Source organism: Ruditapes philippinarum, unplaced genomic scaffold (genome assembly GCF_026571515.1).
Source record: "Ruditapes philippinarum isolate M1 unplaced genomic scaffold, ASM2657151v2 ctg645_1_1_1_1, whole genome shotgun sequence".
Taxonomy (NCBI): domain Eukaryota; kingdom Metazoa; phylum Mollusca; class Bivalvia; order Venerida; family Veneridae; genus Ruditapes; species Ruditapes philippinarum.
In genome coordinates this window covers 1-244,735 of record NW_026861731.1, presented here as the reverse complement: position 1 = coordinate 244,735, position 244,735 = coordinate 1, and the positions used below count along the sequence as shown (strand labels likewise).

The window sequence follows — 244,735 nt, the reverse complement described above, 5'->3', positions numbered from 1 at the left end:
AACCATTTTTGGTAAGGAAGCAATGTTTTTTTATGCCCTGATCAGAGTGGGAGCATATAGCGTTGCACTTGTCCGTCCGTCTGTCCGTCCGTACGTCTGTCCGTACGTCCCGAAATCTTGTGAACGCAACTCCTCTTAAACCGGATGGCAGATTTTGCTTAAACTTCCAGGGATGAACAACCCTAATGTGTAGATGGTAGTAAAGGAAGGAATTTTTGCTGCGACCAAATTTAACAGAATTATGGCCCTTTGTTGATTTTTTCACTATATACCATGTAGAAATTTTGTGAACGCAACTCCTCTTAAACCGGATGGCAGATTTTGCTTAAACTTCCAGGGATGAACAACCTTAATGTGTAGATGGTAGTAAAGGAAGGAATTTTTGCTGCGACCAAATTTAACAGAATTATGGCCCTTTGTTGATTTTTTCACTATATACCATATAGAAATTTTGTGAACGCAACTCCTCTTAAACCGGATGGCAGATTTTGCTTAAACTTCCAGGGATGAACAACCTTAATGTGTAGATGGTAGTAAAGGAAGGAATTTTTGCTGCGACCAAATTTAACAGAATTATGGCCCTTTGTTGATTTTTTCACTATATACCATATATATGTTGTCAGTGGGGGCATCCGTGTCCTTTGGACACAGTTCTAGTTTCTATCAGATTTGCAGACCTGTTTATTCAGAAATCATGGTAAAGAATAACATATTGTCCAGGAACAAATTCCAGTGTATTTCTGCCTCAAAACTCCTGAAATATACATCTCTATGTACACAGCATGGTCACATAAAACAATATCTAGTGTTCGTTATGTGACATGAGATTTCATAAAAAAAACTTACAGATTATCTCCACAAAAGATTCAGTTTGAAGTATTTTATCATTTCATAAAAATGAATTAGATTTCTTTGAAAGTAAATCTTACCCAAACTGATTGGTAATTAGGTATTAGTCTGCAGGAATTTTAGATCAGTTTATGAATGATGTGGCTGGAACCCATGGTCACTAGGTGGAGGGTCAGACCTAATGGTAAAGGTGACAACAGGCCACAACTTTTACATATATCTTTGTGGTCTGATGACCTAGATGACTGATGTTAGAGGTCAACTAATATTATATAAACTATTAAAGTTCCTTTGATACATTTTCACCTATGTTCAAGGTCAGCTTCTATTTTGTCAAACCATATTTCATTGATACTGACAGAGACTGTTATAAGGGAACATAATACAAAATATAGCTCCAAATATTGAGGATAAAATTTTTCTTCCTTAATTAGCATATTCGCTTTTTTTGACACCTTTGACCTTACAAAAGTAGAGAAATAAAACAATGGGACAGCTAGAGTTAGCAAACTTAGAAAATACCACAAATAACTGACTTAACCTACTGTTTTTGTTTGTTTTGGGTTTTACGTCACATCAACACAGTATAGGTCATATCGCGACGTTCCAGCTTAACTGGTTGAGGAAGACCTCAGGTGCCCTTCTGTGCATTATTTCAGGCACGAACGGGTACCTGAGTAGAACCACCGACGTTCCGTAAGCTAGCTCAATAGCTTCCTCACATGAAAGAATCCAAAGTCTGTCGGGATTCGAACCCACAGCGGTGAGGGGCAAGTGGTTTTAACCTACTGTAATCACAGGTGAGTAAACAAAGAATTGGCAATACAGTCAAACATTTCAATAAAGACCAATATAAGGAAACTTAAAATTTGGGCTTTGTAGAAGGGTGGCCTGTGGAAAAGGTATTCTTGTTTAATAATGCATAATAGGAGAAGTTGTTATTTATAGTATGAATTATAAGACATACAATTTCAAATTATTTAACTTTCCTTACATTAAAAAAACTATTAATTTTTCAAAAGTTTGAAAAATACTTTCATTCTGAAAAAAAAATGTTCATTTTGAAAGACTGAGTAGAAAAATATCAACAGGTCTGGCTTTAAATTATTCACCAACAACATTGTTTTTTCATCAATTTTATTTTTACTCATTTCACATGAAAGTATTCATTTGATATCATAAAATCATCACACGTTATAAGACATTCATAAACGACTGTGTCATAAAAAAAGCAACTTTAAATCAAGAAATAACTGAATACATAACAATTAATCTTTTCCCTGCTTACAAATTAATTAACCCTTGCCCTGCTAGGACCAATTCTGAACAGAGATCTGCCATTGTCACCAGTATAGAGCCAGGCCAGCATACACATCTCTGCAGTCCGACTAGACCCTATATTGTTGGTTGACAAATTTTCGCCTTGATATCCCAAAATTAAAGGAACTCCACTAAGGTCCAAAAGCCATAAATCATAAAATTTTAATGTCATACATTTATCGGGTGGGGCACTTAAAACAGAAAGATATATAAAAGATATTTAAGAAATATACTTAGAAATGAATTGAAAATCATATTTTTCTTGCATTCTTAGCGAGTGAAAAGCAATGCAATACTTTACAATTTTGGGTCATTTTTCTTACAATTACGGGGTAGAATAATAATAAATCTTGAAAAACAGAGTGAGCAAATGATCTGAAATTTTGCACATAAGTTTTTGGTCTAGACCTACAACAAATGGAACAATAATATTGAAAATATATTTCCAGTCCACTCATGTCAAAAGACCTCATTCAAGTCCCTTTAATACTGGACATTTCCAAAAAATAAAAACCTGTCAAGTCCATTTAAGAAATCCAACAGATTAAGGATTTAATACATGAAATAAATAGAGGGAAAAAAAACAAAAGAGAGAGAAAATAACCCAACAAAAAAACAACAACAACAAAGTATATTTCAGACCTTATAAAAATTACAGATTTCAAATTTATAGGCAGATTTATGTAGAACTTTAATTTATCAGTATGTGACAAAATATTTCATCAAATAGCAAGCTGGCAAGAGTTATAGCAAAAAAAGTTAAAAGTAAAATTTTAGAAAAATTAAAAAAAAACAAACAAAAAAACGAAAAATACTGTAGGTAAAAATGCCTGCTACTAATGACACTTCTTTTGATTAATTTTCCCTTAAAGATGCATGCCTCCAGATTAGCCAAATTATTTCAAGGAATCAAGCTAGAGAAAAATGAACTAAGATTTTAAGAAAATAAAAAGATTCAAGAAATAAGTTACAGGCTATGTGCCATTTAAATTTAATTAATGATTTTGCATTATTTAGCACCATATTTCTACTGTGTGACTAACATAGTAGGGGCTAATTAGTGAGTAAATTACTTTCTTTGTTCTTTTCATAATATTTTACTTTCTAAATGCATTTTTTTTTTGGTTAATTTTCATGAAAATTAGCAGGAATCTGGAGACATGCTGTTTTAAATTAATACATTATCATGGGTGCACGTGCAAAATGTCAGAAAACCTGGATCCAATAATATTTCAATTGGTTTTATATAAAAGAATTTTTATGTATGTATTCTAGGCTTAATGAGGGTGCGTCCACCCTTTCAGGCACTGAGAGTAGGAACCCTGGACATGTCATCAGTCATGCCCTTAAAATCGAAAGTGGTGACCTATTTGATTGGAATTTAGAATTTCACTGAATGAAACCAAAGAAAATGCAATTATTGTTATAATATGTCTGAAAACTTATGCCCATGCATTATACATCTATAAACCATCAATACATACATGTATAGTATTACAGATGTAGCAGATAAGAAATCTATTTATTTATCACAAAATCAGATCAGTCTTATCTTGTATACAGATCTAATTGATGAGAAAAATTATCTCAAAATCTGGGATGTTTTGTCATATATACATGTGTTACTAATCAACCTACCCTACATGTATAATTAATTGATGATGTAACATATGTGTTTCTATGGCATGAATTCTTTAGTATATACAACTAGTATCAAAGTATTAAATGGTGGTCAAAGATTTAAGATTTTGTGATAGATTAGCATCTGTTTAAATAAATAACAGACAGTATAATGGCATCTTGGATTTATTTTCTAAACTGATTAGCCGATTATATAACTGCTTTAGTTCCACTGAGATTTGTTTCAATCACACAGATTCAATAAAAATGCAAAGATTCAATACCTGGCCCTAAGAAATAATAGGAAACAATAAAAACCTTAAACAATGCCCAACACAACAAAATTAAAAACGTTGCAAGCTCGGTTTGACTGGGCCATGCCTCATTTTCGGCACCAAAAAAAGCAAATGACAAAAAGAACACCACTTTTTAATGTGGTCATTTCATACTTATTAGAATAAATTCATCTCTGTTGAGGGTTTGAGCTCATAAATAGAACGAAAGCTCATACATGTGAACTTTTTCCGATGATCAAGTGGGAGATTTTTCTTCAAAAAGAGGAAGATTTTAGAATTTGCATTAAACAAAGAAGGAAGTTCTGACACCAAAAAGAGAAAGATTTCTTTAATTTGTGAAAATACCCCTTATTTTAAGAAAAATCTTTGAAAATATGTCTGCAGAAAGTGGGAGTCTCCCGCTAAAATAGGGATAGTTCACATGTATGAAAGCTAGAGATCTTAACCAATCTGCCACGAAAAAAAAATTTTTTTAGACACAGTTTGAAAAAGCTTCAATATAACTAACATCATTGTAAGTTTTCACAGACATATTTTATTATTTGACAAAACAAGCATGTTATCTGACAATAGACAAAATAATTACATAAAATATTTATAACTTTTAAGCAGAATGAGAAATAAAACATACAAATAACAAAATAAATACTGATATAGGGTGTGTTAAAAAAAATGAAATGAAATGAAAAATTTCAAAATGGTAACCATGACACTATTTTTTTTAACAAAAAAAAATTTATATTTTCTATTTTCCATGTTATTACCCTTAGAAGTAAAATACATGTAGTTTAATATTAACAAAAGAAGCACTGGGAATTAAAAGATAGGATAAGGAATTCCAGTATTGTATTTAACATGAAGTCAAGTGTTGAATTTTGTATGAAACAAGTTTCTAAACAGTATGTAGAATTGATCAAAAATATAAAATCAAACTCATTATTTCAATGGGTTATTATGCTACATGTACATGTATATGAAATAAAATATATTTTATAAAATTTATAAACTTGTTGTTTCCTTAATGTTATGTTTGATTCTCAAAAGATAATACCTATTCATTCATGAAGAAATTGAATTTCATGAAGATTGTTTTGTTTGTTTGTATCATTTACACCTTTTCCCAACACAGTATTTCAAAGTCATATAGGCTGGTAGTTTCGCTAACCATCCGTTCCTGGAGAGTTACACACCAGTACTAGACTACCTTCCTCCGTTGCTAAACTACCAAAGCAATCTCCCGGGGATCAAATTCCAACAGCTCAGAGAGGTAACTGGATTAGAAGTCATCGACTCTACCCCCCCGGGAAAATTTAATTAAGATTTATACTCAATTAAATTAAAACCAAACCAAGAAACAAGTGATAGACTTATAAATCTTTATTTTTGGCATAACTGGCTAAGAAACCATCAAAGACCAAGATGAAATGATTATATGATTAAATCATACCACTCAACAACTGGAAATGTAAGACATAATACATGTTAAAACCATTAAGTCTGGTGTAGTCCGAGCCAGTATGCCTCCTCCTTTCTTGTTTTTAGCTTTCGAGCCTAATCCCCAAAAAGAACATGGATGATAGCAAAGTGTTTGCAACGATCCAGTGTTTATTATGCCCAAGAAAGAAGGGTACCTAGAAGAGCATTAACACAAATAAAACAATTACTACAGTAACTGTCAACTTTATGCAAGAGAATAAATTATTCACTATTCCTAGATTTTCTGTTTATAAGTAACTTACCTAACTAAAAGAGCATTTTCATCTATTATTTTCTCATGTTAGCTGTAATTTTGCACGTGTTAAACATTTCTTACTATCAAAATAGTAGTAATCATCAATTGCTTGACAATAACTGATGATAAAATGAAGTGTATAACGAATATTTTGTCAAGTGGGAAATAGTTGTTAGTGCATCACATCAAGATCAGGTTCTACTCTTATAAAATGTGTACGAGGCCTGCAGGTTTAATCCTTAAAACAAGAATGTATTTTTAACTTTGTTCAGGATCCTTAAATTCTTTTTTTCAAGGGCAGATAACTCAAAAACAAGATTGTTAACAGCTAATTTCTTTTGTTATAAATCTCTGTTATCACAATTCATAAAGTCCCTTGCATAGTTATATATAAACGCTTTATTTAATAAGGCGTACACATATCGGCTTCCGACTACTTTTAGTGCGGGCGCAAAGCTATAAGTAAATATAACATGTATATACAAGACAATTATCTGTCACATTAACAGACACAATTACCGTAGTTTTCACAGGTACGTCCTTTTTCTTTATAAGATGATGCATTATGGATAATTTCATTCAGTAATCCATAACTGAGCTTTAATCTCTTTATTTGTACGCTTGACAACATATCTACTAATTAGAACACTATTTTTTTTAATTTTCTTAAAAAATTTGCCTAATTCTGCAGGAGGGCTAACATAAAAACTGTAATGTCTGGGTTATGAGCTGGTGTATCTTCATTCAAAACTGGAATGGTTAAATGAAAAGGAATATAGGGTGGTCTTTTTCTCACAAAGGAAATCAATTAAGAGTGGAAAGGGAAGGTTTTAAAAAATAAAAAAGGGGATGAAGCAGCCTATTTTGAGGATATTGGCTTATCAAATCACTTTCATGTTGCAGTTAAAAAATTCTATGTAGGGAAATTACACTATATTTATTTGAATTGATTAGGGGACGAGGAGTTGAGTGTGTGGGGGGGGGTAGTCAGGGCTGTCATTGTTTACTATATTCTAACATGCCTAGTCTGCTCTTCCTTCCATTAAAAAAACACAAGTTTTAATTTCTTTTAAGGAAGACATAGTGGGAGCTTCATGGGATATGTGTATAACTTCCATAAAAGGAACATATCATATGCAGTCTATAAACCTAAAAATCAGTACAAGGCCAGATAGGTATGATTATTTAATAAGGTATATGCATGGAATAATTATCTTGAGTAATTAGATAATAGATTTTTACTCAATTTAAAGTTTTATATAATTACAAAGATGAAAATTCTTTCATTATCTTACTTAGGTCATCCTACATAGCCTTATAAGCCAAGCCAGATTCTCTACTGCTGGCTGCTTAATGTAGCACTTTGGTTCTGAAACCCCTGTAACTTTAAATGGACTGTTCCACATTCAAAGCAGGGACAAGTCCATTGTAAAATTTGAGCATGGAGAAAATTAATATTAACATGTTTTACAGTAGAAAATAGAAAAGACAGATTCATATAACCTGGCCAATCAAATTTTGTTTCTCTGATTACACGAGGCCACACAAACCACTGGTCACATGACTAAACAATCGGTCATGTGACTAGAATTACATAACAACCTAATAAATGCGGTTTCAAACCCTACAATACATGTAACCATAGCAAAAAATATATCATTCAGTTTAATCTTACTATCAAGATACAAGCTTCATATACAACAAATATTCCATAAACCTTGTTTTAAAAGTCTTTTGTGAAATTTCTAAGAAATTCGCATCAATTTTAATACAGTTTTCGTTTTCAGAAATTCAATAAATTGCCAATGACTCAATGTTAAATATACACTAACAGTACATGCGCTCGTCAGACTTTCACTAATCCATATCTTGAAAATTCACTCTATATATGCTATAACTAGTCAAATCAATTTTTTATTCCATTATTCCTTCAGCACTTATTTGTTTTTCTTATCCAGAAAATTTCAGATATCACATTTACTGCTTACAAAATATAACATTGAATTCAAGTAACTCAGCCTTCCTAAACTATGAGTATTCAATTCAAGCTGTGATGATCTTTTTTGCAGAATAATCAATCTGAAAAAATTCAGTAAAGTTCACAACAATTCACTACTATATGGCATTCATGGTCAATTCAAGAATTTTAGGAAAGATTCAAAGAAGCAAAATGATAGATGAATTCCACCAAACTTCATTGAAGTACAAATCTCTGAGCATGTAGTTATTTTGCTAAAAAAGATTCACTCAAGTTCTCTTTTGCAGTTTTTTCACTCAACTTCAGCAAACTGTTCATCTCAAATCAATGCAGATTTTTGCTAAAAAAGTCACTCAAGTTCTCTTTTTGCAGTTTTTCACTCAAGTTTGACAAATTATCACAGAATTCCTTGCCTCTGTTCACTCAAGTTCGGTTATGCAAGTTTTCTGCGTATTTCTGCCTCGCGAATCTGCCGAGTTTGTTCCTCCAATTCTACCTCTTTCTTCACTTTCTGCCATTTCTGTACCATCGATGATACATGTTTCTTTTTCAACGATATACTTCCTGACCCCATCTGTAAATAATTGATGTAACTGGTTAATAACAAGCTTTAACCATTAGCCTGCTGGCCGCAACAGAATTTACCCATGCAACCAATGCAGACCAAGACCAGGATGCATCATCTGTACTACTGATATTGATCATGTGTCTGCACTCGCTTGCTTATTCAATGGACTATGTTTTGAAAATTTCCTTCTAAAAAATGATGGTATGTTTAGATTTACTATATATAAGACAGGTTCCTTGTAAAACAATTTTGTGTGGTAGATGGAAAATATAAGATAGGCTGTATCTTTTCTCTCATCTATATTTTTCAGTATCACTAATATTACAATAAATTTTATTTCATCCAATTGGAGTTTATGTAGCTAACATAAAGGGTATAATAACAGTTAGTTACACATGATTAAATTCATTTAAAATGGTGAATAAAGACCTATGATGAAAGCTTATACATATTTTTTTTTTAGCCATAAGCAGACATCTGGGTAACAACCAAAAAGCAACATTCTTGACATTTGAAATATGTCATGAAGTCAGAAACAGTAGTACTGTATTTTTTTTTCTTTGGGACAAGCATACGGCGTAACAAATATTTAAGTCCACAACACCCTTTCAGCTTAATGACAGTAAAATATGGATTTGCTTTAAATACCTTCTCTCTCTTTTTCTTCTTTTTCTCCTCTGTGTTTGGGACTACACTAGTCGAAGACTCTGCATAAGCATCGCCCATTGTTACCTCACTGATTGGTTCAACCCCTGTGCTCGGATCTGGAAAGAAAATACAATATCTGTGATATATCATTTGTCTGGTTTTTGCACCAATTTCAATACATTTATGCCTTTTTTGTCCAATTAAGGCAGTCAGCCTTTCTGAACACCTTTCCTGGATAATTTACCAAAAATTACCATGGCTATAAATATGTACATGTACATTACCATCCATATGGCAAAAATAGGAGACATGGAGAGAAATCTAGTCCAAAAAAGTTATTATAATAATCTGTTAAATAACTGTCCCAAGAAATATTACTTTCTGGCTATTAACCAATATAAACTCAGTTTCTCTGCGAAGTTGACCACTAGTATTTTTACATATATTCTGAATCATGACTATGAAATACAAATACCAGTAGACTCAAATGTCATGATCAGATAATTGTCACGCGACGAGAGAAATTTTGTGTCTTTGCATGAGGATAAAACACAGCGACCTATTCTTGAATTACTAATCAATATTCTCATCTATTGAGCTTAGCCTGGTAGGGGAAGTAAGCGTGGTGAAAGGAAGTGGAGCGAGTGGCCTAGTGGTTAACTGTGTCCTGCTTCTGGAGAACCCATGAGATCATGGGTTCTGACATAACTCAGGTACACGCCATTTGTTTCTTCATATGATCACCAGTACTAATTGTTGATAGAGTCAGACTCGAATGATAAATTAAGTTCAAGACTTGTTTAGCAAATAACCCTTAAATAAAGTGTTTAAAAACAGAAACTTCAATTAATCAAGATGGCAGGTGAAAAAATTGTAAAAGATTGGAAGACAGAATATGAGTCTAATTAAGCAAGAGCGATTTCAGGTTTATTGACAACAATCAACAAGTAATATAACATAGCTGAAAAATAGTACTATGTAAGTTTGGTTGGATGAAGATACTGTATCAGCTTGTGGTCCATGTGAGATTACTGGCGTATCAACATTATTCCGTACGGGGGCGTCACGGTTGTTTACAAGCCCATCTTAAAGAGAGCTCCGGTATACTGGAATGTTCCAAGACTTCAAGAAGGGTGACGACTGTCAATTATATACTGGCCTGCCTGGCCTATCATCATGACGCGTACACAGATACTGTAAGTATATTACACTCTAGTATAATAATATTAGGTAATTCTATACATTTAAAGAAAAAATATTTTCATTGGTTTTCTTTGTTCTTTTTTTCATTATTGGGTTTTACGTCGCACCAACACAGTATAGGTCATAAGGCGACTTTCCAGCCTTCTGGTTGAGAAAGACCTCAGGTGCCCCTCTGTTTGTTATTCCTGTTGCCATTGAAATCTAGTTGGAATGTAAATGTTTCAGGCTGCACTGCAACACTGATAATTGCTCTGAGAGACAATTATTTCTATCTGTAATGACTGCCACCGTTTGATGCTTTTACTTGAAAATTACATATCAAGTATAGCTAACAAAGAAATTACTAAATTACAATTTTTTTCATAGCAGAGAATGAATTTACAACTTCATTCATAATGACAGACTTACATCATCCTGAACATGCAACTCTTTCTTAAAACAGTTCACTTTAAACCATGCAACATCTGAACTTATTATTAGAGAACAAATCTTGTTCAACCATGTGAATTTTGTTATGTGTGACCTGTTTTGAGAAACTACCAATCAACAAAGGTCACATATAGTATTTCTCAAGTCCATCAAAATTCAAGTCTTTATTGTCAATATCAAATCAAGTCTTCATAGTCTACAGAAAATCAATTCTTGACACTAGTCAAGTCTTCATACAGTTTATACTGTTTTGTAAACTTCACATCAAATTTCATAAGTCAAACAAAGTCAAGTTTTTTCAGTCATATGTGTACAGTCAAACCCAAGTCAAGTCTACAGAGTGTATCGCTGGTCAAGTTCATATTGACAATCTTTAATCAATCTAATGCTATCATGATAGTGTAATTATAACCCATATTCAATATCTCTCTTTTTGAGAGTAAGTTTGATCTACAAAAGCTATCATCAATAAACGATGTTCATTTTTTCTAAATTTACCTCTGTAGGTATTTGATGGGTAAGTCCACCTGAAGCCATATAAGCCTCGGCTGTAGTCGTGTTGTAGAGGTCAGAACTTACGTTATCTGTCGACTCTCCGGGTGGTGGTGGGGGAGGCTGAGCCGCCAGCTGAGGAAAGATGGAACTAGCAGGACCGGCAGATGGGCCTATCACCCCTGGAAACATAGAAATAAAAACTGATTATTCTAAACAATAATCTACAAAGTGGCATCAAAACCAAACGGTCATCATGTCTGACTAGTAATCTAAAGATTGCTGGCTTTGTGGGTTCAAACCCCATCAGGGGCACGCCATTTTTTTTCATCAGCACAGAAACTTTACACCTGTTGCTTACTACTTAGTACTGGTTGGTTTGTCAGACTAGTAAAGTGGCTAGCTGTGCTGGTTCAAACCCCACTTGGGGCAAGCCATTTTTTCCTTCAGCACAGGAACTTCACCCCTGCTGCTTAGTACTGGTTGGTTCTTAGAAATGGATTTGAGATTTTGTTCATATTATATAAGCTTATAGATTCCTACACAATTTAACTAGGATAAATTCTGTATAAACTAACAATCTACCACAATCTTACTTGTAAAACTGTTACAAAGAATTACAGGGTTACATTTTACAGTATTTACTTTTCAAACCAGAACGAAACTTGCAAATATTTTGTAATACCATATATTTTAACCTTTTGAGTCCTACTCTTTCTTAAGAATTCACAAATGCCCAAGGCATTCTAATTTTATGGTTTTGTGTAAATAAAAATACAAGGGCTTTTAAAGAAACCACAAACAATCCATATTAAAGATAAACAGCTTATTGTCTTGTTTCAAGATGAAAAAATTATTCAATTGAGCAGATAACAAATGTGCAGGTCGGACAGTGTACATACTGTTGGTATAGAGAAGTTATACGTGTCACTAGCGCTTGAAATGCGTGACCTTTACCCTTTTCCCTGCTTGAACCAAAAGTGATTAGCATTTGCTAGCACCTACAGACCAGGCAAACCTGCACATCCTTACAGTATGACCAGGCTCTTTTGTGTTGGCTGACTCACTATAAATTTTCATCTTGATATCCCCATAAACAAATAATGGACTGTTCCAAGAAGATTGTTTAAATAGAATAACGAGGGTTGGCTGGAAAACAGCAGTAACTTATATGAAACAAGTCTTGAGGCCAACCCTCAAAATACTGAGGCCAACCCTTTATATGTTGAGGTCAACCCTCAATATGTTGCCGTCAGCCCTCAAGATTGTTTAAATAGAATAACGAGGGTTGACTGGAAAACAGCAGTAACTTATATGAAACAAGTCTTGAGGCCAACCCTCAAAATACTGAGGCCAACCCTTTATATGTTGAGGTCAACCCTCAATATAGTGCCGTCAGCCCTCAATATGTTGAGGTTAACCCTCATATGTTGAGGTCAACCCACAATATGCTGAGGCAAACCCTTAATATGCTGTGGCCAACCCTCAATATTTTGAGTACAACCCTCAATATGTTGAGGTCAACCCTCAATATAAAGAGAGACAATTTAACTTCTTTGCCAGGCTACATATTTATTCACTATCTAACCTATATCTGTACCTGCATCAGATTTTTCCTTCTCTTTCTTTTTTGATTTCTCTTTTTTCTTCTTTTTCTTGTGATGTTTGTCCTTCTTCTCTTTGTCCTTCATGGGCTCGTCCGGTGGTAAAGGTACCGTGTTCAAATCTGACTTCTCTATTACCTCCTTCTTCAGCCTGATAATTAGATAGAGAGACTAGGTAAAGATGTGTAGTATGTTTCAGTTTATAGTGCAAAGCATATTGACGATACATCGATATTGGATGAGAAATATCGGCAATACACTGATATATTGATAATCGCTACTAATTTCTTGTATACAATTCATTTTCATACTTGCATCAATGACTTTAGTAAAATGTATGTTCTGTTCATACAAATATGTTGTGCCTACTTTATAAATGTCCTTTGCATGCTTTTGTCTCTGACCATCTTTTAATGAGTACATTATGTAACAATAGCTTAGTGTTAGACATTGACACCTGCTGTATTATGTTTTGGGTGAATTTTTATAATTTACAGACATGTAAATAATAAATCAACATTATAGATTTTTCAAATGTGTATAGATAATTGATCTACAGAAAAATATCAACGATACATTGATATTGTCTCTATCGATGACAGCTCTATATATACAATACCTTCTTTACATGAAAACACACAAAAATATTTCCTTCCAATAAATAAAAAATTAACTCAAAGTGCTGTAAATGAACTTTTTATTTACACTTAAAAATATGTATTACTGAATATTTATATAGGAAGTGACATTCACCCTCAAGTAAGCTTTTTAAGATGTTACTTTTGGTACAAATAATATACTGATTTACAGTCAAACTTGTATTTCAGATCCCTATTAAAACTATATATAGGAAAACCTAAATAAACTTTCCATTTACATATAAACTAAAGTAAATTTTGCTCTGCAAACACCATTTCTCAAATACGACCATATTTTTCGATTTTCCCACTAAAAGCCTCTGTAGACAGGTTTGACTGTACATGCAAGAGTTATCTTACTTTTTACTGGATGGTTCTTCTGTATCACTTTCACTAGAACTACCATACATCAGCTGTAAACTCTTCACGCTTGGATGTTCCTCTGCTGGGGGTGGCGGAGGTGGCGGCAGGGCCATACTTGCTAAAATATCCTTATCTAAACCTGGATATATAAATTTGTAATCACCTTAGCCAATGAAATTACACTATGTGATAAAATATAAAATGTTTATATCCATTCCTTTGCATTGTTCTCATTTGACAGCAGCAGACATGTCAGTCAGAATTAAAGCTTTTGTGCACAAGCATTGATGACATCATAGGCACTTCATGTGAATAATATACAGCTCATGAATAAAGGTTTGAGATAAGGTACTTATCTGGTAAAAGGTCTCCCAGAGTTATTAAGACTAAATTTGATGCCAATACATCCATTGGTTCAAGTAAAATTGTATTTTTTCTATTTCCAACTCTAGCTGCCTTTTTTTGCCAAATAATATTACTTAAGCAAATTAATAAAAGATGTCACAGACTCAATTTGAGGATGATCCATTGATTGGTTCACGAAAAAGTGTTTAGACTGGTTTCATTCTGTGTTGGTAAAACTGGCCAATTGATAACTTGGAAAGCAATTGCAGAGCTATAGAAACAAGAGCCTGCCAAACCTAATGATGCTACCAAAATAGGTTTTGGACACAGAGAAGTAGTTTCTTGTTGAGTAATGTCCCAGACAAAGTTCAAAGTGTAAAAATCAACTAGAACTCCGCGAGTCGGATGTGTCGCCTTGTGAACAATATAGTTTAGGAGAAATTGCCAGGACAAAAATGAAATATGAAAACTAACAAAGGGCAATAACTCAAAAAATAAGAAGTGCAGAGCAGCAGTTTTTATGCACTGCACTTCACTTCTTATCAATAAGATCTATCATTCTATGAAGTTTCAAGTCCATATCTTTTATAATTTATGAGAAATGGCCTGGACAAAAAAAAAGTATGAAAATTAATAAAGGGTAATAACTCAAAAATAAGAAATTCAGAGTACTGGTTTTGTACACTGCACTTTTTCTTAATGAGATCTATCATCCTATGAAGTTTCATGTCTATAGCTTTCATACTTGAGGAGAAATGAACCGGACAAAAATAAAGTATGAAAATTAACAAAGGGCAATAACTCAAAAAATAATAAATGCAGAGTACCTGTTCTTGTGAACTGCACTTCTTCTTAATGAGATCTATCATCCTATGAAGTTTCAAGTCCATAGCTTTTATACATTAGGAGAAATGGCCCGGACAAAAATAAAGTATGAAAATTAACAAAGGGAAATAACTCAAAAATAAGGAAATGCAGAGTACTGATTCTTGTTCACTGCACCTCTTCTTAATGAGATCTATCATCCTATAAAGTTTCAAGTCCATAGCTTTTATAGTTGAAGAAAAATGGCCCGGACAAAATTAAGTATGAAAATTTACAAAGGGCAATAACTCAAAAATTAAGAAGTGCAGAGTACCGGTCCTTGTGCACTGCACTTCGTGTTATTGAAAGAAACATGCATACCAAGTTTGAAGTCAATCAGTCTTATAGTGACTGAGTTATCTTCCAGACAAGCTTTAGGGGACGCCGACTCCACCGCCGCCAAAAGTAACCCCAATATGTCGCCTTTTCAAGGCGACACAAAAAAGGGCAATAACTAGAGCTGTCATTAATTCAGTGCAAAGCATATCAACAATATATCGATATCAAGTGACTAAAATCAATGATACACCGATATATCGATAATATCCTGTACTCACTTGTCTGTCATTCACTTTAATACCTGTTTCAATGATTTCAGTCAAAAACATGTTCTGTACAGTATCTTCTCCACTGCATGATTTTTTCAAGACAATATTTTTGTCACCATTGCTATGAAATAATTCCACTATATAACAAAAGCATAACAATAGATATAAATAACTGCTTCTGTATATATTTTGGGTGAATTTTATAATTTCTAGACATTTAATTTATAAGTCAAAAGTATCGATTTTTTAAAATGTGTATCGATTATTGATTGGCAAAAAAATATCAACGATACATCGATATTGTCGATATCAATGACAGCTCTAGCAATAACTCCAAAATAATGCAAGGCAGAGTTACGGTTCTTATGCACTGCACTTCTATTAAATGAGATCTATCTATGCGCTTAGTTTGATGTTGATACCTCTTGTGATTTCAAAGTTATCTACCAGACAAGAAGCTGATGGAGGGACAAATGGATAGACAGACAATGTCGCAACTATATGCTCTCCCTTTTGGAAAGCCTAAAAAACTATGATAATACTCACCACTACCTTTTCCTTTGTCACTTGTTGAGCTGATCTCCTCCTCAACTTCTTTCCCGCGCACAAACTTCTTCTTCGGATCTTGCGCTTTCTCATTCTCCACTCTGATGTCATCAGCATCGGGATAATCCCATTGGTTCTTGCCAGTCAACTTGTGCGTGTAGAAATACCTCCTGTAATCTCTGTATGGTAAAAACACCAACAGAGTAGAAAACACTCGGATAAAATTTATGGTTCCGAAATATGGGGTTTTTTGGTTCCATTCTGTGTACATGTCCAGATTTCCATTACATGTATATATTTTTTTCTTATTAATAACATATCCATTTTATGGCATTTCCTTTATTCATCTACAACATTCTAGAATTTTCTTATTTTGTGTATACTTAAAATTTATTTTTCCTTCGTCACTTTTTAACAAAGTTAACAGTCATAAAAATCCAGTCTATTTAATAACTTATTTAATAATTTACTAATATTTAATAAAACAATTTAAAATATTTAAAATGTCTCCAATTATCTTCGTTAGATTAAGCAATAAAAATTGTAAATTATCTGAACAATTAATATGTCAGATTGTAAAAATGTTATATTCTAACTTTCATATTTTACCAGAGTGCACAGTTAGTTCACATAACAAGAAATATTGCATATTTCATTGAAATGTTCCTTTTCTCACATAAAATAAACTTTGCAGTACAAGCTGTAGCTAGATAAATGTTATAAATTGGTGGAAATATATGTAGAGAACTCTTAAATTCAAAGCCAGTACTAAATTGTTTCTCCGTAATTAACAGCCAATTTCTCACTTTTAAATTTGGTGGTTGAAAATTGGGCAATAGACCTGTTGCTTTATATCATACTGCAATCAAATATCATGTAGCTTAGGAAGAAACCACTCTCAAGGCTGCTTTCTGAAACAAACCAGTACTGGTGTCATACATGTTCCAAGAAGGGCTTGAACCCATAGTTTCCTGGTTGAGAGGCAGATTTCAAAGGTTTGAACCCTCATTTCCTGGGTAGAGAGGCACGCTCTCAGGGCTCAAACCCACATTTCCTGGGTTTAAGGCAGACATCTTTACAAGGCACTTTATCCTCTTAAATATTTGTTACCAGTCATAAAGCTAGCTCAGACAAAGTTCATACAATCATGTATCTTATATAGGTTGAAATAAAATTAAATTTTTTTTTCAAATTGTTAAACGATTTCTTTTTCAGTATTGGTATATAAAATGAATGAAGTAAATCTTAGAATACCTTATAATGCATTAAAAAATCTTTTCATTAAGTGTAAAACATTATATAAAAATAGATTTTCTAAATTATTGCCACAAAAATTATTTACAATCCTGTATTAATCATTAAAGACAAAAAGAAAAACTAGCATTAAATGCATAAAAATATTGTCACGAAGAAATGAAAATTCATATTAATACATTTTGTTTTTTAAATAACGTCACAGAAATATTTAGAGCCCTGTAGTTAAGAAAGAATGCATTTATTATAACATATATAAAAACATTCATTTACACTTTTCAAAATTTCTGTATTTCATGTCAGAGTCAGAAAGATCTCCTTGTTTCCTTTAAAACGTCCACACTTTGTCTGCCACCTGTATAAACAATCAAGGTGAGTTATTGTTTTAAAATATGAGACACAAAGCAAAACACCACTGATGCGCTAGTGTGAACATGATGGGTAGATATAGCCGTGTGACAGTAGAGTCTGAAGTACCATCCTGTTTTGGAAGCTTGTCACAACTGTTTCTCTCTAAGAAAAAATAAATTGTACAATTTTGAAGGCAATTATAACACAGTCTTGAACTCCTCTAAATAGAAATAAACATTGATAAGTTATAACAAGAACAGTAAGGTAAAAACCTTATATCTTTTTTTAAAGTTAAATACAACTGATAATTAGAATAGAAAGTTAATCCACATTTTTTCATGCACTGACATCTAAAGAAGCACAAGGACATAGGTAAAGTTCTAGCCCACAGCGTGATGGATTTAATGAAGTTTCAGGTCTTCTGCGGATGTAAATGCACGCAAAAAGTGCATTAGCGCTATTTTTGCATAAATCCATCTGATTCAATGTTTCTTATAAGAAAAGAACAGTTTATCATGCTTTTCATGTTTCAAATGCGACATCCTTTGACAGTTGTTTTGATAATGAAATTCCCAAGGCCATCACTATGGCACCAACCCTGAGTCATGCATATCCAAAAAATTAAAAAAACATGCAACAAATGTATGTTTTCTTAATGTACACCTGCCTGTGCAGCTTTTATGCAAGAATATCCATTAAACAGAGCTAAGGCACAAAATCAGGAAATCATTGTTTCTACATCATACATGTATGTCAGATGTGTCATCATTTAACCAAATGTTGTCATAAAAATTACTTTTCTACTCAATGAAATTAAACATAATATTTCAAATCTCTGTTTATTAGCATGTTTGAATGGAAATAGTTCTCATTTTTTCTTGCATTGTAGTACAATCAAAGGCTAATCATTCAGATACTTTGTCAATATCAGGCCTACCAGCCTTCATAATTGCATGTATATAATGCACATCTAAATAGAAATAAACATTGATAATTAATAACTGCATGATTATACTGCACATCTGAATTCAAAACATGTATTATTCTATAACCACTCTCTCAAACTTAGTATCTATTTCCTACAAAACAGATAGGGGGAAGGCCAATAAAATAAAATTTTATCTGTGAAAAGACAATTTCAAAACATAATGTATACAAAAGACATAGACAAGTTTTCAAGAGATGTGAACCCAGCCTACCATTCTAAAAATAGAACACAATTGGTCAGTAGTGAAACAACTATTCATCTATTTGACATATAGGTCACATATAATGCAGGATCTCAATTTTACATAGGCTGAAAAAATAAAAAGTAATATTTCTTGTTGCAGTTTCAATCTGTAAGAAAAAAAGAGAGAAGATTTTTATGAATTTCAATAGCCCCAGCACTATCCCATCATCATGGTCACTGGAGAAAAGCTTTAAGAAATAAGTAAAAAACAAATATTCTGACTGACTGCATTTCCTTTGGTATATAAATTTATACTGCTAAATTACTCCCCATGGAAATAACACTGAAAGTGCACAATATGTGATTGGCTAAAATTATCACATGATGTACTAGAGCTGTTACTGCTTACTCCCTAGTTCTGTCTTCTGAATATCTTAAATTTAATTAAAAAATTAAATTAATATAACTTTATAGATTATTTTAATATGGACACTTTGTTTAAAATGGCACATCATATATTACTTGAATATTAAATGATAATTCAAACATGTTTTTTTTTTAAATACAAAATCATTGGGAGATTGTGGGAAATCTTTGCAATTTCACAAGTTTTATCTTGAATTTTCAACAGTTTTTTTTAAATATGAAAAAATACAGAAATATATTTGATAATATTTCTTAAATAATGAAGTTAATTTAGTAATTTATTATAAATCAGTCGAACAGATTAACTGATAGAGTTCAAGCAGCATTACTGTAATACTTTTTTTTTAAATCAGGATATCTTCAAAATCATTTATAAAATCATACATAAAACTTAAAATGCTTGATAAAAACGAAGAGAAACATGCATCACTCCATGTTTATGCTATTGTGAAGTAAGGAAAAAATCTGCATTCTCCCCTGTAATTCTATGAACTTGATGCAAAATTTAAGTAACCATCAATAATTAATAAAAAACTGTCTCATTTAGAGTTTATCCACCTCTCATTGAAAATCCAGTATATCTCATTGAACCAATATCTGAAATAAAAAACTAAAAACTAAAATATAACCCATGCAATTGTCTGTCAGGTAATTGGTAGTCAACTTGTCAAGTTAATTAAAATACAAATGTAGTTCTAAGATTAAAATATTCATTCTTGCATTTTTGGAAGAATTTGGATTTATAAATTCTGTACTAGTACAGGCTGAATCTCTGAAAATTAACTTCTTTAAAATTTACCTGAATCCAGATTTTGATCCTTAACTTCTTGGTCAAATTTAATGGTTGCATTAAAGATTTGACACAAATAAACAGTTTCCAAATCAGCAGACAACAGGCTATTCTTATCAGTTGTGTTTTCAAGGTAAAATTAGCAGCTGCAAATCACAGACTCTTTGTAGAATTGTTATTCAAAATGGGTGACAGTTATTTTCAAAACTAAAACTCAATGGTTCCATGACCAATATTAATGCTGAGAACATTTTAATTTTACAACCATAAAATCTGTTACAAATTTTCAGTGTTTCCACATTATATTTCAGGCAAATGAACCAAATAGACAGGCATAGACGTCTGTTTTATACATGTATAGTTGGTAAAATTCGAATCCCGGCCATCAATCGTAAAGCAAAATATATCATATTAAACTTCTTTTATTGTAATCTTGTCCATTCTGTGCAACGTATGTCGAAGATGAAGTCAATGTGAAATTTATTTTAAAATATAACACTTTTACTATCACTTCAATTTTTCAGATTTTAGTTCCGTTGACATTTAAAATAACCGTACGTCATCCACTCCATGTCGACTCACATGGACAATGCCACTATAATAGTCTCGCATGCCAATACTTTTATTATTTTCTTTGTTGTAACAGGAGCCTTGGTCTAACAGATTAAAGTCTATTGTTTTCTTTTTGTTCGATTTTCAGTTTGATAACACATGGCCAGAAATCATTAATGAGCCGTGTCACGACAAAACCAACATAATGCGTTTGCGACCAGCATGGATCCAGACCAGCCTGCGCATCCGCGCAGTCTGATCAGGATCCATGCTGTTCGCTTTCCAACTCTATAACAAGTAGATAAACTGATAGCGAACAGCATGGATCCTGATCAGACTGCGCGGATGCGCAGGCTGGTCTGGATCCATGCTGGTCGCAAACCCATTATGTTGGTTTTGTCATGACGTGGCTCATTTAATTACTTGTCTGATGTGTCTACCACCAGGCCTTGCTTCAATTTTGTTAAGTCATTCTGTATAATTTATTATTTTACTTTGCCTGCTGTTGCCAACAAGTTTTCCTGGGTTCTGTACCAGTACTTTCCTATATATACCCACAAGTAACTACCCGCTACTTCACATACAGTACTTGTATGTGCTGTGGAAGATAGAGGATATTAAATAAGTGTAGATTTAATACTAAATTTATTGAACTTGTTGAAAAATTCAATATTATACTCGCCACAGTGGTTCGCATAATATTGTTTTAATCAACTTATTCAATACATTTAGTATTGAATCTACTTGAATATAATATTCTATTTATAACATATCCGAAATAAGAATGGATTACAGTAAAAAAAAAGTCGCGCTTATAGTGTAACGCTATTAAACATTAGGGGCCTTTAACACTCTGTATATAACGCAAATGACATCACGTCAAAGTGTTATTACACTTGTGTAATATTGTTTTTCATTAAATGGCTTTATTACACTCCTGCGCCGCAGTTGATGTGATATGTGATAAAAATAATTCTGAAGAGGTACCGTTTTCAATTAAGTCATCGATGAAATATTATGTACTACACATATGACCTGAAGTCAAAGTTGGGAGACCTAATATTATCTATAATGAAGTGTTCAGGTTTTCTGTTTTCAGTGCCAGTACTTACCATCCACTTTAAAATCAACTTCTCTTCATGAAAATATTGAATCAGAATTGGAGGAAGATTTGTTTGTTTGTTTGTTTAGGTTTTATGTCACACGGACACAGTATAGTTCATTTGGCGACGTTCCAGCTTTACTGGTGGAGGAAGACCTCAGGAGCCCTTCCTTGCATTATCTCAGGCATGAACGGGCAGCTGAGTAGAACCACAGACATTCCATAAGCTAGCTGGATAGCTTCCTCACATGAAAAAATCCAAAATCCTTGTCACGATGCGAACCCACAGCGGTGAGGGGCAGGTGGTTTGAAGTCAACGCCCTTAACCACTCGGCCATGAAAGCCCCTTTGGAGGAAGAGTTGTTACAAACGATTCTGAAGTCACGATTTATAGAACAGGCGGTAAGGGATGGCAATCTTTTCTTCTGGGGTAACCAAATTTTCGTCAAACTATAGTATTTATATATAGCCATGAGTACTTTGTTGGTAATAAACAACAACAAAAATAAATGTTTTTTTTTGTTTTATTTTGTCAATTAAACAAAAAGAAAAAAATAAATCCCATATATTTCAATAGAATATTTAAAAGAAGTAACTTACAATTTGATTCTCTTCAAATCTTTGCCATTCATCAGTCTAGTATTTCTTTATCTTTCACTCAGTACACTGTTTAACACTTGCATATACCAGTATCCTGAAAGAATCAAACCCTTCCCCAAAAACCCCAACCCTTTCCCCTGTAGATCTCGGCACCCCTCCCTAACAACCCAACGCTTTACCCTGCAGATCCCGCCTTTTCCATCATTACTAAAAGCCACGACTTCACATTTTCTGCTCCAACCTCAAACCATACCTTTTGTTTTTGACAATAACTTCAGGTCTATCTCTTCAGGGTTTGTCTTCATACCTTTTATGTAGCTTTTTTTCTGTGCTTTCAGTTTTGAACAACAGACAATGGAACTCTTCTCCTTTTCCTGTAATGCACATTTCTCCTCCAGCTTTCTGTCGACAGCATGTCCTGCGTTTTCTGTCGACAGCAGACCTAATAAGTCTTTGACATGGATCAGACATGCCCAGTTTTGTAACCCATCTTAACCATAGAATTTCTTGAAATTTTGTTTTCTATTTAACAGCATTCTTTCTGATATTGAAATATAACACCAAATAACCTACAGCCAAAGTATAATATTTTGAGAATATGTTTTGGTTATAAAACTGGCATAACTTTCTGATCCATGTTTTGAGTTGATGATGAAACAGTAGGAGGAAAAATTGTTTGTACCTGTCCCAGGAACACGCCCATCCAGCAGGTGCAGCACTGGCCTCGTACTGCTCCAGTTGCCAGTTAGCTTCCTTTAATTTGCTGAGGAAATGATTTGTTGTCAGGCCTCCTGCTTGCCAGTCTTGGTGCCTTGTCTGAAATGGATTTGAAACAAAACATAACCATGATTTTGTCCTAGAGAAAAATGAAATTATATTCATGTTATTTCTTACCCTACTAAATTTGCCTTACTCAAGTTTCAATTTGGAACCAGTTCAATAGTTGTTTAAGGAACTTGAACCATTATCATTCTAGTAGCAACTAAATCTACCAATTTACAGACTAAGATCGGAGGATGTCAAGAATGAAAAACTGACAAGTCCATTTAAGACATTTTGTAACTAGAAATGTGTCCATAGGACACGGGTGCCCCCACCGCGCCACTGTTCTGTCAATCTTTTTACTAAGTCAAGGGAAATAACTCTACAAATACTGGATAAATCCACAAGCTAAACCCCAGGTGCAAATCTAAATATGCTGAGCAACCTGCCCATAAGGTTTAATGACTATGTCAAATCCTTTTTGAGTAACTTGCGACACAAGTTGAAAATTGCAAAAATTTTCTAAGTGAAGGGCAATAACTCTAAAAATACTAAATAAATCCACACGAAAATACCCAGGTGCACAACTGCACATGCTGATCAATATTCCTGTAAAGTTACATGACTCTAGGTCAAATACTTTTTGAGTTACGTGCGACACATGTTGAAAATTGCAAAATTTTACTAAGTCAAGGGCAATAACTCTAAAAATACTAAAAATATCCACACGAAAATACCCAGGTACACAACTACACATGCTGATCAACATTCCCGTAAAGTTTCATGACTCTAGGTCAAATACTTTTTGAGTTACATGCGACACAAGTTGAAAATTACAAAATTTTACTAAGTCAAGGGCAATAACTCTGAAAATACAAAAAATATCCAGACGAAAATACCCAGGTGCACAACAACACATGCTGATCAACATTCCTGTAAAGTTTCATGACTCTAGGTCAAATACTTTTTGAGTTACGTGCGACACAAGTTGAAAATCGCAAAATTTTACTAAGTCAAGGGCAATAACTCTGAAAATACTAAAAATATCCACACGAAAATACCCAGGTGCACAACTACACATGCTGATCAACATTCCTGTAAAGTTTCATGACTCTAGGTCAAATATTTTTTGAGTTACGTGCGACACAAAAGTGAACGGACGGACGGACGGACATCTGGCCGAAATGGAATAAGGTGCCATTTCTTTTGTTATTTTCTATTGTTTAATAGAGGGCCAATGGCCCCTTACTCTATTGTTACGGAATGAACTCGTTCTTCTTTGTTCTGTTTACAGTTAGATGGCCCCCTATCCCTATTCGGTAGTGCGGACGGACGGACGGACGGACAAGGGTAAAAAATGCCCGCCACTAAGTACAAAAAACACAACAAAGTAAAAAAAGAAGCCAATAAAAAAGTGTGACTGCATTGATGAGCCGACTAACCTGGCATCAGTCAGTTATTACTGCCAGTATCCATCGAGTAAATTACTGTTGATGCAAAGGAATTTGTTGATTAAATTACCAGAAATGAAACAGATTAAATCATACGCCTTCACGAGTATAACTTAGGCTGTTGCTACAGGACATAAAAGACGCTGCATTTTTTAAAATACCTCTCATGAACAGTCTCAATCAAAAAGATTCTGTAATTTTCTTTTCAATTCACTACTGTCATTCTTTTCCAGAAAAACAATATTGTTTTTAACAATAAGGTCCTGTAAACAATATAAGTTGTTTATATCTTACTAACCTCAAGTTCAACAAGAAGAATTTGTAGTTTTGAAAGTCCTTTCTTTGTTACTTCCAGGAACTCCAGTTTACTTAATGCTAACTCTGCCAGTTGTAGGGATTCCAGCTAAAAATAGAATTAACTCAAAAGTCAACATAAACCATATTCCTGAAACGTAACATGAATGAGCGATGTCATAGATCTATACAATTTTGGTTGCAACTGTTAACCTGTGACATGCTGGAACCGAAAATGATTAGTCTTTGCCACCAGTATAGAGCCACGTCAGCAAGACCGTGCAGTTTGACCAGGCTCTATACTGCTTTCTGACTTTACTTTAAATTGCCATCTTGATATCCCCATAATTTATTACGAACAGATCCATAAATGCTTGCTGGACAAGTTCATTTAAATAAATTGAGTAGGTTAGGTGTTAAATAATATCAGCAGTGGTAAGGCCACAAACACTAAAAGCAATGTTAGCCTATAACTTGCTGGGACCGTAAGAGTTCAGCATTTGCCACATCAGTATAGAGCCTACATATTGATGTAGTCTGACCAGGCTCTATACTGCTAGGCACTCATTTTCAATATCTAAATAAATCTCTTAAACTGTGAATGGACAGCTTCAAAGCTAGACAAATCCTTCACATAAATTCAGCATCTGTGTCTGCTTGTTACAAATTTTAAAGTTTTGTGATTACGTAAGGCGTTAATTTTTTATATTAAGCAAGTTAAACAAACCTTTTTGATTTCCATCTCTCTAGCATCGGCTGATCTCATCTCATCAGTATCAGAATCACCTGTTAGTGGAAAAGTTTAATTTATTTAACAGCTTAAAGATCCTGTAACACAATTTTTTCATGGTTTTATATCATAGATATGATACTCAAATTAAGATTTATCAATATTGAACGTTCCAAAAAGCATTATTTATAAAGATATTACCGAATTTAACATTTCATGTAAATAAAGGGAGGTTATTAGAAATTTATTTTCTATAAAGTCTTAGTCAAATATTTCAATAAGAAATGAATGCATATATTTTAATGATTACAAATAATGTGCATTAATATTTGCAGAGCATATTTTACATATTCGTCAATGTTTGAAAATTGGTTTAGAAGCATAAATATACACATATATAAACTTTCACTTAAGTGTGGTATACAACCTCAATTATAACATACAGGATCATTAATTGTTAGATTGTACTGAGAAAGCATTCCAATGAATGGGCATTAAAGCTGCTAGCCTCCAGATGAGCCAAAATATTTCAATAAAATCAAGCATGAGAAAAATGTACTAAGATTTTTGGAAAAGTAAAAGATTCAAGCTTCCAGTAATAATCGACATGTTATGTGCAATTAGTGGCCGATTTTTCAGGAATTATATCTATATTTCGACTGCGTTACTAACGTAGTAAGGGCTATTTATGCATAATTTGACCTCTTTTTGGTAATTAAACATGAAATATAAGTGCCATTGATAATGTGCAAATTGTTACCTTTTGGTTACTCCACAATTTTATACTTTATAATCAATTATGAAAATCAGCATGAATCTGGAGGTGTGCTGCTTTATAAGACTTGTACACAGTGGCAGTGTGGTTGTAAATTTTTGGATTCCAGATTTACAAACCATATATACAAATTCTTTTCAAATGTACATTATTCTTTCTAGACGAACACATGTAATACTTTTTACTACAGACAAAATGTTAAATATAATGTAAGTACATTAAAGTACTTGAATAAAATGTTAGAAATTATAGAACAAATCAATAAAAAGAAGTTATAGAACAAATCGATGACTTACCATTCATGTCATAGAGCCGACTCGATCTACCGTGACCGTAATCTACAACCCTTGACCTTCTCTCTTCCTCGTAGGCTATCATCTCATCTGTGGGAGGTGGTGCCTTCATGTGCGAGGGCGGAACAAACCTAGACAAATTACACGATCAAAGATTTCCTATATAAGTTATATAGAAAATATTACACAGAATTTTATTCTCAAGATGGCATTGGGTCTTAAGGTGTCAAGAGGATCTAAAAACTGATCTCAATTTAATTTAAATCTCTCTTTTTTATCAATTCACTGTCTATTTTGACATACTTACACTTACAAGTTGCTTTAAACAAAAGCTTTCATCAAAGATTAAATGTTCATGACCCCTCCCCACTCATCCACTCATACGCTAAAATTATACTTTTAAGTTTCAATCATTTTTTACTATCAATAAACATTACCTATCATCGTATGACGCAGCCTCCCGACCATCCCACGTGTTATAATCTCTACTATACTCTCCGTAATCATCACGTGATCGGTAATCACCACGATCATCGTCGTGACGGTAACGTTTGCTGGGTTTCTCGTCTCGTGGACGTTTCTGGGAGCCGCCATCCCGGCCAACTGTCTGTTCCAGCTCTCGCGCCATCAAATCTTCAATTGCACGTTTTTTTCTTCTCTCCTTTTCCATCTTAATCGATAATTTCATATGATTTGAAATGTTACTCAAGAAAAAGTAACTAAACTTAAGACAAATTTATTCTACGTTTTCATTCAAGGAATACCCAGTATATTCAATTTACTATTTGACTCCAGGTTCAAAGCAAATAAATGTTAACTTTTTACTAATCTGCCTTAGCAAACTATATCTCGACTCAAACTGACAATGTGTAAATAAATCAATACAACAACATACAAATTACATTAATATAAATTAATGCAACACATTCTAAATTAATTACATCAAAGCTTTTTAAATAACTGAACCCAAGTGACCAGATACAAAATAAAATTGTTCGTAAAAAGTAAAGTACCTTTAACTCCATTTCAATTCTTAACCTCTCTTTCAGAGTAAGCTTCGGTTTCTTTTCATCTCTATCATGGTAGTGTTTCCTGTCCCGGTCTCGGTCCCTGTCCCGGTCCGAGTCCCGATGTTTCCCATGCCGTCTGTGTCGATCTTCTCTCCGATCATCATCACGATGTCTACTCTCGTCCTTCTTTCTATCTTTAATTGAGGATCTGTCTTTGTCTGTTTTACTGTCACTCTTCTTGTCTTCTAATTTCATCAGTTCTTGCTGTTAAAATACAGTATATAATATCAAATCTGACACACAAGATGTAAGAGATTCCACTAAGGCTTTTTTATAAATAGGGACTAGACTGGAAGATTTTATATATGATGAAGGACTGGAGCACTCTCTCTGTTCTTCATGAGTTATAATTTCTATTGAGCAAATGACTTATGAAGAAAATTTAAATTTAAAATATTAAAATACTTTAAAAGGGACACTGCTGACATATAGGGGCTGGAAGATTTTATATTATCTGATGAAGGTCTTGACCAATAGCATGTGTGCAAAATCTTAGATCATTCACTCTCTCTATACTTCCAGTTATCATTTCTATTGAGTCAAATTACTAAATAAAGAAAAACCATTAAAATACCTTTAAAGGGACTCCACTTAGGTTTTTCGATATGATATGACTGGAAATAATTTTTTGAGACTAATGTTCCATTTGTTGAAGGTCTAGACCAACTTGTGTGCAAAATTTCAGTTCATTCCCTTACTCTGATTTTCCAGAATAACTTTTCTTATTGTGAATAACAACCAAAAACAAATCAGGGTAAGAACAGCACAAAATACAATTTTCAATTTATTTTTTTAGAGTATTTCTTAATTAAGTTTAGCACATATTTCTGTTTAAAGTGTCCTAGCTGGTCTACATAAGACATTCAAATTTAATGTTTTACGCCTTTGAACCTCAGTGGAGTTCCTTTAACACAAATCAGGTTAAGAATGGCTAAACAAATACATTTTCAGTTTAATTCAGACTATATTTCTTTATTTGTGTTAGCAATTTGTACCAATTTAAGAGCCCAGGTTGGTGTATAGGAATTCCAATGATTTGGGCTTTAGGTTCTTAGCAAAACTCCTTTAAAACAGGCCTAGATTCAGTGTCAAGTACAGAATCAGATAATTCCACAAAACATAACTTACCCTTTTCCTTTCTAGAGCCATCTCCAGTTCCTTGTCTATATCATCAATATCAAAGTCCATACTTTCATCATTGTTTTCTTGTTTACTGGAGGCATCAGGCTTCGTGCTATCTGGAAGTTCAGGGGTAGCTGATCTCTTTGCCTATAAAAATATTACAATAAACAAAAACTGTAAACAAATATACAAATAATACAAAATTATTTATACATAGAGGATTTTGAATCAGTGTTTGAATCAAGGTTTAAAGGGTATAAATCTATATCTCATGAAATATCTTAATATAATTTATCAACAGTAAAATTATATTGGTTCAATTATTATATTGTTGATTCCAAAAAAAATTGTAACATAGAATGTCTCTGTTATTTAATACATAGAGGATATTAATTTTGTTTGTTTGTGTGTAAGATGAAATTTTATTTCATCGAGTGAGCTTTAAAAACAGTATTCTCACGAGTGGCTATATTACACTCCTGCACAATGGTTTATGTGATAAGCACTGTTTAGAAAGCAGGTAAAAAAAACAAAATACTATGTATATTACAATGTAAGATGCTTCATAATATATATTACATACAGGAAGTATGCAGTGCTGGATTTGGAATAAATTGCCGTAATGGTAGCAAAACGTACACAAAGTGTATTTTAATGACTTCCATACATATTACAAAATGACTATAACCGTACAAATTGCCAAAAAAGCGAAAGATAGTTCAGCTTTATGGCAGATGATTACTTCTGTGGATGTTGTAACAGTAGACCGAAAAATAAAATAATTTTGAGAAATAAAAATAAAAACATCTTTGAGGCATAATGGGCAATTCAGTAATCTATTTCTTTAATAAGTTTATAAATTGTTTGATCTATTTTCAATCTTAAATCACTGTCACCTTATCATGACTAGCAGCGCGACTACTCTCTGCGGAGGATGACGAAACCTCCGGTGGATTGTCCGGATTGGTTTTACGAGTGTTACGATGTGAGACACGAGACTGACTCCCGTCACTGTCACTACTGTCACTACTACTGTCCTCGCTGTGGGATGCACGTCTACTATGTTTGCTCTGTGATCTTGACGGTCTTTCTGGTTCAGTTTTAACTTCAGACTTTTCCTCTACCTTTTCTTCAACTTTTTTCTCTTGTCTGTAAAAAAGTCAAAGTCACAAGGTAATATTTCCGATCACTTTTGTTCTCATTTAGGTCACATCAACAATGCAAAAGTCCTATGACAACTTCCTTACAAGCTTTACTGGTGGAGAAAGACTATGAATTACTCTCCATTTATTATTTCTGGCATCAGCAGGCACCTAAATAGAACAACCAACCTGACATTAATGAATCCATAAGTCCCTGGCAAGATTCAAACACATTGTTCAGTAGCAAGTGGTCTGGAGTAATAGACTTCAAAATCTTTTGTTTCCTACAAGGGTGTTGCTTTAAAAAAAGTACCAGAAGTACTGCAATTCAGTTAATTTCATAATTAAATTAAGTGTCCATTATGAAAAGGATGGACATTAATCATGACACGAGAATATCCTGACATTTTTCTGTAAATTTGTACTCACTGTTTAACGGGGGCCTCAGGTTTTTTTATTCTCTGTTCTGGATCCAGTGTTCCCTCTCTTAACCCTCGTTCAACCTTCTCTTCATATTCTTTCTGCCGTAACAAGTACTGCGAGAATTCTGCCGGCATGTCCCAGACAACGGCATTGGTAACCATGTTCCAGTAATACGGGTAGTTTGTCTTCTCATCTGTAAGCTGCTGCCAGTCTGTTTTAGGTTCTATGACAAAATTAAATGAATGTATTAACACTATGTTACGAAAAAAAGTTCTGTTTCTGGTCCGGTCTCCATAATAGACAGTAGTATATTTTTTTTTCACATGTATTTTTTATATAATTTTATATTTATGTTATATTACTTTCTTTTATCAAATATAATTTTTATATAAAATATAATTTTTATATAATTTTATATATATATATATTGTAAAGAAAAGTATAGAGGCTGCTCTTTGTCTAGTTTTTAATTTTGACTATACGAAGAATAGGGAGAGCTATTGTACTCAACCATGCAGGCATAACATGTTGGTTAAATTTTTGCGTCACAGTACGTCACTACAAAACTACTGAAAGGAATTATTTGAAACTTGACATACTTATTTGAGAGCATAATTTGTGGTCACTGTCTAAGGACTATAACTCTAACATGGATTTCGAAAGACAGTTTTTGAATTTAGAAAATTCTATATTATCCAGGCTCTTTATTTTCAAGCACTGACAATAGATGAGCATGCTGTCCTACTGACAGCTTGTTTATTATTGCTTAAGTCCTTTTAAAGTTAGTATCACACCTTCAGGCCACGGTTCTTGTTTCTTGACTCCCTTACTATCATGTGCATCATCTGGTTTCTTCACAAACTCTGGGGTTCCCTTTACAAACATATTGCTGTCAATGGAAATGAAATACATTTTAGCTATAACTAAGTCAAAATTGAGGGAAATTGTCTTTGATGACTTGTGGTCTATCAGAAGTACATGTAATTTTGCAAAATGAAAACTAAAGTGTTGGCCTTTGGTGGCATGTTTTTCAGTAAGTGTTCTATTCCTGTTCTGGAGATGGCCTCAGACAAAGGTATGACTCTATGTGCTGGCCTCTTCCCACATCATCTTAATATGCTACTTGTCATACAGCATTGATATACACAAAGATTATTTGTGCCAAGAAATAGAAAAAAAATTCTGCATTATTTCAAAAGCATTTTGACTAATAATAGTGTTTAAGCAAATTATAAGAAAGTCTATGAATGAACATAAATTATAAATAGTTTCATCACTTCAATCATACACATTACAGACTGAGATTCACTAGATATAAATGTGTCACTTTCATAAAAGTGAAAATTTCAATTAACATGCTTTAATGTAATTGTTTATTATCAACATTGTTATTTTAATGATAAAAAAATAAACAACAAAATATATATATATCAAACCTGTAAGCATTAGGTTTGGATCTAACAGGAGATTTCTCCCTGGGAGGTGTATATATTTGTTCCGGTACTGGTGACGGTGCCTGGTTCCTGGTTGACACTGGTGACCTTGATGCCTCGCCATCAATCCCAGGATCTAAAGCATCTATCTCCTATTACCGGTATATAAAATAAACATTATAAACATTACCCAAAAAGATAATAATTATATCATAACAAATTTACTAGACTCAACTGGCCGACACTGGATTTTCTGCCGGCACAAACTTGACTTATGATGTGAAGAGCTACTAGTAAGGGGATGATTTAAGGCCATAAAAAAAATTGTGAAAATAAAAAATTTGAAATAAACATCTGTGTATGGAAAATTTTTAAGGTAACATTTTATTGACAGATAAAATATGGAATTAAATATGCACTGTCAATTACATTGTGATATATAAGAACATTGGCAATTGGTATTTGATATTAACCCATAACATACTGATTATGTGTAATGGAGGGGTCCAGTTTTGAATTGGAGCAGTACATTTGCCTTTTTATAGGGATTTAAATATCACAATACAAATATTGAGCTGCCAACTGTATACTGTGCCCATCAGCAGGTTTGCCTGACTCTATACTGGTGGCAAAGGCTTAACACTTTCGGTTCCAGCAAGTTCAGATTGCTAAATGTATGAAATATCATAGTTCAGTATGTTTTCAGCCAACATCAAGTCATCTCAGATTCAGTGCATGTACATGTAAGCTTCCAAACCACTCCGAAATATAAAAGTTGAAGAAATCTTACAGCTAGGAAGTTAGCAACTTTATTGTCCATCTCAAATCTTCCTCCAGGACCTATCCTATGACCAGGTCTGTTTGGAAGCATATCCTCTGTTACTAGACGCTCTGGTGTAGGCATATCTCCTGCGCTGTCATCTAAACAAACATAAGATTATTTGAGCTGCGTCATGACAAAACCAACATAATGGGTTTGCGACCAGCATGGATCCAGACCAGCCTGCACAGTCTGATCAGGATCCATGCTGTTCGCTTACAAACTCTACTACAATTAGAGAAACTGATAGCGAACAGCATGGATCCTGATCAGACTGCGCGGATGCGCAGGCTTGACTGGATCCATGCTGGTCGCAAAGCCATTATGTTGATTTTGTCATGACGCGGCTCATTTTAATGTTGTATCAACTTGAACAAATGCGGCCGCATGGCCATCCGGACTAATAATCCAAGGAACGCTGGGTGGTTTCAAATCCCATCAGGGGCAAACCATTGTTTCTTTAAAGGGGCAACATTCGCTGCCGCGGCAGCGAGTATTTGTGGGTGTGACTAATCAGTGGTGTAAAACTGTCTGTTATAAACCATGAGCTAAAAATAGAATGCAGTGTTAACCTACAGAGAGAATATAAACAAAACAGCTGATTTTACACAGGAGAGGTTTAATGGATGTTTTATATAACTCACAGATTAGTCAGATTAATTAAAAGTCATTATCAAGCCATCTTGTCCAGATATTATTTTTGAAGTCAGTTTTTTTCATCAAGTCAGACAACTATATCCATAGCCTTACATGGGACATTTCTTTTAAGAAAAACTGCTAAAAATGATCTTGACAGGAATTTAAAATTTTATTAAACTATTAATATATAAAAATTTTATACAAATGATAAACATTTGTGAAATGTTATTTTGACTACAAGATACTTACAACAAAATATATTGTGTAAATGAACTATACCTGGAAGTTACTTTTACTGTTTTCATGAAGTTTAAACCATTTAAATACAAGTTTAATCAGTACTTTGAAATTAAAAAAAATCATAGATTAATGGATTATTGTAAATTTGTTGGATATAAATACTTTTTGATAAAGTAAGATCAGTAAAAGTTATTGTTTTTTCTTATCATGTATTCAGCATTCGAATGTGTCGTCTGCTGAAAATCTCTCTCCCTGAAATATATATCGTCTGCTACAAATCTCTCTCACTGAAATAAACACTGTCACGTGCATCTGTTTACTACTGAAGGTTCATGACCTGTAATGATCAGTTGGCTCCTCCCATGGAAATTCAAATTTCAAATTTGACAGCCAGTATTTTTTTCCAGAAACACACTTAACAAAGTTTTATTTTGAATAATTTTGGTCAATCTATATCAAGAATATCTATGCCTACATACATGCCAAGTGTTGTTTAAATGCATTTGGTAATTAATCTTAAATCTTTGAAAAAGGGTCCCTTAAGTGAAGCATGCATAAAATTAATAAGAAACCTGCCCTAGCGCCATCTGCTGGCTTTTATAGTCCAGTTGGGCCTTTAAGCAATAATCTTCACACTCATTGCTCACAACTGGTTGGTTCCAGAAATGGATTTAAATGTGTCTATAAACTTATAGCTTCTTACACAATCTAACTAAAATACATTCTGTATAATTTAGATAATTTAGAAATGTCCAGCTTTATATTAGGGTCCCCTCTATGCATTATTCCAGACTCAATATTCACATCAGCATCTATACACTACAAGCTTTTCAGATTAAATCATTACTGGTGGAGGAAGTGAAAAAAAGACACCATATATATTTTGTGCATTTCAGACTAGAGCTTGTACTTTAGCAGAAAAAAAATGCCGGAGTCAACATATAGTGTCTTCAAATGAAAGAAATGAACACCATGTTACTCAAACTCAAAGCAAAAGAATGGTAGAGATCATTCTACAGGTCTACATCCACTAAATTGTTTACTTTCAAATGAAGATATTTTTCCTCCTGTTTCTAATCTATGTTATTTGAGACGACATGTTGTTTCTGCTCAATGTTAATGACGAACAACAAATGTCAGACAGGCACAAGATGATCACAATTTTTACACTTCCCTCAAGCATTTCGTGCTTGGGGGGGGGGGGGGGGGGAAGGGGGAAGGCAGGCATATAGTTTTGTTTATTTACCATCATCATCTTCCATTTCATTGGTAGGCTCATTAGAATACAAAACTCTCGGTGTTGGCTCATTAAGTTGAAGAACTTGCCGTCTACCCCGACTCATCTTGATATTCTGCAAAATATTTTTAAAGAAAACATTACACATACTCAACCTAAATACACAAAAAGATTAGTTGTTTGGTTTTTTTTTACTTCAAATGGATCAGAAATTCAAGTACTGATTTAATTTACTTTTTATTGCTTTTTTGAAGATCATGCAGTCTTCAATAAATATATTACAATACTCATTTTACCGTATTGTAACAGTTAAATATTCATATTTCAGGATTTATAATTTCTTTGCGGGAAAAGGACATCCTGAAAGCCTTCAAGAAGTTCATATTGACTCGATGTTCATGTCTATTATTCCATATTTGAGCTGTGTCATGACAAAACCAACATAATGCGTTTGCGACCTGCATGGATCTAGACCAGCCTGTGCGTCCGCACAGTCTGATTAGGATCCATCCTGTTCGCTTACAACAGTCTGTGACATAAGACACATGCCCGATGCCCAAGGCTTGTAAAATCCAATTTGGGCCTGCAAAAATCCGGGCCTTTGAATTCAGAATGTATTTTCATATAGAATTAGTTTCAATATTTTTCCGAAATAATTGTGTAGTACGTCATCAGTATATGTACTTCCAGTAAGATTTGCATAATGCATGTATGTCAATCATTTATGCATAATCTATATCAATATCATCTACAGCTATTGATTAGTGTATATATACTGACAATGCTTGAATATAATCATAAATGTTCGCTGGTTAAGAACAAGTTATCGTAAATTTTAGTTGGAAGGATACGCAGGCTGGTCTGAATTCATGCTGGTCGCAAACGCACTGTGTTGGTTTTGTCATGGCAAGGCTCATTTCTTATTATGTTGTGTTAAAAAGGTAACTATTTTGCCTGTACTTTATCATAAAATGTTCCATTGACTTGAATCAGTCAAATTTTACGTATTTTACAATCATTTTTATAAAACAATCATGAATGCCCCAAGAGTTTCATTTCACGAAATGCAATACTAGACATTAGGATTGATGGTAATCAGCAAGGTTTTGCCGAATGTCAATTTGAGTGAGAACCATGAGGCAGGAAACCAGAAAAACTGTTTCCCAGCGTGCTACGGTAAATAATGGTGCAGGTACCCTGTTTGTTCTGATTCCTGGTGTGCTCCAAATATAATAATAATAGAACTGGGAACCAAAATAACCTCCAATGAAGTTGGCAATCTCATTACTTAATAAGTTATAGTTTTGCTATATTTCCGGCCAAGCAAAATTTTTAAACCATCACTTGAACATACTTCCTTTACCATAATTCTAGATGTATGAGCTTGCTTAAACTAAAACATACATCAAACACAACAGGCTTACACTTACAAAACATTCAGCTAGCTTACGGAACGTCAGTGGTTCTACTCGGGTGCCTGTTCGTGCCTGAAAAAAATGCACGGAGGGGCACCTGAGGTCTTCCTCCACCAGTAAAGTTGGAACATCGCCAAATGACCTATACTGTGTCGGTGTGACGTAAAACCCAAATCAAACAAACAAACAAAACATCCAATTTCAACAGGGAAATTCTAACAGCTTATCAGCTCATTTAATTACACATACATCTATCAACAAATATATGGCTCATAAATCATCTCAGATAACCAAATTTCAAAATGAAATAAAAGAATTCTCTGCATAAATAACCTTAAGTTGTAGTGGAAGCAAATAAATCATAGTCGCGAAAACTGATTACAAATACATACATCAGACTAATACGTTCAGACTTTCGTGTCATATCCTCATGGTCTGAAAAATTAAACAAATAGTTTATTTTACCTATGTATATATCTATTCTTTGTCTCTATCTAAATGAAAATTAGTGCATTTTTAATGATAAAAAGCAAGTCTAGGAATTATCACTATTTACTTCCATCAAACATGATTTTTGATTGGCTGAATTTACTGAACTCCTTCCAATGAAAAGTAAGTTTAGAAAAGCATTTAATGTATGATATTGTGCTTACTTTTAATGACTTTTTAGGTTGTATTTTATTTCAGCAATATATTCCATTTAAATTTGTCATAAAGTAATGTTTTGTCTTGCACAAAGTGTTTAACAATTATATAATATCAAGGATAAAACCGTCTTTTCCCTCCCGTATGGCAGTTATATATTTTAAAATAAAAATGTGTCATTCGTCTGAGCGACCTTATTTTCAACTATGTAAGGGTAAAGTAAACCCTAATTATAATTTTGCCGAGAACTGTCAAAATCGATGAAAGTGAAGTGAATTGCATATTATTTACCCTGTTTTAGATATGAGTTAAACAAGATACAGAACTTGTGTGTAAGAATGGATGCAACAACTGTTCAGAAGATTAGGAATGGAACTGAGGAAGAAATAATTCAGTTACTGGGTGACTGGACTCAGAAGGTAGGCTCACATAACACTGCAATGTGTCTGTTGGAAGGACTGAGAGAATTTATGTGATATTTGAGGATCTGTCAATATAGCTGATTTGGAAAAAGAGTTATATTTTTACTTCATTTGGCCAGTTGTCCATACTTTGACTATGCACTATATTTAAAATCTATGAAGTAGGATGCCTTGAATTTCATCTTTAAATTCTATAATATTGTCACCTGCAACATATGTGATGAGTTAGTCATAAATGCAAGTTGGTTTTAATGGCAATATTATGTAGAGTTTCATCTCAGATAAATTGACGTAGATTCAGTTTGAAACAATATATTATTTTATTTAAAATGCTTCATTTAAAAGGAATTTTGAATATCTATCAATACCTGTATGTATCCTAATGTATCTATTAGATACTCGAATATCACACACTTTTGAGTATTGTATGCAGGTGCAGGTCATTGCTGGCATTAAATAATTATGTAAATAGAACATTATTAATGAAAAAAAGCTTCAACTTAAGTTATGTATGTATAATTTGATTTCTTGTTTATTTCCCATCTTTACAGAATGCACAAATATTCACATTCAGCGATGTTACAGATGATGTCAAAGAGGTGAGTCATTTCTTTAACACATACATAGGAAAACTATATCTGTGACAGTCTGTGCCATTAAAAATGGAAATGAACTTTTGCCTGGTATGAATTAAGAAAACGACATTGAATGAAAAATAAAACTTTTTTGTAAACTAAAAAAAGTCACCCTCGAGATTTTTCAGGATTTTTGTCTAAAGTTTCTACTTTTCTTGTAAAAGCAAAATTTAATTACTCTATGACAAGTCTCTGTTGTTTATTTTCCGCAGCCATTGTCGAAGTACTCTTCATTTCAAGATGAACAGTATGTCATGTTTCTAAAATGTACATGATGGTCTCAGGGTCATTTCATGATTATTTTAAAAAACTGGGTGGCGCGATACCTCAGTTCAGTCAGTTGGTTAAACCACTGACTGTCACTCCCGAGGTTCCGGGTTCGATCCTGGGTAACACCCTTGGGATTTTTCAGAAACACTTGTAGTGTTTTCAACCTACCTAGAGGTACATGTATACTGGTACGAAACCCAAGTAATCCTTGCATGTATCAGTGCCTTACACTCACAGGGCAGGTAAAAGAACAAAGGGATCTATTCAATAAGAGCTATGGACTGGTTCCTGGATTCCCTTGTATCTCATAGCTGTCTCTAGTGTCTGCTGAGGTGAGGACCCTACTGGAAATAAGTGCTTGCACTTTCGTAGGCAATCCTTGACAGCCCAGTCTAAAAAAATCAAATCAAAATCTACAAGATGTAACAGTTTAGTTGCAATGCATGATGGAAAACTTTAAAAAACGAAGAATAAGCAACAAGAACATCGAGTCACATGGTGTAGTTTTTTTATACTTTCATAACTTAATATAAAAGAATTTTGTTTTTCCAAAATCAAAATGTCTTGTTACTATGCATTTTTGTCTAATCTTTTGGGGGCTTTTGTTGTCATGATATATTTCAAATTCCCGAGGATTATCTTAATATATGTAACAGGGGGTATATTCCTAGATAATATTAAAAAGTATAACATTCAGAAATAGTCTGATTTATATGTTCTTGCCTATGTTCAGCGCATATCCATTGATAATAATGGCCAAGAATCACCTTCCTATTCAAGTTAAATATTATTGAAATTGTTTCAAATACTTGAAGTATCAAGCAAGAATTTTGTTACAGTTAAATTTTAGTTGTTTAACTTATTATAATTTTATTAGTTACCCTATATCAAATAAAAGTGTTTTTCCTTTTAATTAAAACCACTTTGGTTTATCTTAATTCTTCTTCATGTTAAAATTATGAGATACCTTTATATACTTATTTCAGAAAGTTACAGAGAGTTTATTTGCTCGCCTGTCACAGAAAGCTTCGTCCAAATTTTACTGTTTATGTTTACAAACATTGAGATTGTTTAGCAGAGAGAAAAATAGACTGGGTTCTATGATCACTGATAATGGACTGGTCCATTTTATGAGGTTAGCTGGACTGGAACACTATGCTAAACAGGGGGAGGCAGAGAATGGAATCACAATACAACTTGGTGATGCAGACGGTATGTTACAAAATATTTAGACGCTTTTTGATGATGTTGTTTTTTGATGTTTTTTTTTTCTGAAAGTTTTGAATATTATAAAATTTATTTACAAATATTGTTGTTTGATGAAATATTAAAGGAACTCCACTGAGGTCCAAAAGCATAAACACTAAATTTTAATTTCTTACATAGATCAGCTTGGGCATTTTCAAAAGACAGATATGCAAAGGATAATTAAAAAATATGTTTAAAAATAAATTGAAGATCATATTTCTGTGTTATTCTTAGTCCTACTTGTGCGAAAAGCGTTGCAATGCTTTTCAATTTTTGATCTTTTTTTCTCAGTAAAAATAACTATTTTGGAAAAGCAGAGTGAGTGAATGATCAGAAATTTTGCACACAAGTCATTGATTTAGACCTACGTCAAAAAATTAATGAAACATTTAAATCTCGAAAAATTATTTTCAGTCCTGCCATGTCAAAAAACCACCTCTAGCTTCTTTTATGTGTTTTTTTTTACCTCTGACAATTATGGAAAGAGTTGACCTAGCTTCAGGTGATAAATATAATTAATGAAATAACTAAGCTAGAGCTGTCATTGAAACGGTATTGATGTATTGTAAGTATTTTTCTGCCGATCAATAACCAATACAGAGATTTGAAAAAAATCAATATTATTTTACTTATTAATGAAATGTCTAGAGATTATGTAAATTCACATAAAACATGTGGAAGCCTGAACTACATGTCTAAAACTATGATGTTGTTATGTAAATTAAATGGACATATTTCATGGCAGTGATGACAAAAGATTCAAGTGTAAAAAAAATCTATGCAATATGGAAACTTACCTTCATAATTATATGAACAAAACATGTATTTTACTGAAATCATTTAAACAGGTTTACTGTGAATTATAGGCAAGAAACTAATTATTGAAATATTGATGTATCATCAATATTTGTCATCTGATATCAATATGTTATAGATACACTTTCCATTGAATCAAAGACAGTTCTAAGTCTAAATTAAACTATTTGAAACTTTGAGAACAATACATGGGGATTTCTAATTATTTTTCATATAAAATATAGAATAGATTCTATATATACTCAACATCACTAATTCCGCGTCATCACTTATTTCACGGTAATGGCATATTTTCATGTGACCAGTGTTAAAATTGGTCAGAATTGACATATTTTATTCATACACCTATACAACAAAGTTTTTGTGCAAAATATTTTAAATCTCTAGATTTTTACGTAAAACAGAACAACATTTTACAAATTTCTGCAAAAAGCAATAATAGTCCATTAAATTTGTGCATATGTCTGAAACAATCATCATTTTCTAAATGTTATTGATTGTTGAAGAAATAAATTCTGAGTTACAATGTAAGGATGATTTTAATATTTAAAATCAAGCAAAATAACATGTAAAAATCTTAATAGAAACATGAAAAAACTGAAATGTAACACCATTACCGCGATTTAAATGATGACATACAGTTTTCAAAATGGTCGACATATGGTCTACATTCGGTCCATTAAAATTGACTTTGACTGAATATATTGTTGTTTTCTTGTGCCATACAGCAGAAAATACCTATATGTTATAGCTTATGACAATTTTTGTACCATAAGTTTCATTAGTTGTTTTCTTTCTGGTTTCAAAGCGTTAAGTACCATGAACTAAGAGGAGCACAGTATAATATGACATGTCATCTGAAATTGATGCTGATATTTTAGTGAAAAAGTATGCAAATTAGTTATAGTCAGAAGCACATATCGAGGGTTGACCACAAAACTGTTATATGTCCTTTTTTATTTCATATAAGTTCCTGCTGTTTTGTGGTCAACCCCCGATATGCAGTCCGGTATGTTTTACCTTAATCAACCTAGAATCTAAAAACTGATTGTATTGAATATCATTATAGTACCGGTACTGTAAATTCTATAACAACACCATATCAGTCTTGTTTCGTTGGTTATAATATTCCACCCAGTGTAGAATAAAGGATGTTAAAAGGTGATTTTTTGCTCAGATATAAAGTTGATTCTTTGGGGCCTCTTTGGCTGAATGGTTAGAGTAACAGACTAACAATCACCACTGTATATTTGATTCCTACAAGGGACTTTTGATACTTACATACAAGGAAGTTATCTAGCTAGTTGATGAAGCTAAGAACAGTACTTGAAGTAATGTTGCTGGTTCAGTAATTAATGTACCAGCACTGTTTACTGGCAGCCGCAACTGTTAAACTGAAGAATTTCCATATTACCATTACAATATCAGCGTGACATAAATCCTGTTTAATAAAAATTAAAAATGATAATAAAGTTGATTGTATTGTAACATGATAGTTTTTTTTTTAATTTCAGTTACAATAGAAGCTCAGAAATGTTTATGTAACCTCATATTCAACAGTGCACAGGCCCAGGCAGCATGCAGGTTTGATTTTATAAACATTCTATGCAGTTTAACAATCAGTTGTCTTATGTGTTAAAATATATTGTTTCTTAAGACAGAGAGAAAAAAAGAATTTCAAATAATGAAGAAAAAAAAAATTTTTTTTTTATTACATTTGAAATTTTTTTTGTTAAGAAAAAGATAATGATATCAAAAAAGTCAGTAAACTAGTAACTGTTGCATTTACATGTATTTTGATGCTTGTTTGAATGTACAATCAAGTGAAACATTCTTTTTATAAATCAAGCAATTATATTGAGGAAGTAACAGAAAAAATGGCTTTAATAACAATTATTAGGAGTATTGTCTAAAAATGAACAACATCAGTTAATGACAAGCTTTATATACCTCAGTTCACCAAAAGCACATACATGCAAATAAACCGCTCAAATTTGTACATATATTTTCAGTAAAAATGGGTGTGTTGAAGGTATTGTACAAAGATTGAAGACATACAAGGACCCCGATCTTAAATTTGATATCAAGGTATGTTATCTAGTAAGGGGCTTAACCTGCTGTTGCTTAATTTTAATGCACAAACAAGCACACATGGAATTAATCTATCAGTAAACCTAGAGGGTTGCTCAATGACATTCACAGTGTTTGTTTGTCAGATGTAAAACAGAAAGGGAATGAAAACAGTTTCATATATAATAAGACAATTTTCAATTTCTGAAATAAAAGTAGATATGACCATCACAAACATAATGTTTTTCAGGCCTACATCATATTGAATGCAAAATTTTGGCATCACTACTTTTTCAGGCTGTATCATGACAGGTTTCCAGAATGACTGGAGGTTACCTTTTTTGAATAGATACATTTTTGTAAGGAAAATTTAACTGCTTTTCACAAAAGTTGTCACAAAGTGTAGACTGTACTGTGATCAAGTAACTTAGCTTTAAAACTAAAGATGGTATTTTAGAAACTTGTTTTCTTTTATTTTAGTTCTATGACATGAGACTGTTGTTTCTTCTGACAGCACTTTGTGCAGATACCAGGTAAGTTTTTTTGTTATTGTGTGTTTAAAGATATACTATGCTCCTTGAGTAAAATATTATAATCACTGAAATTTATTGAAAGGTATGAAATTCATCGGTATTTTCTAATATCAGATTTGAGCATTTAATTTAATTTAGTGTTAATTTGAGTGAGTGAAAGTTGATGCTTTTTTTTGTTTTTTTAAAATGATATTTCATTATTTTCATTTGGGGCATCAAAACTTAAAAGTACAGTGGTTTCTAAACAGGAGCCTGGGTATATCTGACATTATACTATTGTGGCTAGGAGTCTCTTTCCACCTGCAATGTCAGAAAGAGGTCACATGACCTATGCATTGTATCTGTTATCATTATTTCAAAAGTTATGTTTTAAATATCTAAGCAAGTTTTTGATTAATATTGCAAATGATCTTTTTCAGGCCAAAGATACGTTTCGAATTGCACGGGTTCACTTACCTGATTGAGGTCATAGATCTAATACTGAGAGATGCTGAGGCACGTGACAACGGCCTCACTGACCAGGAAGTAGATTTGTGCTCGGAAATTCTCAAAATTCTATTTAATCTGACAGTGACTGTGGACAGAAATAACTTAGACGAGGTAAAATATGAGCCGCGTCATGACAAAACCAACATAATGGGTTTGTGACCAGCATGAATCCAGACCAGGCTGCGCATCCATGCAGTCTGATCAGGATCCATGCTGTTCACTTACAAACCCTATAACAAATAGAGAAACTGATAGCGAACAGCATGGATCCTGATCAGACTGGGCAGATGCGCAGGCTGGTCTGGATCCATGCTGGTCGCAAACCCAATTATATTTTATCAATTATGTGTCATTGGATAGTAAGTGATTTGAATTATAGGGTTGTTAGAACAAGTATCCTGATCTGGAACTTTTATTTGACTTGGGGGTTTCATTTTGCTCGGGCCAGGATTACATGCACAGTATTCAGTAGAGTCCTTGAAAAGTACGAGATCAAAATACTCTTTTAATGACCCTTTATTATTTTATACAATGTCACTCCTGGTATTTAAACCAACTATATTTAATATTCTTGTATTGTTATCATCAAACAAAATAAGATCTCTTTTAAGAATTGTTGCAGTTTTATAACAAAAATCAAAGATTTGGAACCAGTCATAAACCATAGCTTCTGATTGGCTGAATTTGACTTTGTGATATAATTTTGACCAATCATAGGGTTGTTTTCATTCAGGAGGAAGAAGCACATATGATGAGACTGGTTTGTGTACTCAGAGATCTTCTCATGTGTAAAACAGCATCTAAAGATAAAAGGGAAGAAATAATAAGGTACATTAGTTAACCTTGCTTAGTTTGTTTTCTTGCTTGTTTTGTAATTCAAGATTGTTAGGGATAATAATTGTTATAGATTATATTGAATTTGATATATTTTTTTTTTCAAATGAAACATGCGCGAACATGCTTCCAATGTTATGCAAAAACAGTGCTATTTCCATGAAAAACTTTTGGAATTTTTATTATACAAGCAGTAATTCCGAACTTGCAAGACACCCTTTGACATACTTGTAAAAACTTAATCATTCTTAGCCCTATTAGTGAATTTATTAATCTATATAAAAGCTTAAATAATATCCATAGTCAACCAGGGAGTTTATTAATCAATATTTAAATCTTGATAATTTGGGCTGTCACCAATATTAAAACTTTGTTGATTAATTCTTTCAGTCACACAGTGAATTTATTAATCAACATGCCGAGAGATTGTTATGAGGAACTTCTAGCTCCCATGGCAGAGGTTGATCTGACTGGTATTGAGAATAAAGAGGTGGAATATGACGGCAAGAATATGGAAGCTGTCGTGATACTCCTTAACTTCTTGTATGAGCGACTAGATAGGGTAAAAACTTTATACTTCAGTCTTTAAAATATTTATTATTATATTAATATATAAGCAGCTGTATAGTGTAAAATGTTAAACATTTTTCATACTGTATTGTTTAGAAACATTTTTCGTACTGTATTGTTTAGAATTCTGATGTCAAGTAAAATATTCTGGAAGTTGATAACTATGAGTGATAAAGAACTATTTCAAATGCTATATCAACTGATACTGTATTAGGAATTTAACTCTTTATTCTGACATGCCCATGAAACAAAAGTCCATAAAAATAGTTGAATTTTAATCAGAAGCAAAAATAATACATTATTAAGACAGAAACTAGAATGTCAAAACAGCAACAAGGCTGTAATGTTTCTAAATTTGTATATTTTCAGCCTCCAAAGTCATTAAAAGAGAGTCTTACACCGATCTTGCATTGTTTGTGTGAGACGTGTAGAGCTAACAGATCCATCAGAAAATTCTGTAGAATGAAGGTTTGTATTTATATGTTTTATAAATTGTGTTGTACATTGTTGAGGCTCATAGGAAGACTGGGCTTGTCCAACTGTGTTGCTTCATTAAATAAAGTCTTACTAACTTACCTTCCCTTACCTACTTACCTTACTTACTTAACTTACTTACTCACCATACTTATTTCACCTTACCTAACCTATGGTACCCTACCCTATTTGAAGCTATAGCTCGAATGGTGAATGAATTAGAAGACTGAATAAGTACAGAATGAGACTTTTTGATATATTGAATGCAATTTTATTTACAAGATCAATTTTATGCTGAAATAACACATATCTAACATTGCATTTATAACAATCATGTATGTGTGTTCATGAAAACTAAAAAAATTTTGTTTTTGTTAATTTTGATAGAAATACAATAAACTGTGAAGTGGCTCATTTGCATTTTATGTATATGTTATATGAACTCTCGAGCAAAGTAATCATATTGACTATTAAAATTAAAAAAAGTTATTACAATTTTGTATTAATTTTATATTGACAGGTGCTGCCTCCATTGAAAGATGAAGTGAAACATTTACCTGAGGAAGGTAGCACTCTCAGAAACAGGTATTGTTGTGAGAATATATTTCAACTCTCAAAATTTTATATTTCTTCTTCTTGAGACTAAATCTTAAACCTTGTTCAGCTTAAAATTAAAGAGTGAATATTGTAAGTATAAGGGATTTTAATGTATGCATAAAGATGAGCCAAAAAAAATTTAGTTAATCAAACTTGAGAAAAGTGTACTAAGATTTTATGAAAAGTAAAAAGATTCAGATTCAAGTTATAATTGACATATTATGTGCAATTAGTGATGGATTTTGCAGTATTTATCACAATACTTCTACTGCGTGACTAATACAATAAGGGCTATTTTTGCATATTTTGGCCTCTTTTTGATAATTTATGTGGATTTTTAATGCTGTTTGCAATGTGTTAATTACTTTCTTTGTTCATTGCAAAATATAACACTTTTAAATACATTTTCAAACTTTTCATAAAAAATTACTATGATTCTGGAGGCATGCTGCTTTAATAACAATTTTTGTTTCACTGCACAAAGAGAATGAATTCAGTAATTATTGATTGCAGATTGTGTAAGTTGTTGACGTCACCAATCTTAGAGGTGAAGGAACTTGCAGCAGATTTTCTTTTTGTTTTGTGCAAAGAAAGTGGTATGTGTGCTAATTTGTTAAAATGGCTCTAAATATTATTACTTTTTCAGGGGTCTAATATACAATACAAAAAAGAGATTAAAGAACAATTAATATCTAAATATTACCTTTATTAATTATTCACCAACATTTTGACTGAAATAATCTGTAAGATAAAATTTGACATTTTTCGATTGGATTCTCTTAGAAATCTCATTAAAATTGTGCATTTTGAAATGACATAAAAACAAGTACTAGTATTTAAAATCAATTTTTGGATGGGCTCAAGGGATTTTTCGAAACAATGAGGCCCATGATATCTGGGTTAAGAGGCAGACACTTGAACCACTATACCACCGCTCCTTTTAATTTAACTTTGATCTTCGACTTCTGACTCATGTGTAGAAGTTGTCATTTACTTGTAGTAAAGTAATAATTATAACAGTCAGTTACATAATTTGTAAGATATATTTCTATAAACACATTAAATGGTATATTAAGATATTTTAATTGTATAAATTTTAGTAAATAGAATGATCAAGTACACTGGTTACGGGAACTGTGCTGGTTTGTTGGCAAATAGAGGTCTCATGTGTGGCGGCCAGAGTCAAGGTCAGGGAGACTACTCCAGTGATTCTGAAGACTCCGAAACTGAAGAGTATTCTAATATGGCGGAATGGTAAAAATTGATTTTTGTAACAAACTAAAGTTACTTAGAAATTTGTTATATAACTAGCAGCCAGAGGTCAAAAAAATTTAGATGAATATAAGACAGATATATTCTACCTGACAAAGTTCAATTTAAAAAAAAAGCTTTAATTTTATGTAAAGCTTTATATAAAAAAAAAAGACTTAGAAAATTTCTGCTTTGATAAAATACATTCAGTTAACCCTCTTTATTTTTCCCTAACAGTGTAAATCCAGTAACTGGTAGATTTGAGGTGGAGAAGCCAAAACCTTGGGAAGGTATGACAGATGAACAAAAAGAATATGAAGCTATGAAACTTGTAGAAGCTATGGACAAACTGAACAGGTTTGTTTAAACATTGATTGAATTTAATATGAGCTGTGTCATGACAAAACCAACATAATGGGTTTGCGACCAGCATGGATCCAGACCAGCCTGGGCATCCGCGCAGTCTGATCAGGATCCATGCTGTTCTCTATCAGTTTCTCTACTTGTTATAGGGTTTGTAAGCGAACAGCATGGATCCTGATGCGCAGGCTGGTCTGTATCCATGCTGGTCGCAAACCCATTATGTTGGTTTTGTAGTGACGCGGCTCAATTATATTTTCACAAAAATTCAAAAAGGCTTTCACGAAAAAAGATGCATTAAAGCTATTCTTGCTTTCAGATATACGTCTCATTTTTTGAAATTCTACATTTTCATATTAAGAAATCGATTTTTGGCAGACTTTTCATAGGATAGTGCAATTTCATTTGACAATTATATTTTGATAGTGAAACTGTTACATTATGACCCAAGTCTCACATATTTAAAAACATGCTGGAATGTCATGCTTGCATGATTTAATCCATTTATGCATGTTTTCTTCTCTGTTAATGAATACCCCGTCATGTGAAGATTTATGCAAGAATTAGTTTTAATGCATGAAGTTGAAGAGGTTGAACCATGCCCTTGTTCTCCAAAGCATTTTCTTGTAAAAATGTCCATTACCATTTATGCTGACATTCTTAAATGATTTAGGGTAAGAAAACTTGGCAAGAAAACTTTTATTTAACAGATTTCTTGTGTGCCTTTACCTTTTTTACTAAAAAATTAATCTTGAAATTCATTAAATTGGGCCAAATTATTGATTGAGGCTTTTCCCGTAACAAGTAAGGCAATTTTTCTTGTATAAATAGTTTTGTAGTTATTTTTCTTTAAATCTTTCAGACAGGGAATAATACAGCCGAGTGTGTTAGGAGATGATGGTCGCCCACAGACTGTATCACATATTCTGGAGTTGTTGGAGAACCAGCCTAACCCCCCACCAGCAACAGGAAGTGATGATGAGTAGACTGGTTTACTGAAAGTGGATTTTATGTGTACAGACTGTGCTTAGTCTGGTTGCACGCCCACCAAAATTATTGCAAGTGATACCAGTTTTTATATCAGAAGTTCAATTATTAAAACATAAAACACAAATTTGTACAGATGAATGGAAACTGATTATAACATACTGGAAAATAATATAAAATTTGATTGGTTGAAGGTTCTGTCTGCAATATAATTGGTCGTTGAGATGGTTCTAAAAATAGTCTGATACATTATGTGAAAATTCTGGTTATAAGTAGACAGTGTAAGGCAGTGTATTTTTTTATAAGCAAAACCACCATTCTTAAGAAGTAAAATAGCCTTTAAAAAAAATGAATGTAGAATACACAATGATAATATACTTTAAATATGGAGTTTTCTATTATAAATTAATGTGGGGGATTTTAATAATAACTTATTATTATAATAATAAACATCAAGCTGCCAACAGTATAGTGAGAAAAGGTTGCAGGATTTGGAAGGCTAACCTTACTCTTATCTTAGTGACATAGGCAAGGATGGGTTGCCTTTTAGTTTAGCATTGAAATGGCTAAAACAACACACTATATATACATGTAGCAATTTATAAATGATGATGGAATAAAGAAATGACATCACATGGGGCAACAGATAGATATTTTTGATTAGGGAGGATTCAGAGGAAAGATTTATCAAAAGAACATTGTACAAATGCATTCTTACCCGTAACCTACTGAATTTCTTAAATGGACTTTTCCAATTTCGATTTTGGAACAGTCCTTAATCAATTTTAAGGGATATGAAGGTGAGAATTTCAAGTTGGCCAGCCAACAGTATAGAGCCTGGTCAGACTGCACGAATGTGCAAGCAGGCCTGGCTCTATACTGGTGGCAAAGACTAATCACTTTGGCCTTCAGCAGGGTAAAGGTTAACCTTAATCTTGGATACAGAATCTACCCATGCAACCAGTGCAGACCAAGATTAGCCGGCACATCCATGCTCTCTGATCATAGCACTGTTTACATTTCTATCAGTGCTTATTTTGACATTTTTCCTGAATATAGACAAATCTGTGTAAAATATTTATTGGGTTAATATGGATGAAATAGATGTTACTGACTTTGTTTGTATGGTACATGTAAATTATTGGTATGTTATTATTATATTAATAATAGTGAGAAAGATTTATTAAAATTTGTCATGCCAAAATTAAATTATCATAAGGTTTGAATAAATTGAATTTCTGTAAGGGTTGCTATTCAATGTATATACTATTCTTTTTATGATGTTTTCAAACAAAAAAAAATTGGCGCAAACATTCTGAGATTATGTTTTGTATCTAATTATTTAACCAAAAGATCTCAAATTTAAGGTTATACTTTTTAACCATTTGTCCTCAATATTTTACTGTATGCAAAAGATGATAATGTAAAATGGTGCGTTTTTGTTTTTTTTTAAGGAAAACTTTCTTGAATGGCGCTGCAATATGTCAAAAATTATGTACAGTAAATATTGGGCGGAAAATAATCCAGATGTAAAATTCTCAGAATCAGTTTTACACGAGACCCTCTCTGGTTTTTAGAATGACCACTCTAAAGCTTTTTATGTCTTTTAAGCATAGTGATCAAACCTTGCAATTTTATTATTTGTCGGTCATGCTATTCTGTGTAAACTTTACTAAAGTCTGATGTTGTTTATTTGGAAAGGTGTTCAATTTGTAAACATGTCTTATAGTTACCGTTTCTAATTACACTACTCACCTTTTAAAGTCAGGATAATAAAAGTTCAGTTGTCTTAAAATGTTTAACATTTTCTGAGAAGTGAAATTTTTCCATCTTCATCCCCACTCAAGGATATTAATTAGAAACAATATTTGCCCGTGTATGCACGTACATGGGAAACACATGGACACCACTTTTCACTGTAGATTGATATGCTTTTGAATAATGTAAATAAAAATTTCAGAACTTTGTCAGAGCTTTTTGCATAAATTTTGATTCTTTTCAAATTAAGGTACTTGTGTGTTCATCAGATTTTGCTTTAACAAACATTTGTAAATCAAGTGTACAAAATATTTCTTCTTGATGGTGCTTAACTTACACAATATAAATGTATAGTAGTACTGTGTAAGTTATCATAGGATGTTGTCAAAATGATGTAAACTAAACTACTTAATCATTAATTAGCAGCGTCATGACAAAACCAACATAATGAGTTTGCGACCAGCATGGATCCAGACCAGCCTGCGCATCCGCGCAGTCTGATCAGGATCCATGCTGGTTGCAAACCCATTATGTTGGTTTTGTCATGACGTGGCTCATTTGTTCTAGCAATTCACCCCAACTGTGCTGAATATGTATGATATACTTTGCCTAGTTTTAATTTGAGAATCATTTTAATATGTGTCTGAGTGATTTAAATTTCACTATTGAAATGGTAAGATTGAGCAGTTATCTAGGGTTGTGTCTAATCAGTCTGACGTAACAAAAATAGTAAAACCTGACTAACCATAAAGTCAGGCAGGCCTAACAAATAGGTCAAACTGGCCTAACAATAAGGTCAAACTGGCCTAACAATAAGGTCAAGCTGGGTTAAAAAAGGTTAGAACAGCCTAATAATAAGGTCAAACTAGACTAACAATAAGGTCAGACTGGCCTATCAATAAGGTCTAATTGACCTAACAATAAGGTCAGACTAGCCTTACAATAAGATCAAATTTTACTAACAATAAGATCACACTGGCTTAATAATAAGGTCAGACTAGCCTAACAATAAGGTCAGACTAGCCTTACAATAAGGTCAGACTAGCCTAACAATAAGATCAAATTTTACTAACAATAAGGTCAGACTGGCCTAACAATAAGGACAGACTAGCCTAACAATAAGATCAAATTTTACTAACAATAAGGTCAGACTGGCCTAACAATAAGGTTTGGCTGGACTAACAATAAGGTCAGACTAGCCTTACAATACTCGTATTATGGGCAAGTCATCTCTACAAGCACTGTATGAGTTGATATTTTCATACATATAATAATTTTTATCTCCAGTTGATTTTGTTTAGAGTATTGTGATAAGTGATAGGAAAAAAACAATGTCCATTTGGTTTCCATAATGCATATAATTATATAAAGAAAAAATTTCCTTTTTCATTTGTTTTTATCTAAGAAAAATAATTTAAATTAACAATTAAAGACTAAAATAGAGAAAAACAGAATCGCTTGAGACAGCCCAACACGGCAAAATTGTATAATGTTGCAGGCTCGGTTTGACTGAGCCTGTTCATGGACGGTACTGGAAAGTGCAAGTTACCGTCCACGCCTTTAACATTTAACACGAAAATGGTGAAATTTTGAATTTAGAAGTTAAATGTTAGCAGAAAGAAAGCAACAGACAGTTTTTACCATATTTGCACTAATTACGAGAGTTTTGTAAATTTCTTCATTGTTGCTATGTATAAATTTGGTATTATATTCAACTACTTAACATTGCTTAATTATATTTTTTTCAATTCATTTCTATAAAATCCATCAACTTTATCATCATAAATTTCTGCAGGTCAGATTATGTTTTTTGTTTTGTTTCAAAAATGCATTAAATAATGTGTATAAATTGATCATTTTTTGTGGGTATATTTCTTTGACTTGTATATAATGGACATGTCTTAATTTGAACTAGGAAATGTAACTTTATTTATTTTATAGAGTTTAGTATTTTGAGTCATTTTAACTGTTCTTTGATAGATAATGGTTGTAATTTGGATCTTTTTTTCACCCAATTATTGATAAATTTTAAACAAAACATGCAAGAATGATGTTTTAAAAGACATTTAAGTTCAAAAATGGATGTTTTGTCTTCACTTTAAGGGTTTTTTTATATACCTATTTCTAACGCTAAGAGAATGAAATAGATATCAAATTTTTTATGACCATAACAAAGTCTAGATTAAGGAAGATTTGTTCCTTTTTTTTATAAAAACAAGTTCACATTTAAACATATTGATATCATTTTATTTAACTCTAATTTTGCAATTCACCTGGTAATTTTTTTTTGTTAGAATTATGCAAAATTAGATATCTAAAAATACCCTCTTTTGTTTAACAATATCAAATAAATTCATACATCATGCCTTATATTTTAAACATCTGCAGATGTTGCTGTGTCTCTCATTCATTTTTTAACTTTTAAAAGTTGCAGATTTTATCATCTTGTCACCAATTGTTGTAAGTATATGTAGTTTTAGATTATCAAAAAAAGCATGTCTTTCAATAACTTAAAAGTAGAATTGTAAATAAATTTAGATGTTGACATTTTATGAAAGATTACACATACACAAAATTGTATATTTCATTATTTGATTGAAAATATTGCAATATATTAACACCTGAAATTGTTTTTTTTTAGTCCCCTACCGGTTTACCGGAGGGGACTTTAGGTTTACCCTCCGTCCGTCTGTCCGTCCGTCCGTCTGTCCGTCTGTCAGTCCGTCAGTCCGTCCGTCCGCAAAACTGGATCCCGCGATAACTTGAAAAGTAATGAAAATATTTTTATGAAACTTGGTATATGGATAGATGGCAGTATGGAGATTATGCACGTCTTTTTCTTTTCTTCCTATGTTGAAAATTCTGGTTGCTATGGCAACAAATAGGCTGAAAATATGGCAAATTTTACACATAAACTGGATCCAGTGATAACGCAAAAAGTACTGGAAATATTTTTATGAAACTTTACATATGGGTAGATGGCAGTCTTGAGATTATGCACGTCTTTTTCTTTTCTTCCTATGTTGAAAATTCTGGTTGCTATGGCAACAAATAGGCTGAAAATATGGCAAATTTTACACATAAACTGGATCCAGTGATAACGCAAAAAGTACTGGAAATATTTTTATGAAACTTGACATATGGGTAGATGGCAGTCTTGAAATTATGCACGTTTTTTTCTTTTCTTCCTATGTTGAAAATTCTGGTTGCTATGGCAACACATAGACTGAAAATATGGCAAATTTTACACATAAACGGAATCCAGTGATAACTCAAAAAGTACTGGAAATATTTTTATGAAACTTGTTTTATTATGTTTTGTGGTCGATATTTTCAAATACAGACTTCATCCTCAAATTCATTATAAATGGCAATACACAGGAGTGTATGACAATTAAAGAACTTTTTGAGGGACCGGTAGGGGACTACTGTATTGCCCGCAATACTATCAAATGCTTGTTATTTGCTGGTTTCTTTAATTAAGCAATTATGTTTCATATTAAAAAAAAATCCAGTAAAAAGGAACCTTTTTTCGTTTGGTTCTAGCACTAATTTAGAGGGGAAATCAAGCTTTGGTGCTTAAAGTCTGTAGATTACTTTATAATTGTATCATGGTAATAATAAAAAAGCAATATTTAAATGATCTTTGATGAAGTAAATGACCCAAAAATAAAACTTTTGTGACAGCAAGTCTTAAGGTGACAAAATATTGGTCCAGTCAGTGAAGAACATTCAATATATTCCTGATTCAGTCTCTGTGAAGAAATAGCATCCAACAGGAAGTGTATAATAATGTTTGGTTTAAGTGTTATCAGCAATTTAAAATGTAATACTGATAAAGAACAGAGTAGAAAATATAGTCCATAATTAGTAAACATAACCAATTAGTTATTGCCCTTAATAATTATTTTTGTTTTTTTCAGGCATTAATTAATGTAAACTTTATTACAACAGATAAATTTATTGTACAATTTTGTTTCAAGTTTTTAAGCAGAATAAATGTAACATGCGTAACAGATTTATTTTTCTTTAATAAATTACCTTATGGAACAAGTCAGAAATGCCAGAAGACACCAACTTTTTATTTATGAATCTTTTCGAGATTACAAACTTTCTTTTTGCTTATTCTAACTACATGATACGCTTTTACTTGCTGTTATGTCTTAACAGTTAGATTTTTTACACACATGTCTTGTTGTTTAGTGCTATAAATGTGCATCAATAAAATCAGGATAATCTATATGGATCTTGTGTTGTATATTAAACAATTTGAAGCAATTTGTGGCAGTTTAGGCAGATTTATTTGTAAAAAGATTTTACCTCAGATAAGTGAGTTTCAGCTCTAGATCTTTGGATGACAATTTGAATAACAATTGAACCAAATGAAGTTACTTTTACACCAATGCAACTTATATGCCACTTTTGATTCATGCTACAATGTAAGTTGACATTTTCTTACAATAAACAAGTTTGTTGTAATACTAGTGGTAAAGAATTCCAGAACTTGAAACTGACTTAAAAGTTTTCAAAGTGTTGCTAAAGTACAAACAAATTAATATTTGACATCTCATAGACAAGAGGTAACAACAAACAATTATAGATTTCAAAATTAAACATAAAACATACTTATAATTGTTTCTCTTAAAATATCAACAAGATATAAGGCTTAAAAGAAATCACTAAAACGTTTTGCATAATTTAAAGGTTTATTGCCTTAACAACAGATATTACAACAAAAACTTAACATTAATATATCACAGCTGGGATCATAATTAAAATTCAACAAATTTTGATATTTACAACACACACACAACAAGGTATAAAGTAAACTGCAAAAGCTAATGCACATATATCTTCATTTTAAAAAACAAAAATGCTTAACAAGTTACTTCATAACAAATACACATAGAAGCCTATTCAAATTATCCTTAAAATCTAATTTAATTAATGGTATAAAGAATAATTAACAATGACTATTTCTACTAAAAGATACAAGTACAATCAAAAGTATGTTATTGCAACATTAAGAAAACAAACAAAAAACAAATCTTAATCAATGATCAATATTACGAGATCTACTGTGTATGATTTAACATACAGGCATGTCTTTTTTACAGGTCAATTTCTACATTTCTTCAAAACTTTATGAAACATTAGAAACACTTGCTTTATATAATAAGGTGACTAAATCATTTTGTATATGGATGTCTCATGGCAACATTATTTTTGTCATCTAAGTCAATCAAATTACTGCAGTGTTGGGTCAAACTCCTTAAATTAAATTGAAACTACTCAAATGATCACAATGCATATGCCAAAATATATGAGTGATCTAAATTTAATCAAGACATGTAATAAAAGTATTAAAATGAGCATTTCACTTCCTCTTTCCTTCATTTTATATATGGTCATGATTAAACCATAATGTCTTTGCTAACAATGCTTGCCTTCTTCCTCTTCTTGGGATCATCAAAAACATCTTGTGTAGAAGATAGCTCAAACTCTTGGTCCTGTTTTAATATGCAAGCACTAAAATTATTGTATTATCATAACAATATATACAGGTTTGTTTTAGGACTTAATAGACCATTAATTTTTGGCAGTCTACCGAGAAGGGAATTTATTGATCAAGGTAACACAGAAACTTTGGTTTCTTAAAAGAGAAGGATTACTTTGATTTTTATGCCCCGCCATGTAATGGCCGGGGCATATAGTGTTACCCTGTTCCGTCATTCCGTCCTTCTGTCATTCCGTCATCATCAGTTTCCGTTCATTATCTTAAGAACGGTTGCACACATTCAACTCAAATTTGACATATGGATATGTCATGAGAAAATACAGGTCAAGTTCGAATTTTGTCATGGTTCGATGATTTTTGGCAGAGTTATACCCCTTTTACTTTGAAAATAATATGAAATTTCAGTTTCCATTCATTATCTGCCCAACAGTACAACAGATTCAGCTCAAACTTGACATATGGATATGTCATGAGAAAATACAGGTCAAGTTCGAATTTGGTTATGGTTCGATGATTTTTGGCAGAGTTATGCCCCTTTTACTTTGAAAATAATATGAATTTTTCAGTTTCCGTTCATTATCTCCCCAACGGTACAACACATTCAACTCAAACTTGACATATGGATATGTCATGAGAAGATACAGGTCAAGTTCGAATTTGGTCATGGTTCGATGATTTTTGGCAGAGTTATGCCCCTTTTACTTTGAAAATAATATGAAATTTTCAGTTTCCGTTCATTATCTCCCCAAAGGTACAACACATTCAACTCAAACTTGACATATGGATATGTCATGAAAAAAATACAGGTCAAGTTTGAATTTGGTCATGGTTCGATGATTTTTGGCAGAGTTATGCCCCTTTTACTTTGAAAACAATATGAAATTTTCAGTTTCCGTTCATTATCTCCTTAAAGGTACAACACATTCAACTCAAACTTGACATATGGATGCGTCAAAGGAACGCGCAGGTCAAGTTTAAATTTGGTCATGGTTCAATGATTTTTGGCAGAGTTATGCCCCTTTCACTTTGAAAGTAATATGAAATTTTCAGTTTCCATTTATCATCTCCCCAATGGTACAACACATTCAACTCAAATTTGACAGATGGATATGTTTTTGGAATGCCCAGGCCAAGTTAGAATTTGGTCATGGTTCAATGATCTTTGGCAGAGTTATGTCCCTTTTACTTTGAAAAAAATATAGATACACAGGGCTCTCGATTGACACGGGGATCCGGGTTTTGACTCGTGAAAATCGGGAAATGCACATATTTGACACGTGATAAAATCTGCTCAAGAGTCAATTTTCCACATGGGATTTTCAGCTATGCAATAATAATTACCTTAAATCCACCCCTAATTATCTATCAAATCCTACATGACTTGTGTTCAAATCACACTCATAAAAAATGTCAACAGGCAGTATAAGATGTGTATAAAATGCTTTACACACGGCAATTGTTTATACCCTGTGCACTGAAGCGCGACAATTCAGTGGCTGCAATTTGACAGCGCTAAAAATAGCTCTACACAACTGATAAGAATTACATACTTGAGGTGTCAATTATTGATTGCTTCTGAAGGTTTATAATACGTCTTTCATTTACTTGGAGTACCTGTGCATTTCTTATAAATATTCCTGGTACATTTTGGTATTTAAAATTAATATGATATAGCATACCAGTAAAGATATTTTTTTATATTTTATACATTTAATCAGAAAAGCTGCTGCTTATTTTATTCTTTCACAGCAATTCATGTTTTTGTTTTATTTGTTTTTTGTTTTGTTTTTTAGGTGGTGGGGGTATAGACATTTATAATTAGGCATTTTTTTCTGTCAATTTAGACTTTGGAATCTCCAAAAATGACCTCCAATACAGTTATTTTTGTAACATAAAAATGATACATGTAGTCAAATGACACTAGAAAAAAATTATTTGACTCATGAAAATTTTAGCCAAAGAGTCTTTGACTCGTGAAATTCTGACCCTACTGAGAGCCCTGGATACATCTTAGGAATAAGCAGTTTAAGTTTGAATTTGGTTGTGGTTCAATGATTTTAGACAAACTTATCTTTCCTGAATGTTGGGAAAATTTTGAACTTTCAGTTTCAGCACTCATACTTTTAGCCATTATTTTGGCTACAAATATGCAATATGCTATTTTTTAAAGGTTAAGACTGAATAATTTCAGTGCCTTGAACATTGTATGAAAATGGTTTGTGTTAACATTGAAAAGTTTTAAGGGCTTTGAACTTAAAATGAAAAAAAAAAATTAATGCACCATCTGAAATTTTGGCTGCATGCAGGGGCATCCGTGGCATGATGACACATTTCTAGTTTTTAAAGACTCAAAGGCTTAAAACAGTTTTGCCTTTCTCTTTCTTTCATTCAATTTTCAAGTATTTATTACTTGATTATAACCATATGATATTAACAGTGTTGTAGGACTTACTTTACCTGAACTCCTCGATGTTATCAAAAAAGAAAATTGATAAATATGAAACTGTTACCTCCTGAGATTTGGAAACAGCTCTTTTTCTGCCTTTTCTTTTCTTGTCATTTTCCTCTTGAATTTTATTTTCTTCATAAGTTATATTTTCTTTATTTACCTAATATATATAAACACATTCTAAAATATATTTGTCACTTCGTATATACTGAATTACTACAAAAGATTGTTACCATTTTACCTAAAAATGGAACTACATTTAAAAATACAAACAAGTTAACAAATTCTTTCTTTTCTTTGAATGACAAGGTTGATCGTGTTTGATATTTGTTGAGTTTTTCTTACCTCTTCAATTTTCCCATTTTGATTCTTTTTCTTTCTTGATAATTTTCCCTTTTTGTTAATTTTCAAACTTTCTGTTTTCTCTGTTAATTTATCAACCTAGAGATAAATATAAGATAAACACAGTCAATGAATTTAAGATTTCGAATTTACTAGCCCGAATTTCAGTTTTGAATTTATTCTACTATATATTTAACTACATTTTGTTAAAATTTTCACTGGCCCAAACTAATTTTCACTAGCCATGTGCCACTGGGCCAGTGCTAAATTAGATGACTGTAAACAAATATACACTGTACAATAAATAAAGGGATTTAAATGAGATCAAAAAACAACTTTAAATGATATAAAGAGCACTGATTTTACATTTTCTTAAGCAAAGGCTCACTAAAATAGAACAAATATTTAGACTTTTTCCATTCAATCATGGACAAATCACTTACCTCACTTTGGGTATCCATCATATTATTGTTTGTTTCTTTATCATTTTGTGTCTGAAAAAAATGTAATTCTCTACAGGTATTAAAATCAGAATAAAGCACAATTTTAAATGTACCTATACTATTTCAAACAGTTTCCAAAATCTGTAAATTTCACTTAAATTGTTTCTACATATATCAACTGATATCAACCAGTGCCCAGAGCTTTTGAGATGAGTACAAAACCTATAGAAATCCTATGAATATTTTATTTCATTATTAAATATTTTGAATACAATTGATGTAATGTCACAAGTCAGGGCTTTAAAATACATCCCATTTTTTTCTTACATAATTCTTAGTTACCGTTGCTTTAGATGACATATTTATAATTTTTTCTTCTTCATTATCTTAAGTAAATATTCAAAAACTAAAGACAGCATGTAATTAAATGTTCTTTAATCATTTAAATTTCACAAAAACATTACTAACTTTACTAACCATTTCTTTCTTATTATCATGATCAGCCTCTTTTTGTCTCTCGTGTTTTTTCATGTATTTTGGAATGCCAACATTTGTTATTTTCTCTTTGTCCACCAGTTTCCCCAGTCTGAAAATTGCTCAAATCTTTTAGCCAAAGTCAACATTTTGTTCACACCATTATAAACTATCAATATAAGTCCAAGTAAGAGAGTAATACGAGTCAACACTTTATTTTATTTACAACTACTAATTTCGGTCAATACTTGACCTTTATCAGGACGAATTAATTCTATAATTTTTGCTACTGAAATATATATAAAAAAACAGCTACAGATACAATCATAGTTTGGAAAGTTGCAAGGTTTCCTTTTCTTTAGGAAGGTTCATACTCAAGACAACAATTTTATTACAATCTTACTTTTTCCCTTTGCCAGCAGATTTGAGAAATCCCTCTTTATCTAGTCTGTTCATTAACCCTTGTGCAACTGTCATTTCTGTTCCTAGTCGCTTGGCTAGTACTGGAGCAAGTACCCTAGTTAATCCCAGACAAGCAATGAGTGCTCGCCTCCATAAACAAGTTGCCTGAAAACAAAAACAAAATCTCTGTATCAGAAAGTTAAATATGGCAGGAATATATTAGTTGGAATGCAAATTAATTTGTGGAAAAAATTATCTTTCAATTCATTAAAGTTTGCAAAAGTTATAGTATATTTTGTATACTTTGTATTTATATTCAATTCACATTAAACAATGTATAAGGAGAAAACTAAAAAAATCTTAAGGGTTTTGAATTGTTAAAGAAAAGACATGAAACATCTAACAGTTGTATAAGGCACAATATCTAATACTGAATATACCCATCAGTGTTTTGATTAAAAACAAATTGTGCAGTTGCTGTATTGTTTACACTAAGATTAAACAAAGAAATAAAGCATTCTTTAAAAATTGTTTAGTCTGATTTAATGACAAGAACACTATTTACCTGTATTTGGATGGATGACAGTTCACTAAGATAGAAATCTGTTGGTTCTCTGTCAGGATCACCAATCTGTAAAATATTCTTTTTATTAAAAAAAAACATACAAAAATTATATATACAATATTGAATAAGCTGGTTATTTCTGAGTTTGTCAGTATTTTTTTCTGATATACACTTTCCCATAGCTAATCCACCATAAATAACAATAGAGCAATTCATACTACATGTATTTTGTAAATATGCTTATAATAATCTTAAAATGGTCACAAAACATACAATAATAAAGAAGCACAAGGCAAATGATTTTATACACACCTTGGTAATCTGCAACCTATTATTAAGATTTGTTGTTTAGATGAAATTTTACAACAGCATAATTTGATGTGTTGTTTCTATCAACAGAAAAAAACTAACCATGGATTTTAAAATTGTTACATATCAAAGGTACAGTGATTACCTGAGCACAAACATCACAGACGTGATGGTCAGGGGCATCCTCTTCTTCTACTATGAGGAAACATACACCATGCTGCCAGAACTTACATATAGCACACATCACCATCAAACCATCATCCTAAATATTCAATGATAATCTCAGAGTATCAATTTTAAACTTTCACAACTTTGCAGAAAACCACATTATAAACTTGTGACCAAAGACTGTGAAAGTAAAGATGACAACGTATTTACATGTTATTGTTGTTCAAGTTATTGTTATTACCCCTTGATAATACCAAATGTTTGTAACATCACTTTTCAGCATATAATCTTGCAGTCGATTAATGAAGAAATTCAATTTGTTTTCTCTAATAAAGGAAGTTTGCAGTATTATAAATTCATTATAAAGATTCTTGACAGGTTATTTGGCCATATATATCAATGGTTATTTCCAATATAAATCAAGCTGTATATATAGGGCCATGTAACCTATCAAAACTCTTTATAACAATATACTTGAATGCAGCCCGTTTGATATCTCTTAATATTTGCTGACCTGGGAATAAAAATCTAAACCTATTATTACTGGTTGTTACAACATTTAACACCAAAACAATACCAGGTATTATTTTGAAGTATTCTAGTAAACTAGAGCCAATATACAGATACAGAAAAAAATAAAACCTCATTGCAGCCACAGGGGCATCTGACTTTATACTCCTCCCCGGGATCTGTAGCTTGACTTGTCTGTGAACCAACTACATCTACAGCTGGAGTAGCTAAAATATAGTGGTGTTCAACATCTTAGTAAATATATTTATACTTTTATAAACTAGAACAAACATATTTTCAAAACATAAGCAAATAGTTTAAAATTTACTATAGTACTGATAATAAACATTAGTGCATATCTTAATCTCATGTATAAGAAAATGCTTTATGCCAAAATCAGGTGCAGATATTGTGAACTGGAATTAATCAATGTAATCAACACACTATTATTATAATTTGTCTTAACTTGTTTTAAGAGATAAACCCTTTATTTAGAAAAATACCTTATAAGCAAAATTAGAAATTTTAAAAAACTACTTTGATTAAATTATTTTTTTAAAGTTATAGAGTAGATGTACTTGGTTTAGCTGGGGATTCTTCAGGAATATTTGCATTAGTCTGAGGCTCCTGTTGTATTCTAGATATATTTCCTGATGTAGGATGCTTTATCCCTTCTTTGTCTTTGGAAACCTGTAAAGATAATTATGGTTTTCCCCTAAAACAAAAACTTTCATCTGTTGCATTTTTCAAAAGCTTTTTACACTTGTTCTCAAAAAGTTTAAAGTGTTGATCACAAACAGGTGTCTACAAATAAGCATGCTGAGATCAGTTTTAATGCATGATGAAAATCTACTTCGGAAGAATGCCAGAAACACAATAGTGCATCTACATGAAAGTTAAATAACAAGAATACTAAAAAGATCGATAGATGCTTCTTGATGTTGTTTTTATAAAAATGAAGACAAGAGATAAAATCTTTGCCTCAGTGAACTTGAATTTGACATAATCTTCAAAAAAAATCAAGGGTATATGTCTATAGAACATCAAATATCTAAGATATCAATGAGAAAAAGAAAGTAGTGATAAAAGAAGGAAGGATGGATGGACCACAAGGGAACTATACTAAGACTTAATAAAAGAAATTCAGGAAGAATAAAATTCATACTGTTATAATTGATAATTCATGGTAAATCACCATTATAACAGTGAAATAGTTAAATACTGCCAATTTCTTATTTTTTAAGGTTTGGAGCACTCCTGTCTCTACATGCCAAAAGAGGATAGTATATATAAAAAACTTTAAACATACTTGAGCTCATTTTAATGGGTTTTTGTTTTAATCATTTACTTAGCTAATTATTGTCATGGATATTTAGATTATAATCTTCACATAAAGCACTACCATATAACTAACCTGCCTGTTATTTTCTTCCATACTAATATCAGTATCTAAACCACTATTTATTTCTGCATCAGTAATCTCATGTTCTTGACTGTTAGGATCTCTCATCGTGAACTGTTTCTTGTCCGTTTTCACTCGAACTTTCACACTGTGATAGTTCTTGAAAAAACAAAATTAAATTTTGTTCAAAATTCTGATTAACCCTCAACAGAACATGCACTGAGAAAAAAAGACTCTGATTTTTTTTGCAGCCACAACTCTTAACCTTATTGTCAAAATGACAAAAATATTTTGCGACCTTAAACAGAATTTTGTTATCTAGAGCCTTTTACAGCAATTTGCCGCTCGTTGGTTATGTATAAATAGCATGCTGTCACAATAGGGTTAAACTTTCAATAAAAGAAATAACTATTCAATGGAATGGAAGCCACTGAGTTAACTAAAATGGATTTTGAAAAAACGGGGAATTTCTAAGAAACTTTTCCAACAGATGATATAACAGCTTAAATTATAGCATTATAATAGAAGGCAAATTGTTACTTTTGAAATATAACATTTGACAGTAAAATAAATATCTTACTGTGTTAACATCTCCCACTTTTATTGTCATAGGTTCTTCATCAAATACAAAGTTATCACTGTCTGCAGCCTTGAAACCTGGTGGTTCGTAGTCTTCTGTGTCACTGTTGATTTAAATTTTTTATTATGTCATTGAATTTTTTTTAAAGTTAAGACCAGATTCCCACATACAAATTACTAAATAACGTAAAATAATAATATTTAGAACAATATAAAATTGTAAATAATGAACAATTTACAATAAAAACGGTATGTATATCAAAAATAAGACAAAAGATTGAATTTACAACTATAAAAATGAGGAACATCAATGAATATATAAAGTAATCATTACTTTCATTAAATGAATATTTTTCATGTGAAATCAATTCCAGGTATTCATCTGACAAAAACTTCTGTTTTCAAGTTCATCTATACATATAAATTATTACTTATTAAAGTAAAAAGAGCAAGTAAGACTTATTTTTCAAATAAAAAATCTAAATAAGAATGACTTTAAATGTATACAAATGTAATCCTTATATGCCAGCGCATGCTTCTTGATTCAATCAAAAGGAATTCAAACAAAATAAGCATGTAAAATTTGAGGCAAAAAATTTAATCATTACATTAAATTAAAATATACAAGCAATCAAACTGCACACATTAGCTTCATGCAAAGGCTACAAATGAAGAATTATACAGTACCATCATCATAGTAGAGAAGTTTCATGGTCATCATTACATCATCAGGAAGGAATCTAGTGTCTGTGTAAGCCAGTATAATGGTCCTCAACAATCTGATAGTGGCCTTTCTCGTCTCAGATTCAGTGTGGGTCCAGATATTTTCTCACTATTTCTGTTTGATTTGCAATGAAAAAAAAAATCTAAATTTTCAGGGACATCTATTTTTTCTAAAATAAACATATATATTTAGGTCAAGAGAGTTTTTTACAATCATTGATATGAAAGATGTAAACTAGACTTTGTTTAATCAGTATTGGTGGATAAAAGATACAGAATATATAGGTATAAAGCTGACATGTAAGAACCAATTACCTGTAAATATCAATACCACCATCATTGACATAGGAAAACTTGAAAGTGTATGATTCAATAACAGTCTGAAATAAATAACAACAAAATGAAAATGTAGCAAACAAATTAATAATTTATGATGTCAAATGCATTTTGGGCATGATAAACAGGACTTTGATCAAACAAACTAAATAAATGAAGATCAATAACAAAAGGAAATGAGCAATCAAGAAAAAAAGCTTCAACAGTGCTATTCTTGCATAAAAGTTTACTTTTATTTATTCTGCAATTAGTTATTTGTTTTTTCATATGAAAAAAATTGTCATGCTTTCCACATGCTAGTAATGAAACTGATTTGGCCGTCATTGCATTCAGCTATTGTTTACATATGGGGGCGCCTGATTCTGCATTTTAAAAAATGTGCAACAATGGCACATGCTCCATGTGATTTTATCCATTTAATGCACATTTTTGTGTTTTACTTTATAATGAATTTACCTGTGTGCCCAGTTTTTTATGCGAGGAATATTCCTTTTTAGCTTAATGACTGGTGTTAAATTTCCCTTTAAAAATAAAAATAATAAAACAAAATGTCTGGAAAATTTTTTTTTTCAAAAAGTAACAAAACCCAATAAAACCCATTTATATTCCAAAGTTACAAATTTTTACTGTAGAAAACCACGAAAAACTTTTTAGTTATAATTCCTCGGGTTTCTGGTTTCCACTTTACACCCTAAAAGGGAAAATATTTTCGATTTAAAAAATTCTTGTTTAAAAAAAAATTTTGGGGCATTAAAAAAAAGCCCAGAAGTTTGCAAAATGTACTCATTTTGTAAAAATTTTAAGCTTTTAACTTTTTCAATATGTTACTTGTTTAAAAAGATTGTGAAAAAAATTTAAAAAGCATGAAAAAAAATTTAAAAATTGCTTATTTTTAAAACCCCAAAACCCTTACTTTCTTGGTTTTATTCAAAAATTGAAAAAATATTTTTTTTCCTTTTAGCAGAAAAAACGTCAATTCAAATGTACACACAAAAAATTCATTGACTGTTCAAGAAATAAAAGGAAAATATAACTGACAGTGAAGGTATAATGAACTGATATCAATACTTTTGAAAGTTAAAGTTAGTCAATAGCAAAATCATATGAAATAAAATTTTTAGCTAGCATCACAAATAGTTAATATTAATTTATTTTGTACTTTACCCCTATCATAAGCATACGAAGCTGAAATGAATGTAAGGAATAATGACAAGTCGAATAAGTCAAATTACACTTAAAAAAGCTATCATGTATTCTATTAGCAGAAATTTAAAACCCAGTGTGTAAACTGAGTTTTTATTTAAGTGTCAATTCTGATTTCAAAGGCAAGTGAAAAAACCAGTCATATTTTTTTTTTTCAATCTACATGCTTGCAGAATGTAAAATTCTCCAAATTTTCATCACTGCATTAAAATCTAATTCTGTAAATATTAAACAATAAAAAAAACTTACATATTTCCTATCAAAATGCATCAAAGCATCCTTTCACCCACTTGATCACCTGACTTGCCCCAGGACAAGACACATCATCTTTTAATATCTTCAAACTTAGTCCTATTTAGAAAATAACTGATCAGCAATTTAATTTTTCAAAAGAGACTTTCTGAACAATTAAATAGAAAATTATGCAGACATTTATAATTATTGAATAATATGAAAAGATGGAGCCGAAGGATTTATCTCTATATTACTATTATATAATAATTGGTAAATAAGACATCAAAGCAATATTGTTTAATTATTTGTTTTAAAAGATATGGTTCACTAGAAAAATACCCTCTAAGCTACGATCTCCGAATGCATGTTCCGGGAAGATAGCTCTTAAATAAGCAATATTAGAAACTGCAACTGCAAGCAACTTTTTAACAAACAATGCTGACTGCACTTCTGATATCTGTTCATTAGGAAATATAGCTCCCCACTGGAATAGTAAAAAAAAAACACAATATGAATACAAATTTATAAATAAATTTGTAAATAATATATTATATCGAGGGTTCAAAGGTAAAAGGTTATAACTGCCACTTTTGCCGAAATTGACTTTTTATGTTTTTTATAATGTACTTATTGTCCTTTATGTCTGACGAAAATATTATATAAATATTCAATCCTTATAAGGGCAAAAAATTAAAAAGTATTTTGTAATAACTTCTTTTCTACAAATTATTTAGGGGTAAAAGGTTCTAAGTGTACTTAGTACCTGTTGTTTACTTGTTGTTCCACATGTTGTGAAGAATCTGTAGTGGAAAATCGTAATTTATATCGCATATAAATTCGTTTATGTTTTATTAGTAACCATCACCAATTTCTTTAAGATATGTATTTCAAGCCTATACTGTAACGTTAATTAATCTGTTCCATATGTCTGGAATTTACAACTGTATATTTCTTTGATCTTATGACTGCACAATAACAGCAGGAGGTGCGCAAATTGTACACTTTCACATGGGAAGGGAGGTTAAGTTGTAATGAATCACGCAAAACCCTTTCATTCTATGAAATGCGCGCTATTGACAACTTCTATACAGTACCATTTTCTTTGAAATGGAATCACATTTGTAGTTAAATACTGCAATACTTATATATATTATATTCTTTTTTCTTTACACTGAAAGTGCAAAAGTGGATATATATCGTTATATAAATTTTACTGACATTTTTTAGGAATTTTGATTATCGAAATATACAGCCATCACTGATCATTTATGAAATATCCAATTAACTTTTGAACTTTTAAATACTCATTTTACATTGTTCAACATTAACGTTTGGATTTACTCTGTAAAAAAAAAGAATAAATCTTTAAAACAAGATTAGAAGATAAATGGATTACTAGATGCTGAAAGATTATTCCTGGTTGGATTTATATATAGACATGATTGTATAATGTACACAGACAATCAAACATCGATGATAGCTGAAATGATGGCGAATTCTCCCAGACAACACGATTTGAACTTCTTAATTTCCAAATACTTGATCATCATTCACGATTAGAGTTATGTGAGTAAACTGTTTAGAATTATATGTTCTTATAACAATATATCTAACTTCATTGATTTTGCAAGTAAATTTTCGTTATGAAAACAGATAAATTACTATTGATTGAGTATACTTGTATATAATAAATTTAGAAAAATTGAACCAATTATACTCTGTGTCAAAACTTCTCAGAGGAAATTAATTTAAGCCTAAATTGCAACAGGACACGCATACTCCTACTCTATGTTTTACTATTTAACAATATAATTGGTCATTTTCTTCAATATTTTTTGAATCATCATCAAAAAAAAAAATATATATATATATATTGACTACGAATTAAAAGATCTTATTTTAGCATTGGTCATAATTACAAATTATATTTGCACATTTTGATAGAATACCTACTAATTCTCTTACTATTATGTTATCGCTCTTTATCATTAAAGAAAGTTTCAATTCAACATTATTAAAAGCATTTTATTGAATAAAAGCTGGCTTTGGTCATATTTTGCAAAGACTACTGTTTGCATATTCTTTAGGAAACAGATGTATGTTCTCCTATCATATTTTCATATTTGTCTAATTTTTATATAATTTAATGTAAGTCTACATAATTTTAGCAGAAGTTTTGATAAGCAACTATAAAACTTTCATTTAGAATTGACCATTAAGCAAGTAATTTTGCTTATATTCAGGAGATAATCACTCCTATTATAATGTTATACTGATGCAACATTACAACTTGTCATTTTCTCAATAATCCGGCATAATTAACTATCCGGCTATTGATTTTAAGCTAAATTAATTTTAGCATTGGTCATTATTGCAAATTGTATTTGCGTTTTTTGATAGAAGACATACTGATTCTCTTACTATAATGTTTTTGATATACGTTTTCGTATTATTAATATATATCATTATAGAAGGTAACCAATTCAACAAAATGCATTATTTAATAGCATTGTTTGAATAAGAGCTAAAGTCTTCCGGAATTAGCTCTGTTAACTTTTGCAAAGCATATACTTTAAGAGACAGATGTTTCTTCTATCATATTTTGATATATATTATATGAACACATTTATTATTTGTTTATCATTTATTATAAGTCTGCATTATATTAGCAGCATTTTTGATCTGAAAATGATCATTTTTAGCAAGTGATTTGCATATTCTTATAGGAGATAGAAGCTCCTACTATAATGTTATATTGATGTAACATTAGTAATGGTCATTGTTACTATATTCCAGCATTATTTATTTGCAGGATATTGTATTTCAGCTAAATTATTTTAGCTTCGGTTATTCATTGCAAATCATCTTGTGTCTTTTGTAGGATAGAAATCCTACTATAATGTTATATTGGTATAACATTATATAATATCATTTTAAAATATCCTTGCATTATTATTTAGCAGGATATTAAATTTAGCTAAATCATTTTAGCTCCGATTACATTTTGTAATCATATTGTGTTCTTGTAGGATAAATATCCTACCGTAATGTTGTATAAGTTAATCATTATTTATGGTCATCTTTACGATATTTCTGTATAATTAGTTAGCAATACATTAATATATTTAAACTAAACACATTTTTAGCTGTGATTTATTTTTAATCATCTTGTGTCGTTATATAGGACATAAATTCTACTATAATGCTATTTAAGTGTAACATTATATAATGTAATGTCCAGTGTTTCTACATAATTTATCAGCAGACTGTTGAGTTAAATCTAATTTAGCTCTGGTCATTTATGCAAATTATATTTACATTTTTGTTGTAAGAGACAGATGCTTCAGCTCTTTTGCTATATATATGCTTATATATGTATATATTTATATAAAAAAATAGAATAAATTAATAATAAAAAATGAATAAATAAAAAAAAATTAAAAAATAAAATAAAATAAAAAATAATGATAATAAATAAATACAGACGCGCGTGCGCTCAAATTAAGAAATCTATCAAGATAAATACCCTTTTACGTTTGATAATTAGCGCACATATGTTTCATGTAGCTGTAGCAAAATTTTGTTGTTAATTCATGTCCAAAATCTTTATGTTTGCGCGTCATGTCCTTATACATTATCCTAGCAGAATAGGGAACTAAATTTATTTTTATAGCAATGGTCTATTTTTACAAATCATTATATATTGTTTTAGGAGACAACTAGGTACTTCTATTATGGTTATATTCGTTTAACGCTGTTATTCGTGATTTTCTTTTGAACGTATTTGATTTTGTTATGAATAACAAATCCTTAAATTAATAAAATACGGCAGATGTATTACTATTTATATATATATTTTTTCCGTATTTTTTATTTCTGCATAAAATAGTGGTTAAACAAAATGTTAATAGTTATATAATATCGCTGTAAATAATGAATATTTTTCGATCCTTTACAAAAAGTTTACTGATTTAAAATGGAATCAGTTTTTGTATACAACAATTCTATTACTTCAGTCAGTTATTTCATGTCACCTTTTATTATTAGATATCTTTTTTAATACGACTGACCTTTATACTTCAATACAATTTACTACCGACATGCATATCCACTATGTAAAACAACAGTTAAAGGAATATACCTCTGAAAATAAATTTATGTTTTTGTAAGAAGAACAAGGTACTCGTTCTCTCTCATTTATTTTACAGGAGAGCCTTGAAGAAAATCTACAAACTTTGCTTACAACTACTTGTAAATACAAAATTACGGAAGTACGAGATTATACCACAAAAACATTAAAGAAGGACATCCACGTAAAGGGAATAATTAGTTGTAAAGGAAGGAAAACCTAAACGTTACCACAAACAATCTGAAGGATGGAAACACTTGGATGTTCTTCATTCCAGTATTGGATACACAAAGATAACCAAATAACGATCTCTACAACAATAAAACTGATATAAAAACAAATTGACTCCAGATATTTCAATTTTTTAACATTTCTTGAGTGTGAACCATTTCATACATCTTTCATATAAGTACATGATAAAATACATGAGGCACCTTAAGGAGCTTGACAATTTTACATATCATGTATACAATATCATTTGTGAGACTTTCTGGAGTTTAATAACCTGATCTGTGATATCTTGTGAACTGCCATATTGGGGTGTATGGTAATAAGTAGACAATTCATTTAGACATACGTTTAAAAGACGAAAGAATATTAATAACACACTTTTTATACTGACAAACACACTTTTTATAGTGACTGATTGTAATAATAACAATTTGGTAAAATATCAAAAATGAATTTTTTGTAATATTAATTATTTGTTGGAATTTCTAGTTGCGATATCGGCAACAAGTTCAATACAACAAATACGTGCAAGTCTGCTAATTAACCATGAATAATTTCATTTTACTTTCATGTAAAACACTGTCTTATATTTGTTTTACTAATTTAACTCTTTATTACAATAATAATAATTAGGACTAGTTTATGTGATTTTATCAATATTTGTGATTCTAATTCAGATTAGCATATACTTTTGATCTGCTATGCAGATATGATAATCATTACAATATTACATAACACTGTTGATAGTATCAACGAACCCATGCAATGTTAGTTGATAAGATAATCAGTATCACTGTAGTGCCGCGTAGTTTAAGTACCTGTGTTAATTAATACCACATGTAACAAATTGTATGGGTGATTTTATAGGCATTTAATAGGTCCATTAGTTAGACTTATCAATCTGTTACATACTTCTGAAGCTTTTAAAGAATTATATTCATTTAATTCAGTACAACTGAATTTATGAGATGGTAACTATTTATTAACAAGTTTACAATCCTATTGTGAATATTAATATCAAAAGTGTTATTTACATAATTATGTTATTTATTTAATCATGAGTTTCTTTGTAAAAATTTAAATGCTATACATTATTATTTTAACACATGTTTGTTGATAAATAAATGTGGTTGTTTTAGTTACGACAACATTTAAACATATTGTGATGTATTTTAAATATAAATTAACAATAATCTATATCACAATTTGAACATAATTACACTTTATTGACGTTGTAACATTCCCTAAATTGACTATGTATATAACACAGTGATATTATGTCTATAACACCTTTTTTAATTTACAGCATTATTGTGTATGTTAAATATGTGATGCTAGAATGAAAAATATAACGTTTTTGTTGAAATTGATATAATTTGACAACATTGTCAAGATATATGCATTAACAATTTACAATTTAATAGATTTTAATCTAATAGAGTGAATATTAAAGCATTAAGACAATCCCAGTTTACGACACTAGTTTAACATATTGGGGTGTATGTTAACTACATGTATGGGTTGTTTAAATATTAATTATAATGTATACATTAATTATAAAATTACCTTGTATTCTATTTTCAATCTATGCATCATGTACCTTATCAACATGTTTTTTTTATAAAACAATCCCTGTTTTAGATACTAGTTTAACATATTGGGGTGTATGTTAACTATGTAGTGCCTAAATGGTAATTTTAACTTATAAATTGAATTAAAAAATACTTAAAGTTTGTAATTTCTTTTCAAACTATGCATTCATTTAAGTAATAAAATGTCTTAATAAATTGAATCCCAGTTTGGACACTAGTTCAACATATTGAAGTATATGTTAACTATGTATCGCTTAAATGTTAATTATAGCTTATATATTGAATTTAATTTATCAATATAACAAATCAAAATGTTTTTGTAGTTTAACACACAAGAGTCATCATTAACTATGTATTACTAACACATTAATCATAACTTTATTTTGAACTTTATGTTTACTTATGAACAGTTTGTGATAAAATTTGAATACATTGATAAGATGAGATGAGATGAGATAAGATAAGATAAGATCTGTTTATAGTGATACTAATTTTAGCTTTATTGCTTTATCTATTTTTTATTTTATTTATTTCATTTTTTTTTTAATATAACTTTACATGTTAACATTAGATTATATCAAATTTTACTTAACGTGTACAAAGCTATAAATAGGCTGCATGTAATATAAAAAATTATAGAATGCATTTTGAAATAAAATATTACAAAATACCTGACAAAAAAAAAAAAGAAAAAAGGCAGACGAAAATGTTGTTTATTGGTCTATGAGCGAACTGCACATGCACGCGTTCAAAATTGTCGTATATTTTTGTTTGTAAATTGTAATTGTAATCTTTTTGTCACAATTTAAATTGTCGCTCTTTCGTTTTCGTTGCTTTTCACGGTCTGTCGTTCCTCCTTTGGTTGGACAGTTTGGTGGTTTTTGTTGTCCAACTTTGTGTCATCTATTATAACGTTTGCTACAATTGTTTTCTATATGAAAGCGTATTTGAAGTTTCTGGTTAATCTTTTGATTATATCATAATCTATTCTTAGACAATAAAGACGTCTGGCTCTGCCAGACATTATCAATCGAATTTCCGTGTTTGTATTAACTCTACTGATTATGACACAAATTAACAAGGAGGAACATGTACCGTGGTAATAGTAAAACATAAAATCGTAATTTATATCGCATATAAATTCGTTTATGTTTTATTAGTAACCATCACCAATTTCTTTAAGATATGTATTTCAAGCCTATACTGTAACGTTAATTAATCTGTTCCATATGTCTGGAATTTACAACTGTATATTTCTTTGATCTTATGACTGCACAATAACAGCAGGAGGTGCGCAAATTGTACACTTTCACATGGGAAGGGAGATTAAGTTGTAATGAATCACGCAAAACCCTTTCATTCTTTGAAATGCGCGCTATTGACAACTTCTATACAGTACCATTTTCTTTGAAATGGAATAACATTTGTAGTTAAATACTGCAATACTTATATATATTATATTCTTTTTTCTTCCCTTACCTCCCCTCCACCCACCGGAACTAGAAGTGAGATAAATAACTTCATTTAACTTGGATATTTTGTATTTTAATGTAATGGTTTTTGTAGTCTCTATGTATCACATTGGACTTTACCTGTATAAGTTTCCTTTTGTTTTTGTTTTACTTTATATTTTTGCATATTATTATCAGCCTACTAACTTCAAGTTAAAGGTTTGTAAAATATTTTTCAAGGATGTAGCCCTACATCAAGTGGTACTAGACACAAGATAAAAGGGCACAGGTTTCCAGACTATGGTTTTTCCTGGGCGAGTCGACCACGATTTGAGAAATATTTTATGAAGTACTTTATATTATATATACAATATATCTATATATATATATATGTTGGGCGTGTTTGTTGTCCAACGTTATGTCATCTATTATAACGTTTGTTAGGTGGTTTTTGTTGTCCAACTTTGTGTCATCTATTATAACGTTTGCTACAATTGTTTTCTATATGAAAGCGTATTTGAAGTTTCTGGTTAATCTTTTGATTATATCATAATCTATTCTTAGACAATAAAGACGTCTGGCTCTGCCAGACATTATCAATCGAATTTCCGTGTTTGTATTAACTCTACTGATTATGACACAAATTAACAAGGAGGAACATGTACCGTGGTAATAGTAAAACATAAAAAGGTTATAACTGATTTTATCACCTTTTTCCCCTGACAGAATGCTGCATTCATACAGTTCACAGGCACTATCTGTTATCTCTTTTCCCACGAAATTTATCTTTTAGAATTAAATGCAGCGAGAATATAACCGAATATGAAAGACAGAAAATATTCAGTACATACTGGTCAATGGGTGATTACATAAGTCAGAGGCAATTCATTTGGTTCCATGTTGCCAATAAAGAACCAGAGAATGTATCTAAACAGAGAACAAAACAAAGAACTATTTCGAATTCGTTTTTCACACAGGTAGAAAAGAGGGCGTGAGGGATGTTGCACTTATTCATTATCTCTCATGTACAGACTCAATCAAACCGACTCTGCAATTTTTATGTAATTTTGTTGTGATTAATGCTTTCGAGGGATCACTTTGTTTCCAGAATTCCAGATGTCGGTTCCAAAACAGTTGCAAACGCAGTTAAGCACAAAGTGGCAGGGTTATATGTTGGAAATGACAAGAGAGGGAAAGCTGTGCCTGGAAATAAAACCACGGAATATCACAGATCATTTGTAAAGAAACACAACAAAAGCTTTCCGACTGTTGAATCACACTAAACACACGAAGACCCCAACAGGAAGTATCTAACGCAAGATTTAAATATAAAACGAATATACTCACTGTATGTAGAAAAATGCAAAGGACAAAATAGAAAGTGTGTTTCAGAGGCTGTGTACAGAATCATTTTTAGTACAGAATATAACTTTTTTCTTCCGTCCTAAGAAAGATCAATGTCCACTCTGCAATCTGTATGACACTTTGAGAATAGAAGATAGACTAGATGAGGCAACAAAAGCAAAATATCAAGTACACCAAGTGACCAAAAAGAAAAAAAAACAGTGCTAGAATGGAAAAATCAGCCGATAAAAAACGCACAAAGAAAGATCCAAAGTTTTCTGTGTCGGCATTTGATATCCAGGCTATTTTGAAAACACCACTCAGTTTAATTGGTGATCTTCGTTACAAAAGAAAACTGTGTTGTTGCAATTTGTCATTCTATGAACTGGGAAATGGTAACGGGGACTTGTTATCTGTTGGATGAGACACATGGGGAAACCAGGCTCGTGCAAAGTAGGAACTTTTGTGTACTTGTATGTAACCTCTGTTGCAAGTAAGACATCTGGTATTGAAGAAGTGGCATTATATAGTAATGCATGTGGAGGACAGAATTGCAATCAGCTTGTTGCAAGTTGCTTAGTTCACTGTGTCCAAGATATTACCTCACATCAATGGTAAAACCACACATTTCTTGAAATTGGCCATTCATTAATGGAATGCAAATTCCATACATGCATCTATCAAGCATGCAAAACGCCTTACAATAGTTCATGTTCCATCGCAGTGGGAAACAGTTATATCATACCAACGCCGGAAGCAACCATATATTGTCGTTCTAATAAAATACACTGACATACTAGATTACAAGTTGTACAAAGAACAAAACTTTGGCTCAATGAAAATCGATGTTGATGGTGAACGTGTTAATTGGCTGAATATATATAAAATACATGGTTGATTTAGGGATGGATAAGGCTTATCCGGTGAGCTAGAAAGTGTATCTTGGTGAGCTTTAGCAAGCCAAGATTCACTTTCGCAGTGAACCGGATAAACCTTCTCCAGCCCGACATCAACCATGTATTTGTTTTATCCTGCTTTTAATAATGTTTTTAGAAAAATTAAATGGTTTCATTCTTCTTTTTCCCCGATAAAATAACATCTATATGTAGTTTTGTTTTGCTGCTAAACATGTGACGTTATCAAATGACGTAATGACTGGAGATAGATAAAGACAAAAATACAGTATTGTTGTGAGCTATGGTTTTGTGGTTAGTGAGTTCAAGGCAGTTAGGTTAATGCAGAAGAAGAACAGAAGCAAAGAAAAGTCTCTTAAGGCTCCACGAAAGGCTTATACAGAGAAGCTTCCAATATCTGCTGCAAAAGCTGATTTGATGTCACTTGTTGCCTCTGGAACAATTCTGAAGGAGTGCGAATCATACTATGAGTCATTGCCATGCAGCAAATCTATAAAAGACAAACTTTAAGTGCCTTCTGTTAGTGAGAGTGAAGAAGATGAGTGGAGGTCATAGAATAATTAATGATAAACATTCACATTTTGTGACATGAAACAGTAGTCTTTATTTACTTAACTATGATATGGGTCACTAATATCCTTAATTGCCGATGTCTGGGGTCTGTTTGACTTCAGTTCGATTATATACCAGAGAACATTCAAAATAAATGAAATTTGTAAACTTAGATTTTAGTGCGTATTTTCGTAAACTTTTTAGTTATTAATTTATTTCTGTAGAATCTAAATATTGAGCAGGTACATATTTCATATTTCTATGAATGAAAAGTGTTAATTTTGTGTACGAGTATTAATGTGCATTGTGTTAATTACATTACATAAGGTTCTTCAAAGTAAGGACATAATTGATAAATTTGCAACAGTAACAATTACTGCAACATCTAAATTTTTCAGAGGAACAAGGCTATAACTGCACTTATAACCTTTTACCACAGTTTATCTCTAACTTTTATTGCTAAACCTTCAGAAGTAAAAGGTCGTAAGTGCAGTTATTACCTTTTACCGCTCAAACTTGTAGTCTTGACAGGATCTAAGTACATTTATTACCTTTTACTTCTGTAAAATGATATTATTTTGATCTTAGAACTTTAAAACAAACTATAATTACAGTGTTTTATCAGCACCAAGCAATGTAAACTAAACAAAATATGATCTAATGTAGTCAACAAATATGGGAGAATCAAAAATTTAAATTGTTATAACAATATTACGGAAAATAAAGTTGTATTAAAAAAATATGTTTTTTGCGTTTTTCTCGAAATCTTGAAAATGGCAGTTATTACCTTTTACCTTTGAACCCTCGATATGGAACAAATTTGTGCTCTACTCATTTTTTGCCTTTTACAAATGAGCCAACACACAGGTTATTTGTCTGACCAATATCAACTGGAAAAATTATTTCCAGTCCTGTCACAGAACCTTTTCCACATAGTTTTGGAAAAGGCACCGGGAAAAATATTTGACACTTCGGGAAACTTGAGAATTTTTTAAAAGTTGAAAAACTTTACCCAATCATGAATGCAAGACTTGTCAGTTTTATAACTGGTGATAGCGTGACAATGCCTTGTGTCATGACAAAAACCCTCAGTGGAGTCCTTTTAATTTTTCATTCTGTATATCAATCTTGACAGCTATTGTTTGTATATATTAAAATTTGTATCTGTTACAAGCACTGTATTACGAAAATTAGACAGTTCATATTCACAATAACAGTTGTTAGAATCGTTTTTAATACATAATTATGTCTGAAACTATTAATTTTTTTGTCAATCAAGTACAGTATTAATCAGGGTTTTTTTTTGCTATATAACTGTAGCCGTTTAATGGCTACTTCCCCAGCTGAAAAAAATTCCCCTTGAACTAAAAAATTCCCCTTGGTCTGAATAAAATCCACTATTATGGCTTGCTTGATTTTTGATCAAATAGTTCTAATTTTTGTAGGCTATTACCGATTGTCCTGCAAGTAAAAAGTCCAATGCCGACGATGGGCAATCCTCACCATTACGCTGATCATATCTCTAAACATTCTGTCTTTGTGAAAATTCTCCTCAAAATATGCAGACATTTGTAAAAATATGTTATATTATTTATTCTTATAGATTTCAATCATAGTCTGGAGGAACATGGAGTTATATTAATACCAAAAATCGGCAAAATATTCTATTATCACATATTTTCGCGACCTACTTCCTGTTTGATTTTCGGCTTGAATTTGGAGAGGAATGTATTAGTTTAAGTAAATAAATAACAAAACATAAAACAGTCAATTGATTTTTGTGCATAAAGTGTCAAAATGTCCTTTGCAAATCATCATCTAATTAATTTAACACTTAATGCAGTTTTTACATAGAAAAATCAAAGCAACCATTCTGAAATAAATAGGGGAGGTGTGTGAGGTGGTTACAACAATGTTGAAGCTTGGCAACATCACAAATGATATTGACTAAAGTGATTCCAACTAAAAAAAAAGTGGTTTTGTATGTTTAAGGAATTCAAGGCCAAAGATCTGAACTGTTTTCATTGTTTATGACTCACCTGACTTTTAGGGCATGTGTTTATTGTTAATTTTAAAGTTATTAACTCATTTTTTAATGTAATAGATTTTCCCCAAAATGTCATTTTATCGCGCATTTTTTCCCCAACTGAAAGGCCAGGCCGTTTCCCCAAAATTGAAAAAAAAGCCCTGTTAATGAAACTTGGGACAATCATAGCTCTACTTACTGTTCCCGTTTTTTCTGCTGGTTTTTGTAAAACTGTGGTAGCCATCTAAAATAAAGAATATATATATAAAAGCTTACATTTTATTGTGTGTTTTTGTATGTTTTTGTAAGACAAAATGGCCGTCATTTTCTGCCATATTAGGTCATCACTCTTCGGGTTTTGGTGGCTTTTCTTATGAAAATCAATTGGAAATGTAAGAATGAAGTCAATTCAACAAAGTATTGTCCAAATTTGCCCTAATTTATCATTATTTCAATATTTTAAATAGTTTTTTCTGCTACATTTGTTGGCGACGCCGGTGAGCGGCGTCGTCTGTTATGGAATGCTTTTTATTTTGGCCTATGGAAGGAGCTGTTATTATTAGCAGTTAATGTCACGTTGTGTTAATTAGTTTTATTTGATTCGTAAAAATCAAGTAAACAAATATGTTGTTATATTTGATTTAATAACTTTATCTAAAAAGCATGTGCATTGCAGTGTTCAATCTAGAGCGCGCCATTGCGCCATTGGCCCCCTAAAATGACTGCCGGCGCAAAACAAATTTAACTGTGGGCCCGACGGGCGCATTCGCTTAGAAAATACCATTACGGTATTTAAGGTACTTTCTGTTTATTTTTACGCTTTGCGCTCATTATTCACGCACCTGTTGACTGTGCTAGTATTGATTTTTTCAAGAGTGGTAAATATATGCCCGCGCATCGTAAACCAGTCGGTTGCTATAGCGTTATATCAGCAGCTCAGTTCTAAATTTAGCGCACACGATGAAAAGAATTTCCGACTTCTTTTTACCGAATTCAAATGCAAAAAAATCGAAGTCGCCCGATAAAGAGCCGACGAAAGATGTTGATAGTGTTCCATGTACATCCCAGTCCGACCCCGGCCCTTCTGAATCGTCTAAAAGGCGTGAATTTCAAGCAAAATGGCTCAAAGATGACCGTTTTAAAAATTGGCTTATTTTTGATGACGATAAAAAATGTATGCAATGTTCGTTATGCATCAAAATGAGGAAAAAAAATCCGTTTGTTACAGGTTGTGTTAACTATAGAACTTCAACTCTTGAGCGACACATGTCTTCTTCTGACCATCAGAATGCCCTTATTGACCAACATGGTCAGTCAGTTTTTCAAGCATCTTTTAAGTCTGCATTTGACAAAAAGAAAAGCTCCATTATTAGTGCTTTGCGTACAGTTTACTGGATGTGTAAAGAAAAAATTGCAACATTGAAGTACAGTTCTCTTTTAAGCCTTCTTAAACTACAAGGTTGCCCAGATATTTTGACTTTGCATTCTGGAGATAATGCCACCTATGAGTCCGAGAGGGCTGCTGAAGAATTTCAAGATGCTTTAAATCATGTTATAGAAAATGATATGAAACAGAAACTAGCTTCAGCCCGCGCCATTTCTCTAATGTGTGATGAGAGTGATGATGTTTCAGTTCAAAAAAAGTTGGTCATATTTGCTAGGTTTATTCCTGAATGCACTGACTTTCAGCCTGAAACTCATTTTATTGAGAATGTTACTATTGATAAGGGTGATGCTGAAACTGTGTACCAATCATTGAAATCTGTGGTAAGTGAAAAGGGTGTGGATGTCAGTAATGTAATGTTTTTTGGCTCAGATGGAGCGGCAGTTATGACTGGTAAAATGTCTGGTGTTAGTGCTAGGCTTTCAAGTGATCAGCCACTTATTGTTAACATTCACTGTATGGCACACAAGCTAGCTTTATGCACAAGTCAAGCAGCAGAGAGTATTCCATATCTAAAAAAGTACAAGGAAATTTTGACAAATATTTTCTACCATTTTAAACATTCCTCACTGAGAACTGCAAATCTGTCTAAAATTGAAAGTGTTTTGAATGACAAACAATTAAAAATCAAGGAAATTCACAGTGTACGCTGGTTTGCATTTTATTCAGCCCTTGAGGCAATATTTCACACATGGGGTTCCTTAGTTACTTATTTTGAGCAAGAAAAGCAAGCTGAGAAAGGTGGAACTGCAAAAGGGATTCATTCTCAGCTAACCCAGTTTGAATTTGTGGGTGTAACTTACCTTTTAATGGACATAATGCCAATACTTACCAAACTGAGTCTCAGCTTTCAGAAACAAGACATTGATATTTCTTTAGTACAACCACTTATTCAGTCAACAATTTCACAGCTTGAACACTTAAAGCAGAATAATGGTCACTACATGCAACTGTTTAACACAGCATTGACTGAGAATGGACTTGACTTGAGAGATCACAGCATCTCAGCAAGTAAAAACAAGCAAACACATTTGAGTAACATAAGAAGTGACTTTATTCAAAAAATAGTTGCTCAACTGAATGTTAGATTTCCACAGGAAGATACATCAGTTATAAGTGCTCTGGCAGTCCTTGGTTTGAGAGGTATATCTTTTGTGCAGAATATTCCTGACCATGGAAAGGATGAAATTAATAAACTCTGTGATTTCTATGGTTCAAGTAATAATGACACAGACAGTGAATCTTACATTGATAGTAACCAATTAAGGATTGAGTGGGAAATTTTAAAACCTCTTGTAATTCAACAAAGGTATCCAACTGACAATATATATAATTTGTGGAAATTGATTTTTATGTATCACAAGGAGATGTTTCCAAATCTTTTAAAACTTGCTGAGCTTGCTCTTATTGCACCCTTACAAACTGCTGACTGTGAAAGGGGTTTTTCTACCCAGAATGATATTAAATCATCAGACAGAAATAGATTGTCATCTAACAGACTGAATAAATTAATGAGGATATCTTTGCACAAAGTTGACATAGCTGATTTTGATTTTGATAAAGCTGTAGATGCATGGCTATCAGTGAAAAATAGGAGAGCTTTCTTCAGTACAAGTACCTAACTGAAAAACTTTTTTCCAAAGAAAATGTCCTTGCTTGTTATGACATTCACTTATTCATAGTTTAGTTTACACAGTTTATTATTATGTAAAGTTTGAACTGTTAACATTTTATGCAGATTAGTTAGAGTGAAATTTGAAATTAATGAACTGACTGTTTAAAGAATACCTGATATTATACATGTACAGTATGTATGAGTAATTAAAAGAGTTGTCACTGTTATTTTATATTTTTACCTTATGTATATCTGCATAAACAATCCACCTAGAAAAGCAAAGGTAATACTTCTTTTGAATTTGATGGTCATTTTAAGTATGGGCCCCCAGTTTTCTCAAATGACCCCCTCTTGATAAGTTTATGGGCCCAAAGGGCCCCCTTGGAATTCATTCTAGATTGAACACTGCATTGTGATATTATTTTCACGAAATTGCAGGCTCAGTTTAACAGCTTGTTATAGAATTGTATTTTTGTAACGTTTGATATTGTCTGCAAAATGGCCAAATTTCTACCAAACCTGGAGTGCTTGTACATGGTGTAGAGGTTACAGATCAGTGTTGCATCTAGAATTTAAAAATTATGGGGATTGTCCCCCACTCAACTGAAAAATGGCAGCGATTTGAAAAAAATGTGGGGGACATTTACCTTACAATATGACTTATCGAAAAGAATTCATTTATTTAATGTTCAGACATTTTTGACAGCTATCATCCGCTCAAAAACGGAAGTAGAAAAAATAAAATATTGACAAATACTACAAAACACATGTGAGATGACCCAGTCGGCTGCTACAAGCGATTTAGTACGTATTTTAGTCATAACCACGAGTGAAAACAAACATGGCTGAAGCATTCAAGATACGATGACATATGTGTGAACTTTTTTCGATGATCAAGTGGAAGATTTTTCTTAAAAAAGAGGGAGATTTAAGAATTTGCAATAAACAAAGAAGGAAGTTCAGACATCATAAATAGGGAGATTTCTTTAATTTGTAAAAATACCCCTTATTTTAAGAAAAATCTTCGAAAATATGGCTGCAGAAAGAGGGAGTCTCCAGCTTAAAGTGGGAGAGTTCACATGTATGCGATGAAGATAAACTGAATTAAATTGAAAAGATCGTCAGATGCGCGACTTTGCGTGCATTTACTTCATTAAAATGCGCGATCTGCATAAAAAATGTGCAAATCGCGCGGCCTAGATGCAACACTGTCAGATGCAAATAGCACAATCTCTGAGGTTTCTTTACTTTAATACATAAATCTTACACAAAAAGAAGTATTGGTTGATCAGTGGCCTAGTCCAGCAGAGGTATATAGTGACTCTATTTAAATTAAATATCTGAAAATGATTTAGCGAAATAAAAGACAAATATGGAGATTTTATGGAATATTTTTCTTGCCACAAATTTATTCATTAGATCTTACAATAATTCTAATTTTATTGGAAGATGCTATGTGATTTAATATGAAATTTTAAAAAGTAGCAACATTTGTTGCTTTTACTAGTAGTCACAGAAAATGTAAATACCATGATATCATAAAACACATGCTATCATAGGAATTGAGTAAACATATTGTCTGGGAACCTAAATTCATCCCTGTCCTTTACAGGCTTTAGTTAACACAATTTCCGTTTATGTCACAAAAATAGAGAAAAACTGAATCCTTAAAGAAAACAAAAAATTGCAGAATTGAAAATCATTTTAAATGTTGCATGTTTCGTTTGATTGATCCTATTCACACACCAAGCACCGACTAGATGTTTGTTAAAGAAACAATTGAATATTTTTAAATAAACATCAAAGCATCTGTCAATTTCTCAATTCTTTATAATGTTACGCTTTGACTATTAATTACCAATTTATATCGATAGTGTTTTAATTTGGCAGTATGACTATGAAAATGACGAATAATGGCCTCCCTTTCTTGTGTTTTTAGGTTTTGTGTTGTTTTTTGTTTTGTTTTTTTAACAACTTCATCACACCTAAACATGATAAATGAGAATGATTTTCTTTCAAAATTACTTTAAAAAATACAAAACCAGGCATTTAAGACAATGAAAATGAACATGAACAATATAAGCACAAAAATATACCCTTCTCTTTTCTGTTCAGCTGTTCCACAGATGACAGATGCAGACGACACGGGCGCGTGCAAAACAAAGCCCATAATGCAACTCTGTATAAAGTTTGATGCTCGGCCTTTTTAAAGAAATATGCGTAGCCCTAATGTTGTGGAAATTTACTTTGGACCATCTTGACAATTAATAGGACGGCATTTTTATGGTCTCGATGTTTTCGTAAATACATTATTGAAAAAATCTTGATGTGTTTTAGAAAGGAGCTGGTATCAAGTAATACAGTGTACTAAAGCACTGTAGGTTCCAGCCTTGTGACTGAAAAAAAAAACGCATAAATTTGCTTTTTGAGGGTATTAATTATTAGATGTAATGAATATAATGAAAACTTTAAGACGTATATGTTTCCAACTTAGAATTTATTGATGATTTTATTTATGATTTTATTATAAGTTTAATACCTGTATATGTCAAAAAAACTTTAAAAAAATAAACGAATAAAGGGATGATTTCTCGTAAGCACAGATCTAACAGCAATATAGAGCTAGCTCTAATATGAAAATTGGATTTGATCGAGTCTATTCACGGGAGATAATGAAAAAATGCAACATCTTTAGTGTTGAACTGCAGTGCATGCATATACAAAACGCGGTCTGTCCATTTTGAAAAAAAAAACTCCAGTAACCCATTGTACATGCGTACACGTGTACATGATTTTAGCATGACAGCTTTTCTTCCAGAAAACTTCCAAGTTTCCTGTCACTTGTTTTGCAACAACAGATTTCTTGCACCAACTGCTTTCCTTGATGAAGTTTATTCCAATATGTATAGGACAATGGCTGTAGAAAATGAAATATTTTTTTCCGTAATACTTGCTAGGTATCAAAACATTTAAATATTAATAAAAATGTCAAAAAAACTTCTTTCATAAAATATAGATTGAGTAGTAAAACGCGTCATTAAAGTCACGGACATTCAGCATAACAAAGATATTTGTCAATTCAAATAAAAACGCATTTTTGCCAAATACATGCATACACAGTTACAAAAAAGTGTGCGCTTGGTTACTTGGAAATTCTATATACATGTACATACTCGTACATGAGCAATATAGTGGCAAATCTGGTAACAGAATTTGCAAAAATATATTGACTGTGAAACACTAGCTAAATTTGTAATGAAATTTGATAATTATCAGAATTTTAGTTTTGTCTGGCACAAATAATTTCGTGTAGATAGCGGAATAGTGAAAAGTAGAAGCAGGGACTTGAATATAAATATTAGCTGTGTGGTAGAAGTTGCAGCAATTTGGTTTTTAGTTAGTTTGCCATTAATTAGTATCTGTTGCGTTAATATGTCGTCTATGGACCAACGGAAGTGTTTGAGACTGCAAGGATGTGATGGAATATTATATTGAGTATAAGTATACAAACTTTCCCTTGTATTCAAATGCAGACTTTCTTTTGTAACTTCAAAGCATTAATTATTTGGTTATAAACAGTTGTCTTTGAAAAATACTGACAGACAATCGGATTTATGCCATGTGATCAAATGAAAGGCCATAGTTTAACCTTGGCTAGAATGTTTCCTTTCATAGAATATAAAATGTGGCCAGGTGCCTCCCAAAGATGTGCAAGATAAACAAGTAACTGAATAAAAACATAATAAGGCTTGATGGTTTTGTAAATTATTAAATTTCCGTTAATATTTTAACTCCAAGGTGACAATTATTTCGCAATAAACTATGTCCGTTGCACTAGTTGGTTTTGCCTTATGAAACTTTACTGTAAATATCTGGAAAAAGTGTGATCCTTCGGTAGCAATAATCACAACAAAATAACATGAAAATTGCAGACTCGGTTTGATTTAGTCTGTACATGAAGGATAATGAAAAGTGCAAAATCCCTCACGCCCACTAGTACCGGCTTGAGTGGTTCTTTTATTATAAAAAGGGCATAGATGAGTATGTGACAAAAAAGACAAATTAGTTGTTGACAAACATTATAAAGCCGTGTTAAAATAAGACGATATAAATGTCTTATGCTCCTCTAGTTCAAATATTGGTGATCTATGAAAACAACAAGTGCTGGGTTGACCCGATTGATGCTCCCCGCACCATAGGTTTTGGACACAGAAAAGTACACCTCTTGTAGTTTCAGAGTTATGTCCCGGAAAAAGTTCAAAGTGCAATAATTCCAAAATTATGCAGAGTTACTGTTCTTTGCACTGCACTTCTACTCAATGAGATCTATCTACCGACTTAGTTTGTTGTTGATACCTCTTGAAGTTTCACAGTTCAGTGTAAAATTGAAAAAGGGCAATAACTCCAAAAATAGGCAAGGCAGAGTTACGATTCTTTTGCACTGCACTTCTATTTAATGAGATTTATCTACCTACCAAGTTTTATGTTAATATCACTTATAGTTTAAGAGTTATGTCCCGGACAAAGTTCAATAATGAACAAAAGGCAATAACTCCAAAATTAGGCATGGCAGATTAAGATTCTCGTGCACTGCCATCAAATCATTGAGATCTATCTGCCTACAAAGTTTAATTTTGATATCTCTTAGTTTTAGAGTTTTGTCCCGGACAAGATTTTTCTAAAAGGGGAGATAAATCAAAAACGGGGCAGAATAGAGTTATGGTTCTGTGGCAATGCTGCATGCACTCTGCCTCAATGTCCTCTACCACTGTGTGCAGTTAAACAAATTATGTCCAAGGGTTTTCAAGTTATGCTCCAGACAAGCACAACGGACGGACAAGGTGGGGACTATATGCTCTCCCTTCGGGGAGCATAAAATCTAGATCAAATGTTAAATCAATTGTCTGTTCATTTTCGTTATTCATACCTAGGTTTTAGTGAAGGATTCTGTAAGGTACACAATCCAAATATGTCTATATGAAAATAGATCTACTTTCCTGTTAATAAAACTTTACAAATTTTTGCTGGTGTTTTCAAATAGTTTATCATTGTTATATTAAGTCACAGAGTCCCAAGTTGCTGAAAATTCCTTTTTTTCTAAAGTTAATTAGTGTCAAAGGTCACCAATCCCGAGGAGTAATTGAGAAAAACGATGATCTGATTTTAATGATTTCGGCTTTTTTTTGTTGTTGCTGTTGTCAATAAATGAAAAACATCAAAATGAAAGAATATATTTTATTTCATCGATGAAAAGATACATATAATGCTTACATTATCAGAGAGTAAAAGCTTGCACAAGAATTATCTATATTCTTACATATTTGATTCAAACTCCATAAAAATCACAATTATCATACATTTATCTCTGTAATTCCTTCAAGTCTTTCTGTAAATATTTTTTGCAAAACGTTTTGCTTGCAGATAAAAAACATAATCTTTTAAACAAATATTTTAAACTTTATTCGAAATTTTCTACCAACCAAATATCGTTAACCACATACAAGTAACAATAATTGGTCATTTCTAGTAGGTCTCAAATGTCTAAAGTTTTTTAGTGAATTGTTCAAATAATTTAAATCCATCAATCAATCAAACTGCCTATTAGATAACAGCATGTAACAAACATTCAACATTAGAAATCATTAATTAACATATGAAACATTTCAATGTCTATCACAAAATGCAGTAATTCATGACCCCATTTTAGGACACTCTGGGCTCAAAAAGTTTCTAGGCAACACATACTTGTCTTGTTTATCCCTGCAAAAATAAAAAAAATAAGTTTTAATATCAGGTTAATACACAATAATATGTATACAAATTGTTTACTATATATCCTACCAAAAGAAATCTAGCTATAAAATATGACAATGTCCAACATATTAAGCCAATGAAAATTTGATCGAACTTTTTTACCTCCCTTAACTGTACAAAAAAAAATTGTCATTTTTTAAGCCATATTATAAATCAAAAGTTATCATTTTGTTCACATCTTATTAGGATGAACCCAGATCATATCAGTGCATCATGCAGAGCTTTAAACACGGTTTTTATATCACTATCTTCATTTCTTAAAGAAAAAATGTCACATATTGAGTTAAGTACACTGTGGTCAATGAGTAATACTAGACTGTTCACAAATACAAGTTTTAACTTTATGTTCACCCACGGTAAAAGAAATCAACAATAATAAATATGAAGTTTTTAACAGTAAATAATGTGTACAAAAAGCAATTAAAATTTTAGATATGAAATTGGAGTTGAATACATGTACTGTACATGTATATAAAATGTACACTACCATCTCCCTGTATCATCTGTACTAACCAGAAATAGTAGAAGGCATTTTGATAGATATGTATAATAATTAGGTCTGGGAAATTTTCTTTTTAGATGATTTATGGCATATGAATACAACACTTATCCAAGAAAAGTTGTAATTTGCCTCTTAAAATTTTATCGAATAATAACAGAATAAACTTTAACCTTGTCAAGTAAAATCAAATTATCACTAAAAATGTTATCCTGAACACTCTTAAATTAAACAAGGTAATAAGACCAAATGCTTCCAGTATGTAGTTTAAGTTATTTGGGAAGAACTGCTGGGATAGCAAGAAGAATGTACAAATACATGTATACAAATTGACACAAGCTCTCAAACAGATGGACACAAGTTCCCAGACAGAAAGAGGCAAGTTAAAAAATAGATGGACATAAGTCGGTACACCAACATAAAAACTATAACATATACTCATAATGATACTTACACATCATATTGTAAATATGTAAAGACTTCATTAATCTGTGTTTGTGAGATTTCTCCATCTATCTGTGCAAGGTAAGTGTAAATATCTTTAAACAATTGGAAAGGTATTCTTGCTGCGCCACCCTCGGGATCTGCCGTTAAAATCTCGCATACTGTCTTCATAGCCGCTGTGATATTCTGTTAATAATAAAAAATTTACATATATTTGATTATCCTATAATAGCAGGCATTGAAAAATATTTTCAGAGCCTAAATCCAATGCGCAGGTAATATTTTTCTACTAGTCCTGCATCAAGTTCTCCTAAATTCTACTCTATTTACAAGCGACAAGTGGAATTTTGGAGCTCTGCTATATCAACAAAAGCTCTGACTTTCTTAGAAAAGAAATAGAAATAAGCATTAAGGCTATCATCCGTTTTGACCATAAGATAAGCTGGACATATGATGGGTTTCAGGTCAATTAGGGTCAAAACCATGCTTCCAATATGAGACAAGTACTAGATAGTTTCTGAGAGCAGATTCCAGAGTGGTAAATATAAGCCATATGTAGAATCAAACTTAAAATAAACAGGGATTTTTTCACAGGTTGAGGAAGAAACCCTCACCTTAATGGGGGGGGGGGATTATTTTTGCAAAAGAGGAAGAAAATTTTGATATAAATTCAACTTTTGGGGAAAATTGCATAATTTTAAAGAATTTTTCTTTTCGGAAGCTTCCCTTGAACTGCTATTGAAAGGAAAAAAAACCTGATAAATAATGTGAACAGTATTCTCACATGTATAGGATGCAACAGAAATTTAATTCACTGATAACATAAACACTTCAAAACTATACAAGTAATTTTATTAAATTAAACATTTGTTACTGATGTATGGAATACATGTTGAAGAAAATATAACCATTTGCATCAAATCTTTTTATAATAAAATCATTTTATCACACACCTGTGTCAATTTTGCGACTCTGTAAAAATGGTATGGCACACCTGTATTATATTTTGACATGACATCGTTTGTGTTATACAAACATAGCGTTAAGACACCTTAAATGGGAGCGTTATACTATTGGTGCTTCAATAACAAATGATAATTTTTTGCTATAAACAGTATTTATTTTGGGTATATGATAAATAGAATATTATATTTGTGTAGATTCATTACTGAATTTATTCAACTCATTGAATTAAATAATATTTAGCTTGCCAGAGGCTCGCATAATATACTTTGATTAATCATTTACATTGTAACTTGTTCAATAAATTCTGTATTTAACCTACACTCATTCAATATCCTATATTTATTACAATAATATACTATACATGTATTATTACCTCTGCTACAGCAGAACATGCCAGTGCAAAAAATTTGTTCCACTCAATTTCACCACCAAAACTTCCAATTCTAACCAAGTCATCAAACTGTTCTTTTGGTAAAGCCAGGTCCATCCATTTCTCCTCGATCAATCTGAGTTGAACAGTTTTCTTTGGTCCAAGCTGTTTCAACAATAAAATTTAAGTTTTAAACTATTTCTTTGGGTTATAATGTTAACAACAATTTTTTTATAGATTATATTCACAATTTCAAACAGTGTCTTAAGAACATCCAATTAAAGTTTCCATTCAGCTTAAGTAACAGTACCAATGTGAGGCTTGTGAAATTGTTTTCATACATATTTTTTAATCAATCTGATTTCTGATTCTATAAATTTAATTTCTTACTGTAAATGTTACTATCCATAACTTTGTTTGTCCTTTTTTGTAATAAAATAAATGAACTTAAATGAATATATAGTAAAACCTGTAGTAAACACACCTTTATCAAGACGACCATTTCATTTTCCTTCTTGAAGAAATATCAAAGTATTTCAAGTAAAAGTTAGGCTACACACTGGCATGAGGCAGTCTTCTTTTATATTTCCACTCACTTGTCCCTTACTAGAGGCATGTTTGACTATATATAAAATCTTTAATTAAAAAAAATGAATATTAAAGTCAAACCTGTTTGTTGAGCACCCTAAGAAGACCAGGAGTAAGACCTGTGTCGGTTTTCTGTGTGGCTACTGGCATCTCCAATCTCTCCTTCACCGGGGGAGTCTCTCCTTTACTCATTGCCTTGAAATATCTGAAATAGGAATAAAATGAAATTGTTAAACATGAAGCACATATAAAATTTAAAAAACATTGCAGATTTATTTGACATTCTTCATTTTTAAAAGTTAATGAGTATTTCACAAGTTTTAATGCATAAACCTTTTCAACGATCTAATATGGATGATCATACACATATTTCAAAGGAAAGATTTCACCAGAATATTTAAATTTTAAAACAGTGCTGACATATCTAGTTTAAACATAATATAACATAAGTTTATCAATGAATCGTATGCCAACAGTATATTGATTATACAGCCATTCTGAAAAAAGTTTTCAAGTTTTAACTAGTGTTTCTTACGCTGCTGACCATCCTAAGACATCTGTGGGCTGCGTTCTGATGGCAGCTTTAGTAAACTGTTTAAGGATGTCTGGTAAAGCTGGAGGAATGTTGATCTGCTGGGAGCAGTAGTAGGGCTCATCTGGATTCCCGGCCGGCATTCTGTAGCTTTCCTTGTTTAACTAACTTTAAACTGAAACAAATATCATTATACATTAATAATAAATCTCATATCATTTAATTGCGATTTAGTATGACAGTTTCAAAAAGATTAGCATAAACATGTGTTGCTTTGGTAGTCACAGAAAATGTAAATAATGTTATACATTTGTATCATAGAATCCGGGATAACATAGGAACTGAGTATATTTTTCATAAGCCTAATTAATTTAGCGTGAAAGGTTTCGACCCATTTTACAATTTTTTTTTCATATGTTACCTGTCCAAAATGATATCGATTTCTCTTTTCTTGTGACAAGTTTGATTAGATGGACTTATGTTTCATTATCTGACCATATATCTTTCCATTGACCATTTATGTATTTCTAGGCCTCAATAAATTTTTTTAGGGCCACTCGCCCAACCCAAACTTTTACTCGAAAATGCGAGCTGTCGAGTGGATTTGTCGAGGCCTTTTTTCTGCCCTGTATTCATGCAATTTGATAAATATATTTCTTTGGTTTATGCCAGAAATTGTTACCCTTTATTTAATTAAATTATCAAGGCATTTGTTTTGACTTTACAGGCATAAACAGCCATTCTTACATTGAAGAATGACCATACGATAGCAAGTACACGTAGTACCAATGATTTCAAGTGAATATTTGCTGTTCTGTTTCAAATGGAACTGAACCTATCAATTTAGCTGAAACTAAATTTTAAATTTTACATCACGAAATAACATGAAATGATGAATTGTCAATTGGTGCTATTATTGGATAACGACAGAAAAATCATAATTTTCTGCACAAGCACGCGTGCGATTTAAATTCGCACCATTTAAACTAGTTAAACAACAAATTAACTAATATAGTGAAAACATATTTACCTGTAGTGATAGATTTGTTTGAGAATTTTTGGTAAACCTCTATTCGTAAAAAAATTATTATTTTGTTGTTGTTGGCAACCACTCGCGCAACTCTCTGCGCATAGGTCCTTCTTTCCGGTGAACGTCTATTACTCGACGATTTAATTATTATATGTTCCTTTGAGACCATTGATAATAAAAACAATGTGTCAAATAAATAAGATTATCCTGCAATCTACTCCATTTGAATATAAGAGGCACCTATCCATTTACACAGAGATTATCTTCAAATTAGTTTTTGCTAATTTTAAAATATATACAGTATAATATGATGATTGAAAATTAGGAACATGTATTAGCGCAATCCCAGCATGTAACAAATTGAAAATCTTCATTTTTTCCTAAACATGCACGTGTATTTATACTAAGAGTTGTAATAAATAACGATCTATACTGAGCGTTTTAAGAATGAAACATACATTTACAATAATACAATATTAGAGCAGATAAAAAAGTATACATAAAAATAGAGGTCCAAAGAAAGAACAAAATTAAGGTATACTGTGCTCCTCTTAGTTCACGGTACTTAACACTTTAAAACAGTAAAGAACACAAACAATACAATTACACTACAAAAACTGTCATAAACTGTATCATTTAGTCATTTTCCTGCTATATGACACAAGGAAACAACAATATATTCAATCAAAATTAGTTTAAATTTGTCAGATGTAAACCGTGTGTCGGCCATTTTGAAAACAGTATGTCATCATTTACCTCGCGGTAATGGTGTTTTATATCAGTTTTTCATGTTTCAGTTAAAATTTCTTTAAGTTATTTTGCATAATTTTAAATATTAAAAGCATTTTTACATTGTAACTCAAAATTTATTTTTTTCAACAAACAAGAACATTTAGAAAATGATGATTGTTTCAGACGTGTGCACAAATTGGACTATTGTTGTTTTTTGCAGAAGTTTGTAAAATGTTGTTCAGTTTTACGTGAAAAATCTATAGATTTAAATTATTTTGCACAAAAACTTTGTTGTTGAGGTGTTTGAATAAAATACTTCAATTCTGACCAATTATAACAATGGTCACATGAAAATATGCCATTACCGTGAGATAAGTGATGACGCGGAATTAGTGATGTTGAGTATACTATTAATGAATCTAAATACTTGAACTCTAAGGAAACTAGATTCCAAATTTCACGATATGTCATACGTTAACTTACAGAGTAAGAAAAATGGACCGTCTATCAGGGACTCGAACCCGGGATCCTCGGAATACGCACGTTCTCCGACTCTACCATGCAATTTTAATATTATTTGTAATGGTCACACTATTGAATCTACTAAGACAGTCAAATATTTGAAAATCTTCTGTCTGGAGAAGAAATTGTTAATGCAGTCATATCTAAAGTAAACACTAAACTTAAATTTTTGTACAGAAACAGTAAATGTCTATCATTTAACTGTAGAAAATTGCTTTGTTCTGCTTTAATCCAATGTCATTTTGACTATTCTTGGTCGTCCTGGTACGAAAGTTTAAATAAAAGTCTGAAAAAGAAACTGCAAGTAGCTCAAAACAAAGTCATAAGGTTTATAAAAGATTACCATCCAAGAACTAGTTTAACTCCTTCTGATTTTAAAGATGTTATATATAACATGTTAAATATTGAAAAAAAGAGTTAAACAACTGAGACTTAATCATATGCATACGATTTTTTATAATACGTGTCCAACTTATATGAAAACAAATTTTGTTCGGATGTCTGATATACACAACTACAACACTAGATCAAATAAGTTTAATTTTTCAATTCCTCTTTGTAATAAGACATGTGATAGCACCTATTTCTCTGCAACTGAGTTTACAAACATTTTCTCCCCTTGTTAGTGCAAGATCAATATCTAAACATTGATATTCCAGGTGAGAGGCTTCGAAAATGGTATTTATTAATGATCGTGTATCTTCTCGTATAGATTTTACGTATAAATGAAGTAGGATTAAACCTATATAATGTATTAATTAAGTAAAAACAATTGGCTATTTTTCCCTGTAAAATACGTAACTGGGGATAAACTATATACATTGTATTTTAAGCGTCAATTTCTAAGGTAACTTAGTTTACTTTAAAGAATTGTTTTATTTGACTTTAAGCATAAATAAAAAAAAATCGGCCATGGTGACACTCTACCTCACACTCTAACTCTTCCCATCGCACCGGCTAAGCTGTTGGTTTGAACTGGGACCATGGAGCTTTATATTACAAATAAGTCTCTGCTGGGATATAAAATAACATATTTTGTCCCAGGCAAAAAATAGTGACAACTCAGGGATATCCATGAGTTGTCATTAATTTTTGCCTCTCAGTTTCAAATCTAGGACAAAATATCATATAGATTATGAAAGTGTGAATGGCAGTAACATACAAACTAAGATATGGTTGCGCGTCTCTCCTTACGTGGAAACAATTGACTTGATTTCTAGAATGAAAGATATAATATCCCGTTTCAATCTTTTTTTAACCGAAATACAGATTTTAGATAAAATATGTTGTCTGGATTACCCATGAATTGTATTTGTTACTGAGCTGAGCATATTATATTCAAAAGTGAAGATATAACAATTTTTTATTCAAAACTTGTATCCTGCGGACCAGCTGTTGATTTCCTGACTGAAGCCGAAGAAAGACGAGGAGCGAGAGGGCTGGAGTTCAAATCCCAGATAAGGCAATTTTTTAAATTGTTTAAGCCAGATAAACATCGAGTTGAATATCAGTGTTGCAATTAGCCTTATAGCCAATTTACTATAGTTATAACACTTGAAACAGCATTGGTGGCACTATACAAAAACAAATCGGTTTATAATCTCAAAACCTTCACCTTTCTGACATTCTGAGACCCAAACAAATTCAGCACCTTCTATGCTTTGATTTTATTAGGGTGTTAAATAAAGAAATAAAGACAAGAGATTTATTTAGATGATTTAATACACTGACACTAGAGATGCCAAATTGAACCTCTTTATAATATTAACCAATAACAATAAGCTGATATAAGACTATATATATATACATATATATATTCATTTATATATATGTATAAAAAACAACATAATAGCAAGCACATATGCTCCAGTTACAGTCCTCAGAAAAAAATGTATGTATACGGTGGTCCAGCCAAGGTGGGGGTCGGCTCAAAAAAACATTGAGTCCATCTACAGTGGGGGGTCTTCTCAAGAGTATCTGAATAAGTAGGTAATAGCCAAGAATATTTCTGTGCAGAGCAATATTAAATTGCAGTTTATCACAGTTAAAAGCAATTGAAAATCTTGGTAAAAAAATATGATGAAGTTTCAAACCATTTTTTTAAAGTGAAATAAAAAATCCTTTTTGAGAACTTTATATTGTTGAATCATCTGCTAAGAAAATGAGACAAATAATGTTTTAAAATATTAAATGTTGGCTTTTGACTGTATCCAGAACATATGTTTTTTTATATCCTCTTTACATGCAGCACTTGAGTAATACACTTGTTCTATTTTCTGGGATTCAGCATATAAAAGAAAGTCACACAGAAATAAATACCCTACTAGTTCAACATCCTATAAATACTTCATTAATACAATAAGGCAGAAAATATACTTAAAACATATCTAAGACATTTAGGGCTCTTGTAGAATTATATAAACAGAAATAGTTATCTGATGTCCTCATAAATGTCAATATAATTGTGAAAATTGTATAATAAAATATATCAAAATGTTTGATAGAAACTATGAATTCTCACAAGAAAGTATATTATTGATTTGAAGGAGAGAGAAATTTTGAATTATCATTTCAAATAAATTATCCTAATTCCATCATTTCAAATAAATTATCCTAATTCCATCATTTGAAATAAATTATCCTAATTCCATCATTTGAAATAAATTATCCAAATTCCATCATTTGAAATAAATTATCATAATTCCATCATTAAAAATATCATTCAATTTCCATAATTTCAAATAAATTATCCTAATTCCATCATTTTAAATAAATTATCCAAATTCCATCATTTCAAATAAATTATCCTAATTCCATAGTTAATGGAATGAAAAATTTAACAGTTAGTGATATGAGATGCCTTATATCTCATCAATGAAACCTTGTATTTCACCAGGTATACATGTATATATTAAAATACACATACAGGTACCTGATTTTACTGATTAGTATATTAGTATAAAATAGAAAATCAAGATTTTCTTCCTCACACTTGAAAAATATCTACACAAAAAAAATGGTCGCAAGAAACTCTTCTACAAAAAGAAAACGCAAAAAGCCTATTTTTTTTTTAACCCTTTGCCTCCAGACGGCAACTGAATCTACCCATGCAACCAGTGCAGACCAAGATCAGCCGGCATAACCATGCTTTCTAATAATGGTCCGCACTGCTGGCTATTCTGTCAATACCCATTTCCCTTAAAAATGATGAATGGTTTCGTCCAGATTGAATTATAGGACAAGTCCATTTAAGATATTTAGTGTATTAAGGGTTAACTGATTTCCTTTCGTTACAAACATTTATTTTGGCCCCTATTCTATATATCAGGTCACACTTATTGTTCATACTTATATTGGTATACATGTAGGGCTTATTAAAACACATCACTTTACCAATTTATAGGACACTTCATTACAAAAATCTCAACATGAATGTTTAAAATTCAAAATTAATGAAAAAAAGACAGAAAAAGAAAACAGCTGTGATGAAAATGAAATAAACGAGTAAGAAATATTTCACACCAACCCCAATGTAGAGACTGATCAATGACCTTTCCCGAATTTTCTGTTTGTACACACTCTGAATAATATTAAGTTTGTAATTCCTTAATCGAAGTCAACCCCCTAATGCCATCCAAGTTTTAAAATCACAACCCCAAAAACTATGGGTACTAGTTAGTTATAATTAAATCTGACGATTGATTCATGAAATACAAAGATTTATCATTTCTACTTCAAAAGATATTATGTAGGAATTCAGCTTCCATGAAAATAAAAGCATTAGTTCACTCAAGTGACAGAATTCAATATAGTTGTGAAATTCATTATTTATAAAGCCGCATAAAAAAATCAAATTGCACATCGTATATTCAGCCAAAATTGAGCAGTTATTCAACAATACGGCATGGGTTCTTATCTAATGGGTATGAAACTGTGAAACAAATGTTGTTGTTGTTGTTTTTTCTGGTTGATTTTTTTACTCTTTTCAAAGGATTACAGTTTGGATAAGTATGTATATATCGGTGAAGAAAGACTTGGAGTCCCCCATCCCAATCCATCTTTCATGTACTTTATTTCAGGATTAAGCAAACAACTCTAGGTAGACCTACAAAACTTGTATGCAAACTGAACAGTTTCAATATCATAAAGCATACATGCCATTAAGTCCCGGACTGTCCCGGAAATAAGGTGTCTGTCCCGGAAATGATTTATGTCCCGGTAAATATCAAAATCTAAAATAATCTAATAAAGAATTTAGGGCGAGATTTGAAGCCAGAGGTTATAATTAATCGCCCTGAACTTTTCAGTTCTGGTGATTCTAAAAATAGAAAACAAGGGGTCGTAACCTCGTACACAGCAAGTGAAGTACAATTATCATTATTTTTAAAACAAAGAGTTATAAAGGCAGATACTATGTCAGATAGGGACATTTTGTTTCACAGTTACATACCCTTTTTCCTCATAGAAAGCTGTCTGGTTTAACTATATAGCACACACTCAATAATTAAAAAGGGGAAACAACTGTTTTATATAATATGTATATATACGTAGATATACCGTCATTATGCATGCCTAGGTTAAAAATCTCTCAAATTATACAAAAAAAAGAAGATACAATTGTAATAGTAACCTAGAATAAATAACTAAGAAAAAAAAACATAGATAACAAAGTACATTCACTGTATAATCATAGTAATAAACTCTTTTATACATGTAAAATCTTACAAACGCATACAAGGATAAATTCCATTCAAAGACTCGTCGTGTAAACAACACGAGGGCTTCAAGCAAAACAAAAACAAAACATATTGTATCTTCTTGTATCTGACATACTACCACAACAGTCGTGCAACAAGCCCCCAAAAAACCATAATTGAGCCGTGTCATGACAAAACCAACATAGTGGGTTTGCGACCAGCATGGATCCAGACCAGCCTGCGCGTCCGTGCAGCCTGATCAGGATCCATGCTGTTCGCTTACCAACTCTATTACAAGTAGAGAAACTGATAGCGAACAGCATGGATCCTGATCAGACTGCGCGGTTGCGCAGGCTGGTCTGGATCCATGCTGGTCGCAAACGCACTATGTTGGTTTTGTTGCGACACGGCTCAATTATAATGTGAAGCACTTGATTGTGAAAATTTTTTAAAAACTGTAAATAAAACATTATTTGTGGTTATTTTTTATAAGATAGATTTTTAACTCTCCCTCATTATTTGTGTAGAATAAAGAAACATGTAAACTGAATAAAACTTAACAAGAATATCAGATCTCAAACGATTAAAAAGGAAACCTTCTTTTAACGTATTATTCTACTGATTCTGCATTAAAAAAATCAATACATTGTACCTTCCCCAACACCCCAAAAAAAATCATACATGCCACAACATAACCACCTAGAAATTGTGGCATATATGTCAAAATACATTTAGTTCAAGTGTATGTTCTTCCAATATTACAATTTGTGTACACCCTAACCCACACTAAATTTTGTGTGATAGATTTGAAAATATTCGATAGTATAATTTTATGAAAAATAATAAAACTGAAAATCCCAAAATCTAAATAGACTGCTAACAAATAGTAGGCAGGCGTTGGAACAATTCTAGGTGCCCTGGACCTACTATTAACAACATTATAAATAAGCTGGTTAAAATTCATTATATTCGTCACTTTTTTATCAAGTAACAAATAAAAGACAAAATTTTGTCCCCCACCTTCCCCCATCCTCCAATATTTCATCAATTCTTAGTATATTGCATTAAAAAATAATCATAGAAATATGTAATACATGTACATAACTAAATATATTGAATGAGTTGAATAAAGTCATGTTATGCGAGCCTCTGGCGAGCATAATATTGTTTTTATTCCAAAGTTGAAAAAATTTTAATATTGAATCTATCAATTTAATATTCTATTTATCACATATCCAAAACTAGAATGGTTTTCTGTTAAAAAGAGTTGTTTTTCATTGACACGCCTTTAGTGTAACCCTAACATTAGCACGATTTAACAATGTTTGAATATAACGCAAGTGACATAACGTCAAAATTGTTATTATACTTGTGTAATATTGTTTTTATCAAATGGCGTTATTACACTTCTGCACCAAAGTGAAGATGATAAATCTGTTGATCTCCCTATAATATTATGGGGACATATCAAATTATAGGATTTACAATTCAAAGTAACTTGTCACTATGTCATACTTCCGTCTACAGTTGATTGTTTTCTGATTATTATAATCACTTCATTTATATCAATTAAATTGAATTCCTGCATTTTTATGACACAATATTATCAAGAACAAAAATCAAAGAAACATATCGTAATTCTAAACCAGTCTTAAAGTTGCAAACCTTCTATTGGTCAATTTCAAACTCTGTACACAGAACCAACCAATCATATGCTCGAGTGAAAAAGACTGGACTGCAATTTTAAAACTTTTGTAAGCTTTTGCTCAATGAACTAGACTACAAACCTATTTTCAACACCAAAATACGAAACTATCTTTCTTTGTGGTGAAATTGCTTAGCTCAAAACTTACAGATTTCTCGTTAAAAATCTAAAAAAAGCATAACCTTTGCCAATAAGGTTTTATTTTCCAAGCCATCACTTTAAAAAGCCATCCAAAATATCATTCATTTATACGCATATACAAGTAACAATATACACTTAAAGTATGTTACAAATATCCAGTGATATAAAACATTATATATGTACACAATGATATATTTATCAACATTTAAAACAGCAATGAACACATGATCTCTGACTAAACAACACATATATTTTTTAAGGTCAAGGTCATTGTCAGGAAATGGAACAATTTCTGACAACTGACAATTTTCAAGGTCATTGTCGGGAAAAGAAACCATTTCTGACAACTGACAATTTTTCAAGGTCATTGTCGGGAAAAGAAACCATTTCTGACAACTGACAATTTTCAAGGTCATTGTCAGGAAATGAAACAATTTGTCATCAGGTCAAGGTCATTGCTGGGAAATGAAACAATTTCTGACAAATGACAATTTCTAAGGTAATTGTCAGGAAATGAAACAATTTCTGACAAGTGACATAGAGCTTGACAAGTATAATATGAGATTTAGTAATTCATTTTATTTCATACAAATCCATTAATGCAATGATAGAAGTTTTATAAAATGATAAGCAAGAAAATTCTTGAGGTGGACAGAAAATTCTTCACACTTTTTTATATGTATTTCTTTAAAAATAAAGATGCTCTCCTTGATACATAGATGAACTGCACTATCTTTTTTCTCTGAACAGAATAGGAATAAATTGCATGACAATAAAAAATATCTTTAAATCAAGTCAATGATTTTTGAGAACCAGTCTTCTTGTGACTCTGCAATTGGTTGAATTTAAATTTCAAATTTGAATTAGCCAATCAGATGACAAATTTTGTAGACTGGTTAAATTTTTGGAAACAAAAAAATAAATTCTTTAAAACATTTTCTTAGAAGTTTGCCTTGTAAAAATAAAACCCATTATAATGAGTATGGGACACTAAATAAAGTATCATAATGTATTGTGATAGTGAAATGTTTATCTTTATGTTTATACTTAACACCCTAAACAATCTGAATCATAATGAAGTATTTTATGATGGTTACAAAAATGATTTGTAGACTAAAGGCTAATGCAGTATGTTTGCCTCAAAGACACATTTTTGTAATTTTTAGTTTTCATTTTTGTAAAATTTGACACAAGCTTTTTTACGAATTAAAGCGAAAGTCAAACTAAAATAAAAGAAGAAAAGATTTTAAGGCCCGACTTTACTATATTATTTATTATGATTAAACAGAAATGGTTCCATGGATGATTTTAAAAAATTCAATGTAAGATATCTATGACCTTAGAAAATGAATATTCAAACAATGAATGACTTCTCAAAGTTTTAAACACCAACGGTTTAGAGTATGACCTTAAAAAAAAGAAAAGTAACAAACAAAAAAATTACAAACAAATCAATAACAAATATAGCACTTGATTAAACTGTTCTAATTAAATACCAAAAAAAATTCATTTTTCATCACCGTGTACTTGTTCTGTTCACTTTGCTGATTTAACACGATTTGTAATTATATTTTCCTGCCCCCTTACGTTCCAAACTTAAATCACTGGTATCGAATCTTGACAGCGAAAACTTCAGTCTTCATATATTGTCTTTAAGGTGACTATCCACCGCTCATTTTCATTCTACTTTTTTCTTTACGTAGGCATTGCACCTGTCCATCTATTTCAGCTTTTATAAGTAAGATTTTCTTTCTGGCCGTTTCCAAATACGAAGCTGTTCCTACCGTGTCAGCAAAATCATTTACAAAGATGGACGTATTTCTCTCTCCGTATTTTGTTTTCCTGGTTGACTAAGACATACTACTATTCAGTCACTCTCATATTTCATTCCCACTATGAAAGAAGAAACTACATTGTTCTATCAAGGTTTGTAGAATTTCTTCCGGTATTCGCGAGTATTTTGTCATTTTCTCAAACGAGTCAAATTCCATTCTAAATAAGGTGGGCCACCAGCATCTTGATAAGTTTTTCGAGTCCATGCTATTTTGATCATAATTTTTGCTAACTCTGAAACACAACAAATGAATGGAATTATTGCAAGTATATTGAAGTTAGTTAACCTTTACACTGTTTGATTTTTCTAAAGACCTTGTCCAGTCCATAATTATATTCAATGTAAGATTTCTAGGCCATTCCAAATGTAATATCAAAACACTAAAGTTGTGCACTAATAACAGGAAAAGATTCTTATCCTGACCTCACTAATGACCTTGAAATTATACTAACGGAAAACAGACGTCCCTTTGCACACTGTTTACAAATGGGTATAATTCAGTCAAAACCTACACAAGAGTTATGATTCTCAGACAGTGACCCAACATTGGTGATCCCTTAAACATTTATGCTATAACTGGTCTTACAATCAAATGTACATTTGTATTCTTTCCAAAGTTACTGGGCTGCCAAACATTTTATACTAAATGTCACCATGACCTTGACCTAATTAACCCGAAATCAATAAAGGTCAAACACTGGCCATGTGAAATGTCTCTTAAAAAATATCACAAACCTAGGCTTATTTCTTTTCAAAGCATTGATCAAACAAAGATTAACAAAAGTGCCACTATGACCTTGACCTTTGATTTAATGACCTCAAAATAAATACAGGTCATATACTGACCCTGACAAGTATGAAAACATAAGAAGTTATCAAGTTATTCAGCAGAAGTCAATGTGGCTAATGGATGGACAGACCACAATATGACCAGAGTTACATTTGGTTGTGAAAATCATCGCTGTAATCTGTAATTATCTTTATAATGAATATCTAAGCCTATAGGGAAGTAAATTTTGTACATGTATAAACCAGGATTATTATGGAAGTATGTTGACTCTATAAATACACAAATGTACATGTATAATGAATTTTTCTAGGATGGAATACGGAAGTGGTAAGTGCATATATGATCTAAATAAGCAAAATCTATATTAAGGACCTCTTTGATTTGACACCTGCTTATATTTCAATAAGTGTATGATCAAGTGTGATTATATCTAATTAATTCCTACAGCGTCGTACCAGATTACCTTATTAACACAGATTTCATTACAGTTAGGTTATATTTTTATTCCTGAAACCATGTAATAGTAGGCCTAAGTATAGCAGAATAGTAGATAAGTAATAATAGTAATAAGTGGCATTACATGTATATACTGGTACCTTGAAATATAATTAGAATAATTAATTAAACTGTCCCAATTTGGCACAAAATTTGCCAATTTTAACAGAAAAGCTGGCTTTTGACAAATATACCATATTTCAATTAGTCAACTTTTTGTCTGTATATTCATCTTTTACCTTTGTACCTATTTTTAGTAACATACTTGGTTTTAATGTTGCCTAGGTAACAAAAAAACATAGAATATTATCATATTCACATATTTTCATCTCTAATAATATAAGAAGTAAAACAAAGATGCTGCATTTACTTCCCCGTCACAAAAGGTTTACCTGCTGCTGCATTATAGTCTTAATAATTCAATTGTCAGTAAAAATGTGTCTAAAACCCAGTATTTCTACTCCTACCCAACATTATTTTCTAACTTCTAATTTAACCCCCAAAGTTCACCTCAAATTCAGTATTCCACAACCCAGAACAGACAAAATACTTACTTGTGTAAATGAGTTATAAGAAATTTAAGGACTTCAAAGTTAAGGGGATGCATCTTTAGGAAGACTCCCCGTAAAGCTATAATTCTGCTACTCTTGTCAACAACCCCTGAAATATACAACCACAATAATATACATTCTTCCTGCCACAAATAATAAACATAATTTGAGCCGTGGTCATGACAAAACATCAACATAGTTTGCAGTTGTGCTACCAGCATCATGGAACCTGATCAGACTGCGCAGGCTGGTCTGGATCCATGCTGGTCGCAAACGCATTATGTTGGTTTTGTCGTGACGCGGCTCAATTTTCGGTGTATGAGATGGAAATATAACATCTAAAATCATGTAAGGAAAATTTCCCTCTACTTTAACTTATAACCCTGGCAAAATCATTAAAATTACAGAGTACACACATGTAAGATAAATAAAAATTAAGTCAGTAACACAGACACATAAACATACAAAGTTTTACATTCATAAGAAATTTAATTTTAACTTAAGGCATTACAAATTAGCAAAAATAACCAGTCACCACATACAGCTCTGTGATTGGTCTATTTTAAATTCAAATATTACGTGATTGGTCTATTTCAAATTTAAATATTACAGAATTATCCAATCAAGTACTTGACTGGTATACAATAACAAAATACATATATTTTTTACATTTGCATAAAAATCAACCATACTGAACTTCAAATTAATATTTTAAAGTGTTCCTGGTAACCTAACCCTGTTATTTTTTTTGCTTATTTTTTTGCAAATGTATGCTCGTGTCCACAAGCCCCAGTGCATCATATACATGTATATTTTCTACTATTTTGATGACCACAAGCCCCAGTGTATTAGTATTTTACCTAATGTTGTGTTGCAATGCTGCTGTGCAAGCTTCTCTTAACATAATGTAAGCATCAAGCTTATTGCCAGGCAACAATGATATGAATATAATATTGTCACCTTAACTGAAGGACTTATTCCATTATTGCACTATCCATAGAAACAATGAATTGATAATAATATTGATAATTACATCCATGGTAACAGACTGAGATGATAACTGTATCCAAGACAAAAATGATAAAATTAAAGTCATGGCAACAATCATATGAATATTCTATTTGTGGCTTTAATGACATGATGAATATATCCATGGCAACAATTAAATATCCATGGCAACAATGGTTTAACAGTTAATACGCTTGAAACACTGATATGATTATATCTATGGTAACGATGATATGAGAATTTTATTACCATGACAACAGCGATAATGAAAAAGGTGATAACAACAATGACAATGAATGAGGGTGATAACAATGAAAACAAATAAAGGTGATAACAATAATGAATGAAGGTAATAACAATGACAACAATGATAATGAATGAGGGTGATAACAATGATAATGAATGAGGGTGATAACAATGATAATGAATAAGGGTGATAACTATGATAACGAATGAGGGTGATAACAACGACAACAATGATAATGAAAGATGGTAATAACAATGACAACAAAGCAAACAGATGGTGTTTTTACAATGACAATGATAAAATGATAAATCTAAAGAATTAAGCCCTTACTCTGCTGGAACCAAAAGTAGTAAGCCTTTGCTTCTAGTATTGAGCCAAGTCAGTCTGCATTTCCATGCATTCTGACCAGGCTCTAAATTATTAGTAGATCCTTTTTTAGTATTTTGATAATAAAATCCCTTAAAACTTTAAATGGATTGTTCCAAATTAAAAGATGAGCAAATCCATTACACAAATTCAGGAGGTGAAGGGTTAGAATAGCAATGATAATTAGAGAGTGATATGACAATGTTCCTTAAAAGTTTTTAACAACAATGATAATCCTGAGTTTATTAAAAGCAATGAAAAATGGTGATTAGAATAGCAATGATAATTATAGTTTTAATATGACATTAATGATAACAACAATATTTCAAATATATGGGTTTTTTTTTCAGATGTAAACTGCCAAGTAGAAGAGTAAATTCAACTCAACTGTCATCTTTTTGCCATGCATTCTCAACCAAACAAACTACATGTACAAGTTCTTTTCCAAAAAAGTTTCTTATACTTTGGACAGATTTATCTACTACATGTACATATTAAGTATATAAATTATTATGCGATTTGTCACTTTAAAAAAATTATGTAAGTTTTTTTTTTTGTCCAAATTTTCTTGTCAAATTTTTTTATGCAAACAAAATAAAATAGATATTGACATTTTATAGAGATAAAATTAATGGTCACACAAAATTTTTAAAAGAATTACACAAACGTGCTCAGTGAATTTGATATATGACACATGTTAAAAGATGAGCATGCAATAGACAATACATGTATATTAGTTTATTACTGATATTGTATTGATAACAGTGCAATATCAATGATATCCCTTATCATGATATATTAGATGATATATATGATTTAAATGTTTTATACATGATATAAAAGTTTATGATTTAAAATGTTTCATCATGACATAAAAGTTTATGATTTAACATGCTATACCATGGTTAAAATGTTATGATTTAAAATCTTGCATCATGGTAAAAATGTTATGATGTAAAATTTTTCATCATGACATAAAAGGTTATGATTTAAAATGTTGCATCATGACATAAATTGTTATGATTTAAAATGTTATATCATGGTAAAAATATTATGATTTAAAATGTTACATCATGACATAAAAAGTTATGATTTAAAATCTTATATCATGGTAAAAAGGTTATGATTTAAAATGTTGCATCATGACATAAAAGGTTATGATTTAAAATGTTATATCATGAAAAATGTTATGATTTAAAATGTTGCATCATGACATAAAAGGTTATGATTTAAAATGTTATATCATGAAAAATGTTATGATTTAAAATGTTGCATCATGACATAAAAGGTTATGATTTAAAATGTTGCATCATGACATAAAAGGTTATGATTTAAAATGTTATATCATGACATAAAAGGTTATGATTTAAAATGTTGCATCATGACATAAAAGGTTATGATTTAAAATGTTGCATCAAACATAAGTTGTTAATCACAATTTTAAATGTTGCATCAGATATTATAATTTAAATTGTTCCATTGTGACTTAAAATAGCTCAAAAACTGCAATGCTGGTTAGTGTGAAGATGAATGTCAAATGAATGTTAAATGAATACCAGAATGAATGTCGGAATGAATGTCAGAATGAATGTTACATGAATGTTAAATGAATGTTGGAATGAATCGTTATAAGTTTTAATTTATTACAGGAAGGATTTACTATCAGATTAGAATTTAGAGATATAGAAAAAGTTTAAATGACACACAAAGCAACTATGGGACATATTAAATGCTTAAAATTTTAGTGAAAAAAGCTATAATACAATTTTATTATATTATTTATTTAATTTTTTTTTTTGGGGGGGGGGGGGGGGGGGGGGGGGGGGGGGGGGGGGGGGGCAAGTCACACCAACATAGTATAGGTCATATGGTGACTTTCAAGTTTTTCTGTGCCCTTCTATGCATTATTTCATACACAAAGGAACCACCAACATTTCAAGCTAGCTGGATAGCCTCCTCACATAAAACTATTTTAAGTCCCTGTTGGAATTTAAACTCAGTGGTGAGGGGTGTTACAAAAGTTGATAATTTAACTGTAATAAAGAACAATAGATGGACAATTTTGACAGACATAGGTGAAATGTAAGCGAGCCTAACCTTAAAGGTAGTGCACTTACACAGGCGAGGATGAAAATGTTATTGCACCAAGCCCTCAGCTTTGTGCAACAATTTTATATTATTATTAAATTATTTCATATTATTATACACTGCCCAAAGTGGGATTGGTAAGTTTATTTATTACATACTTTTCGGTGGTTTATAGAAATATATCAGTGAAATATAAAACTGATATTCTCACTGTTTAAAACAGCGAAAAAATATCAATTTGATATTTTCCCTGTTTAGAATTTAAGCCTGTTACGTTGTTTAAGTGAAATACCAGCATGCACAGTACTGGAAACGGACTTAAGGATGTGACATTGTTATGTCGCGTCGTAAATGACATCATGTTGTATTATTATTTGGCGTGCTTTTCATTTAGTATTAGATTAAAATTTCTTTTTTAAACATTTCAAAAGAAAGTTTCTAAAGTTTAGAGTAAGATCGAAATATAGTTCACCTGCGCCACTGTGCCACTTGTGCAATATACCTTTTGGTGTTCACTCAGTGAAATATATTTCAATCTTACACTGAACTAAACAAATATCCTCTATATAAACCTAAACATAAGAGCTCATATGTGTTGCTTTGATTTTGGTACTGAAAACATTAGTAACTACATAGCCAACTCTTTGAACTGAATGTCTTCCTTTGGAACTGGCAACATCAGTAATTACAGGGAATTTAGGCGTCTAAACTTTAAAACTCAGCAGCCTACGGTGCATTCTCGTCAACTTGCTCGACGTGAAGTGTAGCATGTACTAGCATAATGATTGTGACAAAGGATTTTCCATTATCACAATAAGCATGTGAAGGGTTAAAACTCTTGTCAAGTAAAGCAGGAGAAACAAATCAAACTGGAAAGGGGTTATGGTTCACACAAAGCTGTCTTTGCAAAAATTATACTAAGCAGTTAATTTTTTACGTAATATTTGTTACACTGCATTGATATATTACTAGCAGAAAACAATTTAAGAAAATACTTCCTGTTTGAAATTATATTTTGTCCGATAAAATTGCAGTTTTACAAATGAATCGTAACACATTTGAGCCGTGTCACGACAAAATCAACATAGTGCGTTTGCTACCAGCATGGATCCAGACCAGCCTGATCATCCGCTCGGTCTGATCAGGATCCATGATGTTCGCTTATAAACCCTATAACATGTAGAGAAACTGATAGGGAACAGTATGTATCCTGATCAGACTGCTAGGATGCGCAGGCTGGTCTGGATCCATGCTGGTCGCAAACCCATTATGTTGGTTTTGTCATGACGCAGCTCATTTATTTTGGTAAATAGGCAAACTGTTAATCAATCTAGTAAATTGACTGTTTATAAAAATAACTTAAAACACTACGCCTGACCAATATAATTTTGTAAATATGTACTAATAAACTTTAACCTATACCTAAATGACAGTTTAATATTAGTCATGAAAATATCAGATTGTGTTGTTTGTTTTGTGTGTGTGTGTGTATGTTATTTTTTTCCTGTTTTTTATAATATCTAATGTACGATTCTTAATGTATGAAATATATTTGTCTTTTTATAACTGATAAAAGAGTTGTGATAAAAAAAAAATAATATTACTATAATTCATCATGCATTTTTAAAAGTTTAATTTAATACAGATACAAAAATAAGAAATTAGTGTTGAGTTTTTTGTCAAACAAAACATTTAAGGGAAACATTTCAGATTTAATTTAGTGGTGGTTGACCACCGCAGTCACTATATTTAGTATTTCAGGCGTCAAGGTAAAACCACCAACCTTCTTTTAGAAAGCAAGTTTCTTTACAAGAAAGAATATATCCAATAATTCTTACTACATTAAAACCAAAACTGATTATGAAAGAAATTTATGATAAAAACTATTGTTTTAGCTGTAAAAAACATTCTAAAATCTTTGAATATATAAGAGTATGGTTTTAACAAATAAATCAACTGAAATGTTTAAAAATATAGTCTTAACTTTATACGGTACAAGCTCAGTGTTCCGATATACTAAACCATGATTAGTCATTCTGTATATATAATTATATCCGTGTTAACCACAGCCCAAAGGTGCAAAACTCATAAATTGGAAACCAGTCCAGATTTCAAGCTCAAACATTGGCTTATTTCATATTTTTACATGAATTTGACCAATCAGTGTTTAATGATATATGACTGGTGCCCAGCCTACAATTTTATTAAATTGACTGGTACACATTTTTAAAAACAGAAAGCCATAAAAGTGTACATTCAGAAATTGGTAACCAGTCAAAATGCTAGCTCTAGCTTCTTTGCTTCTCGATTGGTTACTTTGAAAAATCTGGTCACAAAATTGACCAATCAAAATTTAATTGAATGAGACTGGTTCCCTATATCATGTTTTTCTCTAAAACCTTTTGGTCTATGTTTTACTGGAATATTAAGAGCAAGCTTATTATAATTATTGTCGAGAAAAAAGATTGCAAACAGATTGTGACTTTTATTCATTAGTGACATACTTTGATAATTCATAAAATTGTAAACCTCTTTAGGCTTCATGATCAGTTTTTTTACGAAAAATTTCAAATCTTTGATTTTCTAATCGGAATACTTAGTAACTTTTAGTTATAGTATAAACAATGCAATTTTGATTTTTTTCTTATTACACAAAGGAAGTGGTAAAAACACCTAAAATTCTCGAAGACTTTTGTGAAGAATATATTACCTGAAGGCATTTTTATCATTATGAAAATATATCACCGAAAAGTCACTGTGTATTTCTATATTGTTTTTTTTTTAGAGAAATCGAGAGTAAAAGCTCTATCCCCTGTGTACAACAGTTTACCTGGGTCTAAACAGTCCTTTGTACGCTCTGAATTGAACCAACACATTCATTACTTTATTTGCTACCAAATACTAACATACAGAATTTCCAACTTTTTCAAAAATATCTACACACCCCCTAATCTGTGTGGGTGAGTATTTAAGTTTCACTACCACTGGCAATGTTAAACAGGACTTCTGTGCTTTATTTGTGGTTCAAAACCATAGTTGTCTACCGGTGCTGTAGTTTTCAAGCATTAACAAGTATTTCAGAAGAACTTATCGACTTTTTGTACATGTACTTAAGCGGGCCTGCAGCTGATTTCAATATTAACAGATTCAATCTATATCCAGCCTTGTCTTACAGTTTACAAACTTAAGTAACACATAATCAAATTTGAACACCCATTCTTTTAAAACAAACAAAACCCCCACTTATATTCATTAAACATGTAATGTTTATCATATTCATTCAATCTTCAAGAAAAAAATGCAAAAAAAGCCAGGTTGTAACAGATCAAATTAAACATGGAACCCAAAAACCTTCTTATTCATTTATACAAGTAATAATCATCAACTGGAAGGTTCAGTTGAGATGCTTTTAACTTTTAGCATATCAACCACATTTGATCTAAGAACAAAAATTCAAATATTCTAACAAAACTCATTGGGTAGAAATTCTTTTAAATTTTAACGTATCAACCACATTTGATCCAACAACAAAACTTAAAATATTCTAACAAAATTCATTGGGTAGAAATTCTTAACTTTTAACGTATCAACCACATTTGATCTAAGAACGAAACAGAAAACCATAGTTACCTGAGGCTTCAATCAGTTCATCATATAATGACATGGGTACGAGGGGGTCTGTTAAATCAGCGAAGAATGCCTTCAGAACAGTGGCTACAGCATTCACTTGAATATCCAGACTTGATATGTCTATATTGGAATCTGAAATAGTTTTTTTTCTTATAAATTCTACCTATCTTTGAGCTTTAAACATTGTAATATACACTTGAATGTGAAACAAGTTCTTGCAACTTAGAGTAAAATAATATAATAATATAAATATTTAACTAAGGCTCAAATCTACTTCTTGGGACTAACAAGCTCTGGTGTCACGACAAATACATGCTTGCAGCGCGAGTTCAAACCCGGTCAGGACCAAGCTGTTGCTTCCCTAAGCTTGAAATGTTACATTTGTAGATAGGTACTCGTTGATTTCAGGATCAGATTCCAGTGTGTAAATATGATGAAACTAAATTCTGTATAAAGTACATTACTTTACATTTTGAGATGATCATATATAATCCAATGTATTTTTTGTTTTTGCTTTATTTTTTGTTTTGTTTAATCTTTTTTTCTTGTAATCTACTAAAAAGAATGTAACTAATGTACGTTATGACAAATTATAAAACAAATAAACAATTTTTATATCAAGAAAAAAAAAAAAAAAAATAAGCCGCATGTTGAGTAGATGCTAAATGATGAGAACAGATATATAAGTATCAAACCTTCATTGTATTTGGTAGTAAGGAGGTCAACTTGAGCTTTATTTCCAGGTATCCTATAAATACCTTCTGCATGTAAACCTGAAAAATATGATACAATTATATGTAACACATCATGATACTGACCAATATTTCTACACTGCCAGTTTTACAGCATTTCAGTGATATAACCAGAGCACTGACTTTGATCCCAGTGCATGTATCACATGTACAAACACAAGTCAACAGATAACAAAATCTGTATTACACTTAAGATCTGGAAAAACGTTGCTGACGTTAAAAAAATCAATTTATGGTTAAATATCTAGTTTAAATTCAACAAGGTACATGTATATAATGTATAATGAAAGGGCTATCATCATGAATCTGGAACTTATATTTGATTCGAGAGTGGATTTTACTAGAAGAGATCTCACGTGGTCCTTCTGCACCTCTTAGCCAAGTAAAATCCACAAGTTCTTGATGAAGATACACATAATTATGCTTAACATATTTCACCATCTTATTTCAGGAGTGTGACATATTTCTCTATAAACTGATATACAGATGAGTTTGTTCAGAATTGAATTCATAGTATTACATTCAATTGAATTCATAGTATTACATTCAGACTTAATAAATAATACGTAATATTTACCTTCTGATTCGATGAATTCGACACATTTCTCTATGAATTGAGGCACAGACGGGTTATTTGGAGACATGGAGAAGTCACTGAGACTAATGCCGCTCTCTGATTGGCCGGCGGCTTTACTGTCCTTCTTCTTGATCTTCTTCTGCAACTTTTGCTGCTCTTTCTGCTTCTTTTCCTGTAAAATGTAAAGAAAACAACATTTTTTTTATAACTATGTCTAATTCTGTCAAAGTAATTGTAATGTTATCCTATACATTTTAAATGTAATTGTAATATCAGGAGAATTGGACATGTAATTGTAATATAAGTAAGTTTTGGATATGTTATGGAAATTAATGTAATTGATATTAATATACATAGGTTTTTGGACATGTAATATAAGTAAGTTTTGGATATGTAATTGAAATTAATATACATGTACGTAGGTTTTTGGACATGTAATTGTAATATATGTAATTTTTGGATAATGTAAGTGAAATTAATATACATGAACGTAGGTTTTTGGAAATGTAATTGTAATATAAGTAAGTTTTGCATATGTAATTGAAATTAATATACATGTACGTAGGTTTTTGGACATGTAATTGTAATATATGTAATTTTTGGATAATGTAAGTGAAATTAATATACATGAACGTAGGTTTTTGGAAATGTAATTGTAATATAAGTAAGTTTTGGATATGTAATTGAAATTAATATACTTGTACGTAGGTTTTTGGACATGTAATTGTAATATATGTAATTTTTGGATAATGTAAGTGAAATTAATATACATGAACGTAGGTTTTTGGAAATGTAATTGTAATTTAAGTAAGTTTTGGATATGTAAGTGAAAATAATATACATGATTGTAGGTTTTTTGGACATGTAATTGTAATATAAGTAAGTTTTGGATATGTAATTGAAATTAATATACATGTACGTAGGTTTTTTGGACATGTTATTGTAATTTAAGGAGGTTTTGGATATGTAATTGAAATTAATAAACATGTACATAGGTTTTTGGACATGTAATTGTAATTTAAGTAAGTTTTGGATATGTAAGTGAAAATAATATACATGATTGTAGGTTTTTTGGACATGTAATTGTAATATAAGTAAGTTTTGGATATGTAATTGAAATTAATATACATGTACGTAGGTTTTTTGGACATGTTATTGTAATTTAAGGAGGTTTTGGATATGTAATTGAAATTAATAAACATGTACATAGGTTTTTGGACATGTTATTGTAATATAAGGAGGTTTTCTGGACATGTAATTGTAATGTAAATTATGTAATACACTTTATTTTAATGTTATTGACCCTAAGTCCACAAACATTAGGCTGAATCATTTAATAATACACAAACCTGAATAAGAATTGAAGTTTTACTGTAAGTATCTTCATTTTACAACTGGTCAAACATAAACAAATTTACCTTAAATCACAATAGGGTCAAATAAATGGTCATCAATTTTACACAGACATTAAATGTTTCCATAGATCACAACAAATACATCAACTCTTTTTAATTATAAGTATGTTTTCAATTGGACATTACATACTTTTTCTTCATGTTATCAATAATACATACACAATTTAACCTAATTAGTACATAAAAATGAATAAGTCTCTAATAGGTCACAGGCAGACAGACATTATTATATAATTCCATCATAGAACCCTAATTAGTCACAATTCCATCATTAATCCCTAATTAGACCTAATTCCACCATAAATCCCTAATTAGACATAATTCCATCATAAATCCCTAATTAGACATAATTCCATCGATCATAGCCCCCTAATTAGACATAATTCCATCGATCATAGACCCCTGATTAGACATAATTCCATCATAGATCCCTAATTAGACATAATTCCACCATAAATCCCTAATTAGACATAATTCCGTCATAAATCCCTAATTAGACATAATTCCATCATAAATCCCTAATTAGACATAATTCCATCATAAATCCCTAATTAGACATAATTCCATCATAAATCCCTAATTAGACATAATTCCATCATAAATCCCTAATTAGACATAATTCCATCATAGATCCCTAATTAGACATAATTCCACCATTAATCCCTAATTAGACATAATTCCACCATAAATCCCTAATTAGACATAATTCCATCATAAATCCCTAATTAGACATTAACTATTTCACCCGCTGATTGACAATTAGACATAAATTATTTACCGAGGGTCGCCAATCATAGCCATCATCATCGAGATCGTTAACTGGACGTTTTAATCGTTCATATGGCACCGTTTTTACTGTGGCACATGGTACATTATTCGAGACACCACATCCCATTCTTATCACAGTTATAATAAATATATCCTTTATCACATTTTAATCCAATCTACACTTATAAACTCTCAAAAACTTATCAACATTTAAAAACTGCTATACACAACTGTACACAAACAGATTATCTGAATAAATTTATCTATTTCCCAAACTATATAATTTATTTTGAATCATGTTTTGTAAACTATGATAAAGTTACTGAATCATGTTTTGTAAACTATGATAAAGTTACTATGATTAAATCATTAAAAATGCAAATTTAAAAAAAAAAAATCAAAAATCAATCCATGCTTTTCATAATCTGATATGTAATACTTCTAAATGTTTATATACGCGTAAAGCACCTGTCATATGAAACTATACATGTCCGAACATAAATCCATACGCAGCAGGTATAAAATATTTAAAAAGGCAATACTTTAAATTGTCCAATAAAACTTTTTACACTATTGTTATTGTTTGAAGATTAAAGCCATGGTGGCTAGCCAATAATTTATAAAATATCTAGGTCATAACCAAAACTGTTAAGACAAAAAATAAAACTTTAAATTACGGCACTTCCTTATACTGCCACATTTTCAATACTACCATATGTATATAAAACCAGGTAGATGTATATTATTGCCAAACTTTCTCGATACGATTTATTGATCTCTCTTTGGGAATTTCGTTCATACCAGTTATATCTGTGTCTCGCTACTTGTGTTTACTGTTGATCTAGCTATCACGTTTCTATTTATAGCATACAAACAGTGTCTCTTAATGCAGCGATAATAAATACGGCTTTAAGGGGATTTAATCTTAATATAAATGCATTCTTTACGGCTGTTGAAGTAATCATGTAATATAATACAATATTATATTTTTAGTCTTAAGCATTAATATTTCGGGAATCATTTAAATAAATGTCTTGTCATTAAAATAATAAACCCTTAAAGTGCTGGAACCGAAAGCTTTAAGCCTTTGCCACCAGTATAGAGCCAGGCCGTGCAGTCTGACCAGGCTCTATACTGTTGACTAACAAACTTTAAATATTCAAATTGATATCCCTAAAATTGATAATGGACAGTCCCAAAAATGGAAGTTCATTTAAAATATTCAGCATGTTAAGGGTTAAATTATCATGTACATTTACCAGGCTATATTAATTTTGTGTGATAGACTTTTTTATACCCTGCTTTGAACTTTAAACTCTTGAGAGTAAGAAATCACCGTAGTGCAATAACTGATTAACTCTTATTAAATTTAGAAGGACTTATTCCGTTACTGCAGTAAGGTGATAAAGAGAGAATTTCAACACCAAAAATGTTTAAGCTTTAAGAAGTGAACAACTGAACATAGAAAAGAACCATTTCAACTCCGAGTGGTTCAAGCTGCCTGGCTTGCTGGCCCTACTCTATACATTAAACTAGCCATACCCTAACCTAGACGAACAGGCCACACAGCACCCAGGAACCATATCCTCAAATAAGAATTACAGAATCCTAATTAGCATAATTATATAAGGCCTTATGTATGAGAATGAATGCTAGCATTTTGGTATTACATGTATCTCAAATGATATCACAGTTGAAAAAACACCCTCTCATGTGACAAGAAATTAACTTAAACAGGTAATACCAAAAGTTCAAAACTATTCAGACACGGTAAGATGACGGCAAGACAGCTTCGAGTTTATTAGAATTATTACCAGACATAAGTAACATTTACAGATTTATTAGAGCTGGTTTGAATCCTTCAGTCTGAAATATTATAAATTCATGTCCTTATTTCACTATAACATTGATCATGTTTAACAAGATTGCCAGTATACAAAATTAACCCTTGCCACCCTTGATATCTTAAATGGACTTTTTTTTTTTTCAACCTGGATAAAACTATTCATTGTTTTTGGGTAACATTATAAAATATGTAGTAACTGAATAGAGAATGGATGTGCCTGCTGATCTAAGTCTGCACTAGTCAAATGGGCAAAATTTTAGTCCCTGCCCCTGAACCCACCCCCAGCAGGCTATAATGATATTTAAATATTAAAGCTATTAAATAAATTCTAAGGCTTTTGTTCATTAAATTTCATCGCAACAAAAAGCCAATACTTTAATGCCTTGCGAAAATAAATTATTTTATAAACATGTTTGTTTAACGGTATAATTGGAAAACATGGGAAATATAGTACATGTAAACAAATTATTATGAATATAAAGAAGAAAACGACCTAAAATTCCAATGTTAACCGACATCAAAAACTTGTTGACAATCTGTTCTGTTGACAAACGGCTAGCCAACAGTTGTATTTACACAAGACAAAATGTTCAAGGCAGCGAGATACTACAAAATCAATATTTCAAGAAAACTACACTTTAATCGAGTGGGTGGGGTAACCGCAATCAATACCGAGGGAATTTCAGTGAAATAAATATCAACAGAGATTTTCATTCACTAACCGTGTCACCGACTTTCTCATAACTGACAGACTGATTTTTATTCAGCTTACAAATGACAGCAAAGCCGTAATAATTTTCTCATATTTCTAAAAAATCAAGCCTATTTTTTTTTATGTCATGTGTTTATGATCGTGTTGTTATATATTCCCTCAGACTTTATTTTAATCAAGGAAAAAATGCATAGTTCAGGTATTTACAGACTAGATTGAATCTCACTGGCGTCATTATTTTACTAACATAACTATTATTCTTTTATCTTTTATTTTTAATTGTAAATATTAAGTTAACAGAAATTTGAATAGTTGTTGATACAGAACTGTGAATGACATTTCTTAACAAAGCCAAAGCATGACAAAATTGACAAAACATAAAGCTGTGAAAGTAAAGTTACACTTAATTCTCAAACAGTAAATTGTATTTTGACAGTATCAGGTTAAAAAAAAAACACCACAGAATATAAGTAAAGATAAAGTTAAAATGACATGATTTTTTCCAGCTGCAGCATGTTGTGTTACGCTGACGTCTTGCTGAAATTTGTACTTCACAATATTTACAAAAAAGTAGCAATGTGTCCGTAGGTCACGGACATGGATGCTGGCAGCGGCTTAATCTACCCATACACTCAAGCCGAGGGTTGACTGCAAAACTGTTGTAATAGGTCCTTCTCTATTTCATACAAGTTACTGCAATTTTTCGGTCAACCTATAAAGTGCAGACCAAGTTAGCCAGCTACAGCATATCTGTGCCATCTGAACATGGTCTGTACTGTTCCCTATTCCATCAATACATATTTTAAAATTTTACCCTATAAAACAAGGAATGGCCTAGTCTACTTTGAAAGATGGACAAGTCCATTTAAGATATTTAGGGTGGTAAGGAAGGGTTAATTTATAAAATGGACTTGCCCTGCTTGAAATTTGAAAATTGCAATACATGTATTATTTTACAAGGTTATTCAAGATAAATGTAGTAGTTATTCAAACAACAGTACCAAGAATTGGCTACCTGTACGAACGTACCAGCTAGCTTGATTAAATGCTGGACAAGTATGAGCAAGTTGTTGCTACACACATTCAAAGTGTTAATATTATTTATCAAGAAAATATACATGTGTATGTGATTTACTTTCATAGTTAAGTTTCCATTGATATTACATATTTCCATAAAGTAAAACTATAGCAATATTACAGACAAAATAAAATTACAAAATATAAAATTAAAAACAAAACAACAACAAAAAAACAAACCAACCATTGTTGTGTTTTACATGTTGTTTCGAGAAAAAAGAAAAGAAAACAACAAGTCACCATAGGGTGAATTTTGTCTTCATCAAGAGAAAATAACCGGGTCAATTGTGAAAAGGAAAAATCAATGCAGTGTACACTCCCTGACAACTGTAAGAAATTCTGGTGTAAACAGTTGGCTGTAATCTAAATGGTCATTTCACATCTCATAGCTTTACTGGTAAAATCTACTCTGACATAAATACTCTTTTTCTTCTTCACATACAATTGTAATCAAAAATATTGTTGCAATGGAATTATTTTCAGTTATTTGTAAATGAAATATTGAAGTATGCATGGCAGTAAGATAGAAACAGGGTTTTCACGTTTGAAATAACATAAAATTGTTGCTATGATAATGGAATATAATTTGCAAAAATAATATAATTATAGAGCATCATTTTAATATGAGAGGAATAGTTACATTATCAAGGTCACAATGGTCATTTTAGAACATATAACTATTTAATAAGCACCTCAACATATTACCTAGTATTCACTTTGGAGTGACAGTAAGTAACTCACAGCTTGCAAAACATTTACTTATGAGACCCTTAACCTGCTCAATTTTTGTAATGGATTTGCCCTGCTTCGAATTTGGAACAGTCCATTCCAACTTTAAGGGATTTCAATATCAAATTACATTAACTTAGCTACCAACAATATAAATCCTCGTCAGACTGCATGGATATAGAGGCTGGCCTGGCTTTAGCCTTATCAACAATCACATCCGATTCCAGTCGGTTATGGGATAGTTTATTTATACGGGTCAAAGTTGAGAATTCATTAAAAATCCTGAAAATCCTCAATATATTTGAAAAGAAAATAAAAATTTCTTTTGAAGTTTTATATGGAAAAGGGTGACATTTTGAGCGTCAGTCAGGAATAACTCTTAAACCTGTCACCCCACACAAGACACACACTGCACACCAGCAAAAGCAAGAATTATATCAAAACACCTTATGTTTGTTTACCTTCTGTCTAAATGTCACAGCCTGTCGTGAAAATCTGTTATTATTTACATTGATAGAACCGATGTATCTGACGGACGACAAACAAAAACATCAGGCATCATTACCGTCATTAAGTGATACATGTGTCTTCTGCTGACAAACAAAACATTTTTCCCCAGAATCCCTTGTCAATAGCAGCCAAAATAACAAAAACATGAATGACTGTAGACAAGCTATGACACCTACATAATTATACCAAAAGCACCAACAGACAAAACAGTTATTCTGTCAATGACATGAAAACAACAATAACATTACGAGGGTATCGTATCTGTGACATGAACCTGTTGTTTGAACCTGCGAAGGTTTAACGAGTCGTTTACATAGATCATTCATTATGTGATCATAACAATAACAAGACTGGTTTGTACTTTTTCTGATTTCTCGTTAACAGGACCACACTTACTATACTTTTTTTTTAATCATGTCCTTTTTGTGAATTGGACCAAGGCCAGACCATTCAACAATATACCGTTAAAACTTAACCATACCAGACACAGGAATGACTATTCCCCATATTACGTCCCTTATGCCAAGTACCAAGCAAAGGAACCTTTTAGTTATAAAATAGGAATTTTTTTGCCATAACCTGTTTAATGTCATAAATATACAGGTCCAGTATTTTTGTTTTTTTATCAATTTTAGGGATATCCAAATGAAAACTATAAACACCAACATCCAACACCATTTACAACAGCAAACAAAAAACATGCTTTCTAAACAATACAATTCATATTAAATCAGTCCATTTCAAGAAAACAAAATCATATTAAATCACTGAGTATTTAAAGAAATCATTAATCAATATCACATAAAATAACTAACCAGTTAAAGAAAACAATTTCACATGAAATCACTAACTATTTAAAGATGGTATCATTTAAATTTCTAACCATTTCATGAAAACAATTTGTTAAATCACTAACCATTTAAAGACAACAATATTGCATTAAATCACTAACTATCTTAAGAAAACAATATTGCATTAAATCACTGACCATTTAAAGAAAACAATATTACCTTACATCATTGACCATTTAAAGAAATTTTTTTTGCTTTTTAAAGAAAACAATATTGCATTAAAATCACTAACCATTTCAAGAAAACAATATTACCTTACAATTCATTGACCATTTAAAGAAAACAATTTTGCTTTTTAAAGAAAACAATGTTGGATTAAAATCACTAACCATTTAAAGAAAACAATTTTACCTAACATCCTTAACCATTTAAAGAAAACAATTTTGCTTTTTAAAGAAAACAATGTTGGATTAAATCACTAACCAATTAAAGAAAACAATATTACCTTACATCATTGACCATTTAAAGAAATTTTTTTTGCTTTTTAAAGAAAACAATATTGCATTAAAATCACTAACCATTTAAAGAAAACAAATATTACCTTACATCCTTAACCATTTAAAGAAAACAATTTTGCTTTTTAAAGAAAAAAATATTGCATTAAATCACTAACCATTTAAAGAAAACAATATTACCTTACATCATTGACCATTTAAAGAAAACAATTTTGCTTTTTAAAGAAAACAATGTTGGATTAAAATCACTAACCATTTAAAGAAAACAATATCCACTGCAAGTACTAGTCAACATTGTCCGTTTAGCACAGCCACTACCTTACAGCCGCATCCTTTGTTTACTCAATTATTGAAAATATATTTTTTGTTCTCTCTCCACCAACCCTTTTCCTTCACCATTCACGGTTTTTCCCAACAATATTTAAATCAAAACACCGCATCGACACGGATTTCACAAGTCCGCCGTTTTGAATATTGACCTAGATAATCACTGTCATTCATTGTGAAAATGCTATACTCTTCTAACACGGAGACAAATGCAGCAATTTTCTTTCGAAATTCTCGTCTTAAAACATCAAATATGTCAGGCTCTATTCCATAAAAGCACTAAATAGACCAGAATTTCTGTAAGAGTGTGTGTGTGTGTGTGATGGCAAAGAGAGTCGTATTGGAAAAATTCTATCTTCTATATAAAAGCATATACTAAGGTATATATTCATGTCTTGTATAAGTCGGCATCTCTCCGTTATTTTTCTCAGTCAAGAGTACCATATTGATTTTGAAACGTTTCCTGTCATATGTTATACCAAGGTTTCTTCAATGTGGTTGTCTGTGTCTGTGTGTGTGTGTGTTCCAATTTTCAATTTAATACTATTTTATAATATTTGTTACCTTTAATACTACTGGTTCTTATGATATTATGTTATGTTAGTGATTTCTTGTTTTCAATTTTGTAATATCTTGGTCTAGATTTTTTACAATTAAATAAATATTTTTTTTTTTTTTTTTTTTTTTCAATTTAATACTTTTGTTATCTTAAAGATTAATTCCTTTCTTGGCTTTTCATTAACATTTAGTAATATCACCCGGGCACAAAGGTTTTTAGTATAAGTTAGTGATTTCTTATTTTCAACTTGAAGCTATGTGGTTCCTTTTTCCCCATCACAATTTAATAATTCTGTTTGTTTTCTTCTTTCAATTTAACACTATTTTTTTTATCTTTTATACTACTACAGGTTCTTAATCTATTAATTCACATTTAGTAATATCATTGGGTTTGAAATATAAAAGTTTACTAAGTGGTTTCTTGTTTTCAATGTGCTGCTATGGGCCCTTTTTTAATTTTTTTTTCTTCTTGCAATTAAGGCCTTATATTTTTGTTGATTTAGTAACATTAGTTAAATTTATTGTTATTAAATTTTGTGCTTTTTTCCAGGTTTAGTAGTAATATCAGTTTAAAGTATATGTTACATATAGTTATTTGTCATACTATGTGGTTACTTCATTTCTTTTTCTTTTTATAATTCATCCCTTATATTTTAATCATGGGTGCAAGTTAAAAATTTGGAAAAACCTGAAAACTGTAATTCATAATCATTTTCCTACATAATCTAATAGTAAAACATGATGTTATTTGTCACAAAAAACCTGAACTTCAGGCATATGCCTGAAAACTTGCATCCATGTTTTTGTTTGATTGGGTTTTACGTCACACTGACATAGAATTGGTCATATGGTGACGTTCCAGCTTTCCTGTTACAGGCCCCTGAGTAGAACCATCGACGCACCATAAGCAAGCTGGATAGCTTCCACACATGAAAGAATCCAAAGTTTCTGTTGGGATTCGAACACACAGCTGTGAAAGGCAAGTGGTTTGAAGTCAACAACCTTAACCACTCAACCACCAATGCACCAAAACTGTTTGTTACCTTTATTTAACCTTATCCCTTATATAAGCGTGTTTCGACGGCTTTTTGCCCCCCCCCCTTTTTGAGGCCTCAAACAGTGAAAAAATGTCCTATTTAGACCTCAAACACTGTTTTTCGTTTTAGAAATGTTGTTAAAAAAAGTGACCATTTTTTTCGGCGCCGTCCCCCATCCAAATAATACATCAGGGGGTTGCCAGAAGGGGGATGTGCCCCCTTCTGTTTGGGGGGGGGTTTGAAGGGGGGCGGAGTCCCCCTCATCGCCAAGAAAATTTTGGACTTGTGAGAGGCTTAAAATGACCCCAGGTTGATCATAAAGTAACGTGTAACCAACGCTGAAAAGCCTTTAACTGTATCTCAATCCATTGAGAAGTTGCAGCACTTTGAAATAAATTTTGATGGAAAAAATCGAGGCAAAATAGTGATTTTTGGCAATTTTGAGATGTCCCCTCGTTGCCATGGTAACAGGAAATTTAAGACTGAGCATGTCGTTACAAAGGCAATGGTCCAGTCAACATTTGTGCCAAGTTTGATTAGTATTGAAGCATTTTTCATAGTTTCATAGCAGTTTGAACTTGTAAGAGGAGGCTTTTCAGTTAAAATGGCCATTTTTCACGATATGCTCATGGGGGAAAGGGTTAATATCATTGGTGTTCATATTATTGATATTTATAATCATTCTTCCCCCTCATAATTTAATAATTTTGTTGTTTCTACTTCTTAATTGTTATCAAGTTCTTTTACTTTATTTAACTTCCTTTACAACTTCTTTTTACAATTATTACCATTAAATAATTTTCTTGTTGATCAATTCAGTACAAGTATTGTTTACATTAATACTATTGGTTATTTTTTTCAGATTTACTTTAAATATATTAGTTACTTTTTTCCATTATGATACTATGTAGGCTTTTTTGACAACTTTCACTATGCTTCCTTTTTGATTTGATTCTTACTCAGTTGTGTTGACTTATAAAAAGCTATTGAAAGGCCTTGAAACTTAAACAAGAGGGCCATGATGGCCCTAGATCGCTTACCTGACCCATCAAACTCATCCAAACAATTACCTAGACAAGCATTCTGACCAAGTCTCATGACAGGTGAGTCAAAAATGTGACCACTACAGTGTTAACAAAGATTATCCATATTTGAGCAGTGAGACCTAGTTTTTTACCCAAGTGACCCATATTCAAACTTGACCTCGAAATCATCAAAACAAACTTTCAGACCAATTTCCAGGATACTTGGATCAAAACAGTAGCAACTAGAGTGTTAACAAGATTTTTCTATTTTTAGCTCCGGTGACTTAGTTTCACATGCGATTTCGAACTCATCCGAGCAATTACCTAGACAAGCATCCTGACCAAGTTTGATGATAATTGAGTCGAAAATGTGACCACTAGAATGTTAACAAGGTTTTTCAATATTTGGGCGGTGTGACCTAGTCTTTCATCCAAGATGACCCATATTTGAACTTGACTTAGAAATCATCAAAACAAACTTTCAGACCAATTTACAGGATATTTGGATCAAAACAGTAGCCACTAGAGTGTTAACAAGATTTTTCTATTTTAAGCTCCTGTGACTTAGTTTTTCATCCGAGATGACAAATGTTCGAACTCATCCGAGCTATCAAATAGATAAGCATCCTGACCAAGTTTGATAATGATTGAGGCAAAAACGTGACCGCTGGAGTGTTAACAAGGTTTTTCTATTTTTAGCTCCGGTGACCTAGTTTTTCATCTGAGATGACCCATGTTCGAACTCATGCAAGCTATCACCTAGACAAGCATCCTGACCAAGTTTGATGACGATTGATGCAAAATGTGACTGCTAGTGTGTTAACAAAGTTTTTCTATTTTTATTCAGGTGACCTAGTTTTTCATCTGAGATGACCCATGTTCGAACTCATCCAAGCTATCACCTAGACAAGCATCCTGACCAAGTTTGATGATGATTGATGCAAAAATGTGACCGCTAGAGTGTTAACAAGGTTTTTCTATTTTTAGCTCCGGTGACCTACTTTTTCATCCGAAATGACCCATGTTCAAACTCATCCGAGCTATCACCTAGACAAACATCCTGACCAAGTTTGATGATGATTGAGGCAAAAATGTGACCTCTAGAGTGTTAACAAGGTTTTTCTATTTTTAGCTCTTGTGACCTAGTTTTTCATCCGAGATAAACCATGTTCGAACTCATCCGAGCTATCAACTAGATAAGCATTCCTGACCAAGTTTGATGATGATTGAGGCAAAAATGCGACCGCTAGAGTGTTAACAACAAAATGTGAACGGACGGACGGACGACGGACAATCATCGATCCTAAAAGCTAAAAAAACAAACTTGTGAGAGGTCTTGTAACTATTGAGAGGTCTTGTAACTATTGAGAGGCCTTGCAATTATTGAGAGGCCTTACAACTTTGTAACTTTTGAGAGGTGTTGTAATTATTTGGAGACCTTGTTCATGTATTTGGATTCCTAGCAACTTAAGTGAAAAGTCTTTTAATTTTTGAGAGGATTAATAGAGGCTTTGTAACTATTTGGAGACCTTATAAATATTGAGAGGTTTTGTAACTATTTGCAGACCTTATAAATATTGAGAGGTTTTGTAACTATTTGCAGACCTTATAAATATTGAGAGGTTTTGTAACTATTTGGAGACCTTATAAATATTGAGAGGTTTTGTAACTATTTGGAGACCTAATAATTATTGAGAGGTTTTGTAACTATTTGCAGACCTTATAAATATTGAGAGGTTTTGTAACTATTTGCAGACCTTATAAATATTGAGAGGTTTTGTAACTATTTGCAGACCTTATAAATATTGAGAGGTTTTGTAACTATTTGCAGACCTTATAAATTTTGAGAGGTTTTGTAACTATTTGCAGACCTTATAAATATTGAGAGGTTTTGTAACTATTTGCAGACCTTATAAATTTTGAGAGGTTTTGTAACTATTTGCAGACCTTGTATCTATAAGCTAATCATGACAACATTTTTATTTGCCAGATAATTTTGACATATGATTACAGAATAAAATACTCAATAAAATGGATCACAGAAATTATTCTTTTTTTTGCATCTTCTGCGTACAATAGACAGGAAGTCAATGTAAGTACATGGTCTGTGTATATTAATATATTTACATACTAAGGTTTCAAGCTGATTATTAATCAATTTTAGGTAATCACTTTACACAGCAAAAGATGTTGCATCAAAATTAATGTCATTATACAGCAATAAAAAATATTAAAAAAATTGTTTTCAGAGGTTTATCATTAGGAATTAGGCCACAAAAACCCTAAAACATGTAACTATAAAACTCTAATTGCTATTTGTTACCACAGTCAGAACTTTAATCATTGGTAAGGGGGCTTGTGTGGCTTAGTGGCCGGGAACGTGCAACTGAGTAGAACCATCTAAATTCCGCAAGCTAGCTGGATAGCTTCAACGTTCCATTTTTATGTTAATAAACACTTCAAACACTTCATATCTTATTACCTGACACACATATCTTTACCATTGGTTCATATTGCTACAGCAAACAGTCAATCTATTATTTCTCCACGGTAAATGACGTGGATTCATTTAATTTTGTGGACATGAAATTCCGTGGTTATGTCACAAAAGGCATTTTTCGTGGGTTCTTAATTTTGTGGATAGTCTCTTTGTGCAAAAAATTAAATGCAAATAGTGTAATGCAGAATTATCTTACAGCAGAAATAATGAAATTTCATTGTACTTTAAAATTGTGTACTAATCTGTCTTCGAAAAACCACAAAATATATAGTGCACATCGAATTACAAGAATTTAGCAGTATATAAATTATTTCATGTTACCACAGCAACTGAAAGTCATTTACCACTTACTATTTCCCCATGTTAACACTGCAAACAATAATGTTAACCACAGCAAATTGTTTTATTGTTTAAATAAAAAATGTAGCCACCACAGCAGACAATTCTTTTTTTTCATGTGATATAAAACAAATCAACCAGTAACCAGTGCAATGGATAGTAAAAACAATATCTACTTACACGCCAGTCAGCATACAGTGTATCATAACCAGTGTTATCAACACTCTAAATTCATATCAAAGTATGGTTATGATTATGACCATCACTCTAAATTCTAGCAAAGAGTTCATGACTCTAAATTCATATCAAAGTATGGTTATGATTGTGACCATCACTCTAAATTCTAGCAAAGAGTTCATGACTCTAAATTCATATGAAAGTATGGTTATGATTGTGACCATCACTCTAAATTCTACTCAAGAGTTCATGACTCTAAATTCATATCAAAGTATGGTTATGATTGTGACCATCACTCTAAATTCTACTCAAGAGTTCATGACTCTAAATTCATATCAAAGTATGGTTATGATTTTGACCATCACTCTAAATTGTACTCAAGAGGTCATGACTCTGAATTCATATGAAAGTATCATAACCAAAATGATTGACACTCTTAATTTTTGAAGACCAGGATTTAATCATAAAAGCCTGTGGTACATTTTTAAACTCTATTTCTACTAAGCAGATTTGCAAGGTACATTTCCAAACTGGACATTAAATATTAGTCACACGCTAGGGGAATGGTTATGGAATATTTTTCATTCATGACTCAAGTCATTACCCCATGCAGAGACCACATTGGTAAATAATATGATGTCAACGCACTTGAAAATGTCTTCTAATTATCACCTATATGCCAAAACCATCATGACAAATACATGACTTGATGTCAGGAATTCGTCAATGATATTGACAAATTAATTATGGCTTGATATAACATAAATAAGGACAGGCTTTACAGAAAAATGCAACCACTTCTACTGTCCCCATGCAACTCATCATTCCCTGCTTGAAAACCTTTTTTATTTATTTTTTTTTGTAAAAGAGACAAATAGTTCTTACATCAGTTCATGTAACACTTCTTTTTAACAACAATGTACAAAAAAGGCAGGTTACTTAATAGAGCTGTCATTGATTATGGGCAAAGATCATTGACGATACATTGATATCGGATGCAAAATATCGGTTATACAACGATATAATTATAGATATTTTCTTGTACATAATTCACTTTCATACCTGTTTAAATGATTTTAGTAAAAAAAATGTTGTACAATGTTGTATCCTGTTTATAAATGTCCTTTTTGCATGATTTTCTTCTGACCATTTTTTGTCGTCACTGCTACGAAATGTGTCCATTATGTACAACAGCTTAGTCCTAGACATGGCCACGTGCTTTTGTATATTTTGTGTGTGTATTTTCATGATAGACATTTAAATAATTAGCAAAGTTATCAAATGTGTATCAATTATTTTCTCAACAGAAAAATATCAACCTTACATCAATATCGTCTCTATCGATGACAGCTCTAGGGTAACTATTACAATGAAATTATTCTTACATTTTCTCTCTGCCTCCTTCTCTCTTCATCCTGTTTCCGTTTCTCCAAAGTTTTCATCGGATCTTTCCCCTGCTTCTTCTTAAACCATGTATTCCAAGTCCCGCTCTCATTCAGGTCAAGGTCATTGTCTTCACTTGCCACCTGTAACCATAGGTTAATTATTTAAATATAAGTTTGCTACACCTTAAAGGAATAAGAATGGATGGATTGATGTCTGTCTTATATAAATATTCATCATTTAAAAAGAGGAACCATGACAGTTTCCCTATTGACATCAACCCTATAAGAGAGAAATTCGTGTTTAAAGACACTATTTTTTACTTGAGAAATAAGTTCATGGGCGCCGCCATTTTGGCGTTCTGTCATTCTCGCGAGACAGACGAGACCGAGATTGTGACGTGTAATACCCACTTCCGGTATAGTTGTACACGCTGGTACAACTGAAATATATCTTGATGAAGAACTTATTAATTTAATTGCGTACATTATATATTATTTATGAAAACATCATATGGAACTGAATTGCTTTAATTAATTAATTGAAGACGCTGCGACATTAATTATCATTTGCCCGATACGATACTCAAGCTTGCTGATGATCCCACCACATGATTTAAGCAATGACTGCTTAATTTTCAAAGATAAACCATCAATTTACTTTGGGTACTATGAGATACTTCTTCAAATTGACGATATATCCTTGTATTTTGTACTTAATTTTCGCTAGACAAGCTGTCCAAATAGGTTACATCGCCGGTCATATATCTTTTTTCAAGTAAAATATCAACTAAATCAAATATGCTGAGGACGCGATTTTCCGCCATTGACGCTTAAAATGAGAAAGGCGCAGGAAAATCGGCAGCCAGACTTATATCATATGAAAACAAAACTGTCCGTAAAGTTATTTAGGCACCCAGTCAAAACTGGTACCAACAGCAACAGGTTGCCCATTCCCCTATAATTACGCATATTCTCGGGTTTATCCAGTTCCCCCAAAGCTTTTTTCCACGTTATCTACTTACCAAATTCCTTTCCCCGACAGATACGCATTTCTTCTACCGTAAATTTAATCCAATAAAACAAAAAATCATAAATCTACTTAATATTTAAAATGATTATTGGGAACTGAAAAAAATGTGTTGCTATTTTATGACGTGCTGTAATTTACTACAGTACAATTTGACAGGTGTGGAACCGAATTCCCCCTAAGGTCATTCAGTTCACTGATGAAGCGTAAAAAAATAGATGTCTATTTCGTCATTAGAATATTTGACAAGGGTGATTAACCAATTAGGGCAACATTGTGCATGATCAAAAGGTCTGTCGGCACAGAGGCATACAAGGAGCAATAAAAATCGTCAGTACACAGTGTGACAGGAGCATTTGGTGCAAATTAGGAACAATTAAAATGGACAATGCGCAGTATTAGACATAAGTAGTAAGAACCAGCAATTGTGTGAATAAATTATGCAAATTAGATTTTTGAGCAGCCAATAAAAATGATTTGCCTGCAGTTAATATTAGGCTACGATTACGATGCGCAGCATCATACGTTGACAGACATGTTAACAATTTACCTTTCAAAACAGTTGCTGATATTTTTGAAATGTGTACATCAATTATAGACAATTATAGACAATTGTAGACAATACAGTGCGTCCTGGCTAGTCGTTCGTGACTCACGTACGGCTAGAACTTTTGGCTAGCCGTACGTTTCTTTATTTTTTATTATTATTATTTTTTTTTTTGATATTGTTACGTATTTTGAACCATAAAAAATCTCCTCTACACCTCCTGTGAAAATTAAATTGTCTGATCAATACTTTATTATATTAATATTTCCTTACGATTCAACTAGATTTATCATGAATCTAAAAGATGTGGGGAAATGACATCACGCGCACCTGTTTTTATACGGCCAATACACAAACATGGCCGCGCTTACCGATTTGTAGAAATCGGTGATTTAGCGATTTAAATTTTGTTATCATTCGTTTAATATTATTATTTGGCGGCAGAAAATTTGCAGACTTATTATTTATAGTATTCTTTTTCTGAAATCAAGTTTTTATTTTAACCTTGTCTTTCCCTTTAACTTTGTGACACTGTGAAGTGAACAAGCACAATTTTGACTTTGGAACAGTTCACTCAAAGTTTTAGGGATTTTTTTTTTATATAAGTTTGCTGCTCCTTAAATTTTGTTACTCTGTGTAGTGAACTAGTACAATTTTGATTTTGGAACAGTTCATTAGGTTTAAGGGATTTTTATCAGAAAATACGAAAATTGATCTACCAACTGTATAGAGTCTGGTACGACTGTGAAGATGAGCAGACTGGTCCGGCTCTATTATTAGTGACAAAGGCTTATCCCTTTAGTTCAAGAGTAAGGCTTTACACCTATGACACTTTACTGTTGTTGCTGAGGGGAGTAGTGGCTTGGTGGTTGAAGTGTCTACCTCTCAAATCAGAGATTGTTGGTCCGAACTTAGTTTAGTTTATACTAATTTATTTTAATTTGATTGTGTTGCAATCAACAAACTTATTGAAACAATCCCAGATCCGTTTCTGGAACCAACAAGTACTAAGCAATGGGTGTAAAGTTTCTTGCTCACAGAAACAACGGCTTGCCTTAGTCCAGGCTTGGTTTGGGGACATGACTATATTTCTTCATATAACATGAATCTAAGAACCTCAAATAACATTTTTCATTTCTGTCATGACACTGTTATAACTTAATTGTAATATTTTCCAGTTAAATCCATCAATACAGTACAAGGTCCTATGGCATGTTTCCAGCTTTAACAGATGAAAGGAAGACCTTAAGTGCCTGTCCGAACATTATTTCGGTAACGAGCATCTGAGAAAAGCTGCCAACCTTAAAGTCATAAGATAGTTAAATAGCTTCCTTACATGAAAATTCATTTAGTACCTGCAGGGGATCTGAACCCACAGAGGTGGGGGATTTGACAGCCGCAGTGAATTTAATTGGATTAACAAGAGCACCAAATGCTGTGTTAAGGAACTATCAATAAACAATTTTCACTAAAAATAAAAAAATATATAAATATTATTTTTTATTTCATTTATTTTAAAAGGGGCATAACTCCAAAAATATTGCTTTCATAGTTATGCCCCTTGTCTCACAACGATAAGCAAATATTCCACATTTAGAGCTGATAACTGAATAATAGGCTACATGTAAGTTTTTGTAGTCATCAATGATGATAACAATGCAGCCATCATTAAAAGCTTCACATTTTCATCAAAATGGACAGATTAATAAAGTCCCTCACCTTATGAATAAGGACCTCAGTGCTGCCAGCCTCATCTTCATCATTCATGCTTAATCCTGAATAAAAATACAAACAATATCTTATTATGTGGCTTACAACAATGTATAATTAATTTACTTTTAACTCATTATATAATATATAAAATACAGAAAAAAATATCTTTAAAGACGTTTTCGCTTAAAATATTTCTGTCATCATATTCTAACAACATGCCAAGTCTTAAAGAAATTCTACTGAACAGTTTTTATTCTGCCCGTATGTCCATATGAAAACTCCCAGACGCATCCTGCCCTAACAGTGATGTCAAAGAAATAAGTATAAAGGAATTCATTTTAGCAAATAAAGTCAAATTCATTACAACCGGTTTTTGACTTAACAGACCAATATTGGAACAAGAACATAGTCCACTTCCAAAACAATACACATGTATTATATATAAGTTTACATATTTTAAATCTTATATGTTTGATAAATCAAATGGACTTGATTCACTAAAAGGTAAACTGTGCAACAAAATATGTAAAAAACAAATGGTAAAATTACAACTTTATAAAATTTTTAGCAAGATTCTAAATTGTTTGGACTTTTGGATTTTGTTGGACTTTAAATCAAACAGACACAAACATTTAATTTTAATAATTTCTGGGAACTGATCTTAATCATTGATTATAATAATAATACACGGTACAAAACTGAGAGCAACTTTTATCACATATATGACAAAGACAAGGATTGGAACCCATCCCTCTGTGACTCAATTTATAAAGGATAAGTTTATTATTAACACTTTGCTATCAGTGGTACAATACTGTGAATTCACTTTTGTGTGCATAAAATTTCATGTTATTGTCATACAGAACATTTTTTTGCGGGTTCTTTAATTTGTGGACAGTCTATTTTTTTCAAAAGGTAAATTGTAAATAATGTGGGGCAAAATAGTCTTACAGTAGACAAAATGAAATTTCGTTGCATCTTAAATTCATGAATTGACCTACCCTTGAAAACCACGAAAATTAGTGCCAAACGAATAATAATAATTTTGCAGTAATCTATTTCTTGAATTATCAACAATACCTTAAGATAATCATCTATACTGTTTTGTACATAGTTCTCAAATACTTTTCAGATACTATCAACATCAAAATTTAAAAATTACACAAAAAAATAAAACAAAAAAACATTACCGTGAAGAGATGAATGTAGATCACTATCCGACAGATGGGTCCCGCTACCTCCAGAACTCATCTTCTTCTTTATGGAACGACGTTTAACTCTCGTCCCTGGTTGTAACTCGTCTCCCGTTCCCGCACTATCCTCCGAAGGCGAATTACTTCTTCCTACGATAAAATCATTTGAGAATAAAGACTTGATCATAAACTAGATTCAGCGTTTATTATAACCAACTCGTAGTCTTGTCTTCACAATGATTTCATTCATTAGCACACGGCGAACACCAAACGTCATACTTGGCCAATAGTTCAGCCACTATGTTTTAGTGCTAATCAAATGTATCACCAGTCTATGTGCTTTATGTCTGCTTTCATTTTTGTCCTTCCTTTTTTTCAATTATGTAACTTTTTTATTTTCTTTAAAATTCTTAACCATGAACTTACTGGGACCTAAAAAGTCACTACCCATTGCCATCAGTGAAAAATTAGACCAGACTGTACATGTGTGCAATATGACACGGCTCTATACTGTTGGTATGTTCTAAAATTCAAATTTTCTTAAACTTTGAATGAATTTGTTTTTGGTTTTGTTTGTTTTTTTTTCTTCAAAATTTAAAGCCTGCCAAAGGCATTACATAAAATCCTCAAGTTTTGGACGGAAATATGTTAACTAGCTGGCAGATTATTTCTTATCGTTTTTTTATATACATATATTTTTTTCATCAACTTTATAATTTTAACTGGAACTGTATAAGAATATTCACTTTGTTTATAGTGACACGACTATGACATCACCAAAATCTGAACAGTATGCATAACCCTACAGTCTAACATGACTTCTGTAAGCTCTTTAATTTTATTAAAATTTTCAATATAACTGGGAAAAAACAGGAGTACAGCTTCACATGCTGATCAACATTCCTGTAAAGTTTGTTGATTCTAGCTCAAAAGCTACATGTGCCACAACAAGGGAACATACGCACACACATAGGCACAGATGGACAGACAAGGGCAAATCTAAATACATCCCCCTTTCCCCTACAGTGGGGGCATAAAAATGGACTGTTTCAAAGACATATATGAGAAATTCCACAAATTCTGTAGGTTAAGGATTTAATATTCTATAAAACTACCTCTAAGACTGGGTTCAAACCTTCCTCTAAGACTGGGTTCAAACCTACCTCTAAGAGTGGGTTCAAACCTACCCTTTAGACTGGGTTAAAACAAACCTCTTAGACTGGGTTCAAACCTACCTCTAAGACTGGGTTCAAACCTACCTCTAAGACTGGGTTCAAACCTACCTCTAAGACTGGGTTCAAACCTACCTCTAAGACTGGGTTCAAACCTACCTATAAGACTGGATTCAAACCTACCTCTAAGACTGGGTTCAAACTTACCTCGACCAGTATGTTCTAAAGGCTGTTCTCCGAGTTGATGTGGATGTTCTATATTTATCTGGGTTATATACGGCCCTTCCTGGTTCCGGTGTTTATGCTTCTTTTTGTGAGGCGTTGGTTTCCGGTTCACCTTTGAGTAAATGTCTTTATTTTTGTCGCGTTCAAGGGAACTGAACTCTGACTCTTCCGAATCTGTACCTGTAGATCACAAATATATTTACGTCAAAAGTTGCAACAATATACAACAATATTGTTAAGGAATTCGTGACTTACAGTTTTATTTCACATTGACAATGGTACGACATATGCAGAGTTTTGTACAGATAGTCTTTATTCTTTATTTATACATTAACATATCCTAGTCTTTTTTTGTTGTTGTATAAATTTTTAATATTCTGTTAACATTTAATAGGTGGTTACTGAATTTCTCCACCTTTTATAAATTTTCCTTAATATACATATCTCAGATTAGCATATTAGAAGACGCTTGTCAAGCATTCTTATATTATGTTACTCTGCAAGAAGTCAAGAAGAATTCTAATAACAGTAAGCATTATCCTGCAGTTATTAAAATTTAAGAGATCCGATGGTTTACCTTTCTCATTTTTCCGTGACGTAGATTTGATTCGGTGAATTTTTCCTTGTGGTAAAGCATCATCAACGAGGGCATAATCACTGTCTGGTATCAAGGCATCCTGAAACATAAAGTCATATTCAATGAAACAAAACCAATATTAATCTGCTTTATTTGGTACCATTTGTATTAATCATATTCCAAGAGACAAAACCATATTAATCTGCTTTTGGTATTTGGTACAATTTGTAGAAAGCAAGTCTTCAAGATATATTAAGCCACGCCTTTAATATCAAATATCGTTATTGTTACTGTATAATTATATGTTTACTTGATTTTTGGGAGTTTCTGAGTATATACTTTGATGCAACACATATGATAAAATATATAAACCATCCTTCGAGCCTTGTTTAGTTTGTGTGCTAGTAAGCCATCCGAATATAAAATGTAAATGTTACACCATTCTGTACCAGTTAAATAGTATGTCAGTCATTTACTGGTTGATAATTGCTTAGACAGATGGTTTCTGAATTTTGTACCAGTACTGACCTGTTTATTTCTTTATAATGTTGTCAAATACAATCAAATAAGAAAGTAAATTTTAGGAGATCCTGTCATAGCAAAAATCACCACTTGGGAATTTATATGAGGAACTGACAAATCTAAGATCCAAAACATAACACTAATGGTCTCTATGAAATGGATTGGATGGCAAACATGAGAGCCATCCTTTCATGCTTGTAGATACCCTAATTATAATGTAGAATATTTTTTTACTAAATTTGAAATAACTAGATCTATGAAAAAAAGTTTAATCTACATAGACATTTCAAAACCATGAAACAAATCGGATTTCTCTTTCCAATGCAACAATACATGTTTGAGTTAATTCAACAATAACTTGACCCTGCACTTGTTTCTAACTCAAGTATTTTTTAAAATTTCACTGAGGACCATATTTCATTCAAATCCATGGCAGAGTACTGGGTCTGTGAAACAATGATCTTGAAGACATGAATGAAGTTTCAAGTAAATACCATTAGTAACATTGAAGAATAATGTTAGTACACATCAATCTTTAAATAGTAATTTGGTAAGTTATGGGTCATAAATAGAAACCCTTATGACGATCCTAAAACTTGAATAAAAATAAAATTATACCTTCAGTAGCTTTTGTAATTTAAGTAGTAATTTATGTCTGATGTTTAACACGCAAAAAAACACTAAAAGAAAAGCCACTTGAACAATGAACTTACCTTGACAGTTCCGTAAACTTCTGAGATTTCAATTTTCTCCGGTAATGCGAGGGGAGCAGTCACACGTCCGCCCCTAGTGCTTCCAGGTCGCTGCGGCAATGCATACTGCGCAAATAATGAGGACTACAATAACAACAGAGTGGGTTAAGGTTAGTGTGAGTGGTTAGGTAAAGCACTTCAAAATTATTAGAAACAGAAGATTATAATAAATTATGAAAACCTAAGTATTTTCCTCAACTTTCACCTTTGTTTCCTTAATTACCATTGTTTTTCTTATGCTTAAGTGTTTGTTGTATACTTGGATTTCACCTTTCATTATCATTCAGTTTCAAAGCATATTAACCGATTCTACCTAAGAGGTCAATGTGACCTTGACCTTTGACCCCTTGACCTCAAAATCAATAGGGGTCATCTACTGATCATGACCAATCACCATATCAAGTTTGAAGTCCCTAGGCCTAAGGGTTCTTTCGTTATTGATCGGAAACCGTTTTTACCTACAAAGTCAATTTGACCTTGACCTTTGACCCCTTAACCCCAAAATCAATAGGGGTCATCTGCTGGTCATGACCAATCACCATACCAAGTTTGAAGTTCCTAGGCCTAAGGGTTCTTTAGTTTTTGATCGGAAATCGTTTTTACCTACAAGGTCAATGTGACCTTGACCTTTGACCCCTTAACCCCAAAATCAATAGGGGTCATATGCTGGTCATGAACAATCACCATACCAAGTTTGAAGTTCCTAGGCCTAAGGGTTCTTTTGTTATTGATCAGAAATCGTTTTTACCCAAGAGGTCAATGTGACCTTGACCTTTGACCCCTTGACCCCAAAATCAATAGGGATCATCTACTGATCATGACCAATCACCATATCAAGTTTGAAGTTCCTAGGCCTTAAGGTTCTTTAGTTATTGATCGGAAACCGTTTTTGCTTCCAAGGTCAATGTGACCTTGACCTTTGACCCCTTGACCCAGAATCAATAGGGATCATCTACTGATCATGACCAATCACCATATCAAGTTTGAAGTTCCTGGGCCTTAAGGTTCTTTAGTTATTAATCGGAAACCGTTTTTGCTTACAAGGTCAATGTGACCTTGACCTTTGACCCCTTGACCCCAAAATCAATAGGGGTCATCTACTGGTCATGACCAATCACCATACCAAGTTTGAAGTTCCTAGGCCTAAGGGTTCTTTAGTTATCACTCGGAAACCATTTGGTCTACGGACCGACGGACCAACGGACCGACAAGTGCAAAGCAATATACCCCCTTTTCTTCGAAATGGGGGCATAATAAAAAGATTTTTCTAATCAGTTGTTTTTTCTTCTTTTTTGTTCAATTTAAAAATTGTGCCTAGCTAAGAGGATGAGGGGCAAGCAGTTTGAAGTCAACAACCTTAACTACTCGGCTACAGACCCCCCTAGAAGTAAGTCAAATGAAACTCAGAGCTGAGGAAAATACTTCATATTATGAATAAAAGAAGTCAGAAATCAATGATAATATAGTAATGTACAAACATGAAAAGAAATTTAAGGAATAGGAAATCTCATGATTCTATTTTACTGGTTAATCTCTTTATAAATAAGATAAAACATTTGAAAATTATTCTCAAGTGTTACATATTAATCTCCCAAGTAATGTAATGAGTAAGACACACAAGAGACATTATTCCCTCACATAACTGGTTAATACCATAAATTATTATTAAATATGTAATGAATGTTGAAACATCCTTTCTATAAATTTATAATTATGAATAAGGCATATGAGGGATAATACCCTAATATAAGATGTTTATCTCCTTATAATGTAATGAATAAGACTTATGAGGAATAATGCCCTTATATAAGATGTTTATCTTCTCATAATGCAATGAATGTGACACAAGAGGAATAATAACCTCATATTTCTCCTCAAAATGTAATGAATAAGACATGAGGAATAATGCCCTCATATAAGATGTTTATCTCCTTATAATGTAATGAATAAGACATGAGGAATAATGCCCTCATTTAAGATGTTTATCTCCATAGAAATGTAATGAATAAGGCACTTGAGGAATAATGAATGCTTCTTAATTTTACTAGAAACATAATGAATAAGATGAATGATGAATAATGTCAGCATATATCATTACTGGTTAATTTTAGAAGAAATGTAATTAATAACACAAGAGAGGCATATTTGATTATGGATCACTGGTTAATCTTACAGAAATACAATCAATAAGACATTTAGAGAAAATAATGTCAGCTGTTCTCAAGTCACTTGTTAATCTCGTTATAACATTTTAAGGATTAAGAAAAGTGAAACATAATGTCTCAAATAAATTGTTAATCTCGGAACAAGATGTTAGCAAGTAAGAATTTCAAAAGTAGCTTAGCTTTTATATTTTCTGAAACTCATGTGTTAAAGAGCTGGATTAATACAAAGTGTACAAAACAGCCATTAAACTAGTATAATACAAGACATTTTATAATCTTAATATATATATAACATATTATGTAAACTTTCAGCAACTTCTGTTTTATTTGCTTTTGTTCATTTGTTTGTTCGTTTGATTGGGCTTTACGTCACACGTGACACAGTTTACAATGTAGGTCATATGGCGATGTTCCAGCTTTACTGGTGGACTGCAAGGATAACCTGAACAACCAAGCAGTCTGGCTCTAGTATAACTATTGGCGGAGTAACTTTAAAAACTTCCATCCTGCTATTCCTAAAATAGATAATGGACTGTTCCAAAAATAGAAACAAGGCAAGTCCATTACACAGATTCAGCAGATTAAAAAATTAAATGAATATTCATGCAGTTACCTTATTTTTGGCACTTGATTGTTGGGACACGAACGATGACCTTTCGTACAAATTGTTGTGAGACCAAACCACCTCCTCGTCGTCATCGTGACCAGCATGCTCCGTATTGTCATACGGTGATTCTAAAAATAACCATGGTAAGTATCAACACAAAGTCCGACAAAGGTACAGTTATAGCAATATACAAAATGTTAAATGTATGTTAGATGTGAAATCAACTCACAGTGCCGGTTATTAAAATAAAAATTTTGTTTTATCATCAAAACTGGAAACAAAATATCTAAGTAAATAACAAGAGGTTTCATTACAGCTGTGTTTCAAGTAACACTGCCATTGAAAATATATACCGACTTAATAACATCAATGAAAGAGGAATTAATAGATTTTTGTGGAAGATCTCATTTCAGGAAATCAATTTCATTAACCTGGAAGTTCATATACATCTGTTTCAAGTAATCTAAAGCCATATGAAACTTATGTTACTTAATGTTTATGTAATTATAAAAATGAGCCGCTTCATGACAAAACCAACATAGTGCATTTGCTACCAGCATGGATCCAGACCAGCCTGCGCATCCGCCCAGTCTGATCAGGATCCATGCTGTTCGCTATAAGTTTCTCTACTTGTAATAGGGTTGGTCAGCGAACAGCATGAATCCTGATCAGACTAGGCGGATGCGCAGGCTGGTCTGGATCCATGCTGGTCGTAAATGCACTATGTTGGTTTTGTTGTGACGCGGGTCAAATATGTATTTGATTCATTCTTGAATTTGGGAACATTACAATGTATAAGCACTTGTAATTATGGTTATTTATTTTACCTGTTCTGGCCTAATTAACTTCAGAATATGTCATTCAATATGTATACATTTGAACTATTTTATATAAATATACACTTTAGTAATTCTGACTAAATCTTTTACTGGTTATTTATAATATCAACAAAAGTAAAAAAGTAAACTTTTAATGCCATCTGATGGCTATGTTGTAAAAATATTTCATTGAGAAAAATAATTATTGTACTGTAGCTTAAATAGAAATTACATAGACATTATGAAAGTAATTACAGTTGTCATGAAAATCAAATAATCTTTTAAAAGACAATATATATTTTACATCAATTCTTTACAACATACAGTATTTTATGTTGTTGTTGTTGTTGTTACAAGAAGATAATGTAAGCTAAATTAGCATCTATAAGCTGTACTATATTAAACATTTACAATACAATACTGTGAATTCATTAAATATTGTGGGCATCAAATTTCGTGGTTTTGTCACAAAGAACATTTTTTTGGGGGTTCTTAATTTTGTGGATTGTTTATTTTTGCCAAAATATTTTTGTAAAAGTTATTTTTGTTATGGAATATTTATGCTGATAATCCTTGAGATTGCTGACATAAAATAATAAATAAGTAATTTTACAGCAAACGAAATGAAATTTTGTTGGATCATAAATTTGTGGATTGACATATCCACAGTAACCACGAAGATTAGTGCCTTACAAATTATAACGATTTTACAGTATGTGTGCATACAAGCATATAGATAGATTGCAACAGTATTTAATGCTAGTTGTCGACAACAATTAATAACTGATTTACAACACATAACAAGCTTATATTATCCTGGTCAACTCAGCCATTTCATTTAATATGAAATAATAATTATCATATGAAATAATAATTATCATTATTAAAAGCACCATAATTTTAGGATTTCAAATTTTTCAACAACCATTAGTGTGCCCACCCCTTCCTTTCATCCTTAGCCCTGTTACCAACATATTGGAAATTTTATCTATTTTTCCAAAATTACATCATTAATAAATTCAAAAGTTAGTTGTTATAGTACCCATTTTTTTCCCAATTAACTTAACTTAAAGACTCAAAAACATTTTATTTGATAGACTAAAGACCTAAACATATTCACAATAGGTGCTGCCAGTGGTGTTTGGAAGAACTGGGACAGTTATGTAGACACGTATCAATCCATGAAAGATCAGAAAAAACAAACTGTACATGCCATATACTCCTACATGTATTAAAATCTCCTCATAAAAGCCCCACTCTGGCATGGCTTTACTGGATTGTCTGCATGATTTAAGGGAGTGTGATAGATAATTTTCTACATATACAATAATTATATTTGGAATTTTCAGTCCTTAGGCTAAGTCGATCAGGACAATATGCAGTATAAAAGCAAACAGCGAAATACAGTACAAAGCATTTTCCACTGTAGAAAAATTTTATCATGTTTATGACATAACATTCTTTAACATAACATTATAATAATCATCTCAACAAAAGTGACCGCATTTTAGCCGAAGGTTTTTTTTAAACCACTTTCTCCATACCTATAGGAATTATTTACAATATGTCCCATTTTTAACTTCAAATATCAGTCTTTAGTTAATACATGTGGGTATCCATTTATGTAACTTTAACTTAATGCTAATTTCAACACAAACTGATTTGCGTAATTGATACTAATTAGCAGACAAACAAGGTTTTTCCACAATTAAAGTAACTATCAAGATGTCATATATAAAATGTCATATATAAAACCAAATCCCCAGCTATCTATGCAAATAAGACTACCAAGCTATGATATGTGAATAACTCCTCAAGAAAAGTCTTTAAACAGAGACATCAAAGTATACCCCCAGTTTTTAAGTTTAAGACCCTAAATTTGTCTATCAAAAGGTAATAAATGTACATACTAATTATGCAGTTAGGCATATCAATTAACTTAAGTTAGGAAATTACACTAAGTTAGGCATTTAGTTAGGCATTTAGAAATTTAAGCATGGGATGCTTGCGCAAAGGAAAAGCAGCAAGAAAATTGGGTATCAGCTTGCATTCGACGCTGATGAGCCAATCTAAAGTTAGGCACCTATCAGTAAATCTAAAGTTAGGCACCTATCAGTAAGCACTGATTAGTCAATCTTAAGTTAGGCACCTATCAGTAAGCACTGAATAGCTAAAGTTAGGCACCTAGAGATCAGGATTCATACTACACACTGGTTAAATCTACTTTTGAAATTTTTGTTAATAAAGCTTTAGAACAGAAAGTTATACAATTTGCTGAAAATTTTTTTTAGTGAGTTTTGCGAAAGAAAGTTAGCTTTTAATATCATCCACCAACAAGGGGACTCATTCTCTACAATATAATGGACTTTTTGCGAGGGGGGTGGGGGGAGTTTAATCACCATGAGATCGCCTCCCTTGGCTGTTGTAGATCCCTGACTTTGCTGATTTCTTTGGCTCATTTATTGCCCAGGCTTTAAAATAAAGCAACATACAAGAATAAAAAATATTAAAATTTTGATTAAACATTGTTATATAGCGATTATATGCAGTTATCTAGGGCACTAAAAGTGCCAGGTCATTTGTTATCACATACATGTACATATTTTAATAAGGCCACAGCTTAAGGAGGATATAATTTAAAACAATTACCAAATGCATTATTCAGCCCTACAAAATTGACAGAAAAAATTTCAATGCTGAAAAAAAAGACATAACAAGCAAGCAGCAACTTAATGCATATCAACCAATAAACAAATATGGCAAAAATGTATTCAGCCAACGAAAACTTCAGATGCTAAACACGGATATTAACCAATCAAAAAACATGTCTCAAACATAATTCAGCCAATCATAGTTTCAGATACTTAAACATCAACCAATCAAATGCTATATTTATTATGTTCTGCAAATAGACTAGATAACTACAAGTAAGATACATAAACTACAGAAAAGCATAACAATAACACACAACAATGAAACAAAAGTATTTTGAAAAAATATTACTAATTATTATTGTATTGAAACCACAATGGGCTGTAAAAAATCACCCCATAAAGTTCAAGGAATAAATAAATATCTACAAATCTTACTTATCATACATTTTTTGATACATTATTTTCAATAGTATTTAATAAATATCTTTAGCCTCTCAAACAAGTAAGAAGGTTAACCCAGAATAGTGAGCTGAAATATTTTATGAAAACACAAACTGTCCATCAACATTTCGTTATTTCTCTAATTTTAAAGGGGTAAAATAAATTGACTTGTTCTGTTGAAAATCAAAGGTGAAACAGTCAACCTTTGAAGAAATAAACTCAACTTTTAAACAAACAAACAGCAAAAAACAGAAACATCTAGGTGTAATTGTTCGACTATATTGACAGGTTTGGGCAGAGAAAATATCATTCCTTTCCTATAGTCATGGTCTTTAAGATGATTAATTTAATATGGTAATATATCTCTAAAATTTTTATAATCTACTGCGATTTTTTTATCGCAATATTGCCAAAGTCTTCATGATAAAATTAATACCTTAACCTGCTGAATTTGAACATAATGGACTTGTCCAACTTTGAATTTGGGTCAGTTCATTCAAAATTTTAGGGAGTTCAATAGTTAAAGACAAAAAAATGATATATACCAACATTATAGAGCCTGGTCAGACTGTACGGATGTGCAGACTGGCCTGGCTCTATCCTGGTGGCAAAGACTAATCACTTTTGCCTTCAGCAGGGTAAAGGTTAAGGTTTCACTTCTCTGCACACATAAGTCAATATACTCGAACAAAAAAAACAAACAAAAACAAAATCAAAACAAAACTATTCTTCATTATAAAAGCATTGTTTTTCATTTTCCCCCTAATAACTTATCCATAAAGGATGTAAAGGGAAGATACAGGGCATATTAAAATGAAGAACAAAGACTCAACAATACTGCTAGTTCAGGGCTTTAGCTAGCAAAAAGTACTAAACAAATATACTGTATAAATTTGTTTAAATAATATCTAATTATGGGAAGAATTTTTATTTTTTGGTGGCAAAAAAAGAAAGAGTGGCAGAAAAAGTTTTTAAGCATTTTTTTGAAACTTGCATTTTCTGAACAGTTTCAATACAGCTAAAGCCCTGGCATTTTAAAGTCTTATCAGTAGTTAACAGTAATATAAATGTAAATGCTGAAAAATTCACTGCTGACTATTTATTTAATTTTCAAAAATTTACAAAACGAACCCATTTGAAATTTCATTTACTTTAAACTTCACTGAATTAAAAGCTATAAAGCTTTTGTGTTTAAATTTTCAAAATCTTTTCTCATTCAATGTCATTTTGTATATAAATTAATTCTTTGAAAAATAGAAAAGGTGCATTGCCAATTCAATGTCTAACAAAAACAAAATACAATCATAACATTGAGAAAATCTTAAATTCCAAAAAAATTGTGAACTGAATGTAAATACAAATTCATACTTGTGCAAAAAAGTGCATCATTTTTTCAGCATTAAAAAAACGAAGCTGTACAGCAGTTCATCCTTGCATTAAAAAACATTTTGCACAAGAACACAACAGTTAATCTTCACAAAATAATTTCCTTTTATCGTGTTATACTTTGGCATGATGTTTTTTATAGCAAAGGAATCACATGGAACTACAACCATTTTTAACAGTTTCTTGTAAAAACATTACCAGATCGGATTTAACTCAATACAGGATTGGAGCAGTACCTCTAGACGCTCGCAGAAATCATGATCACAAAATAAACAAATATCGTTTTTTCCGCCGATTCTTACATTTTTCATTCATTATCATATATAAATGAGTGTGAGAAGATGAATTTGACGTTTTAATATTCATTCCGTAAGGTAAAAAGGCGAGATTTTAGCATTTAATCATTCAAGCGTCTTGTCCAATATGTACCGGAATATGGTGTTTTGTGTGGTGCTTCAATCCTTTTTGTAGTCACACTCTACCAGATCAGGTATCACTTACAGTGAAACAAATACGGGTATATGTTACACAATGATATACCAAGGTTTTCACATACAAAATTATAACTTTGTGTTGTACTTTGAACCCTTAACCAGCCGAATTTCTTAACCTTTCCTCACTAAATATCTTAGATAGACTTGTCAATCTTTCAATCTGGACAGAACCATTTATCATTTTTAGGGAAAATTAATACAGTGCCGATCCCAATCAGACAGATGCCATCAGCAGGCTACCCGTTACAAAATAAACTTGTCCAGCTTCTATTTTTTGGAAACTTGCCAATTTATCAGTTTAGATTTATCAAGATGAGAATTTGATGTCTACAAATATATACAGCCTTACCTGGCTCTATATTGGTGGGAAATGGTTCATCACTTTTTGTTTTTAAGCATATTAAAGGTTAAATACAAGTCGTACATTAACTTTTATCTATAAACCACATTTTTGTTTTATTAGTATAAAGATGGGTATATAAATAAATTGACATCTTAGTGCTATACTGAAGTTACTAGAGATAAACCCTCTAAAAAAAGCTCTAAATACCGCTTGCAACTCCCTTGTAAAAACACTTTTTTAATTTGTACAACACAAAGTTGTCTCCCTTTTTTATGAAATCCTTCGTATATATTTCTATTGATAACAGTAAGCAAACAAGGGAGGTAACCACTGGAACACTAGAAACTACAGTGTTGTGGGTGACACAGCCAAAGCCCAAACAAATTAAGTCTGCAAAAGTAAACAGAACAAAAATCAACTTTAATATCGGTCATTGATCAAACTGGAATTAATAATTCATCAGTCATGATTTTGTGACCTAGTCCATTTCAGATTTCATTTCTTTTATTTTCCAAATATTATTATGCTATTAAGTTTTAAATTTCTTATATAAAACCAATATTGATATTTTTGCTGTACCATTTTATATTTCTATTACAATTTCAAGCCAATAAACTTTACAATAAAAATTTGGCTAAGTATTATTAAAAGAAAATTCTTTGGCCAACTAAATTGGCCAATCACATGACCGATGCAAAATTTGAATTTCAAATTTGACCAATGAAAACACAGTGTTTTGAATTTTGACCAATCACCTTCCACCTCATCCTTCACTGCAAGTTTCATACTTCTGGACTTCCTGAACTGATAACGAGGCGAGGCACCAGCCTCGGAGTCAAGATGCTCGGTCAAGCTTTGACTCATCCCACTACGCATTTTCATCAATTCACATTCCCCAATCGGGAATGATTTTCGATACTGGTCACGAACCTGGCCTGTAAAATCACCTTGCCTTTAAATCTTATACAATTCTATACACAAACATATATATAAAACACATCATTCATACATCCTATCTTTCATATAATATATATAAATGAATATATAAAATAAGAGCAAAAACCTTTCCATGCAATATCTTAGCATTCACGTCTTAAAAATAAAAATTTAACATAATTTTCCGCTTGAGCAATGTCAACTGAAACACTTAGGAAACACACTGGTTCCAAATTAATATCAAAATTGATTAGGTTTGTTCAGCACAAATCTGGTTCCCAATACGCATACATTCTTAATATACCTGTTATACCCTTAGGTTTATTTCCAAAACTTTACTTTTTTGAACCCTTTACAAGCTGAATATCATAAATGGACATGACCATCATTCAATTCGGACCGAACCATTCCTCAATTTAAGCGAAAAATTTAAAATGTGTCCTGACTGATGACTAGCAAACAATGCAGACCATGATTAGATGGTACAAATGTACTGGCAGGTCTTGGGGGATGCACTGGTCACATAGGTAGAATCAGTTGCCCCCAGCAGACTCAGTGTGCTGCTTTCCTGAAGTATTTCAGTGTTTATCATACATTATGTATGTGTGATAATTAATCTCATAACATCCTATTTCATCATTACATGTGTATCATAATCAAGCATAAAATGAAATAAAACTAACAAAAAAATTATCATTCATGCCTCGGAGCTCTTTTAATTCTTTCTGCATTCACACTTACAATACACACAAGCCCAAAGTTAAAACCATTCATCCAAACACAGACAAATATTTCAATACAGAAAAAGATCAGAAAACACAGATTTTTTTTTTATCCCCATATAACATATTAATGTTACACATTCAAGGAGAACCTGTAGTTAGATGTGGGCATAACTTATATAAATTCAAAACTTATTGCTTTGTAAATACATAATATTTTATAGTATTGTCTCTTAATTGCACTATTGAGTTAATTCCAATTTGACCTTATAGGTGTTGACCCATTACTGCACTAAGGTAACAATTATAAATTTTCAATACGAAAAAGAACAGACTTTGATAAAAAGTGAACCATCTTTTAACATGATTATTATATAATTATTACAAACATAAGCTATTTCAGGAACTTCATACATTTTTCATGTTTCCTACAGTTATCAAAGGGGCTCCACAGAGGACCAAAAGCTTAAAGGCCCATTATGCCTCATTAATGCTATGAAAACTTTTTTTATATTTTTGGTATCTTGTTAATGTTTCATAAAAATACTCATTTGCCATATATATAAAATATCTTCTGATACTTTTGCTCTGTTCGCAATTAGTATAATTGTAATAATAGTGAATTAGTATTTTCTATGGAAGTCAAAATACTACTTTGTTTACATTTTGCTACCCTTTACAATTGTGTCATTTTTCAAAATAATAATTATTATTCTGGACAAACGGATAGAGTGAATGAACTGAAATTTGGCATAAAAGTTATTGGTCCATATCCTAAATGAAGTCCCTTTAAAATAATAAAAAGTAATAAAATCACTTTCTTACATTCTTAATTTCCTGCCTAATATTTAATCATCTCATACTTAATGTATTGGGTTATCTCCCCTTTAAAATTCACATGATTAAAATGGATGTGGGTAAAAAACACTTTTAACTGAAATCTTTATCATAAAAGATCACTACAACATCAGAACCATTGACCAATTACTTTATGGTAAAAAAAAATCACTATACAAAGTTTAAGTCAAATTTTATCAATACTATTTGTTGACTGACATTTTCCTAATAAATCAGCTGTCAATTTCGGTAAACAAAATAGACAATATAAACGCCCCATTTATTTCTTATTAACCCAACTACGGTAAATACAATTAATTAATACATTAACTTTTTATAATAATAATACAAGTCATGTACATGAATAAAAATTATTTACATTACTTTCCCTTCTTCAAATAAACTCTGTTACATGATTTCTCATCATGAACTATAAATGCATATTGTAAGTTAACAAATGACAAATTTTTGCATAAAATTAATTTATTATTCAATAGCAAAAGATGTACATCAAGGACATAGTTGCATGGTTCTTACCTGCATATTGATTTCTTTTTTCCTTTAACATGCTTGGTTTCACCAATTCATGATCATTTCTATAGAATGGAGGTTCAACTGGTGTGGGTGGCGGGCTTGAGCTGGGCAGGGGCGGTGGGGACGGAGACGAGGCTCTCTCGCTGTCAGAGTGATGATGTAACACGTGAGGTTGATCATACAATGGCTCGGAATCCTCAGTGCTTTGACTAGAAAAAATAAATAATCTAACCTTTAGTTTATCCCTGATCATCCTAAATATCCTAAATGGGCGTGTCCATCTATCAATCCAAATTCCAAACAAATCCATTCATTGTTTTTAGTAGAGCTGTCATTGATTCAGTGCATAGCAAAATCAACTATATATCCATATCAGACAACAAATATTGATGAAAAACTGCTATTCGATAAATACTTACTTAAGTATTTTTTACTAGTCTGTAATTCTTTTCCATACCTGTTCACTCACTTTCAGTAAAAAGCATGTTCTTTTCATACATGTGTCATAGTTATAAATGCGCATTGCATGACTTTTGCTGACCTTTTTTTTCGTCACAGCTATGAAATATGCCTCTGCATAATTATGAATTTTCATAATAATTGTAATAAGCATCAAGTCAAAATTATCAATTTTCTAAAATGTATATCAATTACTGATCAACAGAAAAACTGAGGCTTGATCACAAAACTGTTTGAGTCCTTCTTTCTTTCAGTTACTGCAGTTTTGTGGTCAACCCTCAACATATCAATATCATTTCAATCCATGACAGCTGTAATTTTTAGGGGAAAATTTCTTTAAAAGTACTGACTAAATAGCGAACAGAGTAGATCTTGGTTAGCACTGGCCACAAGGGTAAATTCAGTCGCCCCCAACATGATAAGGGAGAATAAAACTTGTGTAATGGGTTTACTAAGCATTAAATTTGGCAAAGGCTGCTGTAAATTCAAATTATTTCATTCTAAAAATGTAGAAGCAAATCTTAAATATCAACAAACTGCAAAAGATTGTTGGCCTGGCTCTGCACTGGTGGCAAGTAATTATTGCCATTAGAAACATGACAAAATATTGTTAAAAATTTGCTCTTATAAACATAACAATGAAAGCAAGACAATAATCCTTTAATATGCAATTGCTTCCGTTACACCTTGTATATACCAATGAAACTTCAGAACATAAATATTACAAAAAATTCAAATTTAATTTTTTACCTATTACTTGATGTACTTTTGTTAGTCTGGAACTGGTTAGGTAAGGGTGCTGGTGGGCGCTGAAAGTTGGCATCGTAGGCTGGCGGTGGGCTCCGTTCCTCCTCATACATGTCTTCTTCAACCTCCTCTCTATGTTCCCAAACATCGTGTAGAAACTTCTCATATATCTGGCTAGCAGCTGCAACAGTATTTACATAATTATTACTTAACCATTATACCTGATGAATTTGTGATATATTAGCCATACTTTGAAACTGGCACAGTCCATTTTAAAATAAACTTATTGTAATATCAAAATACGAAACCCTGAGCTACCAACAGTGAAGAACCTGGTCATTCTACAAGGATGTGCGAGCACGCCTGGCTCTATACTGGTGGCAATGGCTTATCACTTCCAACTCAGGTAGGTTCTGTGTTCAATATCACAAAAATTTTTCTAATATCATAATTCAAAACACTGAGCTACCAACAGTAAAGAACCTGGTCATACAACAAGGATGTGCGAGCACGCCTGGCTCTATACTGGTGGCAATGGCTAATCACTTCCAACTCAGGTAGGTTTGGTGTTCAACACCATCCAGTTACAATGTATTCATTTTGAATCATACTTCACATTACAAACCAATTTAAATCCAAATTACTAAATCAAAACACAAAATCAAATCCTCCTTAAACATTTTCTTTAATTTAGATCTATTAATTTATACAAAAAGAAATATTAAACATCAATAATAAAGTTGAAATCAAGGTATTTCTGCATTTTTTTTTCCAGTAAAACAGAGAAAAACTTGAATTGCTAGAAATGTGTCCATAGGAAAATGCCTCAATATTTCAATGCTTTGTAAGTCCATGGACGGACAGCCTGACGTAGGGACAAGTGCAAATACATATCCTGCCACCCCCAAAGTGGGGCATAAAATCAGATGGTATATGCAGCAGAGTATACAACCCAAACAATAGTGGGTTCTTCATACACCACTTAACATAGCCACTACAAAAGCTAACACCGTTGTTTGCAGGCATTATTCCTGGGCTGGCCATCTAAAATTACTAATCAATCTTTTGGATAAGACTTTAAATCAAGGTCCCATATATGAATGCTTAAACACTTAAGGTATGCTAAAGAACCAGGTGAAGCTTCTGGAATTTGGGCATCATTTTGTTTCTGTATCTTGCACTATCCTAAATGACATATACTCTTCTGGGGAGCTGGCCCGCTGGCCAATACAGGCAGCTCGTGGCCAGTATAAATTAGCTCAAATACACACACATTGCAGGAATTAGAATTAAAATTTTTTTTGTGCAACTGTATCCCTGATGATACTCTATTGTCCATTTTCTTTTATGGTAACACACAAACATTTACAATATTCCTAGCACACTTACTTTGGGTTTTGAAGTTCTGGGAGAACTGGGAGTAAGATACTGATAATTTTTTGGCGAGTTCTTTTCCATCTTTCATTCCTTGACTATGTTCATTCATATTATATCTGCTAGCTCCGCCTTCAGGGATGGCTAGAAACAACATGTAGGCGGGGTTTACTGTCTCTGCAAATGCCCTGATAATTGAAAGAATAAACATTATACATTGTGATTAAACACTATTTGGATTATAGAATTGTCAAAAACATAAGATTTAACAGCAGTGTCTTATATTTTAAAAAGGCTGAAAAAAGAAGAATTTGATGCTTGAAAATAAGTATTCAAAAAGAACAATTTTGAAATTCTTTTTATTCAATTCATTTTTTTTTTCATGAATTTTCAACATCTGTTCCCTTTTAAAAGTATCCTATTATTTTTTTTCTTCAAACTCCCATGTTAAACTACACCTCAATAATAATACACCAGCTAAATATACAGTGTTCCTGCATTTCACAACCATTACTTTCCTTCTCTTATTAATTTCATAGCCAATTATCTCCGAATATTGTTAAAATCATATTTCTTTTAAAAAAAAATTTCATGGTTTTACACATAGAAATTCTGTATTAAAACCTAAATATTATAGTAAAATATGTATGCTAAAATGACTTAAACACACTGACCAGAGGTACAGTGCTAAAATGACTTAAACACACTGACCAGAGGTACAGCGCTAAAATGACTTAAACACACTGACCAGAGGTACAGTGCTAAAATTGACTTAAACACACTGACCAGAGGTACAGTGCTAAAATGACTTAAACACACTGACCAGAGGTACAGTGCTAAAATGACTTAAACACACTGACCAGAGGTACAGTGCTAAAATGACTTAAACACACTGACCAGAGGTACAGTGCTAAAATGACTTAAACACACTGACCAGAGGTACAGTGCTAAAATGACTTAAACACACAATGACCAGAGGTACAGTGCTAAAATGACTTAAACACACTGACAGAGGTACAGTGCTAAAATGACTTAAACAAACTGAACAGAGGTACAGTGCTAAATATGACTTAAAACAAACTGACCAGAGGTACAGTGCTAAAATGACTTAAACACACTGACCAGAGGTACAGTGCTAAAATGACTTAAACACACTGACCAGAGGTACAGTGCTAAAATGACTTAAACACACTGACCAGAGGTACAGTGCTAAAATGACTTAAACACACAATGACCAGAGGTACAGTGCTAAAATGACTTAAACACACTGACCAGAGGTACAGTGCTAAAATGACTTAAACACACTGACCAGAGGTATAGTGCTAAAATGACTTAAACAAACTGACCAGAGGTACAGTGCTAAAATGACTTAAACACAGTACATAATGTCACTGAATGAGCTGAAATACAAACTTCAACATTTCACCTAATACTTACTTTAAGGAAGCTAAAGATGCCCTCCTTTTTGGACAGTACACAAGAATAAAACCATGATAGATATATTCCCTTTGTAATAGTAAATGAGCACCGTGATAAGATGTTACAGTGATTTCAACTTTCTGTTTCGAGTACTCCAGATTCATGTCTATAGTAAACACATTATCCTCTTCCGGTGACACCGAGGACGTTTCCGGATCAGATGTCACGACGAATGAAGACTCGTTTAGAAACGGCTGTAACGGCAATGACATGGGAAACGGATCCGAGCACATCATGCACAGTAATATCCTGAAAATATATAAATGTTCAGTCAAGCACAGTTCATAATTTACAGGTCTGTTTATGATAAATTTGTTAAGTGTTTAGAATACCATGCCATTTCTAAATAATACCCCTACAGGCATGGGTCATAAATATCTTTAAGGCTGGCCTTAATCAACTGAGAAACTGTGGTTGATGGATGAAATTAAATACATACTGTCATCAAGTAAAACCTGCACACAACTGCTATTTTTCTCACTGTACATGTGCATCATTGTGATTTGGCTATAAGAAATGTACTTTTTTTTACGCTTAATAAAATTCGTATCCATAATTACCTCAGATCTGGTTCCGTGTCTTCCATAATTCTCTCTCCAACTGACTGTCCCGGTCCACGAATTATGCTGTTCAAGGCTTGCTCAATCTGTTCCGGATAAAACTTTAACTTCTCCGCTAGGTCTTCATCGGGGGTGTCAACAAACTCACATTGAAAACTGCAATATTACAAAAGGTCAAAGGTCAGAATTGGAATATATTGACCAAAAAATTCTTTCCATCATTTCTTATCAACTTATAAATCTATATGGTTAATATAAAAGAAAAATTTTCAGCTAACCCTACCTATATTTTATTTCACTAACATTTAAAGATTTAATTTTACAGATCCATCACCTTAATCAAGTATTACTGCAAAATCATTCTTAATTATGTGGCACTAATTTTCGTGAAAGGTTCATCCGTGAATTCAAGATCCACCAAAATTTCATTTTATCTGCTGTAAGATTATTTTGCATCACATTATTTACATTTTACCTTTTGGATAAAAAAAAATCAACCAATTTAAGTACCCACAAAAATCGACTTTGTTACAAAACCACAAAATTTCATGTCCACAAAATTAAGTGAGTTTAAGTTGTTTTTTGGTCATTATCTGCCCAAATACTCTCAAACAATAAATAACAAGCTAGGTCATTATACAATAACAGCAAGGTCAGGGCTATTTCTTACCTTCTAGCTTGGACTTTCCCATCCTCCCTAAGGCAGTTGACCTCTTTTATCGTATATGGCTCATATGCTAGCATTATAACTAAGGGGAGACCAATCAAGGCCTGGTTGCCGGCTTCCAGAGTCTTCAGAATACTTGAGCGAATGTATTCTAATGACTCCTTAGAGTTGTATACACAAATGCAACCTGTAGAAAAAGACAGAAATATTAGTACTTGTGAAGTTGTCATCCCTTCTCTGACCTTTCATTTGAATAACAATAGTTATTTAATTTAACCACAAACATTGACACATGCTATTTTATTAACAAATGTGTTATGGTGAAATTCTAATTGCCATCCACTAATATGATAATAGGAATTAGACAAGTTTGAGATCTATGCCCACCAATCTTGGTCTGCAATGGTTGCATGGGTAGATTGGATTGCTACCTTCAGGCAAAGGGTTAATTAATACATTAAGACAGATGCTAGTTATCGACACTTACCATGTGGTTTAAAGTTAGGTGCTATAAATGAGTTGCCTTCATCTGTCACATTTCCTTCTATAGGTCGATAGTCAAGACTATAAACTCGGTGGGCAACTTTATATTCATCATCTATACACATACTCTGTAATCATAGAAAATTCAAATAATTTATATATATATAGCTGCGTGCCTCCAGATAAGCCAAAGTATTTCAAGAAAAATCAAACTTGAGAAAAAAGTACTTAGATTTTAAGAAAAATAAAATGTCAATTTACACCTTATTTGTGATAAATGACTGATTTTGCAGTATTCATCAACATATTTCTACTGCTTGACTAACACAGTAAGTGCTATTTATTTGCATATTTAACCTCTTATTTGGTAATTTACATGTACTATTAGTGCCATTTGCAATGTGTCAATTACTTTTTATGTTCATTTCACAAAATTTCACTTTTAAATACAGGTTCAAAATTTTTCATTAACTTAACATGAATCTCGAGGCATACTGCTTTAAGTTCTATTCTTTCTATTGCTTTTATTTTCTTAATTATGATGTTTCCTACTTTACTGTTGGAGAAAGACCTCAGGTGCCCCTCCGTGCATTATTTCAGACACGAACAGGCATCTGAAAACAACTGGTGTTTTGTTAGCCAGCTGGATAAAGTCCGTACATGATAAAGTTCAAAACATCTGGTAGGATTCGAACCCAAAGCTGTGTGGAACAAGCGGTCTGAAGTCAACAACCTTTACCACTCGACCACTGACACAAAAGAATACATATGCTCAACAATCTCTATAAACTATTATTTTAATAATTTTTTTTTATTCCAAAAATCAAACATATGAAAATTATTACAAAAATTAAAGGCACTCCCCCTTATTCTGGAATATTCGTGGCAAAACCCATCCAAACCCTAGAAGCCCAATTTTAAAAAGTTTTACGTTTGGCCTGATGATATAGAGTCGGGGTAGGGTGAGACCTAAAATTGACATTTAAAAAAAAATTTATTATATTACTTTTTTTTTTATTATAAAATTCATGTTTAATCTACTTTAACTATAACTAGACCTATCACTGAAGGTGATTAATACCCCCACCAGCAACTTTTTGAAAAATTAGTAGTCTGAAGAAAAATTTCAACACAAACTATCAACTGTGTACAAAGAAATATTTCAATTAATTGTAATCCCAACTGGGGTCTCCAATAAAGCTTGCTTTTCACAAAGTTTGATTACAATATCTCATTCCTAACTCTAGTTATTGTCCGGAAACCATTTTTCTATTTTTAGGAATGGTGACCTTGACCTTGACCCAAGGGGGTCCAAATGCAATACCAACCCAGGTCTTCATATAAGCTTGCTATACACCAAGTTTGATAACAATATCTCATTCCTAACTCTAGTTATTGTCCGGAAACCATTTTTCTATTTTTAGTAACGGTGACCTTGACCTTGACCCCAGGGGGTCCAAAAACAATACCAACCCAGGTCTTCATATAAGCTTGCTATACACCAATTTTGATTACAATATCTCATTCCTAACTCAAGTTATTGTCCGGAAACCATTTTTCTATTTTTAGTAACGGTGACCTTGACCTTGACCCCAGGGGGTCCAAAAACAATACCAACCCAGGTCTTCAAGATAAGCTTGCTATACACCAATTTTGATTACAATATCTCATTCCTAACTCAAGTTATTGTCCGGAAACCATTTTTCTATTTTTAGTAATGGTGACCTTGACCTTGACCCAAGGGGGTCCAAATGCAATACCAACCCAGGTCTTCTTATAAGCTTGCTATACACCAAGTTTGATAACAATATCTCATTCCTAACTCTCAGTTATTGTCCGGAAACCATATTTCTATTTTTTAGTAACGGTGACCTTGACCTTGACCCAGGGGGTCCAAATGCAATACCAACCCAGGTCTTCATATAAGCTTGCTATACACCAAGTTTGATAACAATATCTCATTCCTAACTGTAGTTATTATCCGGAAACCATTTTTCTATTTTTAGTAACGGTGACCTTGACCTTGACCCCAGGGGGTCCAAATGCAATACCAACCGGAGTTTTCACATAAGGTTGCTATATACCAAGTTTGATTACAATACCTCATTCCAAACTCTAGTTATCGTCCGGAAACCATGATGTGGACCGACCGACGGACGGACCGACCGACCGACCGACCAACCGACCGACCGACAAGCTGACTCCTATATACCCCCCCTAAACTTCGTTAACTTCGTTTGTGGGGGTATAATTAACCTACTGACTTTCTATAATTCTATAAAGGTTAACACTGCTTTGAATTCAGATCAATCTGAACAAATTTTAACGTAATATGAAGATATAGAAATAGAGCTACCAACAGTATGAAGCCTGGTCAGACTGCCACAGTGTGCATGGCTGGCCTGGCTCTACACTGGTGGCAATTGCTAATCTCTTCAATTTTACTAGGTTAAAGGTTTGTTTCTATAAATAACCTCAAGAATGGTTGTAAATAATGTTTCTTTATTCTTTTTCTATTTGTTTCATACTTACATGTATTTATTTAATGTTTAATAATTTTTAAGAGATTTGTCCCCAATTGTCTGCACAAGTATTCTTGTTAAAGACATTCACACAGATTAAAACGTTAACACAGACTATGGGAAATGCCTGACATTCACTTTATGTTAAATAAGTTACAAAAGAAACTACTAAAACAAGAAACATGGCAATGCCATGAAACCAGGTTTTCAATTATCACCATTGTAGATAAATATGTTGTATTTGAAATACAAATACAAGCAACAAACAATGTAACTATGTGCAATGTAAAACATGAATAATGTAGGAGGAATTGCCACTGAAGAAGTGTTCACTATAATATTATGTATAAGGAAAAAAACAAAGGGCCATAATTAGGTCAAAAACTATTCAATCACAAAACCCCGACAATATGTGCCAGGGTGCTTGATGACAAAGCTTCTGTGAAAGTTTGAACAAAATCCGTTGAGAAATGTAGGACGAGTTCAGCACAGAAGAATTTGTTCACTATAATTATATTGATAATTCTGTATAATGAAAAACAAGTTACAAAGTAGACATGAAATAATATATCATATCTTTTTTAAATTACCTCCAAAGATGATATGACCTTTGACTGCCAAATCAAGTTAAAATCATGTAAACAGGATTTTCAATGTTAATGTCACTGTGACCTTGACCTTGGAGCCAGCCATGCGGAACATGCGTTCTGCACGTCATCTTGATGTGGTAAACATTTGTCTGAAGTTTCATCAAAATTCTTCAAAGGGTTGAAGAGTTACAGAGTTAAGAGCGGACGGGATTTTCAATGTTAATGTCACTGTGACCTTGACCTTGGAGCCAGCCATGCGGAACATGCGTTCTGCACGTCATCTTGATGTGGTAAACATTTGTCTGAAGTTTCATCAAAATTCTTCAAAGGGTTGAAGAGTTACAGAGCGGACAGGATTTTCAATGTTAATGTCACTGTGACCTTGACCTTGGAGCCAGCCATGCGGAACATGCGTTCTGCACGTCATCTTGATGTGGTAAACATTTGTCTGAAGTTTCATCAAAATTCTTCAAAGGGTTGAAGAGTTACAGAGCGGACAGGATTTTCAATGTTAATGTCACTGTGACCTTGACCTTGGAGCCAGCCATGCGGAACATGCGTTCTGCACGTCATCTTGATGTGGTAAACATTTGTCTGAAGTTTCATCAAAATTCTTCAAAGGGTTGAAGAGTTACAGAGCGGACACACAATTTCGTTTGACGCCCGAAGTTAAAATCATGTAAACAGGATTTTCAATGTTAATGTCACTGTGACCTTGACCTTGGAGCCAGCCATGCGGAACATGCGTTCTGCACGTCATCTTGATGTGGTAAACATTTGTCTGAAGTTTCATCAAAATTCTTCAAAGGGTTGAAGAGTTACAGAGCGGACAGGATTTTCAATGTTAATGTCACTGTGACCTTGACCTTGGAGCCAGCCATGCGGAACATGCGTTCTGCACGTCATCTTGATGTGGTAAACATTTGTCTGAAGTTTCATCAAAATTCTTCAAAGGGTTGAAGAGTTACAGAGCGGACACAATTTCGTTTGACGCCCGAAGTTAAAATCATGTAAACAGGATTTTCAATGTTAATGTCACTGTGACCTTGACCTTGGAGCCAGCCATGCGGAACATGCGTTCTGCACGTCATCTTGATGTGGTAAACATTTGTCTGAAGTTTCATCAAAATTCTTCAAAGGGTTGAAGAGTTACAGAGCGGACAGGATTTTCAATGTTAATGTCACTGTGACCTTGACCTTGGAGCCAGCCATGCGGAACATGCGTTCTGCACGTCATCTTGATGTGGTAAACATTTGTCTGAAGTTTCATCAAAATTCTTCAAAGGGTTGAAGAGTTACAGAGCGGACACAATTTCGTTTGACGCCCGCCCATCCGCCCAGCCGCCCATCCGCCCATCCGCCCGCCATACCCCAATCTAATAACCAGGATTTTCAAAATTGAAAACCTGGTTAATAACTAAGAAAGGACTAAATTTACAAAAGAAAAAACTAAACAATTGCCTTAATACAGTGTACCACATTTTTTTTTCTCAAACAAATCAAGTGTATTCTCTCTACATGAATGTGGACAGTATTTCTGTATCTGGCATGCCAGAAACCTGACATCACTAACAATCCTATTTCATCAATATTATTGTCAATGACTAATTTTCACTCCTTCATCCTTCTTTATCACTTCCATTGTAAGATGTGACAGAAAACAAAGAGCCATTCCCATACAATGACAAATTTTACTTACATATGTATATATATATAAATGCACAAACTAAGCGGATTTCAAAACTATACGAAAACCAATTATTTAGTCAAACATCCTTTTACGTAGCATATCTTTTATACACGGGAATCATTACAATGCCAAAAATTTCTACATTTTACCATCGTAGTTAAAAAAATGCCACTTTATGCATTCTAAAATAAAAGTTGAACAATATTAGACTAAAATGATTTTATATTTAAATCTTCTGTTGGTTCTTGGGAAAGATATGTTATTTTTTTTTCTAAACAACTATAACTAGGTAATATGGCAAATTCCCACTCCACAGGTAAAAAAAACTGGATCATTGCCTTTTTAAGTGAAATTTCTGGCAGTTGTTGTGTCAGGCAAGTGTCGACACAAAGGTTAACAACTATCAACTAACAACTATCTGTTAAAGTTAGCAGGAATGAAACGGAATACAGATTTCTGTAATACTATTCAGACAAGTAAATCTTTGAAGATACAGAAAAAAATCCCTACCTCCCATTAGGCACAAGACGTCGCTCGTTTCTCAAAATATTTGACACCTGACACTCTGCACACGTGCAGTCCTCCGACATAGACGTGTGAAAAAAGCACCGATCCACGGAGGGTTTCTCTAGGAACACAACATGATTCAACAGCATTACTTTCCTATCATCTTCCAGCTTATGAAACTTTCTAAATCTACAGAAAAATAAATAATAAAACCACATTAAAAGTATTATTTCCATATTCAATCTATAAATATCTTGGGCAAATAGACTTACTACGGAATAATATATTGGGCTTTTCCTAGCTAATATGGGGTTACACACATACTTTTACAGTTACAGCTTCGAAAATAAGCGCAAAAGGTTGACAAATCTATTGTGAACACTAGCACATCGTAAAGTTTGTTTGTACTAGGGGATAAGCTTGGAAAAACCCTCATTTGCCGAGTTCCTGATAACAACTATTTAGCAAACTTAGACCATCAGTATTCCTTACAAGTTTGGTAAGCAGTTTGATGGCAAGATTTTTATGTACAGTAGTTCCTGGTTATATAAAAAATTGTTTTCTCTCAAAAAAATTATTGAAACTTAGTATATCAGCCCCGCACATGCATTCTAATTAAAAGCCCTGCAGACATTGGAAAAAGGACATAATTATGGCACCATTCCAGCTCCACTGAAGTAGGTGACCCTCCAAGCTATATTAAAGGTAAAAAGGAACACCCACGTAGAACTATCAACATTTAGTGAGATCACTGGTTAGCTTCCTCACATTCAAGAATTTGCGGGATTCGAACCCACAGTGGCTTCAGATGGGATTCGAACCCACAGTGGCGTCAGCAGGCAAATGATTTGATATCAGCAAAAAGAAGTTAGTGTTAAAATACTGCATTCAGAAGTGTCAACATACAACAATGGAAGGTGTAAACATGCTGCACAGAAAGTTGTTTAAAATTCCTTTCAAAATTCATTTAATTGTACAACTTATAGGAATTTTCACGCTTACCTTTGGTCATCATTCAAAGAATTATAAATAACATTGAGATCATCTTCAGTTAGATTTTGGTTCAAATTGAGATTTCGGAAAACACTGGGTCGTTCCCATAAAAGTTCTTGAAACTCTATACGCAGTCTATTTTTCAGCTGTCGTTGAAATTCCTCGTACACCTGTTGCCGTTCATGTTCATGTAAACCGGTGTAACTCTCTTTCCCAAGAAATAATGTATAATGGTCACTTAATAATCCACCAGGCTTATCGATATTCTTTTCTAATAATGCCCAAAATTCATTCTTTAATCTGAAAATCACAAAAATCATTTATCAACTTTAGGTATAGATTTTTTTTTAATGCATCGGGAACAATCTTAAAAGATGTATTATTTCACATTTAGCATGAAATGGAATTACTCTATTAAAGTGAGGAAAAATAAAAATAAAAGGAAAACAGAAAAAAGTAAATATCAATATTTCTTAAGCCATAATTTACGCATCTTTTAACCTGACAACCTAATAAAGTCACAAAAAGTTGTTTTTTTTATCTGTTTTGATTGAGTTTCACGTCACACCGACACAGTATAGGTTATATGGTGACGTTACAGCTTAACTGGTGAAGGAAGACCTCAGATGCCCTTATGGCATGAAAGGGGGCACCTGAGTAGAACCACCGACGTTCCATAAGCTACATGTAACTGGTCACAAAAAAAAGTAAAATCTTACTCTTCTTTCCTGCGAGCTGCCTGCAGAGCATTTACATGATTCAGAAAACAGGTTTCTGCCTCCGCGGAAGAAAGTAGGTCTAAGGGAAGACGATTTTCCTGTACATCATCGACAAAATCTGTTGTCGTCCATTTCTCACCATCTTCGCACACCTTAACAAAGAATGAGTCAAAGTCATCGTCCCGCATCATCTGACTCTGACATGCTGTCCAGCTTTTCCTGAAAATATTCACATTCAAAAATAAATCGAAGTAAAATTCAAATTTCCTACTTATCAGGCAGGATTACACTAATAATATCTGTCATATTTTGCGGTTCAGATCGGAATATCCATCCCGAGGTGACCCCCCAGGGGGCGGTAACAAGGCTTGCCGAGTTACCGCCCATAGGTGGGTGACCGAGGGATGGATATTCCGATCCGAATCACAAACGTTTGTCAGATATTTTTTCTTGCATATTCTACCACATTCCATTATATATTAAATTCTTTATCTTTATTTTCAATGAAAATTTATATCATTACAACCTTAACTACTTTCTTACAACAGCGTATGAATTACAACTTCATTCATAACGGTAAAAGGACGTCATCCTAACCGCGCCATTGTACAGCACACGACTCATCTGGAACCCCCCATGCCAGATGAAATTTCTGGCATGAGTAAATTCACAGAAACACCAGTCTGATATGCAAGAATGCTTATTCTTAAATAATAATGTTATACTCAATTCTGATCTTAAAGGCCCATTATGCCCCAGAAATGCATTAATTTTTATTTTTCAAAAGCTTTCTGTTATAGTTTCTAGAAGGTTACTTACTGACCAATTACCAGAACCATCTTTTGCCTATGTTGCATTTTTGCAGACAGTACAGTTACATCTTACAGTGATTTAGTTACGTATTTTGTATATTTGTTTGCATTTTGCTACTTCCATGACAACCATCTAACATGTTCCTAAACCATTATCTAAGCGTTATAAAACTAATATTTACCCTTTTTAAAGATGGAAATAATTATTCACTTTTTTTGTTAAAAATAATCATATCGATAAACTAGACCATGATATATATATATCTAAATGTATGTTTCATTTTTTGTTTTAAATAAAACTGATGTACAGGAATGTTAAGGAATTTATGAAGTACAGTGTGTTAGAATTTTCTTAAATGACCTTACACCCTTCAAATGTTTGCAAGCATTAATTACAGGCTTAGGCCATCAGGGCTAGCTGTGGCCCATTTTTCCTTCGAGCCAATTTACCTTATTCCACACCATGGATGACTTTTTCTCGTTAATATAGAGGATCGTTATTTTTAGCCTATGCCCTATTTCTTGAGCCAATTAAAATTTTATATGAGCCAAAAGAGAATTGAACATTCTTGACAGACTATAATCATACTACTTGCTATTTAATTTTACGATTCTGATACTGAAAAAAAACCTTAAATTGATAATGGATAAATTCATCATAAATTTTTCCCTTAAAAAAAATCAGAACGGTTTGAACAAAACATACATTAAAACCTGTTACCAGCATCGAAATTTCAATTAACATTTAAAATATAACAAGAAATAGTACAGGGCTTGTTTTAAAGAAATTTTAATCCTGACTTTGCATTGTACTGTATTGATGCCATTGCATACATACCAAAATATCTGCTATCACTCATTTGATAGTTCTGCATTTACCTCCCTTTATTTTAGTCAAATAGTTCAACAGTAACTATAACACCATATTTATTGTGAGAAGTATAGATCTGCCTAAGTAAAAATCTTTAAGCTATTCAGGAAATGTTTGTCATACAAATATATTACATCAACAACTTCCTATACAAAGTAAAAACAATGACAATAGGCTAGAGTAAAAAAGAGGTTGGGTTTAAATCTGGTTAAAGCAGTATTTTTTTTTTCTTCTTCTTTTGGTAATTTTTCCTTTTGTTTCTATACATATACAGAAATTCTTTTTTTGTTTTGGACAAATCCTGACTCAACACCTTTTTTAGGCAATTTCCCAACTTTACGTATAGAGTGACCACATCTAGTAGCTATTAAGGTTACTGACTGTGAACCACTTGACCCTCTGACACTGCTGTGAGTTTGAATCCCCCAGGCCACACTTTAGATTATTTCATTTGATGAAGCAAAACACCCCAAACACACACAAATGAAGATGAACCATCCAAATTTAAATTACTTGTGAAATACCTTAGATTCCACAGTGCCCCTACTAGTATAATACGAGACCTGTATAGTTTTGGTGAAATTGGTTACATGAAACAATTAAATATTCCTTGTGGGATTTGAAACAACACTGGTGAGAAGGTTAAGTTGTTCAAGAAATAAATAATTGTTAATGGTGAGAATCTAATTGAAAATTGAATGAGGATGTCCTTAAAAAGTTAAAAACTAACAACAAAATAAGCGCGCCAAATTAAGTTATAAATCATGATAAACTTAAAACAAAGTCTGCAATCCAAAAATCTACATAAATTTTCAGCTGCATCTAGCACAGTCAAATTGATTTTTTTTATTGCTTGTTATAAATCAGCGTTTTTTTTCTCTACTTTGGGAATGGTGCTGGTACCAGACTGATTGGGAAAAAAATGCGTTATTTTGACTAAAATTGGGAATTTTTTAATGCATTTTTTCAGCTACAAATGAGATTAGACATCATGAATAAAGATAGCTAACAGCTTCTACTGTCAAAATAGAACTATTGAGTGGTGATTTATATGAATATGTTGGATTTAAATGATTTTAGAAAAATCACTTGGCCTTGTGGGCATTTTGAACAGCCATTTTGGGAATTTAACATTGGAAATTGGGAATTTTAATGTCTATTTTCTATTGGGAATGGTACCGTTTTAGGGTAGTAGTTATATAAAGAAAAAAAACACTGTAAATCAAAATTAAACTGCAAAATCATTATTATTCATGGGGCACTTATTTTCGTGGATAGGTCAATCTACACATGTAAGATCTGACAAATTTTGATTTTGTCTGTTGTAAGATTATTTTGCATCACATTATTTACATTTTACCATTGGAAAAATAACCAGTCCACGAATTCAAGAATCAACGAAAATGTTTTTTTTTATGACAAAACCACAAAATGTCATGCCGGAGAAATTAAATGAATTCACTGTACTATTATTATATTGAAATTAATAGACAATGTTATAGATACTGCTATTATGTTGAAATTTATGTCATAAATACTGATATCACATGTATATTGACATATTGACATAACCTGATTCAAATGCTACTTTATTGTTTGATATATATTTTGGGCCGGAGGCCTTTGATTATGAAATAGAAGAGTTGAGTTGAGTTGTACACTAAAAAAGAAAACATACCTATCTCCGATGGTTTCTAAATCGGGCAGAAAGTGGGCTAGAACATCAGGAAGGCGTTTCAGGAACAAGTTCTGTTTTTGCTTTATCAGTTCCTCTCGTAAATGCCGAGTATGCTGTCTGACTAGGCCCCGCGCTTTGTCCGTCCCGAATAAATCCACATAATGAAGGTAATCCGATTCCTTTTCTAACTTTTTTCTTGCACTAGCCCAATTAATTTTGGAATCAGTTATTTTCACACGTAAAAGATTTCTAAAAGCCTCCTTGGCCACTTCCATTACTTCTTTGCGCGCTTTTGAAGCCTCGCTAAATGGAATAACTTTAGTCCGTGCCTTTGACTTATCCATCATCATGTGACCTAATAACAAAAATGCCGCCTCTACGTTCACATTATCATGAGCAGACGTCTCAACCAAAGGAATGCTACTTTTGTATTCTTTTCTAGTTAATAATTTTTCAACTTCCTTAGCATATTCCACGTCGATCGAGTCTGTTTTTGTTGTTACAACGACAATAGGCTTTTTTGTTTTCATGGCATTATTTAAAAGGACGACGCAGAATTCGACCTGTTTCTCAAGACTCCTTTCCGCTACTTTGCTAACATCAAAACAGCAGACGATACCATCAATGTTCATTTTCCCATCAGGCATTAGCTTCTGTTCATATGCACTGTCTGTTTCCATGCCTACATAAAACAACAAAAATATTTAACCTGTATCATATTAAAACAAAGGTATTGAATGGAAATTAGTGACAATCCATGGCACTGTAAAATGCACTTTCATTTAAAAATCAGTATTTTTTTAAAGGAACTCCACTGAGGTTCACAAGCCTAAAAATATAAAATTAGAATTTCTAAAATAGCTTAGCTGGGGCAATAACCACTAAAAACAGAAAAATATGCGAATAATAGTAAAGAAATATACTTAAAAATAGATTGGAAAATGTATCTTTGTGCTATTTTTAGCCTGATTTTCTTTTCAATTTTGGGTCATTTTTCACAATCAGAATAAATCATTCTGGAAAAACAGAGTAAATGAATGATCTGAAATTTTGCACACAAGTTATTGGTCTAGACCTACATCTGATGGAATATTAATCTTGAAAAATTATTTTCAGTTCCGTCATACCAAAAAACCTTAGTGGTGTCCCTTTAAAAATTAAGTATTTTGTTGACAGGTGAATAGTGAATAAATTGGGTCTTGATTGCCAGCCAGGAGGCGATTCCATCCTTTCCACCACTCAGACCTGACGATTCACAAATAAACCAAAAACCACGTATCTATATCAATAGAAATAACATTCTTCAAAAAAAATGTTTTAATCAAAACATAAAAGAGCATGTCCAATATGACTTTTACATAGTTCCTTGAACAACAGTTTAAAGTGTAATTTTACCTTCCAACTTTCGCACTGGAAATTAATGTTATTACACAAATTATTAAAAAGTTATCTAACCTTAAAAATGCCTGTGTATTTCACAATAAATAATAAATTTGGTTTATAATCATTTATGATCCACGCAGTGGTATTTACATATAACCACTATGCCTTAATTCTGCATAATTATGTTCAATTGAGGTCAGGGTATTACATGTGAAATGTAATCAAGACCAAGTTAACAGGAAACTAAATTTCTTTTTTGAAAGGGTTTGTTTATTTATTGAAGTATAATAATAGATTTTTAATAATTAAGGTAGCGATCATAGTACTAATACTAACAAATACCAGATTGTATCATACTGTCAAGGTCTGAATCCCAAAATAACCGAAGTAAACATAACAGCCCTAATAATTATCACATCAACACAGTGTTACAGTAAAGGTCCTGTCGTTCCATCAATACTGATAGAGGACCCTCTAAAATGCTTCACCATTTGTCTGCTATCAGCAACTGACTCTACACATGCAATCAGTGCAGATTATATATCAGCCCGCACATCCATGCCCACTGACCCTGTTTTAAATTGGTTGCTATTCAGACAATATTTATTTTAAAAATTTCCCTGAAAGATGATGAATGGCTTTGTCGAGAATTAAAGTTGGACAAGTCCCTTTAAGTTAATCAGTGCTGAAAGGGTTAATTCTGAAAAAGTCTTGCATCCAAGTAAAATCATCAACGTTTCGCCAACAGATTGTCATCACATAATGTATTTCACTCACAATTTCTTTTGCATATTTCCTTAACCCATTGACTGATGTTGTTATACTACCTTTTGCAAACTATCTGGACAGATTCTTATCACATGATGTATTTCACTCACAATCTCTTCCGAATTTTTCCCTTTACCCATTAAGTGATGTTGTTATATAAGTATACTGATATACATGTATATATTTCATTAAATTTAACATTTTTGCATAATAATTATGCCTCTTCTTAAAGTAAATCAAGGATGAACAAAATAAAAATATCAAATCAAATAGCAGATACTTGATAGTTATCATAGAATAGAATCTGAGAATGTATAACTATGTATCAAAAATATGTTACCAAGCTGGTCTTTGCATATGTACATCAGTTTCTCCGCTGATTGCACTTTCGTCTGTACACAGCGCTTAGTATAGGGATCTGTACGCCCAGTTTTAAACGGTGTAAACGACACATCGTCTATAAATTCCGTCTGCTCAATCACATGGAATGTGAAATTATTCCCCTCGTCTGTTTTCGTAACTTCGCCCCAGTACAGGAAATGATCATTGTTAATCACTCTCCCGCCAAAGTCCGACTGACTCAACACGGAGATATGTTCCATATAGTACTTATCTGCCTCTGGATGGATGAATCTATTGCACAAACATGATTTCCCGACCCCGTATGCACCTTTCTCTTTCTCCGTTCCCGATAACCCAATAACGCTGACATTAAAAGTTCTTCCGTCCGGTTTTTTGGCCATCTTTGACTAGTTTTGAGTTATAATCTAGTTGTGAGTTATATATTTTGAAGAGTTAAACGTAACATGCCGCCGATGTTGTTCTAGTCACTTGAAGAAGCGTTTACATTTCACTAAATCAACCCATCTCTGAAAACAAACAAATGAAAATTAACTTTTAGACATAAAAACTTGAAAAAGCAGTAACAATTCATTAAATCAACAAAACCTGGAAAAAAACAAACCCACAAAAACAAGATTGGTTGTTCTATAAAGGGACAGATTGAAAAGAAATACTGATTTCATTTGACTACAGAGCTTTTAAAAAATATTTTTACAGTTATTTTTGTATCTGTAGACCAGCAATGATAATTAGGAGAATACTGACCAGTGTCAGAGTACAACATTCAGATATATTTATAAGACAAGACATTGTTTTAAAATACGGCCATTTAAGGAAAACCAGCAGCCTATTTTTTCATGGTTAAATATATCTTTACTAAGTTTAAACTGTTGTAATATCTGAAACAATCCATATTTCTTCCTTAAAGTAATTCTACCTGTGCATTTTCATTACGAGTTGTATTAAATGTAAAAAAATATGAAGATTTTACATCACATTTAAATTTATACAACTATTATTAAGTTTAAAACATGAATTAGAGTATTACACAGTGTCACAATGATAGCAAATATAATTATAAATAAATTGTATCATGGTTTACCAACTACCTTTATGATGTATGTATGCGAGCGGGCTCGGCATGTTTATATAACACTTTACTACAAAGATACCAAAAAAAAAACCACACCGCTGCTATAACATAACATGGTTGAACCTTCAGTCAATGGAGTTTTTTTTGTTTTTTTTTTTCAAATAAAGTTTTATATCACCAGCATATGTTATATATATATACTATCTTTAAGAAAGATTAAGACCTTATTGCTACAAAATTGTGATAGAATGTCCATTTCTTCTACAGAGAGCATAAAATATTTGGTTAGAATAAAAATAATCCAAATAAAATTATGCTATTTTGAAAGCCTTAAGTGCTCGCACCACCCTTTCCACACTAAATATCTAAAATAGATTTGTCCATCTTTGAATCTGCATAAAACCATTCACCATTTTTAGGGGAAATTTTAAAATATTCACTGACTGAATTGTAAACAGTGGAGACTATGACCAGACGTCACAGATGAACCGAGCTAGTCTTGCTTTACATGCATAGTGGGTGCTTGGGTATAATCAGTCTCCAGTAACAGGGCTTTCATTAAGTTTCAAAATTCATGACTAACTTAACATGATGTTCTTGATTACATTTATGCTGTCATGTGTACATAATGTATTTATTAAAATGGAATTTGAAAACCACATAATAGTATGTCTATATGTAATAAAATGAAATATCATAAATATGTGTTTGTAATCATAATGATATATAACTGCTAGCATATCGTAGCAAAGATAGTCATGTCTCCCTTGCAGAATTATTGGCTCCAACTTTGGAGCCATTGGCTCCAACTTTTCTGATTGGCGAATTTGGTGGCGCAAACTAATTTTGACCCAGAGGGAACCCTGAATTTGGAAGTCAGAAACTGCAAAATCTCTGATACTGGAAGTCACATCATATTGGTAAAGAAGGAAAAGTAATAGATTTGGGAAGTCACAAGCCAAAATCAAGGAGTATAAATGACTCCCAAACTTCCATTAACGGAAACCCTGCCTGTAGCAGGCCGAGAGTTACATATTAAAGAAACAGAAAATAAAGTTTCCTTTTAAAAGGAAAGGCTTGCACAGTTGTGCCTTCATCCCAACCCTTTAAAATTGTTCTTTTTTGGGGGGTTTCAATTTATTATCACATTTTTTTTTGAATTTATATCATAAAGGGTTTATTTAGTTTTTTTTTTTTTTTGGAAAACCGAATATTTTTTTTGTCAAAACGATTTAGATCTATTCTCTATTGTATAAAACTAATAAAGAAAATGATCAATCGTAAAAATATTAATGTGATACTGAAGTAAAACAAGTGTGCACATCTCATTTCCCCTTTTTCGCAGCGAAATCATTCCTTTGCTTTATAGACCAGTAAATGCACTAAAATACTTCGTAAAGTGGTACCAATTAATAAGCATGTATCAACTATGATACATAGCACGTGGCAAGGTTAATGATATGCATGGGCTATTTTTAGATTACCTCACCAAGAAGTTGAATTGCGTTCAGTAGATCTAAATATAACTCAATCATGCGTGATTTGGTAAGCAGGACCACCCTTTGAAGACGGAGTAATACTACAGTCACCATTCTCTATTGTATAAAACTAATACAGACAAAAAAACAATTATAAAAGAAACTAACTTTTGCGTCTTGAAAAACAAATGAAACGGAACAATTTCGTTTATAATTTATTACGGATCAAGTAAAAATAGAAATCTTATTTATATACACAAACTGGGATTTCCGAAGTAACTAAAATAGCTTAGATTTCCCAGTATGACGGAATCGCCCGAATTGTCACGATTGCAATCGGAACTACATCGGCTATTATCATTAATCCAAAGACTGACGGAAAAAGCCTAAAAGTTGCGATTGGCACGATTGCAGCTGGTTTCCCGTTCAATCATGCACCAACAGATGTAAGCAGGAAACCACCTAACCGGAACAAATTTTCCAGATGAAATGGCTTGCAGCCGTGGCTGCAAGCCAAAAAGCCCCACTATATATGGTTGAATCATTACCAGTGTGCTAGCATCATTATTCAAGAGCTAACACCACTAAATTACGCACATTTAGTCACCAATGTCACAAGTTAACCATGTGCCAACTTACACATCCATACAATCTGATTGGACTCAATAATGATCACTGCTCAATTAACTATTAAATGAAACCGCTCCGTGGTCGGGGGTTAGAGTCGATGACTTCTAATCCAGTTACCTCTCTGGTGTGGGTTCAATTCCCAGAAGATGCTTTGGTTGTTTAGCGCGGATGAAGGTAGTCTACTACTGGTCCAGTACTGGTGTAACTCTCCAGGAACTATGGTTAGGAAACTACCCGCCTATATTACTGAAATACTGTTGGGAAAAGGCGTTAAATGAAACAAACAAACAAAACTATAAAATTAACTGCTCCACAAGTCTGTTATACACATTCAGCAAGGAAAGGGTTAAAACAACAACATCAACATTACATATGAAGGGGTATCTTAGTGTACATGTACAAATCTGCACTAAACAGACTATCATAAACCTATCCTCACAAGTTTTATTATAAAACATTAATGTGTCAAGCGTAACAAATTGCATGTACAATAAACACATAAACTACTATCTAAACCCATTCAATGCAGAAAAAAGAAAAATCCAGTTTAAAAAAACGTTGTCACAATATTTTGGAAAAATTGTCCGTTAGATTTCATATTATATTGAAACAAACATACCAATATGAATGGATTACACAGTATACAATGTCAAGTTCTTTTGCGGCGTCCTTCAAACAGTATGATGTCAGTTCTATTTTTAGACATGTATGATTTAAAGCCGATCCCCACTTAAACATATAAAGACATAAAGATTTCTGCTTTAAGATTAACATTTACTACTGTTTATTAAATCCAATAAGATTCGGTTTTAAAAAACAAACTTTCATTATGTATTTTAACCTTTTATAACATCAGTTCATTTAGTTCCATTTATAGACAGTATCCCCCAATGTTAAATGCTCTTTTTACTATAAATAGATTCTTACTTCCTTGACATAGCCCACCTATCATCTCACTTTTATTTTTAACCTCATCTTATGTACATATAAGGTATCCAATTCATCAAAAAGCATTCATAACATGTACAAATTCAGCCAATGCACTCAAAAAGCCTTATTAATTTCTTCTTTTTTCCGGAAAACAGCAAGGTTAATAGGATTATTGTTCATCCTACACCACACTGCCTACCAATTTGAATTTTCATATATTATTTGACATTTAAATGTAAAATATCAAAAATTTTCAAAATTTTTTTTTTGTTAATTATTGTTTTGTTTTGTTTTCTGTTTTAAATCACACAGACAATGGTCAAACGGTCACATTGAAGCTTTATTGCACGGCCCCTCCGTGTATTATTTCAGGTACAAATGGTCGGTCACCTGTGTAGGATTTGAACACACTGTAGCCAGAGCAAGTGATACAAAGTCAGTGAAATTAAACACTCTACAATAGTGATTTCTTTTACAGTGTTAATGGCTAAATATTTTCAGTTCTGTACCCATTAAAGTGTTCCAGAAGTGACCGGTATCAAGTTCCTTTGACACAGTGGCAGAAGTACGATACTTCCATCTATCAAATTACTATTGAAAACAAAAATTTTGCTTAGACCATAACTTATTAACCACTGAGGTCCAAAAGCATAAAAAAGTAAACACTTTAAAATTCTTTCATAGATCAACTGGGGGACTTAAAGCAGGCAGATATGGAAATGATAATACTGAAATCTACTCTGAATTTAAATAGAAAATTGACTTTCATCAAATGGAACAAAAATCTTGAAAAAAAAAGGTTTCCAGTCCCTTCATGTCCAAAAAATACCTCGGTGAAGTCCTTTTTATGTATGAATCATCCCAGATTGGTAACCGATTACACATCTTTGTACAAATACAACCAAATTTAAAAACAAAAAAATCATTTTCTTTTTCTTTAAATATTAAATTTTAAAATATAAAATAAACATACTATGCCTTTCCATTCCTTAATCCACAGATTCAATATTTACTCCGAAAATATCAATAATTACAAAATAAATTAACTTTATCAATGGTTATTTTCAATTTCACTTTCAGCTATTCTAGCATAAAAATCTTGCTCACTGATAACATTTACTTTGATATAAACGACTTGAAATAACAATTGATATATTAAGTTAACAAAATAAACATTTTCGTTTTTTTTTGGTATCAAAATGGTACCCATTTATTGATATATGTTAAAAAATTTTTTTTTGCAAAGCACTCCTTTTGGAGAAGTCATTGAACATTTTAAAATCTGTTCACGGGTTATATATTGTGGTAAACTATAAGTTAACTTTGATTCATTTTCAGTTTAAGGTTCGTGTACCTGATGTTTAATTGAATGAAGTGCAAAGCTGATGTATACTTTACAAATACAAACGTCCCATCCCGTAGCAACCAGCTGTTTTATTATGATAAATATTCTTTTTTGATAAGTTAATAAAGTGCAGATTTTTTAATAAATAAATTTAATATCAATAATACTCAAACCTTTTGTGACTCACTTAACCCATCACCCCCACCCCCCAATGTACATGTAGGTTCAAATCCCATCATGGACTTTGGACTATTTCATATCAATAAACTATCCAGCAAGCTTATGGAAGGTTGTGGTGGTTTTACACAGGTGCCAGCTTGTGCATGAAATAATACAAGGTCACACCAGTACTTCCTTCAAAAGCTGGAAAGTTGCAATATGACCTTTACAGAGTTAGTGCAGTTATATTTCCTTAAAGGGACTGCACTGAGGTATAAAAGCTTGTAAACATAAAGATTGAATTTCTTACATAAATAATCTGGGGCACTTAAAACAGACAGATATGCAAACATAGTTAAGGAATATACTTAGAAATAAATTGAAAGTGGTATTTTTGTGCTTTTCTTAGTACGATTTGGATGAAAAGCATCGCAACGCTTTTCAGTTTACAATTTGAATATTTTTAATAGAGAAAAGGAGTGCGCGATTGATGTGAAATTTTACACAAAGGTTAATGGTCTAAAACTACATCAAATGGAACAATTTATCTCAAAAAATTATTTTCAGTCCCGTCATGTCAAAAAACCTCAGTGAAGTCCCTTTAAAACTCAACAAGACAAACAAACACACATCATATTAGGTCCACTTTTATTTAATGGGGTTTTATCCTTCCTCAAACATGTAAGGTAAAAAATTCCCTCATTTACTTCTATTCATTTTTCTTTACGAAAAATAACCTCCCTACAAGGACCACCTAAATTAAACAATATATATTCTCTTAGTTGACTGGCCAGTACAAGACAGGTTAGCCTGTATCAAAACAATAAGACAAGTCCTTCATTCACAAATGAAATATGTGTTTGTATCATAATTAATTTGCCGTCCTTCAGAACACTACAGTAAAGCTATTTCATTAAGGAATGATAATACAGCATGTAAATCTTATTTTAACTACCTACTTCATACCAAACATTCTATGCATCCTGTTTTAATCAGCTATTCAATACACAGTCCTTCCATTAATGTAACATTATCAGTGGTGTTTTTTTTTTACTAAATCAATTGGGAAGAGGCCTTAGCCTCTTATTTTGGGAAAAATTATCGCTAAAATTGCGAATTTGGGAAGTTTCAAGTAAAAAGCTGGTGTAAGTTCAAATTTTTAGGAAAACTGCATAATTTTTAAAGAAAATTTTCATTGGGAAGAGGCCTTTTTACATAAGGTGAAAAATTACTGATTTATGCTTTGTAATGTACAATTATTTCAACCCTTAATGTAACATATTATGCCCATCAAAGTGTCAATTACTAGTGTACAGTACACAAGTCATAAAATGCAAAATAGCTTAAGTCTTTGCATAACTATTCATAATCTTATATCTTAATGCATAAGAATAATGTATAACTAACATAATCCGGGAACATTTCTATAAATAGCCTTCGGAATTTATCGGTAACCTCCAATTAATAAAAAGAGTGGAGTAATATTTCTACAATGTATTTTTTCCTCTCTTTTTTAACATATTAATCATAAATTATTTAGGAATGAAATTGAACATTACAATAGTCAACCTTTTGAAATATGAAGCTACTACAGTCAACTTGACAGCGGGAAAAAATATTTAAATGAGCATAATGTCACTTTAACCAATGAATTGATTATTTTTGCCTTGTTACTGTCCATTTATATAATATTTACATGTATTATATATCATAAAACATCATCATCATTAACACTTGCACACAGACAGTTAAAATTTCTTTATAATCTCTCTAGATATATAGAGGATATTTGTTTGTTTCAGTGTAAGATCGAAAAATATTTCACCGAGTGAACACCAGATGCAATATTTTCCACGAGTGGCGTAGCCACGAGTGAAAATATAATAGCTGGGGTTCACGAGTGAAATATTATTTGATCTCACATGTAAAACAAACAAATTTTCTGTTTATTTCATGATTTTTTAACGATTTTTACACCATTTTACTGGTTTTTGCCGCGTAACGTCATGCTCTTATCTTCATGACGTCATCAAATAATGACGTCACAATGTTGAAGCAAAATATAATTCCATGATTATTTTTAGATTTTAGATGTTTTTCAGCACAACGTTCGTAAATATTTACGAACTACATTTATCACGTACATTTTTTATTATGATTGACTACATTTCCGCTGAAAAAACATTCATTAATGATAAATATTTTATTTTTACGCCAAATATAGTTCGGCTACTGTGAAATTATATTTGGTAATCATTACTGTGAAATTATCAGAATATAATTAACCGTTATAATTCAGTAATCTACTGCAAAACATGCAATAAAGTTTCTTTACCTTTATTATAAGGAAAATCCATCAAATGTTTTTTTTCTGTACTTGTTTCTATTTCACAAGAAAATGTAAACTTTAGGGCTGCCTGCAAGTATTTTCTTTCTAATTAGTACATTGTAATAATTTTTTGCCTTGTGGAACTGTCCTTTTATATATATTTCCTTATTACAGCTTTTACAATGTTAAATATCCAACTCAGCATAATTGAGTCAATGTAAGCAATAAGAAAAGTGTGAATGCACTCCAAACCTATATGTACTTATTAAACATACTTTTACATAGGCATAAAACCCATAACAAGAGCATAGAACCCTAGAAATGGCAAGCAAGCCTTTATTCCATCAAGATGACCTTCAGATTTTCATATAAAAAAAACCATTATGCTCCTTTAAGTCTTTTTGTTTACAAATGTACTTCCGCTTAGAACAATTCCTAAATGCCAAAGGCAAGTGATTTGTTTAATCAAATTCAGTTCTATTATGTTGACAATATTTTCAGTGGGTTAGATTATAAGAATCTTACACCGGCTGCCGGTACAGACCGGAATATCCAGCTCGAGGGTAACTGTTTACAGCGGTAACGAGGCTCTGCCGAGTTTCCGCTAAACAGTTACCCGAGAGCTAGATATTCCCGTCTGTACCGACAGCTGGTGTTTGATTCTTTTTCTTGCATATTACATGTCAATTATTTTCGGAACAGAACTCATGAAAACTTATATTCTCATTACGCACTTTTTTCTTATAGTAGCGTATGAACATACAACTTCATTCATAACGGAAAAATGACGTCATCTTAAGAACGCGATTCATTCATAAAAGGCGTGCGTCGATGACGTCATTTAAAGCGCGCGACTTGTCTTACATGGGGGGTGTAAGACAGAATTTTCTAGCACCGGTGTAAACGGTAGATAACCCTGTCTGAGATGCAAGAAATATTTGTACCAAACCTCTGTATTACTGAATGGGTAAAATTTGAAGAATTTTCAAATTATGACATCCTATTTAATAATAAATATTACCAAATAAATGCAACATGTCCAGAGCACCATCAATAGTATTTACTTTTGTTTCCAAACTTTAAGAAAGAAGTTTGGAAATTATGACATTGACTTTTTTTATAATTACCAAATAACACAAACAAACAAACAAAACACCAAATAACATGTCTTTGCAGCATCATTTGTTTTCAGTTTTTATAGCATTAACAGATTTGACAACTTTTTATTCTTTTTTCTTACTTCTAAGCCTGTTAGTTTGGGTCCCCATAATTTTCATAGAAAACCTGTTTTGAGCCCAGTCAGACAACTCAAACTGAGGTTCATAATAACTTAAAGAAAACAAAGCAGTATTACACACCGTATTACCGGCGGCAGTGATGGCAGATATCTGAAAATTACCGATAGGTTATAAATTTGGTTTAATTTTATTACACAAATACGGCCCATTTCATCGCTATAAAACTATTGTCCATTGAATGGAGATGCTCTAAGGTAATTTTGGACTCGTTTTTTCCTGTTTTAAGACTATTTTGAGCAGGTTAAAAGTGACAGCTTCGGAAAAATTCGTGAAAATGTCTGTTTTCTGTTCAAAATATCTCAAGTTTTAAGTAAATGGCAGGATTTCCTGTTATCAATATAGACGTTCATCCATTTGGGTCACGCAAGCCAAATATCTACCCCTTGAGTCTTTTCTTGAAAGCTCAATCTTGTCCGGTCGAAGAAAAAGTGCTGCCGTCGATGACAGAAATACTATAAAAGTGGCTAACATTCTGACAGAAAATCAAGTTCAATCTTTTATCAATTCCTCTTTTCTTTGCGTCCTTTTAGTCGGAATTGAGACGTTAAACTATCATTTATAATATTTTCTCAAGATAAAAAGTTATAAATGCGGTATGTGCATCAAACTAGAACTGTGTCCAAAGGACAAGGATGCCCCCACTGACAACATTTATATGGTATATAGTGAAAAAATCAACAAAGGGCCATAATTCTGTTAAATTTGGTCGCAGCAAAAATTCCTTCCTTCACTACCATCTACACATTAAGGTTGTTCATCCCTGGAAGTTTAAGCAAAATGTGCCATCCGGTTTAAAAGGAGTTGCGTTCACAAAATTTCTATATACATGTAGTATATAGTGAAAAAATCAACAAAGGGCCATAATTTTGTTAAATTTGGTTGCAGCGAAAATTCCTTCCTTTACTACCATCTACACATTAAGGTTGTTCATCCCTGGAAGTTTAAGCAAAATCTGCCATCCGGTTTAAGAGGAGTTGCGTTCACAAAATTTCTATATAGTATATAGTGAAAAAATCAACAAGGGCCATAATTTTGTTAAAATTGGTCGCAGCAATAATTCCTTCCTTCATTACCATCTACACATTAAGGTTGTTCATCCCTGAAAGTTTAAGCAAAATCTGCCATCCGGTTAAAGAGGAGTTGCATTCACAAAATTTCTATATGGTATATAGTGAAAAAATCAACAAAGGGCCATAATTCTGTTAAATTTGGTCGCAGCAAAAATTCCTTCCTTCACTACCATCTACACATTAAGGTTGTTCATCCCTGAAAGTTTAAGCAAAATCTGCCATCCGGTTTAAGAGGAGTTGCGTTCACAAAATTTCTATATGGTATATAGTGAAAAAATCAACAAAGGGCCATAATTCTGTTAAATTTGGTCGCAGCAAAAATTCCTTCCTTCACTACCATCTACACATTAAGGTTGTTCATCCCTGGAAGTTTAAGCAAAATCTGCCATCCGGTTTAAGAGGAGTTGCGTTCACAAAATTTCTATATGGTATATAGTGAAAAATAAACAAAGGGCCATAATTCTGTTAAATTTGGTCGCAGCAAAAATTCCTTCCTTCACTACCATCTACACATTAAGGTTGTTCATCCCTGGAAGTTTAAACAAAATCTGCCATCCGGTTTAAGAGGAGTTGCGTTCACAAAATTTCTACTTAGTATATAGTGAAACAATCAACAAAGGGCCATAATTCTGTTAAATTTGGTCGCAACAAAAATTCCTTCCTTTACTACCATCTACACATTAAGGTTGTTCATCCCTGGAAGTTTAAGCAAAATCTGCCATCCGGTTTAAGAGAAGTTGCGTTCACAAGATTTCGGGACATACGGACAGACGGACGTCCGGCCGAAATGGAATAAGTGGCCATTTCTTTTTTTATTTTCCTTTGTTTAATAGAGGGCCAATGGCCCCTTACTCTATTGTTACGGAATGAACTCTATTGTTCTCTTTTGTTCTGTTTACAGTTAGATGGCCCCCTATCCCTATTCGGTAGTGCGGACAGACGTACGTACGGACGGTCAGACGGACGGACAAGTGCAACGCTATATGCACCCACTCCGTGGGGGCATAAAAAAAGCTTTTTAGCAACATGCAGTTACAATTTTGATTTCTACACATCATTTGTGCCAAGGGTTTTAAAATCTTTTCTGCAGATTTAAAGTTATATGTAGCTGCAGGCACAAAAAGTTGACTTTTTATATTTTACTTTTAAGTGTGACCTTGACCTTAAGAAAGTTACTTTTAAGTGTTATCTTGACCTTAAGACCTTGACCTGATTGGTTCGCTCTGCAAATCATCTTATTATGGTGATCATTTATGCCAGTGATTTAAAATCTTTTAAATTCAGTAATTTAAACATTACTGAGCATACATAAAATGTGGACTTTTATATATGACCTTTTAGTGTGACCTTGACCTTTGGGGTAAAGATTTAATTGTAGCGCTCTGCACATCATGTCATTATGGTGATCATCTGTGCAAAATAATTTTAAAAACTTATCAGGAGTTGAAAAGTTATTAAGCAGATATGAAAAATATTTCAGACGGATGGACAGACGGAAGCCATTCCTATGAATTATAATACCCTCCCCACTATATGCTTGAGGATTAATAACCATATAATTAAACACACTGCAAAACAAGTTATATTTTTGTGATGACCTAGAGAAAACGTGAAAAAGCAGTATATACATACAGACAAATAATACATGTATTTGGTACATCAAAAATATGTTTCTTATTGTAGTTTTTCGAGTGATTCAAACATTTTTGTAACAATATTGTGTTACAAGTTGGTTTAACAATGATATTTTAACAACCCTTGAGGGACTTAAACCATATAGATGTAGCCACTGAGATATTTGAAATTCATATCTTTATTTTACATACCACATTATACATCGGGGTCAAAAGTTATTTCATTGGATACTATAGTATGATTTTTACAGTGCTATATTTTTCTAACTTTTTTTTTCTAAAAAAAACAAACCAGAAAGGACTGTTGCATAATGTTGTGATTAAGTAATAGATAATAAATTATCCACAAAACAGAGTAAAAATGCCTCATACTGGAATAAACATTGGATTAATTTTAAAGTTTATTTATTTAAATAATCAACTTCAATATGGTATATAAATTATCAGTGTTTTTTTTCTTAATATAACTACTACCCTAAAACGGTACTGTTCCCAATAGAAAATAGACATTAAAATTCCCAATTTTCAATGTTTAAATTCCCAAAATGGCTGTTCAAAATGCCCACAACACCAAGTGATTTTTCTAAAATCATTTAAATCCAACACATTCATATAAATCACCACTCAATAGTTTTATCTGGACAGTAGAAGCTGTTAGCTATCTTTATCCATGATGACTAATCTTATTTGTAGCTGAAAAAATGCAATAAAAAAATTCCCAATTTTAGTCAAAATAACGCATTTTTTTCCCAATCAGTCTGGTACAGGCACCATTCCCAAAGTAGAGAAAAAAACCCTGATTATGTATATAAAAAATTTAAATACATGTATATTAGGCCAAATCGGGCAGAATAGCAACAAGGCAATGTGGGTGCAGCGATAAGCATACTGGACCTGCAATCAAAATTCCCATGGTTCAAATCCCGGCTGTGCCTGGCAGTTTTTTCATGTGACTTATTTTTTGTAAGTTGCGTATAGATAGATAAAGTGGTGGCGTGGTCGAATGGACTTGTCCAACTTCTATTTTTGGAACTACCCATTATCAATTTTGGGGATATCAAGATGAACATTTTAAGTTGGTCAGCAAACTAAGACTGCAGGAATTTGCAGACTGGCAAGACTCTATACTGGTGGCATAAAGGCTGATCACTTTCGGTTCCAGCATGTTAATTATTAAGGAATCAACCTATTTAGCCTACCTGACCCATTTACCATCCAGTGTATTATGAAAACAAACTCATTTAACTCTAGTAGGGCTCAAACCTAAGGTCACATCCTTGCTTGTGGCATTTAACCCTTTAGCCATACAGGTATCTCTGCTTCCATAGGGCTTATGATTATTACCTTTTTTTTCATGACATAACAACCTTTGGATATTACTCCTACATTCTTATAATTTACTGAACATTCTGTTTAAATTCCAAGAACCGTGACGGGGCTTAATTTGGAAAGTGACTTGACACTTAAGTTCTCAGTTTGCAACTCCTACACCTAGTCCAACCACAAGAAGACAAAGTCCTTAATGAGATGAGTGGGATATAACTTGAGATGTTAATCAGTTATGCCGATGTGTTCAGATCAGTATTGCAAAATTCTCTGAGAGTGTCACAAAACTTTTGTTGCTCAGTATACAATATATTGGTACACCTACACACCTGATTAGTCAAATATATAATAAAACAATGATCACATGAATAGGTGTAAAGTATTTCATTCAAGTTTGAACTTTCTGACAGGCATTCCTTACAAACAATGCCAGTTAATCAGTAAACCAAGCAGTATTAAGACACTGGTATGTCTTATGTCATATAGGTTAAAAAAATACAGCTAACAAAACAAGTTTTCTTGTAATTTTTCAATAATAAGAAGCTAAAACTAAAGTCAAGGATCGTGCACCTATTTCTTAAGTTCAAAAATTCAATTTTACTCATTTTTAACAATTACTTAAGATACAAAAAAAATTACCTGTTTTTAGAAATCAGCTGTCAATATTTATTTTGATATTATACCTGTCACAAGTATCATTATTTTGTAAGACTAAAGTTATTGACATAATTATATCAATGTATGAATTCATTACACATGTATGGTTTATAAAAAAAAATAACATATACATGTTATATTCATGTATATGATACATATAATAGTAAATGTATCAGATAATTATATTCTGATATGTAACATGGAAATTTCTGAATGAAAAAAAATCTTTCTTTTTTTTTTGCATAGTCTTTTTGAAAGATAGCTCTTAACATACAATACCTTTGTAATCTATCTATCAGGAAATAAATATCAATTATTAACATTTCCCTGATTTTTTTTTACCCATACATTGTACCTTTGCAAATATCATATTGTAAAGACCCAAAAGTAACAAAATACTAGTCATATCTCTAAATTATACCTGTCTAAATATAGCCATTGAAAATGCTTTACAGCAAATCTTACCTTTTTGTATATTTATCATTTATCTTCCGTGATTGTCCGATAAACCTTTAACTTTAGAATTATAGACAGTTACACACCATTATTACTGATCCAACAATATATATACTATATGTATCTCCAATTAAACACCTTACATTAAATTCAGAAACCATGTCTTTTTCAAAGACAAAAATACATTAACGTAATAGTGACACTCAAAAAGGTTTATAAATAGAGCACATTCATATCCCTTACAGAAAATACCATATACAAATTAGAACGCTTTAAAATTTCTGGTGCTAAAAATAGCCGTTTTTCATTCATATGATACTGATTTACTTGGCCCACGTATACATGTAATAGTGACACATGTTTAAGTTACTCACCATTCATTGATCACTATTGATTTGTCTACAGTATACATGCTAAATGTGATAATTAGTGTCACTAATCAATATAAAAGGCATGTGAGAACCAATCTTGGCAAAAGACGGGGGAGAACGCCACAACAGCCTATCCTCGCACAAGCTGAGGCAAACTGACGACGATTCTCGTAGAAAATATTGGAAAAGTGCATGGAATGTCACTTCTCCAATCTCAAATGCTTGAATGAGAGCCTCCAGTTCCCCGATACTCCACTGGCCCAATTCATGTGTTTGTGTTATTCATAGAGAAAAACATTGACATTACTGGATAAAACCAATACTGCTACTGTGAATATGTTCCGCGGCTATTAACCAAAAACAACTAAAAGTAGTCGCCACGATTATAACGAACTTCTACAATATTGCATCAGATATTTACAAACGTAGTAATATACGCATAGCAAATAGTTCTTGATCTTTTTTATTCTTTCTAAAATCAAATTTCTTTTCAAAATATAAAGTTTAAACCCTAACATTTCAGAATCTGCAATACTGGAATTGCAATGGTCTGAAGCTGCAATATAGGAGGTACTGTTTCTATACTGGTTGCAAAAAGTATTTAAAAAATTGCCTCTCACATTCAAAGATCTAAGCCGAAGGTTATCAAGAAATTTTACAAAATTAAATCTATGGTATTTGATTGGTCAAAAAGTGGCACAGAATGTGTACCAACCAATGAAAATCTTGAGATTCCAGACATATATATAAATATATAAACTCAAGGCCTAGTGTCAATTGTATTTTACCAAATTATTAATATTGTCAACCAGCATACATGTATATTATATTAGTTTTTGCTACAAACACAGAAACATAGCATTTTTCTCCTATAATTATTAATGTAGAAAGACACATTTTCATTTCTGCTCAATGATTTTTCTCACTTAATTGGGAAGAGGCCTTAGTCTCTTGACTTTGGGAAAAATTATTAAATGCTTACTATCCTAGAACCAAAAGTCCTTAGCCACCAGTATAGAGCCAGGCACACCTACACATCCCTGCAGTCTGACCGAGTTCTTTATTGTTGGTTTCTCTAATTTCTTCAAATTCCCTTAAACTTTGAATGAACTGTTCCAAATTTACAGATTCAAAGCTGGCCTGGGCTGATCCATTACACAAAATTCAGCCGGTTAAGTACATTATCAGGGGTTTTTTTTAGGAAAAGGGGAAGACGCTGGACGCTGGTAGGGAGGGGAAAAAATATACGAAAAAAGTCAATTTGGGGAAACTTTATTATGACGTTATTTATACTATATACTTAACTACATAGTAGAGAGTTACAACTATATCTTTTTCCCCTTAAAAACTTTATCATCATGCAAAATATTCTTTGCAGTATAACATATTTTCTTAATATGTATGGTGGTGAATGGTTTTTATACTTCTATTTTTGTATGAAAGTTAATACAGTATAGGTATAATTGTGTATCTGTGACACACTTTAGCTCCATATAAGTCATTTTCATAATAAGAAGTACAAAATATATTACTTTACTAAAAATAACCAAGAAAATGACAATATTTTGATAGCAACTGATTTCCAGAAATAGTACCGTTCAGTACGGGATATAGCCAAGAAAAAAAATGGCTGCCTCCATGTTGAGACCTGTTGAGACAGTACTTGCAGTTTCCTGCAATGTTTTTGGTTATTTTGGACAACAATTGGTGGTTTATCCTGCATAAAATGAAGAAAAATAATATTTTAAACCATGTAATTATTAAATCTCATCCAGTTTAAAGGAAAATAGAATTTTTTGGGGGAAAAAAACTTGGCTATTTACCGAGGGGAAGACGCCGACTATCTGTGTCAATTTGTTAGTAAAAAAAACCCCTGATTATTAAGGCCTAATTTCAATTACCAATAATGAATATAATTATTCCGTCCCTAAAAGTTGAATGCGTAATAAAATTCATATGGATGAGTAACTATTTACGAGTTTAATATGTATAATATTGGTAAATGATGAAATCCCAAAACAAATACTTTAAACTGCTGTTACGTGTTTATAAACACCTGACATGTCATAATAAATACGCTTTACTTTCTGTTTCGTTTTACAGGTTTAATTAAAGAAGTACACCCACATTGTGCAAATATGGGCAGAAGTTAAAATAGTCAAAAAATCTGAAAACCCTGAATAAAACATTATTTTCATTAACATTTCATAATTATAGACAATTAACTATTAAAAACCTGAAATTCAGGAAATTACCTTGAAACTTTAACCCACACACCTAAAACAGGCTTTTTTTTGAAAATCAAAATAATTGTTCTAATGATGTTTTTTATGACATTGCTTTTAGGGCTTATTTGGGGCCAAATCTTTGACCCATAAGGTCATACCCTTATCAAAGAAGTATATATTTTTTCAATAAAAAAAATATACATATTCTTTTTTAAATTTCATTTTATAACAAGAGCTGTCGGTAGGACAGCACGCTCGACTATTCTAAGTGCTTGATAGTAAAAGAGCCTTGATAATGTTAAATTTTTTAAGTTCACAAAAGGGCTAATTTTTTTTATAAATTCATGTTATAGGTCTTAGAGAGAGTCTAATTTTACAGTATTGGCTTGACTATTTGGAAGGTAATGTCACAAGGGTGCTTTATTGAGTATAATAATACTAATTACCTATGAATACATAAAATTGACAGAAAAGGTACAAACTTAAGGCTTGTTATTAAGATGTTTTATCAAGTAAATCACTGCTTTATTATTACGAATGCATAAAATTGTCCCAAAAAAGGCACAAACCCTTCAGTAGTTATGGAGATAACAGCTTACAAGCAAAACTTTACCATGAATTTTTTAAGTTGAAAAAGGGAAGAAAAATCAGCCTAAATGCAAGATAGAATTATGGATCTTTGTCAGTGACCTACAATTCTGACCCTAAATGCATATGTGAAGTTTTAAATAAATATCTTTAATAGTTATTGAGATATGTAAAACTTGCATGTAAACATTAACCAAGAGACTAAGTAGGAAAGGGGATATGAATCAGCCTTAATGCAAGATAGAGTTATGGAACTTGGTCAGTGACATACAATTATGACCCTCAAATTATAACCCTAAGTACATGTGTAAAGTTTCAAGTAAATATCTTTGAAGACCTTTAACCTTTAACCAAAATCTCTAAGTTTCAAAGGGGCAAATAATTCTGTCAATATTGTACGCAGAGTTATCCAACTTGTCAATCTGATGTACCTTGTTACTATAAATAAGTATTGTAAATTTCAAATGAATATCTCAAGCAATAATTGAGATATTTGACTTTACAAAAAAATTTAACCAAAATTTCTAAGTTTCAAAGGGGCATAATTCTGTCAATATTGTACGCAGAGTTATCCAACTTGTCAATCTGATGTACCTTGTTACTATAAATAAGTATTGTAAGTTTCAATTGAATATCTCAAGCAATAATTGAGATATTTGTCTTTACAAAAACTTTAACCAATATTTCTTAGTTAAAAAGGGGCATAATTCTGTCAATATTGTAGGCAGAGTTATCCAACTTGTCAATCTGATGTACCTTATTACTATTAATAAGTATTGTAAGTTTCAATTGAATATCTCAAACAATAATTGAGATATTTGTCTTTATGAAAAACTTTAACCAAAATTTCTAAGTTAAAAAGGGGCATAATTCTGGCAATATTGTAGATAGAGTTATCCAACTTGTCAATCTGATGTACCTTGTTACTATAAATAAGTATTGTAAGTTTCAATTGAATATCTCAAGCAATAATTGAGATATTTGACTTTACAAAAAACTTTAACCAACGCAGACGCCGACGCGGACGCTGACGCCGACGCCGACGCCGGGGCGACTTCAATAGCTCTCATATTCTTCGAATAGTCGAGCTAAAAAAAGAGGGAGACAATTGATGTTTGTAATGTTAATACATTAGTATTGTGTCACAATGCAGTTAAGTATAAAATGCACTACGCAACTCAATTTCCCAATGTTTCATGGGCCCTGCCACCATTTCCCTACATTATGTAAGTCACTTGTAATAATGAGGGCTAACAATGGCTTGATAGTGTTAATATGGGAATTGGTAATGTATTGACATCTTGTAATTTTTGCAGTTCCTTTATTAGCATGACTATCTGCATTTGACGACAAAAGGATGTGTCGTTTTAGAACCAAGAACTGGCACAACCATTGCAAAAGCCAAGGGCACATTCAAGTTCAACTACATGTATATCATACCTGCACGGACATTGCAGTACATAGTACATACAATAACAATGTATACATTGTATAATAATAATAAATCAGACAAGAGCTGTCGGTAGGACAGCATGCTCGACTATTCTTAGTGCTTGATAGTAAAAAAAAAGCCTGATACAGTTACCTCCTCCTGTTTACAGGTTGGGGTCATGATGGTGAAGAAGTGTGCAAAGTTTCAAAGCCATATGTCAATGGACTTTGAAAATATTTGAACTATTACAAAAACTTTAACGTAAATTCTAAGTCGAAAAAGGGGCATAATTCTGTCAAAATGCTTGATAGAGTTACCTCCTCCTGTCTACAGGTTGGGGTCATGATGGTGAACAAGTGTGCAAAGTTTCAAAGCCATATGTCAATGGACTTTGAAAATATTTGAACTATTACAAAAACTTTAACGTAAATTCTAAGTCGAAAAAGGGGCATAATTCTGTCAAAATGCTTGATAGAGTTACCTCCTCCTGTCTACAGGTTGGGGTCATGATGGTGAACAAGTGTGCAAAGTTTCAAAGCCATATGTCAATGGACTTTGAAAATATTTGAACTATTACAAAAACTTTAACGTAAATTCTAAGTCGAAAAAGGGGCATAATTCTGTCAAAATGCTTGATAGAGTTACCTCCTCCTGTCTACAGGTTGGGGTCATGATGGTGAACAAGTGTGCAAAGTTTCAAAGCCATATGTCAATGGACTTTGAAAATATTTGAACTATTACAAAAACTTTAACATAAGTGGTTACGCCGACGCCGACGCTCGGGTGACTGCAATAGCTCTACTTATTCTTATCGAATAGTCGAGCTAAAAATTAGAACAAAACACATCTTAGCCTGAAATATTTTTATGTTCACAAAATCGACAAGCTTTGCTTTGAAACTTTAAGAACTGTCATGCCAGTTTGTTGTTTCTAAACCGATTAATGTAATGCAGTTTAAATTGACTTTTTACATAAGTATATCACAGGCAAAAAAATTATCCCTTCAAGATTTTCGATGGTTTAATATACATATCCCTGCACGATTTCAGATGGTTACATTCATGTACAATCCTTATCTTGAAAAAGGTCAGTTGACTTTTTCTTTTATGTGAGAAAGCATAAGAGGAAAACAAAGTACTTTAAACAACAAACTTAAAGTGAAATTTAGTTAAGATGAGCACATCATATACATTACTAATACTTATAGACAACCATCATTAAGTTAAGTTAAACCAGTTAAAATCAAACACACAAAATGATAGATTAAAGACCAACATCATCATCACTTCAGATGAAAACAATAGCTGTTAGTAGGACAGCGTGCTAGACTATTCTCAGTGCTTAATAGAAAAACAAGAACCTGGATTAGAATGTCCTAATTTCAAAAAGGGTAATAATTCTATCAAAATCCATATTAGAGTTACAGTCCTTGGATAGTGACGTCCTATTATGTTCTTAAACAACTTTGTGAAGTTTCAACCCATTTCTTTCAGTAGTTTCACAGTTTGGACATACCAACTTGCATACAAACACTTAACCAAAGAGTGACGCCTGTGCAGTCTAACCAGGCTATATAATATATTGTTAGTTAGATTGATTTTAATTTTCATTTTTATATCCCTAATTTGATAAATGCCAAACTCCACAAATGGAAACTAGTCAAGTCCATTTAACAAAAGCAGGTCAGAGATTAAATCATCATAAAAAAATTCAATTTAATAATCAACAAAAAAAGTTGCTTTTGTTTTTCTATGTACTTTTACTGATATTAAAATCAGGAAAATATTTTCAAACAATTATAAATAATTATCTAAACCCTAATAGCTTAAGAACTGAAGTATCACTGCAACCACCATTCAGGCATAACTCATTCACTGTGTGAAAATCAATAAAAATATTACTACTTATTAATCATTCATTATTAAAGCATAAGGAAGATAGCTAAGACTGCTTTCATGAAAAATATACTATTTCATTCACTATTTATAAATGATTTATCATGATTAAGAAAATTAAAGTTCCTGATTGGTTAACATGTCAAATTAGTAATCTTAACATTGCTAGCCTCACGAGTCTATGAGGGCTTCCTCATTCCTTGAACAAAAATTTAAGAGTGAGTCTCCAGACAGAGAGCAGGCAAATCTATATGCCTCCTCCTTAAGTAAGGGCATAAAAATTATTATCAAAACAAACATGGAAGGCCTTATTTCGACAGCAAGACAGGGTTCTCACTAGGACTTTAAAACATGGAGTCCATGGACTCCCAACCCTGAAAAAGTTGGAGTCCAAAAGCGCGTCGCAATTAATATGTTTACAGATTAGTCATTCATTGCTCACAATAGTATTGCTGATATTTTGAATCTTCAAGAGATTTCAAAGTTTATAGTTGTTCCAAAGAAACTCTGAACTACATAGTATAATTATTGTTTTGTTGTTAATATTTATTATGAAATTATTTCATTATAATGCATCAACACATGGAAATCGTTTTTTGTTGTTTTTTTTCACTTTTATACCAAATTTAATTTTATTCTGGTTAAACAAGTCCACTCTAAAGACAAAAAGTTTATATTTGTAAAAAAAAACAACGTAAATGTATATAGGCAGCGTTTAGCGGAAGGAATAGGAAAATCGTGTACAGCTTCACACAGTGTGTAAGAGATTCGTCCGATCGACAATTATTTTAGCAAATATCTTCAAAAGGGGGCAAATTGTAGATCGATATTTAAAGATTTAATGTTGATTAAATAATTAAGGGACAATTCTTTCGCATGTTTGCCTTGGAAACCGAGAAATTTTGCGAAATTTTAGGGTTTCTGACGAACGTGAAATCGCCGATGTTCGGGATAAATCTAAATATCAAAGAAAAGCGTATGTGTATTTTGGTTTGTTGTCCTGACATTTCGGCACAATATCTTAAATTCTTAATATTCTTATAGAAAGTTTTCGCAAGAATGAAACTAAAGCAAAATTGTGCCTAGAAAATGCCGAAAATATTCGACAATCATTAAAAATTACACTTGTAATTTGAGAAAACAGTCTTTAAACTTGCGGCGTAAATACTCGATAATTTTATCCTTTTGTCGGTAAAATTTGCTAATTTCCAATCAAGTGCTGATCGAAGATATAAAATTATCACCTCATGTTATATCTGCTAATAACATGTACTGTACAGCGCGTGTATACATTAGTCTGATCAATTAGCGTGATAATGATCGGAAGCGTTATCGCTGATTGGCTAATCGCTTCACGGGTCGATGTGCATAGGACCGCCTATCTTTAGACTGACACGCGCTGCCGCATTTGTGGTTGTAAACAATCGGTAATGTTTATGCGTCCCCCGGCAAAATTAAGCGTATGTGGAATCCTTGCTCTGAAATATTTGCGTCCAGCTGTAATAAACATGCGTACCGGGACGCCGAAATAAGCGTCCCCGAGAACCCTGGCAAGACAGACCGATTTTATAATCTGATATTTCATAGATGTCTCATTGTCTGTCGCGAAGGGCGACCATCGTCTATATAAAAAAAGCCCTAAAGCGCACAATTTGTTGGGCTAGGAAGGCCTCTGCCATCTGTTATTCTGTAAAAAGTTTTTTTATTTGCTTGTACATCTCAAAACTGAACAGTGTGACCAGATGTTGTTTGATTAAACTGATGTTTATTATCAAAAGTTAATATTTTTAAACTAAAAGCCCAAAATAATAGAAATAGTTCCACACATCCAGTACATGAAGTCAGCGCAGTAATACATTTATAAGACAAGCTGCCAATATACATTAGAACTGGCACTGGACAAAAATAAAGTACAAAATTACAAAGAGCAATATCTCCAAAAGTTTGCACAGAGTAATGGTTCTTAAGCACCACACTTTCCCTCAATGAGTTATTTCCATAGATCTATGAAGTGACAATATGTTGATAACTGCAATAGTTGATCCCACACCGCTAGTAATCTTTATGATATCACACCAGTGCTAATTGTGAAAGCTATGGTTTTTGTAAAAAATTCTTGTGTTGTCACTTTATATAAATTACCGAATGCATGCTTTTTTGCTGACCACACATCAATTTCACACAAAGAAAAGGACCATATGACACTACACACTTGAATTAAGTTATTAACATCTTTTAAAAGTATATTCAGATCATTATAATCTTGGTATTTCAATTTGCAGAAAATATAATCTACTTAAAACTGATCAATCTAAGCACAGTTTCCTCTTCTAAGATTTATGTATACAAATGGTTAATAAGCCTTAGATATATTACTTGTAATCACAAAATTTTACAAATGCTTGTAGGTCAAGAGTATCATAATTTTATGCACAATATGTAATCAACTCCTTTTTAAATACTCCAAAGGGGCTTAACTTCATTCCTAAAATATCCATTTTTCAATGTATGTTAAAATAGTTTTTGAAAACTTGATGTTAAAGTAAGAAGTAGGATTTTCTCTGTAAGTGTAACAAGACACACAACACAGATCTCTATGTGTGTGACTATTTATCATTACGTTTGCATTTATAACATATTTCAATTTAAAACCGACACATGACGACGTGCATACAAGATTAATTAAATGCATATTCAAGGATAACATCGATTGTAACAGAGGTATATACAATATATTTTTTATAATCATTAGTACACTGCATCTTGGACAAGTTCTAAAATTTTGTACCAGGTCAAAGAATTTAATTCCTAAAAACAAATCAATAATCTACCAACCTGAATCAATTAAGGGAATCCATACCCTCTAAATAATAGGCCGTTTCGTTGACAATCGATTTATGATGGTTTAAAATCCTGTATTGTGAAAAATAATGTTATTTTCGTTATATTTTGCCAATAATTTGGCCGATAGAATTAATATTCGCCATGTTATTGTGCAGTCATCCGGAACTAGACTGTGTCTGTAAAGTTATGCATAAATACCGTGTCGTTGGTAATATAGAAGTAACCAGTCTAGCAAAAAAGTATACTGCAAAACATTACAATAGGGACATAAATAAGAAAGTAGAATACTTTTAAGTGTTAAGTGAAAATATATATAAGACTTGATCATGCACGATGTGGGTGATGATTTTAATTAAGGAATAGGTGATTTAGTCCTAAGTAATTTTTTATACCTCGCAGCACTGCTTTTTAATTACAATTAACAGTTAAAAAGGAACAATTATTGAGTTAAATTCTATCTTAAATGGGGAGATGATTCTTGAAATATACATGTTATTAAAGCAGTATGCCTTTAGATGACCTAAGTTGCACATCAAACTTAATTAAGAAAAGTGTACTAAAAGTTTAATATTTACAATTCACTGACTTTTGACCTAGTGACCAAAAAATTAATAGAGGTTATCTACTGACTCTTAAAGGTTTTGTGCAGCAATTTTATGACAAAGTTATTACAAATCTTACCAAATAATATATGCATAAATTTTATGAATCATGTAGGCCTTTTAAATGACATCCAATTTGTTATTTTACATAATACCTTGAAATGTGTACATCAAAAGCATTTTTAGTTTAATGAAAAATATCAACCAAGGCAACTTGAGTTGTTGAGTTATTGGTCGGAAACCGTCTTTACGTACAAGAACAATGTGACTTTGAACTTTGACCCTTAAATCAAAAGGGGTTATCTACTGACTAAGAACAATAGACCTGTGAAGTTGGAAGGTAAATGGCCTATGAGTTGTTGAGATATTGATCAGAAATCGTTTTAACCTATAAGGTCAATATGATCTTGACCTCTGACCCATTGACCACAAAAATCCATTGAGGTCATCTTCTGATCAAAACAATGCATCTGTGAAGTTTGAGGGTCCATGGGTTGTCAAGTTATTGATAGGAAACTGTTTTGACATGCAAGGTCAATGTGACCTTGACCTTTGACCCCAAAATCCAAAGGAGTCATCTACTTGCCAAGACCAATGCACCTACAAAGTCTGAGGGCCAAAGGTCCATGTCTTGTCAAGTTATTGATCGGAAACTGTTTTAACCTACAAGCTCACTATGACCTTGACCTTTGACCCCAAAATCAATAGCAGTCATTTACTGGTCATGAACAATCATAATAAAAAGTTTGAAGTTCCTAGGCCTAAGTGATCTTTAGTTATTGATCAGAAACCGTATTTACCTACAAGGTCAATGTGACCTTGACCTTGGACCCAGTGACCCCAAAATTAACAGGGGTCATTTACTGGTCATGAACAGTCATCATACCAAGTTTGAAGTTCTAAGGCCTAAGCATTCTTTAGTTACTGATTGGAAACCGTTTAAATCCTACGAAGTCAATGTGACCTTGACCTTTGACTCTTTGACACAAAAATCAATAGGGGATATCTATTGATCATGAACAATCATCATACCAACTTTGAAGTTCCTTGGCCTTAGCGTTCTTTAGTTATTTTTTACCTACAAGGTCAATGTGACATTGACATTTGACCCCAAAATCAAAAGTGGTCATCTACTGGTCATGAAAAATCATCATCCCAAGTTTGCAGTTCCTAGGCCTAAGTGTTCTTTAGTTATTGATCGGAAACCATTTGGTCTATGGACCGATGCAAATGCAAAGCAATATACCCCCACTTCTTTAAAGGGGGGGGGGGGGGCATAATAATTATAGAGTTATGAACTTTATTTTATGTGTGTTGTGCGTTTCATTTTCTTTTTTATTTGATGTAAAAATATCTTGCTTATCACAAAATGATCTTTGTTAGTACTTGCAGAATATATAAATCAGCACCTTATGCAGTAATGGGTTAACTCCTATTTATTAAAAGTATATAAGGAGTTAACAAAATCCTGCACTAAGGTGACAAATTATTTAACACTCCAGACAAGATATTGACCTATAAGCTGTGTCCTTGACATTTGACACAAGACCTGGGTATAGACCATGGCATAAACTTATTAATTTTGATATATACATGTATGTTCCACCCTGATAATTATTTATATAGAAATAAAGATAATTGTTCAATGTATGTTAAGAATTATGACCTATTAAATACAATTTTTGACCATGACCATTTGGGTCATTACCTGAAAGCTGCTGAGTAAGACACCAGCTTTGTTCCAAGAAATGCTAAATGTATAAAATTGTTAAAGCAGCACGCCTCCAGATTTATGCTAATTTTCATGAAAGTTTTTAAAATGAATTAACCCTTTCCCTCATGAGCATATTGTGAAAAATGGCCGTTTTCACTGAAAAGCCTCCTGTTACAAGTTCAAACTGCTATGAAACTATGAAAAATGCTTCAATATTAATCAAACTTGGCACAAATGTTGACTCGACCATTGCCTTTGTAACAACTTGCTCAGTCTTAAATTTCCTGTTACCATGGCAACAAGGGGACATCTCAAAATTGCCCAAAATCACTATTTTGCCTCGATTTTTTCCATCAAATTTTATTTCAAAGTGCTTCAACTTCTCAAGGGATTGAGATAGAGTCAAAGGCTTTTCAGCGTTGGTTACACGTTACCTTATGATTGACCTGGGGTCATTTTTAGCCTCTCACAAGTCCAAAATTTTCTTGGCAATGAGGGGGACTCCGCCCCCCTTCAAACCCCCCAAAACAGAAGGGGGCACATCCCCCTTTTGGCAACCCCCTGATGTATCTTTTGGATGGGGGGCGGCGCCAAAAAAGTGCTCACTTTTTTAGCAACATTTCTCAAACGAAAACATGTGTTTGGGGCCCAAATAGTACATTTTTTTTACTATTTTAGGCCTAAAATAAGGGGGGGGGGGGGGGGGGGGGCGGGGTCGAAAGTGCGTTGTTTCGCGTATATATGGGGTAAAGGGTTAAGAAGTAAAACATTGTAAAGTGAACAAAGAAAATAATTTTCACATTGCAAACAACATTTACAATCCATGTAAATTTTCAAAAAGGTCAAAATATGCAATAGCTGTGTTAGTTAACATGGTACATGTAGTTACATGGTAAAAAGTCTGCAAAATTGGTCATAAATTGCACATAGCATGTAAGGTATTACTTTTGTCTTGAATTTTTTTTACTTTTCTTAATATACTTTTTTCTCAAGTTTGATTTTCTTGAAATATTTATGTTCATATGGAGGCATGCAGCTTTAAAAGTCTGGATATATACTCAAATTTCATACATGAAAAGTGACCTTAAGCATGTTCTAGTCTGAAAAAAATAATTGAGAAGTAGGGTACATGAGTTTTTTTCCTTGACAATTATGGCTGTCAGTCTTCAAATGACCATGAAAGTTTCTGTATAACTTAAAGCTGCATGCCTCCAGATGAGTCAAATATTTTAAGAAAATAAAACTTGAGAAAAATGTACTCAGATATTAAGAGAAGTAAAATTTTCCTGATTTTCCTGAAGAAAAAAGTACTAAGCTTTTAAGAAAGGTAAAAAGATTTAAATAGTTTACATGTTATATGTGATTCAGGATTTATTTTGCAGTATTTATCACCATAATTTCTACTGCGTTACTAACACAGTATGAGCTATTTTTACTTACTTTGAGCTCTTTTTGGTAATGTATGTGGATTGCATGTGCTGTTTGCAATGTGTAAAATATTTTTTTTGTTCACTAAACAATAAAATTTTACTTTTATATACATGTACATTTTAAAATTTTTCATGAAAATTAGCATAAATCTGGAGGCATGCAGCTTTAAAACCCATCTCACTAAGGTTAAACTGTAAGCTAGAATAATTTCACCTAACCTTACAGTCAACTCCCTGCATCCCAATATGGAAAGCTAATAATTAGAATCTCAATCTCCGACAAGTGGGGAAAGGGGAAAAAAAAGAAAGAATTGAAAGCATTTGCTTGAGGCAAAAATATTATGACAGTTATGTACCTTAATTATTACTGTAAATACTCCTGACAAAGGACACTATGCTTAATGCAAGTCATCTACATAGCTTATTGAGAGTCATTTATTATATCCAGGTGCTTGTACTAATTACAGAAATGTCTGGAGGCCGCGCATCTTCCATTTATAGCTATAATTTGGGCAAACCGTTCTAGGGTAGCTATAATTGACTAATAACTGGTTTCTAATCTTTTAAAGAAAATGTACTTCCGTAAATTTTCAAATATATTTTCTTTGTAACTTATTTTATTCAATTAACTTATTAACCCATATTAACCTGTATCCCATTACCTGCTGGAACTGGAAATGACCAGCCTTTTGCCATTAGTATAGAGCCAGCCTGCACAAATGTATTACATATTTTGATATTCTAGCCTAGTTTCTCTGTGAAAATGTATGTACTCGTATCATTGGGTCCAGTTATTTTATGAAAATCTTCCCAAAAATATAATATGCTCTTTAAAATAATTATGTCTATATATACACATGTACATATTTTATATAATTTTTTATATATGAAAACAAACGCCTTTCTTTAGCTTTTGACGTTTAAGTCTTCTTCAGAAGATATAAAACAGTAATAGACTTTTTATTTTTTATTATACAACGTTTCTTTCACACACCAAATGTGGCATCTATTAATGTAGACATCAGTTTAGTTTTTACAAATTTATTTTAGTTCGATTGTGTTGGAAGCTATAAGCTTACTGAAACAGTCTTAAATCCATTCCTGGAACCAATCAGTACTCAGCAATGAATGTGAAGTTTCTTGCTCAAGGAAACAAAAAGTTGCCCCTGTCAGGGTTTGAACCCATGCGGTCAACAATCCTTAGATAACTAGTTTGACGCGTTAACCACTCAACCACGACATCTGTTTTGTATGTGTACGTCATTTTCTATTTTATTTATCATATCAACTGTCATTAAGCCAAACATGTTTTGATAAACTGTGTTGGTTTGTGATATTTTTATCATATTTTGATATTGAAACCCTTCCATTTCCAAAGGATAGTTCAAAATGCAAAGCAGGGTAAATCCAGATGGTAAATCGTTTAAGTTAATTGTATCCTATATATGTGTTATGTGTGTGTTTGTGTGATCTGTTCAATAAAAACAAACGCTTTTCTAATAGCTTTCAACGTTTAGTCTTCTAATTTTATGTTTATAGGCTTTCTTACATCAGCAGATCTCCTTTAAGAACCCACAGTTTCTTCGGAAACTGAGAAAACTCGGACTAAAAAGATGAAAGAAACAAAAACACAATATTTTTTTAAATAACCGTCTTTTTAGCTCACCTGTCACAAAGTGACAGGGTGAGCTTTTGTGATCGCTTTTCGTCCGGCGTCCGTCCGTAAACTTTTACTTTAAATGACATCTCCTCATAAACCACTAAGCCAATTTCATCCAAACTTCACAGGAATGTTCCTTTGGTGGTCACCTTTAAAAATTGTTCAAAGAATTTAATTCCATGCAAAACTCTGGTTGCCATGGTAACCGAAAGAAAAAACTTTAAATATCTTCTTTTAAAAAACCATAAGAGCTAGAGCTTAGATATTTAGCATGAAACATCTTCTAGTGAGTGTCTACCAAGTTTGTTCAAATAAAAGCCCTGGGGTCAAAATTGGCCCCGCCCCGGGGGGTCATTGATTTTCCCTATATGCATATAGTAAAAACTTAAAAAAATCTTCTTTTAAAGAACCCAAAGAGCTAGAGCTAAGATATTTAGCATGAAACATGTTCTAATGGGTGTCTACCAAGTTTGTTCAAATAAAAGCCCTGGGGTCAAAATTGGCCCCGCCCCGGGGGATCATTGATTTTCCCTATATGCATATAGTAAAAACTTAAAAAATCTTCTTTTAAAGAACTGTAAGAGCTAGAGCTTAGATATTTGGCATGAAACATCTTCTAGTGAGTGTCTACCAAGTTTGTTCAAATAAAAGCCCTGGGGTCAAAATTGGCCCCGCCCCGGGGGATCATTGATTTTCCCTATATGCATATAGTAAAAACTTAAAAAATCTTCTTTTAAAGAACCCAAAGAGCTAGAGCTTAGATATTTGGCATGAAACATGTTCTAATGGGTGTCTACCAAGTTTGTTCAAATAAAAGCCCTAGGGTGAAAATTGGCCCCGCCCCGGGGGTCATTGATTTTCCCTATATGCATATAGTAAAAACTTAAAAATCTTCTTTTAAAGAACTCAAAGAGCTAGAGCTTAGATATTTGGCATGAAACATCTTCTAGTGTGTGTCTACCAAGTTTGTTCAAATAAAAGCCCTGGGGTCAAAATTGGCCCCGCCCCGGGGGGTCATTGATTTTCCCTATATGCATAAAGTAAAAACTTAAAAAATCTTCTTTTAAAGAACCCAAAGAGCTAGAGCTAAGATATTTAGCATGAAACATGTTCTAATGGGTGTCTACCAAGTTTGTTCAAATAAAAGCCCTGGGGTGAAAATTGGCCCCGCCCCGGGGGGTCATTGATTTTCCCTATATGCATATAGTAAAAACTTAAAAAATCTTCTTTTAAAGAACTCAAAGAGCTATGGCTAAGATATTGAGCATCAAACATGTTCTAATAGGTGTCTACCAAGTTTGTTCAAATACAAGCCCAGGGGTCAAAATTGGCCCCGCCCGGGGGGTCATTGATTTTCTTTATATGTGTTTAGCAAAAACTTTAAATCTTCTTTGAAAAAACCCAAATAGCTAGAGTTTAGATATTAAGCATGAAACATCTTCTAGTAAGTGTCTACAAAGTTTGTTCAAATAAAAGCCCTGGGGTCAAAACTGGCCCTGCCCCAGGGGTGTCATTGTTTTTAACTATATGTGTATAGTAAAAACTTTAAAAAAATCTTCTTTTAAAAAGCCCAATGAGCTAGAGCTTAAATGTTTAGCATGAAACATCTTCTTATGGGTGTCTACCAAGTTTGTGCAAATAAAAGCTCTTGGGTTAAATTGGCTCTGCAACGTTGGGGGGGGGGGGGGTTGGGGGGCCTATATACAGGTGAGCGACCTCAGGGCCATCATGGCCCTCTTGTTTTAATACTCTTATTTAATATTCCGGCACAATGAATTAATAACACATAATATACTTCAAAACTGTTCATTACTTCTTATTTTCTAAAAATATTATATATAAATATTACAAAAAGTTTTATAAATATTTTTGTAGCAAAATTTTAGAATTTAAAATGCTGTATTTCCTCTTCAATCTCTTGTTGTTGGATAAGTTCCCAGTAAAGTCCTTTCTTCTTCTTTAAACTGTCATGGTTACCGATCTACAATGATAAAATGATGATGATGATTATAATGTTGACGATGATGATTAATAAAATAATAATCATGGTTCCCAATCTGCAATGATTAAATAATGATGATGACGATGATGATGATTAATAAAACAATAATCATGGTTCCCAATCTACAATGATTAAATAATGATGATGATGATAATGACGACGATGATTAATAAAACAATAATCATGCTCCCCAATCTGCAATGATAACATAATGATGATGATGATGATGACGACGATGATTAATAAAATAATTATCATCGTTATCAATCTGCAATGATTAAATAATGATGATGATGATCAAGATGTTGATTAATAAAATAATAATCATGGTTCCCAATCTGCAATGATTAAAGTATGATGACGATGATAATGACGATGATAATTAACAAAATAATAATCATGGTTCCCAATCTACAATGATTAAATAATGATGATCATCATCATATTCCACTTAGGTCGAAAAGCCTAAAAACTTGAGCTAAAATCAATTTTGCGTCATTTCTCACAAGTACAAAAATCATTCTAGCAAAACAGTGAGCAAATAGCCGAAAATTTGCACACAAATAATGGATGTAGACCTATATCAAACAGAAATCTCCTAAAAAATTGCCAGTCATGTCGAAAAACCTTAGTGGAGTCCCTTTAATGAAATAATAATCATACAAAAGACATGGCTTTCCCATGAAGAAAAATATGGAAATTTGTGATTAGACTCAGTGATTTGATTAAACACATAAAGCAAGGAAACATGATTGGTTCATGGTTCAAAAATTTAACACTTGTTTATAAATAAACATTCAACTTTCCATTTCTAATTCCTAAACATAATAATGAACTTATCATGTTGAATTTGTGTACAGACTCAATCAAACTGAGTCTGCAATTTTCATGTAATTTTATTGTGATTAATGCTTCCGCAGGATTACATTTTGTCCAGATTTTTTTTTTACATATTAGCACTGCTTTTGATTTTGTGTTATTCATTTAGGTATCAGAATTCTGAGTGTGAGAAGATAAAGTACTTGTACATAGCATGGCAACATTGCACAGAAGAGAAGCCTGGAACAGCACCTCAATTTAAGCAGCTGAATTTTTTTTTTTTTTTTGTTTTTTTTTTTAGTCCTGGCTCCAAATGATTGCCATTATCACATACAAAAAGTCCATGGCTGAGTGGTTAAGGTCATTGACTTTTAACCACTTGCTCCTCACCGCTGTGGGTCCGAACCCTTCAAAGAACTTTGGATTCTTTCATGTGAGGAAGAAGCTATCCAGCTAGCTTACCGAAAACTGGTGGTTCTACTCAGGTGTCTGTTTATGCCTGAAATAATGCACGGAAGGGCACCTGAGGTCTTCCTCCAGCAGTAAACTTAGAAAGATGCCATATTATGATCTCTATTGTATTGATGCAATATAAAACCCCTTCCCAATAACACCCTCTGTGCCCCCACCCCCCTCCCCACCCAAAAACAACAACAACAACAAATAACAAAACCATACCTCCACAATTTTGCCATTAGCTACTACTGCTATAACATCGGCATCTCGTATAGTACTCAATCTATGAGCTATCACCAGGACAGTACGCCCTATATAGAGAAAAAAAATGTGTTATTTCTTTATGGATTTACGTTTACAATGCATTTATTGGATTAAAATCATAAACATCAATAGTTTTAACTGGGATAGTGTATTTTGCACCTTGTGACCTTTTTTGACCTTGATCACATGACAAGAAGATAGTCAAGGTGAAAGGAAGTCTTCTGAATTTGCTTTTTAAGAACTACACACGATACAATTTATATCCATTTGTTACCATTTACTAAAACATATGCTCTATTTTAACAAGTAATTATTAGAAATACTAATCGAAAATACTTTTCACACAAAAAAATAATCATCAAAGATATTTTAGCTTTTATTTACAGATCATTTTGCTTATTTTTGGCATATTAAGTCTCAGAAATACTATCAATTTTATTCGTTAAAGTTTCCCAAAAAATACTTATAAGCCATCTTCATGAACTATCTTCTGCTAGTTTTGCTCTATTAGCAATTGGTATGATTATCTTAAATTTGTATTTTGTATGGAAGTCAAAATACTTCTTTGTTTACATTTTGCTACCTTCACAACACATTACTGCACATTCAATGTTACTTTCTTCAGTTGTTAAACATCTAACATGTCTTTAATCCATTATTAAAACATTATTAAACACAAGCTTCACTTTTCTAAAGAATTAAAAAATATGAGTTTCTGAGGCAAAATGTGCCTTTAAGATAGTATACATGTACACGGATGACTTAGATCAGCCTCACCTCGAGATACTGTATCTAAAGCTTCTTGTACTATTCTCTCAGATTCAGCATCTAGTGCACTGAAATATAAGCAAGTTATTGAATAATTTCTGTATTCACATAAATTTGTCAAACTCAAGGGCAATAACTCTGGCATTAATTAAAAAAAAAAAAATGAGGAACCATATACTTACAGAGGAACCAGTATCCCATATTCTAGACTTTAAGAGAATATGGCTTATTAGTAAATAAGCATAATCTTTGATAGAAATCATGTATCCTATTACAGGTCAGAATAAATATGAAAACAAGTGCTGTCCAGAAGGCAGAGTTAACAACAGCTCAGGGGTCATAACTCTGTAAAATGTGAACTCAAGATTTATTGAGCCTGTGCCCATTATGTTGGGTAATCACAGAGAACAATCGTGTGAAGTTTCAACCCATTGGCTCCAGTAGTTTTGTAGAAACCAATCACAAAAACCTAATGTGATGCCCGCACCGACATAGGGTGAGTACACTATCTTTCATTTTTCTTTGAAAAGAACAGTCAAGCTAAATCTAAAAATGTCTGCAGCAAATGATATATTATCCTGGTTACAAAATGAACTGTACATACACTGATCTCTATCAAGCTAAGTGTGCTATCTGAATTAAAGGCGTACCTTGTAGCTTCATCTAGTATAAGGATTGATGGATTTTTAATTAGGGCCCTTGCTATGGCAATCCTTTGTTTCTGACCCCCAGAGACGGTCACTCCTCGCTCCCCTAACACAGTTTTATACCCATTGGGGAATCCAACAATAAAGTCATGGGCATTGGCTTGTGCTGCTGCTTCAAATACCTAATATTATTAATATTTGTATAATTGTATTATTTCTATAAAAAAGCAGCATTTACTGTATTAAATGTACAATGTATTTCTGTATAAAACATGTAATAGTATTATTTCTGTATAAAACTGCATAATTTCAGCATAAAACATTAAATTGTATGATTCATGTATTAAACTTTTTTATCAATTATTTCTGTATAAGATATTTTATTATTATATCTCTTTAGTAAACATATAACTGTATTTTTCATGTGTTATAATTGGTTGCAAGCTAATTTTTTTTTTTACTTTCTTACTGAAATCCTTTAAAGCAGCATGCCTCCAGATTTATGCTAATTTTCAAGAAAATTTTGAAAATGTATTTGAATGTGTAATATTGTGAAGTAACCAAAAGGAAGCAATTTACACATTATCAATAGCGCTTACAAACTACGCAAATAACCAAAAAGTGGTTAAAGTATGCATAAATAGCCCTTACTGTGTTAGTAACGCAGTAGAAACATAGTTGTAAATACTAAAAAATCAGTCATTAATAGCTCTCAATATGTAAAATATTACTTGAATCTTGAAACTTTTTACTTTTCCTTACATCTTAGTACATTTTCTCAAGTTTTATTTTATTGAAATATTTTGACTCATCTGGAGGTATGTAGCTTTTAACTTCCAATGGACTGTTCAAAATTCAATGCTACACAAATCCAGCCTATAAAAAGGTACTGTAATTGTTATCAGTCATTACCCTTGAGGACTGCCTTAAAATATATTGTCTATAAAGTTGAAAAGTTAAAACTGTAAGCTAAATTGGCCCTAAAACAATCAGTTCAACTTATATATACCTCAATGTCTGTCGCATCTGGTCTGCCATACCTTATATTCTCTAACACAGAAGTAGCAAATAAAACTGGTTCCTGCAAAACAAAATTACAATTATAGTACTATTTAACACATTTTTTTTTTGGTTTGTTAACAGTTCTATGTTGCACAAACACAGTAGAGGTCTTATGACTGCTTTCCAGCTTTAATGGCAGTAGATGACCTTAGGTTTCACCCTATTCCGCATTGATTATTTCAGGCACAAGCCGGACAAGTCCATTTAAGAAATTTGGCATTTTTACCTTTCTCTCCCCTCACTCCCTTCATAAACACAGGTAAACACATAGGTAAACAAAATTACCTGATTAATAAATCCAATAGCCCGACCTCGAAGCCAACTAGGGTCAAGGTCACGTACATTTTCGCCATCAATAGTTATCTTTCCTGAATCAATGTCATAAAATCTCTCCAATAGTGCTGCTATAGTTGACTTTCCTGTAAAATATTATACAATACATTCACCATTTAAAGATGAAGTCCCTGGTGGGATTGGAATCACAGCAATGAGGGGCAAATGGTTTTGAAGTCAACAACTAGAACCACCTGTACGCCCCATTTAAACATATATATCTGTAACATATGATTCTTGACTTTCCTGTTAAAAAAAATGCAATACATTCACCATTTAAAGATGTCTTATGTCCATCTTTGTGTAAAATACTTAAATTGCAGAAATTTTATGAAATCTAGCAAATTCTAACTGAATATGTCTGATTGTTTATTAGACTATTTAAAAAACACACTTTTTTCAATACTTAAAACGATGTTATCCAACAAAACATAACATCTTTTCTGTGTGTACTCGAAAGATATTTATTTTACATTTTAAAAGAAACTGTGTAGCACTTATTAGTATTTTCAAATGTGAGAAAAATATATCTTTTAATAAAAAAAAAAAACAAAGACAAAACCATCCTTTTCTCTAAAACTTCATTTATGATTGGTCAATTTTCAAAACCATGAACAAAGACAACCAATCAGATGTTCAAGTTTGAATCAAATTTCAAATCCCAGCTTACATAAAAGCACACAATAATAATGCATATTACAAAGGTTCTTAACAATTGGTTGAATTTAAATTCGAATTAAAGTTCATGTATTAAAATCCAACCAATCAGAGGCAAGAATACATAAGTAACACACCTCCCCCTGATGATCCCACCAGTGCCACAGTTTTACCATGAGGTATTTTCAAACTAAAATCTTTCAACACTTCCTGAAAGATAAATACATAATCAACATCAAAATAACATTATAACCAAAAATCACACATTCGACCTTTTGGCCAAGAAAACAAGAGAAGTGTCTATTCTAAGATTCGAAAAACAGCAAAGATTTTTATCGAAAAGTGAAAATTTATTACATTTGTTGATCTTTTTCCTTCTTTCTCTATGTAATATTTTCCTCTTGCCTCTGAAAAAATAGGGGGGATTTTTTCAAAAATATGAGTGAATCCCCCCTGCAAGAGGTGTTGGTAGGACAGCCTGCTTGATTATTCTCAGTGGTTGATAGTAAAACAGGAGAATTTTCAGTCTGGATAATATAGAATTTTCTATGTTCAAAGAAGGCAATAATAGCAATGTTAGAGTTAAAGGGCTTGTTCAATAGCTCTCTCTTTTCTTCGAATAATCGAGCTAAAAAATCGGGCCAGGCCAACAAGACTTCGCAAAGAGGAAAATCATTCAAAAGAAGTCCATGCTCCATACATGGAGGTATATCATGTGATGTGACACACTTATGAAGTTTAAAGAAAATATTGTTAGCGCCTATCAGCATATGCATGCAAAATTATAGCCAATGGATACAATAAAGTAATATCAACACCAAGGTGAGTATTTTTCTTACTCAACTATATTATACTATGTAAACACACAGAAAAGAAAATCATCTTTTGTTTAATACTTTCAAATAAGTATGCACGCATATGCCGAATTTGCATAACTTATATGAATTAACCGGATGATATGTTAAATAAACTTTAACAGAAAATGTTTAAACCTTTGCCAACCAGAGCCAAGTTGAATAGCACAAATCTGTACCGTTGGAAGCTCAATGTTTATATTTTGATACTGAAATCCCTGAAACTTTGAATGGACTGTTCCAAAATCAAAAACAGGGCAAATCCATTATACAAATTGAGCAAGAATGAGACTTACCTGTTCTGGGCGTGTGGGATAACTGAAGTGTACATTAGTAAACTCTATATCACCTTGTAGAGCATGAAATGCAATCTTCTTCCCACCCTCCAGTGGAATGCTAAATTCATGGTTAATGTACTGAAAACAACAACAACAACAACAACAACAATCAATTTGCAAAATTGTTCAGAATTATAATTCTTAGTCTTATTACAAAATCTACCTGGTAATTGTTTTCAAATTGATTGTATGACAAAAGTTTTCAGGTTACAAATTTTCTAACTTATATACATGCCTGCAGACCCATTGCTCATATACTAATTTTATCTTTGTCATTCAACTTGACCTTAATCTGACCTTGAACTGTCTGCTTATACATAATACCTACTCTCCATAACAAAGGTCTTGGTGTCAAATTCTAATTTCGTTTTAAGTGAACAATAAGAATATCCTTGGCAAGCTTATTCTTAAAATTTGACCTGCAAGTGACCTTGACCTTAAATGACCTTCACTTTTTAAAACAGGTGTTTCACAAACCATGCATTGTTTCAGGATGAAGATTTATTACAAGTTATGAAGATAATTTAACCCACATTGCAAACAGACTTGAAGAAAACAAATCTAGATTACAATATACATATACTTTGAATTTAGCAGATTTTAGATACATATAAATTATATGGAACAAAAATAAATAGTAAAGAATAAGAAAAAGTAAGAATACCCAGTACCTCAAATACTCGAGATCCAGCACTCATGCCCCTAACCACTTGACCAAACAGTACTGACATCTGAGCAAGTGATCTGATTAAAAAAAGTAAAATATTAATCTTAAATTTCAAAACAAAATGACCTTAACCCAAAATTATGTTCAACTGAAAATCAAATTGTAATAATGTAGTGAACTTCCACACAGATATAGTACATTGAACAGTATTTTATATAACAAGAGCTGTCAGAGAATAGCAATGCTCAACAACTAGAAAGTGTTGTCACAAGGGTCTTTCATTGAGTAAATAATGCTTAACTATATGAATATATAGAATTGTCAAAAAAAGGTATAAAGGCTTGTTGTTAAAATGTTTTATCAAGTAAATCACTGCTTGATTATTATGAATGCAAAAATTTGTCACAAAAAAAGCACAAACCCAAGAATTTATAAGCTGAAAAAAGGGGCATAAATATGCATAAAAACAAATAAGAGTTATGGGACTTGTGCCAATCATGTTAGATAATCACAGAGAATAAGTGTGTGAAGTTTCAATCCATTCCCTTCAGTAGTTATGGAGATACCAGCTTACAGCAAAAACTAAACATAAGAAATTTCTAAGCAAAAAAAGGGCATTAATATGCAAAAAGTAATTCAGAGTTATGGGACTTGTGCCAAATCATGTAAGATAATGACAGAGAACAAGTGTGTGAAGTTTCAATCCTTTCCCTTCAGTAGTTATGGAGATACCAGCTTACACACAAAAACTTAACCAAGAATTTCTAAGTCGAAAAGGGCATAAATATCCAAAAAAGCAAATCAGAGTTATTGGACGTCACTTGTGCCAATCATGTTAGATAATCACAGAGAACAAGTGCGTGAAGTTTGAATTCATTCCTTTCAGTAGTTATGGAGAAACCAGCTTACACGCAAAAACTTAACCAAGAATTTCTAAGTCAAAAAAGGGGCATAAATATGCAAAAAAGCAAATCAGAGTTATGTGACTTGTGCCAATCATGTTAGATAATCACAGACAACAAGTGTGTAGATTTTCAATCCATTACTTTCAGTAGGTATGCTTTGTAAATGTTCTTAGTGAATTTTCATAACTTATAGACATCAAAATAATTGATTTTTTCAAATGTGTATCGATTATTGATCAACAGAAAAATATCAACGATACAATATCCTCTCTATCAACAGCTCTACTAGTTGGACTGGTGAATGAATGACTTTATATTTCCTCACATAAAAACCTTTAAATAATCAACAAATGTCAATAAAAAAGTAAGGGTATAACAAACCTTTCAACAGTTTGTGTGGCCACTAAAAAAGACATAAGATCTCCAGCTGTTATGTCCCCTCTAGACATAAACTGTCCTCCAACAAAGAGAGTTCCCAACACTATACCTGTCATATTAAATGATTACATGACATGTCATTAGTACTATGTAATAATGATGATTTTAAGATCCTTAACACAATTTTTTTATGGTTTTATATCATATATATACATACATGTGAACTTTTATTCATGATCAAGTGGGAGTTTTTTCTTCAAAAAGAGGGAGATTTTAGAATTTGCAATAAACAAAGAACAAAGTTCTGACATCAAAAATAGGGAGATTTCTTTAATTTGTGAAAATACCCCTTATTTTAAGAAAAATCTTTGCAAATATGGCTGCAGCAAGTGGTAGTCTCCCGCTAAAAGTGGGAGAGTTCACATGTATGAATATGATGCTCAAATTAAGATTTATTAATTTTGCAAGTTCCAAAAAGCCTTATCTATAAGGATATTACTGAATTTAACATTTCATGTAAATAAAGTGAGGTAATAAAAAATTTATTTTCTATAAAATCTAAGTCATTTTTTTCAATAAGAAATGAATGCATATATTTTAATGATAACATATAATATTTTTCTACATGTACAAATAATTGCAGTACATATTTTACATATTCTTCAATGTTTGAAAATTGTTTTATAAGCATATTTATATACAATTCATATACATGTATATATAATTTCACTTAAGTGTGGTACATGACGTATACAACCCCAAATACAACATACAGGAATACTTAGGCAAATTAATGACAAAAATATTAAAATGATCTTATGTACCCAAATCATGATAAAATCACATTTTTTAAAGTCCCAGCATGAATTTCTGTATACATTCTATATATTTTGGGTTTGAAGCGTAAATACATCTATTTGGGTTTGAAGCATTAATACATCTATATATATGTTGAACGAAATTAAGACGCTGACAAAATTACAGAATAACAAGTAATGAACTTTGAACAAATCCTGGAAGTTGCGATAACAGATATTGTGGATATTCTATGATTGAAACAAATCTAAGTCATTCATTTCATGTTTTTAATGTCTCCAGAGTTTACTTAAACAACTATTTTGTGAAATCGTAACGCTCTAACCTGACCCTCATGGGTCAAGTTCGGAAACCACCATTCTTATTTAATAAAAGTTCATACAATGAAACAGTCAAAGTTGAAACCTTAAAACTGATGCAAGTTTGATAAAGATTTTTGATACTGTACCCAGTTTAATATTACAGTTGGGAGTACTTTCAACTTTAATAAGGTCTATAAACTGAATAAACAATATATAATTATTATTTCTGTCACTAACAATAGTGCTCAACTATTCACAGTGCCTGATACTGGACAATGTAGAATTTTCAAAAAGGCCCATAACTCTAACATGGATTCTGATCAAGTCAAAAAGGCCAATAATTCTGACAAAATCCATGTTAGAGTTATGGGCCTTAAAGAGTGACCCTGAATTATACTCTCAATCAAGTATGTGAAGTTTCAACCCATTCACTTTAGTTTTTTTGCAGTTATTAACTTGCACACAAATACTGAACCAAAGTGTGACACAGACACCAGGGTCAGTATAATAGCGGTCTCTATTCTTCAAATAGTTGAGCTAAAAACATCAATTAAAAAAAATATCATCGTAAATTCTGCTCAGTATTTATTTTTACATGCCTACAGGATGATTTACTGGTCTCTGGGTTACAGACCAGTGACCATTACAGACAATGATATAAAAAAATGACCTGTACAGAGTGGTTTCGACTTTAAAACCAACAAAACAAACAAAAGATAAACATTGTACCACTCACCATTTAAAGCTATATTTGCGAGACCTTGGAACATTCCTATACCCACACCAAGTCGGATATTCAACTTCCGAGCCATGTCAACTTCCTGGGAAAACAATCTGCAATAAGACAAAATAACAATTTATAACTAGATAATTTGTTTCCCGCATCTTTTTTGTGACAAAAAACAAAACACAGGAGCCTGTTATTTTATAAATAGTTAACCCTTAAGTTCATTAATCGATCATAGACCCACGTCTTGTACATTTAATACAATCATGGCTACACATCGATTAAATCTGTCATAAAAATTTGAATATAATCATGACTGTATATCCATGATACATGTATTTCCTGCAAATTTCTAATTCAAAAGTGGCTGCAAATTTCCAATTCAAAAGTGGCTGCAAATTTCTAATTCAGAAGTTGCTGCAAATTTCCAATTCAAAAGTGGCTGCAAATTTCTAATTCAAAAGTGGCTGCAAATTTCTAATTCAAAAGTTGCTGCAAATTTCGAATTCAAAAGTGGCTGCAAATTTCCAATTCAAAAGTGGCTGCAAATTTCTAATTCAAAAGTGGCTGCAAATTTCTAATTCAAAAGTGGCTGCAAATTTCCAATTCAAACATGGCTATTGATTCATGATACATTAAAATTATTTACTCATGTTCTTTGCCTTCCATTGCGAAAGCCCGAACAGTTCTAACATTTCCTAGTGCCTCATCTGCTACCCCTGTTGACTTAGATACCTGAAAACAGTGGTATTAATCTTGTATAAATCTTTAAAAAAATATCTACCTTTTTTAAAAAGTGGGATAAATCTTGTATAAACCTTAAAAAAAACTTTTTTTTTATCTTTTTAAAAATAATTCAGCTAAACCTAAAATGATTCAGCTTGACTGTTGACGACATAAATGTATCTGACAGAAGCTGACCTTCACTGCTTTGTGAGATCTTAGCCTTTGCCTGCCAGAGGCAAGAGAAGTGACACATGCAACCATTGCAGACCAAGATCATCCTGCACATCAATGTCGTCTGATCATGGTCTGCACTGTTTGCTATTCAATTATTTTGAAATTTTGTCAAAAATGATGAATGCTTTTGTCCAGATTAAAAGATGGACAAGTCCATTTAAGATATTTAGCATGGTAAGGATAAAACATGATGTTTGAGAGCAAGAAAAAAAATGGAAATTAAACAATATACACAAAGGGCCTGATGCAAAATAATTGTACTAATAAGACATTGAGAATGAGTTTGAACTGTCAGGTATGAAGACCCGAAAAAGAACTGAGCCGTGCCACGACAAAACCAACATAGTTGGTTTGTGACCAGCATGGATCCAGACCAGGATCAGGATCCATGCTGTTCCCTGTCAGTTTCTCCACTTGTAATAGAGTTGGTAAGTGAACAGCATGAATCCTGATCAGAGTGCGTGGATGTGCAGGCTGGTCTGGATCCATGCTGGTCGCAAACCCACTATGTTGGTTTTGTCATGACACGGCTCATTACTCTTCTCTGTTGCCTTACCTGAGCTTGCGCAGACTTGGACAGAGATCGGAGACCGTTGCCCATAAATGTTCCGATACCGATGATCACTGGTATAACTACACACATAATTCCGGTCAGTTTAGGCGATATTATCCACAACGCTCCTATACATCCGACCGTCTGTAACAAAATAACATAAGGATGAGTTAATAAATATAACACCAACAACAATATTTTATTATAAAATTACAAACAGCCTTGGCTATTAGAAAAGTACTTGTGTATTAGTGGTTTACAATGCCTTTGTTACAGAATGTTTCTTAAAGGAACAGAGAATCTTTTTTTTCTTTCACTAGCCTTTATAAAAGGACAAGCATCTTTCCGGGTCTGTCATACAAAAACATATGAGCCGCGTCACAACAAAACCGACATAATGGGTTTGCGACCATTATGGATCCAGACCAGCCTGCGCATCCGAGCAGTCTGATCAGGATCCATGCTGTTCGCTATTATTTTCACTACTTGTAAAAGAGTTGGTAAGCAAACAGCATGGATCCTGATCAGACTGCGCGGATGCGCAGGCTGGTTTGGATCCATGCTGGTCGCAAACGCACTATGTTGGTTTTGTCGTGACGCGGCTCATATATAATAATTATATGGGTTACTAGATAACAAATACATCTTAGAACTCAGACATTAGGCCTCAAAGTGATAAAACATTTTTTTTCTCAGATTTATCTCAAATCTCTGGATTTTCATTGGTCAGTGTACATTTGTGCCGGTTTCTTATTAATCAGTTACTGAAGAAATGTCTTAAACCTTGAACCAAGGTATCTGATTGGTCAGAAAACCAAGGTATCTGATTGGTCAGAAATTGTCACAGAATATACACTGACCAATGAAAAACCTAAGATATGTGTGAAAGGTTAGAAAAAGTTTATAACCTCAAGGCCGGGAATTCTGATAAGAAAAACTTACCTGAGTTACTGCACGTAATCCCTGAGATATACAAAGTTTGAAAGATGATTTAAAATCCTGTATATCAGATGTTAACCTATAACAATAGTAATAGAAAATTATATACCGTACTTGCACATTTAATATTGCATACATGTGACACATAAAATAACTTTAATCAGTAAAGTTTTGCACCTCCCTGTTAGCTCAATAGGGAGAGCGTTGGACTGTTAATCAAGCAATCCTGGTTTGATTTCCGGACAGTGCTTTTCACTTTCATTGTGATTGATCATGATATCCTTTCTACAGTCATGCACTGTACCTCTGCTCTGGCATGTACAAAAGTGAAGGCAACTAGTACTGGAAAACTGCTTGACAGCCTGCTCAGGAACAACGCGGTGGCTGAACTATGCTCTTGTAAATTTAATGTGGCTTACTGCTGTGATCTGGAGTGAAAACTACCAACACCAACACCATCAGTGTATTTGAAATATATTAACCCTTATCTTCCTGTATTTGCTAAATGGGCTTGACCAACTTCCAATTTAAGACCAGTCCATTATCATTTTTGGAGTTTTCAAGAAGAAAATTTGAAGTCAGTCTGCAGCCAGTATTAAGCCTGGTCAGCTGCTGGTCTGGCTCTATATTCTTGGCAAAGGCCAATCACTTTCGGTTGCATTAGGTTAAAGGTTTAAATCTTTCGAAAATAAACAAGATTTTTCAATGCCCCAAATTCAATTTTAAGCACTTGATACTTCATCTAAGCTCTTTTAATATCTACATAATTATATATATTTAGAAATATATAAAAAAAAATATTAATATTAATTAACCTACATTCCCTTCACTCTGGGACATAATATTAACGGGACAAGCCATGGAAGATATGAGCAAAGTTATCATTTCATCCAGTCAGGGGCTTAAGCGGAACCATTTGAGCCCCGTCATGACAAAACCAACATAGTGGGTTTGCGACCAGCATGGATCCAGACCAGCCTGCTCATCCGCGCAGTCTGATCAGGATCCATGCTGTTCGCTTACAAACCCTATTACAAGTAGGGAAACTGATAGCGAACAGCATGGATCCTGATCAGACTGCGCGGATGCGCAGGCTGGTCTGGATCCATGCTGGTCGCAAACCCACTATGTTGGTTTTGTCATGACGCGGCTCATTTTATCTTGCTGATTGTTGTGACAGGGTATCTGTACCCATAGAGAACATTGTATACAAGAGAAGTTAAAGCCAAATGGAGAGAGGATATAACAGTTCTATCTTATCTAAATTGCCTTTATTATTATGCTATGAAAATTCATCAAATTGATTTTTTATAACCCGTGACAAAAAATCCTCTCCCATACTGCCATTTTTTTGTTAATTTTGAAAGGGTATAATTTTGTCTGTAAATAACAGAGTGACTTATCATGTTCCAGTAGAGCTTTACTTCAAAGATTAGAAATTGAAACTCATAAAAACAATGTTCAAGATAAGAATTTCTTACCTATCTACCAGTTCTCCAGTTTTGTGTTTATCAAAAAACTGTATATCTTGTCTCAGTAAGGAATCAAATAACTTGACGCGGAGCCGAGCTGCAAGATTTTCACCAACATTAGAGAGAAGGGAAATATATGACACTGTAAGAGCACCCTGAAATATACGGTTATAAAACCAGGTCATAATCTACATGGTAAATTACAACATTAAATTTACTTTTCAAAACACTTATAAAGCAAATTATTACCGCAAAAAAGGAAAACAAGTCCAAAGATCAAATCATGGATTTTCTAATACCTGTAAAAATGGTCTACCATCTTGTATTATCATACCTTACTTATACTTGCCAGTTAGTTTATTATTTATTATTTATTATTATTATTACTTATAAAGGTTTTTCGGTCAGATTATATAACATGGCTGGCATAAATGGTTGCATAATTCAGGATTATATAACCGGAGCCACTTTGCAATGGTTATATAGCAAGCAACTGCTTATGCAAAGCCATATAGCCTGTCAACAAAGTTATAAATACTGCAAAAATGCTGTGTTTAAAAAAAAAAAACCTATGCAAAATTCATGTATATAATGAAATGTTCAAGTAATAATTCATATTTCAATGACAGAAAACACAAGTACCTGAATGAGATATGTTCCAATCAATTTTAGAGCTGGTTTCTTTATTTCTGCCATAAAATCACCTGTGGAATCTTTAGCAAACTTGGAAACAACGTTGACAACATCTCCTACCATCAATGGCAGCTTTATATTGACAAGAGCTGCGGCAAGGGCACACTGTAAAAACAACTCAGATAATGGCACACCAATATGGAATAGTAATATGTATATGGTGCTTATTGGAACAATATCAACAGTTTATTTCTGAATGAATTTGCAGGAAAACAACCTTTAAAATTTGCAGCGTAAATCCCATAAAGAATGAATTGAATTCCTACAGGTTCATTAGTATGAACGTTATTAATCTGTTTGTATGAACATTATTAACCTGTTAGTATGGACATTACTAACCTGTTAGTATGAACATTATTAATCTGTTAGTATGGATGTTATTAATCTGTTAGTATGTACATTATTAACCTGTTAGTATGAAAATTATTAATCTGTTAGTATGAACATTATTAATCTGTTAGTATGAACATTATTAATCTGTTAGTATGAACATTATTAATCTGTTAGTATGAACATTATTAATGACATTTCAGTACTGACAGGTCATGCATTGTTGCAAGCTAGAATTGCCTCCAATAAATGCCTCAAGATTTTATTATACCTTCATGTAGGACATTTAATTAGATGTACAATTCAAAGATAAAAAAACAAAACTGTATTGTTTTCAGATTGAGATAATGGTCAAGTGAACGTTATCAAACAATGATGAATATTAATTAATACACAAACTGAATGAAGTACAAGTCTGTTGCAAAAACTCAGTTGGTTACTTAAAGATCAAAGTTATAGAAGTAACATAGCCATTTGTCACTTGCTACAATTTATAGCACAGTGCAACCTCTGCATAGTAACCACCTTTTGGAGGTAAAAAAAACTGATTGTTGCTCAGAGGTGTTGATCTAGGGAGGTAAAACTTACAATGATTTTTTTCTTTGCGCTAAGTCAGTATACTGTTGTTATATAGAGATCTACAGTGGGTAGCTCAGCAAAGGTTGCACTGTATTAAGTGGCCAAAATTTCAAATGTATTAAGTGGCCAAAATTTCAAACAAAATGAAGCTGCACAAGCCCTTAAAGCATCTACAAGTATATAAATTCTTAACTTGAAGTTTTCACACTAAAATGGATTCTAAAATTTACAAGTGTGACCAATTTAGAATTATACTCACTATAATTGCTACTGAAAGAGATACAATATCCAACCATAGTAATTCAAACAACTGTTTCCAGTCAAATGGTACATCCTTTTTATTCGTGTCTTCTTCAGAGTTTACTAATCTTGAAGATTTATGGTTATGTGCCTTACATTCTAAAGTAAAACCAGCTCCTTTGATCACAAAATATCCAATGGAGAGACTAGAAAATATAACAATGTTTTCCACATGATGATGCCCCTGTGTCTCCTGTCTTGATGACTGAAAATTTGACCTGATTCTTGACTTCACACAAAGTTTCCTATCTTTAAGCCATGTGTGAATCTTTTCCTTCCATAGTTGAATGTTTGTTCTTGAAAGGACTGTATCACTAAATAAAAAGACAGACTGGTAATGGGAAAACTAAATTAATTTTTTGTCTTGTTTGTAAATAAAACAAAAACTTACTACTAGTTACTTTCTAAATCGCTTTCCCAAACGAAAATAAATTATTTATTCTCTTTAAAAGCTATTAAGCATAATAAACAACGAGACATAATTAGGATTGGCCAATTGCATTGCTTTTATTATATCAGAAATACAGAAATAAATTCAAATATAAATCATTAATTGAACTTTGCCTCTTCTCACTCCATACTTGAATGAAAGCATCACCTGTTAAATATAACAGAAAATGAATAACCATCAAAATGATCTTTTTCTTTACAACAGTAATCTAATATGATACCAGTGTACTCGATCAAATTTGTAGGGGTGGGAGGAATTGGATGGGAAAATAGACATACTAATAGAGCAATGCAATTACCTTGAGTGATTTGAAAATACCTTTCGAAACTTTATATTGATACAGTTACCTTCTCCTGTCTACAGATTGGGGTCATGATGGTGAACAAGTGTGCAAAGTTTCAAAGCCATATGTCAATTGACTTTGAAAAAATTTGAGGTATTACAAAAACTTTAACATAAGTGGTTACATGGACGCCAACGTTTGGATGACTACAGTAGCTCTACTTATTCTTATCAAATATACGAGCTAAAAATTAACGATTATATTTATACTGATCGAGTAACTTCCCCATTTCATAGGCTTAAATTTCATATCATTTCATAGCTTGAGATACATGCCCTATTTGAACAACTCTCGAGACTGCTTCATAGATTAACTGGTGTCATATGAAGAGAAATGGTTGTGACCCAAGTTTGGCTTATCTACAGTTCTTCTTGCTCTCAGCAACCCCTCTCCACCCCAAGTCTAAATATATTGAGGTGAAAAAAGCTAGATTCTGAGATATGTCAGTTCTGGGTCAGAATCTCGTAGAGGAGAGATATTGCCCAGACACGAAATAGCACAATATCTTGTCGCGCAGTATACTGTGCTATTTCGTCTCGCCTTTATGATTGTATACAATTAGTTGGACAACCCCCCCCCTCCATGTTTATTAATTATTTTTTATTTAGTGACATTATTGTATTTTGATTGGTATGTATTAAAAATAACCAAAGTAATGTATACAACGTGATGCTACAGTTGTTATGTATATTTAAGTGCAATTAATACACATAATTTAATTTTTTGCAGCTCACCTGATCGCTGGTGTCTGAAAACCGCGTTTAAGAATGGCCCCTGTCCTGACAAAATTCATCAATGACATGATTTGGCAAATTTGAATAAATTTAATCAAAGCCTCATATTGTTATTTACAATCTTTTATTATTGCTAAAGTATATAAATTTTTTAAAAGTCAATGCTATCGTTTATCCCAAAATCCTTAGACGAAAACATGCAAGTTCAATAACTTATCAGTGTCTCGTACGAATTAAGTTTTCGTGATGATTTACCAGACTTACGGTTCTACGCCGCTAAATACTACAAGTTTGCTTCTTCAAAAAGAAGCATGCGAGAGGTCTTTTTGCTGCTGTCGAAAATTTGTTTAATTCGAAAATATTTGGGGATATTTTTGCATAACAGACACAATGAATGTTTATAAATTACAAATTATTAAACAAAATAGAATTTATTATATATATTGCAATGAAAGTTTGTTTTACATTTCATCTTTTTTAATGTTTTAAAAGATTATATGCCGGAGAAATGGACTTTTTTCTTGGCGCATTAGGGATACTTTTTCTACAAAAAAAAAAATTGTAAAATTACTTAATGTAAATTAAATGATATATATCATTTACATTTGTATTTTAAATTCAGTTCCCTTTGTAGAAAAATTATATATATATTAAAAGTATTTTCAAAATAAAAGTTTCTTGTAAAGTTCAATAAGCAAATTTTCGGTCACTGTTTTGTTAAATATAAGGAAGCATTTCCTCTACATTTTCCAAAACGAGTATAAAGTATGTTAATCAAACAAGTTTACATAAAAAATGTTGATATCATTTGATTGGAATAAACAGTAAATACTGTTATATACTGTTATACTGTTATATACTGTTTATTGGAATAAACGGTATATAAAGCTGCATGCCTCCAACCACAATATTAGAAGAAAATCCATCTTGAGATACAATTTGTGCCATTTGCACCAAAAAATCTCCTTTTGCGTTATTTAGATATACCGGACCAATACACGGTTCACTCGGTCATATAATATGTTTGTTTGTTTCATTGTACGCCTTTTCCCAACAGTATTTTAGTCAAATAGGCGGGTGGTTTCCTAACCATCGTTCCTGGAGAGTTACACCAGTACTAGACAACCTTCCTCCGCGCTAAACTAAAAAAAAGCATCTCCCGGGGATCGAACCCACGCCAGAGAGCTTACTGTATTAAAAGTCATCGACTCTATCCCCTCGACCAGGAAGGCGGTATATCTAGGGCATGGTGATATTGTAGCTATAATGTTCACTGTAACTATTTATCAGAACATGAAATAGTAAAACGTTATTCAGAAAACAATACGGTAATCGATTTATACAGTTACGGAATGAAGCGTCCATGCACGTAGTGTTAAGTAACGTAAATGATATTTTCCGATTTTTCTATGTACCGATTTGTTCACTTCCATGTTAATTTTTCGTTTAAGTTAAGCCGTGTTTTGAAACGGGGCATGCGCAAAACAATTTTTGTAGACTGCTCCTAATGATTTTACGCTTAAAATGAGATTCATTCACTGCAATCAGATACGCAAAAATGGATGCCGCCAGCAATCAGTCTGAACACTATGGAGAGGTCTGATGACCTCTCCAATTATAGTTTGTTACCTATGTTAATCTGCTTGGGGGAAAAAACAAGAAAAATGAGACCGTTTTCAAAAGTAGAAGCCAAATTTGATTCTAGATCAGAAAATATGAGCTCTTTAAACATTATTTTCAAACACTTAAAATGAAACTTATGTTGGTAGTATAGGACCAAATGTTATTTTTTCATAATGGACTACAGTACGTGGTACTACCAAACATGAACTTTCAGATAATGCAACTTTTATAATCAGAAATGTTCTAGAACTTTCATACAAACAAAATAAGTGAATAAAGGACAGAATCAATTACAACGCAACACGAAATTAAAACTTTATATTAACAAGGTATCATTAGTTTTTTATTCATTAATTTATTTCAGGATAAAGAAATTTTAAAAGGCTCTGATTATTTTAGAAATTGCGGGAAAATTGTGACAAATACAAATGTAGAATTTCGGTACTGATGATGCATTATAGTTATTAAATGTGTAAACGAAATATATCGTCTATACCTCCATAGCAAATGCTTGATGTGAACATGGTAAATAACTTTTAAAAAATTGAAACGTACGTGGCTTATTATTCCAAATGTATGATAGAGTGCACGTGACACTTTGGAACACCATTTGATGTCGTCGTAAAGAATTTCATTACGATTACTCTAGCTAGGTGTCACTTTCTAGGATAACTTTGTAGCGCTTGCTTTCTGTGGTGGTGGAGACGATTTGTGTTTCCAAACCATAAATTGTCTTAGGTTAGGGGTCATTAAAATTCGTTTGTTATGACAATGTGCGCAAAGAATCTCTTGTCGTTCCTCTCCTATCGTCTCAAGAATTCCCTCGTAACTAGAACCGTTTAATCTGTTCAATGTAAGTTTTCATCAGCTGTCAACAGTCTAGGAACTCTCTAATTTATTAAAATAATATTCTCGACCGCATGAGCGTTGTTTTAAGTGCCGTGCGTGCGTAGTCTTTGTTTTCGACTCTAAAACACTTAATTATGAAAACATATTTAGTTTGAGAGAAAAGATAAAGATTTGATATCAGAATTTGTCATGTGTACTGAAATCATACATATTTTTATTATTACGTTTAAAGTGATATTATGCCCATCTAAGTGTAAATGGAGAGTGCACATGCATGTATATACTATGAAATTTGCTCAAGATAGAATTTAATTATAAACATGAAACAGGAAACTCCTCGATACCTCTAATCTACCGGTCCGCTCTCCATATTTAAATTAGTAAAGCGGGCGATTTGGTTCCCGATCTTCAATCTTTAGAAACGAACGTCAATTACGCGTTATAAATACTATGAATACATGTAGCTTCCAGGACGCAGTTCTGAAGAAGGCTTAACAGTGACATGATGCACTTTTCCAAGATGAAATTACTGAAATACTTAGTTTTGAAACAGCACGTTGTTTTTCCAACAGAAAATAAAAGCGTTTAAAGTGATATTATGCCCATCTAAGTGTAAATGGAGAGTGCACATGCATGTATATACTATGAAATTTGCTCAAGATAGAATTTAATTATAAACATGAAACAGGAAACTCCTCGATACCTCTAATCTACCGGTCCGCTCTCCATATTTAAATTAGTAAAGCGGGCGATTTGGTTCCCGATCTTCAATCTTTAGAAACGAACGTCAATTACGCGTTATAAATACTATGAAGCTTCCAGGACGCAGTTCTGAAGAAGGCTTAACAGTGACATGATGCACTTTTCCAAGATGAAATTACTGAAATACTTAGTTTTGAAACAGCACGTTGTTTTTCCAACAGAAAATAAAAGCTGAAACTTAAATCGATCTTTTGAAAATATATACTAGCGAATTAAGCTCAACTTGACAACGAATAAATGGGCATATTGATTATAATTGGCTGTTAATACCAAAATAGAGAAAAACAGAATCCCTAAAGAAAGTCCAACACGACAAAATTGAAAATGTTGCAGGCTCGGTTTGATTAAGCCTGTTCATGGACGGTACTGGAAAGTGCAAGTTACCGTCCACGCCCCCTAGCACCGGCTTGAGCAGAATTCAACATTTGACACGAAAATGGTGAAATTTTGAATTTAGAAACATCCGCAGATGTGTCCAAACCAAAGCTATCTGCTCTATTACCATTTAAAAATTATCGTGAAATACATTTGTAAAACAAATCTTCTTATTCTATGCTTTAAATTAAACTACGAGTAATTTACATTATTTTGTGGAGAGTAGCCATATATATTGCAAACACTTGATGGCTTATGCTCATAACATCATTTGAATGTATAGTTACTAGAACGGCCATTTTTTATTTCAATATAATAGCTGGAGAATCAAATTATGGCACCCCCACGTTTTCACTTGTTTTATTCCACTAATTTAATTCATTGACACATATAATTTACAACGAAACTGACTGGCACAGTTCACAGCTGTTCGAAGTTATCACAATTTTATGAAAATATATAACCAGACATTTATAATGCAAAGGATCATCAGAGCTGGCGCATGTGCAACGACACACGCCGATCACCTCACTTCATGATTCAGGGGTGCTTCAAGATTTACTCTTTAAGGGCATGACTGGTGACGTGTCCGGATTCCGTACTTGACAGCGAAAGCTGCATTTTATGCCCTTACGGGCGGATGGACCCTCACTAAGTATAGGCCACACGCACACACACATACACACACAACAAATAAAAGGCTGTCCAAATGCTTTTTTATGACATTGTTCCAGCTGGGAAGACAAGCAACATTGAACAACTGACAAAGGCCGCTTCAAAACACGACATGGGAGACAATTGCAACATTTCTCAAAGGAAGTAGTGGAGTAGGTGTTTCAAAAAAAAATGCTACATAGCGTTTGCTGTATAGAACTCGGTCTCTGTGTGCAAAATAAAGTAAAATTTTCTTATCAATTTTTAGAAATCTTACATTAGAAAAGCGTACGTTAATTAAAACCGAAAACAGGTTTTGCTTTTATGGTTTCAATTATACAAGAGTCATTTATTGTGTTGAGTAGAGGTTTGAATTTAAGAAAAAAAGTTCGGTGACAACGCTTATTCTTTTCGTGAGAAGTAGACATTGTTTGGGCCCGAACATAAGACAATTTGGGCACATAACAAACTGAAAGTACATGTATGCTGCAGACATGCAATAGAACGTAGCTATATCTATCACACCTGGTAAACAAAAGAGCTTTCTCTTTTGGAGGTATACATTAAATCGCCCTATCGCTCCTTCCGAGCTAGTGCATGTTGCCAAATCAAAGGTGACAACAATATCTCAATCTGATTAAAATCAAATCAGGCTATATAATTAACGCTATATTATGATTAGGATCTGACGACCACCAAAAGCTTACAACTTTCTCGTGACCTTTTCCTTACAAATCGTTATCACCGAATCTTAATCTGATTAACATCAGCTCAGGCTATATAATTAACGTTACATATAAGGATCTGACGACCACCAATAGCTAGCTAGGTTGTCACTTTTCTCGTGACCCTTTTCTTATAAATCGTTAGCACAGAAAGCTTCCTATACATCTTCTCCAAATCCCTCCAGAGGCGTGCACGTCGCGGAGAAGGCACACGGCAGGTCAAGGTCAAGTCATCTTAAGTACCAGAGGTGATTGGTTGACCTGTCGTGACTAACTCTGGAGGTTGGCGCTAATGAGAGCCGTTTTTGTTATCGTCAGTATGGAACATGATGCCTGGCCAGTATTGTCGTCTCCTCTACCACCAACGAACGAAGAATGGGAATATCAGGAAGACTCAGCTTGACAAAGACGTCCCCGATGTGACTACCTTAGTGGACCGGCACGGATGCTGAATTCTCGGACATATCCTGGTTATTCCGGCTCCGAGTATAAATAAACTTAAAACTGACTGTGTTCCTATACATATCATTTTTGACACCCTTCTTTAGATAATTATTTATAAACTGACCCCTCATGTAGCAAATACAATTAAAATAATAAAATAGTAGCACATACAAAATAATAAAATATGGAACAAAATTAAATCTGCATTTTTTTATCATTAAATGTCTCGTGATATAGTCACCGTGTATTCCTGCATTCGAAAAATGGAACCCCTGAAAAACAAGGCAAAGATCAATACGGATTTTAAGGACAGGAATATAACATCAAATTAATACATGTATACAGTATCTAGGTTACATTTTTATTCCCTAAAACAACACACAATAATTATAGAAAAAGTCGAAAGAGTTGCAGGCTTGGTTTGATTGAACCTGTACATGTGGGGTAAGTGCATGCTTCTGTCTACCTTACTTAGTAACCCAGGCGGTTTCAACAATTAATTTTCATGAAGAGACGTATAAATAAATAATATTAATTTCAGAAGCGTAGAAATAATATTAGATGTACCGTATTTAGGTAATTTATATAGCTCTGTGGTATTTTCAAGTTTTTTTTATGTTCATATTGAAAATTTAACGTGTAAATAAACAAAAGGGAAGTTTTGAATTTTTTAAATCTTTGTAGGCGCTGAACATTTTTATCACAACATCAAGACAAGAATAGCAAATGCATTTGTTTTACTCTAAACTTTAGTTGCAGTTATCTCCCCTGCGTGGTGCATTCTGGGTATGACACACTTCGGAAGAAAATGGCCGCCGAGATGCAAATTACTAACCGGGATGGTCACTTAAATTTCTATGAATGAAACGAGTGTTTACTTTATAAATGTGCCTAGTAATGAAGCGGAGAAGAAAGCTAGATTAGGAAGTAAAAAGATATTATAATTTATCGTCCAGTTTAATTGAATTCAGCTGGTTTCTGAGATGAAAATTTCACTCTAAAGTCAGCTTCTGCAGCCGAAAAATTTGACAGTTTTGTTCTGTTTGAGGCTGAAAGTTCTAAGTTAACAGCCTCAAGATGATGTGCGACGTGATGCCCACGATCTCCGAGGACGGGTCAACGGACCGAGAGTCCCAGGAATCAGGGGATGATGCCAACTTTGAGCAGCTAATGGTGAACATGCTAGATGAAAGAGATAAGTTGATGGAAGCTCTTCGGGAATCTCAAGACCTCCAGGCACAGACTCAAACAAAATTACAAGAACTAGAAAAAGAAAAAGAAAGCCTACAAAGGCAGCTGCAATCCACCCAGCCCCAGGTAAATCAAAATGTAAGAAACCCAGCTTTTTTGCTTATTATTGTACAGACATTTTAATTTCATACCCCACCCACTTTCAGTATGTGGGTGGAAGAACTTGTGTGTTTTAAATATTTGCAAGTTGATTTTCAGTCATAATTTGCATTTCCTTTTTTTGCATATTGTATATTGTGATATTGTGGTTACTTTAGTTGATTTCTGTCATTTGTTTTTCTATATTGTACAAATCTTACTATTCTTTCGTACTATCGGCTTTATTATTGATTTTTGAAAATGCATACTGCGATGCTGCAAGATAGGCTTGTATTAGTCATAATTGATTCTTCTTTATATTCTCTCAATTGATTACTATTCAACTAAGAATACTACAATATTGAGATAAATACACTTATCACAATTTTAATTCTCCTTTGTACTAATAACTAATTAGGCCTAATAGATTATTTATAATCTTATTTCTAAATACATTATTATTGATGGGGTTATAGATGTGCTTATTGAGTGTCATTTTGATAAGACAATTATTAGGTTTTTTTTAAATGTTTGATATATGGATTTCAATACCAAGGGACCTGTTTGTTTTGAAAAAGAGTCTGTCCAGATTTAAGAATACACATATTTTGAGAAAATAAAAGTGATCCTGAATTTGGTACAAATATATAATGATGTTTTAAAATTTTATGATTACTGACATTTGAGGTACTAATTTAAGTTTATTACCAGAGTCTAATTGATGAATTGTTATTTCTAATTAGATTATGGAACATCAACTGTTCTACACAGGTACCTGTTCTTGCCTGAAATATTGCATGGAGTGGCACCAGATGTCTTTCTTCACCAGTCAAGCTGGAAATTGGAATGTTGCCCTATGACCTATAATAGGCTATATACTGTGTTGGTCAACCCTGCCAAAAATTTTTTAATTAGTTGCACATTATGTTGTCATCAACATTTCTCAACAATACCTCATAAAGTTGGTCTTGTGAAAACTATAGGCCTTCAAAATCTGATTTTGGCTTAATTGGCTGTTTTCATCTGAAGCATTTTTTAACTTGTTTGTATCAAAATAATAAATTCTTAATAATTTCCAGTTGTCCAAACTGGGTGTTGGACAAACCCGGACAACAACGAATATTTTGCTGGGCCCCAATAACCTTTTAAAAAAAAACAATTTTAAACATTTGAACATTATTTTTAAATTTAACCAAAATGTTTTTTTTTAAAGTTATTTTTTTAAATTTTCAAAAAACCAACACATTTTGCAAGGGGTTTTGGGTGCCATTGAAAAAATGTATCAGAGTTTTTTAATGACTAAATTGAAATCTAATAAAGACTGTGTTTAGCTTTGCATTTCAATGTTCTTGGGTGTGCCCCCCTTTAGGTTATGTTCATTTAGAGAATTTTTAGTATGCCTTTTAAATTTTTATTTAGAATCCAAATTTTGATAAAAATAAAAACAAATTTTGTCGATTGTTTGAATGCTTAAAAGTTTTTTTCCCCCAATGTTAATAAAAATTTTGGGGTTTTTTGGTTTTGGGGTTTTTTAAAAATTATTTTCAAAATTTTTTTTAAAAAGTTATTGAAAAATTTCCCCGAAAAAGTTTTAGATTTTTTTACAAAACCAAAAAATGGCAACTGTAAACTAAAAAAAGTTTAAATTTTATAAAATTGTCGTGTCTACTTATAATTACTTGCAATGCTGTTGAATCATTATTAACATTGTGGTAAGCTTTTTAACCTTCCATTAAACTACCTGACATATCTGGCAAATACCAAATATGAACATTTTTTTTCCACTGTTAAAAATGATCGTAATTCAGAGATGCATTGTATATGTATCAGGTTAAGAAATTTTTTTGCTTTAAATTTTTGAATTTTGTTAAAAGGAGGAATTGAAATATTCTTAAAGAAGTTTTGAAATATTATAATTTTCTCCTCAAGTTTTTGTGTATTCTATTTATTTTGAAAGAAAAATTTCGAGCAGGTCAGGTACTGTTGGTTATTGATGGCTGTCCCTCACTGCTACTTTAGATTGTAACATTGCTTTAAAGCATTGTGTTTAAAACTTTTAAAATTCAAAAATTAAGGTAATTAAGAACAGTTCCCAAAATTTTAAAAACGCACTTGATTATTAATTTTAGAAAACCCTTTAAAATTTTTTTATGTTTTTTTTGAAAAACTGAAAATTTTTGCTCTGTTTTCATCAGCACAGCCTCAGTGTTTCATTGTCAAAGTTTAGAAAATTTATTTAAAAAAAAATGTTTGCCCAAGAATTTTTAAATTTTTCAAACCAGTTATAACTTCCCTGAGCTTGGATATATCACAAGAGGTTTTCAGTGGTCATTCTTCAGTTGACCACCAGTAGGAGCTATTTGCTTTGAAGAAAATTGCTTTAAACTCTATTATTAAGCCTCAGTAAAGTTATTGCTACTATATATCCATCCCCCAGATCTTCATAAAAAAAATGTTTTTTTTTGTTACGTTTTTTTCCCCCAAAATTACATGTTTTCTTCGTTTCTTTTCAGTTCTCTCCATCTATATATTTGGCTTTGAATATAAAAAATTAAAGGTACACCCCCTCAGTCTTCAAAGTTATAACTCTCATCAGGTCATAATGGTTTACAAAGAAATATTTCATGCATTATTTTTGCAGATATAAATTTATGTAATTTACATAATAATATGCATATTGCATAACATATTCAAATCACTGGCCAAATTTTCAGCATATTATTAAAAACTTAACTAGCATTAATGTAAAATAATGATGCAAGTTAAAAAATGATGTAAATATGCTTGAAAAGTATAGTTATATACACATCATCAGTGATTTTTTTCTTTCAATTTTCTAAACAACCTTTGGCTTTCTGTAGGGGGAAAGCTAGCACAATGAATCAGAGAAGAACCTAAAATGAAATTTCGATAACTGAGTGTAGAATTTATCCACACATTTTTTAAAGTTTTTAATTTCAATTCAGTTTAACATGAATGGTACATTTACTGTTTTTTACATAGCAGAGGCTATCTATAGGGCAAGCTTTCTGTCTTTTAGTCAGTTAAATTTATCAACTAGCTGATATACCTGTATTTAAAGGAAATTATACCTGTTTTGGGCAAGGGGAAACTGCCTTTATTCGGCTGTAAAATATAGGGGGAAAATCACTGTAGCATTATCATATTTTATGATTTACTTACGTATATTTCATTCAGAATATCTGTTATTTCGCTCATATTTAATTAGCACATCAGTTGTGCTGGCTGATATTTGTTTGAACTGGTTGCATGGGGTGGGTGAATCAGGCTGATATTTGTTTTAACTGGTCGCATAGGGTGGGTGAATCAGGCTGATATTTGTTTGTACTGGTTGCATAGGGTGGGTGAATCAGGCTGATATTTGTTTGAACTGGTTGCATAGGGTGGGTGAATCAGGCTGATATTTGTTTGTACTGGTTGCATAGGGTGGGTGAATCAGGCTGATATTTGTTTGTACTGGTTGCATAGGATGGGTGAATCAGGCTGATATTTGTTTGTACTCGGGGCCAAAACACCATTTTTGGGGAAGGGGCCTCAGCCTTTTTCTTGGGGAAAATTGCGTGATTTTGGCATACATTGGGAAAAGGGATCTCAAATTTAACACAAACTTTTTAACAAGTTCTTCAAAATAGAAAAGCAAAAAGCACTGGGAAATACTAATAAGGCAGTAAAAGACCCTAATTCAACACCATCATAAATTCTATGGGAAATTTCAAAATACTGGGAAAGTTTGAAGACCAAACTGGGGAAAAAAGAGGCTAGTTTGGTTGAGGAAGCAGCCTATATTCGGCCACAACAAAGAAGGGTTTTTTGGCCCTGGTACTGGTTGCATTTTGGTGGGTGAATCAGTTGCCACTAGCAGGCTACAGGTTAAAATCCATCAATGAATTCACTGCCCCATTGCAGATATTCAGTATGTTAACAGTTACAGTTTATGTAACTTGTCATTGTGCAAATCTATAGAAACACATTTTCATGTTTTCAAAAGGGGGGAAAATAGAGGATCCCATGGTACATTGTTTTGAACAATTGACTAATTGTGGGCATTGATTAGTTATGGCTTTCATTAGGTGACACTTAGTCCTCTATCTCCGCAGTATCTGTATTAATGCAGTAGTATGCAGTGTATTGTTTATAGCAGCAAGTGTTTAGAGTTTGTGCTAGTTTTTATAAAAACTTACAATCGTTCTAATAGGATAAAATGCTGTCAAATATACCAGGGCTTTTTTTCCTTCTATATCAGGGGCTGTTATAAGGCTGCTTCCTCGAAGAAAAATTCTTCAAAATCTTGCATTTTTCCCCAAAAATTGAATTTACATGATCCAAGTTTTTTCTTCCCCTTTTGCAAATATACCGTGTAATTTTTCCCCAAAATTAAGGACAGGACTGCTTCCCCAACCTGTAATAAAGCCCTGTAATACAAATTAAGGGGTCAAACTTATCCCTAGCCCTAAACTTCTTACAGACCATAGAAATTGCCTTTATTTGTCAAAATATTCTGAAATTCTATTTTTCTAACTTTAACATATAAATAGAATTTTGGTAATAAAGTTGATAATTTTCACAATATCTTTAAACTTTCACCTTAGTTGTGCATATAAGTCCAATATATAATATTTTACATTTATAAATATTGTATTTTTGTACAGTTAGAAATTTTCATTATTTTGTTGAAAATTTATTTTAATCATGTGGAAGGGTGCTGCTTTAAATGTTTCACTGAAAAATGAACAGTTCCCGCATTGTGGTTTTAATATGAAAATATTTTTATTTTATTTCTCATGAATGGACCACAATTGTTACAGTGATGCTCATTGTTTTATATCTTCAAGATTTTACTTTTTATATGGGAATAATGTCAATTATTTGCCGTATATAAATGTGCATACATTGAAAGTGTAAATTTTCATAATTCATTATTTTTGATATTGATTGAAATATAGAGCAAAATTAATGAATTTTTTTACTTGGAAATATAATTTAAAGATATGAGGAGCATTGGCCCTGTGATTTAGGTTAAGGACAAAAGTGTCTGCTTCTCAATCCAGGGGTCGCTATTTTGAGTCTTATTGGGGTCAAGGCCATGATTCCTTTTGCAGCACCAGTACTAGTTAGTTCTGGGGAGTGTCATGTCAGATCATGCCGGTCATCCCAAATTTTTGTTATATGCTTCCCATTTACAAACAATGAATTTTAATATACATCATATCTGAATGAAAAAATTCTCTTACAATAAAATTTATTAAATTTAAATATTACAAAAGTAGTTTGTAAAATCGCTATGTCTAGCTTCCAAGAAAATTGGCTCATTATGAATATTTGACTCAGATTTCAATTTTCTTTTATTTTAGAATCAGGATGAATGGTCTGCCACAGAACTATGTTTATTAATTTCAAGTTTCGGGGTGTAGGAAATATGGATTTAGTTTTCATGATATGATAGTATTTAGTTAACATGTACACCCACAACATGACATGTATTGGAAGACTATCTTGCCTGTAAATTCTTTATAGGCAAAAGGTTTACTAATATAATGTCTATATGAATAGGTTATATAAAAAGAAATGCATACATTTTTAGAATTACAATGTATCATGCCAGAAAATATAAAAAAAAAGTCTTCTAGAATGATATTCACTTGCAGGCTGACATATGTTTAATGTAAGTCTGTTAAGAACAAAGGAAGAATATGATTAGGTTTTATCTGCTATCATTTATGAGTGTTGGCGATATTTTTATGTGCCGACTTCTGTAAATATTTGGTCAGAACTCGCCTCTCTTTTTATATAGGTCCATCAATATGTTTTTCCTGTTTCCTAGATATGTAAAATGCATGAGACCAGTCTGTATTAGTATTTTGTTGGACCCAGTCTAAATCTTGGTAGGTACCAGTCTGTAAATGAGGGATTAAGAAACAGAAAATCTTGGAAATAATGACTGGTTCCGGCAGCTGTCTACTAGACATTTACTGCTTTAATTCAGCTATTAGTGTATTAATCATTTTATCTAAGCATTAATAGATATACCGTATTGTTCCAAATTAAAATTAGTTAACGCTACTTCATTCTCAGACTCAGAGCATGGTGATTTTTTATGACTGATAGAATAGTAGAAATATCTGATGGTTTTTAGTCCCCTACCGGTTTACCGGAGGGGACTTTAGGTTTACCCTCCGTCCGTCTGTCCGTCCGTCCGTCTGTCCGTCCGTCCGTCTGTCCGTCTGTCAGTCCGTCAGTCCGTCCGTCCACAAAACTGGATCCCGCGATAACTTGAAAAGTACTGAAAATATTTTAATGAAACTTGGTATATGGATAGATGGCAGTATGGAGATTATGCACGTCTTTTTCTTTTCTTCCTATATTGAAAATTCTGGTTGCTATGGCAACAAATAGGCTAAAAATATGGCAAATTTTACACATAAACTGGATCCAGTGATAAAGCAAAAAGTACTGGAAATATTTTTATGAAACTTGACATATGGGTAGATGGCAGTCTTGAGATTATGCACGTCTTTTTCTTTTCTTCCTATGTTGAAAATTCCGGTTGCTATGGCAACACAGAGACTGAAAATATGGCAAATTTTACACATAAACTGAATCCAGTGATATATCAAAAAGTACTAGAAATATTTTTATGAAACTTGACATATGGGTAGATGGCAGTCTTGAGATTATGCATGTCTTATCTGTTTTTCCTATTTTGAAAAAATATGAGTTGCCTTGGCAACAAATAGGCTTAAAACATGGCAAATATAACAATATTTGTGATTAGTCAAAAAGAGCTGAAATTTTTTTATGAAATTGCATCTTTAATTCAAAAGTTATCTCCTGTTTAAGAATTTTGCTTTTAAAATGTTATATTTTGGTAACAGGGATGTTTCAAATATTAACTTTAGAGTGTCCTTCAGTCTGTCTGTCTGTCTGTTCATAAAAACTGTTTCCTGTGATCACTTCTAAAGAATTTTTCCAACAAATTTACTTAAAATAGAGAAAAATTGAAACATTAGTGAATGGCCCTTCAGAATGTTGATGGGGTTCTAACCGGTAGGGGACTTATGGATTGCTTGCAATACTATGATAATTGCTTGTTTTTATAGGAAGGCATTTTTTTATGTTAACTGTACATAGATTACATGTATTCACAGGTGAATTCTAATTTGATAAGATATATTACAGAATACCTGGTTCCTTAGAGTAACATTACATGTAGATAGGTAAATTCAATCATATTTAAAAAGAATATAAAAAATGCTGTGTATCTTTATGTGGTATATAATGTTATGCAATTGGTTTTTATTTCCCAAAAGCGTTTTAATCTGAGTGTTCAGTTCAAGTTTTAAAAAAAGATACTTATTGGCCAATTATATGGTTCTTCTTTTGCCTCTGTTTCAGTTTTGCAAATTAATACAATTACAGAGATTAAGTAATTTGTATTTAAGTGTAAATACTATTTTGTTTACATTTAGCTACCTTATGACAAATAGTTCCACATTCTACGCTACTTTCTTTAGGTGATAAACATCTAACATGCTCTTAAAGCCATTATTTTGAACGTTATAAAACTGATGTTTAGACTTTCTAAAGAGGGAAAACTTTATTTGTTGCACATCATGCCAATAATCTATACAGTGTTGGAAGCAAAACTGTAAAACCCATATCACCGCTTATCGCTTAAATGAGCCGTGTCATGACAAAACCAACATAATGGGTTTGTGACCCGCATGGATCCAGACCAGCCTGCACATCCGCGCAGTCTGATCAGGATCCATGCTGTTCGCTATCAGTTTCTCTACTTGTAATAGGGTTTATAAGCGAACAGCATGGATCCTGATCAGACTGCGCGGATGCGCAGGCTGGTCTGGATCCATGCTGGTCGCAAACCCATTATGGTGGTTTTGTCGTGACGCGGCTCAAATAGTTATGTAGTCCGACCAAGCTCTATACTGTTGGCTGACCTTATTTTCATCTTGGTTCCCCTATAATGGTAACAAAAACTTAAAAGATATATGGCTGCAGATGCATTGTTCAAGTATATTTAGAAATAAATATACATTATAAGGTATTTAGAACATTTTATGCAAAATAATATCACATAATTTAACCATTTAAGATGTATCACTACATTAAAAATAATGTTTCTTTTTGCTTTGTTACTAAGATTAAGTATGTTTTAAATAGTGAATTGTATATATAAAAAAAAGGAGGCATGCTGTATAAAGGCATGCTTAGAACAGTTAGTATGGTATTATTTAATATTCACAGACTGAAAGACCTTGCTTGTATATGATATTTGTGGTCTGGTCGACAACTTAAGTGAAGAATTTAAAATAAAATTATGTATATCATTGTAAAAGTGTTTATATATATATCTATAACAATTAACATTTTTCATTAAAATTCACTTTTCTGTCTTTATTCCCATACATGTCTGCTGTTTTCAAGAGAAATTCAGACATGAATCTTACACTCTCTGTTTTGTGCAAATAGATATCTCTATTTTGTCTAGAGACTGAGAGGGATGTCACATCTCCCTTTTTCTTGGCTAGCTTGAACCCTGAATTGAAATTTTGAGAGGCCAGTGAGAAAATAAAAAAAGAAAGCATGATACTGTCTGTTGCATTTGTGATGACTAAAAGAAGGATGCATACCACCTTGATAACAGTTTATAACACATAATTAAAAGGTTCAGGGACTGATGCATCTAAAATCTATTCAATTTCATATATCAATATTATATAGTACTTTGTGGCTGTATCAGTACAAGATTTTCAATCAACGACAGCCCTAATTCCAAGGTCCTTAATTAAATAGGCTGTAAGTTTTTGCTTTAGTATTAATTTTATAATTAAGTGTTTGATTGAATTATACAGTTAACATGTTACAGCCTATGTAAAACAAATTACTTGTTTTTTCCCCAAAGATGAGATTGAACAAAAGTGTTGTCATATCTGGAGGATAATGTACACTAGTGTCAAGTCTACTCCTGGTTTTTTTTTTGCTCTCGGTTATCGAATGACAGTTGAATAAAGTACCTTCATTGTTTTAAAATTGATCAGTGAAATACTAGAATGATATTTAAACTGAGAAGATGTATGTTTAATTGATTAATCCTGTTAATCAAGGTGTTGAGGAACTCCCTCGTAAAATATGTAACATAGCGCAGCGGCTAATTTACACAGTTTTTTGCAAATTATTTTTGTTTTACATACAAAATATCTCACACTATGTTTTAGTCTACATTGTATTGTTTGTAAATAAATACAAATGTAGCTCTTAAATATGATTAGGAAATTAATGTTAAAATACAAAAACTTTCAAAATGGTTTATATATTTATATAACTCATGAATATTAATAAAAAACAAACTATTTTTATATTGATAATGATTTACTACTTGAGATGTATTGTGCAGTAATTTTTTGTAAAATTAGCTTTTAACGGATTTTTTTTTAAAAACCCTAAACAATCACCTTATGCCCTGTTACCTTAAAAATGTGCCTTGATAAACAAGAACGATTTTTTTCCTTATATGAGGAAAAAAATCGTTCTTGTTTATCAATGCACATTTATAAGGTACAGGGCATTATCCTGAAAAGATTATATTGGTGTTATGGCCCTTCTTTAACTTATTGTTTTGAAAAGTTTGAAAACTGAGTCAAATATATTCAATTTCCTTATTCATTCTTGGCATACATTTGCACTTGCTAATGGGGAAAGGTTATTTCTGTTGGAAAATAGGACACAGTCAGTAGTTGCGGAGTTATGCCCAATTTTCTCATGGAAAATTTTAAAATTTGTATTCTTCTTACTGAGGAATCTTATTGTTGCCCTTTTTTATTATTCAAAAATTTGCTTTTTTATCTGGATCCGGTGGAATGCAGCTTTAAAGTAAATAAACATATGGTAATACTCTTGAGTGTCCCTAAAATGGATATAATTGCTGGACCATTAGGGCTATCTAAGATAGACAACTCCTGCAGTTTGAGTAATTGACTTTTATGAATGAATGATTCATGAGAAATTTCGTATGTCAAGTGATAATGTGTTTTTCCTAGTATTTTGTCTGTGACTGAAAATACGACTAGACTCATTAATGGTTTATATTGTTTGAAATATTGAAACTTTAGATAGGGTTATAATAATTTAATAATGTTTGGATTCCTTGATTTATATGAAGTACTATACTGTTGGCCAGTAAGTAATGGAGAATTTTTGTTGTTGTTGTTGTAAATAACCTTGAGCAGGCTTGAACTTTGCATTCAGCACAAGCTTGACTGGGTTCTGACCAACTACCAGACAAAAATTGAACCATTTTTCAGTGTGACTGTCAAACAAAACTATCATAGCAATTTGAAAACTTTTCAGGATAAAGTTGCTTGATGATCTTCATTTGTTACACCATTTGTGTTTTAGACAGATCTGAATAAAAGGCCAGAAAACGGGCCAAAATCAGGAATTTATTTTATATGATGAGACCATCTACTATTAAACATGAAAAAGGAAAAACATTCGGTACATGGTCTTGTCTGGCATTGGGCCAGAATTCAGTATACTGTTAGATGAAAAATTTAGAAACTGTAACGCTACCCTAAAGAATTAAGCAGGGCAAGACTTATACAAGATTTCTTTGCCGGCTGATTTTGGTCTGCACTGGTTACATGGGTAGAATCTGTTGCTATCAGCAAGCTAAGAGTTAAAGATTTATTAAAGAAATCATGAAGGATTTGTAGCCAGTCACTTCATGGGGAGGTAATTTAGGTAATATTTGCTTAGTTATAGGGCTAATCCAAGAAAACCAGGTAGATGGATCAACCGCCAAGATTTGACCAAAATTTCGTGTTAAAATTGAAAAAGCCAGAGAAACAAATTCAGTTCTACAAATAAATTTTATCATTGACAAGGGAAGTATTTTCATTTAATTTGAACTATCATACTTCTGATCTTAGAGGAAAGATGTGAAGGCAATGTATATAATGAATTATTGATCAGTATTGTTGAAGTAAATGAGGAAAATAAATACTTCACTATAAGTTAGTGTAGCCAATCAGAAATCACCTTAGAAAATGTGTTAATTATTCTTATCTATTTTTTGATTATTGAAAGGTACATGTAAGCAGTTATATGACATAGCTCTAACTTGTTCTAGTTTTCTTGACATACATAACTTTCAGTATGGGTTGTAAAAATGGAAATAGAATATAATGTACATTGTATTAAAATAATAAGATTAAATATTTTAAAGTATCATGCAAACATTATACCATAGCTTCTACAGAATTTATTTGAAAATGCTTAAGCCTTGGTTTAATTAACCCTTAAACCATTCAGCTAGCTTTCAAAAAGTTTGCGGTACTACTCGGGAGCCTGCAGATGCCTAAAATAATGGAAAGTCGCCATTTTACCTTTACAGTGTATGTGTCACTTAAAATCCAACAAGACTGTCAGATTATTTAAAATTATCTTGTGTCTTTTAGTGAAGAAGGTACTAGCAAAAAGTTGATTTTAACACATTATTTTCATCATACAAAATTGCTTTTGATGGTGAGATTTGTTTTCAATGAATGTTCTTCGGTTAACAAAGGCTTAGATAACTTTTAGTTAGAAAAAGGTTTTATGGTGTTTTAACGTTGCACAATATTTTCTGCATGAAAAGATATGATTTTCTATATTACATTGTTTTATTTTGTGCCTCTGTCCCACGCAAAGACTATGATTTCATAATGACTGTACTACAGAGAAATAGTTTAAGCATTTTCCAGTAACAGATCTGATTGCCTTATAGCCTGGTGTATGCAGCAGTAAGTGCAGATCAATATAAGTGGAACTGACGTTATCGTAATAGTCAGACTGCCCCAATATTTGACATCAGAATTCACAAGAAGATAGCATGCCTTTTGTAGAGAAATCTATAAAAAAAAAAATTGTAATCTTTATCCATGCTGAATTTGTGTAATTGGCTTGGCCTGCTTTGAATGGGAAACTATCGGTTGTTCATATTAAAGGGTTTTGATCAGGTATTTTAAGGCTTACACTCATTCAGAATGACCAGGATGTTTTAATTAAACAAGTTCCAAAGAGGTCGGAGAGCCTAAAACCTTGATAAAATTTGAAATTCTAACATAGATCATGTTGGAAAAATCTGGAGAGGCAAGAGAATATTTAAAAAATATGAGTAGAATTAAATTGAAAAGTCTGTAGTCAGTGCAATTGTTAGCCTGATTTGAGTATGCTTTTGTCATTTTGCACAATAAAAATGATAATTTTGGAAAAACAGGGTGAGCGATTGATCAGAAAATTTTCGCACAAGTTATTAGTTCAGACCTCAATGAAATGGTACACAAATCTAAAAAATAAAATATTTCCAGTCCTGTCATGTCAATAAATGTCAGAGGATTCTCTTCAACTGCCTGCAGGTGGCACAGAAAAGTCTTAATTGATCCATTACCTGCTGGAACCGAAAGTGACCAGCCTTTGCCACCAGTATAAAGCCAGTCTGCAGGCCAGTGTGCACTTTCAGTTAAGTCTCGCCTTGCTCTATACCATTGATAGCTCAATTATAGAATTTTGATATTGAAATCCCTTAAACTTTGAATGGACTGTTCCAAATTCAAAGAAAGGCAATTCCATTTTAAAAAAAATCCACAGGTTTAGGATTGATACTGTAGGTACTGTTAATATTTAAGGAGTTAAATCAACAATGGCCCAGAACTTCGTATTCCTGCATCATTTAAGGTTAATGTCTATAATTTGATGTACATTCAGGTTGACAAAAAAAGAAACAGAAATTGTGTAAATTACTCTGGTCATGTAAATGGTTAAATGTTAGCAAAATTCCTAAGTATATTCTTTTTGTGTGTTACATGTTATATTGGAGATATTGTTTGTTGTGAAAGAAATATGAATAGTTATTCCTAGGAATAAAAGAACTCTTTGAGGCTGAATGTTAGATTAAATATGTTTGATAACATTTGTTGAAATTGAATTTTATTGTCCTATTATGTATGTTAGGAAAGGAACGAGCCCAGGATGTAAATAGGCCTGAAAATATGAAAATAGAAATTCTCCTTATTTTCTTATAAATATTAACTCAGAATGTCTTTTTCGCTTTGTTGAAGTGACAATAGTCATCTGAAAGCGTTCATTGGTGTTATATGTACTCTTATATAGTACTTATGTTAGTTTCAGAAGGGCTTCTACACTCTGGGGAGATTCGTTTCTTATGGCTGAATTGAATTAAAGGTACATGAATGATAAATGTTTTATTTCATAATTTCAGGAGCTGGCATCCATTACAAAAGAGTTGAACTGTATACGAGAGCAACTAATAGAGAGGGAAGAAGAGGTGCACGAACTCAAAGCTGAAAGGAATAATACTAGAGTAAGTAATATATATAATGCCAAGATCCACTGAATTGATTTATCATTCTGAACTGATGGCCAGAATTCTATAAGAATTTAGATATCATAGAATAGATAGTTAGAAAAAGTCTGATATAATTATTGGCACCTTCTTTCAGCTTAAAATTCATATTTTTGGTTACAACTCTATAGAAATGGTATAACTGTAAATTATCAACACTTTGTGTTTTTAAATTAACCCTTCAAGGGCATGATAGTTGACATGTCTTGTGGTATGTACACGATAGGGAAATTTTGGGGGGTTTGAAGGGGGGGCGGTAGTCCCCCTCATCGCCAAGAAAATTTTGGACTAGTAAGAGGTTAAAAATGACCGCAGGTTGATCATAAGGTAACTTGTAACAAACGCTGAAAAGCCTTTGACTCTATCTCAATCCATTGAGAAGTGGCAGCTCTTTGAAATCAATTTTGATGGAAAAAATCAACGCAAAATAGTGATTTTTGGCAATTTTGAGATGTCCCCTAGTTGCCATGGTAACAGGAAATATATGATAAAGGTTCCAAATTTTATATATCATAGCCTGGTATTAGGTGAAGTAGTTGGAACATTTAGAAAGTTTTGTTATGTTTTCAGTTGCTGTTGGAACATTTAGAATGTTTTGTTATGTTTTCAGTTGCTGTTGGAACATTTAGAATGTTTTGTTATGTTTTCAGTTGCTGTTGGAACATTTAGAATGTTTAGTATCTCGTCATGAAAGATCGCTAAGAATGACAGTTGTGAAGCGGCAAGCCTCATCACCAGCTGGTGTCTCTAGTGAAGTCGAAGTTCTCAAGGCTCTCAAATCACTGTTTGAACATCATAAGGCATTAGATGAAAAGGTATTGCTATTTTGATATATTTGTCTTAATATTTCCATATCTTCTTCACTGGTCAAGGAAATATAGGTTTTATATACTGTTACTTAATATAGAAAAATGATAGGGGGCTTGTTCTAAGACTTTTTGGAACAAATAAATATATCATTGTTAAATAATATAATACAGAAATATGATATGATTGGAGTGTAAGCAAGCTTGAAGCGCCTTCACAATTTTGAATTAGTGTTTGAAATTATTTTTTGTCCAATAGGATTGCAGTTTTTCAAATGAATCGTAACACATTTACTTTGGTTAATCAACAAACTGTGAATCAATCTAGTTAATCCACTATTTGTAAAAATAATTTAAAACACTAAGTTGGTTAGAATTTATAAGATTAAATTAAAACCTAAATTAAGTTCTATTTTTTTCTTTCTTTCAAAATAAAAGTTGATCTGAAAAAAGGCACAAATTTTATAAAGAAGTTCATTGTTCTGACTGTTGTGTATTAATCTATACAGGTTAGAGAGAGATTAAGGGTTGCTCTTGAGAGAGTTTCAACCCTAGAGGAGGAGCTTGCCACTGCCAACCAGGAGGTGAGTAAATTTTAGCTGTGTCATGACAAAACCAACATAATGAGTTTGCGACCAGCATGGATCCAGACCAGCCTGCTCATCCGCGCAGCCTGATCAGGATCCATGCTGTTGGCTATCAGTTTCTCTACTTGTTATATGGTTTGTCAGCGAACAGCATGGATCTTGATAAGACTGTGCGGATGCGCAGGCTGGTCTGTATTCATGCTGGTCGCAAACGCACTATGTTGGTTTTGTCATGACCCAGCTCATTTTAGCTTTAATCTTTCTTTTGAAATATCTGCATTTCAGGTAACTCTAGTTATAAATTGGGTGATTATAATGAGGAATTTAGTGATTCAAATGATTATTTTAATGATTCAAATGATAAATGTAGTGATTCAAATGATTATTTTGGGGCATTCATGGCCAAGTTGTTAAGGTTGTTGACTTCAAACCTCTCGCTGTGCATTTGAATCCCAACAGGGACTTTGGATTCTTCCATGTTGAGTAGTGGCTCAAGTATGATTTACTGGTATTTTTATCTCACCTGTCACAAAGTGACAGGGTGAGCTTTTGTGATCGCTTTTCGTCCGGCGTCCGTCCGTCCGTCGTCCGTCAGTAAACTTTTGCTTTAAATGACATCTCCTCATAAACCAATGAGCCAATTTCATCCAAACTTCACAGGAATGTTCCTTTGGTGGTCACCTTTAAAAATTGTTCAAAGAATTTAATTCCATGCAAAACTCTGGTTGCCATGGCAACCGAAAGAAAAATCTTTAAATATCTACTTTTAAACAACCCTAAGAGCTAGAGCTTAGATATTTGGCATGAAACATCTTCTAGTGAGTGTCTACCAAGTTTGTTCAAATAAAAGCCCTGGGGTCAAAATTGGCCCGCCCCAGGGGGTCATTGATTTTCCCTATATGCATATAGTAAAAACTTAAAAAATCTTCTTTTAAAGAACCCAAAGAGCTAGAGCTAAGATATTTGGCATGAAACATCTTCTAGTGAGTGTCTGCCAAGTTTGTTCAAATAAAAGCCCTGGGGTCAAAATTGGCCCCGCCCTGGGGGGTCATTGATTTTCCCTATATGCATATAGTAAAAACTTAAAAAATCTTCTTTTAAAGAACCGTAAGAGCTAGAGCTTAGATATTAAGCATGAAACATCTTCTAGTGAATGTCTACCAAGTTTGTTCAAATAAAAGCCCTGGGGTCAAAATTGACCCCGCCCCAGGGGGTCATTGATTTTCCCTATATGCATATAGTAAAAACTTAAAAAGTCTTCTTTTAAAGAACCCAAAGAGCTAGATCTAAGATATTAAGCATGAAACATCTTCTAGTGAGTGTCTACCAAGTTTGTTCAAATTAAAGCCCTGTGGTCAAAATTGGCCCCACCCAGGGGGGTCATTGATTTTCCCTATATGCATATAGTAAAAACTTAAAAAGTCTTCTTTTAAAGAACCCAAAGAGCTAGAGCTAAGATATTGAGCATGAAACATCTTCTAATGAGTGTCTACCAAGTTTGTTCAAATAAAAGCCCTGGGGTCAAAATTGGCCCGGCCCCAGGGGGTCATTGATTTTCCCTATATGCATATAGTAAAAACTTAAAAATCTTCTTTTAAAGAACTCAAAGAGCTAGAGTTTAGATATTAAGCATGAAACATCTTTAAGTAAATATCTACAAAGTTTGTTCAAATAAAAGCCCGGTGGTCAAAACTGGCCCTGCCCCAGGGATGTCATTGTTTTTAACTATATGTGTATAGTAAAAACTTTAAAAATCTTCTTTTAAAAAACCCAATGAGCTAGAACTTAGATTTTTAGCATGAAACATCTTCTTATGGGTGTCTACCAAGTCTGTTCAAATAAACAAATAAAACTTAAAGCCCTTGGGTAAAAATTGGCCCGGGGGGGGGGGGGGGGGCCTATATACAGGTGAGCGACCTCAGGGCCATCATGGCCCTCTTGTTAGTAGTTTTTGAAAGTCCTGATTCAGAAAAATAGGAAACTTTAAATCTTCTTGTCTGTATCAATGATGGTGTAATCGTAATCAGTTATGGTAATTGATTGTAATCAAACACATTTTCCCCCAAGTAATTGACAGTAATCAGTAATCAAAATTACTTTCAAAATCATTTGAAGTATGTAATCGAAAGTAATTGTGTATGTAATATTGATTAGTTTTGCGAAAGCAATCATAAGTATTAAATTACACATTTCTATCAAGTGTAATGGATTATTAATCAATAACATGAAATTTATCTGTGTAATTGATTAATAATTGATTACATGTGACTATAATTGATCACCAGTTGATCCTGTTTTATGTATTATTGAAATGTTGAAAAAATATAGTCTTGAATATACATGTAGATTAAAAAACTTAATAAAAAGTTATCAAGTTTCAATTTAGGTGAGCATGTATAATTGTAGGATGGGGAAGTCTCCTTGTATTGAACTTTTTATGTATATGACTCTATGATTATGTTTGAGATATATATTAATAAAGGAAATTGTGAGGTTACTTAAAAGTTTTGTTACCACTACCCAATCAGATTTAATGCTGATAACTTCCTTTTAATACTGTGATATGAAATGAGCCGCGTCACGACAAAACCAACATAGTGGGTTTGCGACCAGCATGGATCCAGACCAGCCTGGATGCGCAGTCTGATCAGGATCCATGCTGTTCGCTATCAGTTTCTCTACTTGTTATAGGGTGTGTAAGCGAACAGCATGGATCCTGATCAGACTGCTCGGATGCGCAGGCTGGTCTGGATCCATGCTGGTTGCAAATGCATTATGTTGGTTTTGTCGTGATGCGGCTCAAATGGTTAAGTTTGTCTGTGTCTGAGCATTTATATATAAAATGTTTATGTCTATATTTAAAGGAGTCCTTTATAACCAGTAAAATAATTGGCTTATGTCAATAACTATAGATTAATGATAAATAAAAAATTGAATTAAATCAGAAAAAAAGAAAATGTTGACATCAAACTGTCCGTGTATTTGATATGATGGGGATATACATGTGTCATAGACATGTATCCATATGATGATATATATTTATTCATTATATACAAATAATTCTAACACGACCCGCATTTTTCCCTATTGAACATAGAAGAACCGAAAGTGTGTGTTATTATGCTATAAAATCACTGTTTGACGTTCTATATTTAGACATGTGACGTAATCATTATACACGTGACGTAACCACTAAAAATGTGACGCGCTGACAATAAGTACGGACACAAATCAGGCGCAATTTAGCTAATTATCATGTATGGGCAGCATTTATTTGTTGATGTCGTGTTAGAATCGAAATAATATATCCAAATCGGTGATTTTATTGCTTGATAACATCACTGTTTGTCGTTCGGATGCGCATCATTATATCACTCGGGCTACGCCCTCGTGATATAATTCCCCGCATCCGAACTCCAAACAGTGATGCTATTGAGCAATAAAATCACAGTTTGAGATATATTATTTCTTAAATAAAATATTGATCAAATAATATGTAAAATATTGATCAAATAATATGTGTATTTTCATTTTCAATATTTTCACTGTACAAATTTATTTTTCACTGCAGTGACCATTTCACCCCTTTCCCAATCCAAATTAACCACCTTAGAAAAAAGAAAAGAAAAAAGGTTCCCCAAAAATATATAATTGTTTTAACTTCTGAGCAAAATTAAATTGTTTGACTTGTTTGAAATAAATATTATATGATCATTTGCATTAAAAGTCATGTATCAAGTACTTTTTGAACTTTTGTTATGATTAATTCTTCAGAGGGATGAATCTTTCTCCAGATTTCTATATCTATTTATAGTTTATTACATATATTTACAGTTGTTTACATTACGGGAACAGCAAACAAAATCCCGCCATTCCAGCGGTTCTACAGAGGATGGTAGACATTCAGTGAAGAATGACCCGACATCACCCCCACCTAGCTCAGATCATACTGTAGAAAAAGATCATCATCCAAAGGTAATGGAACACAAGAACAAACTTGAATAGACTTTGTCACTAGTATAGAGCCAGTCCAGCCTGTACCTTCCATGCAGTCCGACCAGGCTCTATACTGTTGGCTTACTGTTTCGTCACTTCATATTCCGAAAGATACTGAAAGTGACCAGTTTCAAAAATTGTCATTTCAGAAATTCATTCTGATGAGGTATTTGAACTAGGTTTCAGCTAAAGACTTTGAATTAATGTCAAATAGTTATGACATACTGTTTTATTGTCTATATATTTTATATACATACAAATGTATAATATGCTGTAAATAGGGCTCTGCAGCTAAAAGAAAAAAATACTAGGAAGTGGCATTCTTGTCATTCAATTAGCTTTATTATGTATTAATTATTTGGATGAAAATATTGAAAAATTAAAGAAAATGAAGTTTATTTTGTTTATTTGAAGTCTAAGAAAGAATTGACAAGATCTGTTAACTTGTTTATTTTGTTTGTTTGAAGTTTAAAAAAGAATTGGCAAGATCTTTTAACTTGTTTATTTTGTTTAAAACAGAATTGAAAAGATCTTTTAGATAATATCTTACATGAATTATTTGGTAATTAACTTGTAGAATGACTCAATTACAAATCAGTTAGAGCAGGTGTTATCAGTGTATTAATTTTATAATGAACGTTTATTTTCTGTTCACATAAATCACATAATCATGAACGTTTTCACGTTTTCTTAGGTCGTTGCGAATTTTCCATTTTTTTCTTGTTTTGTTTTCAGAGATTATCAAATGGATCTATAGACCCGGATTCTGATGTGAATAGAGTTATAGAATTACAAGAAACTGTTGAAAAACAGAACTCTGAACTTACAAATACGCGAACAAAAATGTTAGAATTGAACAATAAGTTTACTGAAGTTGAGGAGAATTATACAACTGCACAAAAGGATTTAATCAAAGCTCAGGAACAAGTTGTGAAACTACAGAGAGATCTCAGAGAGGTAAATGTACTTTAGGTCACCATATACGTTTTAAAGGCCCTTTTTGCTATAGAAATGTACTCTTGGTCAATTTTAAAGGCCTATTTTTATGCCCTAGAAATGTACTTTAGGTCATATACATTTTAAAGGGCTAAAAAAGGGCAGATTATGCCAAAGATACTTGTTTGATCTCATATGCAACCATTGCCTGCACATCCACTGTTCGCTTTTATATTCATAAAAAAAATTCTGACTGAAAAACGAACAGTGGCGATCCTGATCAGTCTGCACAGGTGTGCAGACTGATCCCGATCTGCACTGGTCACATATGAAATTTAACACACATCTATGGGGTAAAGGGTTCAAGGCCTATTATATCCGAGAAATGCTTTTACATTCCTTATTTAAAAGGTTTTTATTTTTGATGTATGTTTATAGTTTCCAAAATGTTACTCATTGGCCAATTACCTGAACTATCTTTTTCTTACATTGCTTTATTGGCAATAAGTACAGTAATAGTGATTTAGTGTTTTGTATGGAAATAAGAATACTGCTGTGTTTACATTTCTCTATTTTTTTTTATAATAAAATATTTCACATTTAGTGCTTATTTCCTCAGATAACAAACATCTTACATGCTCTAAAACCATTATTTTAACATTATAAAACTCATGTTTTCCCTTTCCAAAGAAGTAAAAATTTATATATCTTTTTGAAGCATAGTGCCTTTAAGCATGTATTAAAGCTATATCTAACGAAATATTTTTTTAGAACTCATAAATTATAAAACTATGTTTGTAAACAGTCCTATGGTCAATTCTTGAAAATTTTGATCAATGGAATGTCTCTGTTATTTAACATACTTGACTATTGTGCATATTCAGAAAGTATGCTGGAATTTTAAGTAGTACTTTAATTCTTTGACCAGTTATCAATGGCTTCCTGAATTGGCTATTTGCTTATAGGGAAATATGCAAACACGTTTCTTTAATACATTTATTTCGGACATATTCTTTTTCAAGACTCAAGGAATAGATTTGTATTCTACAGGAAGCAGATATATGTATATAGCTTTGAATGCTTTAATTTTGATTTTATTGTAATGAATCCATCAAGTTAAACATAACATATTTTTTCAAACAGAGGATATCCTAACTCCACATTAAAAAGTCCTTTGAATAGGGTCAGATTTGAACATTCCAAAAGAAAAAAAACAAACTCCCCCCCCCCCCAACTTTTAGTAAATTTTTTGACAAAAAGACAAATTTCTATAACTGAATCATAATTAATTAACAGGTAAGCAGAAGTCTATTGGTGTCTGTAATATCCCTGTAGCCCATGAATTGTGGTTTAAGGCTGAATGTGGTAGCAATTTTGTTTTCCTGTGGTGAAGCTATTACTTGTTAGTGCAGGAAAATCCTTGAAAAGTGACATTATTTGAAGTTAAGAGAACTTTTTCTCTCAATTAAACATAAAATTAACGGGAACGTATCTAGCAGACCCCACAAAATGAATAATAATAGCATACTTGCTTGTTGGTGGCTGCTGCCCCCAGTCTCCTTCAGGCTTTTTTTTTTACATGTTTATTTTCAAAACTACAACAAAATTCTGAATAACACTTTGAAACAGAATAAAAGCATAGAAGCAAAAACACAAGCACATTCATTTAGTTCAGGGGCCTGCTAAACTTGATTTTATCCAGTTTATGTTTAAATTTACAGGGAAACTGATTTAAACTAACGATCAGTCAGTAGCCTTAAAAATCAAATTCTGTGTTTGTTTTACAGTCAATAGCACAAAAAGAAGACCAAGAAGAAAGGATAGCTACATTAGAGAAACGCTACTTAACTGCTCAGAGAGAGACTACATCCTTACATGATTTAAACGATAAATTAGAGTCAGAGCTAGCTACCAAAGATGGTCAATTAAAAACAGTAAGTTTTTTTAATGCTACAGAATTTTGTGTTTGGATGATGGTGTTTGTAGTTTTCACTCCGGGTCACGGCAGTAAGCCACATTGAATTTACCAGTACAAAGTCCAGCCACCACATCGTTCTTGGGCAGGCTGTCAAACAGTTTGCCAGTACTAGTTGCCTTTACTTTCACAAGGAACTGTTTAATTCTGTACATGCAAAAGCAGAGGTACAGTGTGAATGACCGTAGAAAGGATTTCATGATCAATCACAACTAAAGTGACCTGTGCTTTCCAGGAATCGATCCCTGGTTGCCTGATTCACAGTCCAACACTCTACCTATTGAGCTAACCGGATGGTTTAGAATTTTGTGTCCATGCTAGTTTGTTCTTTATATATTTTGGCCTAATATAAAGCTGAATATAACAATGAAACTAGACAAGTAGAAACTTCTAAACCTTAATAAAAAAATGTTTAAAGCTACATGCCATCAGATGAGTAAGTAAAAACTTGTTTAAACAATTATGTTTGAAGACATGTGAAGCATTTTGAAATTATGTATTTATTCACAATTCATAAACTATTATTTTCTCGTTTTGAAAAAATGCAGTTAATCATTTATAAATCAGTTAAAATTAACATTCTCTTATTTATATACGTAGCTTGAAGAAAAAATCAGAGTGCTGCAAGAAAAATTAGAAGGGGCGGAGTCTAAATTACAGCAGTCATTACATAAAGCTGAAGCTCTGCCTACTGTGGAGGCGGAGCTACAGCAGAGAATGGAGGCGTTGTCAGAGGCAGAGAGACGCCATGGCTCAATAGAGGAGAGAATGCAGCAATTAGAATCCAAAGTTCAAGAGAAAGATTCAGAATTACAGAGGGTAATTATCTCCCATTACTTATATATAGTTCTTATAAAATCAATCTCTTAACACCAAGATATGATTCTGATGGTGTGTGAAATCATGCTCAATATAGTGTCTTCTTCCACCAGTAAATTTTGAAAAGTTTCTATATGTCCTAGTGACAAAGTGATTGAAAAGTGGACAGTGGACTTGATGATCTTGGTAAAAGAATTATTAATTAACCCATTACTTCATATACACGCCTTTTAACGCCTTTTTCACCCCCCCCCCCCCTTTTTGTTGTCTCAAATGATGAAAAAATGCCTTATTTAGGCCCCAAACACTTGTTTTTGTTTGAGAAATGTTGTTAAAAAAAGTGACCTCTTTTTCGGCGCGGCCCCCCAACCAAAAGATACATCAGGGGGTTGCCAGAAGGGGGATGTGCCCCCTTCTGTTTGGGGGGTTTGAAGGGGGGCGGAGTCCCCCTCATCGCCAAGAAAAATTTTGGACTTGGGAGAGGCTGTAAATGACCCCAGATTGATCATAAGGTAACGTGTAACCAACGCTGAAAAGCATTTGACTCTATCTCAATCCATTGAGAAAGTGCAGCACTTTGAAATCAATTTTGATGGAAAAAATCAACGCAAAATAGTGATTTTTGGCAATTTTGAGATGTCCCCTCGTTGCCATGGTAACAGAAAATTTAAGCCTGAGCATGTTGTTGCAAGTGCAATGGTCCAGTCAACATTTGTGCCAAGTTTGATTAGTGTTGAAGCAGTTTTTATAGTATTATAGCAATTTGAACTTGTAACGGGAGACTTTTCAATGAAAACAGCCATTTTTCACAAAATGCTCATGAAGTAATGGGTTAAAAAGCCAGTCTGTTAAAGTAATGGATTCAAAATAATGTCAAGAAGATTGCCATGTTTCTTCTTTTTGAAAATACAAAATATCTTGTTTTCTAGCATAAAAAGTATATAATGAGTTCAAAATATCTTGATTACTAGCATAATTATTGAATACTGAGTTCAAAATATCTTGATTACTAGCATAAAAATTAAAGAATGAGTTCAAAATATCTTGATTACTAGCATGATAATTATATAAAGAGTTCATATATGTTTATTCATAAAAGTATTATATCATAGCTAATTATGTTGCAATATGTTGTTTCTAGTAAGAATTTAGAATTTTATGTGTTTATCAAATATGTTTTCCAAGGCAACATTTCCATGTTACAAATATGTTTTCTGTACTAGGCTCGGCATAGGGATAAAATGAACGAGGAGCATAATGCTAGGCTGTCTGCAACTGTGGATAAATTGTTGACAGAGTCCAATGAGAGGCTACAACTTCACTTGAAGGAGAAAATGCAGGCGCTGGAGGAGAAGAATCAATTAACACAGGAGTTAGAGAGAACTAGGAAAGCTTTAGATGATAATCAACAAGAAAAGGTATGATCTGATGATGTAATAGGTATAGGAA

At 32.4% G+C, this 244,735-nt stretch overlaps 9 protein-coding genes across 10 annotated transcripts; 3 read left to right on the top strand and 6 right to left on the bottom strand.

Annotated features, from left to right (window-relative positions):
- Window positions 1-11,108: 11,108 nt before the first annotated feature.
- On the bottom strand, window positions 11,109-36,750 carry LOC132716648 (formin-binding protein 4-like). Its single transcript, XM_060699969.1, has 18 exons — window positions 36,601-36,750; window positions 34,730-34,835; window positions 32,575-32,705; window positions 31,788-31,936; window positions 31,146-31,240; window positions 30,358-30,574; window positions 29,683-29,935; window positions 28,793-28,933; window positions 27,608-27,868; window positions 27,032-27,264; window positions 26,598-26,725; window positions 25,524-25,582; window positions 24,801-24,905; window positions 22,972-23,105; window positions 16,044-16,222; window positions 13,738-13,879; window positions 12,736-12,890; window positions 11,109-11,317 (listed from the first exon to the last, which is right to left on the bottom strand). Exons 2-18 carry the CDS (start codon window positions 34,824-34,826, stop codon window positions 11,109-11,111), a joined length of 2,688 nt encoding a protein of 895 aa, XP_060555952.1. The 5' UTR covers window positions 34,827-34,835; window positions 36,601-36,750.
- A 225-nt stretch (window positions 36,751-36,975) lies between these two features.
- Window positions 36,976-51,439, top strand: LOC132716631 (synembryn-A-like). 2 transcript variants are annotated; one of them, XR_009623840.1, is made up of 16 exons: window positions 36,976-37,199; window positions 37,754-37,801; window positions 39,094-39,319; window positions 41,686-41,755; window positions 42,184-42,259; window positions 42,722-42,774; window positions 43,194-43,374; window positions 43,997-44,091; window positions 44,488-44,659; window positions 45,037-45,135; window positions 45,662-45,726; window positions 46,252-46,334; window positions 46,839-46,992; window positions 47,227-47,346; window positions 48,212-51,107; window positions 51,262-51,409. XR_009623840.1 is itself a non-coding variant. In XM_060699939.1 (15 exons), exons 1-15 carry the CDS (start codon window positions 37,119-37,121, stop codon window positions 48,333-48,335), a joined length of 1,647 nt encoding a protein of 548 aa, XP_060555922.1. In that variant the 5' UTR covers window positions 36,976-37,118; the 3' UTR covers window positions 48,336-51,439. The 2 variants fall into 2 exon arrangements, 1 of the variants encoding a protein (XP_060555922.1); XM_060699939.1 differs by having other exon boundaries at window positions 48,212-51,439.
- A 2,737-nt stretch (window positions 51,440-54,176) lies between these two features.
- Window positions 54,177-63,366, bottom strand: LOC132716629 (uncharacterized). Its single transcript, XM_060699937.1, has 12 exons — window positions 63,257-63,366; window positions 62,689-62,835; window positions 61,853-61,964; window positions 61,407-61,501; window positions 60,742-60,858; window positions 60,288-60,353; window positions 59,724-59,887; window positions 59,324-59,432; window positions 58,847-58,897; window positions 58,407-58,502; window positions 58,123-58,221; window positions 54,177-55,604 (listed from the first exon to the last, which is right to left on the bottom strand). Exons 1-12 carry the CDS (start codon window positions 63,284-63,286, stop codon window positions 55,509-55,511), a joined length of 1,182 nt encoding a protein of 393 aa, XP_060555920.1. The 5' UTR covers window positions 63,287-63,366; the 3' UTR covers window positions 54,177-55,508.
- Window positions 63,367-65,766: 2,400 nt separating this feature from the next.
- On the bottom strand, window positions 65,767-83,210 carry LOC132716630 (HORMA domain-containing protein 1-like). The gene is made up of 4 exons (XM_060699938.1): window positions 83,146-83,210; window positions 78,190-78,234; window positions 66,091-66,235; window positions 65,767-65,868 (listed from the first exon to the last, which is right to left on the bottom strand). The coding sequence occupies exons 2-4, from the start codon at window positions 78,232-78,234 to the stop codon at window positions 65,777-65,779; spliced, it is 282 nt and encodes a 93-aa protein (XP_060555921.1). The 5' UTR covers window positions 83,146-83,210; the 3' UTR covers window positions 65,767-65,776.
- Window positions 78,667-81,455, top strand: LOC132716643 (uncharacterized protein C17orf113-like). Its single transcript, XM_060699965.1, has one exon. It carries the CDS (start codon window positions 78,951-78,953, stop codon window positions 81,054-81,056), a length of 2,106 nt encoding a protein of 701 aa, XP_060555948.1. The 5' UTR covers window positions 78,667-78,950; the 3' UTR covers window positions 81,057-81,455.
- A 3,060-nt stretch (window positions 83,211-86,270) lies between the features above and the next one.
- LOC132716628 (ropporin-1-like protein) lies at window positions 86,271-91,450 on the bottom strand. Its single transcript, XM_060699936.1, has 6 exons — window positions 91,293-91,450; window positions 90,266-90,437; window positions 89,812-89,935; window positions 89,146-89,307; window positions 87,817-87,992; window positions 86,271-86,809 (listed from the first exon to the last, which is right to left on the bottom strand). The coding sequence occupies exons 2-6, from the start codon at window positions 90,403-90,405 to the stop codon at window positions 86,740-86,742; spliced, it is 672 nt and encodes a 223-aa protein (XP_060555919.1). The 5' UTR covers window positions 90,406-90,437; window positions 91,293-91,450; the 3' UTR covers window positions 86,271-86,739.
- Window positions 91,451-94,250: 2,800 nt separating this feature from the next.
- Window positions 94,251-189,373, bottom strand: LOC132716642 (rho GTPase-activating protein 5-like). The gene is made up of 28 exons (XM_060699964.1): window positions 189,202-189,373; window positions 165,446-165,974; window positions 162,955-163,636; window positions 159,594-159,812; window positions 158,884-159,174; window positions 157,884-158,070; window positions 152,577-152,700; window positions 152,093-152,276; window positions 151,423-151,578; window positions 150,821-151,111; window positions 149,399-149,571; window positions 148,013-148,190; window positions 146,807-147,012; window positions 144,530-144,709; window positions 140,856-140,927; window positions 137,645-137,766; window positions 134,828-134,950; window positions 133,593-133,692; window positions 132,998-133,195; window positions 131,616-131,768; window positions 130,432-130,487; window positions 127,139-127,279; window positions 111,428-111,599; window positions 110,794-110,871; window positions 110,099-110,230; window positions 109,299-109,325; window positions 102,763-102,868; window positions 94,251-101,156 (listed from the first exon to the last, which is right to left on the bottom strand). The coding sequence occupies exons 2-28, from the start codon at window positions 165,846-165,848 to the stop codon at window positions 100,967-100,969; spliced, it is 4,944 nt and encodes a 1,647-aa protein (XP_060555947.1). The 5' UTR covers window positions 165,849-165,974; window positions 189,202-189,373; the 3' UTR covers window positions 94,251-100,966.
- A 6,981-nt stretch (window positions 189,374-196,354) lies between these two features.
- On the bottom strand, window positions 196,355-214,205 carry LOC132716627 (mitochondrial potassium channel ATP-binding subunit-like). Its single transcript, XM_060699935.1, has 18 exons — window positions 213,966-214,205; window positions 212,397-212,751; window positions 211,178-211,333; window positions 210,545-210,690; window positions 209,067-209,142; window positions 208,128-208,268; window positions 207,261-207,346; window positions 206,621-206,718; window positions 204,770-204,875; window positions 203,488-203,560; window positions 202,775-202,894; window positions 201,762-201,834; window positions 200,920-201,053; window positions 200,582-200,653; window positions 199,576-199,754; window positions 198,935-198,993; window positions 198,116-198,204; window positions 196,355-196,597 (listed from the first exon to the last, which is right to left on the bottom strand). Exons 1-18 carry the CDS (start codon window positions 214,031-214,033, stop codon window positions 196,499-196,501), a joined length of 2,130 nt encoding a protein of 709 aa, XP_060555918.1. The 5' UTR covers window positions 214,034-214,205; the 3' UTR covers window positions 196,355-196,498.
- A 5,965-nt stretch (window positions 214,206-220,170) lies between these two features.
- On the top strand, window positions 220,171-243,286 carry LOC132716626 (trichohyalin-like; the record flags this gene model as incomplete). The annotated part of the gene is given in 8 exon segments (XM_060699934.1): window positions 220,171-220,714; window positions 234,024-234,125; window positions 234,818-234,982; window positions 235,483-235,557; window positions 239,395-239,535; window positions 240,292-240,513; window positions 242,280-242,426; window positions 243,068-243,286. Coding segments are annotated over 8 exon segments (1,311 nt in total), but the record flags the coding sequence as incomplete, so codon positions are not given.
- Between the last annotated feature and the right edge of the window lie 1,449 nt (window positions 243,287-244,735).

Bases quoted from the DNA above. Each gene is read 5' to 3' on its own strand.
- LOC132716643 (XM_060699965.1), top strand. From the start codon at position 78,951: ATGAAAAGAATTTCCGACTTCTTTTTACCGAATTCAAATGCAAAAAAA.
- LOC132716627 (XM_060699935.1), bottom strand. From the start codon at position 214,033: ATGTCATTGATGAATTTTGTCAGGACAGGGGCCATTCTTAAACGCGGT. The intron at 203,561-204,769 runs GTTTGTTATACC...TTTTTTAATCAG, and splicing joins GCCACACAAACTGTTGAAAG to ATCACTTGCTCAGATGTCAG. The intron at 198,994-199,575 runs GTACGCCTTTAA...CTTATATTTCAG, and splicing joins ATACTAGATGAAGCTACAAG to TGCACTAGATGCTGAATCTG.
- LOC132716628 (XM_060699936.1), bottom strand. From the start codon at position 90,405: ATGCCGGCCGGGAATCCAGATGAGCCCTACTACTGCTCCCAGCAGATC. The intron at 89,308-89,811 runs GTTTGACTTTAA...TTGTTGAAACAG, and splicing joins TTAGGGTGCTCAACAAACAG to CTTGGACCAAAGAAAACTGT. The intron at 86,810-87,816 runs GTAAGTATCATT...TTATTTTTGCAG, and splicing joins ACATATTTACAATATGATGT to GGATAAACAAGACAAGTATG.
- LOC132716629 (XM_060699937.1), bottom strand. From the start codon at position 63,286: ATGACAATAAAAGTGGGAGATGTTAACACA. The intron at 60,354-60,741 runs GTAATCACTGTA...AATATTTTACAG, and splicing joins TCTGTGATGTTTGTGCTCAG to ATTGGTGATCCTGACAGAGA. The intron at 59,888-60,287 runs GTAAATAGTGTT...TTTTGTTTTCAG, and splicing joins TGTCATCCATCCAAATACAG to GCAACTTGTTTATGGAGGCG.
- LOC132716631 (XM_060699939.1), top strand. From the start codon at position 37,119: ATGGATGCAACAACTGTTCAGAAGATTAGGAATGGAACTGAGGAAGAA. The intron at 37,200-37,753 runs GTAGGCTCACAT...CCATCTTTACAG, and splicing joins TGGGTGACTGGACTCAGAAG to AATGCACAAATATTCACATT. The intron at 46,335-46,838 runs GTATGTGTGCTA...TATAAATTTTAG, and splicing joins TGTTTTGTGCAAAGAAAGTG to TAAATAGAATGATCAAGTAC.
- LOC132716642 (XM_060699964.1), bottom strand. From the start codon at position 165,848: ATGGCCAAAAAACCGGACGGAAGAACTTTTAATGTCAGCGTTATTGGG. The intron at 158,071-158,883 runs GTAAGCGTGAAA...ATTTTTCTGTAG, and splicing joins TCTTTGAATGATGACCAAAG to ATTTAGAAAGTTTCATAAGC. The intron at 110,231-110,793 runs GTTTGATACTTA...AAACTATTTCAG, and splicing joins TACTACCAAATACAATGAAG to ATTCCAATATAGACATATCA.
- LOC132716630 (XM_060699938.1), bottom strand. From the start codon at position 78,234: ATGGCTACCACAGTTTTACAAAAACCAGCAGAAAAAACGGGAACA. The intron at 66,236-78,189 runs GTAAGTAGAGCT...TTACTATTCCAG, and splicing joins CAGCAGAAAAAACGGGAACA to TGGGGAGCTATATTTCCTAA. The intron at 65,869-66,090 runs GTATTTTTCTAG...TTTTCTAAATAG, and splicing joins CGGAGATCGTAGCTTAGAGG to GACTAAGTTTGAAGATATTA.
- LOC132716648 (XM_060699969.1), bottom strand. From the start codon at position 34,826: ATGAGTCGGGGTAGACGGCAAGTTCTTCAACTTAATGAGCCAACACCG. The intron at 29,936-30,357 runs GTGAGTACAAAT...ACTTTTTTACAG, and splicing joins CCTGAGGCCCCCGTTAAACA to ACAAGAGAAAAAAGTTGAAG. The intron at 28,934-29,682 runs GTGACAGTGATT...ATATTTTTATAG, and splicing joins GCGCTGCTAGTCATGATAAG to GCAAAGAGATCAGCTACCCC.